This window comes from Corythoichthys intestinalis, chromosome 1 (genome assembly GCF_030265065.1).
Source record: "Corythoichthys intestinalis isolate RoL2023-P3 chromosome 1, ASM3026506v1, whole genome shotgun sequence".
Classification (NCBI taxonomy): Eukaryota; Metazoa; Chordata; class Actinopteri; order Syngnathiformes; family Syngnathidae; genus Corythoichthys; species Corythoichthys intestinalis.
The window spans coordinates 82,807,712-83,075,632 of record NC_080395.1 but is presented as its reverse complement, the minus strand read 5'-3'; the positions used below and the strand labels follow the sequence as shown (position 1 = coordinate 83,075,632).

Here is a 267,921-nt window from a genome sequence, read left to right as displayed (position 1 = left end):
ATTTGTCTATTAAAAGCAATAATGACAACACTTCTTTTTCATGATATTTATCAATGCTAACATATTAATGCAACATACAACAACTTTGTTTTTTCACAAAATATTTCAATTGTAACAAGCAACTCCACATTAAAAACTACCCATTTTTAGACTGTAAACAATATTATATGTCATATTGTATTTGTTAAGGTTTCGGGGTAACAGGGGACCCAAGCGCAGAGACAGAGGCTAACTGGCAGTGGTAACAGTTTTTGGACGATGATAGAAAGCGCTAGATAGTGTCCGAAGAATCCGGAGGGCAGTTTGGTGATAAAACAGGTGAACGGGCAGGCGGGCGTTCTGGCAGGCAAGTAGTACGGAATCTAGGGTAAAAAAAATAAAATAAAATAAAAAACTTTAAAAAATAGCTCAGTATCAGGATTACAGGATTCTTTGTTAGCTGAAAGTCATGTCAGTGAGTTGTTGCTCTGGGAATGATGTGAGGCCAACAACCGGTTTAAGTAATCTGCTGACGATTTTCAGTGGCACCTGTTCCTAGGCTCCCCCACGTGTGCAATCAAGGCAGTGACACAAATACAAAAAAACAAGGAGGAGGGGCTCAGTTTTATGAGGGGCCGTACAAGACATTTTTCATTCTGGCCCTCTCACACACATACATTCTCCTTTCACTTACATATATATTCACTCTCACACACATACATTCTCCTCTCACATGCATACATTCTCCTTTCACATCCATTCATATTTACTTTCAAATTCATACATTTTTACTTTCACATTTATACATTTTCACTCTCACATTCATACATTTTTACTTTCACATTCATACATTTTCACTCTCACATTCATACATTTTTACTTTCACATTCATACATTTTTACTTTCACATTTATACATTTTTACTTTCACATTTTCACTCTCACATTTATACATTTTTACTTTCACATTCATACATTCTTACTTTCACATTTATACATTTTCAATCTCACATTCATACATTTTTACTTTTGACATTTATACATTTTTACTTTCACATTTATACATTTTCGCTCTCACGTTCGTACATTTTCACTCTTATATTCATACATGTTTACTCTCACATTCACACATTTTTAGTCTGTGAAATGTATGTTTGTATAAATAAAATATATGTGTATAAGAGTGAATATATATGTATGTGAGGAAAGTATGTATGAACGTGAGAGGAGAATGTATGTATGCATGATTGAAAGTATAGTGAAAACGGAAGGAGTCTAGTTGAAACGGAAGCCAGCTCTGATTGGCTAGCTCTGACTGGTAAGCTCTGATTGGCTGAGAACCTGACGCGGGTTACTCTTCATAAAATAACAACTAAGGGTTAGCGTGGAAGAGGACGCACAATCACTTCGGCAAGCAGTTGGACTTTTGCAAAACATTTTGTCGACCCCAGAAACTGTAACTTCTTTGGCTTCCTGTCTCGAGCGGCGGCAAAGGACACAATCAACTGCACCCAACAGTGCTAATTATGACGCAGTTGAAAGTGAAATGAGAGACATTTTTAGACCGAGCAACTCTCGAACCTCTTCAACTGTCCAAGCGGGAGCTAATACGACCCGCTCCCAAACTACTGCGGTCAAGCCACCCTCCACTCGTAAAAATGAAGTCAAGCTAGCCGTCCCTCATTTGGATCATTGTTTGCATTGTGTGCATTACGGTAATGCAACGCGCTGGCTTCATAATGGAACGTGGTGGCTTCACAGCGCAAGTCCCCCGGTGGCTTCACAGCGCTAGTCCCTTTATTGAAAAAAATAAATATGAATAAATAAAAAAGGGGAAGCCATCCAAGAACGGGTCCACTTGAGAGAGGCACTCGAGCACCCCGAGACCCAAACTAAAGTATTATGATATAAAAAAATAATTTAGGAATTCCGAGTAATACTACTTAGAAAATTGCTAGTTATTTCTGTCATTTACCCTTATTTCAAATATTAATTAAAAAATATCTGGCTGATATCCCGGGACGGTTCCACTTCTGGGGTATACTGGACGACCCCAAGACTCGAACTAAAGTACTCTGATAAAATTCTGATGTATCATTTCAAAATAAAAGTACTTTGAAAATTGCTGATTTTAGCTGTCATTTCGCCTGATTTCAAAAATTGATTAAAAAAAATCTGGCTGATATCCTGGGACGGTTCCACTTCTGAGGTATACTGGACGACCCCAAGACTCGAACTAAAGTACTCTGATAAAATTCTGATGTATCATTTCAAAATAAAAGTACTTTGAAAATTGCCGATTTTAGCTGTCATTTCGCCTGGTTTCAAAAATTGATTAAAAAAAAAAATCTGACTGATATCCTGGGACGGTTCCACTTCTATACTAGAGATCAATTTTTGAAATCAGGCGAAATGACAGCTAAAGTCGGCAATTTCAAAGTACTTTTATTTTGAAATGATACATCAGAATTTTATAATAGTACTTTAGTTCGAGTCTTGGGGTCGTCTAGTATACCTCAGAAGTGGAACCGTCCCAGTATATCGACCAAATTTTTTTAAATCAATTTTTGAAATCAGGCGAAATGACAGCTAAAATCGGCAATTTTCAAAGTACTTTTATTTTGAAATGATACATCAGAATTTTATCAGAGTACTTTAGTTCGAGTCTTGGGGTCGTCTAGTATAGACCCTACCCACGTGACGTCACAACTCCGCCCTCCTGACTGGTGCCGCCTGAAGGAATTTAGTCCTCCCAGCCCAAACCGCACGGGGAGGCCGGCAAAAGAACGGAAATGTGCTCCAGGCCAGGAGGAAGCTAAACTCCGCGCGTTCCTGTGTTAACCCTTTGCACACTGACTCCATGTTTCAAAAGCTTGAAGAACACTCGCCGAAAACAGGTTGACAATTTATTTGTCGACAATGGTCAAAAACAAGGCAAAAACAGACGACGGAGGGACAATTCTGGATCCAAAACAAGGCTACATGTTTCCGAGCAGAAGAAATCTGTCTTATCTCAGTGTCCAGTCTTTTTGAAGTCTTTGCTGACGCGGGTCTTGTCGAAGGCGTTTCTGGGCGTTGCTTTTGTGCCACCCCCGCTGTGGCCGGTTTTGGGCGGCTTAGGTTCATGCGCGGATTGGGACGCCCGCTATCAACTTTGCTGTCCGGGCTGGTTGTGCTTGTTTTAGGACAAAGCGCTTTGTCCTTGGAGTTTGCTGGGAGAGCAGATTTGCCAGAGTTGGTGCATCACTCCTGTGATAAGACGGCATTGTGTATCTCTTCTATTTCCTCTCATTAAACTATGGTGTTCTATTTATTTTATATTAGTAGCGTAGTCCTACCGTAAATATGAAAATGATACTATTTCCTGATTAATTATATTACGTGTGTTAGAGTAATGCAAACACTTAGACGGTGTCATTTGTATGTGTTAGACTATATATGTGTTAGACTAATGCAGACAATTATATGGTGTGTGCGATGACGATATCGTTTCCCCTTCACGCCCAATTGTCCGTCAACACATCGTGTTTACCTGTTACGGCTACGTACATTCCTCCTATTTACGGCGTGTTTTTCTGCTCGTTAACATTAATAATCAAAATGGTGAAGGCGTGTGTGGCGGTCGGTTGCAATAACAGAGAAGATAGACGGAGAGACTTGAAGTTCTACTGGATTCCGAGAGACCCGGAGAGGAGAGAGCGAGATGGGCTGCTGCAATTCGACGAGAAAACTGGGCTCCAAACGATTACCACAGATTATGTAGTAGTCATTTTATATCTGGTAAGATGCATTTAATATATATTTAGAGGGTTTGGGGCTGACAACCACAATTAAGATCATTGCTAGGCTAATCACCGACAACATACACGTATGTATGTAGTGAGAGTGCTATCGCTAAACCATATAAACATTAAAAGCACTAGCTCCATTGACAAATGACATGAAATACAATAGACTTGACAGTGGATGTTAGCAAGAACAAAAGATTTTGAATTGAAAATTTCGTAACTCACCTTTCCAAGCATAAGATAGATTCCTGCCGAATTTTCGTGGACGAGGACCTGTTTCACCCAACCAGCAACGAAGTATTTATAAGCCACCAAGCTCTTAAAGTTTTTCAAACTTTCGTGAGAATAGGCTGATTTTGTGTGGACAAGATAGTTTTAAATATCAGGGTAGCTAGCAGATGTCTGGCAAATAAGGCGCAGACAGTGGGTCGAAAAACATCGATTTAGGCATCAAATATGGATCTGGCGAATGGATAAACTGAAGCTTTTCCACGTAACGCCTTTTATGCAACGCATCAAGTGAGTTTATGGCATCCGAAAGCACCGGGTCTTCCATGAAATGCATTATAAATTGCTCGATCAATTGAGACCATTGATAATACAGACACAAAATGACGGACAAGGGGGCGGAACAATACAGCGATCACGTGATTTTGTGACATCGGTGGGTAGGGTCTATACCTCAGAAGTGGAACCGTCCCAGGATATCAACCAGATTTTTTTAAATCCATTTTTGAAATCAGGCGAAATGACAGCAAAAATGGACAATTCTCAAGGTACTTTTATTTTGAAATGATACATCAGAATTTTATCAGAGTACTTTAGTTCGAGTCTTGGGGTCATCTAGTATACCTCAGAAGTGGACCCGTCCCGGGATATCAGCCAGATATTTTTAAATTAATATTTGAAATAAGGGTAAATGACAGAAATAACTAGCAATTTTCTAAGTAGTATTACTCGGAATTCCTAAATTATTTTTTATATCATAATACTTTAGTTTGGGTCTCGGGGTGCTCGAGTGCCTCTCTTAAGTGGACCCGTTCTTGGATGGCTTCCCGTTTTTTATTTATTCATATTTATTTTTTTCCAATAAAGGGACTAGCGCTGTGAAGCCACCGGGGGACTTGCGCTGTGAAGCCACCGCGTTCCATTATGAAGCCAGCGCGTTGCATTACCGTAATGCACACAATGCAAACAATGATCCAAATGAGGGACGGCTAGCTTGACTTCGTTTTTACGAGTGGAGGGTGGCTCGACCGCAGTAGTTTGGGAGCGGGTGGTATTAGCTCCCGCTTGGACAGTTGAAGAGGTTCGAGAGTTGCTCGGTCTAAAAATGTCTCTCATTTCACTTTCAACTGCGTCATAATTAGCACTGTTGGGTGCAGTTGATTGTGTCCTTTGCCGCCGCTCGAGACAGGAAGCCAAAGAAGTTACAGTTTCTGGGGTCGACAAAATGTTTTGCAAAAGTCCAACTGCTTGCCGAAGTGATTGTGCGTCCTCTTCCACGCCAACCCTTAGTTGTTATTTTATGAAGAGTAACCCACGTCATGTTCTCAGCCAATCAGAGCTTACCAGTCAGAGCTAGCCAATCAGAGCTGGCTTCCGTTTCAACTAGACTCCTTCCGTTTTCACTATACTTTCACTCATACATACATACATTCTCCTCTCACGTTCATACATACTTTCCTCACATACATATATATTCACTCTTATACACATATATTTTATTTATACAAACATACATTTTATTTATACCAACATACATTTCACAGACTAAAAACGTGGGAATGTGAGAGTAAACATGTATGAATATAAGAGTGAAAATGTATGAACGTGAGAGAAAATGTATAAACGTGAAAGTAAAAATGTATAAATGTGAAAGTAAAAATGTATGAATGTGAGAGTAAAAATGTATGAATGTGAGAGTAAAAATGTATAAATGTGAAAGTAAAAATGTATAAACGTGAAAGTAAAAATGTATGAATATAAGAGCGAAAATGTATGAATGTGACAGAGGAAATGTATGAACGTAAAAGTAAAAATATATAAATGTGAAAGTAAAAATGTATAAATGTGAAAGTAAAAATGTATGAATGTGAAAGTAAAAATATATAAATGTGAGAGTGAAAATGTATAAATGTGAAAGTAAAAATGTATAAATGGGAGAGTGAAAATGTATAAATGTGAAAGTAAAAATGTATGAATGTGAGCGTGAAAATGTATGAATGTGAAAGTAAAAATGTATGAATGTGAGAGTGAAAATGTATAAGTGTGAGAGTGAAAATGTATGAATGTGAAAGTAAAAATGTATGAATGTGAAAGTAAAAATGTATGAATGTGAGCGTGAAAATGTAAGAATGTGAAAGTAAAAATGTATGAATGTGAGAGTGAAAATGTATAAGTGTGAGAGTGAAAGTGTATGAATGTGAAAGTAAAAATGTATGAATGTGAAAGTAAAAATGTGTGAATGTGAAAGTAAATATGTATGGATGTGAAAGGAGAATGTATGCATGTGAGAGGAGAATGTATGTGTGTGAGAGTGAATATATATGTTTGTGAAAGGAGAATGTATGTGTGTGAGAGGGCCAGAATGAAAAATGTCTTGTACGGCCCCTCATACAGTTTCAATAATCGTAATCAAACATTGAAACATTTACAGCAACACAGAGTAAATGCTTTCTCCCTCCATTTGTTGTAATGCAACAAATTTCAAATTACTTGCAGACATGGCAGATCACTTGAAAACACCGGCCATTTTATTAGCAGTCAAGAAGTGACTTCAAAATCTATTTATGACTTTGAATAAAGCACTTACCATAAAAATTTCCATACACCGAGAACACGTGTCCTGAATCCTGCATGTTCTTCTGTTTAGTGTCACAGTGGGTGCCCGCCTTCAGTGTGCACGCTGCTGTTACGTTACACTTCGGCTGTTAAATTTGAGATTTTTAGCACGTCCGGTCTGCATGGTCTGCCCCGGACCAGTGCGTAACCTATTAATAGAACGGTCAGATTGATAATCCGGGCCGCATGTGGCTCACTGACGTTCAGCGGGCGTGATTGCTATGTGAATCTAGCGAGCTGAGGCTGGACGGAGACACCTGCAATTGGGGGTATTTACAACTGCAGCTAATCAATATTGAATAACAATTGTTGTTAATACAATTGTTGAAGGTAGGTGACGCAGAAGATGTTTACAAATGTTTGAAAATGACGGTGTTGTTGTGCTGAACCGCAAACAACGTTCTGAGTGGACCATCACAGTCTTTTGACTTTCATGTCACGACGCGTTAATGTGATGCGTAGTAAGGATTTTTAGGAGCCGCACGTCAGGCTACGGCGTCGGGTCATTAATTGGGTCTGCGTTAACGGCGTAGATCCGCCGTCACCGCGACGTAGAAACATAAATAGGCTGTATGTCTTTGCATATGAAGTAAGCAGTGGCCTTAGTTATAGCCATTGTGCAGTCACATTTTGCTGTGAGAGGACCCCCCAAAAAAAGAAGCGACAATATTCTGATCCTGACGCGATTTGTTTTTTTTCCCCCAGTGTCCGACGAAGAACTAGATGGGGAGGCGATAGACTTGTCGGTGATTTGGTGTACTCTGTTTGAGTTAACGCAGCATTCTTTGCAAATGACAAAGGTTTTGTCAAGCTTTGCCAATCCGTAGTGTTTCCAAACATATGATTTAAACATTACAGGTGCATTAAATAAGGAAGCTTCCTTGCTGCTGTACCACAGAGCTACCGTCCGTACTCAATACAAAGCGGGAAATAATGATAGTACATGTATTGTGCATGGAGAACAGCAGATGGGTGTTCCCATGAACAAAACGGCGATTGAATCAGATTTTACCGATACCCACCAATGCGTCGAGATGAATATAGATTTGACCACTTAATTGCATCATACTCATTAAATGAGCCCATGCACTTGCAATGTGCATCAATTATTTTCCACATCCTTAGCGTGCATGTGAAAGTGGAAAGTCAGGGCAGACTGTCAGATGGTGGTTTGTTTGGTCACTCTGACCTCTGAAAATACTACTTTCTACTTAAATTTTCTTTTGTAAAATCTAACCGAACAATGGTAATGCTATACGTGCCTGTTGGAGAGCATGCATTCTCCCTGCGCAGTGACCTGCAGAAACTATTTACACATCTACTGCGAGACCATGACCAAAGAACCTTTACAGGTTGTCGACAACGAGGAGACTAGCGGACAATGCATTTGCCATTCGTGTCAACAGGCTCCGGGTCTTCAGAACAAAAATTTTTGTCAATGTTGTCAAAATTACACTCGCATCATGTGTGATACACAATTTCTTGAAGAAACACAGATCAGAACCCTATGTGCCACCCACACTGATAGACCGAGAGACTGATGATCACCAATTCATCCCTGAAAACAATAAGGCCTGGGGGCGTTCCCTGATGTGGCAAGCAATAGAGCACGCAAGCCAACACAAAGGAATAAACAGAGAGACATGATGAAAGAGGACTTTAAGTCACCAACAGGCCAAATATCATAGCAAAAAAAACACATGTAGTTTGTACTGCAATTGGTGGTGTGACTGTGACACCTCTGGCTCTATCAATGACCGCAGTGACACGACAGTAAAAGTATATTTGTTACACTGTTCTCAATACATGACACAGTCCCAATTAGTTGTGTTCAAGTCTTCAGTGCACTTTTATTTTTTGTAATGGAGGAAAAAAACAATGATGTGCCTTTCATGTAAAAGAAAATGCTATGCAAGGCTTTTTTTCTAATAAAGTTTGCATCACAAAATTAATATTTAGAATAAACAGGTATACAAACTATACTTATGTTGTATACTAGCTTCCAAATGACCTAATGAAAGAAACATTTACAGAAACATCTCATTTTCACAAATTAAAAAGTACAGAGTTATCAGAAAATAAATTGCTGCTCTTTCAGTCCAAAGAAAAAATTGTTATCATGAATGTAACATTGTTTCCACATCTTTGTCTGCTTGATGACCTGAATATTGACTCCCAATTGACTCTGGAGTTTTTGGAGTTTTTCCTTGCCGGCATGGAGGGTCTTAAGGATAGGGGATACCCAGGACTTGAACTGTATCTATAGACCCTACTCACGTGACGTCACAACTCCGCTCTCCTGACTGGTGCCGCCCAATTGTCCGTCAAAACATAGTGTTAACCTGTTACGGCTACGTACATTCCTCCTATTTACGGCGTGTTTTTCTGCTCCTTAACATTAATAATCAAAATGGTGAAGGCGTGTGTGGCTGTTGGTTGCACTAACAGAGAAGATGGAAGGAGAGACTTGAAGTTTTACCGTATTCCGAGGGATCCAAAGAGGAGAGCAAAATGGACGGCTGCAATTCGACGTGAAAACTGGGCACCAAAAAATCACCACAGACTATGTAGTAGTCATTTTATTCCGGTAAGATGCATTTAAGATATACTTAGAGGGTTTTGGGCTGACAAATAACCACAATTAAGATCATTGCTAGGCTAATCGCCGACAACATACACGTATGTATGTAGTGAGAGTGCTATCGCTAAACCATATAAACATTAAAAGCCTTAACTCCATTGACAAGCGACATGAAATACATTAGACTTGACAGTGGATGTTAGCAATAACAAAAGATTTTGAATTGAACATTTCGTAACTCACCTTTTCAAGCACAGGATAGATTCCTGCCGAATTTTCGTGGACGAGGACCTGTTTCACCCAACCAGCAACGAAGTATTTATAAGCCTCCAAGCTCTTTAAGTTTTTCAAATTTTCGTGAGAATAGGCTGATTTTGTGTGGACAAGATAATTGTAAATATCAGCGTAGCAGATGTCGGGCAGACAGGGCGAAGACAGTGGGTCGAAAAACATCGATTTGGGCATCAAATATGGATCTGGCGACTGTATAAAACGAAGCTTTTCCACATAACGCCTTTTATGCAACACATCCAGTGAGTTTACGGCATCAGAAAGCACCGGGTCTTCCATGAAATGCATTTTAAATTCCTCGATCAATTGAAACCAATGCTAATACAGAGACAAAATGACGGACAAGTGGGCGGAACCATACAGCGAGCACGTGGTTTTGTGACGTCGGTGGGTAGGGTCTATTCATCTTTGTTGCTTCATTTCTAATTGTGTATCATATTGCCTCTGCAAAGCCCTTTGAGACATCTGTTGTGATTTAGGGCTATACAAATAAAATTGAATTGAATTGAATACAGTGTATATCCACTACTGGCAAGCGTAACGATATTAAAAATATATATATATTGTTAAATTGGAAAAACAAACAGAACTTAACACAGGCCAATGGCTAAGTGTAATCATTGAACATATAACATAGAAAATATCTGCAAAACAGACAAATAAATTGGACAGCTATGAACAACAATGGGAAACAGTCGCTAGAATAATGAACATAGAATAAGGATTCTCTCTTGCTTTTGAAGGAATGCCATAACAGCAACAAAAAATGTATACATACATTGATATGAACCATGATGAACCAGATTAATAACAGAATTATGTTTAAATAATACCCTTCACTAGTCCTCGGCACACTTCTATGGGTCACCATTATTTTGTTTATTTTTAAACCTGTCCTGTTCAGCTGCTTGACTGGGGCGGAAAATCTGAGTATCCAGTTTGTCTGAACAGTTTTAATGTATCACCTGGGAGTATGACAGACTCACATTGTGATCATTCAACATGCCTCATTTATTAGTAGGAAAGTAGCAAATTGGAAGGAGTTATGGGGTGACAGAGGAAAAGAAGGCAAGAGAGACAGAAGTATAAACAACAACGAGAAATATATTGAACCTACACTAACTGTGAATACAGTGGGGCAAATAAGTATTTAGTCAACCACTAATTGTGCAAGTTCTCCCAATTGAAAATATTAGAGAGGCCTGTAATTGTCAACATGGGTAAATCTCAACTATGAGAGACAGAATGTGGGGAAAAAACAGAAAATCACATTGTTTGATTTTTAAAGAATTTATCTGCAAATCATGGTGAAAAATAAGTATTTGGTCAATACCAAAAGTTCATCTCAATACTTTGTTATGTACCTTTTGTTGGCAATAACGGAGGCCAAACGTTTTCTGTAACTCTTCACAAGCTTTTCACAAACTGTTGCTGGTATTTTGGCCCTTTCCTCCATGCAGATCTCCTCAAGAGCAGTGATGTTTTGGGGCTGTTGTCGGGCAACACGGACTTTCAACTCCCTCACAGATTTTCTATGGTATATTTTCTAAATATGGCAAATGGTGTTATACTTGTATAGCGCTTTTCCAGCTTTCAAGGCGCTCAAAGTGCTTTACACTACATCGCCATCCACTTACCTACCTAACCCTATCCCCTGGAAAGGTGTTCCGGGCATGTGCCACTGGCGGGAGGCCCTGGGGAAAACCCAGGACACGTCTCTCAGCTGGCCTGGGCCTTTGCCTTGGGATCCCGCAGGAGGAGCTGGTTGAAGTGGCTGGGGAGAGGGAAGTCTGGGCTTCCCAGCTAAATCTGCTGCCCCCGCGATCCGACCCCGGATTAAGCGGCAGATGATGGATGGATGGATGGATGGATGGATGGATGGATGGATGGACGGACGGACGGACGGACGGACGTACGGACGGACGGACGGACGGACGGATGTACGGACGGACGGACGGCTGGGTGGGTGGATGGATGGATGGATGGATGCATGCATGGATGCTATATACCTTTCTGACTTTGGTTGAATTATTCTTATGTATTGAAAAACAAATATCTGAAAAGGGTATTTTGTGATTCATGTCAGTTCATGTCCTGTTTTATTTTGGTGGGTTCCCTTTTGTTGCTCAGTGTTACCTTTGTCACTCTTGTCTTGCCTTCCCCTTAATCACCTGAGTGCCCACACCTGTGTATCATTAGTCCTAGGCCTTAAATTCCCCTCTTTTGCCTTGTCTTGTGCCAGTGCGTTTTTCTAGTGAGAGAAGCTGTAAGAAGCTAAGACGCCATCTTCAGTAAGTCTTGTTCTTGCCATGTTTTGTTCCAAGTCTACATTGCCGAAGATTTTATGTTGTTTCTTTGATTTCTTTTGGACTTTGAAGCTGGCCTGTTAAATGACAGTAAAATAAAACAGACATTGAGAACAGCATTTTTTTCGTCGTCTCTTGCATTTGAGTCCAGCCGTGTGTGACATCCCCCCGTGACATTTTGCCTTCATAATGTCAATAATACAAAATCAAATATTTATTTTCAACATCTTCATATGCTATTGTTTAGCTACAATGGATTCATAGCCTCATTGCTAATCATCCTTCACACGGCCACTGAAAACAGAAATGTTTTCTCAAATTCAATAAATGACTCCCTGACACAGTCCTTTTTATATATGGCATATATGAGAGGTATCCCGGCTTGAAAACGACTGCAATGCAATATTACCCATTAGGCCTGGCGCCCCTTAGTTGGAACAGGAAAGGCCCTTTTTATGAGACAGGCTTCTCCTCCAAGGGAAAAAAAAATCAATTGACCTCAAATCTGCATCAGGGGAGCCTTAAGACATGTGTTCAGGTGCCTAATGAAAAATATTGAGGTTTCGTTGAAGTGGAGGGGTCCAAACAGTAAAGTGAAAAGAATTTCGCCATTTTGTCTCAACACAAATTTTGAACAGTCATAACTTGGCAGATATACAACATATGTGATTGATTCAGCTCAAGCTGTGTGCAGACGCACCCTTCCAAGCTCCCACGAGCAACTTATCTCAGTCATGTCATCAATATTTGCTGGAAGTGGTGGAACATACACTTAGTGTATAACATACGTTATGTGCCATGAAGATGGATAATGAACTTTGTCTTTAACATACCAACACGTCCAGCAAGTACTGATGATGTGAAATATCGAACAACAGTTGCAATCAAGACAATGACTGCGACATGCACACGTTTGAGAGGAATTCTCATCGTGGCTTGATTTTGTCCGTGCTGCTGGGTGTGCTCATTTGAGCACTTGTGAAACATGAAATAAAACTTGGAAGTTATCTTCAACACATGTGTCCATCACTTCTTTTATGATGTCTTTCATTTTTTAAATATCACCTGATGATTTTGGCACATTATTTTTTGATCACCCTGTAATTTTTTGTCTTATTCCATTTTTGCCATGATTCAGATTTAGGAGGGTGTGGTAGCAATTCGGTTGATTTTCAGCCATTTATGATCATGGTGTGCATTTTTTATTTTATATATTTCATTGCATAGTAGGTTGTGATATTTTTAATATATGACAGATAAACCTTTAGCTTGATTCAATATATATTTCATTGTGCTGGGTGCAAATAATTAATGTTGAAGTTTTTCCTTCAAGAAATTAGCTACATTTCTCCTTCTGAATTCACCTATGTGTATACTAAGGCACCAATACTTGTTTCAAATGTTTGGTAGATGTGTTTATGACATTTGACAAAGATTTCGTGTTGCCAGAAGTAATATAACACTTAAAACAAGCAAAAACAGCAACACTAGATCTGTATTTTTGTGTATTCACATCAAGATACATTTCTGGCTGGTGACTGAGTTAGGAGGGTATTGGCTTTGAAAAAATGCATTGAACATATAGATCCAGCGTAGTGGAATGAAATCCATTTTCTAAGCACTTTTTCCATGGTCCCAATAAAGCCATATTTCCACAGGCTTGTCCATTCGCAGCACTTCCTGGTCAACTCTAATCTTTTAATGGACGACGGTCTCACAGAAGAAGTTGTAGCTGTCAGTGAAGGGTGTTTCAGTTCTGAAAAACACGCACACACACACATGTGAGAACTGTTTCATCCATATCATATTTACATAATATTCCAATCCAAATTATCTAGGCTTATCTATTCTGCCATTTTTTCCTGAATAAAATTATCAAATAGGTTTTTGGAACTACAGTAAAACAAACTAAATACTATGTTGTTTGTCAATCTAAACCTTTTGCTCAAATTTAACAATCTAACATCATAATAATGACCGCTACAGCCCAGAATTCATATTGCAAGTCTTAACTTCATATGTGATCTAACCAGAAGCCCCCCAACTCCCGTAGTTATTCACAACAAAAGGCGTGTGTGTGGCTTACCTGTTGTCAATGTCGTTAAAAATCCATGTCGACGCAATGTTAACATTATCAGCAAGATCCTTCGACGGAGCCTGGAGAGAAAGCCATTGCCTGACGTAGCCACGAAGGCTTAGCAAGTTGCCCACCGTTTCGGCCAAATTCCTGCCCTTTTTCGCCCTTGGACAGATGAGATGCATATAGCATCGTTTCGATGCCTTTTGACTAAATTTCGAATGCGGTTTTCTTATCTTTTGTACATCTTCGCTCGTGTCGTAGCTTGACACGGTCGCCGCCATGTTGTTTGTTTTCGAAACCGATAGCAACAATCCTCGTCTCCTATTGGTGCACGTGACCTAAAATGGCTTCAGACACTGACAATACGACTCCGCCGTATCAATATCACTGCGCTACGAGGGAAAAAAAGACCGACACGAGAACGCTAATTACTAAAAAAGTGACTGGAAACCGTGAGTAGAACTTTTTTTTTTGGTACTAATTAGCAACGTATGTATATTATAAAGCAGAGGTCATGTAGATCCACTTCAGTGGAACGAAATCCATTTTCTAAGCACTTTTCCATAGTGCCAATATAGCCTAATTGCCCTTTTTTGTCGCATCAATTCAACCTTTTTTTTTGTTGCTCCAGAAAACATGCACATTTGAATCAATCAGAGCTAAATATCTCTGCTGATCACATGTCAGTATGACAGCCAATTGAACGGATAAATGAGTCCAGGCGTTTGCCTTACTGCGTGTATTAGCACATTGACATGACTCATCATCGTCAGACTCAGAAAACTGCAGCAACTGGGGAGATCTCCATGCCATTCGTGGAATAAAATGAATAATAAATATTGGTGGAAATGGATTACGCAACACAAGCACTTTATTGTGCTTGTTGTTAACACTTGTGTATATAAATCTGATGTTGGTAGAATGTTTTCTTCTTGGAGATGAAATGTAAGTGTGGCAGCTTAGCATCTAAAAAAAAAATTTTTTTACATAGCGTTTTGACACTTGCCGTCATATTTTCAGAATCAAAGCATCGTGTACCAGAACAGCATTCTGGCCCTGAATCTTATACCGGAATTACGTTCTGGCCTTTCACTCCTGCCCATAACCCATATCTTCAATAAATCTTTCGAGACAGGAGTCTTCCCTGATGAAATGAAAATTGTGAAAGTTGTCCCAATTTTCAAAGGAGGAAACTCACATGAGTTCAATAACTATAGACCCATTTCAATCCGACCTCAATTATCCAAAATCCTCGAAAAACTATTCAACAACAGACGGGACAAATTCATAACAAAGCATCATTTACTACATGATAGCCAATACGAGTTTAGGAAAAACCACTCCACTGCGCAGGCACTTGCAGAGTCAGCAGAAATTATCACGGATGCTATTGACCAAAAATAATACTCCGTGGGAATTTTCCTGGACCTGAAAAAAGCCTTTGACACAGTTAACCACAATATCCTACTCGACAAACTAGAGAGATTTGGAATTCGAGGCGTTGTACTAAATTGTGTACGTAGCTACCTGCATAACCGATCGCAACATGTAACATTCGATGGGTGTAAATCAACTACACGTCAAATCACATGTGGCGTGCCCTAAGGCTCCGTCCTGGGACCGAAACTGTTCATCATATACATAAATGACGTATACAAAGCATCTGAACTACTAAAAATGGTGCTTTTTGCGGACGACGCCAATATCTTTTGTTCGGGGAAGGATCTGACAGGTCTCACTAAGCAAATAAATGCTGAACTAGCAAAAGTGCAGCAATGGTTCGACGCTAATAAATTATCTCTAAATCTTGAAAAAAGTAAATACATGCTATTTGGCAGAAAAGGTCTCAAGAAGCACTTAAACTTACAAATAAACAATGTGATGATACAAAGAGTAAGGCAGCACAAAGTCTTAGGTGTAGTACTAGATGATTTACTAACATGGAAGGCCCATGTGGACCAGCTGCGCAATATGCTTGCCAGAAGCATTTCTATTCTCTTTGGAGCCCAAAATATGCTAGATGAGAAGGCTCTCCAAACTCTCTGCAGTGCACTTATCTTGCCACATCTTAGTTACTGTTCGGAAATTTGGGGGCATACACATAAGGTTCATCTCTATCCTCTTTTGATCTTGCAAAAGAAAGCGATTCGGATCATTCACAACGCACCGTTAAGAGCACACACAAATGAGCTCTACATCAAATCCTAACTATTAAAACTTTATCACCTGATAAACTTCAAAACTGTTCAAATGATGTACAAAGCCCACTCAAACTGTCTCCCGCCTAACCTACAAGTTCGCTTCCAACTGAGGGAATCCAATTACGACCTGAGAGGAACCAGGTTGTTCTCTTATCGGAAAGTCAGAACAACCTTAAAATCATTTTCGGTTACAAACATTGGCGCTCACCTATGGAATACCAGTGACCCAGCACTTACGAGTATAAAATCATTTGGTTACTTCAAAGAGACTTATAAGAAAAGCATTTTGAGTCGCTACTTGCACACCAGCTGTGATAACACAAAACACTTTTGCCACACACACAGCCACAACAAAATGTTCACTCAACAAATAGATGCTGGAATGTCAGGGACAATGACAAAGCCATAACTTTGTACGCCCTGAAACTCAGACCACTAATCTGCTTGTGCACGAGATTGCTGTGTGATCTCAACAACCGCACAATGGAGATGCTTAATTGGACGCTGAGTTCACTGGACATAATTTTCTCAACAATGCGGCATACTCCTAACCAACAGCCATGTCCAGCCAACGCCTTCACATCTGGTTCCGTGGAGGATGCCTGGGGAAAATGGAGGCCCATATGCTTGACGGCTCTCCAGATTGAGGATGTGGACCTCTTTATCTTCGGCTCACTGCTGGCGCTCTCCCTCCTGCTGCTTATTGGTGCCCTCTGGATACACCGATTCTCGGTGAGAGTGATGCGGCAACACAAAGAGGCAATGGTCGCTGTCAACAAGGCCTGTGATGAATTATCCCAGGTGAGGAAGGAACAAGCAGCGTTTAGTGGTGCCGCCGCTCAAATGGAGACGAAAATCATTAAAGAGATCCGGGATCAAGAAAGGCTTGCTCGCGGGAACCGGGCCAGGGCAGATGACGATTAACCCACCTGAGCTGATTGCAGAGGGTGTGGGCCTCTATGACACCCTCGGCTATCCCTCCCTACACAAACTTGACAATCACCCTAATCAAGGAAATCACACTAATTGACAACATTGCTTAAGTGTCATGCAATTAATAACTTTTGGGAAGATAATTCATGTGAAAAAGGAAAAGCTCATATAATGTGACGTATGCAACTCTACCATGCTTGATTGTGCGTCTTTAGCTGTATGGGGGACGGGAAAAGGATAATCATTTGCTTCTCCCGTCTGCCCTTGTCTTTCTTCGGTTCTTTCTTCCTTCAGGCAAATCATATCACATTTTGTAATTGTCAATAATACCGATGATGATGACAATAAATATTTCATTCATTCATGTGTGCCAAACTTCCTGTACTTGTTGAGCGTCATTCCCTGAAGGGTTCTTTAGGGGTCATTTGCATCAACCTTACAGCGCCAACTAGCGGCGACAGAAAGGATTTTTCAAAAAGGCATCTTCTATAACGTTTTTTCAACGTCGAGCAATGACATTTCGGGAGTCGATACATTGCATAAAACTGCTCCAAAAAGTCTCTTACGTCTAGTCCAAATCCAAGAGGAAATCGGGTATTTTGGATCGAATGTGAATTTTTTATCGATTCACAGGGTGCACATTTAAGACCTTAGCGCCTCGGGAGTTACTTGGATCCTCCTCAACATTGTTGAGACTGTTCATGAGACCTATGAGATCTCAAGTAATAAAATGGTGAGATTTCATTCACGGGCCTGACACACCAAATTCAGTAAATGACTAATTACTCCCTGATACAGGGTTGAATCTTTTTCATACCTGGCATGTATGTGAGGTATCTCCTTTGATTAAAATATTACCCATTAGGCCCAGCACCCCCTGCTGGGAACAGGAAACATCCTTTTTACTAGACAGGCTCCTCCTTGAAGGGAAAAAAATCAGTTGACCTGAAACTTGCATTAGGGGAGCCTTAAAGTGCATGTGACACAAAAAAGCATGTTTATTTCATAATACACACGGTATTTTATGCTCCTAAATGATATAAACCGCTTGGATTTGGGTGGAAGCGATCGCTATATTTATTTAGTTTTTTAATCCCGCGCCATGAAAATGAGTGACTTCCGGCAACAGTCTCGGGTTGAGAAAGAGAGTGGTGTGACGTGTACGGTAGAAGGAGTCCTCTTCACTATACAGCCGTACTGTTGTATGACTCAGTGGATTTTGCAGATTAATATGTTTATTTTTCACATCACGCCAGCCAAACGGCTGCAGAATAATCTTGCTGTATGACTGAGAGGCGTGTGCGCCTTTTTGGAGTTTCAAATATATATATTGTTTTGGCCAATATCACCGTGGATATTGGCCAAAACAAGCCCTATTACTGGGGGACCATGGGACTTACAAGGAAGTGAGTAAACATCTTGTTTTGTATTATGTCAAATACTGGGATCATTTTAATACGGAGGTGGCTTGCATTTTTTGGCTGACATGCTCCTTGTCGAACATACCCCCGCCGGGCGAGCACTGTACTGAGCTTTTGCACTCTTGGTGTGCTCGATGTTCTGTCAGATTTTCCACCGATCAGAAATTGTAACTTTGTGTTAAAAATAGCCGCGAATACAGCAATTACAAAGTAAAGACTACAAACTTTCTTTAAATAAAGGACTACTTACGTTTGATCATTGATAGGCATGTAAAAAGCTCTCCGCATGCACATTAGTTGCACGTTAGCTGCACAAAAACTGCAGCCGCCCTCCTCCGGGGAACGAGCTGTAAATTGCTTTCCGCCGTGCGTTTTGCCCATCAGCCAAGACAATCGACAACTCAGTTGTCATGTCAAATAATCCGGGCTAGTTATATGTGATTTTCCGCTTCGAAGACTTTGAAACATCACTCGGTTCCGGTTAGCATGTTGGCTAGCTGTCACGCCTCTTGGTTTGTTTACATTCTCCGAAGCCGGGGAAGGGAAATGACCGATTTAGGTGTCATAAAATATCGTTCAGGGGGTGCGACAGTAAAGGTCTAGTCGACAGTTTTACCATTATGGAGTAATTTTGCATTTTTATTATTTCATATTCCATTTAGCACAAGACTGTTATTTGTCATGACCATGCCATTTATTAAGCAATTGGGGAAAATTACTTGGATAAAAATAATATCCTGTAAAAATATTGAAGTAGAGAGACAGAAACAATGACATTTTGCGGCTCTCTTTGTCGCGTTTTCCTCGTTCTGAATAATTCCCCCTCAATGGGCTGAATAGTAAAACCGATGAGCCCAGTCTCCCGCTGACGTCATCCACCTGTTGGGGACGCTAGAGCCCTATAATGGTAGGCGTGGCTAACCGGCAGATTAAAAGACTAATTTCTCATCATCTGCGCTTTGCTACATTGTTGTATATAGTCGAATCGTCTCAAAATATGATTATAATTCACATAATAATGCTAGTTAAGACTTTTTTTCTCATGTTGTATGCTCTTTAAGACGTGTTCAGGTTTCATTCAAGCAGAGGAGTCCAAACAGGAAAGTTTCGCCACAAATTTTGAACAGTCATAACTTGGCAGGTATATAACATATCTGCGCCAAACTTCCCGTGCTTGGTAAAAGTTGTAACCTGAGCGGTCCAGTAGGAGTCATTTGCATCAACTCTGCAGCGCCAACTAGAGGCACCAAAAAGTCACCAATTTTATTCATGCATGTCCAGTTGTTTTCAGGTTGGTCATTGTAGTTACCATACCTTTTGTAATACTGCATTTTATGGCCCATGTCCAAATGTCTGTGTCTGTTGACATGAAGAGCCTTTGTTCTCCTTTAAAAGGAAGTAGATTTTTTTCATGGAGCTACGGAATTTGGCACACTTGGTCGAATTGGCCCAATTAGAAGATTTGTTTTGGTTTTTAAAGAGGGCGTGGCTGAACAGCTCTGTAGCGCCTCCTTTTTGTAGAACACTCTTCAATCGGGTTTTTTTTCCTCCCAGATGTGTATGTCCAATCATAAAAAAAGAGGTGAGTTTGGAGCAAGTTAGGTTCTCATGAGATGATGAGAGGGGGACGATCTGCCACCACCCTTACCTGCATGCTATCAGACTTCAGTGACATCCGAGTTGTGCCAAACTGCGAGGGCTCGTTCAGTCTTGCTTGTTATGATTTGCAGTATGTGTTTCTAGCAAGTTGGAATCTTTGTTAAACTTTGGGAAAATCTGTGGTAAATTATGCAAAAAAGCCTGCAAACAGTTTGCTGAAGACATGTCAACACTGCACATGGATTACTGGAACCATGTCCTATGGTCTGATGGGACGGGCGAGCTTTCTTGTGTACCGTCTTCAGAAGAAGACCCTCCTGGGGTGACAGCCATGCACACCAATTTGACGTGGAGTGCGGCGTATGGTCTGAGCACTAACAGGCTGACCCCCCACCTCTTCAATCTCTGCAGCAATGCTGTCAGCACTCCTGTAACGAGTCACATAACATTTTGGAGGGAAAATGACGAGCAGTACTCAATTTGGACATTTGGGATGTACGTAGTTTCTAAGGGGTGTACTCAATTTTGTTGCGAAGGGTTTCGATATTAATGCCTATATTTTGAGTTATTTTGAGGGGAAAATAAAATAACTTCATTGTATAAGCTGCACACAGACTAATTTTCATTGTGTCAAAGTGTCATTTAGTCAGTGTTGTCCCATGAAACGATATACTTAAATATGTGCAGAAATGCGAGGGATGTACTCACTTTTGTGATACACTGTGGAAATACTGTGGAAACTTTTGCTTGTAGCACCTCACAAGGGAGATGAAGTAGCAAACACCAGCCATGATGAGCCTATCACAGGTGCAGAACAGAATGGTAGGATTGCAATGTTCAGTGAGTAAATATTAGAATTAATATAATCAATTACGTGACGTCTTTAAAGTGCCATAAAATTGACTTGAGCAGAACGCTTTGAAAAAAAAAAAAAAAAAAAGAAAAAGAAAAAAGGTGGGGGTTCTGTTGCATTTCTGCCTTGAACACTACAGGTATATGTATGTAAGTATTTTACATCTATCCGTGTGTTTAAGGGGAAAAGCTATATGAACGCAATTTGTTGATAAATCCTGCTGTGTGGAAGCTCACCTATACTTATAGCTTGTAGCTCAACTGAAGTGTGGCGTCTACATGGTATTTGTATACCAGCGTGGATTGTGCAGTTGTGTTGAATGCATGCGTGTTTCTTGGTTACAGTTTCACAAACTTAAGCGAATTACTTCATATAATAACAAGAAAAGGCCAAGACTTGTGTTTTATTGTATGACATTCAATGTTAGCTAGCTGTCGGGCAGTTCACAAGAAAACGCACTGTTTTGGGCAGTACACTTATATATTTTTGTATTTTTTTAAGAGCTAAAAAGGGGGAAAAAATCCAGAAATACAATGGCATTTTCAAAAGAAAAAAAAACATGTTTTATTCTCTGCAAAACTCCTAGAAAAGTGGTAAAAGAAATACAGTACTGTAACATGTTTGAAACTTTTGTTAATAAATAAAATAATAATAATAATAATTTGGTCTCAGATTGGGACGCTTTATCGGCAGATTATCAAAATCAGGAGACTCTGACGCGGGTGTAAAAATTTGCGATGTGGACATCTCTATTTTAATTGATATAAAGTGGGCCGGTCTGAGGCATGAAATTCCCGGGCTGAAAATGAGTCCCACTCCAGCCCTGGTTATTAGCATGAAAACAAAAATTCAACGGAGCATGAGGTAAATATGATGTGTTGGTCGCTTCTAGCATGAGGTAAATATGATATGTTGGTCGCTCCTGGTGCTGCGTCACCAGTAGGTGGATGGCGATGTAGTGTAAAGCGCTTTGAGCGCCTTAAAAGGTAGAAAAGCGCTATACAAGTATAACACCATTTGCCATATTTAGAAAATATACCATAGAAAATCTGTGGAGGAAGTTGAAAGTCCGTGTTTCCCGACGACAGCCCCAAAACATCACTGCTCTAGAGGAGATCTGCATGGAGGAATGGGCCAAAATACCAGCAACAGTGTGTGAAAAGCTTGTGAAGAAGTACAGAAAACGTTTGGCCTCCGTATTGCCAACAAAGGGTACATAACAAAGTATTGAGATGTACTTTTGGTATTGACCAAATACTTATTCTCCACCATGATTTGCAAATAAATTCTTTAAAAATCAAACAGTGATTTTCTGTTTTTTTTCTGCATTCTGTCTCTCATGGTTGAGGTTTACCCATATTGACAATTACAGGCCTCCCTAATATTTTCAAGTGGGAGAACTTGCACAATTAGTGGTTGACTAAATACAGTATGTGATCAAGATCATGCTAGAGAAAGTCCATGCATCCCAAAAAACCGAAAATGTTTAAATGTTTAAATGTCCGGACCCCAGAAACTAACAAATAACTGACAAACTGCACTGGATTTGTTGAAATGAACTCCACCGACTAATTAACCCCCCGCTAACTCGAAAATTAAGTCTGATGTAAAAATTCCGAACTTTCCCTTTAAAAAAAAGACCTAGTCGTTAAAATGTTGTTTGTAGAAGTAAAGCAGTAAAACAAACAACAGAACTGAATGAAATAAACACAAGTCAAACAACGTATTTCACAATGGGTCCAAATTATTTTTCCAACAGATCATGTGACTAGCACTTTAAAGTCTGTTCTTTGCTTTGCTTAGCTAAAACTACAATGGGGTTTCTACTGTGGTTGCAAAACTACTTCCTTGATTTAGCATGCGACAATATTCATCCTTTCTCCCTTCTCTCACTTTAGTTGTCTTTGGAGTGGATGAATGTCTAATCAGACCCACTGCTGGCTGCAAAAAAACTCACAAAAATGAAGACATCTCATGGTATCATTTCATCAAACTCAAGCCATGTTTAAATTTAAAATCCTGGGTCCGCTGTCTCAGTTGCTGTTTTTAGTTCCTTTTATTGGTTTGTCGTCAATGTAGGGTGAGAGAGTCAGGAAATCATGTTGGTATTTAACAAGGCTTGGGCAAATTTATTGTGGCAGATCCTGCCAGTAAACAGCAGGTGGAAAGCTCCCTTCTCTTAGCCCAGCAGAGCGCCTGCAATGATGTGGATAATGGAATTATCTCTAATCTGATGATTTAGACAGGAAGACACTTGGAATTCAATAAAAGCAATATAAAACATGTTCTCAAATTTCAGACCATGCAGTCTATTAGTTTAAAATAAAAAGTCACAGCAATTATTGTGAAATAAAAATCCAACAAAAGAGTATAATTTTAAAAATAGAAGGATTAATAATAACTAGGCCTGCAAGCAGGACTGAACTGACCCTCGCACTTTGGCGCAACTCGGACGTCACGCAAACTCGGACGGCACGCAGGTCGGGGTGGTGGCAGACAGCCCCCCTCTAATCATGTAATGAGAACCTAACATGCTTTAAACTCGCCTCTTTTGTGGGGATGAGAATTTGTTTTGAGTTTTGGAGCATGTAAAGACCCCAAATTCTGCTGCCACATGTTGGCGCTAAAGAGTTGATGCAAATGACCATTACTGGACTCTTCAGGGTAAGACTCTCACCAAGCACGGGAAGTTTGGAGTAGATATCTTGTATATCTGCCAAGTTATGACTGTTCAAAATGTGTGAAGAGACAAAATGGTGACGGTCATTATCACTTTCCTGTTGGACCCTTCTGCTTCAACCACACCTTAATAATTTTCATCAAGCATCTGAACAGATGTCTTAAGGCTCCCCTTATGCAGGTTTGAGGTCGATTAATTTTTTTCCCCTAAAAGGAGGAGTGTGTCCCGTAAAAAAGGGCATTTCCTGTTCCCACTCGGAGGCGCCAGGCACAATTGGTAATATTTCAATTCTTTCAAACACAGATAATCATAGCTCGGTGAAAGGTAATATTATTATATACTGTTTTATTTTTTTTTTATTTCTCCTATTATACCAAAAAATACAAAATTCTTATGGTTTCTTGTCATAGACAAGTATCTCTTAAGTGAAATTTGAGAAAGTAAGATTTTGAAGATTTGACCTGTACTGTTTAGGTTCAAAATGAAATTCTGCCAAATGATTTGGAGTGTGCAATCAGCTGCTATGACTCATAGCTATACCAACTTGAGGGTCTTCCACTCACTGTCAGCATGAACAACAGAGATCTTTTTGTGACAAACGCCATTCTTTACCATACTGTTCTGCAACGGCAGAGCTGTCTTGACCAGCTCATTGATGGCTTGCACCACTATGGCGTAAGATTTACTTTACAATTGTATCATTTCGGGGATACGCTGTTAAAATATATTTTTTAAAAGAGTCATATTTAATCATAACTTTTTTTAAACTTCCTGTACCTGCAGGTTTTATCACTACTGACAGAGACCCCCAGCTTGCGTGTGCTTTTTGACAGACCTAAAGAGGGCAAAGTTCTAGCAGCTGATTCAGTCGCTGAAACCAAGCTACTCTGTCCTTGGAAGCAACAAAAGATCTTTAGAGGAGATGACTGTCATAAAATTTCGGGAGTTTCTCCTTTGTGTTCAAAGTAAGTATAATCCAGAAAAAAATGGACTCATTTTATTTTTCAAACACAACCACTGTAATTCTAATTTGTTGAAAGTGGAAAAGTATTTTTCAACAAATTACCTACACAATAATCCATGACTACCTCAGTTCAGTCTTTTTTAAACTTTAGCACAGTATTCAATTTGTCCAAATAAACAATGGCTTCCCTTTGCTGTTAGATGGACAGCTGAAAGAGGCATTTGGAGAGAGGATTTTAACGAAGGATGAGGAGGCATTCCTGAAGACCTCGAGTCCTGCTCACATCCTGGCATTTGCAACGGGAAGCAGCAGAGTCCCAGCAACTGGTTTTCATCCAACACCTAAATTAGTATTTGTTCATGATGAAAACATCTTCCGATTGCACACACGTCTGCAAATGAGCTCCAACTTTTTGTGAACTCAAAAACAACAACTGATGATGATGAATTCGACTACTATTTTCTAGTAGCACTAATTAATGGATCTGTTTTTAGCACAATTTAAACAAATTTCAGGTCTTCTTTTGTTTTCTGACCATAGCAACGAGGGACACGCCGTCCTGCCGACCGCTACCTCATGACGTAACTTCCAGGAAGCCTCGCCACCACTCTGAGCATGGAAATATAGTACCACGCTATCCTCGCCATGTATTGCAAACATTTTCTGGGTTTTACTCGCGGGATTCGTTATGCCATCTCGATGTGTAGCGATGAATTGCTCACAGGAAGACTTGAGACTCTAGGAGTGGTCCAAAAAAACTTCTCCTGCAAAGGTTTGGACTGTTTTTGTGAGCATGCATACAGGTCCCCAACCGGCTCATTGTTTTCATCATTTCATCCACAACAGCTTTGAAAACCTACAACAATGCAACCTTGGTTTTACAAATACGTCAGTAGACCCTTACCTTTCTGATTCTAAAATTTGATGCACTTCTGTTGGTAAACGAGGGGGACTCCTACTGCCTGTTTGTTGAAGCGCGACATTTTTGTTGTTGTTGCTGTTGCCCTGTCATAAGTAGATAGGTTTGCTGACAGGTCTACTCATGGGATTTTATGACTACATCAATAGGTATTATGTAAATTCAAATATTCCCAGCACCAAATAGGTCCTTGGCTCGTTGTTTTTTGGCCTGTCACAGGGTAAATATAAAGCCTATATATTAACCAATCCTCTGCCAGGCCCTAATGTATCAAATACATCTCAATAAAACATTATTATATACTTCAACATCAAGGTCTTCCTATTTGAAGAGGGAACAATAGCATCAAATAGATGCTGATTTGACTGGGGCATTATTACTTGATCACCAAGAAATTAATATTAAATTAAAATTAGGATTTATTTTAATTTATTTTAATATTTTCATGCTGCTGTGATTTTTTTTTTCTCCAGGAAGCCAGACATAAAAAATTAAGCGGCGGAAACCCTCAACACGATGAAAAAAGTGTTGCAAGTCAGTCGCCACCCAGTTTCCCAAAATCAGGAGAGAGTGGGTCGAGTCATATGATGACGGAAGTGATGCGGTGTCCAGCGATGACGACTGAGGCCTATGAGGCCTGCCAGATGCTGAATTTCTTCCGTTTGCGACATCAGATGATGATGACTTAGGAGAAATAAATGTAGCAAATTTTGATGACATTAAATCATAAACTAGTCATATATACAGTACACATTTTTAAAAAGAAAAATCTACCTTCACATTTTAATGATAATGCATTATCTTTGTATAGAGAACACTTAATGCTACAGAAAAGAGTAAATACATATTTCCAACTGCCATTTGTAATTTTTCAATGTTGCGCTAGTCCGTTGCTATCCTAACTTTGTGTTGCTTACTAAATTTATGTTCTATGATGTGTGCCATTGTGTGCTTGGTATAACTTAGCTTATATGTTGTGTCACAATCTGACAGCGAAAGCTGATGCTGATTCAACATAAATCTGGTATCATTTATTATTGTGGCCTATTGAATTTTTTTCAGAATGTAATATAATTACAATATATTATATACCAATAGAATACATTAAACAATCAACAAAATGTGACAATGTTGTTTACAATTTATGGTTTTATTTTTTTAATGTAATTCATGCCCCCTGTCAGCGCTTCAGCCTCCTCAAGTTTGGCTCTCACGTCTGGGATCTCCTGACGACACAGGCATACTCTTGGAAGGGTAATTACTTGACGGTTTACAGCAACACCTGGAAAATAAAATTGTTTTGTCATTTATTTTGGAAAAATCAATAACATATCATTCATTTAGCCACATTTGGGCTAGCTTTACCATATTTAGATCAGTAGGAGCTCTCCCATTACCTAATATCCAGTTTTAGCTATGTGGAAAGCGTGGAAAAATATACAACCATGTAATCACATTCTCTCTAATAAAAAAATCACGATGCTGGATTTAGGCTTACCACTCACTCTCCCGTTCGTGAAGTGTCGAGCTGTCAATTGACGTCATGACGCCATCTGCTGTGTCAACTAAATCGCCCTCATCTGACGCCTCAGGTTAAAACATATAGGGATTAATTGTAGTTCATCTTTCCTGGGAGCCTTTGCCATCAGTAGCGTCACAAAAGAGCGATCCTGAATGGTTACCTTTGGTGGAAATATCACTGACATCGTTGTTGCTGCTATGCTAGCTGTGGGTAGTCTTCTGTTGCCAACGTCACACTTCCGGGTTTGCGAAGGGACCATTAACGGTGCGCAAAAAATTTTTACAAAAAGACGCAAATTATCCTTGCAATTACTGTACGTGTTGATAATGTTATGGTTGTTTTGAGGAACTCGTCCAAAGTTTATATTCGTAAAATTACACCAAAATCCGGAAAGGTCTTCAGTTGCCCTTTAAGGTCTTCACTAAAATAATCACAAAGATAAAAACTTTTTTTTTCTTTTCAAAAAAAGAGCAATGTTTTCACAGATACATGATTAATGATAATATGACGTATGTTTGAAATGTTCAGAAAGAATACTGGCAGAACTTCACAGACTACTTTATTTATTTATTTACCTGGTTCCATGTTAAGATCACACATTGACAAGTTTGTTGAAAACGAACTTTTGTGTTCTCTGAAACAGTGTTATGCCATTGTTGTTGTCATCTTGAAGAGGATGAATGGCATCGTTCAGCTCATTAAAATCTCTGGCATTCAATGGAGAGAATCCTGTTTGAGAGTTTGGTGCAGAGCTAAACAGTTCTGCTATTTGAAGATGAGGCAAATCACTGTCCAGAACAAAAAGCTGAAGTGGTGTTCTTTTTTTTTTTCAATTGAGATTGAGTGACTGTTTTATCCAGATTTGAATTCTTCCTAGGTGCGGTTGATTCTGGGTATAAAGACATGATGGAGACAAAATATGTCTGTTTCATTGTCTACATTTAGGATACCCAGGGATTCCATTTCATAAAAAAATGGGTGCATAAATGTGGCTACAGTTTTTATTCAAGTCTCGGTTAAAACGCTCGATCCTTTGATTGTGTACAGAACTTCCTGTAAAAACATAGCCTTCACCCCTGCTTGCATGCATGTCTGCCCAGATTTGAGCATTCTCCCCTCTGTGATCAGTTCTAATATGTAGTGGTCTGCCAAACTGTTCAACAGCTGTTTTAAAGAGATTTCTCACAGTTTCAGCACGATTATTGTTGGAACAGTGAAGAAAAAGCAACATCCTACTGTAGCCATCTGTTGCACCATGAATGACCAATTTCCACCATATAAAATTTGGATGTGGGACAGACCTATTCGGACTATTGCTGTTCTTCTCCTGCTTAGGACGTAAATTGGGTCAATCCTTCGCAGAGAATCTCTTACACGTTTTCTCTGAACCACAATGTTTTTGGAGCGGAGATGTCCCGTAAGCCTCACTTCTCCAACATTTGGGTGTTGAGTTTTTATTTGGGGCACTTCACGATCCAAGTGTTCATCACTGATGCTTTTAAATGTGGACGGTGTGATATTGAAGTCTTGTAGTAACTTATAGAAAGTTGGCCTTGAGATGGAAAGAATAGATGCTGCTTCTGTGAAGGTGGTTTTCAGTGAAAGAACATGTTCAAGCTCCTCCTTCCTTCATTCTAGAACACAGCAAAGAATATGACATTCAGCATGTTTTTATAACAAAAAAAGGATTAAATGCTTGCCCGATATAGCAAGCATTCATCCATCTTCTGAACCGCTCTCATGAGGGTTGCGGAGGTGCTGGAGTCTATCCTAGCTAAATTCGGGAAGGAAGTGGTGTACACCCTGAACTGGTTGTCAGCCAATCGCAGGGAATATATCGACAAACATCCATTCACACACACTCTCACCTATGGACAATTCAGAGTTATCAATCAGTCTACTTTGCAGTTGGTCAATCGAGTATTTTGTCTCGTCTTGTCCTCGAGATCTTTCCACCCTGATATGTAAACTAGGGAGCAAAAACAAACAAGTGGTCTTAACTGGGCAGCAAAAAAATTATTCACGTAAACAAGGGAGGTTTCTACCACCCCTGTCTTTCTTCAGTTGTAATGTGGAATATTTTACCCTAGGCTTTTTGCCCATCCAAATAAACCTTGATATCAATTTATCCCATTCCAAAAATTGTTTATGTGGTATTAAGAATGGTAGACATTGAAATAAATACAGCAATTGAGAGAGGACATTCATTCTTATTGATTCAATTCTGGAATTGAGATCAAGAAATGGCACCGCATTCCATTTTAGGAGATCTGCTTTTAATTTGGCATTTAGAGATCCATAATTAAACTCATACAACTGTGAGAAATCTCTATGTAATATAATGCCTAAATATTTGACCATTTCTGCATCCCAATTCCACTTATATTCCTCCTAATATGTTGCGGTGGATTGTAGTTCAGAGTTGATATCTGTGTTTTATTTACATTAATTTTATAACCAGAGAAGGTTCCGTATTCTTCTAGTGCTCTAATCGTTATCCGTTTCATCCTGAACTCCAGAAAGCAAAGTACCACCGATCTCTTGTTGGCCTCCTGCGGTGGTTTTGGGCCAAGCGAACGGTGGCATCGCTGTAGCCCCAACGGCATGTCCAGGAGATCAAGTTCAGTCTTAATGAAACGCTCGATGAATTCCATGATGTCATCTCCTTCCGAACCCTCCATCATGCCGTGGATACGGATATTATTTCTCCTCAAACGTGTCTCCAAGTCGTTGACTCGGTCCTGCAAACGTTCTTGTAGCTCCAGGTTGTGCGTGAGTGCTTCTCTCAACTCCAAGCCGAAGTCTTCCATTTCCGTAACTCTCCACTCGGCGTCCTCAACCCTGTGACTCACGTCTTTCAGGTCGGTGTTAAGAGCGAAGAGTTTCTTGTTGATCTCTTCTCTGAAGTCAAAAAGATCTTTCGGAATTTGTCCGGTGGCTTCATTGATCTCCTCTTTAATTTCGGGGATTTTGCTAATCTTCATAGCCTCCATGCTCGCCGATTGAGTTAGCTCAGTAGCATTTGCGGCATGGTCATCGCCCTCACATGAGGATAAAACATCCTCCTCAGTGTTCGCATTAGTCTCCCTCTTCGCTTCTTCATTATTCACCCCCTTAGAGCTGTTTTTAAAACTCTTAAATCAACCTTGGCGGTGTTTCTTTTTAAGAGGTGATTAAACCCCCTGGGAGCTGCTGTTAATAAATATGAACATGAATATTAATTAGCACTTACCATCTGAGCAATGTCTGCTGCTGGTAAAGGTATGGTATTAATGGAGCTGGAACTCTGTTTTTTTTTTTTTTTTTTTTTTAATGAAAACAAACTACCAAATATGTTATCTCTTCATGAAGCAAGCAAGCAAAAACCTGGCACCATGATCAGAATTTATGTGTAAAATACACAAAAAAAGAACATAAACTTTTACCGAATGGTATGTCCCAGTGGAGGTGGTGAGGGGTGCTGGCGTTGTTGCAGCTAGTGGGAGCCCACAATATCAAATGACAATATATATAAACTATCAAGACGGAACCATCCAAACATGAAATATGTCATAATCTCGGAGCGTCTACATCTAAACGGCCCCATAGTTTGACTGCTTATATTATAGTGGGAAATGATCTACTTTGATTGCATTGACTCTTATAACAAGTCAATCCTGGCGCATGTTAGCTAGTTCTGGTAAATTAGCATAGCTGAGAATCTAACACTAATAAAAGTGATTTAGAGAACAGTCACAATACACTTAACTTACCCAAGTGGATCGTGAAGTGGAAGCCGCTGTCGCCGACGCTGTAGCTGTGGGAAAATTTTGTATTGCTGTGAGAACGGCTCTGCCGATAGTCTCTGATAAATTTGACTCGCCCGACATATTTTCTTTCAGCCCACCTTCGCCGACTGTGAGAAACGTGGGATTTTTGCAGTTGAAGTGAGAAACCTTGCTCTACAGTCCAGTCCAACAGAGACCCCTCGTGGCTATTTTTAGTTACTTTACTGGGCTCATGTACGTAAAAGTGACACGAAAAACACAAAATACTCTTTAAATAGTTTCTCCTAAATGTGTATTTAACCTAGATATTGTTATTAGCACAATGACTCATGTCCAAGAATTCAAGAGTCCACCGTTAAGTAGGTTTTATTCATTTTCAAGCAACGTGAACAAACAGTCTAAGCTGGTACAAGCTTTTATTTCGTCACTTCCGGTCTTGGACTTTGCATATTAAGCTAAATATTTAGTTTCAAGCTTTTCCAGATTTACATTTAGGATATAATTTAAGAATTATATATAAAATATAAATTTAACATTCAGATTTAAAATATAAATTCAACATTTCGATTTAACATATAAATTTACCATTTCGATTTAACATATAAATTTAGTATATAACTTTAATAGATATATTTAGGATATAAATTTAATATATATTTTTAGAATATAAATTTTATATTTACATATTTAATATTTACATTTAAATAAATATTTAGTTCTGGATTAAACATTCAAGTACAGTACTTATTATTTGAAAATAAATATTTAAGTGGCTATACAATGTTGCAAAAAAAAAAAAAAAAGGGACTAATAGTTACACACCACATTTTAAACACTGTGTGGCTCTAAATATGAGAAAATGTCATAATTTTCAGCATGTGCTGCTTTACAAACGGCGCCCATAGACGCGTCGGATGGTTTTGCATGGACTTTATTAACAAAAACAAAAACACCGGGCAACACAGCCACTTTACATCGTGCTCCCGCGCATTGCACACAACTCTCTCTCAACACCTGCCTCTCTTTCTCGCTCGTCCACTATTTTGTCTACGCTAAATTAGCAATGCCGGTCATATTGAAAAGTACAGCGGCCCCTTGGGGATGCCGATAACAATGTCAAGCAAGCCCGCCGGCACTCATCAAAACAACCAGATATGGCTCGCGAGACATAGGCTCCCGACCTCTGCTTTCAGATAGCTGAACAAGGAAGGGGACCTTTTCAGCCAGTTTATTGACCATGTTCCGATTAATGATGGAAAGGCTAATACTATTGTGCTAATGATAAAAGAGGTGCTGTACAAAAAAGGGATCCCTACTGAACGACTGTATGGGTTGGGGACAGATGGAGCGGCTGTGATGACTGGTATGTGAGAACTGATGCAAGAAGCTGACCTAAACATGAAATATTTCATCTAAATATTTGGCTTTTTTTTTTATCATTATTGTTTTGTTTTGTATTGTTTTTTTAACAGGGAGGACAAATGGTGTGGCAAAGCAGCCGCAGGATGACTTCCCCTGGCTGCTGCAAGTACCATGTGCAGCAAATCACCTGGGCCCGGCATGTAGGGATGCTTCATCTCATGTTGCCTACATGTCCACCTTCAGAGACCACGTGCAGCAGCTACATGTGTATTTTTTAGAACAGTGCCAATAGAACAGCTGTCTTAAAAAGTGCAGCACTGACCCTTGGATTGGATACCTTTAAAAGTAACGGTGAGATTGACAAAAATGAATATTTAGAGATATAAAATATTGCAGTCGTATAGAAGCACAGTGAATTTTATCTCATGTAAAAAGGAGGTAAAAGACACCTCCTGGCTCTCTCAACATTTGGCAATCGCCACACTGCAGAGAAAGTTACCTGCAGTTTTGGCTGCTTTGGCTGAAGAGACTGAGGTCAACGATTGTCTTTGGCCAATGGCCTTCTTGGTTTTTGCTGCACATAGAGATTGTTTTAAGCAATCTACATGCAAGCTGATGTGTTGCCACATCTGGTTCGCCTCTCAAAGATTTTTCAAAGGGAGAATGTAAACTTTTTAGCCATCAAATATCAGGTAGGTACTAGTCAAGACACTTTTAATAGTTTTTATGTATTCTTAAAATAAAAAAGAATACATAATACTTCATTAGTTTCCAGTGACAAAGGAATGCCTTAGTTTAATTAAAGATGCTGCAGATAACAAGCCACTAGGCCCTTTTCTTGCTCGGCTACATGAGGACTGGAAGCACCTGCTGCCCTGGGTGCAGGGGCGCTGCCAGGTAAGATATCACTTTGGGCCCCACCACCAGGGCTGGGACACACACACACATTTAGTGTATCAACTACGTAATTTCCTGCATTCTGGTGAATCATTACACACTAATTTGTGCATTTTCTGCATTAATTTAAGATGAAAATATATTTATGTAAACATAGAGCGTATAGAGCAATAATGAATAGACTGATATCATCTATAAGAAATATACTGACGGCCATCTTTTACAATCTAAATATATTTTTACTAGAAATATTCTCAAAGCAAATACCATAACGAATGACTTGGAATAAATGTTTTGTCTGAACTTAACTATACTACAGTCAAGGGCATAGGTTTGCATAGGGACGGATGGGGCAAAACACTACCAACTTTTCAGGATGCTTAAATTGTCCCCACCAACTTTTAAGCAACCTTATAAGCGTTATCCCTTCCCATGGGCTTACCACCTGTGGGAGGGGCCAAAGGGGTCGGGTGCACAGAGAGTTGGGCAGCAGCCAAAGGCGGGGGCCTTGGCGGTCCAACCCCCAGCTGCAGAAGCTAACTATTGGGACATGGAATGTCACTTCTCTGGCAGGGAAGGAGCCTGAGCTGGTGTGTGAGGCAGAGAAGTTCCGACTAGATATAGTCGGACTCTCCTCCACACACAGCTTGGGTTCTGGTACCAATCCTCTCGAGAGGGGTTGGACTCTCTTCCACTCTGGAGTTGCCCACGGTGAGAGACGCCGAGCAGGTGTGGGCATACTTATTGCCCCCCGGCTTGGTGCCTGTACGTTGGGGTTTACCCTGGTGGACGAGAGGGTAGCCTCCCTCCGCCTTCGGGTGGGGGGACGGGTTCTGACTGTTGTTTGCGCTTATGCACCAAACAGCAGGTCAGAATACCCACCCTTTTTGGAGTCCTTGGAGGGTGTGCTGGAAAGCGCCCCCTCTGGGGACTCCCTCGTTCTACTGGGGGACTTCAACGCTCACGTGGGTAATGACAGTGAGACCTGGAGGGGCGTGATTGGGAGGAACGGCCCCCAGACTTCTGTGCTCGTCACGGTTTGTCCATAACGAACACCATGTTCAAACATAGGGATGTCCTTATGTGCACTTGGCACCAGGACACCCTAGGCCGCAGTTCAATGATCGACTTTGTAATCGTGTCATCGGACTTGCGGCCACATGTTTTGGACACTCAGGTGAAGAGAGGGGCGGAGCTGTCAACTGATCACCACCTGGTGGTGTGTTGGCTCCGATGGCGGGGGAAGTTGCTGGCCAGACCTGGCAGGCCCAAACGTATTGTGAGGGTCTGCTGGGAACGTCTGGCAGAATCCCCTGTCAGAAAGAGTTTCAACACCCACCTCCGGCAGAACTTCTGCCTTGTCCCGAGGGAGGTGGGGGACATTGAGTCCGAGTGGGCCATGTTCCGCACCTCCATTGTTGAGGCGGCCGATCGGAGATGTGGCCGTAAGGTGGTTGGTGCCTGTCATGGCGGCAATCCCCGAACCCGCTGGTGGACACCAGCGGTAAGGGATGCCGTCAAGCTGAAGAAGGAGGCCTATTGGGCCTTTTTGGCCTGTGGGACTCCGGAGGCAGCTGACAGGTACCGGCTGGCCAAGCGGACTGCGGCTTCGGCGGTCGCCGAGGCAAAAACTCGGACATGGGAGGAGTTCGGTGAGGCCATGGAAAACGACTTCCGGACGGCTTCGAGGAAATTCTGGTCCACCATCCGGCGCCTGAGGAGAGGAAAGCAGTGCACTATTAACACTGTGTATAGTGAAGATGGTGTACTGCTGACCTCGACTCGGGACGTCGTGAGTCGGTGGAGAGAATACTTCGAAGCCCTCCTCAATTCCACCGACACGCCTTCCTTTGAGGAAGCAGAGTCTGGGGACTCTGAGGTGGGCTCTTCGATCTCTGGGGTTGAAGTCACTGAGGCGGTTGGTAAGCTCCTCGTGGCAAGGCCCCGGGGGTGGATGAGATCCGCCCAGAGTTCCTAAAGGCTCTGGATGTTGTAGGGCTGTCATGGCTGACACGCCTCTACAACATCGCGTGGACATCGGGGACAGTGCCTCTGGATTGGCAGACCGGGGTGGTGGTCCCCCTTTTTAAAAAGGGGAACTGGAGGGTGTGTTCTAATTATAGAGGAATCACACTCCTCAGCCTCCCCGGTAAAGTCTATTCAGGGGTGCTGGAGAGGATGGTCCGTCGGGAAGTTGAATCTCGGATTCAGGAGGAGCAGTGTGGTTTTCGTCCCGGCCGTGGAACAGTGGACCAGCTCTACACCCTCAGCAGGGTCCTCGAGGGTGCATGGGAGTTCGCCCAACCAGTCTACATGTGTTTTGTGGATTTGGAGAAGGCGTTCGACCGTGTGCCTAGGGGAATCCTGTGGAGGGTGCTCCGGGAGTACGGGGTACCGAGCCCCTTGGTAAGGGATGTTCGGTCCCTGTACGACCGGTGTCAGAGTCTGGTCCGCATTGCCGGCAGTAAGTCGAATTCGTTCCCAGTGAGGATTGGACTCCGCCAATGCTGCCCTTTGTCACCGATTCTGTTCATAATTTTTATGGACAGAATTTCTAGGTGCAGCTGAAGCGTTGAGGGTTTCCGGTTTGGTGACCTCAGCATTGCATCTCTGCTTTTTGCAGATGATGTGGTGCTGTTGGCTTCATCAAGCCATGACCTCCAACTCTCACTGGGAAGGTTCGCAGCCGAGTGTGAAGCGGTTGGGATGAAGATCAGCACCTCCAAATCTGAGACCATGGTCCTCAGCCGGAAAAGGGTGGCATGCCCTCTCCGGGTCGGGGATGAGATCCTGCCCCAAGTGGAGGAGTTCAAGTATCTTGTGGTCTTGTTCACGAGTGAGGGTGGGAGGGAGTGGGAGATTGACAGGCGGATCGGTGCAGCGTCTGCAGTGATGCGGACTCTGCACCGGTCCGTTGTGGTGAAGAAGGAGCTGAGCCAAAAGGCGAAGCTCTCGATTTACCAGTCGATCTACGTTCCTACCCTCACCTATGGTCACGAGCTGTGGGTCGTGACCGAAAGAACAAGATCCTGGATACAAGCGGCCAAAATGAGTTTCCTCCGCAGGGTGTCCGGGCTCTCCCTTAGAGATAGGGTGAGAAGCTCGGTCATCCGGGAGGGGCTTGGTGTCGAGCCGCTACTCCTCCGCGTTGAGAGGAGCCAGTTGAGGTGGCTCGGGCATCTGGTTCGGATGCCTCCTGGACGCCTCCCTGGAGAGGTGTTCCGGGCATGTCCCACCGGCAGGAGGCCCCGGGGTCGACCCAGGACACGCTGGAGACACTATGTCACTCGGCTGGCCTGGGAACGCCTTGGAATGCCGCCGGAGGAGCTGGCTGAAGTGGCTGGGGAGAGGGAAGTCTGGGCTTCCCTGCTAAAGCTGCTGCCCCCGCGACCCGACCCCGGACTAAGCGGAAGATAATGGATGGATATAAGCGTTATGTAATGACTTCAGTTATATAGGTTATTTATATTGTCTTCCCATATGTTTTAATTGTTGTAATTGACCCCACCATTATTAAGTGAATTATTTTTTATTATTGTTAGATTTACATGTACATCTTTTCACTTGCTGAATGTGCCGGTCCATTTTTTCCTCCTAAACGCACATTTGATTGGCTGATGATTTAACCCTCACACACACCCACATTAGATATTAGAGATATGAGAAGGTTTTTTTTTCAGCCAGCATTAGCCACTGTTAGAGATGTAAAAAGACATCATTGTTTTGGAAGTGGGGAACACACCATTAATTTAGCTACTGTAGGTCCAACCTGCATCAGTGTTAGCATAACATTAAACTGTGTGAACTTGCTAACCTGCAAAACTCAAGTAGGAAGCTGCTTCGGGAGAAGTGTCCTCCTCTTTGTGTTTTCTACTGTTAACATTAAATAAACTGTGAGAAATGTAGTAACCTCTGCTGGCAACTATGGGACTAGAAAAACGTTGGCAAGAAGCTGCTTAGAGAGAGGGGGGGGGTGCTGCATAACCTCGTACGTAGCTCACACAACACAACATCCACACAACAATCATAATTATGTACATTAAAATATATATATATATTTTTGGGGGGGTGCCCGGAGCTACCCACACTAGCTTTGTGATGAGTACCCCTGATTTAGTATATCAGTTAATTAGGTTCATATTCGTGAGAAATGTAGCCCTTACCCCCGTTTACCCAATCTGTTTGTTGTTATTAGTGTCCCATCCTGAGGAAAAAGTGTACATGCAGGTTATGCTGCAATATCATCCCTACCATCGTTGAGACCAAACCTACGCCCTTGACTATAGTATACATTACAGTATACAACTGTTTTAGTATGAATAGATTGCTCTGGATTTGCCTGCTGTACTGATTGAATGTAGGCTAAAAGTGGAGCAAACACTAGCTAGCAAACAATTACAGTATTTCATTATTGAGAAGTCTTAGCCTTATCTGGAAGCGAGGTCCCTTGTTAACAAACTAAATTCAATTGATGACAAACTGGATTCAAGCCAATTTTAAAAAAGAAAATTTCCACACCAATTTTCAACATCTGTAGGATACCAAAAAAAAATGCCGTCATTATTTGGAATTCATGTTTTTGAATAGGTGCATGTCGCTTATTGAGGCCGGGAAAATCCCATATTTCTTACGGAGTGAGCTGGGACCTCACTTCGGAGCTAAGATAACAGGTTAATTTTTAAGCACTGCACTGACACAAGACACCAACCTTCTTTTGTGAAGTACTTTGTCACATCCTGTTGGCCTTTTCTACCCATCTCCTGTTTTGCTTTCTTTTCTTTCCTTTTTTGAAAACCCGAATTTTGTTTTGAAAACATTTCTGCACTACCATGCTCTGCGCGCTTTGAGTCATTGACTGGTGTCAGTGCGGACCGCTGCTCGCGTTCTGATCGAAGGAAGGGCGGACCAAACCATTTAATGAAAATACAGGGGGTTGGGGTGGGGGGTGACTGGCAATACATATGCTCTCTGGGTATTTACTTTTTGCCAAAAACAAAACAAGAAAACGAAACCCTTAGTTTTAGTTCTATTAAAATTATAATGATAAATATTTAAATTTGCAAACGATTAATGTTCTAATTTTCTTTGAGGGCCCCCATCAGGGCATGGGCCCTTAGAATCAGTCTCACTTTTCACCCCTATACGGCGCCCCTGCCTAGGTGCATTTCAGAACACATGATGAGGAGAGGCACAAGAGATGCAGAGGCCAAGAAGAGGAGCAGACAAGGTATGGGTATTGGTTTCACCTTAAGACTCAGGTACATTTTGGATGGGTGTGAAAATTGATATTACAAATTGGGAATCAAACCAAAATCAAAGCATTTTGTCAATCAAAAAAGGTAATTGTTTAAAAATGTTTTTATAATCTGTCAAAATATTTAGGTGATGGAGCACTATCTGGATGGCCTGGTGTAAAATATCAATAGACGTTTTCAACCCCTGTATGTGATTGGAGTGTTTCAGGTTCTGGGACCCCAGGCAGCCAAAGAAGATGATTCTGTAAATACACAATGTCAACGCCAACCGCTGATCGCCGGCCACAAAATGCAAGCCACTACCTATTTAAAACGTGTGCCATGATGATGATGCCATATTTGGCATAATACAAACCTTACTCACTTAGTCATACATCTAATGGTCCCACAGGTGTCAGAATTGTGTACGCCAATCTCAGGGTACGGGAACTTTTTGAAACCAAAAAAGGCTCATACGCCTCTTCCTGGTGCAGCAAAATTTTTCCCCAGCACATTTGACTGGCGTGATGTGAAAACTAAACATATTAATCCGCAAAATCAAATGAATCCGCAGTCCTTCTGCGTACTGTAGTATTGGAAGTATACTGAAGATGACTATCCCACTGACGTCACATTCGGAATCCTCGTCAATCCAGGAAGTCGTTCCTTTTCATAGCGCTGGATTCAAAAAACGGAATAAATATATGGATCACTTCTACACACATTCAAGCGGTCCATTTCATTCAGGAGTATATAATACCGCATAAAATATTAAATAAACATGCTTTTGCTGTCATACGCACTTTAAAGCTCGCTACCACATTGCTGTACGTGTGACTAAATCAACAAAGTCCCCACTGTGGCAGAGCAATGATGCCATTTAACTTTTCAATACGTTTTGGGTTGGCAGATGCCAAGGAGTTCCCCATGCTTGCCAACAAAGCTTTTTTACATTACAACATATCTGTGCGAGGCGACCTTTTCAAGACTGACTGCTGTAAAAACTCAAAACAGAGAAAGACTGAGAGCTGTGGAGGAGGGGCTTCGTGTGTGTCTTTCATCGATTCCTGCCAGGGTATCAGCTCTGTGATTATCCAAACAGGCCCAGGTTATAGGCTGAGTGAATAAATATGAAACAATTGTCTTTTTTCATTTTATTCCTATCTAAGATGTTAAAACATCATTCCTAAGTTTTAAAAAAAAATGCTTTATTATTTTTTTTATATAAACAATATAACATTTAAATTGTTAATATAAGCATTTCTTTCACATTTTCAGCTGGTGGTGTGTCACAGGATTTTTTTTCAACGAAATAAAGATTGAAAAATACTGGCTTAGCCTGATTTGGAATTCCCCTCAAGAATGATGGGAAATAGAAAAAATGGTCATGTTCAACTTATTGTTATAAATATTCTTGTAAGTTAATTTTATTGCTGACACTGTGTTTTGGGGTCATCAAAATGTTGTGCCCCCCCGGCCCCATAAGTCAAACTCCGCCTATGGTTGTAGGGGAATTGGGATGTCAGCTAGCGTACCCCGTTTCTTGTATGTAGGTCTTGTTGGAGGAACCTGCTTGTTATTTCCTACGACAAAATTGCTGTAGGCAACAGCGAGCTGGCATCTCATCGTCCTCGGCTATGTCACCTGGCTCTTCCCTGGGGATCAATGGTGTGGAGGTGATGATCACACCAGGCATCGAACCTGGTCCTAACAATATAGTGCAAGCACAGTGTCTGCCCTGTGAGAGGTATGTGAATAGGGTGCATAGTGAAATCTCTCGTCAATTTTTCTTTTCCGTCCGCATCTAGGGAGGTTAGCCACAGTGCCATGGGCTTTACACTTATTGATGACACTGCGCACGGTAGACACAGGAACATTTAGCTCTTTGGAGATGGACTTCAGATTGCCCAAGCTTCCTCACAATTTTGCTTCTCAAGTCCTCAGACAGTTCTTTGGTCTTCTTTCTTTTCTCCATGCTCAATGTGGTACACACAAGGACACAGGACAGAGGTTGAGTCAAATTTAATCCATTTTAACTGGCTGCAAGTGTCATTTAGTTGTTGCCACCACCTGTTATGTGCCACAGGTAAGTAGCAGGTGCTGTTAATTACATATTTTCTGGGAGAAATTGAGCATTATCTGACAGAATTGCAGGAGTGCCAATACTTTTGGCCAGCACAGTATGTATTGTGGTTCTTTTGTTTTATTGGCTTGTATATTTTTTTTAAGACTGCTATAGTCAAATTATTTTAACATTTGTTTCTTGACGCCCTTTTGGACACTGTGATGCCGCTAGCATTTGCCTACCTTGCCCTATGGACCGCATGTTTCATTGAAATCTTTTATAAAGCTTTAATAAAATAGTGATGATATAATGATATAATATCTAGCACTAGACACACGTTTTCTGGTGAAACACATCACCTTTTAATTAAAATGGCAGTAATTAACTTATTGTGAATATTTGTTTTGGAGATATTCACATACCCTCTCAACAACTGGGACCCATAAATATGATAATGACATGGGTTGTGTTCTGAGAAAGCTGCTGCTCATTGCTGATTAAGGCTTTTATTTCTGAAAAAAAAAATGTGGGTTAGGTTAATTTGCTATTTTTGAACTATGAATGTGCGGCAGTAAATGGTAATGAATTTTATCACGGTGACAGTATCCCGTTACTTTTCATTCATTCATTCATTTTCCATGCAGCTTTTCCTCACGAGGGTCGCGGAGGTGCTGGAGCCTATCCCAGCCAACTACGGGCAGTAGGCAGGGGACACCCTAAAGTGGTTGCCAGCTAATCGCAGGGCACAAGGAGACATACAACCATTCACGCACACACTCATACCTACGGACAATTTAGAGTGTTCAATCAGCCTACCATGCACAGGAAGGCCGAAGCCCGGGATTGAACCCTTGATCTCAGAACTGTGCTAACCACTAAGCCACCGTGCCGCCCCGTTACTTTTGCCTTGATAAAAATCCATTAATTTTGATGAGTCCCAAGGCTGCTCTATAATCCTTTTGAAATCTCTTACCCTAGTAAGCGTATTCAAGTAGCCTGAGGCCATGGCCCTCTGAGATCACAATATTATAATGCAAACATGTCAAACAGCATGTTGAAATTCAAATCAGAGGTACCAATATGTCAAAGCGCTAAAATGCACTGCTAAAAAAGACAAAAAACTATATAAGAGGACTATTTAAAAAATTACACATCCAAGATAGAAATCACACAGAAATTAAGGAAATCAAATTTATTAACCCATGGAGGTTTGGATTTGGAGTCAAAATGCATTGTGGAAAATTAGGCGATTGGGGCCTGCCTTAAAAAGAATGGGACATCACCGATAGTCTTAAAGAAAAAGACAACAGTAACTATCTATGAGCTTTATGTGGAAGACAGTTGCTTAAAATATTTTAGTATCCAAATTGAGACATTGTTATTAATGGAGAAAATAATGTTAAACACACAAAAAATGACACAAGTGCATCCATATCATATTCTCAGTTACTTATACATACGCAAAAATAGACTCGAACACAGGTGCATGTATTAATAGGTATTAATGATGCCACAAGGAATGTCGAGCTATCAAGAATATTCACATTTGATTGGTTAAAGCAGTATTCAAGGTTAGCCCCATAGCGCACAACCACCACGCCCCCGAGAAACAGCATGCAAAACACAAACACCACATTAGAACCCGATTCGATACATTATTATTATGATTTGTATTTATAATTTATTTTATTTGTATATATATATATATATATATATATATATATATATATATATATATATATATATATATATATATATATATATATTTGTATTGTAGTTATGATTTATTTGTTTTGTTATGTGTAATTCCTGTTTTGTAATTGTACATGCAGTATTTATTAAGGATTTGGCATAGGTTTCTGGGCTGTGGAACGAATTAATGGAATTATAATGTATTCTTATGGGAAAATCCCGCTCGACGTATACGACCATTTCGACTTAAATTCCAGGTCCTGGAAAGAATTAAATTCATATGTACAGGTACCACTGTATACGGTTTGTCCAAATCTTTCCAGTCCTTCAAGTATCAGTCTTTAGGTTTTGTTTTGTTTTGTTTTGTTTTTTTCAGCTCAATAAGTGATGCTCATAATCTCAATACTAGATATGCAAATCAGATCAAGATTTCACATTGAGCTTTTTCAATTCTCCGTAGGGCCAAGAGTTATGGAATAAATACACTCAAAATGTCTGCATCTTTAAAAAAAAAAAAATATATATATATATATATATATATACACAGTGGGGAGAACAAGTATTTGATACACTGCCGATTTTGCTGGTTTTCCCACTTGCAAGCCATGTAGAGGTCTATGATTTGTATCATAAGTTCTCTTCAACTGTGAAGGACGGAATACAAAAATCCAGAAAAACACATTGTATAATTTTTAAATGATAAATTTGTATTTAACCGCATGAAATAAGTTTTTGATACATTACCAACTAGTATATATTTTGGCTCTTAGTTCTTTTTTAAGAACCCCTCCTGTTCTCCACTCATTACCGGAAGTAACTGCACCTGTTTGAACTTGTTACCTGTATAAAAGACACCTGTTCACATGCTCAAACAAACAAACTTCAACCTCTCCACAATGGCCAAGACCAAAGAGCTGTGCAAGGACATCAGGGATAAAATAATAGACCTGCACAAGGCTGGGATGGGCTACAGGAAAATAAGCAAGCAGCTTGGTGAGAAAGTAACAACTGTTGGAGCGATTATTAGAAAATGGAAGAAGTTCAAGTTGACGGTCAATCTGCCTCGTTCTGGGGCTCCATGCAAGATCTCACCTTGTGGGGCATCACTGATCATGAGGAAGGTGAGGGATCAGCCCAGAACTACACGGCAGGACCTGGTCAATGACCTGAAGAGAGCTGGAACCACAGTCTTGAAGAAAACCATCGGAAACACATTACGCCGTCATGGATTAAAATCCTACAGCGCACCCAAGGTCCCGCTGCTGAAGCCAGTGCATGTCCAGACACGTCTGAAGTTTGCTACTGACCATGTGGATGATCCAGAGGGGCAATGGAAGAAGGTCATGTGGTCAGATGAGTCCAAAATTGAACTTTTTGGTCTAAACTCGGCTCGTCGTGTTTGGAGGAAAAAGAAGGATGAGTAGACCCCCAACACCATCCCAACCGTGAAACATGGAGGAGGAAACATCATTTTTTGGGGCTGCTTCTCTGCCAAGGGTACAGGACGACTGCACCGTAGTGAGGGGAGGATGGATAGGGCTATGTATCGCCACATCTTGGCTGACAACCTCCTTCCTTCAGAGAGAGCCCTGAAGATAGGTCGTGGCTGGGTCTTCCAGCATGACAACGACCCAAAGCACACAGCCAAGGCAACTAAACAGTAGCTCCGTAAGAAGTATCTTAAGGTCCTGGAGTGGCCTAGCCAGTCACCAGATCTGAACCCGATAGAAAATCTATGGAGGGAGCTGAAAGTCTGTGTTGCCCGGCAGCAGCCCCGAAACCTAAAGGCTCTGGAGAAGATCTGCATGGAGGAGTGGGCCAAAATCCCTGCTGTAGTGTGTGAAAACCTTGTCAAGGACTACAGGAAACGTTTGGTATCTGTAATAGCAAACAAAGGTTTCTGTACCAAATATTAAGTTCGATTTTTGTGATGTATCAAATACTTATTTCATGCAATTAAATGCAAATATATTATTTAAACATCATAGAACGTGATTTTCTGTTTTTTTGTATTAGATTCTGTCCCTCACAGTTGAAGAGAACTTATGATACAAATTACAGACCTCTACATGCTTTGCAAGTGGGAAAACCAGCAAAATTGGCAGTGTATCAAATACTTGTTCTCCCCATTATATATACAGTGGGGAGAACAAGTATTTGATACACTGCCAATGGGTTTTCTCATTGACTGTGTATCAAATACTTGTTCTCCCCACTGTATATATATAAACTGTCTTGAATGCACACTCCTACCCAAGGTGATTTGTCTGTATTATACAATGGGGAGAACAAGTATTTGATACACTGTCAATGGTTTTCCCATTGGCAGTGTATCAAATACTTGTTCTCCCCATTATATATACAGTGGGGAGAACAAGTATTTGATACACTGCCAATGAGTTTTCTCATTGACTGTGTATCAAATACTTGTTCTCCCCACTGTATATATATATATAAACTGTCTTGAATGCACACTCCTACCCAAGGTGATTTGTCTGTATTATACAGTGGGGAGAACAAGTATTTGATACACTGTCAATGGTTTTCCCATTGGCAGTGTATCAAATACTTGTCAATGGTTTTCCCATTGGCAGTGTATCAAATACATGTTCTCCCCACTGTATATAGATATATGTATTTACATGGCCAACCAGCCTGACATCGTAGTGGTGGATAAACATCAGAAGACGGCAGTAGTGATAGATGTAACAATCCCGAGCGATAGCAACATCAGGAAAAAAGAACACGAAAAGCTGGAGAAATATCAAGGGTTGAAGGAAGAGTTGGAGAAAATGTGGGGAGTGAAGGCAATATTGGTGCCAGTAGGGATCAGGACTAGGGGCAGTAACCCCCAAGCTGGGTGCATGGCTCCAACAGATACCAGGAACAACGTCCGAAATCTCTGTTCAGAAGAGCGCAATCCTAGGGACAGCTAAGATCCTGCGCAGAACCCTCAAGCTCCCAGGTCTCTGGTAGAGGACCCGAGCTTGAGAGGAGAGACCATACCACCCGGGTGGGCGAGACAATGATTTTTATATTTTTTTTATATGTATGAGACAACGATTTTTATATTTTATATATATATACATATATATATATATACATATATATATATATATATATATATATATATACATATATATATATATATATATATATATATATATATATATATATATATATATATATATATATATATACAGTGGTACCTCTACATACGAATTTAATTCGTTCCAGGACCTTGTTTGTAAATCGAAATGGTCGTATGTCGAGCAGGATTTTCCCATAGGAATACATTATAATTCCATTAATTCGTTCCAAAGCCTAAAAACATACACTAAATTCTTAATAAATACTGCTGGCACTGTTACAAATGGCAATTAAACATAGAAAAACAAATAAGTTATAAATAAATAATTCAGAATAATATAATAATAATAAGAAGAATTAATAATTATTCCTGAAAATAATGTAACGAATCGGATTCTAATATGGCGGACACTTTTTACTGTCCCTGAACGCACCGCGAAGGTGACGTCTCCAGTGAGATAGGTCGGTGCGATAGAGATAATACTTTCGTTTTCCTGAGAGCAGTCAACTGCTTAAGACAATGAGCGTTTTGTGTTGGATAAGTTCTTAAATAAATGATAAAAACGTGACAAAGCTGGCGATTTCCTTGGCAATGTTACCACAATAATAATTGTCACCTTAACTTATAAATAGTGGCGAACGGTGGTCATAAGAGGATCATGGAGCTGTATTGTTGAGCCAGTTCAGGGACGCGCACCCCAAGCTCATATTTTTCTATAACTTGCATCTTCATTTCAAAGGTAAGCATCACTTTTTTCCTTGTTTCTCCAACTGTATCAACTTTTTTTGAAAACTGTGTTGATTTCTCACATAAGAAAATCCACCGTGGGTTCGTTTGCAGTGCTCTCATGTCGTCGTATTTCGAGCAACTCGTCGGATGTAGAAACAAATGGCGGCTCAAATTTTACGTCGGATGTCGAAAAGATCGTGTGTCGAAGTGATCGTATGTAGAGGTACCACTGTATATATATATATATATATATACATACATATATATATATACAGTGGGGAGAACAAGTATTTGATACACTGCCAGTGAGCTGTCAAATTTATCACGTTAACGGGTGGTAATTATTTTTTAAAAATTAATCACGTTAAAATTTTTTACGCAATTAACGCATCCGCGGCACGACCAACCCACACATTGCCGCAAACAGCCAACAATGGCGCCGTTTTACTTATATACAGAGCTAAGAGGCAGGAAATGAATGTAGTAGATGCAAGGATTCATTGGAGCCGTGCTTTTAAAGGGTATGTAGCGGCAAAGGGGGTGTGAGACATCAATAGAGCCGTTATGTGCCAAGATCACAAATATTGATAAAGTTAACAAAAAAATCAATCACATTAATGAGCAATTATCGAAAATAGATCGAAAATGACGAACATTTCCAAAAGTGTTCCGGAAACAGCCGAATGGGGCAGGGACGTCACGACAAGTGAATGAAAGTCGAGGGGGAGCCAGGTGCCATTGTTTTTTATCGACGAGAAAGTAGCGTTCGGGTTTGTTTGACCAAAACATCACTAGAATGGTTCAAAACTGCTGTGCTATTTGGTGTACAAATAGCTATTTATCGGATTATAGTGTCCATGAGTTCCTGAACGCGAAAAAAAAGCTGGACTACACAGACAATGGGTAAAGTTCGTCCGTGCAAAGAGGGCTAATTTTCTAGACACAGCCTCCGGCACGGTTTTCTATTGTGCGCATTTTCCACCTGAAAGCTTCTCGAACTATGGACAAGTGAAATCGGGTTTTGGTAAAAGATTGCTGCTCAAAGGAGATGCGGTGCCGACCATACACGCGCAGCCACCTACATGTCCCGAGATATCAAGAAAGAGGACGATGAGTGGCAAAGGAGGCTAAGGCTAAGCAAAGGAGGGGAGCAGCCAAGCTCGAAATGGCCAGAGTGAGTACTCTTTTATAATAAAAAAATGTCACGCATTGGATACAGGACTGGACACATGTATAAATTATCGTTCGTAAAATATATAGAGCAAATCCTCTGATCCCATTCATATTTGTGTCTGTTGGCAGAGCGAAAAGCTATGATAGCGCAATAAATGATAATTATTCTATGCATTCCTTTACTTTGCAGTCACGGTGTATCAGCTTCACAAAAAGAAATGCAAAACAAATCATTGGTGTTTCCCACACGATCTGCTGCCGATGTTTCATCAGTGTCATTGCCAGTGTTGTTAATCTTACTGAAAAAAAGTAATTAATTATAGTTACAAATTACTTCTCCCAAAAAGTAATTGCGTTAGTAACTCAATTACCTGAATGTAAGAGTAATTAGTTACTTGGCAAAGTAATTGGTGATAATTTTTTTTTTTTTTTTCCTCAAAAAAAAAAAAAAAAACATTGGCCACACTATGTGAAGTTTTTTGTGAAGGTTTTTGGTACAATTGGCCCGAGCCCAATTCTTTACCCTAATTTACCCTTTACCCTGAATCAACTGTTAAAAGTTGTTAAAATTGCTCCCATGATTGCATTAGTTCCCTTCTCTCTACTTTCGACATATGAAAGTTTTAAAACTGTTTCATTATTTAAAGATAGATTCAAGTCAAGATTTTGCCGATCTAGAAGTATTTTAGATAAAAAGTTACTTAGGTTCGCTAGGAAGGTTCTCTACAACAGAGCCGTCCTAAAAAGTCTACTGCTTTAAGATGGCGGCTGTCTACTAACTCATTTAGTGCCATGTCTGTCATTTTGCATCTAGTTATATCTATGTACAGTACATGTGATATCTACCATGTCTACCATATCTACCATAACATGCGGGCGTAGTTTGTAGGCTATCGGCTACAACATGTATTATTGGAGCTACCTAGCATCGCGTTTGCTCGGCGTCACAACTTTCTTGCCTCCTCCCTACTCCTGCTCTGCTCTGTCGTCTCGGTGAGTCCGTCTCCCTCAGACTTTTCGACCAACTTAGTAACGCATAGTAACGCATGCCTTTCCGTTCTCAGTAACGGTAACGGCGTTGCCAAGATGAGAAAAGTAATTAATTAGATTACCCACTACTGAAAAAAATAACGCCGTTAGTAACGCCGTTATATTGTAACGCCGTTATTAACAGCACTGGTCATTGCTCCCCTCAATGACCGTTTCATTAGGCTGCATTGGCGTTGGTTTGGGCTCAAATTGGTAACCTAAAACACCGATTAAAGCTTCGTAACTCTCCTCGTCACCATTAGATGAACATTCGTTACGTCCTTCTACGTCGGATTCGTCGCTGAAACTAGAAACGAAATTGTCTGCAATCATCGCCGCCATTCAGTATTAAAGCCTTGAGCCTTTTTCTTGTTGAAGAAACACCCCTCACTGTCAATTCTGAATTCTCTTTTATTGACAACGAGGGGTGTTTCTTCATGAGGGAACCTGGAATATGTGCAGGACGAACACAATGCATCAGCATAAACAGCTCAAAACACCCCTAATTCTCCCCTCACTAGAAGGAATTATATTGATGCAGACAGGCGCTGCCCCCCTAGTGGCCGGTGGCACTCTCTTCACTTGTCGTGACGTTACGCACACAATCTGCCAGATCTCGGGCGCCGGTCGTTTTAGCTTGACAATCGAGCCAAATTTCTCTCATTTTCTTGTGTGTAATTACACGAAGTGGCATGATATGAATACAAAAGGCATGCGTTTATGGATAAATGATGGAATATTAACATTTTCCCAGGGCATGACATACCCTTTAATTGGCAAAAGCATAACATCTCTTCCACAATAACTATATCCAGGGGTGCACATAAGTGGTCCGCATGCGCGCATGCGTACCAGACGTAGACAAACGCGCTGGCCCTCAACGACTTCCATACGCTTTTGCGTACCGATGGCTGACCACCGTATTTGCGGCGGACACGAGAAAATAACTTCTCAAAATGTCAAAGAGGCAGGCCACACTGAGTAATTACTTCTGTGTTCTCCCACCCCCGTCAAAAGACAGACAGACAACAGAGACGTCACCGGAGCTACCGAAAAAAAGGACTTTTGCTGAAAAGTAGGAGGTACCATGGCTAGAAGCAAATGATGCTCGCACGGAAATGCGGTACAAAATGTACTGTGAGAATCCCAATGTCGCCGATAAGAGCAGCGCATTTTATGTAGGGTCAAAGAATTTCAGCCATCCAAACTTTGAAAAGCACGAAAAAAACAGAGAGCATGTGGCAATTAAGCAAACTATCGATGTCAAACAGGACCCCGCTCGCCCTATGGACAAGTGGCGGAATAAAGGTAATGAACAGCGACATGCACTGACAAACGTGTTTTTGCTCGCATTTTACAAAGCTAAACATGCACGTTCAATAAGGTCTTATGAGGAGGACATCCCACTTTTAAAAAGGCTTGGAGTTAATGTGGGAGCCGCATAATGCCCTTTATTTTGAATTGGTGCTTTTTATTTCTTTACATTTCAAAGTAATGGCAATTTTGTTGTGCCAGTTGATGTTAATCAAGCATTAATTGTTAATATAATTAATTAAAGTTAATTGGCTCTAAGTAAAGCTTGTCATAAATTTATCGCATCAGGCGGGTCGGCTCTCAAGCTCAATGAGGACCAAGTCACATCTCCAGGTCTTCCTCTGAGAACCTGGGCAAAAAAATTATGTGCACCCCTGACTATATCTATTGTGGACAGCGACGTAGGGAAGAATGGCAGGAGTTTGTTGTGATGCTTGGTTTGAATAAAGAAGCCGTGTGAACAGTTCGAATACTTTTTTTAATGAACTCGTTGCCGTCAGAACATGCAGACATTGCATTCTTAGCAAGGCTAACCTCTTCTTCTCCGAATTCTACGTTCACTCTCCCACAGCGCCACTTGGCACTTAGTGGCGTCATTGGTACTACATGTGTCTGTAAACACAACATCTCCCCTGTTACTCAGAAAGAATACTTCTCTGTCTGAACAATCTTCAACCGTATTCAATGCAAACAAATAAACTAGTTTTTTGTTTTTTTTTTCACAGTCTTACTGTATGTCAGGTATTCACAAATTCAAATCAAATACTATAACCATATGTATTACTTCTCATCCTGAAATAAGGTCTGACTCATACAGTTTGTATAACAACATAAATTATTCAGGCATTTCCAATTAACCTTATGCGCCTACTAGAATAAATGAAAATGTGACATTTAAACTCAAAATGTAGTAACTGAAATTACTGTCACTCAACTTAGTTGTACTGTATGCTTGGAGCTACTCCATTACAAAATCTTTTGTCCAAGCTGGTTTCTGTCTGTCTCTATGAGTTGTTTGTCTTTTCATAGTCTTAGCAGGACTACTGGTACCCGCTCTCGGTGCTTCCTCTGTGCCTTCCAGGCAGAGAGAAAGACGTGCTGAAATCCACTTTTTCCCGTCACTCAGGACTAGGGATGGGAATCGAAATCCGATTCCAATTCAGAACCGGTTCCGAGTGTTTGGAGGCCTCGACATCACAATGAAAAAGCCTTAACGATCCCTTCAACGATCCCTAAAGACGCATATTGCGTCGTGACGTGTCTTGTTGTCCAGACGCATCAAACCAGCATGGCGCCAAGAACCACTCGCTCCAAAGTTTGGCTACACTTCACCAGGAAAAAGGGTGAAAATGAAAGGTTACGATAGTTTAGCATGAGCGTTCGAACGCTCGAAAGTGTGTCTTCACTTCACGAGGAAAAATTACAACAAAGCGACTTGCAGTCATTGCGAGATGGAAATAACTGCATCGGGAGGGAATAGACTGCACTGTCCTCACCGAGACGCTAAGGCTCAGTCCTGGCTATACAGCTAGCTAAACTCCCAAATGACGATTCAGAAGACGTTGGTATAATTTGCTGACTTTATTCAACCATCACTTGAAACTAAAAATAGAAATGAAACAAATCAATTTCGTCCCCAATAACAAACAGGTTCGCATCAACGTAAATCAGCGATGATTAGCTGCTAATACAGTCATAACAAACAGTTAGCATGCGTTCGCTAGCATTAGCACATCGTTTAAACCACTACACAACTGGATTTAAGTGTCCGATCGCGAGTGGAAACACACAACAACAACACAGAAGATGATACATACAGGCGTTGGCTCTGTGGATATTTTACAAACATTAACAAAGAACGTAGACTCATGGCAGTGTTTCCCTTTCTCACTGACTTGCTCACTGGCTTGGATGCGGCATTTCTTCTTCGCGCTCTTCTTCGCGTGAGGAAGCGCAAGGGCGCCACCACTTGAGCGTGAAAGCGCCATAAAAACTAAAAGGCATGCATTTCAAAATACTGGTAAATAAAAACAGGGGTCCCCAAACTACGGCCCGCGGCTCCATATTTGGTCCGGCCCCCTGAACAATTCCAGAGAGCATTTTGAATTTTTTTTGTTTTTTTCTCCCTCAGTAGTGTTATTTATTTCCTGGCCTTTTTCAGTGAATAACTCAGAGAGGGTTATTTGGTTATTATCTGTTTAATTAATAGTGCTATTATTATTTATTATTATTATGTTATATTATTATTTTTATTTTATTTACTTTTGTTCCGTGAAGAATCCACAAGGGTTATTTGATTGTGGCTTTCTGAAAAACAATAATTTTTTTACATTTCGCACTCCTGCAATCGTCACACTTTTTCTGTTACAAACTGACCCCGGCCTCTCATCAGAGAAGGGAAAAGTTATTTGGCCCTCACAGGAAAAAGTTTGGGGACATTGCCAAAGGCAGAACAACGACCTATATGCCAAAATATACCAATATTTTTTATTTCTATTAGAAAAATGTTTCAGTAAAATGTTACACATTCTTGTGCATTTGCCACTTATTGCCACAGTTATCATTGAGGCTTTGGGCCTCTTTTGACCTCGTTGTGAGTTTGTAAGGTTGTGACTTCTGATTAAACAAACTTGATGCCAATCAAAATGTTTGTTCTTCTTTTTCCCGAAATTAGAATCGATGAGAGAATAGATAAAGAATCGAATCGTTAAGCAATATCGATAATGAAATCGGAATCGTAAAAATTGTATCAATTCGCATCCCTACTCAGGACGATGGTGCTCAGTCCTGTCTGTTGCTCCACAGACATCGAGTCAGTATGCAGTCTCTCTCCTTTTCCCACATGAAAAGGCTTGCGCACACGGACCTTGGCACCGACTTTGATCTTGGGAAGCCGTGCACCTCGTCTCTTGTCTGTGTAGCATTTGCTCTTTTCTTGTTGTTTGGCAACTCCAGTCGCCACGCGAGCATATGTCCCACCGTCAGTTGAAGGGGGAAGAACATTCAACTTCGTCCACATCAGACGTCCTCTCAGAAGCTGGAACGGAGATTCACCTGTTGTTGCATGACGATTTGCTCTGTAGCACTGCAGCATTTCAGTGACTGCTGGTTTCCATGGGCGTTGAGCTACATGAGCTGCTTGAACCCAGTCTTTAAGCACTCTGTTAAAGCGTTCCACACATCCGTTTGCTTGAGGATGGTAAACACTCGTTTTGATGTGCTTAATGCCCCTTTCTTTCAGAAATCCGGCGAAGGCTGAGGACGTGAATTGTGGGCCATTATCAGTTGTAATGGCACAGGGATTACCTTCACGTGCAAAGATGGAAGACAGGAACATTATGACCGTGTCTGTAGTTGCAGATGAAGTGAAGGCAACTTCTGGCCATTTACTGAAATAGCCAACTAGAGTGATAGCAAATCTACAGTCATAGGTCCCCAGTTCAAAAGGACCGACAATATCCACAGCCACATGTCGGAAAGGGCCCCCTGGAAATTCCACCGGTTGCATTGGGGCCGCTGGCGTTTTGGCTGTTTTGTCGCAAGATTGGCAGGCAGACAAAACTGTGTGAACCACCTTATCCATGTGTGGCCACCAGTACAGTTCTCTCAGGCGTTGTTTAGTGCGAACCAAACCCTGGTGCCCTTCGTGTGCCAGTTGAACAATCCTCTGTTGTAGAGCCTTAGGAACCACGAGGCGAGCTTTGCGGAAGATCAGCGGCGCCTCAACAGCAAGTTCATGGCGCACCAGGAAGTATGCCTGCACATCACCTGGAAGGGCTTTTTTAGATTTTGGCCATCCAGACTGAATGACTTGTCGCAGCTTTGTAAGACCAGGACAGTCCTCACATTCAGCCTTAAAATCCGCAAGTGTCAGAGCCATTAGGAGAGGAGAAATTTCAGCTATCTCCGTGAATAATTATTGCTCAGCTTCTGCAACTTCTGCTCAGCTTCCGTCCCAACATGGCGGCGCGTCAGGACGCAGCGGCTTACAGCTCTCCCTCGAAGTGCGCGTTTTTGTATTTTATGTGTGTTTTAACTGTTAGTTTCGCGTCATCTACGAACTTGCACTTAAGTTACACTCGCACTGAGCTGATAGACATCGGTAATCAGCAAAAATTGACTACTTCCAGCGAATTCCACCGCACATTTAACATTCTGGAGGAGCTAGCGAGAACACCGGGGTCTACGTGGATTGTTATTGGGTCTGGCAGGCGCAAAAGGCAGAGACGCGAGAGGAAGCAAAAGCGGGGCTGCAGAGTGGGCCTGCTAGCCAAGCTCAGGAAGCGGCCACTGAAGCCGCCGTTACCAAGCCAGATCCCTTGTACATAAAACGGACAACTTGAAATTACAGCTGGCTGGTAACCACTACATCCGTGAATGCTGCGCACTCATCATTACAGAGACATGGCTACAACCGCAAATCCCCGACGCTTCGGTTCAGCTAGCAGGACGCACGCTACACAGATGGGACAGAAATAGCGACTCCGGAAAAAAACGAGGGGTGGGGGCTCTGCATTTACGTGAATGAAGGTTGGTGCAAAAACAATACTGTCCTAGACAAACATTGTTCTCCTGACCTAGAGTTCATGTCAGTAAGATGCAGACCCTTCTTTCTGCCGAGAGAGCTAGCTGCTGTTATCATCACTGCTGTGTATATACCACCGGACTCTAGTGTTAAAACTGCCCTCTCTCTGCTTGCGAACGTCATAAATAACCACCAGCGTGTCTATCCAAATGGTGCACACATCATAGCTGGAGACTTTAATAAGGCAAACCTCAAAACTGTGTTGCCCAAATTTTACCAACATGTGAAGTGTGCAACAATGGGTAAGAACACTCTAGACCATGTTAATTCAAACCTAAAACATGCCTACAGAGCAATCCCCCTCCCACACGTTGGACAGTCTGACCATTTTTCCCTGTTCCTAACCCCCGCATACACCCCACTCAGCTGGCAATCAAAGCCAGAAAGACAGTCAATCACCACCTGGCCTGACGATGCCCTCCCCCGACTACAGGATTGCTTTGAGCAAACACAATGGGACATTTTCCACTATGAGGACCTGGCCACATTCACGGATACAGTGCTGTCCTACATCAAGCACTGCATTGACACAGTCATTGGGGTAAAAAACGTTTGTGTGTTCCCGAATGAAAAACCTTGGATGACTGGCCAGGTCTTCACAGACATTTTCAACATGTCACTGGAACAAGCCATCATCCCGACCTGTTTGAAATCTGCCACCATCATCCCTGTGTCCAAGAAGTCACCTACAACCTGCCTCAACGACTTCCGTCCCGTAGCATTCACCCCAGTCATAACCAAATGCTTTGTGAAACTGGTTCTTCGTCACATCAAAACTTGTCTCCCCCCCACCCTGGACCCACACCAGTTTGCATACAGGCCTAACAGATCGACAGAGGATGCAATAGCCACAGCTCTCCACTCTGCACTAAGCCATCTGGAGAGACGAGGGAGCTATGTCAGAATGCTCTTCATCGACTACAGTTCAGCTTTCAACACCATCATACCGGACATCCTGATCCCCAAGCTGTTCAGCCTGGGGCTCCCATCATCTACCTGCTCCTGGATCAAAGACTTTTTAATCAACCGGCCCCAACAGATCAAACTGGGCCGCCACCTCTCATCTGTCCGCACCCTCAGCACCGGCTCACCGCAAGGCTGTGTGCTGAGCCCACTCTTGTACTCGCTCTACACATACGACTGCAGCCCCTCCCACCCGGAGAACATCATTGTCAAATTCGCTGACGACACAACGGTGGTGGGGATGATAACAGGGGGGAATGAGGAGGCTTCCAGGAATGGGGTCCTGAACCTGTTGAGGTGATGTGAAACCAACAATCTGGCACTAAACATCTCCAAGACAAAGGAACTCATCCTGGACTTCCGGAGGAACAGCGCTACCCCTGCCCACCTCTACATCAACGGCGAATCTGTGGAGCGAGTGCAATCATTCAAATTCCTAGGAGTCCATATCTCAGCGGACCTATCTTGGTCAGCCAACATGTCTGCCTTGGTCAAGAAGGCCCAGCAGCGACTACATTTTCTCAGAGTGCTCAAAAAGGAAAAACTGAGCACAAGCCTGCTGGTGACATTCTACCGCTCCACCATAGAGAGCCTGGTGACCTACGCTGTGTCAGTGTGGCACTCAAGCTGCACAGTGGCAGACAGGAAGAGGCTGCAGAGCGTGACCAACACTGCACAAAAGATCATCGGCAACCCCCTGCCTTCGTTGACTGACATTTACAACTCCAGATGCCTGAACAGAGCAAAAAGCATCATTAAGGACAGTACAAACCCCAGCTTCCACCTATTCAACCTGCTACCCTCTGCCAGGCGATACAGGTCCATATCAGCGAGAACAAACAGACTCAGAGACAGCTTCTTTCCTAAAGCTGTCACGATACTCAACTCTAGTTTGCACTGAAAAACTGATATATTTGCACTGGGGGTCACCAGAACCTCTTGACATAGGACACTTTAACTCAGACAGAAAACTGCAAACTGCCATTTGCACAATAACTGTAATAAACTGTATTCCGCACTCCTAACAACCAATATCAGTACTGAATGCTAGCACATGTCACTTTACTTATATCACTGTGGCAGTCTTCAAATGGACGCATACTGCTAACGAGAACAGTTTTACTTTTTTTGCACTGTTAACAACCAATACTTATTACTGACTTTTTGCACTGTTAATAACCAATACTCATTACTGACTGCTGCTATCACCTTACCTATACTACAAGAGGACCACTGTTACAAGTCTTTTTATGGTATTTTTTATTGTGTACATACGTTTTAATCCATTTTATTTGTGTGTGTGTGCACTCTATGGGGCAGCTTTGAATCTCATGACACCTTGTGTAATGACAATAAAGGTGTTCTATTCTATTCTATTCTGTTCAACAGTGTTGGAGGTAGCGACAGGAACATGTGAAAGACAGTCTGCCATTACATTCTATGTACCTGGGCGCTACTGCACGTCATATTGAAAACACATCAGTCTAGCAGACCACCTGGCAATTCTCATACCAGCTCTGTTCATGCCTTTGGTGTTGAGAAGGGTGGTGAGAGCTTGATGGTCGGTTCTGAGTGTGAATCTGTGTCCCCACACATAAGTACGCCATCGTTCTACAGCCCAAACACAGGCTAGAGCTTCTTTCTCAGTCGTAGAATATTTCCGCTTAGCAGCTGGCAGTGTACGAGAAGCGAAAGCAACGATGTATTCATTGTTGTCTGAATGTAGCTGCTTCAGGACGGCTCCTAACCTATAGTCTGAGGCATCTGTTGTGATGAAGGTAGAAGTTTTGGGTTATAGATGGAAAGTGCAGGACTCTCAAGAAGCATAGTTTTCAGTCTGACAAAACTATTTTCTGATGCTGCATCCCATTGTAATTCAGCCTAGGAGTTTGCTCTGAGTAGTTGTCGTAGTGGCTCGACTAGTGTTGCATAGTTGGGAAGAAACTTGCTGAACCATGAAGTTAAGCCCAGGAATGAGCGCAGTGCTGCCATGTCTTTTGGCGCAGGAGCCTCAGCGATGGCAGTCAGGTGATCTGGGCTTGGGCGTAGACCTTCCTTAGAAACAACATGTCCGAGGAAAGGAATGCTGGTCCGACCAAATTAGCTTTTGTTAAAGTTTATCTGAAGTCCGCCATTTGTCAGCCTCTGCAAAACTGCTTGTAGTTGTCGATCGTGCATTTCTTTTGACTCACCATAGATTATGATGTTATGCAAGTAGTTTTGAACTCCTGGCAAGTCCTTCAAGATTGTTTGCATCATTTTCTGGAAAGCAGATGGTCTTGATGCCAGGCCAAAGGGTACATGTGTATATCTGAAGACACCATCATGTGTTATGAGGGCAGTGAGATTCTGGCTGTCAGGGTGTAAAGGCAGTTGGTGGTAAGCAGAACTTAGGTCAATTTGACTGTAATGTGTAGCACCAGCCAACTCAGCAAAAATGTCCTCCATGTGAGAGAGTGGATAACAATCCATGATCACACTTTTATTGGGCTCACGCAAATCCACGCACAGCAGTGGTCTTCCGTCACGTTTCCGTGCCACCACCAGGGGACTCACCCATTCAGACGCGTCCACACGTTCTATGATGCCAGCTTGAAGTAGGCGATTGAGCTCTGCTGACACCTCCTTACGTATGCTCAGTAGAAGGCGTCTCAACTTTTGACGTACTGGCTGCACGGTGTTGTTTACTTGTACTTTGTGGTTGAACCCTTTTACACATCCAAGCTGCTGCGCTGGAGCTAAATCAACCATTTGTAATGCTGTGTTTTGACTGGCATCTGTATTTGAATCAGTCTTAGCACTGTGTTTCACTTTGCCTCCAATAATGCTGACATTTAATGATTTAATCAAGTCCAGGCCCAGCAGAGGTGATCCAGCTTTAACAATATGGAAGGAGGCTGGAACCCTGCAGTCTTGCCCTGCTATGGCTGCTGTTGCTAGTAGACAACCAATAACAGGCACTTCACGTTTAGCATACGTGACCAATTTGACTTGAGGTTCTGTCAGTGAGCAGTCTGCAAAATACTGTCTGTACATTGTCTCTGGCAGGATAGATACAGACGCCCCAGTATTAATAATTAACTCTAGGACATGAAAGTTTTCTTTAGGAGCTTCAGTATTGACATTACAGGTAATTTTGTCATAATTTGCTACTGAAGATTTCACATCATTCACTTGCAGAACAGTTAATTCTGGAACAACCACCGCTTATTTCACTAGCAGAAGAGTTACAAACTTTGGCAAAATGTCCCTTTTTACCACATTTATTACAGTTCACTGAAGCAGCTGGACATTTTGTATCATTAGCCAAGTGCTTATTTGGAGCCACATCTGAAGCGTTTACATTTTTGCTGGTTCCCATTTTTCTTTTTATCCCTCTCAGGAGTTGGTGCTGCAGCAGCACGATCTCCTCTTTGTCTTTGGAAACGCCCACATGACGCGCCGACAGCTTGCACCGGCACAGTCGGGACCGTCTTGGCTGACGAAAGCAGTGTAGCATTTTTAACCGCTGCTTCCATCTGGCAGGCGTTTGCAAGCGCTCTCTCCAGCAGCAACATTTCTCTCACAGCCATGAGATAAGCATTAGAAATTAATTGATCCCGAATCATTTCCTGCTCCATCAGTCCAAAATCACACGGGGAAGCTAACGCTCTCAAAGCCGCCACATACTGCGACACAGTTTCATCCGCTCATTGAGTGCGTTGTCTGAATGTGTGTCTGCAGGCTACGACGTTTACTTTTGGAACGAAGTGCGTAACGAGGGCAGCCATAGCCTCATCATACGTCGTACCTTGTGCTGGCAAAGTGTAGAAAAGCCTTTGTCCTTCCGGACCCAAGCAATGAAGAAGTGCAGCCCGTCGTCGTGCATCTGGCCAGGCGTCCTCTCTGGCATTAATGACGAGCATATAGTTGTCGAATATTTTCCACCATGTTTCAAAGGGAATTTGTGGCTCGCCCGCATGTGGAAGGAACGGCGGTGGGCTCGGTACAGAAGATCCCATCCTCATCGCCAATTTGTTGTGATGCTTGATTTGAATGAAGAAGCCGTGTGAACAGTTCGAATACTTTTTTTAATGAACTCGTTGCCGTCAGCACATGCAGACATAAACAAGCATTCTTAGCAAGGCTAACCTCTTCTTCTCCGAATTCTACGTTCACTCTCCCACAGCGCCACTCGGCACTTAGTGGCATAATTGGTACTACATGTGTCTGTAAACACAACAGAGTTGATCTTTTTCTTAACACCCTGTAATAATTACGCCCAACGCAGAGAAGATATAACATTTGCAACCACCGCACACAGTCATGGTTGCACCACTTCCCATCATGCATTTGGGCAGAACAGTTAAGTCGCTACAGTATCATTTACTGAAAGCTCAACAAATACACTAGATGGCAATATTCAGTCACAATATACAAACTCACATTTATCCTTTAAGAAGTGTTTCAGTCCGTGGATCCCTTTCACAGAAACAATGTTGATAATGTTAATGCCATCTTGTGGATTTATTGTTATAATAAACAAATACAATACTTATGTATAGTATGTTGAATGTATATATCCGTCTTGTCTTATCTTTCCATTCCAACAATAATTTACAGAAAAATATGGCATATATTAGAGATGGTTTGAATTGCGATTAATTACAATTAATTAATTTTTAAGCTGTGATTAACTCGATTAAAAATTTTAATCATTTGACAGCCCTAATATATATATATATATGTATATATATATATATATATATATATATATATATATATATATATATATATATATATATATATATATATATATATATATAACATGAGGAATTCATCATACCCTATATTCATCTAGTGCTCACTTACACTTTCTTTTCCGATATAATATGTACATTATATTTTTATTTCATTCTTGTAGCCTTAATGATCAGGTTTATACAGTATATAAACTTGAGACAAAGCTTATGTTTGGGTTTTATACTTTACTAATGTCTGACTAGGTGGGAGTGATTTTGTAACCCCTTTGAGTTTCTAGTCACACCAAATTTGCCACATAAATTGTGGACACGGGGGTCAGAAGGAAGACAGGCACGATGAGGTTAAGAAAAGGCTGAGCGTTTGTGGCGCATTTTTATTCAATAAAAAAAAAGAATGGACCAAAAAGCAAAACAAAACTTTGGGGATCACAGCCACTCCTTCAGGGGTTATGTCTCACAACTTCCTTGGTTGTGGTTTTCTTTCCCCTTTTATATGTTGGGGAGAGCCCCTTGATTGGTGATGAGTGACCATGGGTTGTCAATTGGCTGCAGTTGTGGTGGTCACCTCTCTGGAGTGTTGCTTCCCATGGTGCTGATGATTCCTGTACATTTCGTGGTGAGGTCGCTGTTCATGGTGCTGAAACCCTGTGGGGAGCCTCGTGGGACCGGTCACTGGGGTGCGGCAAAATATAACTTTAAATATAATTTTAAACCCACACCAGACAAGCGAAAGGACCAATGCCATGTGGCTTTATGTGATGGAATCCAATTTTCGCGTGGAAGAAGAACCAAACCCGGTGGGTATGTTTTCCAAACAACACTGAATCAAACCAGAAAGAATGAACTAAAGAAAGATGAATAACACATTTATCAGATTTTCAGCATGAATTACATCCATCCATCCATCCATCCATCCATCCATCCATCCATTATCTACCGCTTAAACCGGGGTCGGGTCGTGGGGGCAGCAGCTTTAGCAGGGACGCCCAGACTTCCCTCTCCCCAGCCACTTCAACAAGCTCCTCCGGCGGGATCCCAAGGCGTTCCCAGGCCAGCCGAGAGACATGTCTCTCCAGCGTGTCCTGGCTCGTCCCCGGGGCCTCCCACCCCAAATTACATTCAAGATGTATATTCACAGTCACTTTCCCCTCACCTTACAGCAGTACGGTCAAGAAGAACCTGTCTCTTACTCGCTGACACGACTGAAGCATTTCAAAGAGGTTTTCTTTGATGCTTACCATCAATAGGCATTTCGTAGCACACCAGTTCTCTTGTCTCCTCCCAGCAGTAACTGCTTTCAGACTCAATTAGCGCACCCCCCCCCCTTTTTTTTTTATTTATTTTGCCGAAGTGCCACTAATAAAAACCCAACTCTTGTTATCAGAGGTGTCCTGAGGTTCAAATATATTAACACAGTGCCTCGTATTCTTTTATTAGAGCTTATTTTGTACGAATAATACTTTAATATTAGAAGATGAAATAGAATAAATGATCTCCAGAGCTATCTTTAAACGTACTTTTTATAGAGCATTAGTGGACAACTTTGTGTAGCGCAAAGGGCATAATGCAAAAACGTAAACGGTGTAGTATGTTTAGTTAATTTGTGGGACTGGTTATGGCTTACTAACACAGCAAAGGCAATTACACTGCTGCTCCAGCCGGATGCAGGGGATGTTTTACTCCAAGACAGATCAAAGCTGGCATCAAAAACACTATTGCACAGCTTTGGTCACATCTGAGTTGTTTACATGAATGCCAAAGGCATTTATATCAAATATTACAAACTTTGCAATATACGTCTTGAATAAAGTATTTTAATGTCACTTTCGAAGTGTGACGGTGCATTTAAGGATAGCTCAATTTCACAACAATTTCAAAAGCCCTCACCATGATGCTGTTATCAACAGCGCTGCCCCCCTGTAGGTAAACGGCTTAACTGTGTTCATAGCAGTATGCAGTACACTTAACTAAACAGGATCAAAGGGGTTCCATTATTCATTTTAAGATGGGGAAAATATTGAAATATGAGTCAAAATGTTGACATCCAACATCTCCGTTTCAGGCTGTTGTTTATCTTGACTGCAGATATTCCCCTCCTCTGTAATTTTCCCTGTGCCGAAAGGCCATAAGGAGAAGGACGCCAAGATGAGGGGATTCAACGACCTGTAAACTGGCTTGCTGTAAGGCTTGAGGCTAGGCACCCATCTGGCTACTGACTCTACTTTTCCCTCTAACTAGATTATGGACCCTGCTAATCTATCTCTCAAACACACACTTAAAGCCAAAATGTTTTCTAATTTATGATTATCACCTTTTTCTCTGTCTCAGCAAGTTGCTGGCCCCTAGCAGAGTGGTCTATGTTAAAGAAACGCATGTCAAGATTGAAGAGAAATTTATGTTTTATTGATACGGGAAGATCAGTGGAATCTTGCTCCTTATATACCAATTACAATATTTACAGACACGCAAACACAATAATGCATTTTAACCCTAACACCTGCCCCTTTGTATGACGCACGTTATGCCCCTAAAGAATAGAACCAAGCAAGTTCTCCAAATTTGTGGATTTTAATTCTAAAAGGCTGAACATGTGTGGGAAAAGATGAGGCACTTGCCGCATTAAAAACAAAAGTTGCTGTTGTTTTCAAAAAGAGACTGCTAAATATTTTTGTGCTATATTTGTGTTGTGTGTTTTTCACATTATATCCACTGAGAGAAATAGGGAAACAGACGTAAAAAATCTGATATTAAGCAGGATTGCAATGAGTGAAGCACACTATAGCGGGGAATATTACCCATAAAATCCAAGCAGGAGGCCACAGTTAGATTCACCGTGCAGCTCAGCGCTTCAAGGTCCTCAGCTGTCTGATTGACAGTTTGTTCTCAGAGGATTGAGAGGTCTGAGCATTACAAGTGTAAAACAGAACAACTCTGGCTAGTTTCATATGTCATAAAGAGGAGGTAGCAATGATCAAACAGCCTCAACAGATGTGCTACGACACTTCCTGGCCCTGGAGCATAAGCACCAATACAAGTGGTTGTTCAGAGAACTGGAAGAAGTGACAAAACGCATCAAGGTAATGCTATATTTCTGGATGATTTCCAACCTTTCCTGGCACAGTTGTAAGATTCTTACACATATTTACAACAGTCAGGTTCACTGAAAGTGACAGGACTCTTTCTAAAGTAGGGCAAGTTGTGCTACATATATGATTAGGTGTTAATTTATACAGAAGATCCAACTCGTAATTATCAAACTGAGAAACCTTTAAAGGTCATTAGAGCAATTGGTATTTATGTGCAATTGACATGTCTTGGAAAAGCAAAGCATAATTAAGTGTGTCTGTGTTATAATCCACAGCATTTTCTTGTCAACTTGTACAATGTGTTTGTGTTTGTTCATGTGTGCAAGGCTTTTGACTTCTCCCTGCTCGTCAGTAGAGAAACATTGATTAAATGCAAAAATACTTTTAAGGCGGAAACACACTAGAGTAGTTTTGATTAAGTGACTTTCTGGAGTCCCACATAGACACGCTGCGGCGAGTCCGCGCTCCATACGCCTTCATTGCCCAGCCAAGATAAGATGTTTCCTCTAAAAAGTCAATAACATATATATGTGTCTCAGAGTGGAGAATATACCAATGTGCAGATGAAAACGGAGACAGTTTTTTTTGGGTAAATTTAACTTGTCAAATCAAATGGATGTGATTATCAGCAGACACAAAAACAACACTGATATTTTGTTAGCTTCTGTGCCATTACAAAAGGAAACTTAAACATGGTTGTGTTGTAAATTGCAATAATGAACGGCACTGCAAAGAATTGCGCACCCTATATGATCTCATCATGAAATGTCTTTATGTTGAGTTTAGGGTTAGGTTAATCATCGGCATTTGCAGTAAGACAAAATGCTAAGATTAAAGGGATCCGCTCGCAAATATCAGAACATAAAATTATACACAGACGATATATCTAGAAAAACAAGAGAGGTTTTTGAACTCATTAAGAAATTTTCACAAATATTAGACGATGCTATTAATTGGTCAAAATCAACTAAGTGCCCTTAATGACAACCTCATAGAATCCTGTAGATCAAAATCGTTAAATTACAATATTCCAATAGGGTATATAACGTATCTTGGCAATTATGGCCTTAAGAACAAATAGCAATATTTACCTAAAGTAATTGGAATAATCTGACACTATATCTATATATTAACTATCTTATACACTGAAAACAAGAAAATTGACTAGATTTAAGAAAAAATATCTGATTAAGACAATATAAATTTGCAGTGCATGAAACAGTGGAGGAAACTGATTTTGATAGATGCTTTAACAATCCATAGCACACCCAATTGCTTTCGCAAGAATATTGATTTAACAGCTTCATATAACTTTATACAAAATCTTTAAAAAATTGGGAATGTAACATTACACAAAAATTCAGAAGATCCACATTTAGATTCCCAATAATGATGAAAAATATGCTGGGGGGGGCAAACTGCCCTCACCCACCATCAGTCAAAGAATTCAAGATCCTCCAATAAATAATGCATACATCTTTTCTGTAATGCAAAAAACAGGCTTTCTGCAGTGTTAGAAGGACAGTAATGCCACCTGACAATCATTCCCTGCAGCCTTCCCTGTGGCTTGCAGGAAGCGTCATTAATTCTTGTGATTGACAAGGACAAAACGGGACGCATTCCCACTTCTGTTTATAATTGTCAACTGCCGTCTTGGGATTTAACTATGAAGATGAAAGAGTGACTTTGACAATAAAAAGTAAAGGACTTTGGCATGACAAGTGTGATTACAATTTCTCGGACAGTCCTTGAGGGCGAATAGGTAAGAGACCTTCTCAACAAGAACTTTAATTTTTTCGAACAGTCTGCAGTCGTTCCAGGAAATACAAAACGTACAGTGAGAAAGATGCACTAATGACTCAAATGCGCGACAGTTCAGTCCAAACAAAAGTGTTTATTTTTCAGTTCTTCAGGATCAAAAACTGCGGGCTGGACATTAATAAAACCAGATTGTGTGACTGGCAGTCAGGGCTTCATTTCTCATGAATATGAACCTAAACAATTGATAGGCTAAATGATCAATGCAAAAATAAATCTGTTTTGACTTATTCTTTCTACTTTCATGTATATTGGTTCAGTTGATACACCGTTCAATTCAACCCTTTGTTTTTAAAAACTACTACAGAAACCCTTTTTGAAAACTTCCAGAAGAAATATCTGGATTTTTTTATTTTTTTTTCAAATTGAAATTGCAATATTTATATAAGTTATATTAACCTACACAATAAAAGCAAAACATGGTTAATAATCTCTTCACTATCCAGGAATGCAAAACATAAACATTTGTCTTAAATTATAAGGAAATAAAAAAGTAGCCTAATATAAATGAACAAACATAAGTCCAAAGTGCATGGAAGATATTCTGAGCTTTCCCATCAGAGCAAATAAAATAAAACAATTGCCCCTTTTTATCGCATTAATTCAACAAGCTATTCTTCTTTTGCTGTTCCAGAAAACGTGCATTTGAACCAATCAGAGATAACGATCTATGCTGATCACAGGTCAGATTGTCAGCCAATTGAACTTGCAGCTGAGTCCAGCTGCGCGTATGCTCACATCGACGCGACTCGTCAAATACAGCTGGGGGGAGCTCGGTGCCATCCGTGGAATGAATAAATAATAAATGTCGGTGGAAAGGGCTGACGCCACACTTTTATTATGCTTGTTGTTAATACTTGTGTGTAGTACTAGTATGTAAATCTGACGTTGGTAGATTGGTTGGTGATAGGTTGGTTTTCTCCTTGGAGATGAGATGCATGAGCGGCAGCCTTGCAGGTTTTTTTTTTAACATGGGGATTTGACAGTTTTCGTCATAATTTCGGGATCAAAGCACCATTCCGCCCCGTTCTGGCCCCGAATCCTCGACCAGAATGGTATTCCGGCCGGTTCCGGCTCACTTTCACCCCTGTTTATGCATGAATCCACTGGTGTGCAGTGGTGGTTCCTGACACGGGCGGGTTGCGCAGGCCAGAAATTTGTTACGGGCGGAGCTCGGGGGCAGGCGAGTGATTGTCTACGAGCACCCAACCCCACCATCCACGCTTGACCGATCGTTTTGAGGGGGGTGTGAGTGATTCTCCGCTAGCAGACCCCCATCCCCTAGGCTCAAGGGGCACGCAAGTGAGCTCACCCTAGTCTTGTCAAAGGGCACGCCCACTAACTAAAGCCGCTGTTCGCCCACGGCACCATTTAGGCTAGCACCGCCACCGCTGGTGTGTACAACCATGGACAGTGGCAAAATGTAAAGCGCACCGAATAACAGTCATTTGAAAATGTTGTGTAATTGCTCTAAAACTATCACTGGCTTAGTAACCTATTTTATCAAATTAGCACCTCTCGTACGCCAACTGAAGTGTTAAGTACACTAATTGCGGAGGTGACAGGGATCAGAGCTCTGGGTTTCGGTCTCATGTCAGGCCCTGACATATGATACGGAGTGAACGCCTCACACCACCCTACATCTTTGAGCTCATGCCCCAGTACTTGCTGAAGGGCAGAATGGCAACTAATATTTACTGGATGTTTGCCTCATTTCCTCATATTCATTCTGGCTGGCCATCACAAGACCACAGGCATGGCAGGGTATTAAAAAGCACAACCTCACCCCCCTTTCAATGCTCAGGGGCAGCTGTGACATAATAATGTCTGACAAGCATTTAAATCATATATACAGTTCCACCGCAAACCAAATTGCCTTCATTTATATGCCGGGGTTCGCGCTACATATTTCGCTTAAGGTTGAGAATAAACAACTTTCAGAAGGTGCATTAGGATTGGTGTCGGAGGGGCTGTTTTCATTTGAACAGTAATGCCATTTGAAGGTTTTGTAGAGAGAAGTGTGAAAGGGCATAGTGTCTGATGGCGGGCTGGGAAGTGCTGGTTTTTAGGCTATTTTGTGCCTGCTACTATTTAAGATCATATGAGTTGGCTGGCAGTGGCCAGTGGCAGTCATTATTCTGTTTTGTATGTGTGTCCGGGTTGTCCACTTGTTTGGAGTGAGAGTGCATGTGTGCGTATCTGCAAATGAACCAGTCAACGTCCCGGTCATCCTTGGTACGCTATACCAGATTATTCCAAAGTGCCAAAGTTTACATGTCTAATAACTCACCCTTGCGCAAACAACAAGGCACAAGTATAGTCATATAGTAGAGCATTTACAGTCAATAATTGTATGGAATATACTTCTAGGCCGAAAATAGAAAATAATAAAGTTAAAAGCTATGGTTAAAAGAATAATAAGGAAAAAAGAACATTTGCTGATCTTTACTGTTTGGTTTGCAAATTACCAGTGGAGTCGAGCACTACTATGCAAACAGCTATCATTTGTCAAAAGAACGTATCACATAGTTGGGATATACAGTAATACATACAGTACCTGTCAAGTTGTACGGTTTCAGCGTAATTTGTACAAGTGAGCACAGATTTTTAAATATGTACGCCCAGAGGCGTCGCAACCCATTAGGCATACGCAGGCAATTGCCTAGGGCCCCCAACCAGCAGGGGCCCCCAGAGGGCCAACAGATTTGGCACACAAAGATTTAGCACACTCACCTTCACCGCACTGTCGTAGCGACAAGTATTGGGAGTGATTCAACACCACTGAATCATTTGGCAGATTAACTGTCAATTCTGTTATCGGTCCTAATTATCATGTGTTTTTATGCAAGTCCAATCAGTTTTAACACTGTATGTATGTAAATGGTGTTTTAGAATGCTTTTCTACTTTTCAAGGTATTCAAAGTGCTTATCACTTATTGCCATATACCTACTGGTAACACAGTACCAGGAGCAAGGCAGGGTCAATTAACTTGCTCAAGGATATTTAGAAGAGTTCATCAGGGTGGAGAATCGAACTTACATTCTATAGGATCGGGTAGAACCGCTCCATCACTGAGCAATACTATCCTAAGGTCAAGAGCCAGAAACGATTTACCAAGAACTTTGTGAAAAGTCCTTGCTGCAATATTTTACGTAGGTTTTCACAGGCCATCTCATTATTCATGTGACTACTTAAAGAAGCGGTGATTTTTCCAAGAAAGTCTATTAATGGGTCTATCGTAATCCTCGTTGAATACTCTATAAGAAAAATATAACATATATGCATCTAAAATAATCCTAAACGATTTTATTAGCAATTTTAATACTCCTTTTAGCAAGGTTCCTTGGGTATGCGGTATGCTGCTGCATACGTTCCCATAGCAACCAGTCCAGCAGAGGACGGCCACCCCACCCGAGGATTAATCTGTGGGTCCATGAACTAATGTAAGTATTTCCTCTTCATGCCATAAAGTTCTTATGATAAGTTAGAGCCGTTATCAGTGCGACCGTTTCGTGTTTTTCATGTTACGTCGGCTGGTTTACCCCACTCGTTCCCGCTGCGTCGAGGAGAGCGTTCTTCACATTATATTCGCATTGCACATTTGCTTTAAGAGGGAAGTTGTTAGTTTAGTATCTTAAAATGATGTTGTACATCCATGAGTGTAAAGTGCTTAGTTTTTGCCACTTTTATGGCCAAGATGACCGCACGCAGCGCGCACTCGAACGGGGCCCACCACCCACCTTCGTGTTCATTTTACTGCGCAAATATGTATGTGTGTCACGTGACTCAGATAGAGAGCTTAGTTATCCGTCTGGAAATGAAATAAGAAAGAAAAAAAAGCAGAAGACGAGAAAATGAAGCAAGACAGCGGTGAGTGTACTATGTTACTGTAGTTTTATGTCCTAATGTAGTAGGACCCGGCCACTCTGAGTGTCCTAAAAAGCACTCTATGAGACTGAGGCGTTATTATACTTTTATTAAATATGCTATTGCTCCAACTGTCCCCCTTACTTGCACACGCTCAAAGGGCCCCATGTTGCTTGTTGCCTGGGGCCCCCTGGGACCCTTGCTACGCCTCTGTGTACGCCGTACGTTCATGATCTGTATGTTTTTCGTGCATTACGTTCTTTTTTTCTCCGTTCGGATTTTGTCACCGTTTCGGCAACGAGACAATGTGCGTTACTACGTTGGTTGAATGACGCGAGAAAAGTCAGAGACACGGCGAGAGAAGAACGGGAGTGGGAAGGAAGGAAGAGTGTTGTGACGCTGTTGCAAACGCAATGCTAGACTAGGTGGCTCCAATATTTCCTGACTGGAACCGACAGCCTACAATTTACGCCCACTTGATCCTACACTAGATATCACATGCATTTTGAACTAGATGCGAAATGACAAACTCGGCAGTGTTAGTAAACAGCCGCCATCTTAAAGCAGTAGACTTCTCAGAAGGGGTCTGTTGTAGTGAACCTTCCTAGCGAACCTAAGTAACTTTTTATCTAAAATACTCCTAAATCAGCAAAATCTTGGCAAGCAAGGAGACAGAAGGGAACTGATAAAATAATACACAATTTTAACAGCTTTTAACGGTTGATTCACAACATTAAATGACTTCCAAACATAGCAAAGGTTACTGTTTTTTTTTAATGAGAAAAAAAAAAAAAAAAAACATGAAAGGTAACACCAGTTACTTTGCCAAGTAACTAACTACTGTTACATTCAGGTAACTGAGTAAGTCAGTTACTTTTTTGGGAGAAGTAATTTGTAACTGTAATTAATTACTTTTTTAAAGTAAGATTAACAACACTGGTCATAAAGATGCAGTCTACAGAATGAAAAGTGACGAAAGCAGAGATTTTATTTTGCCAATTTGCTGCTGAACACAATTTGCCTATTGCTGATCACTTCTCAGAATTAGCAAAAGAAATGTTCCCTGACTCAAAGATTGCATCGGTAAGTATCAATTGACCTTTTTAATTTATAATTGGACACACTAACAAACTACCTTCAAGCCAAACTGAATTGCGAGCTGAAGTGCAGCCATCAAAAGACATGATAGAAATTGCCAAAAGTGCTACATACAATTATAACAAAAGTCACTGTTAAATTTTAGTAATCATGGTGTAGCTGAAGATATTGATTGTTCTTTGATTGCACCAGATTATGTGGGACAATATTACCAATTAATTCATATTATTTTAAACATTCAGTTTTGTTTCATATTAAACGCTATACACAACGTTGTAAGATTAGTCACCAATTTGTAAGGGCATAAGTCACTATTCGTAAGATTGCCAGCAGCCTTGGGTTGACAGGTATGTATAACACATAACTACAAGTAAAATTAAAAACATGCCTTTTGTGTCGATGTGAACTAGTACCTACAGTTTACTGTCCAATGTTACAAATGTATAAACATTATACTCTATGTATTACCAAATTTTTTAACTAACTGTAAATCACAGCAGCATCAGCTGAATCCGACCCGTTCTGCCCCCGAATTTCATACTGCGTATCGGACATTTCCGGCCGACTTTTTGGCTGTGCGCGTGTTCGTGTGTGTGTTTCATCCAATAACATGTCTAGCTCTGGGCAGCTGGAGCAATGGCACGTGTCAATAATTAAAAATATCCAGCTCCTTAAATCAGCCGGTGCTCTGACACATCGCCGGATTATCTCTTGCAGCTTGCCGTTAGTCACTACTCGCATTCTCCTTTTGTCTATTGTGTTGCCTGCTCGATCATGACCCTTTGTTTTCGTCCTTTTGCCCGACTCCACGCTTCTACCTCTGGCACCATATTTATTCTACAGTCTCTGACCCATTACGCCGGTCTGATTTGCCTACTTACATCACGCAACGTCTTTTAAGATTCCACGGCCTCAGACCCCCCATGCCTGCATGGTTTAATCTTGTACCTCTCCTTGTGAACCAAGGGCGTCATTAGGTACCGAGGACATGGGAGACAGCCCCCTGAGGGAGCAAAGGATGGTAATGGCATTAAGCAATGCAAATAAAGCATTAAAACTCTCAAATAACTAAGAAGATTTGGGAAATAACTTCTGCAGAAATTTAGTAGAGCTTGGATCACGCCAAGTTGCCTGGAGGGTTCTCGCTCGTGTCGCTGCCTCAACGTGTGCCATTTTGGTCATTAAAAACCAGTATTTAGTCTTAAAACCAGTATTTCATTCTGGCTCTCTGCTGGCCACGAGAGCATCTGCATGGTCAAGTCCAAACTACGGGGGGGTGGGGGGGGCAGCCATAATTAATCGGGCGTTCAAAGGAGGGTTGCGTTAACCTACAGCATTACCTTAAAAAAAATGAAAAAAAAAAAAAATCTATATTCGGGACTGTTATTCAGTAACTTTTATTTCAGTGATACAGCTAATCGAACAAAATTGTTGGCAAGTGAGACACCCATCCCTGGTTCTTGCCGTTGGCTCCTTCTGGGTCATTTGATGTATTCCCTTGTTGGCAGAAAGTTATATATGCACAGAGGCCTCATTGGTAGAAGCTGGATGGATTTAATATGGGCACTATCAGTCATTGGCTCTGTGATTGGATTTGTAAACAATTATAATTAAAAAGCGGCACAGTGGAAGAGTGGTTCGCATATCCGCCTCCCAGTTCTGAGCTCAAGGGTTCAATCACAGGCTGCGGCCTTGTAGTGTGGCGTTTGTATTTTTTCCCGTGTCTGAGGAATTTCTCAGGCTTCCTCCCAAAGACTAAGCGATAGGTTGATTGAACACTGTCTGTACAGCGTGTGTGTCCTGCAATTGGCTGGCAACCAGTTTGTGTTGTACCCCACCTCCTGCCCATACTGTATATATGTGGGATAGGCTCCAGCACCCTCGTGAGATAAGTGGTAAAGAGAATGAATGAACAATTATAAAAATAAAAAACTTTATTCTTCAAAATAGCACAGGAGCATCCCTTGAGGGAAAACATGCAAAGTTCAGGAATGAATTTAAGTTCATAAGATCATTAGGACTACATTTGAAATAAAGAAATAGTATTTGCTAACGGGCAATTTGTTCATTTATCATTAATGTAAGGTATGAAAATCAATTTCATTACAGAAAACATTTACACTTACAGATAGCAATGACATTAGTGGTAAAATACCCACTATTTTTTAATGATCAATGAGACCTGAATGCATATGCACTTCATGAAAAAGTGTGAAAATACCATTACCTCTGAAAATACTGTATCTATAGTAGAAAACAGAGCACAAACCCCAAACTTTAAAACTACTGTACTGCAAACATGGACAACAAAGGTTTAGAGAAGAATCATACATTCAAATGATTATTCTTAAACTACCATACAAATAAGATATTGGCTAATTGTTCATTCATGTAGAAAACTAGAGACGTAAGTGTATAAGTAATTTTAAAAAAAACGGGCAGATGCGAGCACCACAGCGGTCCAGGCTTAGTCCAGATTCTGCGGTCTAGCTTGACGATGCTGAAGCAGTGGTGTTTTCAAAGGCCATTACGGACTCCATCTCATGTAGTGTCGGAGTTTTGCGGATTCCCTTTGTCTCATCCTCTCCTACGTCTTCCTCACTTCCCAACTGTGGAGGAGGCTCATCACTATGCTCCTGCATGAGGCTCAGCTGGTTGTTGAGGTCATTCCTCTCCTTCTGTAGAGCTCTGCAGAGTCTCTCCAAAAGCTCCAACTTACCCTGCAAAGCCTTGAAATGGCCATCGCGTAGAGTTTTCTAGAAAAGAAAGAAGTTTCATCATGAATTCAGTAAAGGAAAAGGGAAAACAACTAGATGTGCGAGGACCCTTACAGGGAGCGCTTCATACAGCTCGTGCATGTTTTGGAACCCAAGTATGAAACACCAGACAGTTCTGTCTTCAATGACAAACATATTCCTGATTTGTACAACAAAGTGAGATTGTTGTGTCGCCCAAATGACACTAATGGGTTCATTTGTGTACTCAGAATGATCAGATGATGATGGTCTTTGAAATGGAAAAGTTGAGCCCTTTTCACACACATAACCCGGGAAATTACTGTGTAAGGTGAGCCGGGATTTACTCGCGTCATTGCTTTCACGCATGTAGAGATGTCCCGAGAATAACGCGTGTTTGACACTTTCACACACTTATACCGTGTTGCCCACTGGCGCTCTCTGTATGGGGAGGGCTGCTGGCCAGATTTTATAACCTGGACATTTCGTTATTTTTGGTCGGCATCGGCTGTCACAATGTTGGTCAAATCGTGTTTTGTTCCAGAGGAAGCGTTTCCGACGTCGTAACTGCAGCCAATTCAAGCTCATCAAGACTATTTAAGTCCAGGTTATCCAAGAGAAGGGTGCCGAGATATTAACTTGCTGGGCGCCATTCGACACCTCTGCCGCCCTCGTTTTGAAATCCCCTACGTAGTAGTGCTGGTATTTGAGTGTATTTGTTTTGTTATTTTATCGGCAATCGTCAGTATTCTTGATCCCCGTCGACCTACTGTCACGAACCCATCGTGTTATTCCCCCTTTTCGGCAATCCCATGTATTTTTGTTTTTATTTAATAAACCCTTGAACGAATCTTCCATTGTTTTCTGCTTTGAGGTACAACCATGTTTCCGCAGTTTCGATCGGCAACAAAATAAACCACAAAGACGGACGATACTCTCTTCCTTGACTTTACGATCCAGTAGCAATTTAATTTCGTTATGTTTTCAGTTTAATTTAGCTATTTCCAGCTTGCTATGTTGATAATTGCGATGTTTGTTTACCACTTTTTGTCTTACTGCGAAGAAAGCGGAAGTGACGATCGGCATACCATGATATTTACATCATCAGCCATCGTGCCGCGACACGGAAATTTAACACTTGCTTTCACATAAGCCTTGTCCCGGGACTTTCACGGGAATTATACTAAAACGCGACCAGTGAAATGTCCGCATAATCTCCATGTCAGTTGACCCGGGAAATTGCGTTCACTTACAAGGGCTGTCTGTTTAAATCCCTCGATTTTCACAGTATTTCGGCGTGTGTGAAAGGGGCTTTAGAGAACCACTGCTATTCTAATTGCATAGTCTAAGTAAAGGTGTGAGGAAAGTTTGCTTTTAAAAAGTTGTTGCTGCTTTAAAATGTCAAAAAGAGTTTGCATGAATTGGTGCATAGTAAAAAAAGCACTTGAATTTGCTGCCAAGTGCCTCTAAGGAATAAAGCCAAATCCTTTTGTGGTTAAGCACTCCCAAAGCCCATTACAAACCTCCACGAAAATGGAGCAATATCTTCGTCAAACACCTCTAAGACATCTGGGGGATATTCAACAATACTTTTCGCCTTTTTTACCCTCTTCGACAGCACTAAAAGTCACCTAGAAAACTTCCAACATATCTGGGTGAATTTAAACTTATTTATTACCTGCAACTTAAGCAACATATTCCTGTCTACACGCTTGCTTCGGTTGAGAGTTGACCTCCGCCACATCCAGGTGTGCCAAATCCCCCCCAAACATCACTTAGGCTGCAACACCTAATCGATTAAATTGATAAAAATGGATTAATAAATTTGTTGTCAAATGATTGTTAATTTTTGCCGGCAGCTATGAGCAGTCCTTGTTTGTGTGTCATGGTACGCTGGGCGTACCAGGGATTAGAGCGAGTTCACTGCTCCACTCAGGCTGGGTTGCTGAATCAATAAAATTATGAAGCGTCAGAGGTGAGTAAATGAAGCTAATTGTATTGTTTGTATTTTTGGTTGATGAAACGTTACTACTTAGGGTATTTTGCAATTATGCTAATCAGTGTGTTTTTCAGACGCATATTAGCACTTGAGTCCCCATTAACTGCGAAAAATGAGGGATTACTGTTCATATCGATTTAATAAATAAATGCTTTAACATGACAATTGTCATATTCTTATTGGAACTCTTAAAAGTATGAACAATTAGCAATGATACCTCCTCTGCCATCTGGAGCAAAGTCTGGTTGTTGCTCTCCCATTTTGTCCTCCACTGTGTTGTTTCTTTCTCCAGCTTCTTAATCTTTTTGGTCATCTGAAAAGAAAAAAAAAGTTAGGCCCACCCACCATAACTGTGGAACATGGCCGAACCTGACAAACTAGTTCTACTAACACAATCTGACCTAGCATAGAGTTTGGGAATGTATTGTACAGTATGTGCAATCTACTGCTTATTGTAGCAAGCTAGAGAGCACCTGGCAGTTGGCCGGGGCTCAACCAGTATGTTGTCGTCGTTGTTGCGTGTTTTTAGTGCCGCAACGATTATTGGTCAAATAGAGTCATTTGATGAGAAAAAAGCTTTGAATTAAATTTTGCTGCTTCAATTAATCATTTAATTCGAGTGGCGTGTAAAGGTTTGTTTTCAAAGTGGTGTATTTAGTCTTATTGATTTGGGAGGGTGTACTGCCCCCTTGGAGGCAACGTTAAATACTACATTGCTTGTCTAACATGGCTGAATCCAGATGCTCCCTGTTAAGGCAACATAAGGCTGTAATTTTTTTTTTTTTTTTAGCTAATATGTTTGTTTTTTTGCATTCATAATTTACTTTAGAAGTATATTTAGCAGTATTTGTCAATGTTTATTCAGAAATGTTGAAAACCTTTTATTTACTTATTTATTCATGAACTAAAACTTTTTAAGTTTATAGACAAAATCATTTTGAGTAACTGTCGACTAAAACTAGATGAAATTTGTCTGAGTTTTCATTGATTAAAACTAGACGAAGACCAACACATTTTGAAATGACTAAAATATGTCCAAGACTAATAAATATTTTGGTCCAAAAGACTAAGACGAAAATTAAAAGGGCAGCCAAAAACAAAACTGGTATCAATGTATATAATTTTGCATATAGTTGTACAAGTGTTTGTGTTACAGCTTTACAAAAAATCAAATAACGGAGACTCACAAATTGTCTTGTTTGGCGTCTGTCTAACGGAATAACATCACATTTAGTGAGGACAGAACTAGTGCATTAGGATGACTTGTGTAGTTTGTGTAGGGGGGTGTGGGGGGTGTGCATGAATGTGTAAAAAACATCAGACATAAAAAAAAACCAAATCGATAAATGGTTGTTCTTTGATACATTGCCATAGCTTTCAGAAAATATTTTGTTGTACTTAGATCCTCATTTTATTATTACTGTTTCACCATTGATGCACAGGTAATTTGTTTTAAATGCATTTATTGCTCTTGTGAAATGAAAGTACAATTCTTTAGGGTTGGAAGAAACACTCATGTATTTTATTTAGTAATTGCCTTTTTTTGCTGTGTTAAAAACGCAATCTGGCGCCAGTGGATTTGTAGGTCAAAATCAATGTTATTGTAAGCATGGACATGTGTTTGTTTTTTTATACCTCCTAAAATTATCTTTCAGTGCATTAAATGTTTGTTCTCTGATGACTGAATTAACTAAAATAAACGATAGATTAATCGATAACTGCGGCCCTCGTGTTGTTGCATGTACAGTATTGCCATTGAAATTCAGATGCAATTCAAGAGTACTGCTATGGATAAGTCTGACCAATATATTCTATGTAATTTTTGACATCGCTCTTGCCAAACATTCAGAAGCCGAAGCTCTCAGGGAACCTAAGGGTAGGTTCATACTACAGGTCTAAATGCACTAATCTGATTTTTTCGCGTTTTTCCGACTCGAGCCAGGCATTAACTTGACGGTCTGAACGTGACAAGTCGCACAGAAGACGACCATTTCAAATCCGATCTGGGCCACATTTTTTCAGAACGTGACTGGCTGTCTGAACTGTCAAGACTCTCGAATCGGAATTCATGCAGCAATTACGGCATCAAATAGCGAGAGAGACGCTACGGTAGCGGTGCAGCTGTGCGTTATTAGCGGCTAGCTTGCAGTGAACACGGCTTTTGGGGAAGGGCTTGACAACAGTCATAAAAAAATAAAAATGGGTTGAGGATAAGCCTGAGAATGATCGGTTTTCTCTCTGCTCTATGTGAGCAATATTTCAACATTGCCTACACGACTGAGCATCGGGGCAAACTTTCCGCATGTGTTTGTGACATGCACAGACAGTGCGTGCATGCTATCAAACCATATAAACTTTGAATATAAGCCTAAACGGGGATTATTTATGTCTGTTATTTGTGTCCTCTTTTTGGAAAGGAAAATATGATATCCTTGGAATGACGGATGACAGCCAGTATGTGCGGCCATTTGTTTTGATGCATCTGCGCATGCGGGTCTTCTTGCTCAGCGCGAATTAAGAAGGCATGCATAATTTTGAATGGTCTCAATGGACAGAGGCAGTCTGAACGGGCACGCCAAAAAAACGGATATGACAAAAAATCAGATTTGTGCATTAAGACCTGTAGTATGAACCTAGCCTAAGTGTCAAACGTCACAGTGTGCAAGTGTTCAGTCGAGTTCCACCAGATTCATTAGTGTGCAGTAAATAGAAAGGAGAAAATAAAAAGAGTTCACGTTTGAGATTCGTGATAATTACCTTTTCCATCTCTTGCCTGAAAGTGGCGAAGACCTCGTTGCTTTTAGCCAGAGTGCTCTGAAACTCTTCAAACTTATCCATGTACATGGAAAGCTAAGACACATAAGATGAGTTTTGGAGTTAGTTAAGTCAATATTTTTGGACTTCAAGGAAAATCATATTTTTGCCATTAAACACTACCACTAAATATTTGAAACGAAACCATCAGATTGCAATTGAACTGACTTCTCAATGAACCCTTCCCTCCAAAAAAACTGAAAAGACCATAAAATAAAGGGAGACGACTACGACACTGAGGTAGAGACTTTCAATGGGGCCATAGGAACTCGATTACGTAGCTGTTTGGTGATTCACTATCAGCAGCTATGCCCATTCCATACTTGCTTGTCTCGGGGAGCCGCCATATTAGAAAGAAAAAAAAAAATACCCAGTGGTAATTAAGAAGACACCCAAAAATTGGAGCCAGCACATTCTCCGTGGAGCAACCAGGAAGTAAAAGTCCTCCTTGCTATTTCTTCAACTGAGAATGCCCAGAGAGGACTTGCGGTCATTGATACAGAGCGAAAGCAATCCACACTCCGAGCTACTTGAAGGTTGGTATGGAATTAGATGTAATGCATCAGTGCAACAGTTCGGTTTTGCATGTTCGGTTGAGTTCACTTGTGTACAGTTTCAGTGGCAGTTCAATGTTAATTCGCTGCCATCCCTCCCACTTTAAACGGTTTGAACGTCTATGGCTGTCAATGGCAGCCAATGCCAGGCAATGAGGTAATTTTGGGCAATTTAAGGTAATTTACCTGTTGATTTTCAGTTGCTTCCTGTTAATTTAAGGGTATTTTATGGGTCATTTCCTCTTTATTTTGAGTTACAGAACAGCAAGTGACCTGGGAATCACCCAAAGGAATAGGCAGTGACTCACACTCAACAGGAAATGACCAGTAAATGCCCTGAAATGAACAGCAAGTGACCTGTAAATGCCCTAAAAATCACAGAATTACTGTGAATGCTCTGGTTTCGAATGAACGAACGTTCCTAGTCTAAATGGATTGGGCATCAAGCACCATCAATGCAGCCTTAGTGTTAATTGAGACACTATTATGGTGGAAGATTTTGGTAGCAACTTGTTTGTTCCTTTTTATTATTTTTTTTAGATATTGACACCTTTTTAAAACGAAATCTCAATTCTTGGCAGGAGCATATCGATAACCTTTTGGGATACAAAGTATCACGATATATCACCATTTCGATATTTTGTCACACCCCTAATTGGCATGTTAAGATTGGAGTGGCTAAGCTCAATGGTCCTGAGTCCTGAAAACCAACAAATAACTGACAAACAGAATTTGTTGAAATCAAGTCCATCGACGAATTAAACCCCCAGCTAACTTGAAGATTAAGCCTAATGTCACAAATCCAGGCATGACAAATCTTGTTAAACTTACTAATGGACGAAGGCAAGTGGATGGATCCATAGTTATGTCGACATTGCTGTACGGATATGTTAACCCACTTAAGATGGCAAAATCAGTTTTTGAGGTGGTTGCAGCTCAACGTTGCATTCGTAGGAAGAATTGACGGAGAATAAGTTGTCTTTTAGCCAAAACTTGGCGTGTTTAATTTCCACTGACATGTATCCGCATGTCAATGGAAATTAAATACGCCGAGTTTTGGCTCCGTCAATTACTCCTACGAATGCAACGTTATGCTGCAACCACCTCAATATAAAGTCTCAGCAGATTTGGGACCTCTCTGCCAGTGAGTTATGTCCTATTCATTAGGATACAAAAGACAATGCAGCTAAATGAAAGTGAGTTGCACTCATGCTACCAGAGGAAAGGATTGTGAAGAGCCCTGGGAAGGGACAGGAATGGGCTGAGTTCAGCTCTACAAGGAAAAAGGAAATTTTAGTGAGATGGCAAATTTGGATGTCAAATATGTTACACAAGACATTGACAATTGGATAGAATAATGGCAGAGGAGAGGGAAATTTGTGCTTTTAAATTGTACCGCTTGCCAAAGAGAAGAAATGGGTTTAACATACAGTGATGTGAAAAAAATTAGAACACTCCATTGAATATTGTTCTTTATTAAGAAATGTTTACATATCAATGCCTGATCTTGTTTTTCTTTATCTCTGGAAGAGAAAGTGATTTAATAGCAGGTAAACAACAAAATTTAACATTGTTATACTCATTAAACCAAATTTATCAACAAAACTGAGGAAAAAGTTGGGACACCTTACCACCTAATAGCTCGTGTTACCCCCTTTGGCTGAAATAACCTCAGTGAGATGCTTTTTGCAGCCATCTATCAGTCTTTGACATCGGTCTGAAGAAAGTTTGCCCCACTCCTCAACGCAGAATACTTTCAGCTGTGAGATATTTGAGGGGTTTCTTGCATGTACAGCCCGTTTCAAGTCACCCCACAGCATCTCAATGGGATTAAGTTTTAGCTTTGTAGTAAGCTTTGACTCGGCCATTCGAGGACTCATTTCCTCCTTTTCAGCCAGTCCTTGGTGGATTAACTGGTATGTTTTGGGTCATTGTCATGTTGCAAGGTCCAGTTTCGCTTCAGCTTTAATTTTTTCTCGGATGATCTCACATGTTCTTCAAAAACCCGTTGATACACGTTAGAATTCATGGTGGAATCTATGATGGAGAGCTGGCCAGGTCCTGCCGAAGCAAAGCATCCCTAAACCATGACACTTCACAGTTGGTATGAGACTCTTTTCCTGGAAAGTTGTATTGGGTTTACGCCAAACATGTCCTGTTCTGGTGTCCAAAAAATTCAATTTTACATTCATCTGTCTAAACAACATTATTTCAGAAGTCATGGTCTTTGTCTACATTCACTCTGGCAAACTTCAGTCTGGCCATCATATTCTTTTGAAGAGCAAAGGTTTCCTCCTTGCACACCTCCCATAAAGGTTAATGGGGGAGTTAAGAATTTTTGACATCAGGCTTAATCTTCGAGTTAGGGGGGGTTAATTTGTCAGTGGAGTTGATTTCAAAATATTCCGTATCGTTTGTTAGTCTTCTATTATTTTTCAGGGCTCTGGAGTGCCTATGCTAATGCAAGTCAATATGGCCAATTAGCATACTAATAAAAAAAAAAATGTATGCATGCAGGAGAATCAAAGATGACACATGCAATTGAAGGGAAAAGGTACCGTTCTCGCACACACCATATAATTGTTTGCATTAGTCTCACACATTCATGTAACTATAGTTTAGGCAGACTTCACTCAGTGGCCTTGAACACAGTAAAGTGAATCACCTTATCGGCGCTCATGAGAGGGAAAAGGAAAAATGGTACAGTTTCTCGTAGGCACCGTCTAACTGTTTGCATTACTCGAACTCACGTAATATGATCAATCAGGGAATAGTATCATTTCTCATATTCACTGTAGGACTGCATTACTCTAACACACCTAAAGTAAAATAAATAGCACACCATAGTTTAAAGAAACAGAATAGATACACAACGCCATCTTATCACAGAAGCCCAACGTGTGCGCCACGCACCAACTCTGGCAATCAGTTCTCCCGACAAACAAACAATGACAAAGACCAGCGCGCTTTGTCCTGAAACAAGTAGAGCCAGCCCGGATAACAAAGTTGATAGCGGGCGCCTGGGACATTAAGACCAACGTCGGTCGCTGTGGCAACCACGTCCTATCGACACACAAACCTAACCGCCTAAAACCGGCTAAAGAGGGATGGTCCCAAAGCAACACCTTCAGCCCGGCCCACTCCACTACGGACTTCAAAAAGACTGGACACTGAGATAACAAACGTGATTCGCTGCTCGGAAACTTTTCTATGTAGCCTTGTTTTGGATCCAGAATGGTCCCTCCGTCGTCTGTTTTTGCCTTGTTTTTTGACCATTGTCGACGGATAAATTGTCAACCTGGTTTCAGTGAGTCTTCTTCAAACTTTTGGAACATGGAGTCAGTACGAAGGGTTAACATCAGAGATGAACGCGCGGAGTTCCGCCTTCCCGGTTGGCGCGCGCGGGGGCAGCATCGGCAGAGCGGCACTTTGTTCGGGTGTCGCTGTTTCCGTGCGCCTTGGCCAGGAGGGGTTAAATTCCAACAGTTGGCGACCCCGACGCGATAAGCCCAGACGACGGAGGTGATGGACGAGCGGCTGCGGAAGCATCAACTGAAGCCCTTTGGGTGCACCTCCAAAAGGTAAAAAGACGTCTGGTCATAATGTAAGGCGGGCAACGGTTGACTCTGAGCGACCCTCGACCATTTTTGTGTTTTGTCTAACCGTGATTGTTGCTTTCTTTTGAAGGGATACAGAGAAATAGTTTGGTAACATTAGTCTTACAATAATTTGGTAGTATTAGATTTGTGCATGAAGTACAACATCCATCTTTGTAGTTTAGGCTCGGCGAATAAAAAGAAAAAAAAAAAAAACGATAAAAGGACAAGTTTAGATTAGGAAGCGGGTGTCCCCGGAAACCAATTAAATTGCGAGAGGCTAACAATTGCCAGAAATTGTGAGATGCTGCCTAAAGGAGCCTGCACTCGGGAGCTTCTTTTTCCTCCCTCCCACTCGCGCCTTTTTTCTCCTTCATTCCTGTCGTTTTTCCTGTTATGCACCTATTTTCAAAATTAGTGGGTTCATCCCAAAATAAGTGCCCGTGACACGAAAAATTAAAAAACCCCGATTTCACCAGTGTAGCTGGGGAGGCTCGAAACAACTGAGTAAAGGATGTTTTCGTCCCAAAATAAGTGCTCATGACACGAAAAATTAAAAATTCCCGATTTGTCCGGTTTAGCTTGCGGAGACTTGAAACAACTGAGTAAAGGACGTTTTCGCCCCAAAATAAGTGCCCGTGACACGAAAAATTAAAAACCCCGATTTTTCTGGTTTAGCTTGCGGAGACTTGAAACAACTGAGTAAAGGGCGACAGTCCCTCTTTTAGGACGTAGTACTCCATTTATGGATTGATATCATGCGCTTGTGTGCGCTCGGGCTTCTTCATCTCTTTACCCGCGTACCCGTGCTTGGGGGCGCACGCGCTCACATTCAAGTACATTTTACTATTGGTGATATCAAATTGACAGTCTAATGAAAAAAAAACTGAATATTAAAATAGAACTCGAGATGAAAAGTTAATAAAGTGAAAAAGAGGCGGCATTAGAGAAAAATAAACCCGTGAGCTTGATTGGAAATGATAGAATGCTTTAAAATTACAAAAGCCGCTCATATTGCTTAAAAACAATGGAATTGGTTTTATTCGGCGGGGCTGGCGTGTCGGTGTCGGCTTGATCACACGGTAACAACAATTCCAGCTCCGGCCAGAAACCCAGAACCAAAAAGAATACCCGTAGTTTCATAAGTCTTGACTAAAGATTGAAATAGGTTTGTGAAGAAATATAACATAAATGATAGTTTGATAAACTTTATGAGGATGTTGAAAAACTGATACTTCTTTTAAATGCAGGTTAAGAAACAGAGAAGGCTGAAGTTCCTGGATGTTTGGTAAAGTCCTAGATTAGATAAGCTTTCTCGAGCCAATGTTTTGACTCACAAAACAATGTGGAGAGTCTCCTAAAGCGAGCAGAAAAAGCAAAGAAAACCTTAAAGTTAATAACGGGGAATTGGCATCATGGCTCCCTCTTAGTATAACGAATAGTTTGAAATTGAATTGAATTTTTAAGGGATTTGAGCATGATGAATAGGGGGAAGGTGTCACTTTTGGATCACATGTTGATAGAATTAGCTGTCGTGAATTCAGCTGTGATCCAAAGAACAACAGTATATCCTAATTGATTTTAGTTCTGACATCAGAAGACAATTATAATTGACCTAATTTTTGCTGTCATGAAATTATAATAGGAAATAAATACCCAACTTTGTCTAGACAGGCCATAATACTTAATACGATTCCAAATTTACATCGGAGAGAACGTTCCCAGAATGAGATAAATTTTAAGTCTTATTTTTATTTTTAATGTGGATATTTGCTTTTCATTGTTGACCTTTTGAAGAAAATAGTTTCATTTAATATATATTTTCTTTTTCTTTTGCACTTTTGTAAAACTGATTTTTATTTATTTTGTAGTTCCGTTTAATTTGGAGTTTATAGAAGCTAATTTTGGTTTGAGATAACTTGCCTAACGGGTTAAAGTTTAGGAAAGAGCAAAGTTTTAAAGTGGGCCATCTCAAGCTCAAGTCTCTGGTTGTTTTGGGAAAACAATAGATAAGATAGTCCTTCCCTAGCCACTACTGACTCCCTAAAGAATGCGAAGGGAGAATCTCTTTCATGGGGTATTTTTAAAATACTGGACAATGTAAAAGTTGATTTAGGTTTTTAAAGGACTTGAAAATGCTAAATTTCACTAAAATATAATCTTTTGGATCAACTGCGGATGGAATTGGGCAATCCTTGCGACCCCCTCCTCCCAAAAAAAAAAAAAAAAAGGGGGGGGGGGGGACATTTTTACCAATTTCATGATCTGGGATGAAAAGACAAGTACAATGTATTTGCTGCTTTGAAATTATTGGGGAAATTAGCAGCCATTTTTTTAAGAGAAAGACCACAGTAGAAATCTAACTAATAAATTACATAAGAGGGGAGTAACAAAATTTGAGAACCTAAACAGACACTGGCATTGTGCCGAATGCAATTTATTATGCCGGGGAAATTGCTTATACTAAATGTTTAATATAATTTTCGGAGACTGTAAACTATAATTAGATAGAATCTAGATAGGAGTTACTTTAATTTCAGAATACTTATTATTTCCAAATCTACTGCCTATAAATACAATTTCCCCAGTATAAGACAATTTTTATGGTTTCATTTTTGAATTTTTGATTTTTGATATTTTGATGAATTACCCTCATTTAATATTTTTCCATTTCTTTTGACACCTTTATAGAATATATAAACATTTTTGAATTTTTAAGGACGTGAATAATATAGTGAATATTTGTATACTCTAAGCTTAGTTCTACTTCAGGAAAGAAGCGATATCATCTCAACAGTAATGCATTGTGAGCGTAACAGCATGTCAATATAAAAAGCAGTAGCAGTATGGCAATTATTTTCAAGAATGTGCCTAAATCATCACACAATATGTCAATAATGGAAAAACATTATAAAACTCTGACATAGGCAAATGTGTTGAACATGACTTCAAGTATCATTTCATGTATTTCAAGTGCCGGTGATGGTCACCTTAGAGCACTTGATTTAAAAACGAAGTTACGTAATTTGCGGACTATAAGCCGCTACTTTTTCCCCCTCATTTTGAATCCTGCTGCTTATAGTCAAGTGCTGCTTATTTGTTGGGAATACTGAACATGTGTCCAAACTAGAGATTTGTAACCTTTTTAAATCATATACTTTTGATCAATCACATGATGATTTTGGCACTTTCTTTTTTAATAAGCCTGTATTATGGTTTTCTTGTTTTAGGGAACTCCAATTGGTGACGTATAGGGTTGTTCTTGAGTTGGCGTTGAAAGGCAAACATCTGGGAAGAGGCCAGCGACGTGTTCTTCATCGTGTGTCGTCTCCTTCATCCGTGACAAGTACACTTCTGTCAGTGGGAACTACAATGGTTTTGGGGAAGCTGAAAATGCTCTGCAATTGTTCTAAGTACAACTCCTACATACCCAGAAACTTTTAATCTTTTCAACCTTCACATTTCACAAATAAGACAATATGTTGTTTTTTTTTAATTGTAGTACATTCAAAAATATCCATTATAAAAAAAATTTAAAAAGGAAAATGTCAGCCTACTCATTTTTTAAATCTACTGACATGTTGTAAAATGACTTTTTCTTTATCATGCCTTTCGATGCCTGCAATGTTTTGGGGAATGTACTGTAATTGCAGGCTTGAAATAAAAGTCTGGATCATCAAACTTTACTGATGAATCCTGTCGTTCGAGGACATGCGCCAACAAATTCTGTCAGAATGTCTGCGTTGTTGGCTCGTAACTCCTCCGGGCAACCCATCTTTTTGTTTGCTTTGGAAACTCGAAGTTGTATCTCGAAGTCCCTAATAGAGTAAATTTGACTGAGATATGTACACATAAGAAAGGTACAGTGCAATTGTTAATGGGACAAATGTTGATTGAGCCTACCATCAGCATTCCTTGCTTGCTGACGCCCTTGCCTTCATGGAGTTGAAAACAAAGTGCAGCCTCTTCTGGGTGTACTTTCAGCATCTCCAGGTCACCTAGAGATCACAGTAAAAAGTAGCTTGTTAGATGTGTCATGATAATATGCCTGTGTTGTAGACACAACCGCACCACGGAATAAGGTGAACCCTAATTTCTAAAAAAACATCCAGGATTGTCATGTTCAGCAAAAAAGTTTTAGAATTATTTTTTAAATCGTATTTAGGAGCGCTGTTCAATGCTTTCCCAAAGACCAACTCGGAGATTACTTCTTGGTTTATTCCTTTATTTATTACAAGCTAGGTAGGTGTCCCTTATCTAAGGACATAGAAAACTAAATTATCACTCAGTGTACGCTCAAAAGGTTTCTTTTCAATTTTTCATAAAAGTGATAAATTATTCCAATATCACCCAGATCTCTCACAATCCTTATTATAAATAACACTTCAATAACTGATTGCGTGAGGTGTCTGGGGCGAATAGTAAAGGATAAAAAAATATTGTATGATTGACACATTGCCTATTTACATACTACCGACTACTAGTCAGAGTCAGAGTTTGACTGTGTGTGGGGGTGTGCAAAAAACGGCGGTTGCTAACGCACATAACCTATGAACCATTCATAAACCAAATCCCAACCCGAAGTGGAAGGATTTACTGCAGGGGTCTCCAAACCGGTCCTCGAGGGCCGCTGTGGGTCCTGGTTTTTGTTTATACCGATCAAGCACAGACCTTTTAACCAATGTGGTTTCTATTAAAACAAGCAGCACCTGACTGCAATCAACTGATTATACTTATAAAACACCGGATTGGTGAAAAGGTGTGGTCTTGTTTTGTTACAGTGAAATCCTGCATGCACTGCAGCCCTGTGTGGAATAGTTTGGCGACCACTGATTTTCTGCATTCGGGATGGTGATCCGGAAGTTGACTGTACTGTTCACCTTGTGTGTGTGTGTGTGTGTGTGTGTGTGTGTGTGTGTGTGTGTGTGTGTGTGTGTGTGTGTGTGTGTGCGTGCGTGTGTGACTGAACACAAGTGTACAGTCAGCCAAACTCCATTCAAAATGAATACGGGAGTCGGGAGGTAGCGTCCGAGCTCCAGGTGCTTTATTGTGCTGCACTGTCGCATCCAAAAATGAATCGGAATGAAAGACGATGCCTTCGAAGGTGCAAACAACACAACCAGCTCTCACCAAACGACGGACTGACGAAAATACTACAAAAATGGCCGCCGCAGTACTTCCTTCCTGTCAAACGGCTGTTAAAATAATAACATGAAGGAAAAATGCACTTCGTGAGATATTGGACAGAACATTGACCATTGTCTCCAATTTAAAAATGCGAACCATAAATATGCATGGCGTTTGTTACAAGCCTCACTAACGCGAGCTGCGATATCAAGGTGTGCATGCACATGTATGCGATATATTTTCATATATGAATTTTTTTTTTACCTGTTTATCAGAAGCTTTTGAAGACGTTTGGACAGTCGAAGGCACAGCATTTGGTTTCAGGAGAGGATACCGATGAAAATGCGCGCTGCAAATACTCCAAAGCAGTACTTTTTCCACCGGTGTGTGTATGTCATATCCAGCAGAGTAACCACATTTTATATCGTTCCTTGTTCTTCACAGGCAGGCGGTGGAAACTTTCCTTTGTCCATTTCTTCTGTATGTTTCAACAACTTCTAAAAGCACATTTCACCATTTTGACGTCCTTCCACACTCCGCATAGCAGACCAAGGTGAATACGAGTGGCCATAGCACTCCCCTCTATTGTGGTGCCATTACGCATATAAAAAAGTCCCGCAGAATTAAATGAACTATGGCAGTTTGGTGAAACATTGTTTTGGCTGCAGGAGGTTTGGGAACATTGGGCTGCATTTGGAATTTATTTGACTATGTTCGATCTGTGAATATCGGTTTTTATTAGCATGCCAATTGGCCATATTGACATGCATTAGCATAATCACTGTGGAGCCCTGAAAATAATAAAAGACTAACAAACGATACAGAATTTTTTTCAATCTACTCCACTGACGAATCAACCCCCCCCCCCCCCCCCATCTCGAAGATTAAGCCTGATGTCAAAAATTCTGAACTCACGCTTTAAACTTGTAAAGTCTCTTTCTGATTGTAGAGGCATGCACTTTCACATCAACAGTAGCAACAGCCTGCAGTAGGTTCCGTGCTGACATTTTAGGGTTTTTGGAGACTTCCTTTTAGCATCTTGCGGTCTGCTCGAGGGGTGAACTTGCTTATACGGCCAAACCTTGGCATATTGGCAGTTGTTTTGAATGTGCTCCACTTGTAGACTATTTTCCAGACAGTGGAATGGCTGATTTGAGATCTTTTGAAATCCCTTATCAGACTCAAAAACGTCTACAATTTCATTCTGAAGGCCTCAGACAGCTCCTTTGATCTCAACATGGTGTTTTCACTCCAACAGTCAGTCACTGTTGAAAGTATTCTGCGTTGAGGAGTGGGGCAAACTTTCTTTAGACCGATGTCAAAGACTGGTAGATGGCTACAAAAAGTGTCTCACTGAAGTTAATGGGGTGTGCAAATTTTTTCACATGACTGTAGATGCATTTTTGAAGTTTGGCACTTCTTGGCTAAAGGCAGTCATTTGTCATTTAAGCCATTATCTCCTGCAGACAGACACCAAGTGCTAATGTTGTAATTGTGGATTTGGGTCCACTTTTTCATATACCTGAGGGGCAGTTTACATGTCGACTCTGCGACACCAAGACGCAATGACTGTGTTGCGGAATGGCCTTGCCTTCATATGGTGTCTGTGAAAACGCAAACCATTAAACCCAGGCTCCAAAGTGGAAACATTTGATTGCAGGGGCTAGGGAGGGCTTGCTCCACATCCATATGAATGGAAAGCTCCCGCACAGATAACGTCAGCACTCGCACATGTCACATTAGGCGTGTGCAGCGGTGCTACTAAACATTAAAAACAGCAAATATGGCAGATCATTGCCTTTAATTCACTGTTTTTGTACTATTTTTAATTTGAATATGTTGAATCTTTCCATTTTTGTGCCTTTTGGAGCAAAAGAAAAATGCTGTTGCTTGAAGTGGGCAGGTATGTTGTCTTCCGGGCGGAGGAGGTTGTTGGGGTCAATGTGCATCATTGGGTGTCACATTGTAAATATGCACTGCCCCCTAGGGCTTGGCATGAATACTACATCGTTTTAATGCTGGATTGCAATATTGTTCGAATGGAAACGGAACCATATTAATGCAAATTTGAAATTTTCCGTATTCTCAGAGAGTCACCATGTAAACGGCCCCTGAGTATCCATAGCCTAAAAGTGGAATTACAAGTTGCAGTTTTTGGGCAAATCACCACTCTGTTGGTGGAAAGCAGAGGCAAAGGATGCTTAATGTCAAAATGAAAGAGCCCTTAGCCCTTTTACCCCAGTGGAGCTCTCAACTATAATCACTTGGCCACTAATTTGCTCCCATTCCTCAGCTCTTGTTGTATGTATGGAAAAATTTAAGTGACACCATACAACATACTGTAGCCTAGAAAGCCTATGCTGTTTCACGCATGTGCATAATCATTGTTTGGGTGGGAGTTGCCAACGTCATTTTTATTTTCTCTCAATGCTCCACTCAAAGTCTGGTTTAACATAGCGGACAGTATGCCTAATTCACTGATGACATCATTAGTGGTAGGGGAGTAAACTTAGAAAACCTGTCTTCCACTGACCCATAATCCAATGAGGATGCAGAGAAAGGGCTGTCCTTCCTATCTTTTGGGGTTCAGCTCACCAATTTGGATGAAAGGTGAATTAGATGAACCCATAGTTACTGATGTCTAGATGTTTTGAGACTGGCTGACATGTCTATGTTACATGGCATAATATGGACACTGTACGGGGCTCTGCTCTTTTAATGGGGGAGCTTGACAATACAGTATGTTCCAACTACAAAGTGGTATTATTACACTTCTCGGCCACCCAGGAAAGGTCTATGCTAAGGCTCTCGAGAAGAGGGTCCAAGTTGTGGAACAACTTAATTTACCCATACATTAACACTGAATACTATTAATCCATTCCAATACGCCAAAATTTTTTTAGCTAGCACATCTTAAATCATTTCACTCATTTGCTGCCCTTGCCGGCGATAAACACCCAATCCATTTTGACTGCGATTGCTGGTTGCAAATGATCACTGCCAATCCTTGTAGTTGAAATGGATTGGATGTTTATCACCGTCAATGGCAGCTAATATTGAAAGTATATTTAAAAAAAAAAAAAAAAAAAAAAAAAAAAAAAAAAAGCCCACTTATAAATAAAAGGCTGGATTTTTTTAGCCTCGTAGCACTGGATGAGTCAATAAAGCACTCTAATAATAATAACAACGTATAATAGTGACAAGCAAGTAGCCAAAAAGAGGCCTAGATAATGAGATGCCCTGCATGGCAGTAGAACAAACAAACTGGGTATAATTTTCTTTGTTAGGGTGTCAACTTAATGGAAAAGTTGTACTCATGAAATGTACTTTTTACAGAGTGGTATTACTACACTTCTCGGCCACCCAGGAAAGGTCTATGCTCTCGCGAAGAGGGTCCGAGTTGTGGAACAACTTAATTTACCCATACATTAACACTGAATACTATTAATCCATTCCAATACGCCAAAATATTTTTTAGCTAGCACATTTTAAATCATTTCACTCATTTGCTGCCCTTGCCGGCGATAAACTTCCAATCCATTTTGACTGGGATTGCTGGTTGCGAATGATCACTGCCAATCCTCGTACAGTGGGGCAAAAAGTATTTAGCCAGCCACCAATTGTGCCAGTTCTCCCACTTATAAAGATGACAGAGGCCTGTAATTTTCTTCATACGTGTACCTCAACGATGAGAGACAGAATGAGAAAAAAAAATCCAGAAAATCACTTTGTCTGATTTTTAAAGAATTTATTTGCAAATTATGATGGAAAATAAGTATTTGGTCAAGAACCAAAGTTCATCTCAATACTTTGTTTGTATTCCCTTGACTGATAATGACAGAGGTCAAAACGTTTTCTGTAGGTCTTCAAAGGTTTTCACACACTGTTGCAGCTATTTTGGCCCATTCCTCCATGCAGTTTTCCTCGAGAGCAGTGATGTTTTGGGGCTGTCGTTGGGAAACATGGACTTTCAACTCCCCCCAAGGATTTCATATATGGTTGAGCTCTGGAGACCCGCTAGGCTACTCCAGGACCTTGAAATGCTCCTTACGAAGCCACTCTTTGTTTCCTGGGCAATATGTTTGGGATCATTGTCATGCTCAAAGACTCAGCCACGTTTCATCTTCAATGCCCTTGCTGATGGAAGGAGGTTTTCACTCAAAATCTCACAATACATGGCCCCATTTATCCTTTCCTTTACACGAATCAGGTGTCCTGGTCCCTTTGCAGAAAAAAAGAGGTAAAGCATGATGTTTCCACCCCAATGCTTCACAGTAGGTATGGATACAATTCAGCATTCTTTTACCTTCAAACACGAGAAGTTGTGTTTCTACCAAAAAGTTCATTTTTTGTTTCATCTGACTATATTACATTCTCCCAGTCCTCTTCTGGATCATCCAAATGCTCTCTAGCAATCTTCAGATGGGCCTGGACGTGTACTGGCTTAAGCACGGGGTCACATCTGGCACTGCAGGATTTGAGTTCTTGGTGGCGGAGTGTGGTATTGGTAGTAGTCTTTATTACTTTGGTCCCAGCTCTCCCCAGGTCATTTACGCGCTCCCCCTGTGTGATTCTGTGATTTTTTTTTCTCACTGTTCTTGGGGTCATTTTGACCCCAAAGGGTGACATCTTGTAGGGAGCGTCAGATCAAGGCAGATGATCAGTGGTCTTGCATGTTTTCCATTTTCTAATAATTGCTCCCACAGTTGATTTCTTCACACCAAATTGCTTACCTATTGCAGATGAAGTCTTTCCAGCAAGATTCAGGTCTAGAATTTTGTTTCTCGTACGTCCTTTGACAGCTCTTTAATCTTGGCCATAGTGGAGTTTGGAGTGTGACTGTTTGAGGTTGTGGACAGTTGTCTTTTGTACTGAGAATGAGTTCAAACACGTGCCATTAATAGAGGTAACGAGTGAAGGACAGAGGAGCCTCTAAAAGAAGTTACAGCTCTGTAAGAGCCAGAAATCTTGCTTGTTTGTAAGTGACCAAATACTTCTTTTCCACCATAATTTGCAAATAAATTATTTAAAAATCAGACAAAGTGATTTTCTGGATTTTTTTTTTCTCATTCTGTCTCTCATCGTTGAGGTACCCCTATGAAGAAAATTACAGGCCTCTGTCATCTTTTTAAGTGGGAGAACTGGCAAAACTGGTGGCTGACTAAATACTTTTTGCCCAACTGTATTTGAAATGGATTGGACGTTTATCACCGTCAGTGGCAGCTAATATTGAAGGTATATTTAAAAAAAAAAAAAAAAGCCCACTTATAAATGAAAGGCTGGATTTTTTTTGCCTCGTGGCACTGGACGATAGTGACGGGAAAAGTCGTTCACCTGAGGAAACGAATCAATTCCGGTTCGTTCAGTAAAAAGATTCGTTCAAACAAATCGTTCAACGAATCGTTCAACGAATCGTTCGCCCTCCTCATCCCCACCACCCACAACCGCCCAAATGAATCGTTCGGTCAGTGAACGGGAAGTGACGTTGCCAAACGAATCACCAAAAGACCGCTTAGCATATATAACTGAACAGGAAGGCTTGGTCCCTCCCCCTCTTGCACAGTACACAGGCTTTTCATTGGCCGCTCTCTTCGTAGATTCAGAAGTGAGTGACAGACTGTGTTTTTCTGTTTTTTTTTTTTCACTGCCTCGTCTTTGCCGGCGCCCGGGTCTCCCCAGCCGCTGCAGCAATGAGAATTTCCGCGTCTATCATATTTCTATGGGATCAAAGCCATGGCTTGTGCTTGCTTCACTTTGATATAGGAAACGGTTAAACATTTCCCTTTTTTTTTAAGCACAAACTTTTTCAATCACGCTAAATTGCGTGTACGCTCCCTTCCGGATTCGTAGCTTAAACGCGTGTTTACGTGAGCTGGCTGCTCGTGAAAGCCACTTGATATACCACCAAGTCATTTTGGCTGAAGAACAAATAAATGTGGAATTTAAATAAACTGTCTTCGGCTATTTTTTTCGGTTGAGTGAGATTTATTGCACACAAATAAGAAAATATAAAAAATATTAATAAATAATCAATTTATAATGTATATTAATAATATATTAAATCAGCGTTATAAATAAAATTTATTATTATTATTATTATTTGGCTTCTCTGACACGAAAATAAATAAATAAAACAACACTCGAAAAAATATTACCTAAAAATCGTGTTGAAATGTCATTTTTGCACTGGTATTAATATATAAATAATCCCATCAACTCCACGCAGTCATCCCCTCCCGATCTCATATCGCCAAATGCTGACGAAAAAAGAATTGTTTGCTCTTTACAATGTAACCATTCCACTCTCATTGGTATGTTAAGAAAATGGAGACATACATGTATATATACACATCCTAAGTCCCCGCGTTTAATTTTTGGACGCTTTAGTCGCACAGGATGGACTGATGGACTCAACGTTAATTAATTTGCGCCCCAACCCGACAAGCTGTGACACGGGGAAAAAAAAAAAAAATTCTCGGAAAAATATGTCATGAAACTACCGTTTCATAGCAAATCAGTATTATGGTGATCATACTAAATAGTTATTTTCTATGGGCACAGATTAGATAAATTTCGCTGCCATGAAGTCCAGCTAGTCTCTTGACAGCTTTCTCGCCCGCCCCTGCGACGTCTCCATAGCTCAGCCTTATCGCCTTGTAGCTACTGGCGAAAGTTTTAACGTACTGTAAAGTGGATACAATGTCGTCATATGTAGTCTCGAGTCTGTTGATAAAAGCACAGTAAACTTTGCTCACTGTGTTTATGTGGTGATTTTTGTGCATTTGAGGTGCATATGATAGGCTCAACATGAAAGAATATGTGATAAAGCCCTTTCCTTTCAGTCCTTAGCTCGTTCACTGCCGCAGCGCTGCTGCGTGACTGCCGGTGTAGGCGCACTATAAATTAGCGTAGCCGTCTAGCAGAACGAATCATCTAAGCATTCTCGGTAGGACAGAGAGTCAGTGAACGGGAAGTGACATAACTCAGTCTTGCCCCCTTCCTGCACGCTGGCTGTGTGTGACAGTGAGTGAGTGACAGACGCCCTGATTCTGTTTCCGCTCCCTCCCCTGCCCGCGATGAGGCTGGCGTCTGATTGGTCGTGTGCTATGTCAGTATGCTCAACACCCTCCCACGCAGATAACAAGGCAAGCCCCAACTTCATAGAACGAATCAGTGCAGAAGGTGATTAGTTCGGTCTCGTTCACCCAAACAATTCGTTCAAAAAGAACGAATCGTTCACGACCGATACAACACTACTGGACGACTCAATAAATCACTCTAATAATAATAACAACGTATAATAGTGACAAGCAAGTAGCCAAAAAGAGGCCTAGATAATGAGATGCCCTGCATGGCAGTAGAACAAACAAACTGGGTATAATTTTCTTTGATAGGGTGTCAACTTAATGGAAAAGTTGTACTCATGAAATTACTTTTAAATGAGCGTGTTAAGATTTCAAATTTAAATACAGCCTTGTAGCGACATTTTACAGCTGTGTCTTTACAATCAGTGATATACCCTAAAAGGAATTTCGGACCCAAAGTATAATAATTATAGTAATATTGTAGTTAAGTTTAAAACATGATTCCTTGTTCATCAGGCCCCCCACATGGTGTCAACTGGTAATACAACTGGCTAACGATAGCACCAACATAGTCATTGTTAGTGTAGGCCTTCAATCTACTTCATGATGTTGTTTGTACTTATTCTGTCTCTCTCTCCTTCTTTTCTTCTGTCCCCTCACTACTCCTTCCTGTTCGCTGCTTTCTACTAATAAACGAGGCATGTTGAATGATCACAATGGGAGTATGTCATATTCCCATGTGATACATAAAAAGTGTTCAGACCAATCGGACACTCAGATTACCATTCTCAGTGTCAAGCAGCTGAACAAGACAGGTTTAAAAATAAATAAATAAAAAATAAAATATCTTGGATGCCAAAAATTGAAAGAACAGCTTTTACAGTAAACAATTTGTGTCGATTTCGCACACCTTGAAATGAGGCTTACTACAATGTTTTGCAACCATATCCATAGAAATCCCATGCAAAATAAACATTCAGCATATATTAAGGTATGTGGTGATGGACCTGATGCTTGAGCTGAACCTCTTGTTCCTTCATCATCTCACACTTGCGTCTCGATTCTGTGGCATCCTTCAGCAACTGAAATCATAAAAGTTCATATATACAATTAAAATCCATTTACAGTAATGTCTCCATTGATTGAAAGGGAACCAATTGTGAAACTTGAGACAAAATACAGTGCCTTGCAAAAGTATTCGGCCCCCTTGAACCTTGCAACCTTTCGCCACATTTCAGGCTTCAAACATAAAGATATAAAATTTTAATTTTTTTGTCAAGAATCAACAACAAGTGGGACACAATCGTGAAGTGGAACAAAATTTATTGGATAATTTAAACTTTTTTAACAAATAAAAAACTGAAAAGTGGAGCGTGCAATATTATTCGGCCCCCTTGCGTTAATACTTTGTAGCGCCACCTTTTGCTCCAATTACAGCTGCAAGTCGCTTGGGGTATGTTTCTATTAGTTTTGCACATCGAGAGACTGACATTCTTGCCCATTCTTCCTTGCAAAACAGCTCGAGCTCAGTGAGGTTGGATGGAGAGTGTTTGTGAACAGCAGTCTTCAGCTCTTTCCATAGATTCTCGATTGGATTCAGGTCTGGACTTTGACTTGGCCATTCTAACAACTGGATACGTTTATTTTTGAACCATTCCATTGTAGATTAGGCTTTATGTTTTGGATCATTGTCCTGTTGAAAGATAAATCTCCGTCCCAGTCTCAGGTCTTGAGCAAATACCAACAGGTTTTCTCCCAGAATGACTGTATTTGGCTGCATCCATCTTCCCGTCAATTTTAACCATCTTCCCTGTCCCTGCTGAAGAAAAGCAGGCCCAAACCATGATGCTGCCACCACCATGTTTGACAGTGGGGATGGTGTGTTCAGGGTGATGAGCTGTGTTGCTTTTACGTCAAACATATGGTTTTGCATTGTGGCCAAAAAGTTCAATTTTGGTTTAATCTGACCAGAGCACCTTCTTCCACATGTTTGGTGTGTCTCCCAAGTGGCTTGTGGCAAACTTTAAACGAGACTTTTTATGGATATCTTTGAGAAATGGCTTTCTTCTTGCCACTCTTCCATAAAGGCCAGATTTGTGCAGTGTACGACTGATTGTTGTCCTATGGACAGACTCTCCCACCTCAGCTGTAGATCTCTGCAGTTCATCCAGAGTGATAATGGGCCTCTTGGCTGCATCTCTGATCAGTTTTCTCCTTGTTTGAGAAGAAAGTTTGGAAGGACGGCTGGGTCTTGGTAGATTTGCAGTGGTCTGATGCTCCTTCCATTTCAATATGATGGCTTGCACAGTGCTCCTTGAGATGTTTAAAGCTTGGGAAATCTTTTTGTATCTAAATCCGGCTTTAAACTTCTCCACAACAGTATCTCGGACCTGCCTGGTGTGTTCCTTGGTTTTCATAATGCTCTCTGCACTTTAAACAGAACCCTGAGACTATCACAGAGCAGGTGCATTTATACGGAGACTTGATTACACACAGGTGGATTCTATTTATCATCATCGGTCATTTAGGACAACATTGGATCATTCAGAGATCCCCACTGAACTTCTGGAGTGAGTTTGCTGCACTGAAAGCAAAGGGGCCGAATACTATTACACGCCCCACTTTTCAGTTTTTTATTTGTTAAAAAAGTTTAAATTATCCAATAAATGTTGTTCCACTTCACGATTGTGTCCCACTTGTTGTTGATTCTTGACAAAAAAATTAAATTTCATATCTTTATGTTTGAAGCCTGAAATGTGGCGAAAGGTTGCAAGATTCAAGGGGGCCGAATACTTTTGCAAGGCACTGTATTTTGTCACCACGGAGAACATGACATGCTCTAGGACTCTACTATACACTTCAGAACACGGTGTGCCAAAATAAGTGCATGACATGTCACCTCAAATCAATAGTGACTGTGGAAATTTAACTGGACTTCAAGAAAAGTGGATTCAGTGCATCTCCAGAGACTTGGACCTTAACTTGAGCAAGTGTCCTTGGGTGACTGTCTTGACCTTCAGTTGTTTATGTGGTCGACGATAGAGCCTGAGCAATAGCGTGTATTTGGCGAGCCTCCTTTTAGGGTTTGAAAAAGGCACACACAAAAAACCCTCCCCCAAACATTCAGGGTACTTGGTGTCAGAATTACAGGTACCCCATGCACAGCATTAAACCATCAGGATTTTGCCATTTTAAAGTTAGAAAAAATACGTTTTAAGTCAAAACCACACAGTATTCCAATGCAACTCTATAGCTAGGTGTCTGAACTCTGTGATTTGGGGGCGTGATTTTGCGAAACGTCAATTGCAGGATTGGACAGATGGATGAGCCTGGCACAAGGTGCAGGTGATCATCGTTATCAGCTTACTTAAACCAGTCCTTGGCCTCACATCATCGCCAGCTCAACAACTCTACTCCACAAGTTTGTGACTCTAGCTTTCACTTTGATCCAGATTCATTTGTGTATTGAACTGAGGTGTACATCATGATGTTTCTATTTAGGATCAGAATCCCCAATGCACTAAAAATGGCACAAAATTTACTCACAGAGTTTCTTTCTCGCTGCTGTTTCTCTTCCACTTCTGTCATCATGTTAGTGATTCTCTGTAATTTGGCGTCCATCAGTTGTTGCTGTAGCTCTTTGTGCTTGAACACTTTATCTATATGCTGTGAGAGGAACATATACATGTGCTGGTCAAATAATTAGAATATAATGAAAAAGCTGATTTCAGAAATTCTATTCAAACTGTCAAGGCACCCGTTTTGCCCGGGAAACTACTGGCTTTTACCCCTCTTTCCCGCCATCCTCCTGTATTGCTATTTTCCTATAATTTTCCCATATATAAAAAAAATCCTATAATTCTCCCATATTAAAAAAAATCCTCTGCTCCTAACTGAACACTGTGTTACCGCAATAACCAAGGGCCACTATTCTTTTTTAGTCGGACCGGAGTAACAGGATGAATGACAGTAGAAGAAGGGAGAGCAAGAAAAGAGACGAGGCAAGTTGTGGGCAGTTCAGAAAAAGGTGATCGTTGCATCCACCAGTGTTTAGCAGCTTCAAATAAATTGTCCAAGGAATAAGCAATCTGGCGAGTCTGTGTGTCTGTCTGTCTGACTTTGCCATTGAATTGAGGCGAGAACTGGACCACCTAGCCAATCATCATTGCGTTTGCAATGATTAGTCGAACCTGTGTCAACCCAGTCAGAGTTACTGCACGTTCACATAAAAGGGAGCGAAGACCAGAGTCAAACACTACTTGTGACGATGGCACGGGCACCTTACTTCACGGAAGAGGAATGCGCGATAATCATGCGGAGTTATGAGGAATTAAAATCCACCTCACCGGGAAATCCAACACCACTTCGGCGAATAGAGCGCAACAGGTCTGTTGGCAGCGAATTTACAGATCGTGTGATTTGTGAATGCGTCAATATGCCAGTTTACTTATGTCCATAAAAAGAAATAAAGCCTGCTGTCAGGACAATAAAATAAGATTTGGTACGTTAACTGTAAGAAACTGTAAGAACTTGATTTGCTAGCCAGAGCCCAAGCATCATCGATGGAATGCATATACTGTCCCTGGCGAAAGAGCACACGGACAGGCAAACAATCTGCGCGGTTGTGAGGGCCTGACTTCGGCGGGTTACATTAGTGACGTCCGCCTCGATCAGCTGGCACAGGTAACGAATTCCCTCAGCTGAAAATCTATATCTTTCATGGAGAACATCTTCCGGGTACGCTAGCGGATTCTGGCGGTCTCCAAAAAACCCGTGCCCAATCCGCACACCAATGTCGTATGGGTCGTCCAAGTACGCTCTCATTGTCAGGAGGACACGTCTGCGGAGGAGTGCTGTTTAAATAGAGCATGGTTAATTGGAATCCTGGGGTTAAGCAAGATCTAACTCTGAGACGACCAGGTTTGGCGTGTGGCGTGTGTTTCCATGGCAACACTTCTCGGTTCCAACATATCCACCTTTCGTAGTCTCGCTTAGCTGCGAACTTAGGTCGCATGTGATGAAGTTACTCTCGAAGTTACCCTGCTATGCCAGAAAACCGGCTTCGTAGTATAGGCCACAGGTTTCTCTGCATTGTTGGGTCTGATAACTCACATTTTCGTCTTCACAATTCCCCATAGATTTTCAATTGGGTTACGGTCAGGCAACTTTACTGACCAATCATGAACAAAAATTAAAATGGCTGCCAAAAACAACACTGCCTGGCTGCAATCAACTGATTACACTTGTAAGACACCAGATTGGTGAAAGGTGTCGTTTGTTTTGTTGGAATGAAATTCTGCACCCACTGCATGTGGAATACTTTGGAGACCCCTGGTGTAAAGCCTCTTGTTTCATACAAAAATTGTAAATTGCTAGTATTTTAATTTACTTTTTTTACTGCTATGTACTGCTTTTTCCTGTCTATCTGTCAGCATCAGTGAAAGTGTGACTTATCAATTTTACATTTCTATCCATACATAAGGTGCATATTGTGAGTGGTGCAGACTTCCGAGCAGTGTTGTTTTCGTCAACAATGACGATAACGGAAATATTTCGTCAATGAACAATTTTTTACATGACAATGACGAGACGAGCTAAAAACGTGTCTTGGGAGGCTAAAACATAACGAGATGGATGCCAGTTGTCGTCTGAGTAGAAGAGAACATGATCAAAATTCGCCATAGTTTCCGTCCTAAGTTCACAATGTGTGATATTTTCTTACAGTATGTGTAGTTAGCACGCATCTTAGCAGTGTTGGTCGTGTCACTCATGTGCCGTGCTTCACCTCCCACACGCGCTTACTCACCGGCCATTGAGTAAGCTTTTGCTCACTCCAGGCTCCTTTTGTGAAACATGTTTCAGCTGCTGCTTGGTAAGTTTTGTTTTCTTATCTTGGCTAGATATGTCATGTTTCTTTAGCCTCTAAAGGTCTGTGCTGGGTGATCATCACATACTTCGTAACTTGTAGCATTAGCATAGTGTTCGCGTTAATATTAACATTTATTTTGGTGAGTGTCGTCTTAAAGTTTTGGAAAACTTGTTACCTACAGTTTGTGGGGTCCAGGTGAGTTTAATTAATTGAAAATAATGTGCTGTTTTCCTACTGAGTGTGTATTATCATCATGATGATGGTGATGTCCTTGTAGACTCTAGAACTGTGTGCTCGTTAGTCCATGTTCATTTGAAATAGTTGGGAGACCTTATATTTATTTACTGACTAAAACTTTTGAAGTTTAAAGATGAAAACATTTTGAGAAATTGTAACACATTTTGAAAGGACTAAAATATGACTAATAAGACTAATAAGTACTTTTGTCCAAACGACCGAGACGAAAATTAAAAGGGCTGCCAAAAACAACATTGCTCCTGAGTTGCAACCGTGACTTGATATTAGTGATGCACGATAATACATTTTTCAACAGATACCGATAACCGATAATTTCCTCCTCATTCCTACCGATAACCGATAATGTCAAGCCGATAATTCTATTAAAAGATTTATGTAAAATTTTAAACAAAAGAAAATATTACTGTGCAAAAATATAATTTATTGCTTTTTTTTTTTTCCAACATAAAATATGAACAAGTCCTCAATTCCAACATCTAAATAATGACATTGTCTGACATTGTGTAATGGTAAACTTTTGGCAACAATTACTTACAGAGTAAATACCTAAGTTGCACAAAAATGCCTTTAAAAGTAAGCCATTCCTAACATAACATTAATACACTGCAAAACACACTTCCTCAAAACTAGTCAGTTTTAAGTGTAAATCTATTGGAAATAAGTGAAATTATCTGCCAGCACTTCATGTGTATTTCTCTCAGATTTCTTGGAAGAAAAATAGCTAGCTGAAAATAATCTTAACAGCCTTATTTTAAGCAATACATTATTATACTTAATCCTAAAAAAAACTTGGAAGAAGAAAAGATTTTGAATATTTGTGGCTACAGAATATTATTGTTATTTCATTACAACAGGAATGTGCATATTTAAATTAATACGTGTTAACAAGTGCCAATAAGTTTAGATTATCTACCGTGACTGTAATTGAGCAGACAAATAAGTTAAATTAATTTGAAAAGTGATTGCTAATGTTATATGCTTTGTTGCACACTGTGAAAATGATTAACTCAAAAGAGCGAGATGTCATGTACCCATTCTGCAGCGCTTTGTTTACATTTGCGGCACTCACGAGTCGCGACATTCGCTTTACAGCAGCTAAACTGATAAACGGCAGTACTATTTGGATGCAGTTGGAGCTCGCATCTCCGTGCGTGTTGTTTTGTGCCTGAGTTTTGTTAAGCCGAAAATAAAGGCGGCATTACAAAGTCATCTGACCGCTCGTCATTTTACATACTGAATGTATTATTGACGGGCTGACTTCGTTTTCTCCATGTTTAAATTATCATCTAAACACTGTGCCGTCATGATAAGCTTGCTTACTGGACATCACTTTTCCAAATGTAGTGGTGAAAATGTGATTGGCATGTTTTTCATGAAGAATGGTGGTCATATAAACTGCATTATTTTTTATCCAGGGCTTTGGCTCTCGGGTCATTTCGGTAAAAAAAAAAAAAAATCGTGTCTCGTCTCGGCGGCGGCTACGTTCGTACCGGATAATCCGCCCGCACCGGCCGGTTTGCCGCGGCGTATTCGGGGCCTGGCTCTGCTCACACGCCGTGAGGGAACGCTCGAGAAACCAGGGTGTTCGCCGGAGGTCCTGAAGCCGGGGAACCGGGCTCTGCCTGCCCCGCCGATGGCGAGGCGGCGGCGGCCTGCCGGACCGGCCAGAGCGGCGGGCTCCGTCGGAAGACGGCTACTTGCCGACTATCGGTCTCCAGTCGTGCCGGTGTTTAGCCTTAGATGCGAGTTTACCACCCGCCTTGGGCTGCTTTCCCAAACAACCCGACTCTGAATCGTCACAAGCCCCTAGTTTAACTTAGTGTTTACAATAGCTTTAGCATTCTTTTGGCCTCTTGGAACTTCTGCGGTACATGTTTCGCAAATGGCGAGAGCGTCGTTTCTTTAGTAACAGCCGCCATAATATTCAACTATTTCTTGTCGTGTAACTCCGCCTCCTCAACCCCTCCTCCCTCAGGGCGGCGTGCTGAATTCTTCGGTTGTGCACATTTGGAGGCTAAATCAAGTATATAATTATCGGATTACATTATCGGTTGAATTTTTTATTATTTGGATTATCTGTGTGACGTCATAATTGCCATTATCGGCCGATAATTATCGGCCACCGATATTATCGTGTATCTTTACTTGATATAGTTGGTGATTTCATAACCTGCGCGAGTGTTCTCTTCACAATCATACCAAACAGAGAGCTTGTTATGATCTACCTACTAAAGGAAAGCCAAACCTCTTAAAATCTCGCAAGCGCCAGAATGAATTTTAATCAAATATTAATTTACTATAACCCGCTCCAGAGCCGCGGGTCGCCAACCCATTCATCTGTACAATATTTGAATATCATATTACCTGTATCATTATTGAAGCTGTGTATCAGTACAATCCTCCAAAATGCAACTTTTTGTTAGAGTAATGTGGCACAGGCGATCTCCCACCTCTTCTCTGAGCTCATACTGCTCAATGAGCTTTTTCAGCTTCTCAGCAAGCTCCACATTCTCCTGTCTCAGCTTAGTGTTGCGAGACGTGTGTTGTTCCATCTGGACTTCAATATCACTTAAAGTCATCTGGAAGTGAAGCATAGCTTCCTTGCGTTGTTCCTCATACTCCCTGGATCTCTGGGAATTTTCCTCCTAGTGAAAGGGATTGAGGCCTGGGATTAATTTGAGGTGAAAATGTCATTTGAGTACTTTGAAGGTTGAACAAGGGTAAGCTCATTTACCATTTAACTGATTGTGTTAAATGTCTCTGGCAAGACACTCAGATGGCTCAAAGTTCCATTCTGAGACCCCCCAGTTCGACCCAATATCAAAATTGTCAAACATGCATGTGTGATACAAAGCTTATAGTAAATATACTTGATAGTAAAGCTAAAAATCGCTATTTTGGGAGAAAAAAATGTGCAGGAGGGCATTTCTTGAAACCTTTTTAAAAGTCGGTCAAAATATGTGAGCTTCACATTTTTGATACTCTTGAAACTTTCTCATTTTAAAACAAGTTTTGGACACTCATACTGGTACAGAATAATAATAAAAAAAAACTAACATTTTGCAACAGAATATTTTATTTGGATCAACAAAGGGAGATCATTGGGAAATATCAAAGTTTAAAGTTGTCCTGCCTGTAATGTCTAAACTACCGTATTTTCCGCACTATGAGGCGTAGTATAAGCGCACCTTCAATGAATGACCTATTTAAAAACTTTTCATATATAGGGCATACCACATAATAAGGTGCAGTAGTAGTAGTAGTTGGGGTTGCAGTATACATCTACTAGGTAGTGCTGCACAAAAGGGAATGTCATGCCATGATTAACCAATATTGATCCATATATAAGGCGCATCGAATTATAAGACGCACTGTGTGGTTTAGAGAAAATTGAAGGCTTTTAGGTGCGCCCTATAGTGTGGAAAATACGGTACTTACTTACCTTGTTTGTATTTCATTCTAAACCCTGGGTGTCTGACCGTAATGACTAATATTTCGCTGTCACTGCTTTGGCAAGCATGATTTTTGCTACAGCAGCTAAGAGACACTAACAATGCACTGTTTACTATTGCTGGGCGGCTATGTTAACTTACTTAAAACAGGACAACAAACAATGAATGTCAAATCTAAATGTAAGAAAATGAACTTCTAGAGAAATGTGTTCATCTCTCTAGCAAAAAACCTTAAACTTGGGTCATAAAATTTGTCATGTTCAGGTTGTTGCTGCTCAGGATTCAAAGCTTGCTTGTTTATTCGTGATTTTAAGAGTTTATAGTTGTTACAATTGTTTATGCTTTAATTTTATACTTCAAAGACAGAACCGAACCGAAATTACATTTTAGTGTACCGTTACAGCCCTAGTATCCACAGATACTTTTTTTCACATGAATAAATAAATCACACTTTTATGAAGGACAATTTGTGTCCCAACTTTTTTTTAAATTTACTTTTAACTTTTTAATCTGAGTGTCCTAGAGTTGTCCGATATTATCGGGTAGCCAACAAAAGCATTTTAGAATGACATCGGATACTTTCAACATCGGTTTTTCATTATCAGTTTTGTGCCAATATGCAATATGTCCCCATATTGCCTGCCTGTGTTTCTGGTATTTTGTCGCCCCCTGCTGGCAATTAGGTGTAATTAGTTTTGATGAGTTCCAGTACTTTCTGCTGACCTAATCATATGTCGATGCGAGCTCACTGCGAATATACCTAAATAAACAAGTTAACACCTGCAGCCAGCGTACCATAGCAATTGTTGCCATCTCACCATATTGTTTGTGCCTTGTACAAGCATCAATTGTAAGTTATAATTTTTCATTGTTTTATATCCGTGAGCGTTGTGCAGTAAATAGAAGTGTGTGTATATTTCATTTTGTTTGCAAATGTGGTAAAATGTGGTTCCAATATTTCATTGCTTGCAAGCTGTACTACCAGTTGCTATATAAATTGACACGTGGTGTATAGGCTACTTTGCTTTATTTTGTGACTTTCACACCATTGATGCAATGTTTTGTTGTTTAAAGGTTTACTAAAAAAGTATCAGTGTTCTTGTCAAGAGAAAGATGACAATGGTAACTTTACTCCAGCATCTGACTACTCCTTAGTCTTGTGCGTTTGCTATTGTAACGCAGGTTAACATAGTCTCACAAAATTAAGATTTCATTCATAAAGACAACCATTAAAAGAATAAATTGTTTAACATAAAAATGAAAAATGTTTTCAAAAATCCATGTTTAAAAAAAGATTCAAAACCTGATTTAATCAGTATACTAACAACTATTTAATTGAAAAGAAAAAGTTAGAATTTTCCGCTAGTTTTTTATTTTGAAAATCTCATTTGGCGAAATACACTGACATGGAAACTCGTAAAATGTGCACAACTTCACCGCTGTTGCTGATACCTGACTAAGGAAGGAAAGCGGTGAGTCCACTTAGAGTTACTGATGAAAAGATTAAAATGATTAAAACAATGACACTAAAACGTTTCTTTTAACTGTGAAAGGTGTATTTTTCACAAGCTTTCTTGGTGACAAAACCGCTTTGCTGAAAGGGAGTTCAAAATTATACTTAATTATATTTGTTGAATATTTTAATTCATATTGTATTGGTCAATGTATGTTAAAAGTGTTTAATTTGTGATATTTATGTCACACGATTGTTGTACACCGATAATTGGTGTTTAAGTGAACGTGCAACATTGCAAAATGTCTCCTTTTTTCCTAGCCACCTGCTCTGTTGGTTTTTAATGTGTGTCATTGCAATATTGTTGACTTCACTCGACAATAACTTTATTTTTAAATTGTATTTACACCGTTTTAGTGTGCGAAATAGTTTGTGTTTCTGTTAATTCTATAGGCTATTAAAGCTCGATTCAGAAACGACTGAACTATTGTTGGGGAGAACACTGCCCAATTGACAGACAAGATGGCGAGCTATCCACACTGTGCCTCACGCAGGAGCGAGACGAACGCGTGACTTCGGTTTGACATCCTTCAACCTGGTAGGATCCACAACATTTTTATTACCCAGCGGAGGATTTTTTCCCTTTGGATCACCAGAAAACTGCCAGAAAGAATGTAAAAAAGACATTGATACTGCGACCAAGCAGACTCCTTTGTATTGGAGCCGTTCAGCCTTTTTTTGAATTTGTTTTGAGTTTACTCTTCTTGTCACTTCTATTTTTTATGCATCTGTTTTTAATACTTTAAGTGTTATTAACTTAAGAATTTTGTTGATCAACAAAAGAAACATTTTATGGGGAAAATTGAAGATTGAAACTCAAAATAGAAATCAAGCATCTATAAAATTAAAAAAAAAAGTTGAAGAAAACAATTGATTAAAAAAAAAATAATCTGAAAAACAAACAAAAACAACCCGGGTTGATAAATACATCCTACAAATAGTAAAAAATAACATTAAAAGGGATGAAAAAAATCTAATAGAAATTTAAACATTACCAATAAAAAAACAAACAAAAATCCTATTTTGAATTTGTATTTCTCAATTTTTTATGTGAACTGTATGTCTCTTCTGTGTTTTGTTCGTATACAAAAAACAGGCCGGCAGTTCAAACTCATTACGGTACTTGGTCTGTGTCATTAATTTGGTTTATGCAAATTACTGCTTCAGTAGACGAATCTAGCACTATACTATATACTATACTAGGTGTTGCACTATCTGTAGGTTTGTGTACACCCCCCCCCCCCCACACACACACACACACACACTGAGGACAGCAAGTGCTTTATTGGCACTTTGCACCAAAAAAACTGAGGTCTGCACTATTTTTATTTCAACAATAAATATAGACAGGGGTGCACATAAGTGGTCCGCATGCACGCATGCATACTGGACGTAGACAAACGCACTGGCCCTCAACGGCTTAGATACGCTTTTGCGTACCGATGGCTGACCACTGTATTTGCGGTGGACACGAGAAAATAACTTCTCAAAATGTCGAAGATGCAGGCCACACTGAGTAATTACTTCCGTGTCCCCCCACCCCCGTCAAAAGACAGACAGACGACAGAGACATCACCGGAGCTACTGAAAAAAAGGACTTTTGCTGAAAAGTGGCTACAGGAGGTACCATGGCTAGAAGCAAATTATGCTCGCACGGAAATGCGGTACAAAATGTGCCGTGAGAATCCCAATGTCGCCGATAAGAGCAGCGCATTTTATGTAGGGTCAAAGAATTTCAGCCATCCAAACTTTGAAAAGCACGAAAAAAACAGAGCGCATGTGGCAATTACGCAAACTATCGATGTCAAACAGGACCCCACTCGCCCTATGGACAAGTGGCGGAATAAAGGTAATGAACAGCGACATGCACTGACGTGCATGTCGCTGTTCATTCGCTTTGTTTTTGCTCGCATTTTACAAAGCTAAACATGCATGTTCAATGAGGTCTTATGAGGAGGACATCCCACTTTTAAAAAGGCTTGGAGTTAATGTGGGAGCCGCATAATGCCCTTTATTTTGAATTGGTGCTTTTTATTTCTTTACATTTCACTTCAAAGTAATGGCAATTTTGTTGTGCCAGTTGATGTTAATCAAGCATTAATTGTTAATATAATTAAAGTTAATTGGCTCTAAGTAAAGCTTGTCATAAATTTATCGCATCAGGCGGGACGGCTCTTAAGCTCAATGAGGACCAGGTCACATCTCCAGGTCCTCCTCTGAGAACCTGGGCAAAAAAATTATGTGCACCCCTGAATATAGAGCTGCAATATATGCACCTTTTCCAGAACTTTAGTTGAAGTTGTTCTCTATTTTTCACAGAATGCTTATTTTTGGGCGGCACGGTGGCTGAGTGGTTAGCACAGCCGCCTCACAGTTCTGAGATCAAGGGTTCAATCACGGGCTTTGGCCGTCCTGTGTTTCCTCCGGGAACTCCGGTTTCCTCCCAAAAACATGCATGGTAGGCTGATTGAACACTCTAAATTGTCCGTAGGTATGAGTGTGTGCGTGAATGGTTGTATGTCTCCTTGTGCCCTGCTATTGGCTGGCAACCAGTTCAGGGTGTCCCCTGCCTAGTGCCTGTAGTTAGCTGGGATAGGCTCCAGCACCTCCGCAACCCTCGTGTGGAAAATGAATGAATGCCTATTTTTGTAAAACCTTGAAGCATAGACATCATAATTTACTTGACAGGTCAGATGAGGTATTCTCCGCACACCGCCAGCCCGTAGGGGGCTATGTGAGTCAGCTTCATTTATTAGAAGTCAATGGGAATGACTCTCACATGCTTTTTAACACACAGGTGAAACTACCTTCAAAAAGTACGAAATCTGGACCGCAAACTAATAACAAGGATTGTCTCAGGAGTGATTTGTTCGAGGATTCAATGTAATTACAGTGCCCTCCATAATTATTGGATTTATAATGTGTTTTTTAGCTTCAAATATATATATTTTTTCTAAATATTGGACCTTAATGGAAAAAAAGAGAAAAATCCAACCTTTTATACAAGTGCATTTATTCAGTGGGGAAAAAATCCCACATAAAGAAATAATAACTTGACATCAAATAATGTGTGTCACAATTATTAGCACCCCTGGTGTTAATACTTTGTACAACCCCCTTTTGCCAACAACTTCTCCTATAATGTTTCACAAGATGGGAAAAGACAAAACGGGATCTTCAGCCATTCCTCTTTGCAGAATCTCTCTAAATCATCCAGAGACCTGGGTCGTCTCCTTTGTACTCTCCTCTTCAGCTCACCCCACAGGTTTTCAATGGGGTTGAGGTCAGGGAACTGAGATGGCCATGGGAGGAGCTTGATTTTGTGTCTGGTGAACCATTTCTGTGTAGATTTGGCCATATGTTTAGGGTCATTGTCTTGCTGAAAGATCCAGTGACGACCCATCTTCAGCTTTCGGGAAGAGGGCAACAGATTTTGATTTAAAATGTCCTGGTATTTCAAAGCATTCATGATGCCATGCACCCTAGCAAGGTTCCCAGGGCAGTTAGAAGCGAACCAGCCCCACAGCATCACTGACCCATCCTCATACTTCACAGTGGGTATTCCTCGGCTTCTCCTTTCTGCAGCCGTCACGTGAACACGAACAACACTCCCACCCGCTGATCCACCGGCCACTCGCGTCCCGAACCGTGGCGAGTGATCCGATCCATTCACGGAAAATCTGTTTTGTGACACCTCTATTGTTCATTATGTTATATTTATTTGGAGAAAGTAGCAAACAGGAAGGGGTTACGAAGGGACAGAAAGGAAGGAAGCAGAGAGAAGAGAAAAAGAACAACAACGAGAAATACATTACTACACACCTATGCTTCCTATAGTGGTGTTATCGTTAGCCAATTATAAATACCCGTGGACACAACTTTTAACAATCAGTGGCATAAATTGGTATTAAATCAATCAAAGGCTCTTGGAGCAGATCAAATCTAATCATGACGTTTTTTTTTTTTTTTTTTTTTTTTACTGACTATTTAGATTTTTTTTCTATTCATGATTGGAGTCAGATGTGCACCTTCAAAGTCTTGTTGTGTCTTTGGAGCTCCCTGCAGATGCTCTCCAACTTGCTGCGGGCCAGTATAGCTTTGCTGTGCTCCCCCTGCAGGTGGATCTTTTCCTTCACAATTTGAGACTGCTTCTTCTGCAGCGTTTTCAGACGCTTCTGCATGCAACGGCTCTCCTCCAACTGAATCCAAAATACAAGTAACATCCCATTATGATGCTAGTTACGGCAACAATCCCTTTTGCTACATCAACAAGTTACTTTACATCCGCACACAGCATTGGGGATGGGAGCTAAAAATCGCTGTCCAATGGCTAATCCCTCTACAAGTTCAGTGATATTTACAGTAGTATGTGATTCAGTATGTCTTTTGTAGGCTGGGATAAAATATGCATAGGTGCAAGGGTCGTCCACCTTTTACATGTCCAAAATCAAGCACTTTTTAAAGACTTTCAAGACCAATTTTTCAGTTCTTCCAGTCACTTTTTTTAAACATCATCCCATGGATTATGACCATATAGTGTAGCAAGCTGTTCATGACATGATTAACAGTCACAAGTTGCCTTTCAGGCAGCATTTACTGAAAAGTGTGTGCCTAAACTATATGCCAAGTTCAAGAACGAGGTTAAACAAGAACTCACCCTAGCAGAGAGCATTGCAATTACCACCGATGCATGTGCGTTGAGTTCAATCAACCACTTCATTTAGTATGTAACGATTATATTACAACCCCTAGCAAAAAGTATGGAATTACCAGTCTCGGACAAGCGCTCCCTCAGACATTTTATCATGTAGAACAAACTGATAAAAAGCTTGAAAAACTGATTAGTTAAAAAGTGAAGCTCTTTAGTCTTCAGAAACACAATAAGAAATGAATAAAAAACATTGTGGTGGTCAGTAAATGTTACTTTTATTGAGCAAGTGCACGGAAATATATATGGAATGACTCCATTCTGAGGGAGAAAATATGGAATCATGAGAAACAAAGAAATAACAATGCAAACACATCTCTAGTATTTAGTAGCACCACCTCTGGCTTTTCTGACAGCTTGCCGTCTCTGAGGCATGGAGATGATGAGCATTTTTCATCGATTTGGTGCCAAGTCTCTTTGATTGCAGTTGCCAGATCATCCTTGCAGGTCAGAGCCTTTTTTTTTTTTTCAATTTTCACCACAGGTTTTCAATAGGGTTGAAATCTGGGCCATTTGCAGGCCATGACATTGACTGGAGGAGTCTTTCTCCAAGGAATGCTTTAACAGTTTTACCTCTGTGGCATGATGCATTATCTTGGAAAATGACATATTTTCAACTGAAGGGGTCAAGAGTTAAGAATCTGCATTGGACAAGGTGATGATGCTGGAACTTTGGTTTGGTGCTGTTCCAGTGAGATTTACAAAGATGACTGCCTGAAGAAAACATAAAAATTCCCTCAGTCCTTCATGATATGGGGCTGCATGTCAGGCAAATGCACTGGGGAGATGGATGTGGTTAAATCTTCAATAAATGCACAAGTTTACATTGAAATTTTACACAGCTTTCTTATTTCTTCAATTGAAAATATGTTTGTCATTTTCCAAGATGACAGTGCAATTCTTGGAGAAAAGACTCAAGACTGCAAATAGCCCAGATCGCAACCCTATTGAAAACCTGTGGTGGAAATTGAAAAAAAAAAAAAGGTCCAGAGCAAGGCTCCAACCTGCAAGGATGATCTGGCAACTGCAATCAAAGAGACTTGGCATCAAATTGATGAAGAATACTCATCAAGTCCATGCCTCAGAGACTGCAAGCTGTCATAAAAGCCAGAGGTGGTGCTACTAAATACTAGAGATGTGTTGTGATAGTTATTTCTTTGCTTGTTTCTCATGATTCCATTTTTTCCTTCTGAATGGCGTGGTTCCATATATTTCCCTGCACTTGCTCTATAAAAGTAACATTTACTGACCACCACAATGTTTTTATTCATTTATTTTTAGAGGTGTGCATCGGCACTGCCCTCACGATTCGATTCGATTACAATTCGGAGGGCCACGATTCGATTCGATTCGATTCAGAGGGTCACGATTCGGTTCGATTCGGCAATGCATCGCAATGCATTAAAGCCTGGGATGCATTATCATTCTAAAGCAAAGCATATTTTGCGTGAATCATGAGGCAACACAAGCGGTCAGACATCAAAACAACTTTTTATTGGCTCTTGTGTTACTCCTGGTTGAAGTCAAATGAAAATACTTTCATATATATATTAAGGCTGTCAAAATTATCGCGTTAATGGGCGTTAATTATTTTTTTTTTATTAATCATGTTAAAATATTTGACACAATTAACCCATGCACTGAATGAGCCGCTCTCGCATTGCCTCAGATTTCAATGACACCTTTTATGGACATTAAGAGTGAAGAGAATGCCACCGGCCGCTTGGGGGCAGCACAGCGCCGTTCCATACTAATGTTATTCCTTCTAATAGTGGGAGAATTAGTAGTTGTGAGACGTTTATGCTGTTGCTTTGTGCTCCACACATATTTCGGTAAGTTTGCTTTCTTTTAGTGGCAATTATGTGTCTCGTTGTATTTTGGGTAAGATATACACAGAGATATACAGTGCTGCTCAAAAGTTTGTGAACCCCCTCAACATTTTGGAATTTTCTATTATTTCAACCTGATTTCCTAATCAATCAATTCAGTAGTTTTTTTTTTTGTTTTTTTAACAGTTGTGTTGTCGAGACTAAATTAAAAAGAGTTTTCATCAACTGATGTAGGTGCAAAATTGAACTGTTTGGTCACAACCAAAACCGCCATGTCTGGCGAAAAGTCAACACTGCATACCACCAAAAGAACCTTCTCCCAACAGTGAAGCATGGAGGTGGGAATGTCAAGATCTGGGCTTGCTTTTCATCCTCAGGACCTGGACAACTCCACATAGTCCAGGGAATCATGAATTCTGAGGAATATTGTCAAATCCTAGAACATAACCTGACGCCATCTGTTTTGAAGTTAAAGCTTGGCAGAAGGTGGATCATGCAACATGATAATGATCCAAAGCATTCCAGCAATACAACCAAGGAATGGCTGAAAAAGAAGAAGATTCGTGTTCTGGACTGGCCCAGTCAAAGTCCTGACCTAAATCCCATTGAAATGCTGTGGCGGGACCTGAAGCGAGCAGTTCATGCCAGACGCCCATCAAACCTCTCTCAACTGACTGCGTTCTGCAAGGAAGAATGGGCAAAAATCCCCCAAAGTAGATGTGAGAGGCTGATTAGTCACTACAGAAACCGTTTGGTTGAGGTAATCTCTGCAAAAGGAGGCGCAATATCCTATTAACTGAAGGGGTTCACATACTTTTGCACACATGATATCTGAGTTTTTCTTAAATCAACCACTTTTGTTAAATAAAGAATGACAATATAACTATTTCTTTTGTTTCAGTCCATTATTTGGAATGTCAGTATTGTGGATTTGGGTATAACTTAACATTTAATAAGGTTATTTTAGTTTTTTTTACAAAAAATCTGACCATCGCTGTGGGGTTCACAAACTTTCGAGCAGCACTGTATCTGTTATAAAGGCGAGTGGACACAGGCGTTCTTTGGGCTGCGCCGTTTATTGGCATAAGCTTCTGCAACTCCTTCACAACAAACAAGTATCATTTAGTGAAAGCACAACAAAAATAATAAATAATATTGCTATCTCTTAAAAAAATAATATTCACAAAAAGAAAAGCACTTCAGTCTGTAGTAATGACGCCCTATTCTCACACAGCTAAACAACAATGCAAAGTGAACTGGCATTACTCAGAGTTTGGTCACTCTATTGTTATTATTGTTATTTTTATTCTTTTTATTATTATATTAACTCTACTTTTGATTGAAAATTGTACACATTTTATTAACACGAAAATATGAAGAGAGGTTTTAATATAAAACTACTATAACTTGTAACTATAACATTTATCTTTTATGAACTACAAGTCTTACTATTTGTGGATCACTTAAACAGAAAGAATGTTAATAATGCCATTTGTGGATTGTTATAATAAACAAATACAGCACTTAAGTACAGTATGTTGTATGTATATATCAGTCTTGTGTCTTATCTTTCCATTCCAACAATAATTTACAGAAAAATATGGCATACTTTAGAGATGGTTTGAATTGCGATTAATTACGATTATTTAATTTTTAAGCTGTGATAAACTCGATTAAAAATTTTAATCGTTTGACAGCCCTAATATATATGTATTTAAAAAAATAATAAAAAACATCACAGCATTTAATTAGTGCTTTGAATGAGACCAGGGCTTTTTTTTTTTTTTTTTTTTTTTTTTTACACACAGTAGCAGCCTTTCACACAGTGCAAAATCAGTTATAACAGTCACTGTATTTTAGTCACAACGACCCATTAATAAAAATATTCAAGTAAATATTAAAGAAAACGACAAAGAAAATATTGTATTGCAGCAGCATCTTTATCGTAATATCAATCCAGGGATCAGTTCAGTTGCAAACAAAACATCAACTAAATAGCAATGTAGAACAAAAGTAAAATGTAGGCTTAGCCCACTATATATGTGCAAACAACTTAGAAATGCAATCAGTAAATACCACATAACAATAAAAAATAATGAATTAAAATGAAGTGCAGCAGCATTTTAGCAGCCATAACAATCTGTTTCAACATGAGGAAATATCATTTTTTTTGCAATCGAGAGAGCAGAGAGATAGTAGAGGTTAGATCGGGCCTAAAAAATCCAGCCCGATCCGACACGGCCCGCTGGTATTGAAGCCCGACCCGGCCTGAGCCCGATCAATTAACTAGATTTGCAGGCCCAGCCTGAAAAACCTGAATTTTTTGTTGTTGTTGTTGGAGTGACGTGGAAAAAAAAAACAAAACGCAGGAGCAGCAATTTATTTTCATTTCTTCGAGTTGGCAGAAAAAACGCAAGTTTTCTTAATATTTAAATAGTCAACATATTTTTATGATCATTATAAAAGCATTTACACAACGAAATAACGCTGGAAAAGTTTAATATAAAAAGAAACATGCGGTTTTGCAGACATACAGAGAAGATTCAAAAGGATCACATTTGTGTTGCCTTTGTGCGCATAAATAAAAGTGTCTTTTGTAACAAATCGCAAGCGCCACAGGGGGAGGAGAAGAAGAAAAAGCGGCGGCGCCACTGCGTTCATGTGCGTGCACAAGCAAATGCACAATACAGAGCGCCTGCCAGGGGCGGACTGGTAATCTGTGGGTTCTGGAGGATCACAGAACGGCCGGTGCCCCGGACGGCCGGCGGCCGCCATCCATTATACATCACTGTTTTTATCCCACCTATCCTCTGATTATCTACAGTTCGCATCCAATCCGACAGGTGGCAGCAATGCGCCTGGCTGTTCACCGCCAATCTAAGAACGAAGAAAGCACAGAGTAGCCTTCATTGGTTCCTTGTGGAAGCAAAATAGCGACGAGCGTCAATATGGATGGTGGTGGCAAAAAAAGAAAAGAGAAGGCGCGGAGAAGGTTAGGGAGAAAAAAATTAAAGAAACTGGAGAGCAAAGCATTAAAATGTCATAAGTTGACAAATATTTTCGCAAGCAGCAGTCTGGCTGCAACGGCCACGTCGGATAACAAGTTAACAGCCCAGCCCCCAGCGATGGTGAGTGTGGGAGCGGCAGCCGCTCTGACGTGCAGCCGGTGCAGGGAGAGAGAAAAGAAGAGGGAGGGGGGTAATGATATGGAAGTTCCCCAGACAAGCGCTGGGAAAGTAAGTAGGGATGAAGTGGGTTACTTCCTCGGTATACTGGCAATTGTTATCCATCAGGTAGCTACATTTTAAATGAAATAAATGACAATTAAAGGGTTAGTGCCAGTGAGTCCATGTACCCGTTTGCAATCGTGTCAAGTTACAGTATGCGAGTACTACTATCACTCTCCTAAGAAAAATATTTTAGCTGTAAAACAACGTACGCACACGCAGCAGCAATATTAATTCAGAAGAAATGTAACAAAATATTAATAAAATGAATGATTTTACTTTAAAGTTTAGGTAGTTAAATTGATGGGATATACAGTATATTATTAATCATTTATATATCGTTTTGTTTTCTAGTTAATACTTTCCAATGAAGGTTATGTATACAGGATTTGTCTTGAAATGTTTATCGTATTTTCATTGAAATTTATTATTTGTATGGCAAGATTAATTATGGCAGGGGTCTCCAAACCGGTCCTCAAGGGCCGCTGTGGGGCTTGGTTTTTGTTTCAACCGATCGAGTACCGACAGTTTAACTAATGAAGTTTCTGCTAAAACAAGCAGCACCTGACTTCAATCAAAAGATTACACTTGTAAAACACCAGATTGGTGGACAGATGTTGTCTTGTTTTGTTAGATTGAAATCCTTCGCCCGCTGCGGCCCTATGTGGAATAGTTTGGAGACCCCTGAATTATGGCATAAACAATGAAGTCATTTTATAGACAGAGATATATAGAGATATATTATAATCAATTGGATACATAAAACTTGCTTCGAAAAAAATTCTTTCATTTGTTTATTCAGGTTGATCATAGAGCTAGTACAGAAAATGAATCCAACTCCAGTTCAGCCTTGCAGTACTTTGAGCGCCCCAAGTCAGACAGTCACAGTCTAAACACATTTTCTCTCATAGTGCACGAAATTGATGCATTTTACAATAAAATGTAAAAAAAAAAAATTCTCCACGGGGGGGCATGCCCCCGGACCCCCCTAGGGGGTCTGTGTTTCTCTTCGTATAGCGATTCTTGTGGGCTGGGCTGAGTCAAAGTCCAGGGCTGCTTTTTAGTCCCAGTCCGCCCCTGGCGCCTGCTCTCGGTTTTATCCCATTTTTTTTTTTTTTTTATAATTTATTAGTCCAGCGCGGCGGCCCAACCTGACCCGAACATGAATGCTTAACATTTTGGGCCCGACCCGACCCGTTCGGGTTCGGGCACAATATCTAACCTCAAAGAGATAGGACATAACATAGCAATGGCTTAAGCGAACAAAGATGGAGTGAGAAAGATTATTGATGCACCTAAGACATTGAAAGCAGACATCTGCAGACATTTTGGCTTCTACGAGGTTGGTGGGAAACTTGACCAGAGTTATGCAGTGTGTAAAAAAATGAAACATTAGAATAATACAAATGGGGAGACCAAATCCGTTGCATCACCGGAATTGCGCAGGGAAGATTTTTTAACGTACTTATACGTATATTTTAAAATGCGCTGAATCGATTCGGCTTGTTGCCCGCATCGAATCGAATCGTCCATGCCCCGCATTGGGATGCATCACCGCATCGATTATTGTTGACACCACTATTTCTTTTAGTGTTCTCGAATGCTAAAGAGTTGCACTTTTGAACTAATTCATTATTTTTTCAAGCTTTTTATCAGAGTTTGTTCTACATGATAAAATGTCTGCGTGAGTGCTTGTCCGAGACTGGTGATTCCATACTTTGTGCTAGGGGTTGTAAATATGGGAGATGTCTTTCGGCGCACAGCAGGCGCAAATAAGGCATAAAGTTTGCAGCTCTGTGCTTGGTAAAGTCAGCAACGTTCTTGTGTGCTTCAAAGGTTAATTGTTTTATAACAGCTGCTACTTATTTTTTTTGTAACTGTTGTCTGAAAGTGCGTATGTAGGCTATAAGGCTCGAACAGTATTTTCTTGGACACCAAATAACAATGTTACTATTTTGAAATGATTTTCCCCCTCCTTTTCCATTTTTTTTCTCTCACGCACATTAAGTATTTGGCGTTAAAATTCTCACCTTGTATTGAATAGAATCGGTTCGAATTGGTTAAAATTGGTTACTACTTTTTATGTCTCTTCCTTGAATTGACTGTGAATAAAGATATGATTGTTTTTTTGCGTGAAAGAGTTTCAGCCCTAATCCATACGTACATACAGTTAGGAGCAGAAGTATTTGCACCCTTTGTGATGTTGCAAGTTCACCCATTAAGAAAAAGGTAGAGGTCTGAAATGTCAATCATAGATGCATTTCATCTCATAGAGACGGGCTTAAAAATAATCCAGAAACCACATTGTATTTTTTTTAAAGTAACTTATTTGTAATTTAATGGAGTTCATAAGTATTTGTACCCCTGAGAATCAGCAATTATTAGCAATAATTACAGTTGTCAGTCTACCTTACAAAAAAAGTTCACGTTTATTTATTTATTTATTTGATGACTGAGTGGATGAGACTCTTGGCCAATTATGGTGTTCATCTTTAACAAAGGGAGCACTGAAACTAATATCTGTGGCCACTTGATGGCAGCAATCGCAAGCAGAAGACGTGAAGGCAAGTGGCCATGGAAGAGAAAATGCTATTTGGCCATCAAACACATTCAGGTCATTTTTAAGGGTTTGTAAATGGCAAGGACTAGATTAAGAGTTGTCAAAAAAGCAAAAAATGTTAGTGTCAATGTCACTGTACTGCACAAAATATAATCACTATAGGCTCATTTCCTCCATATTTTGGTCCGAGATCACTTGAATCACTTATTTTCATACGCCAATAACTGACTACAGAACAAGTTAAAACATTACTTTTTGGGGGTGAGGAATGGAGAGCAGAATCCGATCTTATATTCCTTCCTTTAAACAAATGTTTCAGAGCACACAAAAAAAATCCTAAACCAGAGCCGTCATTGCCAAGAATGAATGAATAACACCAACAGCAGCAGCACACCTTCTTCTTGTGTGTGTGTGTTATACTTAAAGAACAATTACGCTCTTTCATCTATTCATTTATCGCATATTTATTATCCATTGGTCGTTACAGTTTTTGTTTGCACTTTCCATGAGTGCTACTTTCTATTCAGTTATGCCCCTTGACTAATAACAATGAAATAATTCTCAGGGTTTCCCCTAGATATTAAATATTATGGCGCACCGCCACACCAAATTAAAAGCCATGCAAAAGTACGGAAGCCTATTGCATTCACATGAAAAATTTAAAAAATGGCGGGCTATTTTTTGAATTAATTTTTTTTCAACTCTGTTTTTCTGACCAATTTAATTTTTTTTTTTTTTTTTTTTTTTTTTTTTTTTCAACCCTCCATTTTTCTGAGTAATTTATTTTTGGGTTTGTTTTTTGAATTAATTTTTTTTTCCAACTTTGTTTTTCAAAATAAGTTATTTTCAGGTTTTTTGAATTTTTTTTTTTTTTTCCTGAGCTTGGCTCCCGAGGAAAAAATATTTATTCAAAATTCAAGCACTTAGAAGTCTCGCGCGAACTCTATCCTGCAAGTTCAATACTTGAAGACACCTCTCGCGAGACCTTCAAACGGTCGTTTTTCAAATAAATATTTTTTCCTGAGCTTGGCTAATGGTAATGGCTACCAAGAAAAAAAATAGTTCAACATTCAAGCACTCGTGAGTTATCAAAGTACTTGGACGTCTCACGCGAACTGCGTCCTGCAAGACTTGCAAGTTCAAGAATGGAGTGGAGGACACCTCTCGCGTACACCTTCAAACGGTCTTCTATTTTCGCTCAATTAAGGTAAGTCATCAATATCAGTAATGCTAAAACTGTCCTTCTGTGTAAAGCCTTTATATTATAATGCAGCATTAGCAGGTAAATTAAAGAGTTACGGGCTAAGATATGCGATTGGCTGGAAACTGCTCGAAATGCCTCCGTTTTTTAGGCTACCAGTCGGTCAGAGTAACATACCCGAAGGCGTACATATTACAGCGCCTTTCCACAAATAAAATTGTATGATTTTATAATTCTCATAATGCTGTACTTTAATTGTGTAAAATAGATATTATCCACGCCATGTGGACTACGTGTGTCGTCCATTGCACTGGTCGCCGTCTTTACAATGAAAATACGATTGCACAAGTATGAGGTTTCTCCGACGACGAGTATGTTGATGTGTCTGAACTCGAGATTGGGATAAGTAAATTATGTAAAGAAAGAATGGATGGATTTGCGTTATTTATTTGAGCGACTTCACTGTGTTGGCTTGCTAGACATGAATTTTCTTGGCACAGAAAGAACAAAGCCCAAAACGTCTTTTACGGTGTTGGCGTTGGCGCTTGACCTTGTACCTTCAACACCGCGCATTATTTTTCTGTTCTGGAGGCTTTAATAAAAACGGAATCTACACACAAATACTGACAGTCTCAGGGTGTGGTCAAACAACAAACACATGTTTTAATGAATGAGGCACACAAAGATTCTGATCGATGTTTGAGAGCAATCCATTGTACGTTGGTGGGCAGGCAGGGATCATTCTCTGCTTTATTGCCCGGCAAAAGACATTGCATAAACATTTGTTTTGCAGTTGAGAATGTAGTGAATAAATACTTTGGTGTATTTCACTGTTCTTCCTTTCCTTTCGGCTTTTCCCTTCAGGGGTGGCCACAGCAAATCAGTTGTCTTCATCTGACCCTGTCCTCTTATAAATTTTAGCATTTGAAGTTCTACCTCATGTGAAATTAATACCAAAAGTGTTTGTGAATGTTTTTCTTTCAAAAGGTACAACAGATTTTCCTCTTGATGGTTATGAGCCACATTTTCTAAACAGAACAAATAAAAAAGGAGGAGGTGTTGCATTGTACATAGATAAACATCTTAAATATAAGATACGAGAAGATATGACACTAACTATTTCTGATGTTATGGAATGTTTGACTGTGGATTTGTATTTAGAAAAACAGAAAAATGTGATTATAAACTGTGTGTACCGTGCGCCTAATTCAAATATGGACATTTTCAGGAACAGTTTAGAGAATTTGTTTTCTACAACAAGCAAGGTCATGTTTGTGTGTGGTGACTTCAATGCTGACTTGTCCAAAGAAGGAAAAGATAAAACAACTGACGAATTTATAGAGACCATTTCTAGTATGGGGTTATATCCACTGATAATCAAGCCTACCAGAATAACTGCTCATAGTGCGACAATGATTGACAACATCTTCACTAACCACATGGGAAGCAGTCTTAACTGTGGATTACTGATCAATGATATTTCAGATCACTTGCCGATCTTCGTTATATATGACTGTGCTGTACTAAAACAAAAAGAAAAACAAACAATTAAATATTCAAGGTGTAGAACAGGAGAGACAATAAATTCTCTCAAAAATGAGATGCAAGAGTTTAACTGGGAATTTTTATATGGCAAGAAAAATGTTGATGATGCTTACGAATACTTTTTACAGGTATTTATATCTTTATACAACAAAAACTGTCCAATAAGAAGTTTAATTTGAAAAATGATGATAAACCATGGATCACAAAGGGTCTAAAAAATGCTTGTAAGAAAAAGAATTTGCTACATAAACAATTTATAAAACAACAAACAAAAGAGTCAGAGCTCAAATATAAAAAATATAAAAATAAATTAAATAGTATATTGCAATTATTTTAAAAAGACTATTATACTAAAGAGTTAGAAAAACAAAAAGATAACAAAGGGTATGTGGAAATTAATTAATAATTTAATCAGGAACACCACAACTAATCAAGACTATCCAAACATTTTCCTTAGGGAGGACGAACATATTAGCAAGACGAAAGACATAGTTGAGGGATTCAATGACTATTTCGTAAGGGTTGGGGAGAAGCTGGCTGCGAATATTGGGGGAAATCAGATCATTGATCCAACTGTTTTTAAAAATATCTCAAGAAATCCAAATTTAGGATTTCTAAGCAAGGTGGAAAACAAGGAGGTTATTGATACAGTAAAAACATTCAAAAACAAGACTTCAACTGATTGCAATGGGATTGACATGATGATTGTAAAAACTGTAATACATGGTATAGTAAATCCACTAACCTACATCTGCAACCTCTCTTTTAGTGCTGGAGTTTTTCCAAAGAAAATGAAAACGGCCAAAGTCATTCCACTTTATAAATCAGGTGACAGCAAATTATATTCCAATTATCGCCCGGTGTCTTTATTGTGCCAGTTCTCAAAAATACTGGAGAAACTATTCGAAAAGAGACTTAAAATTTTCTTGGAAAAATTCAGCATTTTGTCGGAAAGCCAGTATGGGTTCAGAGAACAAAGATCAACTGCACTTGCATTGCTTGACCTTACTGAAGAAATATCTAGTTGTATTGACAAAAGTAATCACGTAGCTGGTGTTTTTGTGGATTTAAAAAAGGCATTCGATAAAATAAACCATGATATATTACTTGGGAAAATGGAAAGATACGGGTTTAGAGGCATTGTTCTGGAGTGGTTAAAAAGTTACATGGGAAATCGCAAACAGTACGTACAGATTGGTGATTACAGATCATCATTATCGGACATTACAGTTGGAGTACCACAGGGCTCTGTATTGGGTCCAAAACTCTTTACACTATTTATCAATGACCTATGTATGACATCTAAAAAATTAAAATTTCTACTCTTTGCAGATGACACCAGCATCCTATGCTCAGGAAAATTCTTAAAGATGCATGAGGTAATGACTGAATTAACATATCTGAATCACTGGTTCACGCTAAACAAATCATCAATAAATATGGAAAAAACTAAATATATTTTGTTTGGAAATAAAAAGACAGAAACTGAAGAAAAGATCATTATAGACAATAGCGAAATTGAGCGAGTAACAGACTAAATTTTTAGGTGTAATACTGGATGAACAGTTGAATTGGAAGTCACAAATAAAGCACATAAAAACAAAACTGGCAAAAAGTGTTGGACTACTGAACAAAACGAAACCTTTTTTAAATTATAAAGCACGCCATATGAATACAGTGAATATCTCTATCCATCAAACCCGTCCACTACTAGCAAGTCTAACGATAGCCAAAAAAACAATATTGTTGAATTGGAAAAACAAACAAAACATTAGCATTAACCAATGGCTAAATCTAATCATTGAATATATAACATTAGAGAAAATATCTGCCAAACAGACAAATAAAATGGACAAATACGAACAACAGTGGGAAACGGTCGCAAGAATGATGAACATAGACTAAGGATTCTCTCTCACCTGCGAAGGAATGCCACAAAAATAATAAAATTGTATACATAAATGGATGTATGCGGGGTGTCCAGGGAAGTTGTATGCATCCTTCTGCAGCTGGAAACTGGACATGTTTAAATCCGAATTGTTTTATACACTCCCAACAGCATGTAATAAATAATTTTTCTTCCTTCACAGTTTAGTCGGTCAATGGGCTTATTTTACAAGGATACTCATGGACAATTTGGTTTCCAGCTGCTGGGGATCATATGCAACTTTTTTTGGAACACCCTATATATTACTTATCAGACTTGGAACAATTAAGGAACTATGCGTAAATAATACACTTCACTGGTCCTTGGCATACATCTAATGGTGTTTGATAAACCTCTTCTTCTATCAGCTTTACAGGTGGAGTTTGTTGGCGTCCTGCCCTGGGCCGTCCCGCCGCGGGTCTTGGCCCCCGGGATTTTCGGCCGGGGCTTGTCCGGTTGCGTCTGGCTGTGCGGGGGGTCCCGTCGGGCGTGCGCTGGTGTCGTGGGCGGGTGGGGGGGCCGTGCGGGTGCCGGTCCGGGGCCGCGGCCCTTCCCCGGCCGGCCGGGGTGGGGTTGGGGTGGGGGCCGGGGGGTGTATGCGGCAGCCATGGTTCCCTCCCAGGTCCGCCCGGCCGGAGCCGCGTCTCCCTGTACCGGGTGCCGGGGAGGTGCCCTCTGGTGCCATACCGCGCGCCCCTCTTGGCCCGGGGGTGGGTTGTGGGGGGTGCGCTTCTCTCCCCTTGGTCTGTTTCCGGCCCTGTCTGCCTCCCTGGGCCGCGGCGGCCGCGGCTGCCCCCCGGCCGGCGGGGTCGTTAGCGGGGCCCGCGGGGCCTAGGGTGAGGCTTGTTGTCCCTTGCCGGTGGGGTGGACGCCCCCTGGTCGCCGGCGCTTGGTGTGGCGCCTGCTCGGGGTGCGGGGTGGGTGGGAGGGGGGTGGGCGGTCGCGGAGGCGCCGTGGGTGTTCTGGGGCGGGGATTGATCGGGGCCCTGACGCTTCTTCCGCCCTGGGGCCGGTGGTTCTGGTGGACGGGGCCACGCCCGCGGGAGCCTGCCTCTTAACTCACGCACTTCTCACTTCGGCACTGTAAATATTTTTCACCCTGGCACTTACATGCTCATACATTTCTCCGGGGAGAGTTGGGACGGGGCTTTACAGTCCCAGCCCGACTCCCCCCTGTTTTTAATGCACCACACACCAAGGTTGTGGGATGGTTGGGACCTGCTGGGGGGGGGGGGGGGGGCCTCACGGCTGCCTCCTCACCACAGGCCCCGCCATCCCTGCACCTTTTTTAAATGCACCACACACATCATACTCCACAGGAGGGCTCTGGCAAAGGGCGGTGGGACGGGCGGCTGGACAGAAACTCCATGCTGCGGTCCCACTGCCCCAAGCCAAGCTCTCCTATTTTAATGCATACATTGCACTACCCTCCCCTCACACCCCCATCACGGTGCTGGGTGATGGCTGCCAGTCGGGAACCTGGCAGCCACAGTAATAGGGTGGTAGGTGGGTCCCACACTTTTTCTATATGGCGTGGCTCCCGGGGTGTGGCCTCCCCTCTGCCTCGGCTGCCGGCCGCGGGAGTGGGTTGGGGGGTCGGGTCTCCGATCTTGCGTCGCCCCATGGCAGTCCCTGGGCGTTCTCCTGCCTCCGCCTTCCCCTCTCTTCTCTGGCTGGGCGTCCGCCCTGCGCTCCGTCGCGGGTCGCTGGCTGGGCGCCGGTGTATCAGCGGGGTGTCGCCTGCACCGGCGGGGGACCCTGCCTTGCCTGGGGCTTGGTGGGCCGCTGGGGGTCCCGTGGCGTGCCGTGCCGGTTGGGGGGCTGTGGCTCGTGGTCCGGGTGGGCGGGCGGGGGTGGGTGTAGGCGTGGGGTTGGTGATGCGTCCCCTCCTGCCATCCCTGAAGGCCGGTTGATGGGCGCGCGGGTGGCCCGGGGGACCACCCTGGGTCCCGGGGGGGGGTGACGGTGGCTCCTTTGCTGGGCGGTTGGAGGAGGGGTGGGCTGCGCATGGATCCCCCCGCCCGCCCTCCCTCCCCGGGCTGGCTGGGTGTGGGCCGTGGCCCTGGGTTGGTGCCCGCGCGGTCTCTCCGCCCGTCTGTGTGGCTGTCGCGTGCCCGGTGGGGCTTGCGTGCTGCTGGATGTGGTAGGGCATGCTCGGGTTGGGGGTTCCGGTGCCGGGATTGGCGATGCGGCGGCGTAGGGTTGGTCGCCAACGGGCTTTCACTCATAAGAGATTCACACGATTACTGGGTTCTAGATCACAGAACTGATTTGTGTACACTCTACCCCTTTCAATCACTTAGTTTATAGTCTTATAGACACCCCCACCCCCATTCTCCTCTTTCACTGGCCAATAGGCCCCCACATGGTGTAAACCGGAAATACATCTCGCTGACGATAGCACCAGCATATTAGTAACTAGTTTAGATGTTCAATGTATTTCTTGTTGTTGTTTGTGTATGTGTTTCTTTTCTTTCTTCTCTTGTATTTCTTTTCTTCTGTCCCCCCATAATCCCTTCCTGTTCGCTGCTTTGTCATAATAAAAAGGTATTTTGAATGATCACAATGGGAGTATGTCAGACTCTCAATGTGAAACATTAAAACTGTTCAGAATCCGGGCACTTAGACTTCCATTCTCTGTGTCAAACAGCTGAACAGGACAGGTTTAAAAAAAAAAAAAAAAAAAAAAAAAAAAAAAAAGGAAAGCCAGTATGGGTTCAGAGAACAAAGATCAACTGCACTTGCATTGCTTGACCTTACTGAAGAAATATCTAGTTGTATTGACAAAAGTAATCACGTAGCTGGTGTTTTTGTGGATTTAAAAAAGGCATTCGATAAAATAAACCATGATATATTACTTGGGAAAATGGAAAGATACGGGTTTAGAGGCATTGTTCTGGAGTGGTTAAAAAGTTACATGGGAAATCGCAAACAGTACGTACAGATTGGTGATTACAGATCATCATTATCGGACATTACAGTTGGAGTACCACAGGGCTCTGTATTGGGTCCAAAACTCTTTACACTATTTATCAATGACCTATGTATGACATCTAAAAAATTAAAATTTCTACTCTTTGCAGATGACACCAGCATCCTATGCTCAGGAAAATTCTTAAAGATGCATGAGGTAATGACTGAATTAACATATCTGAATCACTGGTTCACGCTAAACAAATCATCAATAAATATGGAAAAAACTAAATATATTTTGTTTGGAAATAAAAAGACAGAAACTGAAGAAAAGATCATTATAGACAATAGCGAAATTGAGCGAGTAACAGACTAAATTTTTAGGTGTAATACTGGATGAACAGTTGAATTGGAAGTCACAAATAAAGCACATAAAAACAAAACTGGCAAAAAGTGTTGGACTACTGAACAAAACGAAACCTTTTTTAAATTATAAAGCACGCCATATCTTGTTCTCTTCAATAGTAATGCCATACCTCAGCTACTGTGTGGAGGTTTGGGGCAATACATATCCCAGCAATTTACAGTCACTTGTGGTACTTCAAAAAAAAGGCAATAAGAATAGTGCACAAGGCTAAATACCTCGAACATACAAATAGACTGTTCTTGGAATCCAAGCAGTTAAAATTCCCGAGTTTTGGATTCGAAGGTGACTTCGACTGCCTCACGTGGATGGTGGTTGGCGATTCCTGTGCCTCTGAGGATCGGAGTTTTCCCGACCGCGGCTGCGACATTAACGTGAGAAGGATCAGTCTATTTCTTGGATGTGATGGTCCGACCGCTGTTTCAACATTGGTTTGGAATCCGTCTATTTCCTGGATCGTCAAGACGATACGACCTCAGGCCCAGACGTTGCCCTAGGATGGCGTCTGGTTGGACCAATGGACCAATGCCTTTCACACTGACAGACTTGACCTGGAGTGAGCCGTTTCTGGTTGTTGGCCATGTTTTGTGCTGCTCTTTTTTGTTTGTCATGTGTTGATTTGGTTACCATATTTGCCCATGTTTGTTGTTGAAATTGAGGTTCATGTTTTTCAAAGCTTTTGAAGTTCAAAGAGTAAAACCCACTGTGCATTTGTTTTTGTTATTTTTCATATAGTCTTTGCCCTATGTGCCTTTCAGCCTTTACAGTCGTCTATGTATAGCATGCTGTTTAGCTGTTTTATGGTTCATCTTCAGCTGTGTACGGCTGTGGACAGCCTTTTTCTCATCAGGGGGGACTATGTAACGGTCACTTCTGTGATCCTCTTTGTTCCTTAGGACATCCACCACACGGTGGCGCCTCTTTATGTTGTATGTTCACTTTCTTTTTCAGTTGCTACCTACTTTTTGGGGAGTCAAGTGTGATCATGTGTGCATGGTCCGTTGCACTCCCAAGTGACGAGTGGTTGAGCTGGATTTATTTATTTTTGTCTATTAAAAGTGCATAAGTGGACGTCTACTCCCTTTTTTACCTTTTATGCACTCATCCTGCCCTGCCACGCGTTACAAATCGCTTGTGCTTTAGTGCTTACACAATGAAAAAAGTCATAATGTTTCTGTTTTCAGTAGACGTCACCATAATATTTCTGTTTTCAGTAGACGTCACCATAATGTTTCATTCTGGTTTCTGTTCTCAATAAAAGACGCGGTCCCCAAGTTGGAGGCAGAGAAGCTTGTTGGGAGCCACTCGCTCCGCATCAACCGTCCTCCTGACGGCCGTCAGCGTAAAAACGTATCTCCGTCTACTGTCTGATCCTTGTCTTCGTGCTCCTCTAGGTCTTTATTATTTTGCTAGATACAAGTAAGTTTAGACCTAACACCACCGTACAACAAAAAAAAGAGTTTTTGTCCTTCAATTTTAGGTGTGGACTTGTGGAACAAACTTACTGAGGACCAAAAGAAAAGCGCTAATTTGAGCGTGTTTAAGAGAAAATACAAAGATCTTGTTTTCTGTAATTATAGAAATGAATTATAGTATTTATGTTGAGAAAATGTTGAGTGATGCCAACAATTGTTCTTTAGGCATTATTGAACTGCTGTGAATTGTATTTGTTTTGTCTGATTCATGCTGATGAGTATGTAGCGGACAAAGGGGTAGGATTCATATAAGTTTTTACTTCTTCCTACTCCTTTTCGAATCTTATGTTTTGTTTGTATTCTTGTATATCCATAATGTGATGCATGTTTTCGAAATAAATTCAATCAATCAATCAATCAATCAATTTTTGCCAACTGATCGTGTCTTTACTGCTGAGTCAGGTAGTTCAGTACTGCTCTGCGAGACGCATTACTGTTTCTGGATGTTTCCTAAGATGTACTGCCTGTCGCTGTCAGTTCAGCCAATGAGGCAAACTTACAGATATTTCTGCCAGTGCTTGCATGTTATCAGTCCACAATGTGCGAAATAATGAAAAGTTTCACAGTATTTATTTACCATTTGCTATTAAATTTAAAAATACAGTTCAGATATGTATTTCAATACAATGTGTATTATATAGATTAATTTGTTTTTAATTGAGAGACTGCTTGATAAAGTATTAGTATTCAAAGAATATCGTTACTATTAATTGTTTGCCTGCAATTTAAAGAAAACGAGTTGACAGTAAATGTTTCAACATACGATTATGGACATTACTGCAATTCTTATAATAATCAGCTTTTCCCCATAGTTACTGCACTGTCAGCACACTTTGATATACATTAGGACAACTGATAGCTTGTGCAGTTTATAACACTTATCAGAGATAGTATGTAAGAATGTAAAAACATAGGTCAATGGCTTCCTCTGGAAAAGTGAGAGGATGAAGACCATTTTCTGTCATGGCAAGGCAACAAATCTACAAAAAAATATATACAGTATATATGTCAACACAGTCCTCTCTGCAGACACACAGGGATAGGGTCCTCTGCAGACAATCTTCTCTGTAGGTTATCTTTATTTGAGATACCTCTTTAAGGTACTCTTGGCGCCAAAAAAAATGGGGTAGGGTTGGTACTAGACCCCCAGCTGTAGGTACAGCATTCCTGCTTGGTCAAATTCTGATCCAGCGGTGAAGAACTTCCTGCTGTTCTCTGAAAAAATGGGCACAACACGTGAGAAAAGTTCATAAATTCGAGCCATCTGTGGAAAAATATTTTGATATATTTAAGTACAACAGTGTAACTTTGCTCGTAACTTGTAAATCTGCAATAGAAGGCGTATCTGCTGCTAAATTTAAAATTTGTATTTGACAAGACGTGTTGGCATTTGTGTGTGTAAATAAATTTTTTTTAGAGTTATATAAGGCTAATCAATGCCGTTTGCTGGCGCCTGAATGTCGTATTTCTTGTAGGTTTGCATTAAGCTAGCGGGACACCTCAACATATCCATTGGAGGAGGAGATACCTCATGTTTGTGCAAAAGCATTTTCTTCGCAAAAAGAATGCAGCCACTGCAATTGACTACACAAATGGATAACACATATTATACACGATTATTATGAGAATTGTATAGCAATTTGGACGCCCATTTTACGTGTGAAAAACCGCTGCTGTAAGCATTCGGTTATGTTACTCGGGCAGAAGAAAATGTTCTAAAAAACGGAGACGCTTCGAGCAGTTTACATCCAATTGCATCTCTTAGCTGGTTACGTTATAACTAGAACATAATAAGCATGACTCATATTGATACTTTACCTTAATTGAGCCAGTCATGCGACCGTCATAAGCAGTTTGAAGGTGTACGCGAGAGGTGTCCTCCACTCCATTCTTGAACTTGCAGGACGCAGTTCGCGCGAGACGTCCAAGTACCTCGATAACTCACGAGTGCTTGAATTTTGAATAATTTTTTTTTTCTTGGTAGCCATTAGCATTAGCCAAGCTCAGAAGAAAATATTCATTTGAAAAACAACCGTTTGAAGGTCTCGCGAGAGGTGTCTTCCAGTATTGAACATGTAGGATAGAGTTCGCGCGAGACTTCCAAGTGCTTGAATTTTGGATAAATATTTTTTCCTTGGGAGCCAAGCTCAGGAAAAAAAAAATTCAAAACACAAACCCAAAAATAAATTATTTTGAAAAACAAAGTTGGAAAAAAAATTATTAAAAAAACAAACACAAAAATAAATTATTTTGAAAAACAAAGTTGGAAAAAAATTATTTCAAAAAACGAACCCGAAAATAAATTGTTTTGAAAAACAAGGTTGGAAAAAAGCAATTTAAAAAACAACCCTCAAAATAAATTATTTTCGAAAAACAAAAGTTGGAAAAAAATTCATTCAAAAAACAAACCCAAAAATAAATTACTCAGAAAAACGAAGTTGGGGAAAAAAAATTAATTCAAAAAATGAACTCAAAAATAAATTACTAAGAAAAACGGAGGGTTGAAAAAAAAATTAATTCAAAAAACAGCCCCCCCCCAAAAAACATTAGAAAAACGGAGAGTTGAAAAAAATTAATTAAAAAAACAGCCCCCCATTTTTTAAATTTTTCATGTGAATGCAATACGCTTTTGTACAAAAGAAATGTTTTATTTTGTTATTTTATTTATTTTTTAAGGCCGTTTCAAACTATTGGCAGCCTAGTGTGAAGGGTTGAGCAGCAACCTATTCATTGTGTATTGTCATGTCCGTAACTATACGAGGCCCCCTTAAGAGACGATCGGACGGGGAGCTGTGATGTAGAAGGAAGCAAGAAGGAGATAGCGGTCGCATGTCGCGGAAGCCCGCAGTTATTTTGTTCTTGTTTTTCTTTAGAAGGGCAGGACTGTTACAGCGGACGGATATACGCAATCATGGCTGACGAAATCTTGATAAATGCGCTTTTTTCCCCCCCAAGTTTTTTTTTTTTTTTTAAGCTCTGGGACACTCGAAAAATGTCCCTCATACCTCTCCTTGCTAAGCTGAATGGTACCTCGATGTGCGTTTGTGTGGAAATGTAGTTCATGAACAACAACAAAAAAACTATTCACCTTCTCACCGAAACTAGTAAAACTCTTTACATGGCAATTAGAATTTCCCCCTACACCTTGAAATGGGTCCATTACAAGGGCGTAGGTTTGCTCTCAATATTGGTGGGGACGATATAACAGCATAACCTGCATGTACACTTTTTGCTGGGGACAGGACATTAAAAAAACCCAAACTGATTAGGTGAAAGGGGGTCAGGGCTACATTTCTCACCAATATGAACCTAATTATTTGATAGGCTAAATGATCAATGCACAAATAAATCTGTATTGACTTGTACCAACTTTCACACCGCAAATTTTTAACGTTTTAATCTGATGATTTTACTTAAATCTATTCAAATAATTTTTTCCATCTTGTTTTGAGTGTTAAAGACTAACAGATTAATGGGTCAGATTATTCAATTTACTTTAGGTAGATATTACCATTTGTTGTAATTAGAGCCCATACATCTAAAGGTTGGTCATTTTTCACCAAAATTAAGGGGGAAAAGGATTTCAAATAATGTTTTGAACAATATCACTTCTTGAAATAAGATCATTTCTGACGAAAAAAAAAAAAGTATTTTTTTAAAGATTAAATATACTCACATTTTGCTTAAAAAACGAGTGTTAAGATTAATTTCAGATAGCCATTTTTCTTATTTCAAGAAATCCGAGTAAAATTTACTTGAAGCACTTGCAGATAATTTCACCTATTTCTATTAGGAATACACTGAAAACAAGAGAATTTAACCAGTCATCCGCCAATCAAACGTGTGTTTGAGAGGAAAAAAAGGTGTCATTGTGTAAGTCTGAACATAATGAAAATAATTCACTTAATAATCATAGGGTCAATTCTATCCTTACAAAATATGTAAAGACAATCTAAATGACCTCTATAACTGACCTCATTATATAAAGCAAATAAGTTTGCCTAAAAGTTGGTGGGGACTATTTGAGCATCCTGAAAAGTTCCTAGTGTTATGGCTCCAACATCCCTATGCAAACCAAATGCCATTGGTCTATTAACAGAAGGACTAGCATTGTTGTGTTAATGTAGTACATACAGTATTAGGGCCAAATAAAAGGAAAAAGAAGGACTACGAGATGTAAGTAGTACTAATGCTACAAGAAAAAAAAAGTCGTATTATTACGTAGTGTAATGTAGCTGTAATCAGCCACGCATTTTACATACATGTACCGTAGCTGAGAGCTATGACATTAGCCTGGCTAATGAAATATTTCAAATAGATCTTTGTTATAGTTCTTCTTGGGAAACAAAATGTGGAAAAAAAATTAATTTGTCATGATATGATGCAATTTTGCCGTGGCACGACATGGTGAGGCGGTCTGACTTCGATGCAGCCCACCACCGCAGCTTCAAAAAATCCTCGGGGAAACCTTGAATTCTCAGTCTGATGTGTGCTACAGTGGGTTTAAGTCATATATTTTGTTCCCAGCTTCTAAGTGGTATTTCCTAGTTTGTTTGGTCGCATTGACATATAAAAACACTTTTGTTTCCCAAAAAGTTTGGGTTTGTGGTCACAACTTTGAAATTCTATTTTCCACTTTTCTTTACTGTTGTGCTTTCAAATGCTTTTTATATGTAGATTTCCTCCTTATTTCACGGACTTAGTTTGACCTGAAATGCAAAGAAATGACATTTAACAAATATTTGCATAACTACGACGTAAACTCTGAAATTCAGAATATAGCCTCTAATATGAGCAAAACCAAACTTTTACCCTTTCAGTGCCGCTTTTTCAGTTATTTGGACCCAACTAACACAAATAAAATGATTACAAGCCAGTAACAATTGGTGTTATTGGCAGTTCAAATAACTTGCTCCATCTGTTCTCATCAATATCTATCCCAAATACATACAAACACACGCACACACAAGGTTACTTTTTCCATTTATTACAATATTGGTGCTGTGGATACCAGTGTCCTTGTGCATGTTTGCTCCACTATTTCTCAAAATAATCGCCAAATTTCTTAAAATGTATTTTTATTTTTAATAAATTTTTCACGAAACAAAAAAAAAAAATTGCTATTTGATGATATTTTGATATATGGCGGGAAACAGACAAGACCGAAAAAGCAGTTTCTGCTCTTGCACTACTCTTTAAAATAAACTGCTTTATTTTAAGCCAAAACAACTGTTGTGTTTGATAGAACAATATCTATAAACTAACATAGCAGATTCATGCTATGCAGATTCATTAAAAACAAGTTTGGACGCATTAAGCCCCAAAACTGTTTTTAATTTGTCCGTTTTACCCTGGAAACCCCCGTTTTCAGACGTTGCGCAACCGCTTTCGTTTTAACCCAGCCATGAAACTAAATTAATTATATTTAATTTTCAAAGTGTCATTTTTAGCTTAGAGTCGGTAATTGGTTTCTAATATATCATGTAAAAAAAAAAACACTTTAAAAAAATTATTCACTTGCATATTTTAAACTTTTAAACAATTTATGTCACAATGACAAAATTGGCGTCTGTAAAAAAAAGTCACGGATATCTATCACGGATATCTACCACATAACTAACGCTTAATTGTATTTTTTTTTTGTTTTGTTTCGTTACTGTCGTATTTTCTCCGATATGTTAGATTAGAAAGAATTGATCCAAACAAAGAAAAACTGGAAAAAAAAAAAAAAAAAAAGGGGTTAAAAGGGTAAATATATGAAAAAGAAAATCGACCAGTCCTTGATGTCTGTGATTTCTGCATCGCGACCCTTGTTATATTACAATGTTTCACCCATAAAATCCCCCAAAAATCCGGCTGTGGCCATTCACATCTGTGTCTTGACACATATAAATATAATAAATGCTACATGGAGTTTTTGGATTGAAACAATGTAAGTATATGATAATATCTTGCTAAATCATGGCGCCTTCTATTCTGCTCTCTCATGCTCTCACCTCCAGTTAGGGTTTCGCTGTTTAATTTTTATTTTATTTTATTTATTAATGCATTCCTGATTAAAAATGTTCTTCCCACAGGAAAATTGAGATTTTAAGCTTTCCAATGATGTATCACATGTGCATATCGAACAACTTTGAAATTTGGCCAAATTGGGGGTCTTAGAGCGGAACTTCATGTCACCAGAGTGTTTTCCGCCAGTTAGTTACAGTGCCTTGCAAAAGTATTCGGGCCCCCTTGAATCTTGCAACCTTTCGCCACATTTCAGGCTTCAAACATAAAGATATGAAATTTAATTTTTTTGTCAAGAATCAACAACAAGTGGGACACAATCGTGAAGTGGAACAACATTTATTGGATAATTTAAACTTTTTTAACAAATAAAAAACTGAAAAGCGGGGCGTGCAATATTATTCGGCCCCTTTACTTTCAGTGCAGCAAACTCACTCCAGAAGTTCAGTGAGGATCTCTGAATGATCCAATGTTGTCCTAAATGACCGATGATGATAAATAGAATCCACCTGTGTGTAATCAAGTCTCCGTATAAATGCACCTGCTCTGTGATAGTCTCAGGATTCCGTTTAAAGTGCAGAGAGCATTATGAAAACCAAGGAACACACCAGGCAGGTCCGAGATACTGTTGTGGAGAAGTTTAAAGCCGGATTTGGATACAAAAAGATTTCCCAAGCTTTAAACATCTCAAGGAGCACTGTGCAAGCCATCATATTGAAATGGAAGGAGCATCAGACCACTGCAAATCTACCAAGACCCGGCAGTCCTTCCAAACTTTCTTCTCAAACAAGGAGAAAACTGATCAGAGATGCAGCCATGAGGCCCATGATCACTCTGGATGAACTGCAGAGATCTACAGCTGAGGTGGGAGAGTCTGTCCATAGGACAACAATCAGTCGTACACTGCACAAATCTGGCCTTTATGGAAGAGTGGCAAGAAGAAAGCCATTTCTCAAAGATATCCATAAAAAGTCTCGTTTAAAGTTTGCCACAAGCCTCCTGGGAGACACACCAAACATGTGGAAGAAGGTGCTCTGGTCAGATGAAACCAAAATTGAACTTTTTGGCCACAATGCAAAACGATATGTTTGGCGTAAAAGCAACACAGCTCATCACCCTGAACATACCATCCCCACTGTCAAACATGGTGGTGGCAGCATCATGGTTTGGGCCTGCTTTTCTTCAGCAGGGACAGGGAAGATGGTTGAAATTGACGGGAAGATGGATGCAGCCAAATACAGGAACATTCTGGAAGAAAACCTGTTGGTATCTGCACAAGACCTGAGACTGGGACGGAGATTTATCTTCCAACAGGACAATGATCCAAAACATAAAGCCAAATCTACAATGGAATGGTTAAAAAATAAACGTATCCAGGTGTTAGAATGGCCAAGTCAAAGTCCAGACCTGAATCCAATTGAGAATCTGTGGAAAGAGCTGAAGACTGCTGTTCACAAACACTCTCCATCCAACCTCACTGAGCTCGAGCTGTTTTGCAAGGAAGAATGGGCAAGAATGTCAGTCTCTCGATGTGCAAAACTGATAGAAACATACCCCAAGCGACTTGCAGCTGTAATTGGAGCAAAAGGTGGCGCTACAAAGTATTAACGCAAGGGGGCCGAATAATATTGCACGCCCCACTTTTCAGTTTTTTATTTGTTAAAAAAGTTTAAATTATCCAATAAATTTTGTTCCACTTCACGATTGTGTCCCACTTATTGTTGATTCTTGACAAAAAATTAAAATTTTATATCTTTATGTTTGAAGCCTGAAATGTGGCGAAAGGCTGCAAGGTTCAAGGGGGCCGAATACTTTTGCAAGGCACTGTAAGTTTTAAGGCACTCTAAACAGTAAGTCCTAATAGGATTTTGAGTTTTTGCAATGTTCAAAATAAATGTATGATACCTGCTGTATAGTAGCAGTGCAGTTCAAAGCCGAACCATACGGTTCGCCCTGTACGGTTCAAAACGCCTTTATGAACCGCGCCTTTTCGGTTTCGCAATCAATTTCTTCCGAACGCTTGTGGAATAAATTGGTTGAGCTCTGTGTGCCTGTGTGTGACTGTGACGTGAAGCACAGCTGTGGAGAAATTCCCGCTCCGCAAGTAAATTTCCAATCGCTGTCAAATACCTGCGTAATAGGAGCCGAGTAATGCCCTCTCTCGCTTACAAGCGATGTGAAAGTGAAACAAGAAAGAAAACAGAAAAAGCTATGGCGAGCGGAGGAGTGGCGAGACCGAATTTTGAGGAAGCACCGGCTTCTTTCAAATCTGCGGTGTGGCAACATTCCGGTTTCCCAGTGGACTACAATGCGGAGGGAGAGAAAACAAGAAAATAACCCGTGCAGTGGGGATGTGCATACCAAAAGACATGCAGCCATATTCCGGGGTTGAAGATGCAGGCTTCGTTCATTTAATTGCAATGCTTGACCCGCGTTACATTGTTCCCTCGCGGACATATTTCTCCAACAACGTAATCCCTGACATTTGTGAAATGGCACGCAAAGCCATTGAAGATGATTTCGCTAAAGCACATAGTTTCAACCTGACCACTGATAGTTGGACGTCCCGTGTTGGGACATGAAAAGTGCAGTCCTGCAAACTCCTATCTATGAAAGCCATACCAGCGCCAAATTAGTTTAGGAATTGTGCACCGCAGTGGATAAGTGGAAGTTGAAGCGGCCTAATATATATACCAGTCTCCACAGATAACGCATCCAACATTGTCAACGCAGTGAACGAAACTGAGGGACTAGGGCCACAGATTGGCTGCTTTGCCCACACTGTTAATCCGGTAGCCAAAAGAGCACTGTCAAACAACCCTGCTGTGTCCCGCCTCCTGGGGAAAGTGAGGAGAGTGCCATTGGCAGCCATCCCAAAATGTTTCATTCAATCAACTCATGCATTTTATTTAAAATTACGGATATACCGTATTTTCCGCACTATAAGGCGCATCGGAGAACAAGGCGCAACTTCAATGAATGGCCTAGTTTAAAACTGTTTTCATATATAGGACACACCCCCATTATAAGACGCAGTAGTAGTAGTTTTTGGGGCTGCATTATGCATCCACTAGTTGAAGCTGCGTTAAAGGGAATAAAAATATTGATCCATATACAGTGGGGCAAATACGTATTTAGTCAACCACTAATTGTGCCAGTTCTCCCACTCGAAAATATTAGAGAGGCCTGTAATTGTCAACATGGATAAACCTCAACCATGAGAGACACAATGTGGAAAAAAAACAGAAAATCACATTGTTTGATTTTTAAAGAATTTATTTGCAAATCGTGGTGGAAAATAAGTATTTGGTCAATACCAAATGTTCATCTCAATACTTCGTGATGTACCCTTTGTTGGTAATAAGGGAGGCCAAACGTTTTCTGTAACTCTTCACAAGCTTTTCACACACTGTTGCTGGTATTTTGGCCCATTCCTCCATGCAGATTTCCTCTAGAGCAGTGATGTTTTGGGGCTGTCGTTGGTCAACGCGGACTTTCAACTCCCGCCACAGATTTTTTATGGGGTTGAGATCTGGAGACTGGCTAGGCCACTTCAGGACCTTGAAATGCTTCTTACGAAGCCACTTCTTTGTTGCCGTGGCTGTGTGTTTGGGATCTTTGTCATGCTGAAAGACCCAGCCACTTCTCATCTTCAGTGCCCCTGCTGATGGAAGGAGATTTTCACTCAAAATCTCTCGATACATGGCCCCATTCATTCTTTCCTTTACAGAGGTCAGTTGTCCTGGTCCCTTTGCAGAAAAACAGCCCCAAAGCATGATCTTTCCACCTCCATGCTTCACAGTGGGTATGGTGCAATTCAGTATTCTTTTTCCTCCCTTTTTGGTAGAAACACGAGAACCTGTGTTTCTACCAAAAAGTTCTATTTTGGTTTCATCTGACCATAACACATTCTCCCAGTCCTCTACTGGATCATTCAAATGCTCTCTAGCGAACCGCAGATGGGCCTGGACATGTACTTTCTTCAGCAGGTGGACACGTCTGGCAGTGCAGGATTTGAGTCCCTGGTGGCGCATTGTGTTACTGATAGTAGCCTTTCTTACTGTGGTCCCAGCTCTCTGTAAGTCATTCACTCGGTCCCCCCGTGTGGTTCTGGGATTTTTGCTCATCGTTCTTGTTATCATTTTGACGCCACGGGGTGAGGAGGGAGTTGAAAGTCCATGTTGCCCAACGACAGCGCCAGAACATCACTGCTCTAGAGGAGATCTGCATGGAGGAATGGGCCAAAATACCAGCAACAGTGTGTGAAAAGCTTGTGAAGGGTTACAGAAAACGTTTGGCCTCCGTTATTGCCAACAAACGGTACATAACAAAGTATTGAGATGAACTTTTGGTATTGACCAAATACTTATTTTCCACCATGATTTGCAAATAAATTCTTTAAAATCAAACAATGTGGTTTTCTGTTTTTTTTTTTTTCCACATTCTGTCTCTTGTGGTTGAGGTTTACCCATGTTGACAATTACAGGCCTCTCTAATATTTTCAAGTGGGAGAACTTGCACTATTAGTGGTTGACTAAATACTTATTTGCCCCACTGTATAAGGCACATTGGATTATAAGGGGCACTATCGGCTTTTGAGAAAATTGAAGACTTTTTGGTGCGCCTTACAGTGCGGAAAATACGGTACTTTTATTTTTTTTGCCCACAGCAAAATATGTGTGGGCATCACCAATACAACATTTGGAGGTCAAATTGGGCTGCAATTGGTCCCTGGGCCGCAAATGTTGAGTCCCCTGTCCTATATGAATGAAATAAAATCTTAAAAAAAAAAAAAAAACACGCTTTTACTACTGTGTGTGTATTTCAATAGTCAGTCACTACACTAGCCAGAGAGCTAAAAAGCATTTTAACAGTTGTAAATGCTTACATTTGAAGTGTTTCATTTTCTAAAAAGCAAAATAAAGGCAGTGTTTTGGAAAGTCGGACTTGGTTTTTGTTTTTTTGTTTTTTTATATGCAAAACACAAATCGAAACCGAACCGAAACTGTGATCCCAAAACAGAGGTTCAAACCGAACCGTTGCACCCCTACTGTATAGGTGCACATTAGGGACCAGTGCTACTTGGCGTTTTATCCAGCAATGACTACTGAGCTAAAATTGACAGTTATCATTATTAAGTTTTTATTTTACACCCTAGTCACTCTACAGCGCTATGTTTTCACAAATTAAATAAAGACACGTTAGTCACGCATCAACAGTGGTCATAATTAATAGAAACCTAGCACTCTGCAGGGCTAATATCACGTGAGCGAGTGACAGTAACTTTAATCTTATTTATTAGCACTGAGAAGTCTACTGCTTTAAGATGGCGGCTGTTTACTAACGCCGCCGAGTCAGTCATTTCACATCTAGTTCTACAACATGTGATATCTATGAGACGCATCAGATGGTACCTGCTACCACTGAAGCATCATGCGGACATAGTCTGTCGCGGCTGTCGGCTGTAGTAAGGTTTTTTTTTTTTTTTTTTTTAAATTGCTTCTTCGTCTATGCACGTGACATCAGTGCGTTGTCCCGCATTAAAAGTAGTCCGGGCAAAACGTGATGCTTAAAGTAGGGGTGGGCCATCTTAGGCACCCCGCGATTCGATTTGATTACGATTCAGTGTGCTACGATCCGATTATTAAACGATGAGCGCCGTATTGACGGTGATCGCGGTTATCGCGATTATCGATGCATCGCACATTACTACTTAATACAGTAGCCAAAAAAAAATTATGTCCATTATTTATTTAAAATATCTTAATAATTCAACAGGAACAATGAAAACATGCCCATACAACAAAAGCTGCCCTTAAGCTGCTTTTTTATTTTATTTTATTTTTTACAAGAAAGTGCAAAAACATTAACCATTTTAAAGGGAGTACTTATTTCACTCAACAATACAATAAAATTTACACAGGTACAGTACAAGAGGGTTCGTGTACTCACCTCTTTTAGATGCACACAGTCTCAGGACATTTTTCAATTGAGATACCTTAAAACTACTGCTGGACATCTAAATGACAAGGAGCAACTCTCTCTCTCTCTTCCCCTCTTGCTCAAAAAAAAAAAACTTGTGCACAAAAGCACCGACCACCGATTCGCGTTTCTGTTCCTGCCTGTCTAGTACACAAATTTATTTTCAAGTCTTTTCAAAAGGAGTAAATCTCTCTCTCAGTAACCAGCAGCATCCATCATAACGTGCGCGCACCCGTTAACGGTGCCCGGCGGCAGACGTGTCTTGAATTTTGTTCTGCTATGAGCGGCTGTCATAAAGTTATGAGGGAAAAACATCGTAATCGAATCGTCACGTGTCGAATCGATATGCATGTAATAATCGATTTTTTGGAACTCCTCTAGCTTAGAGCTGGCAAAATTAAACGATTCCTCGAGGTGTATAAAATTACTCGGATCAGTTTTTAAACTCGAGTTACTCGAGTTGCTCGAGTATTTGTTTCAGCTATAATGGTTAATATGTGTTGTGTAGGGAACTGCTCAGTATGTAGGAAATTGCTGAACTTCTGTGGTAAAATCTCCCCAAAATCATGTTCTTCAGGACTTACTTCCTCCTCCTACCCACTTTCAATTTCGCATTGCGAACCGTTGCACAATAAAGTCAACGAGTCTTGACTGCTATTTTATATTGAGTCCTACAGCATCTGCCGGAACCCTTGCCTTGGACTACGTTATCGGTTTCAGTGATAAGGAGACAAACAGTTACAAAAATTATTTTGCACAAGTTCAATAGTTATGGATCTATGAGAGTCTTGACAATTGTTTTGAAACCGTGATAGGCACACTTTAAATCAAAGTAACACTACTGTGGTTTTTGTGTTTTAATACTTTTCTCTACTACTGTACTAAAACACCAACTCATATTTTATAGCAATGCTTTCAGATTAGTAATCAAGACTATTTTAGTGTTCCCTGAGCACGAATGCATTAGCAAGCAGGAACCAAGGATGTGCTCCTTTTAAGTCTTCTTGTACATTTAATGTCATCCCACCATTCCTTTGAAATTTAAGTCAATATTTGGACTTGGAGTTCAGACACACAATTATTAAATTTAAAACTTCAAAAGTTCTATTTATGCTACAAAATGTGAATCCTGAATAGAAATCTTACCAGGTCGGCATATGTTTTGCACAAAGCAGCCAATTTTTCTTCAGGTGTGGCTAAGGAATTCAACGCCTGCATAAGAAGGACAACCTCCTTCCCTGAAAAACAAAATCAAAACAAAGCGCGTTAGTATTTCACAAAAACAGGTAATTATACAAGTTATTCAGCAACTGTTGTGTAATATCTTATACAAGCCAATACAAGAACAACTGAACTTGGATATAACACACTACTCACTAGCCAGTGTCCAGATTGGAAAGTAGCATGATATAAAGGATGCAAGGCAACAGCGAGCAAAGTCAGCATGTGTTATTATATTTTATCTTCCACTCTTAAAGCAGACATCCATTTGCTTCACCAAGTACCTATGTCTCTGTGACATGATCAAATCAACCACTCATGATAAATTACATCAATTAATTTCTTTCTGAAATAACGCAGTTTTGAAGGGGACGTAGTGTATTTAAGAAACATTTACTTCTGCTAGGTCAGTTAGGTAGCAGAGGGGGTTGTTAATCAGTCAATCAATAGCTGTTTTTTTGTTAATGAAATTACCAACAGGAGCATCAGAAAGGCAACGAGGTTGAGGCCGCCGATACTTTTTTCCCCTCTTCATCTCTTTTGGCTGATTTTTTTTATTGACCGACTTTCTACTGCTGTAGTTTTTCATTGCAAGTGCAAGGAACAGGATGAGCACAGCCAGAGCTCTACAAAATGACCTCCATCAGGAAACTGGTGGGAATGTTTCTGACCAAACAATCAGAAACAAACAGATTCCATGAGGATGGCCTGAGGAACCGACGTCCTGTCGTGGGCTCTGTGTTCACTGGCCAGCACAGCAGAGTTTGATGGTTATTTGTCACTGGCGCCCTGTGCTCTTCATTGATGAGAGCAGGTTCAATCTGAGCACATGCAATAGACGTGAAAAGGTCTAGAGATGCCATGGAGAACATTATGCTGTCTGCATCATCATTAAGCATGACCGGTTTGGTGGTGGGTCAGTGATGGTATGTTGAAGCATATCCCAAGAAGAACACACAGACTGCTACAGGTTAGGTCATGGAAGCTTGACTGCTATCAGGTATCGGAATGAAACCCTTGGACCCATGGTCAGAACCTACGCTGGTGCAGCAGGACCTGGGTTCCTTCTGGTCCACGGGAATGCCAGATGGATGCAAGTGGGTAGAGTATGCTGGCAGTTCCTGGAGGTTGAAGGAATTGATACAATTGATTAGCCCCCACCTTCACCTGACCTAAACCCAATAGAAAACTTCTGGGACATTCTGTTAAGGTCAATCCGGCGCCGCCAGTTTGCATCCTCGCACAGGAGCTCAGTGATACCCTGTTCAGATCTGGGAGGAGATCCACCAGCAAACCATCAGTCATCTTATTAGGAGCATGCACCAACATTGCACACAAACTACTGAGAATCATTTTTGAGGTACTACAATGACATTTTGGCAAAATGGACCGGTCTACTGCATCATTTTTTCCACTGTTCCCACCCAGTTTCCCCAACCTGTTGAGCTTGTTGCCCAATGATTGCTGAAAAAATACTGTAAGTAAAGCTAAAGTAAAAGCTGGACTAAAGACCACTCACACAATTGGACATTTCAAACTCAACCCATCTGGGTCAGCCCCTTCTTTACCATGATGGACCAATAGAGTCTGCATCACTGCAGACGCCGCACTGACCTGCCTGTCGATCTCCAGCTCCATTCTTCCCTCACTTGTGAACAAAACCCCGAGATACTTAAACTCCTCCACTTGGGGAAGTACCTAATCCCTGACACGGAGAGGGCATTGTACCCTTTTCTGACTATGAACCAAGGTCTCAGATTTGCAGGAGCTGATTCTTACCAGCTGCCAACCACATCTGTCTGAGCACAACAGTGTGGTATGGGAGTCAAAGTCCACACCCTGACTCTGTGTATGACAGCCGGGTCCAGATGAGGGCCAGTCGAATCGGAACAGACCCCACCCAACCCAGGCATAAATTTTTGGTGCCTCTTTGCTCTGGCAAGAGATATAGCAGCATCAAAGCTTGCTCCAACAGCAAAACACAGCTTCTTCCCCAGCGCTGCCAACCAATCACACCCCACCTCTCACAGATATTACCCCACCCCTGTTATAATGGAGTTGAATCCCTGCACTGCAATTTAAATTGTATCTCATTCATACAGTGGTAGATATGTGCAATATGCTGTGCAGTATGTCCATTAACTATAAATTTGTGCAATCGCATGATGGCCTTCCATTTCAATCTTTTGTGATGTCTCCTTGTGTGGTCCAAGAGCTGTAACGGAGTTGTGTTGTGTACCGCATAATGACAAAAAAAGATTCTTTAAAATTCAGTTTCAGTAAGAGTTCAAGATTGCAGCTTGACGAAGCCAACAGAACTGCATCAACTGCAAAAAGCAGAGATGGAATACTGAGGCCGCCAAACCAGACTCAGCATATTCTGTTCATGTAATGTTATGCGATGTCAACATGTCCAGGTCTAACCCTTTTGAACAGAATGGGTGACAAACAGCAGTTCAACCCTCACTGGAAATGAAAACGACTTACGACTGACAATGAAGAAAAACTACAAAGACTTAAGAATTAGAAAAGACCTCTCACCTGTCTGCAAATGTCTTTCTGCCAGAGATATTGTTCATTGTTATTTTTTTCTGTGAAAAACTAGCTTGGCGGGTCGCTAGGACTGACCTTATTGGTATTAAAAAGTATTGTTCAGGAACAGGTGTTTTAGTGAAGCTAGCAGAATCGAAATCGGTATCAGTTTTTAAATATTTGCAGACAAATGTTTTGCGACACGCTTGTGAAATGCTTTGCGATGTCAATTGTCGTCTCCGTTAGGTGGAGTCGTCGAGGAAGTATTGTCTCATTTCTCCAAAGAAATGAAGCTCCTCCTGCGTAGCTCTTCTGTCAATATCCACTGTAATCCACGTCTCCTTGATGAAATTTCTGGTGGGAGTTGCTAGCGTGTAAACAGAGTAGCTAGAACCTAGAAGATTGCAATTAGACGTGCAAGATGAACCCAAAGTCTCCATCTTTGAGGTACTGTATGAGGGCAGTTTCTCTACCAGTGGTCGAAGCTGAGGCCCAACATAATTGGGCAATGCTTCTGTGAAAGGGCTGCTCTTAGAGAGGGACACAAATATTTTTGTGACATTTTGGAAAACCAGAAATCACTGGCTTCATTGTAAAATCAGTAAGCAGGTATCTGTACTTAAATTCACTAATATGACTAAAAGCCTTAGCCCAGGAGTCCACAAAGTATTCCACATCGGGCCACGGTGGGACGACACATTTGCACTAATTCGGTGACTTACAAGTGTAATCAGTTGATTGTAATCAGGTGCTGCTTGTTTTCGCAGAAACCTCATTGGTTAAACGGTCTGTGGTCAGTCATTAGGAACAAAAACCAGGACCACCTTTGAGGACCTGTTTGGGCACCCCTGCCTTAGTCTGTGAATCAAACAGTCAATTTCTATTTGGAAGGACTGGGTTGGATCACATGGCATTTTTTTTTGTAAAATATAACGTCAGATTCTAGTTTTATTATTGATATATAGTTGATCCATGAAAATGTATAGTGTCAACGTCAATCCAATGTCCCTCATTTGTCAGACTTGTTTTGCCCGTTATTGGCTGTGAACAGGATGTTTTGGAAACCCAAAAAGGTTCACTCTCCCGGGTGTAAAAACAAAAGCCTGCTGAATATCGGATGGCATGACACCAAAAAATGAAGGGTAAATGCAAAATATACAAAACTTGTGAAGCATTCATGTTGAATAAACATATCGATTTCGGCTGCACACAACGAAGCGGTCCATTTCATTCAGAATCAGGAGCTTAAAATAATTCATGTAGAATGAAATGAACATGCTTTTTCACGTCATATACACTTTAAGGCACTGTGGCAGGCCCCTGCCAACAGTTGTTCTCCCACGCTCTTTACATCGCTGTATAACTGGTGATTTTTTTTCCTCACCATACTAGATGTCAAAGATAACTTGGACGCCTCATCCGACGCTATCTAAAAGGCCTCATTCAGCACCTCGCCTGCAATGATTAAAATTGACCTGCAATCACCAGTGACTAGTAGTTCGTTATTGGTGTTGACGTCGCAGGGCGGGGACGTCACAGGGCCATGCTGCTGTATTTCACAGTCTAACTATGTAAGGTAGTGATTAAATACACCAGAAGGTGTCAATGGCGTGTTAGACATTATTAAGACATCAAACCAATGAGTGTGTTTTCTCCCTCGACTGACGCCGTGGCTCCCTGTGTTTTTTTTCTAGACTGGGTCTATTGTGATTCACGTTCATTTGAGTGTTGTCTTCACAAGACTCCTGAAAATGGCTCCCAGCATCATAGTTTGTGTATGACTAAATATTGCCATCCAGTGTTTGAGCTAAAGGAGTAGCTAAAATGTTTATATATAGGTTGACCAAAGTCTGAGTAACTTTTATGTGTATTTTGCGCATCTTATTTTTCAGACTATAAGTTGCAGTTTTTTCGACTTATACTCATGAGCGACTTATGTGTGAAATTATTAACACATTATGATATCATTTCACATGCTGTTTTGGTGTTTTGGAGTGACACTGATGGTTTGGTAAACTTGTTAGCATGTTCTTTATGTTATAGTTATCTGAATAAATCTTAATAGCTATGGCCACGTTCGCGTTCTGCCTTTGGCAACGTGTGTTCAATTGTATTATTGACTTTTTTATATTGAAATGCATTCTTTTAGTTTGTGGCGCTTTCACGCCCACGTAGGGGTGCATTCGCACTTGTTTACGTGAAGAAGAGCACTCACACACCAGAAGAAGAAAGACAGCTACGCAGCGTCTCTGAGAGCGAGTGGGCAAGAGAGAGGGAGAGAGAGAAAGACATGGCTGCGAACCTAGGTTCATTGTTAATGCTTGTAAAATCTCTCTACAGAGGCAACGCCTGTATGTATCATCTTTTCTGTTGTTGTTGTGTTTTCTCCACCCACGATTGGACACTTAGAGCCAGTTATGTGGTTGTTTGAACGATGTGCTAATGCTAGCGAACGCATGCTAAACGTTTGTGTCATTGCTGTAATAGCACCTAATTATCATTTATTTACGTTGATGCGAACCTGTTTGGTATCGAGGACGAAATCCAGCATCGTAACTTGGGAGTTTAGCTCGTTGTATAGCAAGGACCGAGCCGTAGCGTCCTGGTGAGGACAGTATATTCACATTTCGTTGTTCATGCACAATACACTCAACACTTACTCAGCATGTTGTTCTCTATTGTATTTTTATATTAAATTGTCTTTTAAGATGACATATCTGTTCTATGTGTTGGATTTCATCAAGTAAATTTCCCCCAAAAATGCGACTCATACTTCGGTGCGATTTATATATGTTTTTTTTCCTCTTCTTTGGCCATTTTATGGCTGGTGCGACTTATACTCATGTGCGACATGTAGTCCGAAAAATACGGTATTTTGATTGTGACTACCAGTTTTCTTTGCATTGTTGAGTTAACGGTGTGAGAATAGGACCTCAGTAATACAGATTGAAGCACTTTTCTTCTTGGTGACATTTTTTTGAGAGATATGAGTATTAGTTCTGTAGTATTTTCACCATATGATACTTATATGTGTTGTGAAAGAGTTGCCGAAGCTTATGCCAATAAACGGCGCAGTCCAAGCTACGAATCTGAATGCCTAGGTCCACTCTGCTTTCTCTCTCCCACTGTGGATTAAAGAAACTAGTCAGTCAAGGGAAAAAAAACACACTCATTGGCTTGATCCCTAATTAAGGTCAAACTCGCCATTGACACCTTGTGGCGTATTTAAATCACTACCTTACATAATTAAAGAGTGAGGTTTTTTTTGTTGGTTTTTTTTGTTTTTTTAAACAGTATTAAAACACCTGGGGAAATGCTAACATTCCATCATTTATCAATACACGCATGCCTTCTGGATTCATATCATGCCACTTCGTGTAATTACACACATCGCAACACCCAAAAAAATTATAGGAATTTGGATCGATTGTCAAGCTAAAACGACCGGCGCCCGAGATCCCCGTAATCTAGCATATTGTGTGCGTGACGTCACAACTAGGAAACACCGGCTCAGTGCTTGGGTCCTGACAAAGTACTGAATGGCGGCAATAATGGCGGACAATTTTGTTTCTAGTTGCAGCGACGAATCCGACGTAACAAACGTTCTTCTAATGGTGACGAGGAGAGTTGTGAACCTTTCTTTGGTGTTTTGGGTTATCAATTTGAGCCCAAACGAAAGCCAATGCAGTCTACTGAAACGATCATTGAGGGGAGCAATCACACTGATGAAACACCGACAACAGATCGTGTGGGAAACACCGAATGGTTTGTTTTGCATTTCTTTTTGTGAAGCGGATACACCGTGACCGCAAAATAAAGTAATATTTAGAATAATTATCATTTATTGTGCTATCATAGGTTTTCACTCTGCCAACAGACACAAATATGAATGGGATTAAAGGATTTGTTCTGTATATTTTACGAGCGATAATTTATACATGTGTCCAGTCCTATATCCAATGCGTGATATGTTTTTTATTATAAAAGAGTACTCACTCCGGCCATTTCGAGCTTTGCTGCTCCCCTCCTTTGCTTTGCCTGGGGTGGTGGAGTGGTCTCATCAGTGCCAGTCATCGTCCTATTTCTTGATATCTCGGGACATTTAGGTGGCTGCGCGTGTAGGTGGGCACCACATCTGCTTTAAGCAGCAATTTCTTAGCAAAACCTGATTTCATTTGTCCTTAGTTCGAATAGCTTTCAGGTGTAAAATGCGCACCACAAAAATCCGTGCCGGAGACTGGGTCTGCAAAATTAGCCATCTTTGCACGGACAAACTTTACCCATTGTCTGCGTAGTCCAGCTCTTCTTCTCACGTTCAGGAACTCATGGGTACTATATTGCGACAAATGGCTATTTGTACACCACTTAGCACGACAAGTTTGAACCATTTTAGCGATTTTTTGATAAAACATGAACGCAGCTCTCTCGTCGATAAACAATGATGGCACCTGCCTCGACCTTTTGCTTCCTGGTTGTGACATCACAGCCCCATTCGGCTGTTTCCGGGCTACATTTGGAAATGTTCGTAATTTTCGATCTATTTTCGATAATTGGTCATGAATGTGATTTATTTTTTTGTTAACTTTATTAATATTTGTTACCATGCCACATAACGGTTCTATTGATATCTCACAGCCCCTTAGTATTATAATTCTCTTTTAAGAGTGAAAGGTGAATTCTGGCAGCTTGGCCCTGTGACGTCACCACCCTTCGACGTCAACAACAACGTTGACTTATTAGTTCAAATAATTTTACAAATTGTATACAAACGAAAACATCAAGAGGGGTTTCAATATCAATTTATAATAACTTGTACTAACATTTATCTTTTAAGAACTACAAGTCTTTCTATCCGTGGATCCCTTTAAGGTCACTGAGAAAGGTCAACAAGTCAGAGGATCTGCTGTTTTCCTTCAATAGATGCTCTGTAGAGAGCATCCTGACCCACAACACCTTAGTGTGGTTTAGGAGCAACTCTAAGAATGACAAGAAGGCTCTGGAAAGAGTCAGGAAATCAGAACAGAGCATCATTGGAGTGCAGCTGTCCTCTTTGTCAGACACCTATATCATCAGGTATCCACGTAGGGCCAAAAGCATGGCCTGTGACAGTTCACACCACGGGTACAGCCAGTTCTCCCTGTTGCCCTCAGAGAAGAGGTACAGATGCATCAAAGCTCTGATTTCAAGATTTATGAACACTTTCCTTCCCAGTGCAATTAGGGTAATGAACACGCAGTAATTGTTTGCACGGCGTTATGTTCAGTGACTGCTTACTGTGCAATGTATTTATTTAATTTATTCTACTCTATTGTTGCTCTGCTGCCCTCTCTACTGCAGATGCATAACGGCATCCCTCATGATTTACGTTGCCTGATCTTCACACTTGTTTTTACTTTTTTTTTTTTTTTTTTTTTTTTTACTTTTGCACCACCGGAGTAGTTTTCAAATCTCATTGAGCATTTTCTATAATGACAATAACTACATTTAATACAATTCATTCAATAAAGTGACAGCCCTCCATTATAGAGTTCCCACCAAAGGCATCGTGTTCAGCAGATTTAGGTTCACCTCCAGGCTCAAGCTCCGTCTCCTTCAAGTCACTTGGGCTGCCTTCTCTGCCAGGAGTCTCTCCTCTTTCTTCCTCAGCACAACATATTTCTAAGCCAAACTGTGCAACTTCCTGAGAAGAGACAAAGAGAAAATGTACAGTGAAAATCAAACGTCTTGAATGAAACCACCGGCCAATTGCCCAGGGCAAGTAAAAAAACATTCCTTCGCAAAGGGGACGAAACATAGAACATGCCCGACTAAGCAAGCAAATAAAAAAAAAATATACCTTTGGAGCTATGCACAAATTGAGGTGATTAGATGTGTCATTTGAGTGGGAGTGGAGAAGCAACCAACGGATTCAAAATGTGACTATTGTTGTGTCTATTTGAGCAAGTATTCCACCCTACAGTGAATATACTTTGCTTGACGACGGCAAATAAAAGGTCCTACTAAAAAAGATAAAAAATGTAAAAACACCGGCATTTTCTATGCTGCTATGAATATGATGACACCAGCAAATGAGCATAAGGCGGAAAAAACAGACAAGACTGAAAAAGCCGTTTCTGCTCTTGCACTCATCTTTAAAAGAAACTGCTGTATTTTCAGCCAAAACAACTGTTGTGTTTGATAGAACAATATGTCTATATCAGGGGTGGGCAAACCGGTCCTCGAGGGCCGCAGTGGGTCCTGGTCTTTGTTCCAACTGATTCAGCACACACAGTATAACCAATGAGGTTTCAGTGGAAACAAGGAGCACCTGACTGCAATCAACTGATTGCACTTGTAAGAAACCAGATTGGTGAAAGGCTGTCCTCATGATGGGTATGAACAAAAACCCGCACCCACTGCGGCCCTTTGTGGAATAGTTTGCCCACCCCTGGTGTATATGCTGCCCTAGCAGATTCATGGGCCATTAAGCCCCCGAACTATTTTTAATTTGTCCATTTTACCCTGGAAACCCCCGTTTACAGACGTCGCGCAACTGCTTTTGTTTCAACCCAGCCATAAAACGAAAGTAATTAATTATATTATTCAAAATGTCTGTAATTTTTAGCTAAGAATCATTAACTGATGTCTAATATTTTGTTTAAAAAATAATAATAATAATCGACTTGAAAAAATTATTCACTCGCATATTTTAAACTTTTAAACAAATTACGTCACAATGACAAAAATGGTGTCTGTAAAAAAAGTCACCGATATCTCACGGATATCTACCTCATAACTATCACTTAATTGTATTTTTTTTTTTTTGTTACTGTTGCATGTCTCCGATGTTAGATTATAAAGAATTGATCCTATCAAAGAAAAATTGGAGAAAAAAAAAACGTTAAAAGGGTAAATATATGAAAAAGAAAATCTCGATAACTCCTTGATGTCTGCGATTTCTGCATCGCGACCAGGGGTGAAAGTAGGCCGGAACGGTCAGGAACGCAGTTCCGGTATAACATTCAGGGCCGGAACGCAGTTCCGGTATAAGATTTAGGGCCAGAACGCTGTTCCTGTATACGGTGCTTTGATTCCGAAAATATGACGGCAACTGTCAAAACGCTATGTAAAAAAAAATAAAAAATACAAAGCTGTCACACGTGCATTTCATCTCCAAGAAGAAAACAATCTACAAACATCAGATTTACATACACACGTGTTAACAACAAGCATAATAAAGTGCTTGTGTAGCGTAATCCGTTTCCACCGATATTTATTATTTATTTTATTCCACGAACGGCATGGAGGTTTCCCCAGCTGCTGCAGTTATCAGAGTCTGACGATGACGAGTCACGCCAACGTGCGAATGCACGGAGCAAAGCAAAACGCCTGGACTCAATTATCCATTCAATTGGCTGACATACTGACATGTGATCACCAGACATAGTTAGCTCTGATTGGTTCAAATGTGCATGTTTTCTGAAACAGCAAAAAAAAAAAAAAAAGGGGCAATGCAACAGAAAATGGATCAAATCTTTAAGAGCAAGGAAAGAGTTGAGAAGGCGTATTTATCATATTTAGTTTTATTTGCGCTGATGGGGAGGTTCAGAACATCTTAGCTGTCAATGTGCACTTTGGACTTATATTTGTTCATTTATGTTAGGCTTTTTATTCATTTCCTTATGATTTAAAAAAGTCAATGTTTGCGCGATCTTCAAAATATATTCCAATTCACTCCGCATAATATAAGTCATTTGTACTTATTTTTCTTAAAGCAGATTACTTATATCCTGATTATTAAAAAACAAAAAGTAAATGTTCACATTATCTTCAATTTTAATATACATCCTGTGTTGTTAAGTAGTTAAAATTGAGATTTGTCATTTAGTATGTGAGTAAATGAGGGAAAATCATTGAAAAAATACAATTTTGAATGAAAATCAGTTTTGGTATGTGTTATAGAAATAACTGACCAAAACAATTGCATTTCAGTAGTTTCGACACTCCCCCCCCAGAAAATATATAAATAAAATTTCTTGCTCCGTGGCGACCTTCACGTCGGGGAGTTCCGGCAAGAAATTCTAACCACTTTCACCCCTGATCGCGACCCTTGTTATATTACCAAGTTTCACCCATAAAATCCCCCAAAAATCCGGCTGTGGCCTTTCACCTCTGTGTCTTGACACTCGGTAATACATGCTACATGGAGTTTTTGGATTGAAACAATGTAAGTACGTCATAGTATCTCGTAAAGTCATGGCGTCTTTAATTCTGCTCTTTCATGCTCTCACCTCCTGATAGGGTTTTGCTGTTTATTTTTTTTTAAATGCTCTCCTGTTCCAAAACTTTCTTCCCACAGAAAATTGAGATTTTAAGCTTTCCAATTATGTATTACACATGCATATCAGACAATTTTGAAAGTTGGCCAAACTTGGGAACGGAACTTCAAGTCACCAGAGTGTTTTCCGTCGTAAATTTACTGTTATATAGTCAGTCAAAAAATACCTTTTCAACAGTGTCAACGCTTGTTTGTCAGCTGTAAAGTCAAACTAGGAAAGAAAAAGACCAATAAAAAGGAATTAACTGACAGGTAAAAGACTGAAAACTCGTCCGCATGCACCCATAAAAACGACGCACTATAGGAAGGAACTGAACAATCAAAAATGTGCAACTCGAACCAACAAAAGGAAGGAAGGAAGGCGAAGGGGGCATTGAAAAACCACTAACACCGACAACACACTAACACCAACAACACAAGTGGCGGCCCGCTCATATCTATTTTTTGTTGAAATCAAAATAGTGGATCAAGTGCAAGTGCAAAATGCCAATAAGGGACTGCCATACTACATATGGCATTGAAAAACCACTAAGACCAACAACACAAGTGGCGGCCCGCTCATATCTATTTTTTGTTGAAATCAAAATAGTGGATCAAGTGCAAGTGCAAAATGCCAATAAGGGACTGCCATACCACATATGGCTCACACAGTGCTTCTGGCTCAAAATAACAACAAAGGCACACAGTTTCAGTACAGTGAATGAGGTATGTAATGAGTCTACTGTATAATTATCTTTCAATCATTTATTGTTAATTTAATTTTTGCACCATGAATGCAAATGGTATGCTCACAACAAATCTTAGTTTAGAGACATCTAATGGTAATAAGCATAACTGTTGTACTAGGCTGTAACCAGCCCTTGAACAAAGGCAGAAAGAAGGCTTCACTTTGATCATGGAAAAACTCACTCTGCCATTTCAACAGCGTGACTAAACATCATTTGTTAGAAGCTGTTACGTCACGCGCGGGAGTGTGGGTTTATGCAGCAGAACATACAATCACCGCAGACAGCAACTTGTCGGACAACTCGTTTTTCTTCAGCAATTCAGACATTGAATTAAAAAAATGTTTTCGTTTACCAGGGTTTCGAGGACGATTAATGTGCTGACAGCAGTGGAATTCTTCCCAATAACCACAAATTTGAAATCTTAATTACACTATACATAAAATCCATCATCTGTTTGATTGGTGGCAACTCTTTATTACTAGTATAGTGCTTGAGGTGATCTAGTAATATTGAAAAATTGTTACATTGGAAATGCAAGAAAGTTACTCTTTCCCACGTGTAATTATTATTATCTATATTGATTTTTGATAACTGATTCCTAATAAAACTGATTTATGGACAAAATGCTAGTCCTACTTGAAAATATGTGCAAAAACTCCATCAAACCCAGTCCCGCCGATGTTATTTGTCCATACACTGGCTTTTTTTTTTTTTTTTTTTTTTTTTTAAGTTTTTTTCTGTGTTTCGTCAAACAAAAAGCATTGGAAAAGTTACACTAGGGAACATATTTCCCCGGGATAGTAAAAACATGTAAAGATCAAAATGGCACCATGCTGCAATTTCTAACTTATTGCAAACAGGTTGGGGAGATTCGCACTAAATTCTTGTAATTATGCAATGTTATGGCTCATTGACTCCCATTATAAATCAGAATTTTTGATATGCTGTAAACCTGATGTTTTATAATGCATTTTCCGTGATTACTGATGCAATCGCTTCTTTGGCGAGTCAAAAACATGGAAATAGAGGAATTTGTGTGTTGAGAGTCTTAACACCCAAAAGTCACTAGGGGGCGCCATTGGCCAATACATGAATTTGCTTGCAAATAAATTCTGTTGTTAAGACTTGTGGACTTATTTGGGCCTCTAACTATGTCATATGAAATATTCAAATTAGACTTTTATTTTACATATATATATATGGTGGAAAACACAAAACTGAAAAAGCAGTTTCTGCTCTTGCACTCCTTTTTAAAATAAACTGCTGTATTTTAAGCCAAAACAACTGTTGTGTTTGATAGAACAATATGTCTATATGCTGCCATAGCAGATTCATGGCGCATTAAGCCCCGGAACTATTTTTAATTTGTCCGTTTTACCCTTGAAACCCCTGTTTACAGACGTCGCGCAACCGCTTTTGTTTCAACCTAGCCATGAAAAGATGGTAAGTAATCGTATTTATTATTTGAAATGTCTGTCATTTTTAGCTTAAAATAATTGATTAATGTCTAATATTTAGTTTTAAAAAAACAAAAAACGACTTTAAAAAAATTATTCACTCGCGTATTTTAAACTTTTAAACAAATTACGTCACAATGAAAAAATTGGCGTCTAAAAAAAGTCACGGATATCTACCTCATAACTATCGCTTAATTGTATTTTTTTCGTTACTGGTTGCATTTTCCCCAATATTTTAGATGATAAATATTTGATCCAAACAGACAAAAATTGAAAAATAAAGTTTGAAAGGGTAAATATATTAAAAAGTACATCTCGACCACTCCTTGTTGTCTGCGATTTCTGCATCGCGACCCTTGTTATATCACCATGTTTCACCCATAAAATCCACAAAAAAATCCAGCTTTGGCCATTCACAGCTGTGTCTTGACACTTGGTGATACATGCTACATGGAGTTTTTGGATCAAAACAAGGTAAAGGGGACATGAAGAAAAAACAATAATAATAATAAAAGCTATATATGTGTAGATAGGTCTGATGTCAATGAACATTTTTGAGTGGTTGAAAGTGAAAAAATATTCATCAATGACTTAGTTATCACATTTCAAAAGGAAAAACCATACTTTGGACAAAATCACAAGAATTTAGTCAAAATAAAATAACGCCCACTGGTTAAAAAAACATAAGTCTTTTCTTTCCCCCAGACATTTTCATTTTACGGACTAGGGAAACTTTAGCAAGAATGTGAATGAGAAAATGATTTGGAATTCTACATAGTTGGAGAAAACTTTTCATTTTCCTAAAGCAACTAAAAAGCCATTTTGCAAACTGTTCGACGGTAACGGGAAAAAATTTTATGTTTTCTGTTCACACAGCCCCTTAAAGGTCAATACTGTGACCCCAAGTACGTTTTTCTCTTTATTGTAATGTCCTGTCCGTAAATATTCAAATACAGTGACTTAGGAATGTGCCGGTATGAGATTTTGACTGTATGAAAACCTTAAGCAAAAATACTTATTCACTTATTGACGTTATCCCGGTATTGCAATTATAGCTGTGAAATGTGTTATTTTGTAATGTATGCGGGTTAAAAAAAAAAAAAAACTTTTTTCCACTGAACAGGATTTTTTTTTTTTTTCACAACATACTTTGAACATCAACTTGAATATAATGTTTAAAAGAACTAAAACAAAAAATAATTTACAAATATTTTAAATAAAATTGAAATAAATATAACTTATAGACAAAACCCATAGCCACAGCCCAACATAAGATCAAGTTGCTCAACATTAGAACAAGAACGCTTGGTAATATAGAACTGGACTTAAAATCAATTTGATCATATATTGTTTATGTAAAACACATACCACTACTACTATTAGTATTAATTAGCTGAATAATAATCGAGAGCTAGGGTGAGAAAAAGCATGCTTGTGTATGACTCATATCATTATTTACACATTATATACCATCACACACACACTCTCTTGACACAAAAAGTTGCCAGAGAGAAAAAACACCAAAGGCTGTATTATGAAAATGCTATTTTGAACAGATGTTTACAATGGCGAAAGACTTTACAAAAGTAGGCTAATGGTAGAGAGGAAACTAGTGAGCCGTCTTTGCATCCTAACTATCAATGTTATCTGCCTCGTTAACAAGCTTACGTTATAGTACAGTGGTACCTCTACATACGAAGTTAATTCGTTCCAGGACCTTGTTTGTAAGTCGAAATGGTTGTATGTCGAGCAGGATTTTCCCATTAGAATACATTATAATTCCATTAATTTGTTTAACAGCCCAAAAAGGTACACTAAATCCTTAATAAATACTGCTGTTACTATTGCAAATAGCAATTACAAAGATCAAAACAAACAAATTATGAATAAAAATCATAATAATAATGATATAATAATAGTAATAGTAATAATACCTGTTATAATGTAACGAATCGGGTTCTAATGTGGTGGACTTTTTTGCTGTACCTGAACGCGAGGCTGACGTGACAGTGAGCAACAGAGCGCGGCTCTATTTTTATTAGAAACCTGACACAGCTGGCGATTTCTTTGGGGATGTTACCACAATAAGAATTATAAAGACTGGCAAACGAAGGACGACAACCGGAAAGACTGGCAAACGAAGGAGGACAACCGGCCGAGATCGACATTCTACGGCCCTACTGTCAACCCAGTTCAATGACGCACACACCATGCTTATATTTTGCTATCATTTACATCTTAATTTCAATGGTAAGTGTCACCTTTTCTTTTTTTTTTCCTCCACCTGCACTAACCTTTTTGGATCCAGTGTTGATTTCTCTCACAAGAAAATCAGCCGTGGGTCAGTCTTCCGGCAAAACAAAAAAACTGCGGCACTGTCAAAAATCGTCGTATTTCGAGCATGTCGTCGGATGTAGAAACACATGGCCAGTCAAATTTTACGTCGGATGTCGAAAAGATCGTGCGTCGAAGCGATCGGATGTCGAGGTACCACTGTATTTGTTTTACCATCGCTAGACACACTAAACACGCTGGAGTCGATTCTCGTACCTGATGGGAAATGTTCATGACAGCATTAGCTTACATTAAATTTTGTGTAAAGTGACGAATCATGGACACGTAAATGTGAAATCATGTTGGAGGTCCTTCTGTCCTTCCTCCTCAAAGCCGCGGCCGTCTGTTTCTTTTCGGTAGACGTAGTACTCCCATACTAGCGACTATTTTTTGGGACGGGGGGGGGGGGGGGGGCAGACACAGGACAGAGCAACAACGGTAAGGGAAGGGGTGAGCGCTGCCCCTTCAAGCCACGGATTTGTCGCTGCATTTTGGGACATAAAAAAAGTAGCTCATACCGTGCTTCACTTTTGTGGTTTTGAAACCATGACGTTTTCATACCACGGTAAACCTTGAAACCGGTAACCGGCACATGCCTAAGTGACTTGCCCCAATTTAGAAACTGTTGGAGTGGCCCTTGACAAATAATCAAGTTTTTCAAATGGTCCTTTTGAAAATGACTTCCCATCCCTGAAAAAGGCGTTTACCTCAACACAGCCGTCTTCTTCTGTTGGTGAATCAATTTCCCCCAAAATTCTTCTGGTCTCCACATCAATCCCACAAAGTTCTTCTGTGTCCATTAGGTCACGCTAGATAGTCAAAGGGAACAAGGCTTATAAGAGCTTGGTGATCACAAAAAAAATACAGGATATAAAATGAAAATTGTCCATTCTCCATTTTAACATTACAAGACATAAAAACCATTGAGTAATAAGGGGGACAATAAATGGTAATTCATGTTTTTTCAATTTTGGTCCAGCCAATGTGTTTTCTAATCAGTTAAAGGACTTTACCATCAGTTGACGGGAAATGGGGCAAGTAGCCGCTCCGTAGTGGGCCTATTTTCGAAAATGTTATACAGTGGGGAGAACAAGTATTTGTTCTCCCCACTGTGTGTATATATAAATATATATATCTATATATAGAGATATATATATATATATATATACATATAGGCATATATGAGTCTTCATCAGCAGCGGCATAAAAAAAAAAAAAAAATCAAATTTGTTCCCTAATAAAAGCACGGTTATTTTTTATATAAGTATAACAAACTTAAAAAGGCTATAAAATTCTCAAATTTTACGCTTGATGAACCAAAAATCATCAAATGCAGAAATAACCACCGCAACTGACCTTTTTGTCAGAGATGCCAACAGTAGCTCTACCAGTTTCACCAGTAGCTCTACCAGTTTCACCAATGAGCTGTCGCAACAATAATCATGACTCCATTATACCAATCAGACTCAAGCTTGCCTTTCTTGTATCACACCAGCCTGTTCAATCACGTCTTTGAAGCACCGTAAAAAGTTAGGTATGTACTGTATGTACTTAGAAAAAAATACCATATTTAAAAGATAATTCTAAGAATAAAAACCTAACATTGTAAACAGTTACTCACAATATTACTCATTACTTGAGTATTCTTTTCACCAATTTTTTACTTGTACTTGTGTACATATTTTTGGATGATGACTACTTTTACTTGAATAATATTATTTTGAAGTAGCGCTACTCTTACTTGAGTACAAGTTTTGGCTACTCTATCCAACTCTGATCAAAAGGATCCAGGAGGCCACGTCTCTGCACACTTGCTGCCTTTATGAATAAAAAAAAATAAAAAAAGTTGCATGTCCTGCGATAGGACTATTGCCTATGCGCACATTGCGATGCTGATGTTCAAACAATATATTGTGCAGCCCTAATGTACAGTACAATTATTTTATTTTTACAATTATTTATTTTGTAATTTTTTTTAGCTATTATTTTATTTACATGTTTCAAACTATTCTTTAAATGTTCCAACGACAACATTCATTTATATAGTTTATAAATATATATAGCTTATAAATAAATAAATAAATATATATATATATATATATACTTATTAATATTATATGTAGTACACCATAAAAAATGTATTTTAAAAATGTGGGGGGTGAAACAACTTGCCAGTTTTTCACTTTACGCGTTCGGTTCTTGTCCCAATTAAGAGTGATAATTGAAAAATGACTGTATTCCTCCTCATTCTCGAGCATTGTAACGTCCTCTCTGTGTGTATAAATAGTAATATAAAACTATACGTATTTTAATTACAATTATGTTTCAATCAACTAACTATTAATATGTTGCAAAAATACCTAAAATTGTAAAATGGATCCCTTTTAAATCTATACTGGGAAAGAGCTCTTGAGGCTCTACTATTTTATATCCACCGTGTGTATCTTTCTAGTATTGTTTTGCAAATTCTGCAAGCTTTTGGTGATCTCGCGTTGATGGCATAAGAACGTTCCATCGCCAAAACGGCAACCCGAAGAAGGCCTTCATCTACAAGTAATTCGGTAGAAAACATTGTAAGGCTTTGTATTTGGCATTGAAAGGCTGAGGATCCATATACTTTTAGTTCCTATTCTATGGTGCGCTCTCACGGTGAATCAACAACAACTTATATTTTTAGTTACTTCATTCAAAGAATAATTTCAAATGAAAACCATGAGCAATTTATACTCATTGTGTGTAACACGTAGATGGTCGTTTCATAATAGTGGTCTGTTTAGCTAATCGAATACAAAGTAATCCGATAATGTATTGCTCTGAACAAAATTATCCGTTCGCACACTTGTGTGACACTGAAATTTTAAGTACATTACTCTAAATGTTGAATGACACCAATATTAAAATGGAGCTCAATGTTATCTGACAGCGGCTAGCTGTTGATAGCGTGGCCAACACTATGCCATCAGCTAACACCTGAGATGATTACAGAGAATATCAACAAGTTCAATGAATGCTGACTCCAAGCGGCCGATGCATAACTGTGTTAGCTGTAAAATATTTCAAAGGATAAACTGTTATCAAATATCTAAGACACTTGCCTTTTTAATGTGGTGCCGGTGTAGACATAGAGTTCAAATACATATGGATAGATTTCTTAAGGCGAAGTCGGCGACATAAGGAACGTACGGCCATCTTGCGTCGGGGGACTCCTCTGGGCGGGCTCTGGGTTCTTTGCAATATTGGCAAACAGTTTATTGGTGCTTTACCGCCACCAATCGAGTGGAGTGTGCGTTCTGCTCTGTGGCTGGCCTCTACCACAGACAGAACAGAATAGAATACAATCAAGGGCGTAGGTTTGGTCTCAACATAGGCAGGGACGATATAAGAGCATAACCTGCATGTAAACGTTTTGCTGGGGACGGGACATTAATAAAACCAAACAGATTATTGAACTGGGGTCAGGGCTACATTTGTCACAAATATGAAACTAATAACTGATTTGCCAAATGATCTATGAAAAAAAAAACATCTGTATTTATTCATACTAACTTTCACGTGTGTCCCATCTGGTGACCCTCCGTTCGATTCAAACCTTTGTTTTTAAACAATTCTAAAGAAACATTTTGAAAACTTCCAGATTAAATGACTGGATTTTATTAGCAAATTTAAATTGCAATATAATAGGTGGGCGGGCGGGGGTGGGTGTAGGCGTGGGGTTGGTGATGCGTCCCCTCCTGCCATCCCTGAAGGCCGGTTGATGGGTGCGCGGGTGGCCCGGGGGACCACCCTGGGTCCCGGGGGGGAGACGATGGCTCCTTTGCTGGGCTGCGGGAGGAGGGATGGGCTGCGCATGGCCCCCCGCCCCCGCGCCCGCCCTCCCTCCCTCCCCGGGCTGGCTGGGTGGGGGCTGTGGCCCTGGGTTGGCGCCCGCGCGGCTTCTCCGCCCGTCTGCGTGGCTGTCGCGCGCCCGGTGGGGCCTGCGTGCTGCTGGATGTGGTAGGGCATTCTCGGGTCGGGGGTCCCGGTGCCGGGATTGGCCATGCGGCGGCGTAGGGTTGGTCGCCAACGGGCTTACTCATAAGAGATTCACACGATTACTGGGTTCTAGATCACAGAACTGATTTGTGTACACTCTACCCCTTTCAATCACTTAGCTTATAGGCTTATAGACACCCCCACCCCCATTCTCCTCTTTCACTGGCCAATAGGCCCCCACATGGTGTAAACCGGAAATACATCTCGCTGACGATAGCACCAGCATATTAGTAACTAGTTTAGATGTTCAATGTATTTCTAGTTGTTGTTTGTGTATGTGTTTCTTTTCCTTCTTCTCTTGTACCGGTATTTCTTTTCTTCTGTCCCCCCATAATCCCTTCCTGTTCGCTGCTTTGTCATAATAAAAAGGTATTTTGAATGATCACAATGGGAGTATGTCAGACTCTCAATGTGAAACATTAAAACTGTTCAGAATCTGGGCACTTAGACTTCCATTCTCTGTCAAACAGCTGAACAGGACAGGTTTAAAAAAATAATAATAATAAATAAATAAATAAATAAATAAATAAATAAATAAATAAATTGCAATATCCATCCATCCATCCATTATCTTCCGCTTGTTCCGGGGTCGGGTCGCGGGGGCAGCAGCTTTAACAGGGAAGCCCAGACTTCCCTCTCCCCAGCCACTTCAACCAGCTCCTCCGGCGGGATCCCAAGGCGTTCCCAGGCCAGCCGAGAGACATAGTCTCTCCAGCGTGTCCTGGGTCGTCCCCGGGGCCTCCCGCCGGTGGGACATGCCCGGAACACCTCTCCAGGGAGGCGTCCGGGAGGCATCCGAACCAGATGCCCGAGCCACCTCAGCTGGCTCCTCTCTACGCGGAGGAGTAGCGGCTCGACGCCGAGTCCCTCCCGGATGACCGAGCTTCTCACCCTATCTCTAAGGGAGAGCCCGGACACCCTGCGGAGGAAACTCATTTCGGCCGCTTGTATCCGGGATCTTGTTCTTTCGGTCACGACCCAAAGCTCGTGACCATAGGTGAGGGTAGGAACGTAGATCGACTGGTAAATCGAGAGCTTTGCCTTTCGGCTCAGCTCCTTCTTCACCACTACGGACCGGTGCAGAGTCCGCATTACTGCAGACGCCGCACCGATTCGCCTGTCGATCTCCCGCTCCCTCCTACCGTCACTCGTGAACAAGACCCCAAGATACTTGAACTCCTCCACTTGGGGCAGGATCTCATCCCCGACCCGGAGAGGGCACTCCACCCTTTTCCGACTGAGGACCATGGTCTCGGATTTGGAGGTGCTGATCTTCATCCCAACCGCTTCACACTCAGCTGCGGACCGCTCCAGTGAGAGTTGGAGGTCACGGCTTGATGAAGCCAACAGCACTAAATCATCTGCAAAAAGCAGAGATTCAATGCTGAGGTCACCAAACCGGACCCCCTCAACGCTTTGGCTGCGCCTAGAAATTCTGTCCATAAAAATTATGAACAAAATCGGTGACAAAGGGCAGCCTTGGCGGAGTCCAACCCTCACTGGGAACAAATTCGACTTACTGCCGGCAATGCGGACCAGACCGGTCGTACAGGGACCGAACAGCCCTTACCAAGGGGCTCGGTACCCCGTACTCCCGGAGCACCCTCCACAGGATTCCCCTAGGCACACGGTCGAACACCTTCTCCAAATCCACAAAACACATGTAGACTGGTTGGGCGAACTCCCATGCACCCTCGAGGACCCTGCTGAGGGTGTAGAGCCGGTCCACTGTTCCACGGCTGGGACGAAAACCACACTGCTCCTCCTGAATCCGAGATTCGACTTCCCGACGGACCCTCCTCTCCAGTACCCCTGAATAGACTTTACCGGGGAGGCTGAGGAGTGTGATTCCTCTATAATTGGAACACACCCTCCGGACCCCCTTTTTAAAAAGGGGGACCACCACCCCGGTCTGCCAATCCAGAGGCACTGTCCCCGATGTCCACGCGATGTTGTAGAGGCGTGTCAGCCATGACAGCCCTACAACATCCAGAGCCTTTAGGAACTCCGGGCGGATCTCATCCACCCCCGGGGCCTTGCCACCGAGGAGCTTACCAACCGCCTCAGTGACTTCAACCCCAGAGATCGAAGAGCCCACCTCAGAGTCCCCAGACTCTGCTTCCTCAAAGGAAGGCGTGTCGGTGGAATTGAGGAGGGCTTCGAAGTATTCTCTCCACCGACTCACGACGTCTCGAGTCGAGGTCAGCAGTACACCATCTTCACTATACACAGTGTTAATAGTGCACTGCTTTCCTCTCCTCAGACGCCGGATGGTGGACCAGAATTTCCTCGAAGCCGTCCGGAAGTCGTTTTCCATGGCCTCACCGAACTCCTCCCATGTCCGAGTTTTTGCCTCGGCGACTGCCGAGGCCGCAGTCCGCTTGGCCAGCCGGTACCTGTCAGCTGCCTCCGGAGTACCACAGGCCAAAAAGGCCCGATAGGCCTCCTTCTTCAGCTTGACGGCATCCCTTACCGCTGGTGTCCACCAGCGGGTTCGGGGATTGCCGCCACGACAGGCACCAACCACATTACGGCCACAGCTCTGATCGGCCGCCTCAACAATGGAGGTGCGGAACATGGCCCACTCGGACTCAATGTCCCCCACCTCCCCCGGGACAAGGGAGAAGTTCTGCCGGAGGTGGGTGTTGAAACTCTTTCTGACAGGGGATTCTGCCAGACGTTCCCAGCAGACCCTCACAATACATTTGGGCCTGCCAGGTCTGGCCAGCATCTTCCCCCGCCATCGGAGCCAACACACCACCAGGTGGTGATCGGTTGACAGCTCCGCCCCTCTCTTCACCCGAGTGTCCAAAACATGCGGCCGCAAGTCCGATGACACGATTACGAAGTCGATCATCGAACTGCGGCCTAGGGTGTCCTGGTGCCAGGTGCACATATGGACACCCTTATGTTTGAACATGGTGTTCGTTATAGACAAACCGTGACGAGCACAGAAGTCCAATAACAGAACACCACTCGGGTTCTGATCGGGGGGGCCGTTCCTCCCAATCACGCCCCTCCAGGTCTCACTGTCATTGCCCACGTGAGCGTTGAAGTCCCCCAGTCGAACGAGGGAGTCCCCAGAGGGGGCGCTCTCTAGCACACCCTCCAAGGACTCCAAAAAGGGTGGGTATTCTGAACTGCTGTTCGGTGCATAAGCGCAAACAACAGTTAGAACCCGTCCCCCCACCCGAAGGCGGAGGGAGGCTACCCTCTCGTCTACCGGGGTAAACCCCAACGTACAGGCGCCAAGCCGGGGGGCAATAAGTATGCCCACACCTGCCCGGCGCCTCTCACCATGGGCAACTCCAGAGTGGAAGAGAGTCCAACCCCTCTCGAGAGGATTGGTACCAGAACCCAAGCTGTGTGTGGAGGAGAGTCCGACTATATCTAGTCGGAACTTCTCTGCCTCACACACCAGCTCAGGCTCCTTCCCTGCCAGAGAGGTGACATTCCATGTCCCAAGAGTTAGCTTCAGCAGCTGGGGGTCGGACCGCCAAGGCCCCGCCTTTGGCTGCCGCCCAACTCCCTACGCACCCGACCCCTTTGGCCCCTCCCACAGGTGGTGAGCCCATGGGAAGGGGAACCCACGTTGCCTTTTCGGGCTGAGCCCGGCCGGGCCCCATGGGGACAGGCCCGGCCACCAGACGCTTGCCTTCGAGCCCCACCTCCAGGCCTGGCTCCAGAGGGGGGCACCGGTAACCCGCGTCCGGGCAAGGGAAACTGGGGTTCATTAATGTTGCTCATCATAAGGGGTCTTTTTGAGCCATACTTTGTCTGGCCTCTCACCTAGGACCTGTTTGCCATGGGTGACCCTACCAGGGGCTTTCAAGCCCCAGACAACATAGCTCCTAGGATCATTGAGACACGCAAACCCCTCCACCACGATAAGGTGATGACTCATGGGGGGTAAATTGCAATATTTGAATATAAATTATATCAACATGCACAATAAATACAAACTATCCAGGAATGCAAAATATAAACATTTGTCTTAATGCAGCTTAACTGTAGAAAGAAATTAAATATAACTGAAAAAACGTATTAGTCAGGGAATAAAAAAAGTAAATAAAAATGGAGCCTTCTTTCAGGTAAAACGCTACTGCTTTTGTCCACAAGCACACCCAAAATCAATAAATATGATAGCTTTTTTTTTTTTTACCTTGATAATGATTAATGTATGATTATCTGTCAAAAATATCTGCGTAGGCATATATAAATATAAATATAAATATTGTAACAAAATAAATAAATACATTTTAAATAAATCCAAGTCATCAGCCAATCAAACGTATGTTTGGGGGGGCTAATGGACCGGTACATTCAGCAAGTGAAAAGGGGTAAATGTAAGTCCGAACATAATAAAAATACGTCACTTTAATAATGGTAGGGTCAATTATATCCTTACAACATGTAGGAAGACAATCTAAATTACCTATAGGGTAATTCAATATGAATGTGCCAAAATCATAACAAAACATGTCAAAAATGAAAAAAACATTACAAAACTCTTGCTTGGACACATGTGTTGAACATCATTTCAAGTTTTATAAGTGCTCAAACGACTACTTACAAGTACTCAGTGTGGCCATGTACATAAACATGAATGTATGCCATGACATGTGTTTGCCACAGGATGGCAGTAAATACACATTTTTGAGAAAGCCATCGAGCCAAAATAGTTTGTAAAACTTGAAATGATGTTCAACACACGTGTCCAAGCTAGAGTTTTGAAATGTTTTTCATTTTTGACATGTGTTATGATTTTGGCACATTCGTTTTGAATCACCCTATAGTGCAAATAAGGATGCTTAAAAGTTGGTGGGGGCAATTTGAGCATCCTGGAAAGTTGGTAGTGTTATCTCCCTACCGTCCCTATCCAAACCTACGCCCTTGAATAGAATAGAATAGAATAGAATAGAATAGAATAGAATAGAATAGAATAGAATAGAATAGAATAGAATAGAATAGAATTATTGCTTCATGTTGTTGTTGTTTTTTGCATCCAAGCATGTCGCTTTTCTTCATTCATTCATTCATTCATTCATTCATTCATTCATTTTTTGAACCGCTTACCTCACAAGGATCGCGTGGGTGCTGGAGCCTATCCCAGTTAACGATGGGCATTAGGCGCTGTATACAATGAATCGGTTGCCAGCCAGTTGTAGGACCTAAGGAGATGAACAACCGTTCACCTACACACTCATACCTAGGGGCAATTTAGAGCAGGGGTCGGAAACCTAGGCTGGCTGGATTTTTGGGGGGATTTTATGGGTGAAACATGTTAATATAACAAAGGTCGCGATGCAGAAATTGCAGACATCGAGGAGTGGTCGAGATTTTCTTTTTCATACATTTACCCTTTTAAACGTTTTCAATTTTTCTTTGTTTCGATCGATTATTTATCATCTAACATATCGGAGAAAATGTGACAGTAACAAAAATAAATACAATTAAGCAATAGTTATGAGGTAGATATCTGTGACTTTTTTACAGACACCATTTATTTAAATGTGACATAATTTGTTTAAAAGTTAAGAATATGCGAGTGTATAACTTTTTAAAGTCGTTTTCCTTTTAAAAACCAAATATTAGACATTGTTTAATGATTCAAAGCCAATAATGACAGGCATTTCCAACAATAGATATAATTACTTACCTTCTTGTTATGGCTGGCTTGAAACAAAAGCGGTCGCGCGACATCTGTAAACGGGGGTTTCCAGGGTACAACAGACAAATACTGTACCAATACCAATACTGTATTGTTTCATCAAACACAACAGTTCTTTTGTCTGAAAATACAGATGTTTATTTTAAAGCGGGGTGCAAGAGCAGCAACTGCTTTTTCAGACTTGTATGTGTTTTCCACCATGTATTTATATTAGGGCTGTCAAACGATTAAAATTTTTAATCGAGGTAATTACAGCTTAAAAATTAATTAATCGTAATTAATCGCAATTCAAACCATCTATAGAATATGCCATATTTTTCTGTAAATTATATATATATTAGGGCTGTCAAACGACTAAAATTTTTAATCGAGTTAATTACAGTTTAAAAATTAATTAATCGTAATTAATCGCAATTAATCGCAATTCAAACCATCTATAAAATATCCCATATTTTTCTGTAAATTATTGTTGGAACGGAAAGATAAGACACAAGACGGATATATACATTCAACATACAGTACATAAGGACTGTATTTGTTTATTATAACAATAAATCAACAAGATAGCATTAACATTATTAACATTCTGTTAAAGCGATCCATGGATAGAGGGACTTGTAGTTCTTAAAAGAAAAATGTTAGTACAAGTTATAGAAATTTTATATTGAAACCCCTCTTAATGTTTTCGTTTTAATAAAACTTGTACAATTTTCAATCAAAAAATAAACTAGTAACCCGCCATTGTTGATGTCAATAATGTGAACGCGATAATTTTGACAGCCCTAATATATATATATATATATATATATATATATATATATATATATATATATATATATATATATATATATATATATATATATATATATATATATACAGTGCTGCTCGAAAGTTTGTTAACCCCACAGCGATGGTCAGATTTTTTGTAAAAAAAAACTAAAATAACCTTATTAAATGTTAAGTTATACCCAAATCCACAATACTGACATTCCAAATAATGGACTGAAACAAAAGAAATAGTTATATTGTCATTCTTTATTTAACAAAAGTGGTTGATTTAAGAAAAACTCAGATATCATGTGTGCAAAAGTATGTGAACCCCTTCAGTTAATAGGATATTGCGCCTCCTTTTGCAGAGATTACCTCAACCAAACGGTTTCTGTAGTGACTAATCAGCCTCTCACATCTACTTTGGGGGATTTTTGCCCATTCTTCCTTGCAGAACGCAGTCAGTTGAGAGAGGTTTGATGGGCGTCTGGCATGAACTGCTCGCTTCAGGTCCCGCCACAGCATTTCAATGGGATTTAGGTCAGGACTTTGACTGGGCCAGTCCAGAACACGAATCTTCTTCTTTTTCAGCCATTCCTTGGTTGTATTGCTGGAATGCTTTGGATCATTATCATGTTGCATGATCCACCTTCTGCCAAGCTTTAACTTCAAAACAGATGGCGTCAGGTTATGTTCTAGGATTTGACAATATTCCTCAGAATTCATGATTCCCTGGACTATGTGGAGTTGTCCAGGTCCTGAGGATGAAAAGCAAGCCCAGATCTTGACATTCCCACCTCCATGCTTCACTGTTGGGAGAAGGTTCTTTTGGTGGTATGCAGTGTTGACTTTTCGCCAGACATGGCGGTTTTGGTTGTGACCAAACAGTTCAATTTTGCACCTACATCAGTTGATGAAAACTCTTTTTAATTTAGTCTCGACAACACAACTGTTAAAAAAACAAAAAAAAAACTACTGAATTGATTGATTAGGAAATCAGGTTGAAATAATAGAAAATTCCAAAATGTTGAGGGGGTTCACAAACTTTTGAGCAGCACTGTATATATGTATATATATGTATATATATTGAAGTCAGTATACATCTCGCCTAACGCAATCTTCTGATATGCTTGCAAGCATGATAGATAGTTTTGCCTCAGATAATCATGGACTTTAACTGCCAACAATAATCATGGACTTTTAACTGCCAACCAGCAGGGCTCACGACCTATTTTGCATGATCAATTAATCACCAAACAGACACACCTCCTTTTAAGCAACGCTGAGCTCTCTGTTCGGCGTGCATTTTCTCTATACACAGCTTTGCTCTATCATTGAATGCACCCAGAAATTTCTGAAATTAAAACTGCGCAGTAATGATCTCTTGCCTCCAGTCCACGGTTCGGTTCATTTTCGGTACAGTAAGAAAACAAAATGCAAAATATAAAAGTGCTAGTTGTTTATTACACACCTTTGTGCATTCAACAATAGGATTATTAGCCTATAGAAAGCTAGAATTCTGCTCAAAAAGTAGCAGCTATTTAAAGATAATAATCCAACAACAATTTGCCTTTCAGACCCCGCGTATTGGTCAGCTTGCTTTCTGAAAGAAATAAGAAAAAAGAAGTCCTGTGCTAAAGAGAAAAGCAATCCCAATGACAAAGATTTTAACATGTATTTTACAAATTAAATGCCTCAATGAATCATTTTTTCCCCTTATGAACGGTTTTCAAAAGCTTTATTGGTGGATTTTCTCAAGTTAAAGCGCCACACAGAAATTAAAGGGCAACTGAAGACCTTTCCGGATTTTGGTGTAATTTTACGAATATAAACTTTGGACGAGTTCGTCAAAAACACCATGACACTATCAACACGTAATTGCAAGGACAATTCGCGTTTTTTTTTTTGTTTTTTTGCACTCCGTTAATGTTCCCTTCGCAAACCCGGAAGTGTGACGTAGATTCCCCGATGCAACAGAGAAGACTATCCACAGCTATCATAGCAGCAACAACAATGTCCGTGATATTTCCACCAAAGGTAACCATTCAGGATCGCTCTTTCGTGACGCTACCGATGGCAAAGGTTCCCAGGAAAGATTAACTACAATTAATCCCTACATGTTTGAACCTGAGGTGTCAGATGACGACGATTTCCTTGACACAGCAGATGTCGTCATGATGCCAATTGACAGCTCGACACTTCACGAACGGGAGAGTGAGTGGTAAGCCTAAGTCCAGCATTGTGATTTTTTTATTTGAGAGAATGCGATGACATGGTTGTATATTTTTCTATGCTCTCCACATAGCTAAAACTGGATATTAGGTAATGGGACAGCTCCTACCGATCTAAATATGGTAAAACTAGCCCAAATGTGGCTAAATGAATGATATGTTATTGATTTTTCAAAATAAATGACAAAACGATTTTATTTTCCAGGTGTTGCTGTAAACCGTCAAGTAATTACCCTTCCAAAAGTATGCCTGTGTTGTCAGGAGAACCCAGACATGAGAGCCAAACTTGAGGAGGCTGAAGCACTGACAGGGGCATGAATTACATTAAAAAAACAAAACCATAAATTGTAAACACCATTGACATATTTTGTTGACTGTTTAATGTATTCTATTGGTATATAATATATTGTAATTATATTACATTCTGAAACACATTCAATAGGCCACAATAATAAATGATACCAGATTTATGTTGAATCAGCATCAGCTTTCGCTGTCAGATTGTAACACAACATCGAAAGCTAAGTTATACCTAGCACACAATGGCACACATCAAAAAACATACATTTAGTAAGCAACACAAAGTTAGGATAGCAACGGACTAGCGCAACATTGAAAAATGATAATGACAGTGGGAAATATGTATTTACTCTTTTCTGTAGCATTAAGTGTTCTCTATACAAAGATAAATCATTATTAAAATATGAAGGTAACTAGATTTTTCTTTTAAAAATGTGTACAGTATATACTGTATAAATAGTTTATGATTTCATGTCATCAAAATTTGCTACATTTATTTCTCCTAAGTCATCATCATCTGGTGTCGCAGACGGAAGAAATTCAGCATCTGGCAGGCCTCATAGGATCTCTTCAGTCGTCATCGCTGGACACCGCATCACTTGGGTCATCATATGACTCGACCCACTCTCTGTTGGTTTTGGGAAACTGGGTGGCGACTGACTTGCAACGCTTTTTTCATCGTGTTGAGGGTTTCCGCCGCTTAATTTTTTATGTTTGGCAAATCACAGCAGCATGAAAATATTGGATGGATCCTAATTTTAATTTATTAATTTTTAATAATAATTTCTTGGTGAGCAAATAATAATGCCCCAGTCAAATCAGCATCTATTTGATGCTATTGTTCCTTCTTCTTCAAAAAAAAAAAAAGTCGCGCTTCAACAAACAGGCAGTAGGAGTCCCCCTCGTTTATCAACAGAAGTGCATCAAATTTTAGAATCATAAAAGCCAGTAAAGGTCTCTTCTAACGTTTTTGTAAAACCAATGTTGCATTGTTGTAGGTTTTCAAAGCTGTCGTCGCTGAAATGATAAAAACAATGAGCCGATTGGGAACCTGTATGCATGCTCACAAAAACGGTCCAAACCTTTGCAGGAGAAGTTTTATGGGACCACTCATAAAGTCTCGAGTCTTCCTGTGAGCAATTCATCGCTACACATCGCGATGGCATGACGAATCTCGCGAGTAAAACCCAGAAAATGTATGCAATATATGGCAAGGATAGCGTGGTGCTATATTTCCGTGTTCAGAGTGGTGGCGAAGCTTCCTGGAAGTTACGTCATCAGGTAGCGGTCGGCAGGGCGGCGCGTCCCCCGTTGCTATGGTGTTGCTATGGCCATAACTCGAAAACTAAGCAGTCAATTATTATTATTATTATTATTTATGTGACTTTTTGAGACAGCGAATAATGCATTTAATACAATTCAACTGAGTAAAACACTCAAAAGCGAAATCCGAAAAGCTCTTCAGTTGCCCTTTAATAAATTTAATTTTGTAAGCAGGATCTGTATTATTATTATTTAATTACAGGTGTTTCAGCTCATTTCGATTTATTTTATTTAAATGGGCTATTATTTATTTTATTATGCGTTTGTATTTTACAAATGTGATTTAGTATTCATTTATATTGTATGTTTTATGTTGAATAACTTTAGTTCCTATGTGAATATTAGTTCCTACTTGGTTTGTTGTGGTAGGAGGTTTTGTATTGAACACAGGGCCGTGTTGGTTATTATTTTAGCACAGAAGACAACTGTAAATGAACAAAGACAAGTCAACTGTGCCCCGATCTACCACTCAAGAGATCTGATGGACTCAAAAAGTGGGTTACGATGGCATTTTAGTTTGAAAATCGACCGGTGTTCGGCCATTCCTTACTATGCGGCGAAACGTCCTACACAATGCTCAGCGCGCTTGCGCAAGCATCCGCACGCATGCGCACATCGGTTAGAAGTGGCGAGTACTCACTATTTTTGTTTTTATTTAGTTTTTTAGAACCTTTTTACTGCCTCAAAGATACTTTTTGCATGTATTACCCTCTAATACTTTTCACCATTGTGTTTTTTTTTTGTGTTAGCTTTGAAGCAGTTGACCACATTAGTCACGTAGCGAATTTAAACCATCCTTATTTGATATAACTACATTTAAGTATTTTCTTCAGGCATTTTTTTTGTATGTTATGCCTGTATGCATCTAAACAAAACAAGTTTAGAGCGCACGGTAGTAGGCCTGTCGCGATAACAAATTTTAGTGGGCGATAAATTATCTCATAAATTATTGTGATATGCGATATTATTGCGGTACCCCCCCCCAAAAAATATTTTTTTTGCGTTTATTTATTTATTGTCATCATCATCGGTATCATTGACAGTTGCAAGATGTGATATGAGTAACCCGATAAAACCGAAGAAAAGACAAGGGCTGACGAGAGAAGCATATGCTTATCAAGTCCCGTCCCCTTTTAACTGATTTACAATAACAATATAGAATACAGGGAATACAGTATATATTGATAGATCAATTACACCCAATTAAATAAATAATAAATGTTTACTTTTAAATTAAAAAATACCTTTTAAGAAATCACAACTAAAAACAATAGACCATGCCTCTTTCAAGTAAAAGACAACAATATTAATACCGCACAGAAACACATAATGAATAAAATGTCTTTTTTCAAGAAAAGATAAAATTGCACTTAATAACAAGCATTTAGGCACATAGGTATAAAGTTGCAGTCACTGTAATTGCACTTCAACAACAACAGAGAAAAATAGACTAAGTAGCAACAACCAAAAATTTGTCTCCCAAAGGTATCAAATATCATTAAACAGAGGTAAAACGGTCTCACTTCTTCAACAATGAAGCTGACTTCACTTTCCGTGAGGGAACGCTATTTTGCGCGGTGTCGTCTGTATTTCTCACATTAAGCGAATACCTCTAATTGTCAATTAAAGCAAGGAGGAGGCTCTGCTTGTTACGATGCAGTTTTCAAACTAAGCAGTGAAAACTGGAGAGGATGATAGTGTTTCAAATGATCATGTAGATTTATTCTGTTGGCCATCTTTGTTGAAACAACCTCCAGAAACATTTTGCAGACTGGTTCGTCCTCTTCCTCATTCCGCTCGCTCATTGCTGTGCGCCGACAGTGCACTCGGCCCAGCCTCCATCCATTAAATGACGGTCACTCAAACTCAAATGTATAAAACGAACATACCCAGAAGTTAATAAAACAGAGTGGCACAAGGAAGCTGAACTTTAAACAGCGCTGTCAAGCACGTCTGCCACACATCAGCGGCAACCGCGTGCTTCACGTGCGCACACGCGCGCACGTGCACGCGAGGCGATAAATCGCAGCAGGAAAATTACCGTCATCATTTTTATATACCGCGCGATTACTGGAATTATTGCATATAGCGACAGGTTTACGCGGTAGTACTTTGGGTGTCAAATTCGACTAAAGTAGGACGTTTCGCCGATGTAGAAGATTTTGGCAGAACACCAGATCCACCGTATTTTTACACGAGTGACTTCCGGTCTGTCCGGTCTGCTAGCTAGTATTATTGACGCAGGAGGGCCGCGTCTCGCGTCTGCCATTCTTTTCGCGTGCATGAGCCGCTTCTGGGACGCGTCTAACGGCCGCACTGCGACTGGTGTGCATTGGCTGATTGACTTTAACGGCCGCGTTTCACTGGGTTCCCGCAGCGGCCACGTTGTCGCGCCGTTGACATTTCTTAATGTCCTACCGTGTTGGTCCTCATTATAGTAGACAAGACGGAGTAAATATAATCTACACAAAGAAACTGTAACCTGATCGACTCACAGCCTCGAAAAGTAAGGGTTACATTACATCAGAAACTCGTTGGGTCCGTTCCGAACTGAGCACCAAGTACCGAAACGGTTCAATACAAATACATGTACCAATACACCCTTTATATATATATATATATATATATATATATATATATATATATATATATATATATATATATATATATATATATAAACGCATGGACTTTTGTATTTTTACGTGAGTACGTTTTTCATCAGATACTTATACTAGGGTGACCATATTTTGATTTCCAAAAAAGAGGAAACTCAGCCTGGCCTCAAGATACTTGAATTTTACGCGAAGTTCACACAAAGATGTCTATATCACTTTAAAATATTTAAAGTGTGCCCCCGCACTTCTCGAAGTTCACACAAAGATGTCTATATCACTTTAAAATATTTAAAGTGTGCCCCCGCACTCTGGATGGAAAAATGCAGTTTTAAAAAAAATAATAATAATAATGACTAAAATATACTTTATATATTATATATAATGCAGACCATGAAAATGTAGTCCAGTCAATACACATACACACAGTAGGCTATGTGCCAACTAAACATTTTTATAAATTACTATCACGACAATTGTCCTTGACAAACTGTTATTTCCATTCAATTGATATTCTCATTCAATGTTCTAGATTGCACACAAACAATAACCAAAGTAAACTGACAAACTATTCAACCAGCATGTTTCCAAACTTAGCAGTTCAAAACTACATTTCCCATAATGCCTAGCGTGTTTTAGCTTACTGATAGCTAGCTGAGGCAAAAATCAAACTTTGCTATAAAAGTTTACAATCATCGGCAGTGCAACGATTTGACACCAAACAGGATTTTACAGTCAAAGCTCCGACAGAAGTCAACAGTTGCCATTATATACGTATTTATCATTAAAAACTTAACAACTGGGCAGGCGTTGTGGCCAAATCGTCAACCCAGTAGATGGCGGTAATGCCTCAAAAACAAGAAGAACTACTCCTTCCCTCCCTTCTAGTAGGAGCCATGTCAACTGCTGCCACCCAGCGGCCGGAGAAATTCTCTTCAAATTGGTCCCGTGAAAAATCATAAAAGCCGGACATTTTTATGAATTTATAAAACCCGCCCGGACGACGAGGATACTCCGTGAAAGTAGGACTTGTCCGGGCAAAAGAGGACGTTTGGTCATCCTACTTATACTTTTACTTATACTTTTACTTAAGTTAAAAAAAGGAAGTACTTCATCCACCACTGTCCTTAATTGATTACATTTTTCGCTACTCTACCAACCTCTGGTGAGGTCTAGGTTATGTGCTTAAAGCATGAGGTCAGCTGACTACATGATAAAAATATAATGAATAACAGGGTTATTCCATCAACGATTTTTTCCCCCATGGTGGCACGTATCATACCCCTTTTACTGACCGTTCTGCAAGGAAAAGGGCTCGCGCAAGTGACAATGTGTTTTGTCCCACTGAGTTTGCTGTCGTTTGCAATCCAAGATGGTCGACCCGTAGCGCAAGCGCAGATCAATTTACCACCGAAATTAAACAGTGGAAGGAAAACGAACATCGGACCAAGATTTCAACAACTTTTTGGAGGAAATATGAACTATTTCGACGGAATCAAATCTGCACTTCTAGAGAAAGACCGGTACGTTGATCAATGTGATGTTTTTATTATTGTTCACAGTTTGCACATAACTATTCCTTTGGTGTCAAAGGGGGAAATGTATAAACATATACCCCGTTTGTGTCGTTGCACACTTTCCCTATAGTTGTGGCGAAAAGAAAAGGTCGAGCATTTTGGTTTATCGAGCCACTGAAAGGTCTCTTTTTATGTTCAGAATTTGTGTTTTCGGCTTGTACTTGAGCAATTGTGATTATTTTGTAACGGTGCATACAATTTTCAAGCATGTGGATGAGAGTGAAATGTTAAATTGACAGTGGTCTCCACCTCGAAAATATATATTTAAATGTTATTTAAAAAAAAAAAAAAAAAAAAGTTTTATTCGTGGGATGTTGAATGACTGGATGGATGACTGGTGAGGGCTTGGAAAGCAAACTACAGTGACACCAAGGTTTTGAAAATCTGTTGAAAAACCATAATGTAATGTTTTTTTCTGTCGATATTTAAATGAATTACCAGACCATTGAGTTGGTGTCAAGTGAAAGCTGGCCTCACCCGTGCACTTGCAAAATAACGGCTAAAAATATTACCTGTCTTTTTTTTTTTTTTTTTTCCCGCGATTTTCGCAAACACTTTGCTGCATTGTTAGCTGTCTGACAACGTTTATGGTCTTAAAATGTCCAAAATTATCCTAAAATTTCATAAAAGGTATTAAATACGACCGTGAAAGGTCTTAAAAATCTATTGACTTTACTTTCATTCAGAACACGCATAAACTCCTGTCTCGATTTTAAATGTTTTGATTTTTGGGGACACTGTAGCGTAACTACAGAGGAACAACTTCCTGTGCTGCCCTGTCAGAATTAATCGAACAGCACCAGTTATTGCTTCACTGCAGAAACACGGTTAAATCCCCTTGTTTTCAGTGTAAATCTACCCAATTTCTGGAAATAAGCTTGAGACTTTCTTAATGTGCGTACAACCAGATAAAAAAAAGTCTTAGATAGCATTATTATGTGATATAGAACCATATTTTGAGACGATTCAGCTATATACAACAATTTGGCAAAGAGCAGATGACGAGCAATTAGTCTTTTAATCCGCTGTTTAGTCACGCCTACCATTATAGCGCTCTAGCGTCACCAACAGGAGGATGACGATGGCAGGGTCATGGTTTCATCTGACTTAGAATTCAGCCCATTGAGGGGGATTTATTCAGAACGAGGAAAATGCGACAAAAAGCCGCAGAAATGTCATTGTTTTAGTCGCTCTACTCCAATATTTTTACAGGATATTCTTTTTATCAAAGTATTTTCCCCAATAGCTAAATAAATGGTATGATCATGACAAATAACATTCTTGTGCTAAATGGAAAATGAAATAATAAACATGCATTTATTCAGTACAACGTGGCAAAAATTACTCCATAATGGTCAAAACTGTCGACTTCACCTCCCGAACGATATTTCATGCCACTGTAGTTAGCCAGGCTTTTTTCATTTCCCTGCCCCGGCTTCGGAGAATGTAAACAAACCAAGAGACGTGACAGCTAGCCGACATGCTAACCCGAACCGAGTGATGTTTCAAAGTCTTCGAAGCGAAAAATCACACAAAACTAGCCCGGAACATTTCACATGGTGGCGGGGTTGTTGATTGTCTTCGCCGATCAGCAACCCGCCCGGCGGCGAGCGAGTTAGAGCTCATCGTTTCCCTGCTGCGGGCAGAGGGCTCGTTTGCGGGGAAGCAGCTGGACAATGACCGCCCGGCTGTGAAACAGCGGACTAGCTCTACACCCTCGGCAGGGTCCTCGAGGGTGCATGGGAGTTCGCCCAACCAGTCTACATGTGTTTTGTGGATTTGGAGAAGGCGTTCAACCGTGTGCCTCGGGGTATCCTGTGGGGGGTGCTCCGGGAGTATGGGGTACCGAGCCCCTTGGTAAGGGCTGTTCGGTCTCTGTACGACCGGTGTCAGAGTTTGGTCCGCATCGCCGGCAGTAAGTCAAATTCGTTCCCAGTGAGAGTTGTACTCCGCCAAGGCTGCCCTTTGTCACCGATTCTGTTCATCATTTTTATGGACAGAATTTCTAGGCGCAGCCTAAGCGTTGAGGGGTCCGGTTTGGTGACCTCAGCATTTAATCTCTGCTTTTTGCAGATGATGTAGTGCTGTTGGCATCATCAAGCCGTGACCTCCAACTCTCACTAGAGTGGTTCGCAGCTGAGTGTGAAGCGGTTGGGATGAAGATCAGTACCTCCAAATCCGATCCATGGTCCTCAGTCGGAAAAGGGTGGAATGCCCTCTCCGGGTCGGGGCCAAGTGGAGGAGTTTAAGTATCTTGGGGTCTTGTTCATGAGTGACGGTAGGAGGGAGCAGGAGATCAACAGGCGGATGGGTGCAGCGTTTGCAGTAATGCAGACTCTGCACCGGTCCGTAGTGGTGAAGAAGGAGCTGAGCCGAAAGGCAAAGCTCTCGATTTACCAGTCGATCTACGTTCCTACCCTCGCCGCCATCTTAAAGCAGTACATTTCTCAGCGCTAATAAGATTAACGTTTCTGTGACTCGCTCACGTACATAATGTTAGCCCTGCGGAGGCTAGGTTTCTATTAAGACCACTGTCGATGCATGGCTAACATGTCTTACATACAGGCTTTATTTAATCTGTGAAATATAGCGCTGTAGAGTGATGAGGGGGTAAAATAAAAATATGATAAAGCTAACTGTCAATTTTAGCTCAGTAGTCATTGCTGGATAAAACACCAAGTAGCACTGGCCCCTAATGTGCTCCAATACAGCAGGTATCATACTGTAACGTCGACAAAGAGTCACCCGCTTCGTTAGGTTGCAATTATTTCTTTTTTGGGAACTTGTGGAACGACAACAACAACCGGAAGGCACGTCTCTCGCTCTGCCGCACCTCCCTCCCTTCCTTCAGGAACACATGCATATATTCCCGCCATATTATAACCTGATATGTTACAATACATTTATTTTGAACACTGCAAAAACTCAAAATCCTATCAGTGGCCTATACTACGAACCGAGTTCAACCTCCCCAGAAGTAATCCAGTTTACCATCGGGTAACCGGAGTTGACAAAACCTGGTTGTCTAGTTTGTGGTCAATCGGTACTACGACGCTGATTATGAGGTTGATTAGTCGAACCTGTGTCAACCCAGTCAGAGTTACTGCGCGTTCACATAAAAGGGCGCGGTGACCAGAGTCAAACACTACTTGTGACGATGGCACGGGCACCTTACTTCACGGAGGAGGAATGCGCGATGATCATGCGGAATTATGAGGAATTAAAATCAACCCTCACCGCGAAATCCAACACCGCTTCGGCGAGTAGAGCGCAACGGGTCTGTTGACAGCGAATTTACAGATCGTGTGATTTGTGAATGCGTCAATATGCCAGTTTACTTATGTCCATGAAAAGAAATAAAGCCTGCTGTCAGGACAATAAAATAAGATTTGGTACATTAACAGTAAGAAATAATTGTCACGCATCACCACACGAAACAGGATGATTGTATGTTTAGTCCCCTTGACTGTACGAATACGTATGTTTTTTTTTTTTTTAGTTTGGGCCTAAAAAATCCAGCCCGACTCGACCCGAGTCCGATCAATAAACTTGATTTGCAGGCCCGAGCCCGACAAAAAAAAATTATGTTATATTTGTGAGGACTCAGGAGAAGAAGGAAATGCGGGGATGCCATGCGTTGTTGCGTAAATAAAAGCCCGTCTTTTGTAACGATTTTTCACAGTTAAACAAGACTGTAAGATGCATATTCAATAAACATGTATATCTTTTATATTTGTGCGTCTGTCCTATCAGTGGATTTGACATTTAATTTAATCTCCTCGAGTTGGCAGAAAAAAAACGCAAGTTTTCTCAATGTTTAAATAGTCTACATATTTCTATGATTATTATAAATGCATCAATTTGAAGCGTTTCCATACCCCACTCCGAATCGCACGGCATACAGTGTTCTTACGCAGATATTCAGCATCACCGATGGAATACATATATTGTCCCCTGGCGAAAGAGCGCACGGACAGGCACACACAATCTGCGCGGTTGTGAGGGCCTGACTCGGCGGGTTACATTAGTGACGTCTGCCTAGATCAGTTGGCACAGGTAAAGAATTCCCTCAGCTGAAAATCTATATCTTTCATGGAGAACATCTTCCGGGTACGCCAGCGGATTCTGGAGGTCCCGAAATACCCGTGCCCTCCGGAGAGAGCCCCTCACAATCCGCGCGCCAATGTCGTATGGGTCGTCCAAGTACTCTGTCATTGTCAGGAAGACACGTCCGCGGAGGAGTGCTGTTTAAATAGAGCGTGGTTAATTGGAATCCTGATGTTAAGCAAGATCTAACTCTGACACGACCAGGTTTGGCGTGTGGCATGTGTTGCCATGGCAACACTTCTCGGTTCCAACATATCCACCTTTCGTAGTCTCGCATAGCCGCGAACTTACGTCGCACGTGATAAAGTTACTCTCGAAGTTACCCTGCTCAGCCAGAAAACCGGCTTCGTAGTATAGGCCACAGGACTTACAGTTTAGACTAACTTAAAACTTAACTAGAAATTAAAAATGGCTTGACACAAATGGAAATTCAATTGAAACATGTGGGAAAAACACCTAACTTTTAAGTGATGTGTGTTATCAAGCGTAATGGCATTTTTAGGTAAGAAATGTATCTATTTTTTAAAAGATCCAAAAGTTTTTGGAGTGAAAGCAGTGAATTGGCCTTTTTTTTTCTAGTCACATCTGAGAGGCAATTGTTGGCTGTTTTCAACAATGTACATCGAAAATAAAGACATTGATTGACTGAAAATGGTTCAGTATTAAATGAAATGTCGTTTTCTAATGTATAGACCCCATTCACATTTTTCTCATATTTATAATTGCTCTTTACCTAAAAAATATTTTATCCGATTACTCGATTAATCGATAGGATTTTCAGTCGATTACTCGATTACTAAAATATTCGATAGCTGCAGCCCTAATTTGGTCAATACCAAAAGTTCATCTCAATACTTTGTTATGTACCCTTTGTTGGCAATAACGGAGGCCAAACGTTTTCTGTAACTATTCACAAACTTTTCACACACTATTGCTGGTATTTTGGCCCATTCCTCCATGCATCTCCTGTAGAGCAGTGATGTTTTGGGGCTGTCGTTGGGCAACACAGACTTTCAACTCCCTCCACAGATTTTCTATGGGGTTGAGATCTGGAAACTTGCTAGGCCACTCCAGGACCTTGAAATGCTTCTTACGAAGCCACTCCTTTTTTGCCCTGGCTGTGTGTTTGGGATCATTGTCATGCTGAAAGACCCAGCCACGTCTCATCTTCAATGCCCTTGGTGATGGAAGGAGATTTTCACTCAAAATCTCCCGATACATGGCTGCATTCATTATTTCCTTAACACAGATCAGTCGTCCTGGTCCATTTGCAGAAAAACAGCCCCAAAGCATGATGTTTCCACCCCCATGCTTCACAGTGGGTATGGTGTTCTTCGAATGCAATTCAGTATTCTTTCTCCTCCAAACACGAGAACCTGTGTTTCTACCAAAAAGTTCTATTTTGGTTTCATCTGACCATAACACATTCTCCCAGTCCTCTTCTGGAATAATCCAAATGCTCTCTAGCGAACCGCAGACGGGCCTGGACGTGTACTTTCTTCAGCAGGGGGATATGTCTGGCAGTGCAGGATTTGAGTCCCCGGTGGCGCATTGTGTTACTGATAGTAGCCTTTTTTTACTGTGGTCCCAGCTCTCTGTAGGTCATTCACTAGGTCCCCCCGTGTGGTTCTGGGATATTTGCTCACCGTTCTTGTTATCATTTTGACGCCACAGGGTGAGATCTTGCATGGAGCCCCAGATAGAGGGAGATTATCAGTGGTCTTGTACTGTATGTCTTCCATTTTCTAATAATTGCTCCAACAGTTGATATCTTTACACCAGGCTTTTTACCTATTGCAGATTCAGTCTTCCAAGCCTGATGCAGGTCTAAAATTTTGTCTTTGGTGTACTTCGACAGCTCTTTGGTCTTGGCCATAGTGGACTTTGGAGTGTGACTGACTGAGGTTGTGGACAGGTGTCTTTTATACCGATAATGAGTTAAAACAGGTGCCATTGATACAGGTAAGGATACAGGAGTCTCGTTAGAAGAAGTTAGACCTCTTTGACAGCCAGAAATCTTGCTTGTTTGTAGATAACCAAATACTTATTTTCCACTCTAATTTGGAAAGAAATTCTTTAAAAATCAAACAATGTGATTTTCTGTTTTTTTTTTTTCACATTCTGTCTCTCATGGTTGAGGTTTACCCATGTTGACAATTACAGGCCTCTCTAATCCTTTCAAGTAGGAGAACTTGCATAATTGGAGGTTGACTAAATACTTATTTGCGCCACTGTATGTGGGCTTCATAAGAGCAAATTGTAATATTTTTGCTTCAAGTAAGTGGAAGAATCTGACACATTCATCTGGAAACTAGTCTTTAACACTCAAAACAAAATGGAGAAAATTATTTGACTAGATTCATGAAAAATAATTGATCAAGACGTTACAAATTTGCAGTGTGCGCACGAGCAGTTGTGTATTGACAGCTTAGTTAGTATAGCAGTGGGAAAAAATTTAAACAGAACCGAATTACAGTACTTTTATCCATGGGTAAGTGGCCAACGGCCATCGGCTGCAGAGTTTACAAGTCTTGATTCACAACAGAGTAATAAAGAGAAATAAATTCATATACTTTGCAAGTAAGTCTTTTGTACTTTTTTTATGTGAGCTGGGTCTTAAACTGAATTCATTATGTCTTAAAAATCTTAAATTTGGCTTGTGGAAACTTGCAGAGACCCTGTGTTATATTAGTTTCATTTTGTTCACCACCAACCACCATCATTTTTGTCTCTAATGCACTTGGGGGCAGGAAAAAACAGTTGATATCATGCACCACTGCACTGAAAACTTACCTTCGCAAAAGCCACCCTCCATAGTTGTGTGTTGACAACGGAGCGTGTCAGTGATAGGGTTGCCAACCGTCCCGTGAAAAACTGAATCGTCCCGTATTCAGAAACAAAAATACACTTTGTCAAACCTACAAGGGACGCACTTTGTTCTGCATTTTCAATGAAACTGGAAAATAATGTCTGATTTGTAGAACAAACACATACTGGTAGGGTGCTTTTCAAGAATCTGCATGCAGGCGTATTCCCCTGCCTTTCTTGCTTTGTGACCTTTGAGCATACAACCCGATTTAAGTGGCACTACCGTGAAGTTGGCCCACCCATTAGAGGCAAATTTAAAGAAAATTTTGGGAAAAAAAATGTTTGTGCCGCTATCATAATTGAGATTAACAATTCTTTCTCAAAAATAGCGCAAACGCAGCACAAACAAATGGCACCCCTTCAGATTGAGATAAAAATTCGAGTGATGATGTGACTCGCAGCCCCCTGCTCCCTCTGTAACAAAACAAGATTTGACCAACAGAATGTGACAGCCGATGCTGACCAAAAGTGACGGGTTATAAAATAACGCCAGCAGGCCTCCCCGCACAGAGTGCACCAGTGGGCAACATTGGAGTAGTCTGTGAAATTGTCCAACCCGCGTCATTCCCTGGATATCTACATGCGTGAAAGGAATGATGCAGGTCAATCCCTCATCACCTTACACGGGAATTTAGCGGCATATGTTTGTGAAAGGGGCTTCAGAGTTATTTGGAATCTTTTTGGGACTTTTGAGACTGATCTCCTGTGTCCCCGATATAAGTTGAGTTCTCGGGAGAGGCAACTGAACATTGCAAAGCAGAAGGTTTTTGTGCATCTTATATTTTGTTCCTCATAAGCTACTGTCTTTGTGTTTAGGTTCACGAGTGACCGAAGTGGATGATGATCTCGTCACAATCAAATTCTACCCCATCATACACCTTCGTGTCCGATTAACCGCCGATTATGAACCACTCTCCGCAATTATCTGAGGAAAGCAAGTCCACAGGAGGTGAAGTACTGTGCAGGCTTGGTATGGAGTCGGATAGGAGGATTTGTTCCACAGAGAGTGTCGGGCTAGCCCCGAGCCCGAATAGAGAAACTTCCAGTTCCAGCCCTCCGCTTCTGCTTTCGCCGGGGCTTGGAGGCCTGGGAGCCTTGGGCATCATGGGCGAGGCCGCCGGGGCCGATTGGGAGAGCAGAGAAGAGCTGCGACTGCGAGAGCTGGAGGAAGCCCGGGCCAGAGCGGCTCAGATGGAGAAAACCATGCGCTGGTGGTCAGATTGCACTGCAAATTGGAGAGAGAAATGGAGCAAGGTACATCGTTGACAACCATATTATTAAGAAGTAGTACACTCAGTAGACTTGATGACTAATCTTTATCAAAATCTCCAAATGAAAAGAATATTATCTTGGCGTCTGAAACTTAAATAGGACTATTTTTACTTTAAAGTATTTGGGGGGGTAATGACTTGGGGGGGACTGACATTCTGGAATTTGGATTTTTCAGAAAATATCCCCAAATAGTACCATACGTGCAAAGATAGAATTCATTGTGAAGGGGTCGGATAGTCAAAGTTCTTATCGGTTCAAAATATTGATGTAGGTGACTATCGGTTGGGTGAAAAGCTCATTTAAAGATGCATTATTGCGTATGGCTTGAGCCGTGTCACATTTCCTGACCTTAACCTAAACATGTTGCGTGTTTCTGCAGCCTAAGTTCTCGCTTCGTTTCGACTGAGGACAAACTGTACTTGGTGGCTTTTGTTTTATTAATTTTATGGGGGGGCCAAGGGCGTAGGTTTGCATAGACACGGTAGGGACAAAACACTACCAACTTTTCAGGATGGTCAAATTGTCCCCACCAACTTTTAAGCAACCTTATTTGCATTGTGTTCAGTTATCTAGGTCATTTAGATATTCTGTAACGATAGAATTGACCCTACCATTATTAAGTGAATTATTTTCATTATTTTCAGATTAACCCCTTTTTCATTTACTGAATGTGCCAGTCCATGTTTTTTCCTCAAACGCACGTTTGATTGGCTGATGACTTGAGTTTGGCTGCTCTTGTGGACAAAGGCAGTAGTGATTTTCCTGAAGGAAGGCTCCATTTTTATTTTTTTATTTTTTTATTCCCTGATTAAGAAGTTTTTTTGTTGTATTACTTTAGACCAGGGGTGGGCAAACCGGTCCTCGAAGGCCGCAGTGGGTCCTGGTCTTTGTTCCAACTGACCCAGCACAGATAGTATAACCAGTGAGTTTTCAGCAGAAATGAGAAGCACCTGACTGCAATCAACTGATTGCACTTCTAAAACAGCAGATTGGTGAAAATGTGTCGTCTTAATGGGTTGCTACAAAAACCCGCACCCACTGCGGCCCTTTGTGGAATAGTTTGCCCACCCCTGCTTTAGACAGACAATTTTGAGTGGTATTAAGACAAATATTTTTATTTTTTTTTGCATTCCTGGATTCTGAAGAGATGATTAACTCATTCACTCCCAGCCATTTTCACCGGAGCAAGGCCCTTCGCTCCCGGCCATTTTACTGGATTTTGCCTGATTTTGCACGGCCCACAAAAAATTCTGTTCTATTGCTATATAAACATGGAACCCACCAAAAGAAAGATTAGACTCTCTTCTTTCAGCAGAAAAAAAAAGTAAGTTCATACGTTATTTCATTCTTTAGAAATCAGCATTAGAAAATAGCTTAGTTTGAGCATTTTTCCAATTTCTGATGAAAAAACGGAGAAAATGAGCTTTTTGTAAACGCAAAAATTTCAAACATAATTTTGACTTTAACACGGCTATTTTTTGCTTCAGTGTCATCCCAAACATCTGAATAATGTTTTCCTTTTACAAAATAACATGAACAACCAGCCAAATAGAGCTTTTCATAGCAAAGTAACAATTTATTCACACTTACCTAACTGAGAGATGACGTTTGGTGGCTGCGACAGCGGTTAAACTTTTCCCTCATTGCCGACTGTCTCGTAAAGATGGATTTTTTTAAAGTCTTTTTTTGTGGTGACCACTGTCTCGTTCACCAGGGGAACTTATGTTCCTGGGGGGGAACTGGTTTGGCCGTGCGCGTTTCCGTGCAGGACCCTCGAGCGTGCGGTGGACATGAGCAACAAGCTGCGGAGGGGCTCTGCTAGCTTCCCTAATAAAGTTGTACTGTTTGAATTGAGTTGTGGGCTCTTAACAAATGCACTACTGCCCTCCAGTGGCCAGTTTTACTGCTTTAAAATGCGTTTTGAGGCTTGTTTTTTGTTTTGGCGATAGATCGAAAGCTCTAGATGCTTCTTGTACAAAAAAACGCAAAAGACGTATAAATACGTAATCGGGACACTGAAGCATTTGGAAATAGAACGTATTTATACGGTTCTGGGAGCAAATGAGTTAACAAGTTTGTATTTCTTGTAGAGCTAAAACGAATACTCGAGCAACTCGAGTTTAAAAACTTATCCGAGTAATTTTATTCACCTCGAGTAATCGTTTCATTTTGACAGCTCTAAGCATCACGTTTTGCCCGGACTACTTTTAATGCGGGACAACGCGCTGATGTCACGTGAGTAGAAGAAGAAACAATTAAAAAAAAAAAAAAACTTAACGCAGCCAACAGCCGCTACAAACGATGCCGACGTTGCTAAAAACTAGCCCGCATGATGCTACGGTGGTACCAGGTAGCGTCTGATGCGTCTCAGAGATCACATGTATGTTGAACTAGATGCGAAATGACAGAGTCAGCAGCGTTTGTAAACAGCTGCCATCTTAAAGCAGTAGACTTCTAAGCGCTAATAGATAAGAATAACATTACTGTCACTCGCTCACGTAACGTTAGCCCTGCGGAGGGCTAGGTCTCTATTAATTATGACCACTGTTGATGTGTGGCTAACGTGTCTTACATACAGGCTTTATTTGATCTGTGAAAACATAGCGCTGTAGAGTGATGAGGGTGTAAAATAAAAACTTAATAATGCTAACTGTCAATTTTAGCTCAGTAGTCATTGCTGGATAAAACACCAAGTAGCACTTGTCCCTAATGTGCTCCAATACAGCAGGTATCATACATTAATTTTGAACACTGCAAAAACTCAAAATCCTGTCAGGACTTACAGTTTAGACTAATTTCAAACTTAACTAGAACTTAAAAATAGCTTGACACAAATGGAAAATCAATTGAAACACGTGGGAAAAACAACTTTTAAGTGATGTGTGTTATCAAGCGAAATGGCATTTTTAGGTAGGAAATATATATATTAGGGCTGTCAAACGATTAATTTTTTTTTTTTTTTAAACCTGTCCTGTTCAGCTGTTTGACACAGAGAATGGAAGTCTAAGTGCCTGGATTCTGAACAGTTTTAATGTTTCACATTGAGAGTCTGACATACTCCCATTTTGATCATTCAAAATACCTTTTTATTATGACAAAGCAGCGAACAGGAAGGGATTATGGGGGGACAGAAGAAAAGAAATACAAGAGAAGAAAGAAAAGAAACACATACACAAACAACAACAGGAAATACATTGAACATCTAAACTAGTTACTAATATGCTGGTGCTATCGTCAGCGAGATGTATTTCCGGTTTACACCATGTGGGGGCCTATTGGCCAGTGAAAGAGGAGAATGGGGGTGGGGGTGTCTATAAGACTATAAGCTAAGTGATTGAAAGGGGTAGAGTGTACACAAATCAGTTCTGTGATCTAGAACCCAGTAATCGGGTGAATCTCTTATGAGTAAGCCCGTTGGCGACCAACCCTACGCCGCCACATCGCCAATCCCGGCACCGGAACCCCCAACCCGAGCATGCCCTAACACATCCAGCAGCACGCAAGCCCCACCGGGCACGCGACAGCCACGCAGACGGGCGGAGAAACCGCGCGGGCGCCAACCCAGGGCCACGGCCCCCACCCAGCCAGCCCGGGGAGGGAGGGCGGGCGGGGGGATGGGGGGGCCATGCGCAGCCAGCCCATCCCTCCTCCCGCCGCCCAGCAAAGGAGCCACCGTCCCCCCCCCCGGGACCCAGGGTGGTCCCCTGGGCCACCCGCGCGCCCATCAACCGGCCTTCAGGGATGGCAGGAGGGGACGCATCACCAACCCCACGCCTACACCCACCCCCGCCCGCCCACCCGGGCCACGAGCCACAGCCACAGCCCCCCAACCGGGACGGCACGCTACGGGACCCCCAGCGGCCCACCCAGCCCCAGGCAAGGCAGGGTCCCCCGCCGGTGCAGGCGACACCCCGCTGAAAATTTTTAATCGAGTAAATTACAGCTTAAAAATTAATTAATCGTAATTAATCGCAATTAATCGCAATTCAAACCATCAATAAAATATGCCATATTTTTCTGTAAATTATATATAAATTCTGTAAAATAAATTGTTGGAATGGAAAGATAAGACACAAGATGGATATATACATTCAACATACGGTACATAAGGACTGTAGTGGGCATTTCACTCTACTGTCATTTAAATCTGTCTATGCTGTCCTCACTCCAAAGCGTCTACTTTTTCCAAAGCTAGACAGCTAGTGAACGACGCCTTAATAATTAGACTTCTTCCTTTTTCATCTGATTTATTAATAAAATGGCCTCAAACCATTGTCCTCTTTAGACCGTCGTAAAACTACAAAATAAAAGTACACAAGCATTGCAATAGCAACAATGTTAGCTTAGCACGCTATACATGTTCACTAAACATAAACAAAAACGTCTCATACAAAAAATATAACATTTCGCTTACTAACATAATATGTACATTCTTTACAACAACCATACTTACGGACAAATCTTGTCCAAGGATCACATAAGCACAACATTATCAGCCCGAGACGTCGTGCAGCCATAATGAACTGGCAAGAAAACAATAAACCATGTCGCAAAGCGACCACAAGAGTTCGCTGTTGGACAGGACAAAAAGCCTTGCTGTAAAACTTCTCAAAAGGCAGAATACTTTCTGAGCGGGACATGTGCGTTAATTGCGTCAAATATTTTAACGTGATTAATTTAAAAAATTAATTACCGTGCGTTAACACGATAATTTTGACAGCCCTAATATATATGTATTTTTTTTTCTATAAGATCTAAGTTTTTTGAGTGAAAGCAGTGAATTAGTCTTTTGTTTTATTCTAGTTACATCTGAGATGCAATTGTTGGCTGTTTTCAACAATGTACATCGAAAATAAAGACATTGATTGACTGAAAATGGTTCAATATGAGATGAAATGTCTTGTTTTCTCATGTATAGACCCCATTCACGTGACGTCACAACTCCGCCCCCCTGACTGGTGCCGCCATATTGTCCGTCAGCTCGTCGTGTTTACATATTACCGCTACGTACATTCCTCCTATTACTGCGTGTTTTTCTGCTTGTCTAAGGAATCACCACCTAGCAAACGAACCCCAAAACCTTCCTGACAATCGTTAACATTGATTAATCAAAATGGTAAAGGCATGTGTGGCGGTTGGTTGCAGTAACAGAGAAGATAAACGGTCATTTGTGTGCCCATTGTTAAAAGGGCAAATCTCTAAAGCAGCACGGTTTGTTTTAGGGATGTCCCGATCCAGGTTTTTGCACTTCCGATACAGATGTTGTTTTGCACTTCTGATCCGATACCGATACTGGCCGATACCGATACCGGCCTATCTGAGCATGTATTAAAGTTTAAAGTTATTTAGCCTCCTTACTTAGTTGTCAGACTCATGTTGAAAAGGGTTTTAGTACTCTTGATAACAACTAGCCAGCTCAATTAGGTGAGTTTGAATAACACACAATGGTTGGTAACAAGAAACTGACCTGTTTATTCAGTGACAAACACAAAACATTCTAAATAACAAACAGAAATGGCATAGTCAGTCAGTAAAACGTGCAAATAATATTGTAAACTGTCAGTGGAAAATCCCACAAACTTCCCAAGCTATTAGATGCTTTTAATGTTTCGTGCATTAGTTACAAAAATTGTATAACAAGCCTCTCAGGTTTAAATAAACGACTATTTAAGTATCAAGTTAACATTTTAAAACAGTAAATAAAATACTCAAGTCCCCATTCTGTATCAGCAGCTTTAAACTACATTCAATTCATTTAATTTTGCGAATCAACTGTTAAAGTTGTTAAAATTGCTCCCGTTATTCCATAATTTCCCTTCTGTCTATTTTTGACATGAGAAAGTTTTAAAATGGTTTTGAAGATAGATTCAAGTCAAGATTTTGTCGATTTAGGAGTATTTTAGATAAAAAGTTAATTAGGTTCGCTTGGAAGGTTCAATACAACAGCCTACAAGGGAAGTCTCCTGCTTTAAGATGGCGGCTGTTTACTAACGCACGTAGTTTTCAGTGTTGCCAACGGCGTCGAGTCTGTCATTTTGCATCTAGTTCTATATACATATGATATCTATTAGACAAGCATGACGTTTATGCTGCATTCCAGAGAAGTGAATTCGAATGAAGTCGAATTTATCCCACTCGGATGGTACCAGTTCCGACCTCAAAGCGTTCCAAGCAAATGTAAACAACAATGATGGCTGATCGCGACGAGGTGTTTTTTTTTATTTTGGCCATCCAAAGACATTTTGACCTCCAGCAAACCTGCCTTCCTTTATAAGCGATCAAATAGTAGAGGAAAAACAACAGCTGTGTTATAGCCCACACTGTAAACTGCCTTTTTTTAGTTACACCCTTTGCTGATTGTCAATATAAAATCATAGCACAACAAAGATGATGTCGGACTTTTCCGGCCTCCGACTAGGAAAATATCATTGGAACGCCACTCGAACTGGGAGGTCCAAGTCGCGAAGTCGGAGAAAAAATAACTACCCCGACTTCCAAGTTGTTTCAATCTGACGTCAATGAACAAAATGGTGTTCAAGAAAACGTATTGAATGATAACACAATAATGAAGTAAATCAAGTTTATTTGAGACGCCATGTATTTTTTTCTCATACAGTGAATTATCTTTGTTGTGCTATGTTTTTATATTGACGATCAGCAAAGGATGTATCAAAAAAAAAAAAGGCAGTTTACAGTGTGGGCAATAACGCAGCCGTCGTTTTTCCTCTACTATTTAATCGCTTATAGGAAGGCAGGTTCGGTGGAGGTCAAAATGTCTTTGGATGGCCAAAATAAAAAACACCTCGTCGCGATCATTCATCTTTGTTGTTTACATTTGCTTGGAACGCTTTGAGGTCGGAACTGGTATCCGACCTCCGAGTGGGATAAATCCGACTTCCCACTTCTCTGGAATGCAGCATAAAAGTGTTGGATGGTGCGTCTTTTACTCACGAGAGATAATGGCTCGTCATCCAGAATGAATTCTTCGGCAATGACTCTTGTTATTCCCGGGGCTTTGGGACTGTCGAGTCCCAGTTTGTCATGCATAGCAAAAGTTTCTGCCAGTGTTAGTTGCGTAGGACCTTTCTTTTTGTCTTGGGTTTTCTTAACATACTCCTCATATTGTTTGTGGTGGTATTTCGCTAAATGCTTGATTAGGTTGGTTGTATTAAAACTTCTTACAGCTTTACCACCATGCTTGACTTCATTGTGGCATATGTTGCACTCTGCCTCTTCGTCTTTGTTGTCCTTTAAGGTGAAATGATCCCACACAGCTGACATTTTTACCGATAAAGTCTCTCGGTAAATTGGGAGACGGTAATGTAAATGTAGTCTGTTGAAGGTGTGCCGTAAAATGCGGACCGGATTTTAGGGAAACCGAAGCAAAAACTGTAATGGCTTATGTATATCGGTGCGCTGGAAAACCCGGACCGGATTTGAAAAAAAAAAATTGGATCGGAAGTCTGGATCGAAATGTTTCCGTGTCGGCCGATCCGATACTGATGCGCATTTTTTTGCCCATATCGACATCTCCAGTTTGTTTATCTCGGTCTCCGTCAGACAGTGGCGAAAACATCAATAGTCGTGAGACCAACACGATCGCAGACATAATCAGACGGAGACTACGAAACTCGTTGCCACGGTCGCGCAGCAAGAAGGTGAATGCAACAACAGGTGTTGTGCCGAAAAATAGCCACCCGCGTGAAATGTCCCCCCTGACGGGAACGCCCACACGGAAACGACTTTCTTGTACCGTGAATATATATTATTTTACTCTGCTTGAACTAATAAATCATGTACTGTGAATATGTATTATTTTACTCTGCTTGAACTAATAAATGTCATACCTGTGTGATTGTCATTGGGATATGGTCGTGAAAACCTGTAGACTGATACATTTCTGTTCAAAGATGGTGATGTGGCCCAGTCCACGATTTGTTACTAAAATACAGTACTAATATTTTGTGTAATTTAATTATTTATTTAAAACTGATTTTACAGTCGTAAATTCATTACTGTAATTAAAGATACACGATAATATCGGTCACCGATAATTATCGGCCGATAATGGCAATTATGACGTCACACAGATAATCCAGATAATAAAAAAATTAAACCGATAATGCAATCCGATAATTATATACTTGATTTTGCCTCCAAATGTGCGCAACCAAAGAATTCAGCACACCGCCTCCTCAACCCCTCCCCTCTCTGAAGCCCCTGAGGGAGGAGCGGTTGAGGAGGCGGAGTTACAAGACAAGAAGTAGTTGAATATTATGGCGGCTGTTACTAAAAAAACGACGCTCTCGCCATCTGTGAAACATGTACCGTATAAGTTCCACGAGGCAGAAAGAACGCGTCCTCATTCAAAACCACTAACCCAGCAGCCATTTAAAAATGCATCATAAAGAATTTTGGAACAAATACGAGGCTGCTGCTAGCAGGAATGCTAAAGCTATTGTAAACACTAAGTTAAACTACAGGGCTTGTGACGATACAGAGTCGGGCTGTTTGGAAATGCAGCCCAAGGCGGGTGGTAAATTCGCATGTAAGGCTAACACCGGCACTACTGGAGACCGATAGTCGGCAAGTAGCCGTCTTCCGACGGAGCCCGCCGCTCTGGCCAGTCCGGCAGGCCGCCGCCGCCTCGCCATAGGCGGGGCGGGCCAAGCCCGGTTCCCCGGCCTCTGGACCTCCGGCGAACACCCCGGTTTCTCGAGCGTTCCCCCACGGCGTGCGAGCAGAGCCAGGACCCGAATACGCCGCGGCGAACCGGCCAGGGCGGGCGGATTATCCGGTACGAATGTAGCTGCCGCCGCCGCCGAGACAAGACACGTGTTTTTTTTGTTTTTTTTCACCTTAATGACCCGAGAACCAAAGCCCTGGATAAAAGAAATAATGCAGTTTATACGACCACCATTCTTCATGAAAAAGTGATGTCCGATAAGCAAGCTTATCATGACGGCACAGTGGTTATAAGATCATTTAAACATGGAGAAAACGAAGTCAGCCAGTCAATAATGCATTCAGAATGTGAAATGACGAGCGGTCAGATGACTTTGTAACGCTGCCTTTATTTTCAGTTTAATAAAACTCCGGCACAAAACAACACGCACGCGGATGCGAGCTCCAACTCCGTCCAAATAGTACTGCCGTGTAGCAGTTTAGCTGCTGTAACGCAAATGTCGTGAAAGCCGCAAATGTAAACAAAGCGCTGCAGAATGGGTACATGACATCTCGCTCTTTTGAGGTAATCATTTTCACAGTGTGCAACAAAGCATATAACATTAGCAATCACTTTTCAAATTATTTAACTTATTTGTCTGCTCAATTACAGTCACAGTAGATAATCAAATTCTTAAATCAATATTCTGTAGCCACAAATATTATTCAAAATCTTTCCTTCTTGAAGCTTTTTTTTTTTTTTTTTTTAGGATTAAGTATAATAATGTATTGCTTAAAACAAGGCTCTTAAGATTATTTTCAGCTAGCTATTTTTCTTCCAAGAAATCTGAGAGAAATACACTTGAAGCGATCGCAGATAATTTGACTTATTGCCAATAGATTTACACTTAAAACTGACTAGTTTTAAGGAGGTGTGTTTTGCAGCGGATTAATGTTATATATGTTAGGAATGGCTTACTTTTAAACGCATTTTTGTGTAACTTAGGTATTTACTCTGTAATTGTTGCCAAAGGTTTACCATTACACAATGTCAGACAATCTGTCATTATTTAGATGTTTGAATTGACGACTTGTTCATACTTTATGTTGAAAAAAAGAGCAATAAATTATATTTTTGCACAGTAATATTTTCTTTTGTGTATACTTTAAAATTTTACATAAATCTTTTAATAGAATTATCGGCTTGACATTATCGGTTATCGGTTGGAATGAGGAGGAAATTATCGGTTATCGGTATCGGTTGAAAAATGCATTATCGTGCATCACTAACTGTAATGCGTCAATAAAAACATTTGATGTTTTCACTTCAATAAAGCGTTATAAATAAGCGCTCCCGTCATGGGGAACAATTCACGCGGGGCGGCTATTTTTCGGCACACAGCGGCCCGTTGTCGAACCGCGGATCAAGTTTCATTTTGCAATCATGACAATGGTGACGCTCAGCTGCCCAAATGTCGGTTTATATTCGGGCCGGTGCCGATTTGGGTACCCGACGCCTCATTGTAACATCAACTGGAGTATGACTGGAGGTTTTTGCACGGGACGGGACCGGACGGGAGGAAACATCGATTTGGGTATCAAATATGGATCTGGTGACTGGATTGACCAAAGCTTTTCCAAATAACGGCTTTTATGCAACTCATCCAATGAGTTTACAGCGTCTGAAAGCACCGGGGCTTCCATAATTTGCAAGTGAATCCAACTTTAGAAACTACGATCATTGACAATACGGACACACAATGATGGACAATATGGCAGCACAATACAGCGATCACGTGATTGTGTGACGTTGGTGATTGGGGTCCATATTTCTAATTGCTCTTCACCTAAAAATATACGTTTTATCTGATTACTCGATTAATTGATAGAATTTTCAGTCGATTACTCGATTACTAAAATATTCTATAGCTGCAGCCCTAATTTCTTGTGTATCTTAATACAATTTGTGTTCAAATAATACAATTTAAATTTGCTAATAAATTCCAGACATTTATCCTGGAAGTTTTCAAAATGTTTCTTTAGTAGTTTTATAAAACAAAGGCTCCTTAAAACTGACAAAAAACAACAACCTTAAATTCCCTTATTTTCAGTGTAAATCTACTAGAAATACCGGTAGGTGAAATTATCTGCTATTGCTTCAAGTAAATTTGACAGATTTCTTGAAATAAGAAAAATAGCTGGATGAAAATAAGCTGAACAGACTTATTTTAAGCAACATGTTTCTCCATTTAATCTTATAAAAACTTGTTTGTCAGAAATGTTCTTAATTCAAGAATATATATTGTTCGAAACATTATTTGAAAACATTTTATCTTGATTTATTGGCTATATTTTGAGTTACTTTGAGGGGAAAATAGATTAGTCTGTGTGCAGCTTATATAATAGTTACTTTTCATTGTGTCAGTGTCATTTTGTCAGTGTTGTCCCGTGAAAAGATGTACTTAAATATCTGCGGAAATGCGAGGGGTGTACTCACTGTTGTGATACACTATATGTGTAATATTTCTAATACAGTATGTGTGAACATGTGCAAATGAGCTTTTTAGTTGATGAGAGAACTTTTTCCCAGGTTCGTGCAGAGCGTAACCGTGCACGTGATGATGTCCGCCAATTAAGGCAGAGGCTTGACGCCTTGACCAAGGAGCTGACTAACGTTCGTCGGGAACGTCAAGAACTTGCATCGGAGAATGAAATGCTACGAAATGATGGGATGCATCTTCACGATGAATCAACAGCTCTTCCAGCCAGAGGTTCTACGTCTTCCCCTCCACACCACATATGTGCTTTTTCTGCCTCTTCTAGTCCATCTGTTTCACCTTCTGCTTTTACCTACTCACCCTCCACTATGCAAGTCAACACTGATTGCCACCATGACAAGTTAGGTGAAGGGGTAACTCCATCACCAGAGCCAGAACCAGTGAAGGACATGGATACGAGCGCACGAAAAAAAGTTCAACAAAAGGTGAAGTTGTGTTGTGGAATTATTTTGTTTAAAACTGTAAACCCCCTTTGTAGTTCTAATATTCACTCTTATTTTTTATCAGTAAGACTTGACATTTTTTTCCTTCAAATTTCACAACGAGATGGTGGTGCGTGATTGAGTGGTTGGTTAGAAATCTCTTGAGTTCAAAGGTTCAATTCCGGGTTCTACTGTGCCTGTGTAAGTATTCTGGTAATCCAGTTTCCTCCTCCAAAAACATAAATGATTGGCTGATTGGACATTCCAAAATTGTCCCAAGCTTCGAGTGCGAACGCAAAAGGTTGTTTGTCGCGACCAGTTCAGGTTGTACTTTGCCGCCTGCCCGCAGTTAGCATACTCGTGACACTCATGAGGATAAGCGAGCCTGAAGATGACTATTACAACTAGTGAAAGTTAAGTTCCGCTCTAAAACCCCCAATTTGGCCAACTTTCAAAATTGTCCGATATGCATGTGTGATACTGTACATCTTTGGTAAGCCTAAAATCTCAATTTTCTGGGGGACAAAAAATTTTGAACAGGGGGGCATTTAAAAATTGTTTTTTTTTTTTTAAACAGCAATTCCCCATCTGGAGGTGAGAGCACTCGAGAGCAGAATTAAAGACAGCATGACTTTAACGAGGTATTATCGCGTACTTACCTTGTTTTGATCCAAAAACTCCATGTAGCATGTATCACCGAGTGTCAAGATACAGCTGTGAATGGCCACAGCTGGGTTTTTGGGGGATTTTATGGGTGAAACATGGTACTATAACAAGGGTCGCGATGCAAAAATCGCAGACATCAAGGAGTCGTCGAGATTTTCTTTTTCATATATTTACCCCTTTTTAAACTTTTTTTCCCCCCTTTGGATCGATTATCATCTAAAATATTGGGGAAAATGCGACACTAACGAAAAAATCAATTAAGCAATAGTTATGAGGTAGAGATCCGTGACTTTTTTACAGACGCCATTTTTTTCATCGTGAAGTAATTTGTTTAAATGTATAAAAGTGCGCGAGTGAATAATTTTTTTTTAACAAAACATTAGACATCAATTAATGATTCTAACCTAAAAATGACAAACATTTTGAATAATAAATGTAATTAAATACCTTCGTTTTATGGCTGGGTTGAAACAAAAGTGGTTGCACGACTTCTGTAAAAAAGGGGGTTTCCAGGGTAAAACGGACCAATTAAAAATGTGCTTAATGTGCCATGAATCTGCTATGGCAGCATATACACGTATTGTTCTATCAAACAGAACTGTTCTTCTGGCTTAAAATACAGTAGTCTCTTTAAAAGAGGAGTGCAAGAGGAGAAACTGCTTTTTCAGTCTTGTCTGTGTTTTCCGCCATTTGGAATCTGGTGAAAAGGGTCAGGTTTTACATTTTTCTGCTTCATGCTCACACAGCCTCTCACCCTCCCTCCTGCTATGCAATGTGACCAGTTTCTTGGTCATGAGTGCAGCCGGCGTTTGGTACTTGACAGATTTGTAGCTTTGATCTGGCCAGAGGCACCTCGGTAGCACTGCGATCAAAGGAACAAACGTGTTAATCATCGTTCAGCTTAGTACACAGCCTAAAGTGTTTTCGGTAACGTGAGTATCGAGGTGTGGCGTGGCTCATGGGTAGTGTCGTTGTTCCCCAACCGAGAGGTTGTGGGTTCGATTCTCCCCCCCGATGAACTCGTCCAAGTATCCTTGAGCAAGATTCTGAACCCCACGTTACTCCTGGTGCTGCGTCACCAGTAGGTAGATGAGGAGACAGTGTAAAGCGCTTTGATGGCCTTAAAGGTGGAAAGGCGCTATTCAAGTGTAACACCATTTACCAAAAAAAACGAACTTTTTTTCGGTATTGGATCGGGACTAATCTCACGATATATTGTGCAGGCCTACTATAAACTGTTTGCATCCATATTTGCCTGTAGATTAGATGGTGTCTTGCCTTATCCTTTTGGAGCAGACCGGCTTCATTCACCATAGACTGACATCCAATAACATTGGTTATACTTTGTATATTATAAACTAGGCCTGAACGATATTGGAAAAAACTATTGTTGCGATTTTTTTTAGGTTTGCAATATATTGCGATATTATATTGCGATATTAAAAAAAAAAGATCTATCTTTTTTAAAGAAATTTTCACTAAATGACTTGAATAGTTGTTTGGAAATACTTTACATAACACACCGTGACCACAGTGTATTCATATAATACCGTTTAATTTGTTAATGATGAAGATTTCTGTATGAAGGTATCCAGAAGTCATGTCTGCACAAAATAGATCATTTATTGAATACAATATTTTACACTTCAACAGCAGCAAATACATTAAATGATAAATAAAAGAGCAGGTGCATTAGTCCCCTTAGTTTTTGACAAAATATAACAAATAAAAACTTCTGTAAAATAACAACAAAGTTGTCAACATATTTGAACAAAAATATTAAATATGACAAATAAAAGAGTTGTTCACAAACTATAACAATAAATAAAAACCTCAGTAAAACAACAAAGTTGTCAACATATTTGAACAAAAATATTAAATATGACAAAAGAGTTCACAAACTATAACAATACATAAAAACCTCAGTTAAACAACAAAGTTGTCAACATATTTGAACTTAAATATTAAATCTGACTAATAAAAGTGCAAGTGCATTAGTCCCCTGAGTTGTTTACACAAAATATAACAATATAAAACTGCAAAACGGCAACAAAGTTGTAAAAATATTTCAACAAAAATATTAAGTATCAAAACTTTATGTGCAGCTGTACTATATATAGTTATTTGAAAAATACGGTTTACAATAAATTTAAATATAAAAGAAACAAACTCAATTGAACTTGTAAATAATTGAACTGAATAACTGCAAATAACTGTGATGAATAACAGAACCATTTTAACTCCCAAATTTCCTGCCTTCCTGATAGCTGTCACATTAAAAGAAGAAAAGACATTCCTTCAGCTGTGTTATGTATTTGTCTGCATATCGTCCACCTTCCTTGCTCAGCAATTCTCAACTGGGTCTCATAGGTTTTTGGCCAAGACTATTAGTTTATCCACTATAGCAGGCTTGAGACAATAACGTTGGCACGTAACAATGTTCCCACCTGTGCTAAAAAGCCTCTGATGGGGAGCTCGTAGCAGGAATGCATAGATACCTGCGTTTTAAATGGTCCCACATGTTTGACAGATTACTTCTTGTTGAGGCAACCATGGCGAGGCACTGTCGACAGGGCTGTTTTTTGTCCCTTATAGTCTTGTTCTTGCCAAAATACTTCCAAAACTCCTTTTGGATACAGTCTTCCTTGCTCCTCCAACGTGTTGATTGCTTGCTTTCACTTTGAGAACGAGCCCTCCTCCCTCCGCTCTGCTGTTCGGCCCCTCCTCCCTCCACTCCGCTGTTGCAGGGGGAGGGGGAGGAGCCGATGACTTGCTGGAGAGAAAGAGAAGCTGTGCGCTTTTTTTTCCCTCTCCTTCCTCAAAACAAACGTTTGTGGATTAAAAAAAATGAAATTAAAAAACTATCGCACGTCCTTGCGATGGGACTATTGCACATGCGCACATCGCGATGGCGATGTTTAAACGATATATCGTTCAGGCCTATTATAAACCAAATCCAAATGGCGAAAATACAGTCCTTTATTTTGAGTCCGAACACTGAGAAAGGATTTCACTCTGTTAGATGGGTCTTTCTCGCCAAGTCTGGCTTTCAGGATAAGTTTATAGGGGTCATCCAGGCACTCTATGACAATCCAATCGCACCGATCAAGGTCAATGGAGAGCTAACAAAAATGTTTCTCCAACGAGAGTGCAGGCAAGGCTGCTCAGTCTCGCTTTACCTTTTTGACTTGTTGACAATTAATAAGACTGCACAGTAGCTGAGTGGTTAGCACATCCACCTCATAGGTCAAGGGTTCAATCCCGGGCAAAGGCCTTCCTGTGTGGAGTTTACATGTTCTACCCGTGCCTGTGTGGGTTTTCTTCGGGGACTCTGGTTTCCTCCCACATCCCAAAATCATGCAGATCAGAACAGGCTGATTGAACACTCTAAAATTGCATGAGTAAGAAAATTGATTAAAAACTGAGAAAAAAGGTTTGGCCTTTTAATTCTGAGACTCTGTAGGCGTGTCCGATGACTTTGCTGAAACCACACTCCTCCACTATGCCGACTGTCAATCAAACTACTGGTGTAAGGTACCGATTGTTCCTATAACTGAGGGGTTTGTTACGTAAGCCTGTCGTGATATGTAATAAGTCAATTAATCGCACGGTTAATAAAAATGAAGGCTGCAATTTTACCGGCTGCGATTTATCACCGTGTGTGTGCGTGCGTGCATTTATTTGTGCGTGCGTGTGTATGCGTGTGCTGCATGCACTCGGCAAACGTGCGTGTTGACTGCATATAAGACTCCGGTTCCTTTAGCAGATGTTTATTGGTCATCAACACACTGTAGAATTACAGTTCACACATACAAAATAAGGAAACACATCTGTATTAAACATTGTAAAATGTTAGATTTGCTACATTGTGGCTAATTGAAAAAAGACAATGTACTAACCAGTTTAGCCTGATATAAAACATTGGTACTCTTCTCCTAAATGCAAACTCACGGTTAAAAGGCGACACTTAAAACATGAAACTACATGCATAACGAAAATAGAATTGCACTTTTTTTCCCCCACTGAGTGTAAAGCTTATGGTTAGCGGGTTTGCAAATGTACTTCCGGTGAACATTTTAAAATAAAAGCACATCATGTTCAGCATGTAAATAAAGATTTTCTGGAGTGGATTTGACATACTTCAGATTTTACCCGAAGAATAGCTTTAAAATGACACCCATTATGAAAAATCTGTTCGGCAATGAATAATTTTGATTTATAAAAAGTATTATATCTAATATATTGTGATTAAGAATAAAAATTTATTGCATTTGAATGGGTGATTTATTACGATGTATTGTCACTACATTAGTGGTTGAATTGGTTGAAACAAATGGCCAATAATATTGCACATCGGCACTAATTTATGAGACAGTTTAGCGCCTACTAAAATTTGTTATCGCGACAGGCCCAACCTTATTATTCGCCATACATATTGGCCGAGGAGTTTAAATGCTCTCCTAAGAAATGCCTGTTTAATAGTGTGCCAGTTGTTCTTGAGAGTGTTTAAAAATGCATATGTAATAGCTACTGATGATTAGGGATGGGAATCGAAATCCGATTCCAATTCGGAACCGGTTCCGAGTGTTTCGAGGCCTCGACATCACAATGAAAAAGCCTTAACGATCCCTTTAACGATTCCTAAAGACGCATATTGCGTCGTGACGTGTCTTGTTGTCCAGACGCATCAAACTAGCATGGCGCCAAGAACCACTCGCTCCAAAGTTGGACTACACTTCACCAGGAAAGAGTGTGAAAATGAAAGGTTACGACGGGTAAGCACGAGCATTGCAGCCATAAACATAACAATGACAGCACGTAGTTTCAAACGCTCGAAAGTGTGTCTTCACTTCACGAGGAAAAATTACAACAAAGCGACTTGCAGTCATTGCAAGGTGGAGATAACTGCATCGGGAGGGAATAGACTGCACTGTCCTCACTGAGACAGCTATACAGCTAGCTAAACTCCGAAATGACGATACAGAAGACGTTGGTATGATTTGCTGACTTTATTCAACCATCACTTGAAGAGTGAAACTAAAAATAGAAATGAAACAAATCAATTTCGTCCCCAATAACAAACAGGTTTGCATCAACGTAAATCAGCGATGATTAGCTGCTAATAACAGTATGGTTAGCATTCGTTCGCTAGCATTAGCACATCGTTCAAACCACTACACAACTGGATTTAAGTGTCCGATCGCGAGTGGAAACACAACAACAACAGCACAAAAGATTATACATACAGGCGTTGCCTCTGTGGATATTAACATTAACAAAGAACGTAGGCTTGTAGAAGTGTTTCCCTCTCTCACTTCGCACGCTCACTCGCTTGGATGCGGCATTTCTTCGGGTGCCCAAACTGCGGCCCGCGGCCCAAATACGGCCCGCCTCCACATTTGGTCCGGCCATTTTGAATTTTTTTTTTCCTCAATCGTGTTATTTATTTCCTGGCCTTTTTCCTTGAAGAATTCAGAGCGGGTTATTTGGTTATTATCTATTTAATTAATAGTGTTTTTATTATTAATTATTATATTATTATTTTTATTTTATTTACTTTCATCCAGAAAGGGTTATTTGATTGCGGCTTTCTGAAAAACAATAATTTTTTACATTTATGCACTTCTGCAATCGTCACACTTTTTTTGTTACAAACTGACCCCGGCCCCTCATCAGAGAAGGGAAAAGTTATGTGGCCCTCACAGGAAAAAGTTTGGGGACCTCTGCTTTAACACATATTGCCAAACGCAGAACAACAACCTATCTCCCAATATATACCAATATTTTTTATTTCTATTAGGTAAATGTTTCAGTAAAATGTTACACATTCTTGTGTATTTGCCACTTATTGCCACAGTTAACACTGAGGCTTTGGGCCTCTTTTGATCTCGTTGTGAGTTTGTAAGGTTGTGAGTTCTGATTAAACAAACTCAATGCCAATCAAAACGTTTGTTGTTCTTTTTCCCCAAATTAGAATCGATAAGAGAATCGATAAAGAATCGAATCGTTAAGCGATATCGATAATGGAATCGGGATCGTAAAAATCCTATCAATTCCCATCCCTACTGATGATGTCACGAACAAAAGTTATTATTAACAATAAAGTTAATAATAATAATAAAGCTATATTTAAAAAAACAACAAATGTGTGTGCACGCGTCGGTTTCTCATGTTGGAGGACTTTAAATATCAGGGCCCATCACTGTCCATTTCTAAAACTTTCAGCAGGCACAGGGCCCCGAACAGTTTGTGTAACCTGAGCTACAACAGTAGCGAATCTGGTGTCAATTTACCATAAGAAAACATGTATGTAAACCAACTAACTAACTTACTTACTTACTTACTTACTTACTTACTTCCATCCATCCATCCATCCATCCATCCATCCATCCATCCATCCATCCATCCATCCATCCATCCATCCTCTTCCGCTTGTTCTGGGGTCAGGTCTTCCGTTGTTCGGGGGTCAGGTCGCGGGGGCAGCAGCTTTAACAGGGAAGCCCAGAACCCCAGCCACTTCAACCAGCTCCTCTGGCGGGATTCGGAGGTGTTCCCTGGCCAGCCGAGAGACATAGTCTCTCCAGCGTGTCCTGGGTCGTCCCTGGGGCCTCCCACCGGTGGGACTTGCCCGGAACACCTCTCCAGGGAGGCGTCCAGGAGGCATCCGAACCAGATGCCTGAGCCACCTCAGCTGGCTCCTCTCTACGCGGAGGAGTAGCGGTTTGATCCTGAGTCCCTCCCGAATGACTGAGCTTCTCACCGTATCTCTAAGGGAGAGTCCGGACGCCCTGCGGAGGAAACTCATTTCGGTCGCTTGTATCCGGGATCTTGTTCTTTCGGTCACGACCCACAGATATGTGAGGGTAGGAACGTAGATCGACTGGTAAATTGAGAGCTTTGCCTTTCGGCTGAACTCCTTCTTCACCACTACGGACCGGTGCAGCGTCCGCAGTAATGTGGACGCTGCACCGATCCGCCTGTCGATCTCCCGCTCCCTTCTACCGTCACTCGTGAACAAGACCCCAAGCTACTTGAACTCCTCCACTTGGGGCAGGATCTCATCTCCGACCCGGAGAGGGCACTCCACCCTTTTCCGACTGAGGACCATGGTCTCTGATTTGGAGGTGCTGATCTTCATCCCAACCGCTTCACACTCAACTGTGAACCGCTCCAGTGAGAGTTGGAGGGCACGGCTTGATGAAGCCAACAGCACTACATCATCTGCAAAAAGCAGAGATTAAATGCTGAGGTCACCAAACCGGACCATCTCAACGCTTCGGCTGCACCTAGAAATTCTGTCCATAAAAGTTACGAACAGAATCTGTGACAAAGGGCAGCCTTGGCGGAGTCCAACCCTCACTGGGAACGAATTCGACTTACTGCCGGCAATGCGGACCAAACTCTGACATCGGTCGTACAGGGATCGAACAGCCCTTACGCAAGGGCTCGGTACCCCGTACTCCTGGAGCACCGCCACAGGACTCCCCGAGGCAGACGGTTGAACGCCTTCTCCAGATCCACAAAACCCATGGAGACTGGTTGGGCGAACTCCCATGCACCCCCGAGGACCCTGCCGAGGGTGTAGCGCTGGTCCACTGTTCCACGGCCGGGACGAAAACCACACTGCTCCTTCTAAATCCAAGATTCGACTTCTCGATGGACCCTCCTCTCTAGCACCCCTGAATAGACTTTACCAGGAAGGCTGAGGAGTGTGATCCCTCTATAATTGGAACACACCCTCCGGTCCCCCTTCTCGAAAAGGGGGACCACCACCCCGGTCTGCCAATCCAGAGGCACTGTCCCCGATGTCCACGCGATGTTGTAGAGACGTGTAAGCCATGACAGCCCTACAACATCCAGAGCCTTTAGGAACTCCGGGTGGATCTCATCTACCCCCGGGGCCTTGCCACCGAGGAGCTTTCCAACCACCTCAGTGAATTCAGCCCCAGAGATCGAAGAGCACACCTCGGAGTCCCCAGACTCTGCTTCCTCAAAGGAAGGCGTGCCGGTGGAATTGAGCATGGCTTCAAAGTATTCTCCCCACCTACTCACGATGTCCCGATACGAGGTCAGCAGTACACCATCTTCACTATACACAGTGTTGATGGTGCACTGCTTTCCTTTCCTCAGACGCCGGATGGTGGACCAGAATTTCCTCGAAGCCGTCCGAAAGTCGTTTTCCATGGCCTTGCCGAACTCCTCCCATGTCCGAGTTTTTGCCTCGGTGACCGCCGAAGCCGCAGTCCGCTTGGCCAGCCGGTACCCGTCAGCTGCCTCCGAAGTCCCACAGGCCAAAAAGGCCTGATAGGCCTCCTTCTTTATCTTGACGGCATCCCTCACCGCTGGTGTCCACCAGCGGGTTTGGGGATTGCCGCCACGACAGGCACCAACCACCTTACGGACACAGCTCCGATTGGCCGCCTCAACAATGGAGGTGCGAAACATGGCCCACTCTGACTCAATGTCCCCCACCTCCCCTGGGACAAGGGAGAAGTTCTGCCGGAGGTGGGTGTTGAAACTTTTTGTGACAGGGGATTCTGCCAGACATTTCCAGCAGAACCTCACAATACGTTTGGGCTTGCCAGGTCTGGCCAGCATCTTCCCCCGCCATCGGAGCCAACACACTACCAGGTGGTGATCAGTTGACAGCTCCGCCCCTCTCTTTACCCGAGTGTCCAAAACATGCGGCCGCAAGTCCGATGACACGATTACAAAGTCAATCATCGATTGCGGCCTACAGTGTCCTGGTGCCAGGTGCACATTTGGCACCCCTATGTTTGAACATAGTGTTCGTTATGAACAAACCGTGACGAGCACAGAAGTCCAATAACAGAACACCACTCTGGTTCTTTTCTTTTTAAAACCTGTCCTGTTCAGCTGTTTGACACAGAGAATGGAAGTCTAAGTGCCCGGGTTGTCTTAACAGTTTTAATGTTTCACATTGAGAATCTGATATACTCCCATTGTGATCATTCAAAATACCTTTTTATTATGACAAAGCAGCGAACAGGAAGGGATTATGGGGGGACAGAAGAAAAGCAACACAAGAGAAGAAAGAAAAGAAACATACACAAACAACAACAAGAAATACATAGAACATCTAGACTAATTATTAATATGCTGGTGCCATCGTCAGCGAGATGTATTTCCGGTTTACACCATGTGGGGGCCTATTGGCCAGTGAAAGAGGGGGACAGGGGTGTCTATAAGCTAAGTGATTGAAAGAGGTAGAGTGTACACAAATTAGTTCTGTGATCTAGAACCCAGTAATCATGTGAATCTCTTATGAATGTAAGCCCGTTGGCGACCAACCCTACGCCGCCCCATCGCCAATCCCGGCACCAAGACCCCCAACCCGAGCATGCACTACCGCGGCACGCGAGCCCCACCGGACGCGCGACAGCCACGCAGACGGGCGGAGAAGCCGCGCGGGAGCCAAACCAGGGCAACGGCCCCCACCCAGCCAGCCCGGGGAGGGAGGGCCTGCAGGGGGTCGGGGGGTCCAGCGCAGCCCATACATCCTCCCGCAGCCCAGCAAGGGAGCCATCGCCCCCCCCCCCCCCCTCCAGGATCCAGGGTGGTCCCCCGGGCCACCCGCGCACCCATCAACCGGCCTTCAGGGATGGCAGGAGGGGACGCACCACCAACCCCACATCCATCCCCACCCCCGCCCGCCCACCCGGGCCACGAGCCACAGCCGCAGCCCCCCAACCGGCACGGCACGCCACGGGAACCCCAGCAGCCCACTTAGCCCAAGGCAGGGCAGGGCCCCCCGCCGGTGCAGGCAACACCCTGCTGATACACCGGCGCCCAGCCAGCGACCCGCGACAGAGCGCAGGGCGGATGCCCAGCCAGAGAAGAGGGGAAGGCGGAGGCAGGAGAACGCCGAGGAACTGCCACGGGGCGATGCAAGATCGGAGCCCCGACCCCCCCACCCCACTCCCGCGGCTGACAGCTCAGGCAGAGGGGAGGCCACACCCCAGGAGCCACGCCATGAGGAAAAAGTGTGGGACCCACCTACCACCCTATTACTGTGGCTGCCAGGTTCCCGGCTGGCAGCCATCACCCAGCACCGTGTTGGGATTGTGAGGGGAGGGTAGTGCAATGTATGCATTAAAATAGGAGAGCTTGGCTTGGGGCAGTGGGACCGCAGCATGGATTTCTGCCCAGCCGCCCGTCCCACTGCCCTTTGCCGGAGCTCTCCTGTGGAGTATGATGTGTGTGGTGCATTTAAAAAAGGTGCAGGGATGGCGGGGCCTGTCGTGAGGGGGCAACCGTGAGGTACCCCCCCCCAACAGGTCCCAACCATCCCACAACCTTGGTGTGTGGTGCATTAAAAACAGGGGGGAGCCGGGCCGGGACTGTAAAGCCCCGTCCCAACTCTCCCCGGAGAAATGTATGAGCATGTAAGTGCCAGAGTGAAAGATATTTACAGTGCCGGAGTGAAAAGCGCGTGAGTTAAGAGGCAGGCTCCCGCGGGCGTGGCCCCACCCACCAGAACCACCGGCCGCAGGGCGGGAGAAGTGTCAGGGCCCCGATCAATCCCCGCCCCAGACCACCCACGGCGCCTCCGTTCGGATTTAAACATATCCAGTTTCCAGCTGCAAAAGGATGCATACAACTTCCCTGGACACCCCGCATACATCAATTTATGTATACATTCTATTATTTTTGTGACATTCCTTCGCAGGCGAGAGAGAATCCTTATTCTATGTTCATCATTCTTGCGACCGTTCCCCACTGTTGTTCGGATTTGTCCATTTTATTTGTCTGTTTGGCAGATATTTTCTCTAATGTTATATATTCAATGATTAGATTTAGCCATTGGTTAATGCTAATGTTTTGTTTGTTTTTCCAATTCAACAATATGGTTTTTTTGGCTATCGTTAAACTTGCTAGTAGTGGACGGGTTTGATGGTTAGAGATATTCACTGTATTCAGATCGCCAAGCAGACAAAGAGTTGGAGACAGTGGAATCCTGCAGTTCAATAGGAAAGAGAGTTTCTTCGTTACCTGTGACCAAAACTCTCGCACTGATTTACATTGCCAAAGAGCATGAAAGTATGTATCTGAAGAATCTTCGTTGCAGCTTGTGCATTTATCTGATTGGGAGCACCCCATTTTGTACATTTTAGATTGAGTAATATGCCATCTGTGCAGTATTTTGAATTGTATAAGCTGAAGGTTCTTATTCTTTGTCATTATAAATGTATTTTTACAGATGTTGGACCAATAGTTATTATCTAATGTTACCGAAAGTTCGTTATTCCATTTTTCGATTGGTAGGCAAGTTCAGTTGTTACATGAGAGGGCTTTATAGACTTTTGAAAGTATTTTTTTTTTGTTCAGGGTGGATATTTATTATTTTATTTACGAAAGGTGGTGGGTCTAACGTACCCGTTAGTGATGGGAATTTGCTTCTGATGGCTGCCCTGATTTTATTGTATTGAAGGAAATTGACCCCTTTGATCTGGAAATTTTGTAGTATTTTTTTCATATGACATGAATGTATTATCTTTAAACAAGTGCTGTAACTGGTTTATTCCCATATCATCCCATGTGCTGAAATAAATAGGAATTTTATTAACTCCAAAGTCTGGGTTGTGCCAGATTGGTGAAAATTTACACGGGGCTTGTTGTGATTGCGTAATTTCCATACCTCTCCACCAGGCTTTCAAGGTACATGCTATCATTGGGTTTTTGAAGCAGCTATGGTGCTTAATACTAGAACTAATAAAGGGCAGGTTTGCCAATTGTATTTGGTTGCAGTCTATTTGCTCTAATTCTAGCCATGACTGTTGTTCAGTGTTAAGATATAACCACCGAATAAGATATTGTATTTGATTTGCTATATAATAGTGTTGGAAATTAGGGGCCTCTAGACCCCCCTCCGGTTTATTTCTTTGCAATTTAGCAAGGCTAATTCTGTTTTTGTTGTTCTTAAAGTAGAATTTTGTGACGGCTGAGTCTAGGTCTTGAAACCATTTTTGAGTGGGTTTAAAGGGGATCATTGAGAACAAATAGTTTATTTGTGGTAATACTTTCATTTTGACTGTTGCTATCCGGCCCAAAAGTGAGATGGGTAGATTATTCCAGTGTGTCAAATCTTCACATATTTTTGCTAAGAGGGGTGTATGATTTAGTTTAGTTAATTCTGTAAGTTTTGGTGAAATGTTGATTCCAAGATACTTTATATTCCCTATTGGAATATTGTGATTTAGATTTTGATCTGCAGGATTGCATGAGTTTGTTGATAAGGGCATTATAATTGATTTTGACCAATTTATAGCATAATCTGATATTTGCGAAAATGTTTTTATTAGTTCAAAAGTCTCATTTAGGGAGGATTCTGTTTTTTCTAGATATAATAGTATATCGTCTGCGCATAAGTTATTGTTGTGTTCTGATGTTTGCGAGCAGATCCCTTTGATATTAGCATTTTGTCGTATTGCAATTGCTAATGGTTCGATAAATAGAGCGAATAATAGGGGTGAGAGTGGACAGCCTTGTCGAGTTCCCCTTTGAAGACAGAAACTTTGTGAAATGACCCCGTTTGTGTTGACAGTGGCTTTTGGGGCGTTGTAGAATATTTTTATCCAACACCACTCGGGTTCTGATCGGAGTAGCCGTTCCTCCCAATCACGCCCCTCCAGGTCTCACTGTCATTGCCCACGTGAGCGCTGAAGTCCCTCAGGAGAACGAGGGAGTCCCCAGAGGGGGCGCTCTCCAGCACACCCTCCAAGGACTACAAAAAGGGTGGGTACTCTGAGCTGCTGTTCGGTGCATAAGCGCAAACAACAGTCAGAACCCGTCCCCCCACCCGAAGGCGGAGTGAGGCTACCCTCTCGTCTACCGGGGTAAACCCCGACGTACAGGCGCCAAGCCGGGGGACAATAAGTATGCCCACACCTGCTCGGCGTCTCTCACCGTGGGCAACTCCAGATTGGAAGCGAGTCCAACCCCTGTCGAGAGGATTGGTACCAGAACCCAAGCTGTGTGTGGGGGAGAGTCCAACTATATCTAGTCGGAACTTCTCTGCCTCACACACCAAATCAGGCTCCTTCCCTGCCAGAGAGGTGACATTCCATGTCCCAAGAGTTAGCTTCTGCAGGTGGGGGTCGGACCGCTAAGGCCCCCCCCCGCCTTTGGCTGCCAGCCAACTCCCTACGCACCCGACCCATATATAAACTTGTTAATTAGATTGTTCAATCCATTGAAATCCAGATTTTTTTTTTCTCAGTTTTGCGATGGGAAAGAACCACTTTTATACTGATATACTCCATAGGCGCATCGCTTCACCATTTAGCAAGTCCGCAGCTTGTTGAACCATTTCGTCTTCTTCCTTACAGTTTTATAGCAGTTGGCGATCTCCAAACCACCAAATTAGTCAATTAGGCAATGAGGCATCCAGGAGTTTTGTTGGAGCTTGCTCCCTTTACAGCGGTTTCAAGGATGTACAGTACGATTGCGTTTCTGGCAGTTTAATCCACAGTTGAAATTGTCTGTGAACTCCATCGGGAATCACTGAAATTGGCGGGCATTTGGTTTTTCACGTAGTGTGTTTTCATGACGTTGTTTACCACTGTTACTTTTCCCAACAGCAGATGGTGCTTCTTCAGTCAGTGCTCCATTTACAAACTCCAGTGGACAACGATCAAGGGGCCTGGGATAACCAGAGAGGAAATAGTGACATTATTCCATCAAGCACCTTCGTGAGCCGACAAGAACGCAAAAGGCAGCTGTGGGGAATCAACAGCACCACAGAGGATGACCTAAGCAAACTCCATGTGTTACAGCTTCGTCTGGACGAGTCCCAAAAAGTCCTGCTGAAGGAGAGAGAGTATGTCACAGTATCACAACCAATCGACACCACTTGAACCTTGGTTTACATGAAGTAAAAAGAAAATTTGTAGTCAGGTGTGAGTTGTGTATACTTTTTATTTGCTGGTGGATTTGAATTGTTTAGCAAAATCCACTGGAGGTTTAAAACCCCAGCTGTTGTGTTGACCCCCCCACCCCCTATGCATTCTTATAGTTAACAATCTAAAGATTCTGGTGACGTGAACTGGGCTTTTGTGAAATCTGATTTTTTGGTTTTTCTTTTATTCACAGGGACAAGCGTTCATTGATTAAGAACATTGAGAAATTGGAGACAGATCTCAACCAGTGGAAACTAAAATATGAGGATCTTAACAAAAGCAAACAGGAAGCCCTTAAACAGGTAAGATACAAATGGTTTCATTATTATACCACTTTGCATTGCTCCTGATCCAATCTAGTTTTTACTTGATGTTCCACTTGATGTTCCAACACCTACAAGAGGAAAAACCCAAACTCACTAGTTAACACAAACCAAGCTAGTTAACACAAAACTGAATAACTTATTTTCTATTATTAAGTTAGCAGGTCAGCAGCAACCCACACTCTAGTATGCTTGTCACTTGTCCAGTCAAGTCCATGACAATGGGGATGTTGATTTTTTTTTTTTTTTTTACTCTAAACGCCACTCAAATCGATTAGAAATTAAACGAACAAGATGTTCTATTTCTGCAGACTTTCAGCTTTATTTTAGAGTATTTCCAGTATTTGCCTTCTAATTTTTTTTTTTTGCATATTTATTTTATACAAAGGAAAATCAAACAAATATTAATGTCACCCAGAGACGACCAAAGGAAAAACAAAATGCATTTTCTAAATGGAGATATCATTGATCAAGTTAGAAAATTCCAAACCTGTCTGGCCCTGTTTGAAAAAGTAATTGTCTCCTTTAAACTAGCTGTACCGCCCTCGGCAGCAATAACTGAAATCAAGTGTTTGCAATAATTGATGATGAGTCTTTCGTATTGTTGTGGAACAATTTTGCCTACCATGCTTTGAAGAATTGTTTTAAGTTTGCCATATTGTAGGATTTTCTAGCATGAAATGCCTTGTTCAGGTCACTCGACATCATCTTAATTGGTTTTTAAACCCATGCTTTGACCTGGACATTCCAAAACATTCATTTTGTTTTTTTGAGCCATTCAGAGGTGGCTGATGTGTTTCAAATCGATGTCCTACTAAATGATCCAAGAGCACACAAACTGATGGCTGAAAGTTTTTTAACTTCAAATTCATTATTCCATCAATCACAGCAAGTTTTTCTGGTAAGGTTCTGACCATCATACTGCCATTAAGCCTGTCGCGATATGCAATAATTCCATTTATCGCACGGTAAATGAAAATGAAGGCGGTAATTTTCCTGCTGCGATTTATCGCCTAACGTGCGTGCGTGCGCGCACGCATGGCAGATGTGCGGCAGTTGTGCTGTTAAACGTTCGGCTTCCTTGTTACCAACAGCGCAATATGTTGTGACGAGGATTTACTCTGTTTATTGACTTCTTTCTGGGTATGTTCGTTTTTACACATTTGAGTTTGCGTGACCATCATTCAATGGGGAGAGGTGGGGCCGAGTGCACTGTCGGCGTACAGCATTGAGCGAGCAGCAAAATGGACAGAAAATGCTGATTTCCAAGCCAAACACCACAGCCTCGGTGTCGGAATATTTTGATTTTAAACCAAATGAAAATGGCGAGACAACTAAAAAGGATGAACAAGTCTGCTAAATGTGTTTAGAGGTTGTTTCAACAAAGAGGGCCAACACAACAAATCTACATCCCCATTTGAAACACTATCACCCTGTTTAGTTTTCAATGCTTGGTAAGAAAACTGCATCGCAACAAGCGGAGCCTTCCTCATCACGGCAATCGACAATTACAGAAGTAATCGCATGATTTGAGAAATACAAACAAGATGACGCAAAATGGCGTTCCCTCACGGAAAGTGTAGTCCGCTACATTGCTGAAGAAATGAGACAGTTTTACCTCTGTTTAATGTTGTTTGACGCTTAAGGCTAGGTTCATACTGCAGGTCTTAATGCCTGAATCCGATTTTTTCGTGTTTTTCCGACTCAAGTGAAGCATTAACTTGACGGTCTGAACGTAACAAGTCGCACAGAAGTGGACCATTTCAAATCCGATCTGGGCCACATTTTTCCAGAATGTGGCTGGCGGTCTGAACTTTCAAGTGTCCCGAATCGGAATTCATGCAACAATGACGTCAGCAAAGTAAAAGCGGCAAGCAGGACGGGAGTGATGTAGCTGTGCATTAGCTTCTAGCTTGAACTCTGCTTTTATGCAGAAGCGGGCTTGACCACAGTCATATAAAAAATAAATGATGAAAAGGATAAGCCTGACAATTTTCGATTTTCATTCTATGCGCCGAATGAGCAATATTACAGTATCGCTTAAATGGCCCAGACGGGGCAAATTGACACACCCACGTCACGTCACGCACACAAGTCAAGGCTTATGTGCGTGCGTGTATGCGTTCTATCAGTCCATATAAACTTAGAATAAAAGACTAAACGGGCATTATTAATGTCTGTTATTTGTGTCATCTTTCTGGAAATCAAAATATGATCACCCTGGAATGACATACAGCTAGCATGTGTAATTTGTTTTGATGCTTCTGTGCATGCGGGTCACATTGCTGAGTGCATCTCTGACTGCAAATTAGTGCGCATGCGTGATACTTGAACGGGCTGCATGGACAAAGGCAGTCTGCACAGGCACGCCAAAAAAACAGACATGACAAAAAATCAGACTTGTGCATTACAGCCTGCAGAATGAACCTAGCCTTAGTGAAGCCAAATTTTTGTAATTGCTACTTAATGTAGTTTTCTCTTGTTGTTGAAGTGCAATTGTTTGTGTTACTACAACCTCTGTGCCTAAATGCTTAAGTTCTTAAAGTGCAATTTTATTTTTTCTTGAAAAAGACATTATATTTATTCTGTGTTTCTTTGCGGTATTGATATTGAGTAAACGTTTACTGCGTTTAAATGGGTGTACTTAATATTACTTAGTAGGATTAATATATACTGTATTCTTACTGTGTTATTGTAAGTTGGTTAAAAAAATTGGGGGGGGGCAATAATATCGCATATCGCAATTTATGAGAGAATTTATCGGCCACTAAAATTTGTTATCGCGACAGGCCAAACTAACATTATCATGTTTTACTGTTGGTATAACCAGTGTTGTGCATGAACACATTCAATAAACAATCGTTCCTACTTGCTTACTTAGTGGCAAATTCTAGGGAAAACATAAACAACACAGACACTGAATTTCATCCCTCGGCTTCTGCTGCAACGGTATTAAATCCAATCAGTTTTTGGTTGAATGACACGCTAGTACTCCCGGTAACACGTCACTATTCATAATGGTGCTTTTGTCAGAGGTCTAATTACCAATAAATACAAGAATACCAGTTCCATTGGCAGCCCATAAATGCCAACACCATCAAACAGCTGAGCAAGCAATTGTCCCATATTTTTGCCAATGCGGGAGTCATTATCAAAAGGCACTTCATGTTTGAAAGCCCTAGAGCAGAGGTGCCAAACATAAGGCTCACAGGCAGGAAACGACCTGCCTGAAAGGCATGTTTTAGTCCGTCAGTCCATCCATCCAATCAATATCTTTATTTAACAGTAAATCTTTTTTTTTTTCATAATTTGTATTGCCACCAGCTAAATCTGTTGAGGGAAATGCATCAAGATGAACTTGGCCGTATATCTGAAGACCTGGAGGACGAACTGGGAGCCCGTACTAGCATGGACAAGAAACTAGCTGAATTACGAACTGAGGTATCATGTCTTTTTTACATTTTATTAAAAATATATAAATTGCATGAAATTCTCTGTTGAACACTGTGGATTGAACATTATTTGAAGCCAAAGCTGCTTATGGTAATTGTGAGTAGAGAGGGAGTGATCAGGATATTTGATAAGGAGGATCATATAGTACTCTATTTAGTAGAGATCTCCTAATCCGTGGCGATCGCGCCATTTTTCAGAAAATCGGAATCTGTTGAAAAGGATCGGGTTTTTAATTTGAAAATGTATTTCTTTTTCTGCTTCATTAATCATACAGCCTCCCTCCTGTTAGCTAAGCAGTGCGACGAAACTTTTTTTTTTTTCTTCAATTCAATTCAGTAAACTTTATTAATCCCTTGGGAGGGTTCCCTCAGGGAAATTAGTTTTCCAGCGCCCAAAACCCCACAGCATCAAAGATAAAAAGTTTAAAGTGCAAGATAGTAAAAAAAAGTAAAAAGAATTAAAACAATAAAATGGTAATTTAAAAATGGAATGAATACAATTCAATACAATATGCTATCACTAATGAAGTACAATATAAGAAATAATAGAAATAATACACACCAGGCAGACAATGGCAGGAGCAGGAGAACCGAGTTACAAATAGCAGCAGAGGTGCTATACTGCTAATAGTGCATTACTATTTGGGACCGTGTGCTTTGGTCAGATGAGACCTCTCCAAGAGGAGAGTACAGAGGACAGGACCCAGGTCTCTGGGTGATTTAGAGAGAGATTCTGCAAAGAGGAATGGCTGAAGATCCCTCTTTCTGTCTTTTCCCATCTTGTGAAACATTATAGGAGAAGATTAGGTGCTGTTTTGTTGGCAAAAGGGGGTTGTACAAAGTATTACCACCAGGGGTGCTAATAATTGTGACACACATTATTTGATGTCAAATAATTATTTCTTTATGTGGGATTTTTTCCCCACTGAATAAATGCACTTGTATTGAAGGTTGGATTTTTCTCTTTTTTTCCATTATGGTCCCATATTATTTGAATAAAACAAAAAATATTAGAAGCTATAAAACACATCTTAACCAGGGATGCCAATAATTATATATACCTAAAAATGCCATTACGCTTAATAACACACATCACTTAAAAGTTCTGTGTTTTTCCCACGTGTTTCAATTGAATTTCCATTTGTGTCAAGCTATTTTTAAGTTCTACTTAAGTTTTAAGTTAATCTAAACTGTAAGTCCTGATAAGATTTTGAGTTTTTTCAGTGTTTAAAATAAATTTGTTGAAACATATCAGGTTATAATATGGCGGGGATATTTGCATGCGTTCCTGAATGCTCCGCGTGACGTGCGGAGGTGTGGGAGAGTGAGAAACGTGTCTTCCTGTTGTTGTTGTCCTTCTGGCAGGTGCGCATCCGTCAGCTGCGCAGACAGCAGTCGTGTGTTGGTTGTTCCACAAGTTCCCAAAGAATAAATAATTGCAACCTAACGAAGCGGGTGACTCTTTGTCAACGTTACAGTATGATACCTGCTGTATTGGAGCACATTAGGGACCAGTGCTACTTGTTTTATCTAGCAATGACTACAGAGCTAAAATTGACAGCATTAATTAGTTTTTATTTTACACCCTCATCACTCTACAGCGCTATGTTTTCACAGATTAAATAAAGCCTGTATATAAGACACGTTACCCACGCATCGACAGTGGTCAAAATTAAAAGAAACCTAGCCCTCCGCAGGGCTAATGTTACGTGAGCGAGTGACAGTAATGTTAATCATTTTTATCCTCCTCTCTATTAGCGCTGAGAGGTCTACTGCTTTAAGATGGCGGCTGTTTACTAACTCCGCTGACTCCGTCGTTTCCCATCTAGTTCAACATACACGTGATATGTATGAGACGATTCAGACGCTACCTGCTACCACTGTAGTATGCTCTGCGTAGCATCATGCGGGCTAGTTTTTAGCAACGTCGGCGTAGTTTGTAGCAGCTGTCGGCTGCAGTAGGGTATTTTTTTTTATTCCTTCTTCCTCTACACACGTGACATCAGCGCGTTGTCCCACATTAAAAAGTAGCCTGGGCAAAACGTGATGCTAAGAGCAAAATTAAACGATTCTTCGGGGTGAATAAAATTATTCGTATCAGTTTTTAAACTCGAGTTACTCGAGTTGCTCGAGGATTCGTTTCAGCTCTAAAAATAACATTTGTTTCTAGCCCCGTCGTGTTAAGAGCAGGGAAAATATAACTTACCCACTGAATCAGTGAGAGGCCTGAGCTTGTTTCGTTGAGGCGAGATTGTCCCATCTAGGAGTGATGGGAGAGTGAGAGAAGCCCGCTTCACAAAGATACGAATGGAAATTGTAGCGCTGTTTTCAGTGCTCTCGTTGCGATGTCAGGATATTCCGGAATGACTTTAATCCAGAACCTTGGTAGAGTTGTTGTCTCAAATGTGCATTTTAGATCTCCGTCATTTGCGATCTCTACAAGCTGATCCTCCTGTTGCACAGACATGCTCGAATCACTCAGTTTATTCACAAACGGGTCACAAATCCACTCCTTCGCAGTGCGTGGGTCTTTAGTGATTGGGAAGTAGCTAGATTTTTTTTTCTTCGAGGTTGTAGGCTCATCTTCTGCCTCGTCAGGTGGCCTTTTCCCTGTAAAAAATCTGGCCAAAGACGTCTGTTTTTCAGTCATTCTAGTGGGGGGGTAGGGCTTATTATTGTTATGGGAACAAATGTGATGCGCCCGACCTACGTCATATGTTATTATCGAGGACAAGCACACATAGATATACAAAATAAGATGTACTGCTAGCAGTCCAATCAATGGATTTTATATGACGACATTCTATCCTGTAGTATTATATCTAGAGGAGACAATTCAATTTTATTTGTATAGCCCTATATCACAACAAGGTTGTCTCAAAGGGCTTTGCAGAGGCAATATGATACACAGTCAGAAACAGCAGATGAAATAAAAAGATGAAATAAATAAAGGTCAAGTCCTGGGCATCCCCCATCCTTAGACCCTCCATGTCGGCAAGGAAAAACTCCAAAACTCTTTGGGAGAATTGAGAAACCATGGGGAGTACTACAGTCAGAACAGAATAGACAGGACAAATAGACAGGATGCACCAGGACTGCTAATGGGTATTAGCAGACGAAGTTACAGTTTGTAAAGATGCAATAGGGAACAAGAAGATGTCCATCTAGCCAGATGAGACGGGGGGGGGGGGGGGGGGGGGGCAACGAGGACGTCCATCCAGCCAGGGTCCCGATAGTCAGGAGGCTGCAGCTGAAAAATAGGGGAGGGGGGAAAGGGGACTCCGGGTGACTAGTGATGAAGAGACTAGTCAACTAGATATTAAAATTAGAAAATACAAATAAAGTAAGCAAGAGGTAGGTAGAGTAAGAAAAAGGAGATAGGACTCAGTGGCTGTACTTCCCCCAGCATTATAGCTTTTAGTGCAGCTTAGACTGAATTGTTAGTCTAGTCGGATTTCAACTAGCCTGACCATAAGCTTTGTCGAATAGGAACGTTTTTAGTCTAATCTTAAATGTACAGACTGTCTCGGCCTCTAATACTAGCTAAGAGCTGATTCCATAAAACAGGAGCTTGATGGCTAAAGAATCTAGCTCCGACTGTACTTTTAGAAACCCTGGGAACTACCAGTAGACCTGCATTCTGAGAACGGAGTATTCTGTTGGGGCGGTATGGAACCAGAACATCGGTGAGATAAGAAGGCCCCAACCCATTAATGGTCTTAAATGTAAGAAGGAGGATTTTAAATTTAATTCTAAACTCAACTGGAAGCCAGTGAAGGGCCTGGAGCACAGGGGTGATGTGCGCTTTTCTATTAGTTCCTGTTAAAAGTCTTGCTGCTGCGTTCTGGACTAGCTGAAGACCTTTTAGAGAACTTTTAGGACAAGCTGCAAGTAGGGAGTTACAGTAATCCAATCTAGATGTGACGAACGCGTAGATGCATAGATTAAATATTTCTAATTTTGGCTATGTTGCGCAGGTGAAAAAAGGCCGTTCTGCAGGTTTGTTTAATATGAGCTTTAAATGATAAGTCTGGGTCAAATAGAACTCCTAGGTTTTTAACTGTGGTGCTGGAGGCTATACTTGCATTGTCCAGAGTGACTATCTGGGCAGTTAATGAATCTCTTACACTTTTTGGGCCTATTATAAGGACTTCTGTCTTTTCAGGGTTAAGTAGAAGAAAATTAGTGCTTATCCCAGTCAGATATCTCAGACGCAGGTACTTAGTTTATCCACTTGCCTGATCTGCTCAGGTTTAATTGATAAATACAGTCGTGTGTTGTCAGCGTAACAATAAAGGTTAATGCTATGTTTTCTGATGATATTGCCCAAAGAAAGCATATACAGCGTAAACAAGATGGGCCCGAGGACCGACCCTTGTGGCACACCATAACTGACTCTAGAGTACGGTGATAATTGCCGGTTTACATTGACAAACTGGTACCTATTAGATAAATATTATTTAAACCAGCAGAGGGCTGCTCCTCTAATGCCTATGTCACATTCTAGTCTCTACAATAACATATTATGGTCGATTGTGTCAAAGGCTGCACTCAGGTCCAACAGAACTAGGATTGAGAAAAATCCATCATGAGCGGCTAGTAACAAGTCGTTAGTTACTTTGACTAATGCAGTTTCAGTGCTATGATGAGCTCGAAAGCCAGACTGAAAATGTTCAAATAAACTATTGTCCTATAGGTGCTGACAGAGTTAACTACCACTCTTTCAAGGACTTTGGAGAGAAAGGGTAGATTAGAGATGGGTCTATAATTGGCCAAGATGTCAGGATCAAGAGTAGGTTTTTTCAAGAGTGGTTTAATTACTGCATATTTAAAGGACTGAGCCACATTGCCAGTAACTAATGAGGTATTTATTGTATTTAGGATAATATCAATAGTTAGATGCAGGGTCTCTTTAAAAAGTTTGTTTGGGATCGGGTCTAGGAGGCACGTTGATAATTTGGAGGACGTAATGATTGAAGATACATCGATTTGGTCTACAGTGGTGAATTTATTTAATATTATAGAGGGGTTTATAGACCCTACTCACCGACATCACAGAATGACGTGTCGCTGTATCCGGCCGCCATGTTGTCCGTCTCTGTTTAGCCCTATTCTCAATGGTTTCAATTAGTCGTTCAATTTATAGAGCAATTCATGGAAGCGCCAGTGCTTTCAGACTAGAGCTGGGCGGTAAACCGAAAATTTACCGTCACCGAAATTCTTCACGATGACCGACGTAATTTTGACCATGTCGGTAAATTCGGTAAATTAATAAAACAAGAAAATAGTCTTTTCATCCCGCTTTGACTCTGTGTTGTTCGCCTATGTTCATTCCCCTTTAAGAAAGCAGTGAATGCACTTACGTAGGAAGTCACGTGATCATCAGGAAGCCAATCAAACAGAAGCCCGGTAAGCTAACGCTAGCAGCTAATGCTACAAGCAAAACGTGATGGAGTGTGGCTTAAGGGAGGTTCGCCAAACTTTCACCCGACCTTTAATAGACTCTTGGTGACATCCAGACGGGCTTTCACCCGCTGTCCTCCCTTGTTCTCAGGATTTCCAGAGAGGGTGCTTTCAGTGCTTTCTACTGGTAGCCAGGCCACAGGCTAACGCTAGCAGCTAACGCTAGCGGCCGCTAGCAGCTAACGCTACAAATAAACGTGATGGAGTCGGATAGCGGCTCTAACCTTGTCGAAACGGCTGAATTTAATGAGTGGATTGGGCACGGACTGCATCTAGCAATTACTATGTCGCGTTATTTTGTATCTGACTGTGTGATTTCTCTGATAGCTTTTGTGATGGTAAAGCATTCAGCACAAAGCACAATCCAACGGTGAAACTTCTAATATGACCGAGAAATGGCCCCAGCTATTTTTCTGTATGTGCTTAATTCTGTGTCATTATTGCTATCATAAAATCTTAAGTGTTTCATTTGCAGAAGATCAATATAGCTTTAATGTGTGTCTGTCTGTCTGTCTGTTTGGGGGTTCATGTATGCATGTATTTATTAAAAAATGCACTGGGGGAAAAAAAAACCCTGAAACCATAAAGTACACACTTGTATTGAATAATTATGTCACAGCAGCTATTAACAATAAATTGTCTTTTTGAAGTGTACTGTTCAAGCTGCAAGTCATTTGTGTTACAATGACATGTTTGCACAGGCATATTGATTTTGACAATGTACATTGTTCAAGCCATATACGCTGTTATAAATGCTCATACTTGAATTCTTATTGTTTACAATACATTTTTATAAACCTAATGTCTAGACTGCATGTATAATTGTTAAATATATCAAATTGAATGCTGGTAACTAAATCAACAAGAAACTTAATCTGTATTTCATGCATTGATTAAGATTTTCAAATTATATAACAGTCCGCTTGGGCGACTTTATCGTCATTTATCGTTATCGAGGTAAATCTGCTCCATTTATCGTGATACGTGTTTAAGGCCATATCGCCCACCCCTATTTCAGACGCTGTAAACTCATTGGATGCGTTGCATAAAAGGCGTTATGTGGAAAAGCTTCAGTCTATCCATTCGCCAGATCCATATTTGATGCCTAAATCGATATTTTTTGACCCGCTGTGTTCGTCCTCTCTGCCTGACATCTGCTACCCTGATATCTACAACTATCTTTTCCACAGAAACTCAGGCTATTCTCATGAAACTTTGAAAAACATTAAGAGCAGCACTCTAAGCAACATTACCCTGTGTGATTTCTAAAATGGCGACAATCAAAAAAAAAAAAAAAAGTTGACTGTGATGGCCGACGCTTCAAGGATAGGTGGATATTGGACTATTTCTTCAATAAAACACGCAACAACTGTGTCTGCCTCATTTGCAAAGAGACAGTCGCTGTTTTCAAAGAGTTCGATGTGACGCGATAATATTACCGAACAAGACACGCTGACATGTACGACATTGCAGGGAAGATACGCAGCGAGAAATTATAGCAACTAGGAAGCTAGTTTAATTTCACAGCAGCAGTATTTCGCAAGAGTGTCAAAAGAGAACGCCACAAAGACGAGATTGTTAAAATTATGAATTAAAAAATAAATAAATAAAGCAAATGTGACACACAGAAGGGCTTGCTAAAATTTGTTTAATTTATTGTTCTATGTAAAACAGCCAAGGTAGCCCCCCGCATTTTCACCACACCAAATCTGGCCCCCTTTGCAAAAGGTTTGGATACACCTGTTTAACTGATGATCCGTAGACGAGGCCAACTTCTTTCACTTGGTACCATCTAAATATTATTCAAAATGTAATGATGGTGGAAGAAATAAACATCTTGAATTTGAAACTATGTTGTCGGCGATTAGCCTCGCAATGATCTTAATTGCGGTTGTCAGCCCAAAACCATCTAAATATATATTAAATGCATCTTACCAGATATAAAATGACTATTACATAGTCTGTGGTAATCGTTTGGAGCCCAGTTTTCTCGTCGAATTGCAGCAGTCCATCTCGCTCTCCTCTCCGGGTCTCTCGGAATATGGTAGAACTTCAAGTCTCTCCGTCTATCTTCTCTGTTATTGCAACCAACCGCCACACACGGCTTCACCGTTTTGATTATTAATGTTAACGAGCAGAAAAACACGCCATAATAGGAGGAATTTACGTAGGGGTAATGCTAAAATCCGACGAGTAGACGGACAACATGTCACGGAGGCGTGGTTGTGACGTCATGTGAGTAGGGTCTATAGGAGATTCTGAATTTTCAGTCTGCGCTTTATCAGACCTAATAGTTGGAAGTAATTCATTTATTTTATTTCTAATAGTTGAGATTTTATTGTTAAAAATTTTTAGGAAGTCATCACAGCGAAGAGTGGTTGGAATAGAAGGTTCTACTGAGCTGTTACAGGGATGTTGGTGTGTTAATGGGCACAGGCAAACCAATGCAAAAACTACGTGTGGAACCTTGGCAATATACTATATCGCAATGTTAATTTATTTCAATACCGTTCGGGCCTAATTTAGAGTCTATATATATATATATATATATATATATATATATATATATATACCCCAATCACGTGACGTCACAACTCCGCCCCCCTGACTGGTGCCGCCATATTGTCCGTCAGCTCATCGGGTTTACATATTACCGCTACGTGCATTCCTCCTATTACTGCGTGTTTTTCTGCTTGTCTAAGGAATCACCGCCTAGTAAACGAACCCAGAGACCTTCCTGACAATCGTTAACATTGATTAATCAAAATGGTGAAGGGATGTGTGGCGGTTGGTTGCAGTAACAGAGAAGATAAATGGTCATTTTAGTAGCTGCTGTGTGCCCAATGTTAAAAGGGCAAATCTCGAAAGCAGCACGGCTCGTTTATCTCGGTCCATGATGCGTTTGTGTCGACAGCCGTTAGACAGCGGCGAAAACATCAATATGATGCCAACACGATCGCAGACACCATCAGACGGAAACTACGAAGCTCATCGCCATTATCGCGCAGCAAGAAGGTGAGCGCAAAACAGGTGTTGTGCCGAAAAATAGCCGCAATGCATGAAATGTCTCCCCTGACGGGAGCGCCCACACGGAAACGACTTTCTTGTACCGTGAACATGTATTATTTTGCTCTGCTTGAACTAATAAATGTCATACCTCTGTGATTGTCATTGGGATATGGTCGTGAAAACCTGTAGACTAATACATTTCTGTTCAAAGATGGTTATGTGTCCCAGTCCACGATTTGTTACTAAAATACATTACTAATATTTTGTGTAATTTAATTATTTAAAACTGATCTTACAGCCGTAAATCCATTACTATAATGCATCCATGAAAACATTTGATGTTTTCACGTCAATAAAGCGTTATAAATAAGCGCTCCCGCAGGGGGAACATTTCACGCGGGGAAGCTATTTTTCGGCACACACCGGCCCGTTGTCGATCAAATTTCATTTTACAATCGTGACAACGGTGACGCTCAGCTGACCAAATGTCAGTTTATATTCGGGCCGGTGCCGATTTTGGGTACCCGACTCCTCATCGTGACATAAACTGGAGTATGATTGGAAATTTTGTGGTCTCAGGACGAGCTCTGACGCACGGGACGGGACTGGACGGGAAGATGACGGTTTGGGCATCAAATATGGATCTGGCAATTGGCTCGACCGAAGCTTTTCCAAATAATGGCTTTTGTGCAACTCATCCAATGAGTTTACAGCGTCTGAAAGCACCGGGGCTTCCATAATTTGCAAGTGAATCCACCTTTATAAACTACGATCATTGACAGTACGACACACAATGATGGACAATATGGCGGCACAATACAGCGATCACGTGATTGTGTGACGTTGGTGATTGGGGTCTATACAGTATATATAAAGTATATTTACTTTTCAGGCGTTTAAAAGTAACAAAATAATCCAGAAATATAATGGCATTGCCAAAAGATACAAAAATATATACATTTTATACGCCGCAATCCTCCCGGAAACAGCAGAAGAGGAAGTGTAACTAAGCCTGTCGCAATATGCAATAATTCCATTTATCGCACGATAAATAAAAATGAAGGCGGTAATTTTTCCGCTACGATTTATCGCCTCTCGTGCGGCAGACATGCTGTTAAAAGTTCGGATTCCTTGTTACCAACTGCGCAAAATGCATCTTTGTTCCAGGTCCAGCAAAAAATGGCGCCGGAGCCAATCGTTCCCATTATATCCTATTGTTCAACGTATACCGGCCGCGTCAGTGCTCTGGATTGACTGCGGACCATCTCCGGCGTGCCTGTGTTGTTGACGTGAGGGCGCTCCCGTCAGGGGTGACATTTCACGTGGGGCGGCTATTTTTCGAGAGACAGCGAGAACCAAAAGTGGTATTTGCCATGTGGCAAAAATGTTTTGCTATGTGGCTTTTTTTTTTGCCATGTGGCTTTTTTTTTTTGCCATTTGGCAAAATGTTTTTGCCATGTGGCATTTTTTATTTGCTATGTGGCAATTTTTTTTGCCATGTGGCAAAATGGATTTTGCCATGTGGTATTTATTCAGGGTACGTGGCAAAATGCATTTTGATTTGTGGGGGGGTATATGGCATTTTTGGGGCTATATGGCTGTTTTGCAGGCCATACAAATCCATGCCATTGACGGCTATGCACGTCCAAATTGTATTTTCATTTTAAATGGCAGAAAAACATGTGTGGCTGTGTTTTTTGACCATACACTTTACATTAGAGCTTATCGACATTCAAATGGCACCCAAGTGAGGCTCTGCCATTGACGGCTATGCACGTCCAAATTGTATTTTCATTTTAAATGGCAGAAAAACATGTGTGGCTGTGTTTTTTGACCATACACATACACTTTACATTACAGCTTATCAACATTCAACTGTCACCCAAGTAAGGCTCTGCCATTGACGGCTATGTACGTCCAAATTGTATTTTCATTTTAAATGGCAGAAAAACATGTGTGGCTGTGTTTTTTGACCATACACATACACTTTACATTGCACCTTATCGACATTCAACTGTCACACAAGTAAGGCTCTGCCATTGACGGCTATGTACATCCAAATTGTATTTGCATTTTAAATGGCAGAAAAATGTGTGGCTGTGTTTTTTGACAATATACATACACTTTACATTCGAGCTTATCGATATTCAACTGGCACCCAAGTAAGGCTCTGCCATTAACGGCTATGTACCTCTGAATTGTATTTTCATTTTAAATGGCAGAAAAACATGTGTGGCTGTGTTTTTTGACCATACACATACACTTTACATTACAGCTTATCGACATTCAACTGTCACCCAAGTAAGGCTCTGCCATTGACGGCTATGTACGTCCAAATTGTATTTTCATTTTAAATGGCAGAAAAACATGTGTGGCTGTGTTTTTTGACCATACACATACACTTTACATTAGAGCTTATCGACATTCAACTGGCACCCAAGCAAGGCTCTGCCATTGACGGCTATGTACGTCCAAATTGTATTTTCATTTTAAATGGGAGAAAAACGTGTGGCTGTGTTTTTTGACCATACACATACACTTTACATTACAGCTTATCGACATTCAACTGGCACCCAAGTAAGGCTCTGCCATTGGCGGCTATTCACGTCCAAATTTTATTTTCATTTTAAATGGCAGAAAAACATGTGTGGCTATGATTTTTGACCATACACTTGAAATTAGAGTGATTTGACATTCAACTGGGACCCAAATAAGGCTCTGCCATTGACGGCTATGCACGTTCAACTTTCCGGTTCAGCTTTGTTTCTGCACTGATGAATCTTGGGTATCTGGTCACTGCGCTCGCTGTTGGACCATTAGGTTATTTCAGGAGCCTCGCCAACAATGAAAGGAAAGTCTTAATTTAATCGCTGTTTTTGTTTGGTTTTGATTGTGTTGTATGTTGAAAAATTAAAGACGTTGTACATCTCGATTTTCTTTTATTCTCTTTTTACTGTGTGCTGTGTACATACATCTACTGATGCATCTGGACACATCTTCAGTGACCTTCCTGGTCACTTCCTGTTTCAGGTCTGTCATCATCATACACCCTCCTCTAGGTGACCTAGCCAGGCTTGATCAGACCCCAGCTTGTGTCCAGATGACGAGCTACAATGACATCATGGCTCTCCTTTCTTGAGCCACAGCCATCACGAGGCTCTCTCTGCCGTATCGGTCATACTGCAGATGGCTCTCTTCTTCCTCTCTCCCTCAATGCCTAAAATATTGAAGGCCTTGGGTAGTGAACGGACTGCGAAATCCCTACATCCGACTTCAACTGGGAGACACCTTGCTCTCCACCCAGCTTGCTGGCAGTCACTAACAAGTCCCATGTCCTTGGAAAGTTTCCTCTCAAAGGCTCCCTCAAGTCGATCTTCCAATGGGACCGTAGTTCCAGCAACACCACTTGTTTGGTGGACACAGACACGAGGACAATGTCTGGCCCAGGGTGGTGACAGCGATGTGACTGGGGAACTTCATTAGTCGACCGAGGTCCACCAGTAGCTGCCAGTCTCTTGCCGAAGCCAGAATGCCAGCAGATGTTATTCTGGCAGGGGTTGCCTTCTCCCCAGCTTTGACAAAGGTGATGGTTGTCCTTGAGGGTTGGGCCTGCTTTGCCCACACCAATCCAGTGCTGATAGCTTCAGCAATGGCTTTAAGGACTTGGTCGTGCCTCCAATGGTACCTTTCATCTTCAAGCGCCTTGGTATAGCTGCTAATGATATGCTCCAGGCTTCCTCGCTTAAAACACAAGGGGCAAGCTGGTGTTTCGGCTAAGCCCCAAGTGTGCAGATTCGATGGGCTGGGTAGCACATCGTAATCTGCCTGAATGAGGAACCTAATGCGCTGAGGCTCAGCTCTCCATAGCTCTGCCCTTGTCACATTCCTCTCCACTGCATTCTCCCATCTTGTCCAGGCTCTCTGTTGTTTCATTGCCACAGCCAAGCAAGATCTTAACATCTCTTCAACTGCCCTAACCTCCTCCTGAACTAGGCGCTTCCTCTCTTTTCCCTTGATGTTCACTCGGGGAGATGGGAAGGCAGGAGATTCAGAGTCCCTTGTTTTTAGTCCAACAGGACAAAGAACTCCTTTTTATCAAGTGCGATTAGGCTGCTAAATTAGCAATTTCTCGGACCGAGAGGCAAAGCTGTTCATAGCATTTTTTAAAATTGTGGTCCTTGTTATTTTATATGTATGGTTTATCTGTTGTTGTGTATCTGTGTGCTCACCTGCTGTAAGATAAGTTTCCCCTCCTTAGGGGACAATAAACTTGAACTTGTGGCATAGCAGTCAATGGCAGAGCCTTACTTGGGTGCCAGTTGAATGTCTATAAGCTCTAGTGTAAAGTGTATGGTCAAAAAACACAGCCACACATGTTTTTCTGCCATTTAAAATGAAAATACAATTTGGACGTGCATAGCCGTCAATGGCATGGACTTGTATGCCCCGCAAGACAGCCACATACCCCCAAAAATGCCATATACCCCCCCACAAATCAAAATGCATTTTGCCACGTACCCTGAATAAATGTCACATGGCAAAATCCATTTTGCCACATGGCAAAAAAAAATGCCACATGGCAAAAATATTTTGCCACATGCCAAAAAAAAAAATTGCCACAGGGCAAAAACATTTTGCCAAATGGCAAAAACATTTTGCCAGATGGCAAAAAAAATGCCTCATGGCAAAATCCATTTTGCCACATGCCAAAAAAATGCCACATGGCGAAAACATTTTGCCACATGGGAAATTTTTTTTGCCACATGGCAAAAACCATTTTGGGTTTTCGGCCCTGCTGTATTTTTCAGCACAACACCGGATATTTGAGTGGCAAATTAAGTGCACTGTACTTCAAAATCATCACCAAAACAAGCCCTACTACTGTGGGACCATGGGACGTACGAGGAAGTGAGTAAACGTCTTGTTTTTTATTATGTCAAATACTGGCAAATACAGCGATTACAAAGTAAACACTACAGACTTTCTTTAAATAAAGGACTACTTACGTTTGATCATTGATAGGCATGTAAAAAGCTCTCCTCATGCACATTAGCTGCACGTTAGCTGCACAACAATTGCAGCCGCCCTCCTTTGGGGAACGAGCTGTAAATTGCTCTCCGCCGGGCGGTTTGCTGATCAGCGAAGACAATCGACAACCCAGTCGTCATGTCAAATGATCCGGGCTGGTTATGTGTGATTTTCCGCTTCGAAGACTTTGAAACATCACTCGGTTCGGCTTAGCATGTCGGCTAGTTGTCACGCCTCTTGGTTTGTTTACATTCTCCGTAGCCGGGGAAGGGAAATGACATAAGCCCAATTTAGGTGTCATAAAATATCGTTCGGTAGGTGTGACAGTAAAGGTGAAGTCGACAGTTTTGACCATTCTGGAGTAATTTTGCCATGTCGTCCTGAATAGGTGCATTTTTATTATTTCATATTCCATTTAGTACAAGACTGTTATTGGTCATGACCATGCCATTTATTTAGCAATTGGGGAAAAATACTTGGATAAAAAGAATATCCTGTAAAAATATTGAAGTAGAAGACAGAAACAATGACATTTTGCAGCTCTCTTGGTCGTGTTTTCCTCGTTGTGAATAATTCCCCCTCGACGGGCTGACTGGTCCTTCTCAAGCCATTTATTTAGCTATTGGGGAAAAATACTTGGATAAAAAGAATATCCTGTAAAAATATTGGAGTAGAGAGACTGAAACAGTGACATTTTGCGGCTCTCTTCGTCGCGTTTTCCTTGTTCTGAATAATTCCCCCTCAATGGGCTGAATAGTAAAACTGATGAGCGCATTCTCCTGCTGACGTCATCCACCTGTTGGGGACGCTAGAGCCCTATAATGGTAGGCGTGGCTAACCGGCAGATTAATAGAATAATTTGTCGTCTTCTGCGCTTTGCTAAATTGTTGTGTATATAGTCGAATCGTCTCAAAATATGATTCTAATTCACATAATAATGCTATTTAAGACTTTTTTTCTCCTGTCGTATGCTCTTTAACTGTACCGTTGCATTACTATAGAACACCATTGCAGAAGCTATGAGGGGAAAAGTTTTCATTTGCCTAAGTGCTTAAGTTATTAAATGCAATTGTATTTTTTTTCTTGAAAAACACATTTTATGTATTCTTTATTTCTGTGTGGTATTAATATTGATGTCTTTTACTTAAGAAGCATGATCTATTGTTTTTAGTTGTGATTTCTTATCGCGTTTAAATGTGTACTTAATCTATTAATATATACTGTATTCTCACTGTTATTGTAAATTGGTTTAAAAGAAAAATTGGGGGGGGGGGGCGCAATAATATCGCATATCGCAAAAATTTATGAGGTAAATTATCGCACACTAAAATTTGTTCTCGCGATAGGCCTAAGTGTAACATGTTTGGAACTTTTGTTCAAATAAAAACAAAAACTAAATTTCTTTGGGTATCTGATCTGAACTCTGTATCGGCAGATTCTCACATTCAGCCTTTACACAAAGGGTGCTCTGTCCTTAACACCTAAATGCCATGAAATACAAACTGGAAAATACAAACTGGATTTAGAAGTTTGTCTCATATGTTTAATTAGATCTGAAACCTAATTGTCTTAATGGCCAAATGTGAACTAAGGTTGGCCAACCATGTTTTTGAATAATGTCAATGGCTAAACAATTATAAGCATATTTTCATTATTTTTTTAACGCAACCCTTCCAGATTGTTTGTTTAACCCATAGCAACGCCCCTGACAACGAAAATGCTTATCTTCGGAAATCTTCGGAAATTACTTCACACCGGGAAGTGCGAGAAAGTCCGCCATAGAAGAGTATTGTTTGTTGCTTTGCTTCTCGGTAAGATGCCACGGCGGTGTGTGGCGATGTTTTGTTCTCACTCAAACGAAAAGTTGTATGAGTGGCCAAAGGATAGCAGGGCACGTAAATGGACATCTTTCGTTTGCACAAAGCGAATGAATTTCACGCCATCATCGAGTAGTGTTCTCTGCTGAAAACACTTCGAAGATGCCTGCTTCCTTAACCGGTCTGCTTATGATCAAGGATTTGCCAAAAAGTAAGTGTGATTTTTGGATAGATGACTGATGACTTTGTCAAAGCAGAGCTGCCAACTGTTGTGGAATGTACAGTAGAAGCTGGCGACGTTAGCCGCAGTGAATCATGGGAAATGTAGTCTCGGGACAACACTGAAGTGGTGCTTTGTAATCTGTTCGCTTGTGTGAAAAAACTACATTTCCTCACGCCATTAGACGCCACTTCCTGCCGATAGCCCCAGGAAGTAGTAGTAGCGGGAAGTACGAGGCGAGGCGGAGATGAGCAACAAGCAAAACTTCGCGGTCGAATGTGGCGGCAGTCCGGTATTATTTTGTTTTCTTATTGTTGCCACAATAAAGTGGAGAAAGCCATCAACGACTCCCCCCCACCCCCCAACGTTTTTATATTATTATTTTATATGCACGAGCGCTGCCGGATCTGCCAAAATGAACATGCAGTCTGATTATTATTTTTTTTAAACAATGTCATCAGATAGACAAAAACATAAAATTATGTGCAAATGCCTGCATCTTCAAATCATGAAAATAATAACAGCCTATATTTTACCAATCTTGTAATCTCGATGGGTCTTGTCTCCATTCGATGTCAGGTAGTCTGGGCACATTGTTTGCATCCTGATTAGCGTCTGGCTAATACATGTACGATCCAACATAAAATTCCAACCTCCTCCTCCTCTTCCTCCAACTCTTCAAAAACTTGGGTCTCCTCATTTGCGCTTGATCTATCACTTATATCGCTGTTTGAAGCATTGTTTGAAGGGCTTTGTAGGGCGGCCGTATGGAGCGCTCCCATCGCTGTTCTCGGTGTGACGTATCACGGGTTCGTCCCCTTTCAGGCTCGAACTTTGGAAACGCGATTATTTTGTCAAATATACAACATATAAATTATTTTTTCATGCTTTATTTGTTGGACAATGTTTAATTACTTTAATTGTGACCCTATTTGGCATGTTATGAAATTACTTCACAGTACAGCTTGAAATGTAAAACAAAATAATAGACCTTTTCTTTCAAATATTTTAGGAGGAGACGTTGTTTTATTAATGAATGAAATTTGTTCTGCTGTCAGATGGAGAGGTTGCAGGTAGAAAATGCAGCAGAATGGGGTCGCCGAGAGCGTTTGGAGACAGAGAAACTGGCACTGGAGAGGGACAACAAGAAGCTGAAGGCTCAGACTGAAGATCTAGAAGAACAGATTGCAAAGAAATGTCGCCAGGCTGCATCAGCAATCAGCACTGACTTGAAGGCCATCCAGACTGAGTTGTTTGAGAAAAACAAGGTAAAAATCAAGTCCAATTTATTTATAGTCTTAAATCGTCAGGGGAAAAAAGAGCCCAAAGAGCCTTAGAGACAGATAAATATCAGCAAACCGTATACATTAATATATTAAAAGTCCTATGAAATGCTAGAGCAAGTGATTTTAAATACTATACTATACTATTCTTGAGATCTTGAGATCATTGTTGAAAGTGAAAGGAAGCGTTTAATAATGAAATTAGATCCTATTTTGTCCTAACTGTGTGCGAGGCCTATGTGGTTTCTCTGGCTTCCTCTTTTCTTTACCAAGAAGTGATCCAAAAATTACCATTTTTTGTGTTAATAGTACTGGTGCACGATAATTATTTGTCCGATAATTATCAGTCCGATAATAGGAATTATGACGTCATCCCGATAAATCCAATAACATTATTAATAGGATCGATAATATGTACTGTGCTGGCTTTACAGTGTACAGTACACACTAGTATGGGAAATCAGTTGACCATTTGCGGGGCATTGTGCCACCTGCTGGTCAGAATAATTCACTGCATCTATTTTTTGTTACAGTAGTTTTGTTCATTCACTTACACATTGCAGTGTCTAGTAGTAGCACTGACAATCGTGAGTGCTTTCTGTTAGTTTCCGCCTCGGAAATATATGTAAGTGTTTTATGTTTACTATAACATATGGATGTGCAATATATGTTTACTTCTGTGGTGAAGGGTCATATGTACAGAACTTCATAAGTTTTTGTGTTATAGAAGCCAGCCAATACTTTAGTAGCTCAAGCTAGTGTGCTATGCTATACATATAATAGTTGTGTATATAAGTGTATTGTGCAGTTTGTTGTAAATTGAGTATTGAATATGTATTTTTATGTTGTACTATCACAATATTAAGACGAGTGTCTTCCCATAAAAGCAAGAAAAGACCAAGCCTTGTGGTTAATGGAAGCGCATTCATTCTTAGCTGGCTGTCGGGCAGTGCAGAAGTGAAAAGCACTGTTTTGTTCATGTCATGATGAAAAATCTATTCAGATCAAAGGCAATTCTATGTTGAATCCACCAGTTTTTTTTTTTTTTTTTTTTTTAAACCTCTAGGTGTTCAAAAACTCAGGTTATACATTTTTTTAAAAAATATATCGTTATCGGTATCGGCTTTGAGGAACAGGGAGTTAGTGATATCGGTATCGATTTCAAAAAATGGATATCGTGCATCCCTAGTTAATAGATTGTGTATTTGCTCAGAGTGGAGAATATCTGAAAGCCTTTAGTGTTTGCGTTATTTCGTAAGCCATCCATTTTGGTCTGTTTTTAGGAGTTGGCTGACCTTCGCCACATTCATGCTAAGCTGAAGAAGCAGTTCCAGGAGAAGATAGCAGAGCTAACCCATGCGAACCGGAGAGTGGAAAGCCATGAGGCTGAGGTCAAAAAACTGCGACTTCGAGTGGAAGAGCTAAAGAAAGAATTAGGACAGGCTGAAGATGAGGTAAGAACTAAAGATTCATTATTTTTTGTTGGATTATAGATATGCAGAACAGTGACGGTCATAATCGGATGAACTACCTTGCATGACAAATCACGAACTCGTACAGTCAGGAAAATAAGAATTTCAGCATCCTCCGATTTTGCAAGTTTTCCCTCTTAGAAATGATTGGTGGGTTTCAAATTTTCATGGTAGTTGCTTGTCCACTGTGAGAGACAATCTAAAAAAAAATCCAGAAATAACAGTGTATTTTTTTTTTTTTAAACAACTGATTTGTATTATACTGCTGCAAATAAGTATTTGAACACCTGTCTATTAATAGTGCCAAGTGCAAAAGCTAGCTGAGGGCTACGTAGTTGACACGCTGCGCCGTCAGAACCAGGTAAGTAAAACAATGCATTACGTCTGTCTTCTGCTGTCCCAGCGACCCGATCCCGGATTAAGCAGTAGATGATGGATGGATGGAATAGTATGAGAATAAATCGTATTATTACGTCGGGCTAAGGTCGATATCGCATGTAAATAGAAGTTGATGCAAAATGACAGACTCGCTGGCGTTAATAAACAGCCGCCATCGTAAAACAGTAGACGCCTCCGTTAAAATCATCAGTATTAAAAGGATTTTTGTTTGGAATCTGTTGTGTTGCTTATTTAAAAAGAAGCAGCCGTATGAAGCATTCGATTACTTTTTCAATGAACTCGTAGCAGTGAAAACATAGCATCATATCACAAAGCATCCTAGCCAGATGCTCTCATCTCTTCTCCTCCGCATTATACGTACACACTACTACAGCGGCACTCACTGGCCTAACTGATATTGTCAAAACATTAACATTGCATGTGTCTGTAAACACAACAGAATCTGTTTTACAAATCAGGAAACCCTATTATTTTGCCTCATCTACATCAAATCATAATCAATAGAAGAATTTGTACTATTGCTTCATTGAAGCTCCCAGCTAAGGTAAAAGAATATAAGTAAATGTTTTCTCCTTTGTGAAAGTGCACTCCTGTGGAAAGAAACCATCACATTTGAGTTCAAAGAAATTTAAGTTAAAAATAACCCTGTGAGAAGTTGATACAATTCATGAATTTCATATTAATTGTATTGATAATAAATAATAATAATAATACATTTTAAATTCATATAATTAAAAAAAAAAAAAATCGAAGACATTAATATAAACCAGGGTTTCCCAAATCTGGACCTCGATGCCATCTATCCTGTCGTGTTTTCCACGTCTCTTTCCCCTAACACACCTGAATCAAACGATTATGTCATCAGCAACCTCTGCAGAAGCCTGATAATGATCCTGATTATTTGATTCAGGTGTGTTGGAAGAGGGAGAAATGGAAAACACGACAGGAAAAGTGGCTCCGAGGTCCGGATTTAGTGAACCCTGATATAAACCAAAAAGAAATTTAAACTATAGATTTTTTTACCCTGCCTTTTATTTATTTATTTTTTACCCTGCCTCTTACAAGATTCAGAATCAAGAATCGTTCGGTACCGGAATCGAAACACGGAACCAGGAAGGAGGACAGCATGCTATGACGTCGTGACCCTCGCGAGCGTCCAGAGATGGTTATTTGGTTATTATCGATTTAATTAATAGTGTTATTGTAGGAAAGCCCCATTGCATGTTTGTGCTTTAATTGTTACTACGCTGGCCCTTTAAGAAAAGCGACGCGCGCACGAGTCACTTTCTCTCCTCCCTTCATTGGCGCGCACGAGTTACTGTCTCTCCTCCCTTCACTGCTGGTGTACACGGGTCACTTTTTCCTCCTTTCACTGCCTGCAGTTCGTTCCTCAAGCTGCCGTCCTGTTTCGTGACAATCCAAGTGTTGTGTGTGAATGAGAGAGCTGGGTATATTGCAGAAGTGTGCCTTGGCAGTGCATAAACAAGTTTGGCAGATGAGTTACCTGCTTAGGGTCCCTTGTATTCGTTAGCCGCCACGAGCTAATGGCTAGCCACCGTGTTCTAACCGTTAGCTGCTAGCGCTAATCGCTAATGCTAATCGTTGGCCGATTTTGCTACATTGTGGAGGCTGAATTTTGTTTGTAGCAAATTCACTTATCTAAATTGTTAGTTATTTTCCTGCTTAATGTGTATGCTCATTATTGTGAATGATTAGCATTGTATGCATTATGTAAGCAGTGTATTACATTTATATTATATTTAATGTTGTTCCTGTTAATTTAGATATGTTTATAATACAGTATATGTTTATAGGTTATATACATATTATATTACCGACATATTATATGGTTAACTTGTATTCACAGAAACCACAATACAACAAAATAAATCTCATACTCCTTTCATCATCATTAAAGGAAACAAATAAATCCTGAACGTCCCCTGTTGATTCTCTGATCGATGTCACAACTCCATAGCGTCGCTGGCTTTATACCACACACCAACAGAGGGATCCCCAGTCAAATTAACCCTCTTTTTCAGCTATTATTATTTGTTATTGTTATTATTATTATTATTATTGTAGTACAGTATAATATATTATTATTTTATTTACTTTTGTTCCGTGAAGAATCCAAAAAAGGTTATTTGATTGTGGCTTTCTGAAAAACAATACATTTTTACATTTAGGCACTCCTGCAATCGTCACACTTTTTCTGTATCAAACTGACCCCGGCCCCTCATCAGAGAAGGGAAAAGTTATGTGGCCCCCACAGGAAAAAGTTTGGGGACCCCTGGCCTAGAGGAAAGGGTCCGCGTCCAATAATCGCCAAGTTCGATCTCTACCAGCAGAAAGTACTGTTGAAACCCAAAGGAAGAGAATTAAAAGGAACAAGATTCGGTATAAATGATAATTTTCCGCCTGAAATCAACAAAAGACTGAAAATCCTCTACCCAATTCTAAAGCGGTCCAGAGCAGATGGCAAACGTACGACAATAACAGTCGACAAGCTCTACATCGACGGTCACCTATATCGAGACCAAGTGTTCACCCCATGGCTATTCTGACCGATAAGTAATCCCTAAATATTTCTAGTACGCAAATAATGCTGAGTGAAGCTGTTCTGATTTAAGTAAGACATTTGTATAGTTTGGGGATGTGTAATACTTCGTTTGCTATTCGTAAACACTTCCAGTGCACATATAATGCTGTATTAAGTTGTTTTGGTTTGAGCAAGGCACATATTTAGATTAGGATTGCATGATAATCACTTTGTCTGTACGTCCTAAACACTTCCAATATGTGCATAATGCCGTATTAAGTCGATCTGATTTAAGCAATGCACACGTACAGATCAGGGTTGCATGATAATCACTCAGTCTATGAGTCACGCATGTCTCACATTACACTTTCCTGTACTGGCGCTCATATCTTTTCTTCTTTTTCTGGGTTATCTTTTTCACCTCCCTTTCCGCACCGCAATTTTCAAATACACACTAAGAACAAACTTTAAAACATTGATGTTCAGTGTTGATGCTACCCATGTATTTAATCCTTCCAACAACGTCTTAATGTCATGTGAATTATACCAAGCAGTTTACAAAAAATTGCATTCAGTTGTATTAAAATTTGATTTGCTTCATACTTGTATGGCTTGTAATGAATGTGAATGGTTGATGACATTCAGGACCGAATACTATAACACACATCTTGAGATCATTACTTTCCTTAAGATACTTATAAATATCCGCATATGACATATATAAATTTTATTTCATTTAATGTGAATGGCTTCCGATCGCAGGCAAAGAGAACTACAATTATGGAATACATTACAAAATTACAGGCAGACCTCTTCTTCATGCAAGAATCACATCTAGCCAAATCCAAAGAGAAATATCTTAGTAACTCAAATTTTAACTTGATCTATTCAGCCAGCTATAACAGTTGACAAAGAGGAGTATCAATACTAATACATGAAAGAATCTCATTCACATTAAATAATGCAATTGCATATCCTGAAGGTATATTCATTATAGTACAAGCTACCATAAGTAATAAATTGTTCACATTAGTGAACATATATGCCCCAAACAACGAGGATACACAGTTCTTCCACAATATCTTTGGTAAATTGAGTGACATGTCAGTGAACTCAACAATTATTATAGGAGGGGACTTTAACACAACACATGATCCAAGTATAGATAGCTCTAATTTGAAACTCAATAAACAGTCACAAACTGCAAGAACTCTTAGGAAATATACGGTCAATTTCGGCTTAAGTGATGTTTGGATAGCAAAGCATTTAACAAAAAGGGAATATACCTTTCAATCCCTAGCCCATGGTTCGTGCTCAAGAATCGATTTTTTTCTAGTGAAAAACTCCGCTGTTAACAATATTTCGCCAAGAATACATCAAATAATCATCAGTGATCATGCACCAATCTCTTTAGCCCTTAAAATTGACTCCCGCACGATACCCCACGCAACCTGGCGCTGTAATGATTCCTTATTAGATGACCCAGCATTTGATACATTCGTTAAGAAAGAATGGAAAGACTTTATGGAACTTAATGATTCCCCAAACATTTCACCATCATTGCTTTGGAAAACAGGGAAATGCGTAATTCGAGGCAAGATCATCTCATATTCACCATATTAAAAAAAAAAAAAATCCCACAGACACTACCACAAAAGAACTTTTCAGCGCCAAAGAACGGCTCAATAGCACTGTGTCTAAAAAAACTCAGTTTCTGTTACAACAACTATGATATACCAACTGTGAGTATAATAACAAATCCTGGAAATATTTAGAAACCCAACTTGAACGTAACAAGGAAAAAACATTAATTACAACAATACAAGATTCAGCCGGCATAATAACAAAATCACCAGAAAAAATTAACGAAACTTTCTATAGCTACTACAAAAACTTGTACTCGGTGACAAATAATCATAACGAGAAGATATTGACTTATTTGTTAGTAATCTTGACATCCCCCAAATAACTTGAGAAAGCCAACAATTGGTAGATACCCCTAACCCTAACCCTACCCTCACTGAATTATGGAATGCCGTAAAGGACATGCCAACAGGTCGCACACCGGGGCCTGACGGGTTCTCGTCATCATATCTTAAACACTTTTGGAATATGCTGGCACCACTTTTCTATAGAATGGTTCAAGAAATCAGTGCCAAGGGTCAAATTAGAGACAATATGAACACTGCAGTAATCAAACTACTGCCAAAAGCGGGGAAAAACCTAACCCAACCAGCAAACTATAGACCAATATCCTTAATTAATACAGATATTAAAATTCTTGCAAATGTTTTAGCTACTAGATTAGAACAAACTCTTCCCACTATAATTCATAATGACCAAACCGGCTTTAATAAAGGACGTAACTCTACAAACAATATAAGACGGCTGTTAAATCTCATTAATAGAGTACAGAATTATTAAGAGAAAGCAATTATCCTCTCTTTGGATGCAGAAAAAGCATTTGACGTAGTCAATTGGATTTTTCTCTTCAAAATTCTGAAAAAATTTGACCTTGGTGAGCCATTTATCCGTTGGATAAAAACATTCTACAACGCCCCAAAAGCCACTGTCAACACAAACGGGGTCATTTCACAAAGTTTCTGTCTTCAAAGGGGAACTCGACAAGGCTGTCCACTCTCACCCCTATTATTCGCTCTATTTATTGAACCATTAGCAATTGCAATAAGACAAAATTCTGATATCAAAGGGATCCACTCGCAAACATCAGAACACAAAATTAACTTATACGCAGACGATATACTATAATATCTAGAAAAACCAGAATCCTCCCTTCATGAGATTTTTTAACTTAAAAATGTTCACAAATATCAGATTATGCTATAAATTGGTCAAAATCAATTATAATGCCCTTATCAACAAACTCATGGAATCCTGCAGATCAAAATCTAAATTCTAATATTCCAATAGAGAATATAAAGTATCTTGGAATCAACATTTCACCATAACTTACAGAATTACCTTGGCTAAATCATACACCTCTCTTAGCAAAAATATTTGAAGATTTGACACACTGGAATAATCTACCTATCTCACTTTTGGGCCGGATAGCGAGAGTCAAAATGAAAATATTACCACAAAAAAATTATTTGTTCTCAATGATCCCCTTTAAACCCACTCAAAAATGGTTTCAAGACCTAGACTCAGCCGTCACAAAATTCTATTTTAAAAACAAGAAAAACAGAATTAGCCTTGCCAAATTTCAAAGAAATAAACCAGAGAGGCGTTTAGAGGCTCCCAATTTCCAACACTATTATATAGCAAATCAAATACAATATCTTATTAGGTGGTTACATCTTAACACTGATCAACAATCATGGCTAGAATTAGAGCAAACAGACTGCAACTGAATACAATTGGCAAACCTCCCCTTTATTAGTTCTCATATTAAGCACCATAGCTGCTTCGAAAACCCCATGATAGCATGTACCTTGAAAGCCTGGTGGAGAGGTATGGAAATTTTGCAATCACAACTAGCCCCGTGTAAATTTTTACAAATCTGGCACAAGTCAGACTTTGGAGTTAATAAATTTCCTATTTATTTCAGCACATGGGATGATACAGGAATAAACCAGTTACAGCATTTGTTTAAAGATAATACAGTGCCTTGCAAAAGTATTCGGCCCCCTTGAACCTTGCGACCTTTCGCCACATTTCAGGCTTCAAACATAAAGATATAAAATTTTAATTTTTTGTCAAGAATCAACAACAAGTGGGACACAATCGTGAAGTGGAACAAAATTTATTGGATAATTTAAACTTTTTTAACAAATAAAAAACTGAAAAGTGGGGCGTGCAATATTATTCGGCCCCCTTGCGTTAATACTTTGTAGCGCCACCTTTTGCTCCAATTACAGCTGCAAGTCGCTAGGGGTATGTTTCTATCAGTTTTGCACATCGAGAGACTGACATTCGTGCCCATTCTTCCTTGCAAAACAGCTCGAGCTCAGTGAGGTTGGATGGAGAGTGTTTGTGAACAGCAGTCTTCAGCTCTTTCCACAGATTCTCGATTGGATTCAGGTCTGGACTTTGACTTGGCCATTCTAACACCTGGATACGTTTATTTTTGAACCATTCCATTGTAGATTTGGCTTTATGTTTTGGATCATTGTCCTGTTTGAAGATAAATCTCCGTCCCAGTCTCAGGTCTTGCGCAGATACCAACAGGTTTTCTTCCAGAATGTTCCTGTATTTGGCTGTATCCATCTTCCCGTCAATTTTAACCATCTACCCTGTCCCTGCTGAAGAAAAGCAGGCCCAAACCATGATGCTGCCACCACCATGTTTGACAGTGGAGATGGTGTGTTAAGGGTGATGAGCTGTGTTGCTTTTACGCCAAACATATCGTTTTGCATTGTGGCCAAAAAGTTCAATTTTGGTTTCATCTGACCAGAGCACCTTCTTCCACATGTTTGGTGTGTCTCCCAGGTGGCTTGTGGCAAACTTTAAACGAGACTTTTTATGGATATCTCTGAGAAATGGCTTTCTTCTTGCCACTCTTCCATAAAGGCCAGATTTGTGCAGTGTACGACTGATTGTTGTCTTATGGACAGACTCTCCCACCTCAGCTGTAGATGTCTGCAGTTCATCCAGAGTGATCATGGGCCTCTTGGCTGCATCTCTGATCAGTTTTCTCCTTGTTTGAGAAGAAAGTTTGGAAGGACGACCGGGTCTTGGAAGATTTGCAGTGGTCTGATGCTCCTTCCATTTCAATATGATGGCTTGCACAGTGCTCCTAGAGATGTTTAAAGCTTGGGAAATCTTTTTGTATCCAAATCCGGCTTTAAACTTCTCCACAACAGTATCTCGGACCTGCCTGGTGTGTTCCTTGGTTTTCGTAATGCTCTCTGCACTTTAAACAGAACCCTGAGACTATCACAGAGCAGGTGCATTTATACGGAGACTTGATTACACACAGGTGGATTCTATTTATCATCATCGGTCATTTAGGACACTGTACATTCATATCATATGAAAAAATACTACAAGATTTCCAGATCAAAGCGGTGGTGGTGCGTCCCCTCTTGCCATCCCTAAAGGCCGGTTGAAGGGTGCGCGGGTGGCCACCCTGGATCCCGGGGGAGCGATGGCTCCTTTGCTGGGCTGCAGGAGGAGGAATGGGCTGCGTGGAGCTGGTCAATGACCTGAAAGGTTTCCAAGGTTACTGTTGGTAATACACTAAGATGTCATGGTTTAAAATCATGCATGTTCCCCTGCTTAAACCAGCTCATGTCCTGGCTTGTTTTAAGTTTGCCAATGACCATTTGGATAATCTACAAGAGTCATGGGAGAAAGTCATGTGGTCATATGAGATCAAAATGGAACTTTTTTTGGTCTTAATTCCACTCATAGTATTTAGAGGAAGAAGAATGATGAGTACCATCCCAAAAACACCAACCCTTCTGTGAAGCATGGGAGTGGCAGCATCATGGTTTGGGGGTGTTTTTTGCACATAGGACTAGACGAGTGTATTGTATTAAGGAGAGGATGTCCAGGGCCATGTATTGTGAGATTTTGGGGAATAACCTCCTTCCCTCAGATAGAGCATTGAAAATGGGTTGTGTCTTCCAACATGACAATGGCCTGAAGCAGACAGTAAAAATTACCAAGAAGTGGCTTCGTAAAAAGCACATCATGGTTCTAGAGGGGCCTAGCCAGTCTCCAGACTAAAAGCCAATAGAAAATCTTTGGAGGAAGCTCAAACTCTGTGTTTCTTGATCTGGAGAAGATCTGTGTGGAGCAGTGGTGCAAAATCCTTGCTGCAGTCTGTGCAAACCTGTTGACCTTTGACCTCTGTAATTGTAATTAAAGGCTACTGTACCAATTATTAACATTTTTTTCCCCAGGTGTTAAAATACTTATTTGCAGTAGTATAATACAAATAAATTGTTAAAAAATCCTAAACTATGATTTCTGGATATTTTTTAATAGATTTTCTCTCACAGTGGACAAGCACCTACCATGAAAATTTCAAACCTGCCCATCAATTCTAAGTGGGAGAACTTGCAAAATCGCAGGGTGTTCAAATACTTTTTTTTCCTCACTGTAATACCTTTGGTCTTGATATTATGTTCATTTGTTTGCTCATTTTCAATTTGCTGGTATTTCCATCTTAATGTAAATGGCCTCTCATTTCTCCTTTTAACATATTTAGAATATGCACATTTTGTTCCCAAAAGTGCTAATTCTCTTGGATGTGCAGATAAACAGCTGAGTATTGAATTGTGTAGTTAGTCTATTTATTAAGCCCATTTGTCTAAATGTCAAATTAATCATCCGATCATGTAAATAATGGTTAGTTTTTTCAGCCCTAGTGGATACATAGATGGACAGAATACGTTTGATTATTTCAAGGGATGTACCTGCCTTGACATTGGATGACATTAGAAAGGACACGATGGACACAGTGGAGTAAGGGACATTGCAAAAACTGGTGGCAATAATTAAAAAAGGAAGCAACCACAAAAAAGATATTTAGATGAGTTATCACGTTATGAGAGCACACAGGATTTTGTTGCTCAAAGGATAACTAAAACAAGCAATGGATTTTGCACACGTGACACATCAAGGAATTGTAAGAACCAATCAATGGCGTACCGCACGCATGCTATTTTTAGACCGTGACGTCGCATCGTAAGGCGGAAGTAAAGCCGAAGTGGGACATTATAGACCAGCCCTCGCATAGAAACAATGTAATTTGTGCCAATTTTCTCCAGTAATCTTTCAAAAACGAACATGACGATCACGCATTGCTTTTTTGGAACTTGTAGAAACGACTCTAGACATTACGAGACATGAAGGATGTTTTCTTCATACGTTTCCGGAAACCAAAAACTCGGGAGGAAAAAATGTGAAGAGCGAATCAACTTGCGCAGACTTTAACACCAGCTCGGTGAATCCATTCACATTTCTTATGCAGTAAACATTTTGTTGGGTTGTCATGGTCTTTCAGAGGACCAAGAGGTAAGCCATTTTTATATTTTGACTTATTTTTTTAGCGTAACATTGTGCCGTACTGCTTCTGTCTGACAATGAATGACCTGAAAAGAATTACAATGGTATCTGACTGCCACTGTTACCGTTTAGATATATATCTAAATATATGTGTGTGTGTATGTACACATATATATATATATATATATATATATATATATATGTATATATATATATATAAACAAACAACTTTAGTAAGGGAGAAGTGTAAATAAATTATAGAATTAAGATTTTTTATCAATGAAAAAATTAAAAGTGTTCGTTGGCTGTCACTGAGTAGCATTTGCGATCGCTACACAAACCTAACTAAATTACCCCCAAGAACAGTAAGAGACATAGGACAACCAGAGGATATATAAGAAAGACAGGGCTGATGGTAAAGGATAGCTTGTTGAAACAGGAGAATGTCATTGTCAGTCGCGTCGATAAAAAAGCTAAGGCTATGCTTACGTCGGCTCGTTTTTTTCGTCTTTTTCAGCCTTCGACACTCAAGCCGTCTCTTTAACTGAACATTTTTATGTTCTTCCACATCTTTGCCAGTGAATTTGGCACCAGGCACATCATTTTTGGAGAGAATTGGTAGGTTTACCTCTGTAAACATCTCCTTCGTACACGATTTCCATTCATTTCCTATTAGGAACAACCGTTGGTTTGTCCCTACTTAGCAACAGTAGCTAATGTCATGAATATTAATGAACGGAAGTGACGTGTTGCTTGCAGTACGCCATTCCTGAGGAGTACATTTTACTGGCCAAACATGGACATTGGTATTGAAAGGAAAATTAGAAACGGCAATGCCTAGATTCTAAATGACCCACGACATGCATTTTGGTTGCCACCAAGACCATGGATAAAGTCTGTAGTGGACATTATTGGATCAATTGAGAATTAGTACATACAGACTGTTACCGACTACTAGTTTTGTCTTGTATGTCATCTAAAGCTGTTTGAAAGTTTTCTTAAAACAAGTGGAATTAAACACATCAAGGCATCTCCATATTACCGAAAGGGTAACGCCAAAATTGAATGTTATCATCTTTACCGGGAAAAAGACTTTCCGAACTGCCAGATGTGAAGGAAAGAACTAGAAGGACAAATTACCAAAAAATCATGATGGCATATACATAGAAGCATTGAGCATCAGGAGAAACACCTGCTTATCTGATGTTTGGAAAGAACATAAGAACAAAGTTCCGACTCTGGAAAAAGAGGAAAAAGGTATAAGAAAACATCAAGACTACAAACATAGAATCAAAGAAGAAAAAGAATGAGATAAATGAGCAATGCGTCCCCATTTTAGCTTGGCATCAATGAAAAGGACACATTTTAGGTGGTGATACATTGTCTCATAAATTATTGCCTATATACGATATTATTGTCCTTTTTTTTAACTAGTTCATTTTTTAACTAGTTCAGCCTCTAACGTAGTGACAATACATCCAAATAAATCACCCATTCAAATGCCATAAATTGTTATTCCCAAATAAAAGCTGAAAGAAATTGAAAATTATAATGAATATTTAGAATAAAAAAACACACAATGCATAATTTTCCATTTGAAAGCTAGCTAAGTGTTTGTAGAATATGAAATAGGTGTGAAACCCCAGGCCATGTTTGTTTTCTGCCAGATAGAGCCCATCAAAAGTGTTGTTTTGATCCAAACAAACTTTCATCTTGTCCTGCAAAGTGCGCGCGTTAGCAAATTTGAAGTAAAATTATTCATTCTCAATCAGATTTTTCCAAACTGGGTGTCAATTTAAAGATTAGTGTTGAATTGGAAGTATGGTGACAGTAACTCCAGACATCTTTATGGCGTGCTTTTATCTTTGAAATGTTCACTGGAAGTACGTTCTCTAAGCTGCTAACTTTAAAAAAAAAAAAAAAAGTGCACTTACCTTCTATTTTTTCTCATGCATGTGGTGTGAGTTGATTTTTTTTTTTTTTTTTTTTTTTTTTTTTTTTTTTTTGCATCGTTTGTAAATGCTGTAAACCAGCAAGATTTCATGTCGGAAGTGTTACCTTATAACTGCAAGTTTGCGTTTTGGCGAAGAATGCCAATGTTTTATAGCAGGCTGAAGTGGTTAGTAGTACATTGTCTTTTTTCTATTAGCCTCAATATAGCAATGCTAATATTTTACGATGTTTAATATAGGTGTGTTTTCTCATTGTGTATCTCTGAACTTTAGTTCAATGGTGTGTAGAGCTGAAACGAATATTCGAGCAACTCGAGTAACTCGAGTTTAAAAACTGATCAGAGTAATTTTATTTGCCTCGGGGATTCGTTTAATTTTGCCAGCTAAAAGCATCACGTTTTGCCCGGACTACTTTTAATGCGGGACAACGCGCTGACGTCATGTGTGTAGAGGAAGAAGCAATACAGCAGACAGCTGCTGCAAACTATGCCAATGTTGCTAAAAACTATGCCCGCATGATACTACAGTGGTAGCAGGTAGCGTCTGAGGCGTATCATAGATATCACATTTATTTCGAACTAGATGCGAAATGACAGACATGGCGGCGTTAGTAAACAGCCGCCATCTTAAAGCAGTAGACTTCTCAGTGCTAATAAATAGACAAGATTAACATTGCTGTCCCTTGCTCACGTAACGTTAGCCTTGCAGAGGGCTAGTTTTCTATTAATTATAACTACTGTCGATGCGTGGCTAACGTGTCTTACTTATTTAATCTGTGAAAACATAGCGCTGTAGAGTGATGAGGGTGTAAAATAAAAACATGATAAAGCTAACTGTCAATTTTAGCTCAGTAGTCTTTGCTTAATAAAACACCAAGTAGCACTGGTCCCCAATGTGCTCCAATACAGCAGGTATCATACATTTATTTTGAACAATGCAAAAACTCAAAATCCTATCAGGACTTTAGACTAACTTAAAAATAGCTTGACACAAATGGAAATTGAATTGAAACACGTGGGGAAAACACCCAACTTTTAATTTATGTGTGTCATCAAGCGTATTGACATTTTTAGGTAAGAAATAAGATTTTTTTTCTTGTAAAATCGAGAGGTTTTTTGAATAAAAGCAGTGAATTACTTTTTTTTTCTGGTCACATCTGAGATGCAATTGGTGGCTGTTTTCAACAATGTACATCGAAAATAAAGACATTGATTGGCTGAAAATACTTCAATATTTGATGAAATGTCGAGTTTTCTCATGTATATTTATGATTCCGCTTTACCTAAAAAAATGTTTTTTCCGATTAATCGATAGCATGTTCAATTGAATACTCGATTACTAAAATATTCGATAGCTGCAACCCTAGTGTTGATGAGCAATAAACATCTGTTAAAGGAACTGGAGTCTCATATGCAATCAACACACAGGTTTAGTGGGTGCACACAGCACACGCAAATACACACACTCACAAATGTATGCAAGCGCACATGTGGCGATAAATTGCAGACGGGAAAATTACCAACCTCATTTTTATTTACCTTGTGATTAATTAGCTAATTGCATATTACGACAGGCTTACTTTTGGCATTCTGTGATTCACTATAGCACAAGAAAAAGGAAGTCTAGTGAGACTTGGTTTGTAGACGAGAGAAGACAGGACACCTCATACACAGAAAAGCAATCTGGTGTATGTAGTATAGTGCAGTGATATACAGTTTTGGGGAATATACGCGTAAGCAACCACTGACCAGACATGGCACTAGCTGTAAGGGCAGGTTGACATCGTCTCCTCAATGCTCTTTCCCCAGCACTATATCTTAGTCCAAGGCGGTAATGTCAGGTCATGGTCGAGGAGCCGCTGTGTTAACGGCTGGTGCTGAGCTGGTATTAGTTTTGCGTCAACGACCCAGGAAAGGAGACAAAGGAAGAAACTCAAACTCATAGAGCTTTAGACATAGAAATATGGTAAAAAAGAAAAAGAAGAAATATTGTGTGGGTATAAAAACCACTTTTACATGTATTTTTATTAGCTGGACGAGTCCCATAACCAGACAAGGAAACTCCAGAGGTCTTTGGATGAACAGGTTGAGCAGTCCGAGAACCTGCAAGTACAACTGGAACACTTGCAGTCAAGGTAAGAGACACAAATGTGCAGGCACATATACAATGCACTCACATTCATATACTAGTCCTTCTCAAAAAATTAGCATATTGTGATAAAGTTCATTATTTTCTGTAATGAAGTGATAAACATTAGACTTTCATATATTTTAGATTTATTACACACAACTGATGTAGTTCAAGCCTTTTATAGTTTTAATATTGATTATTTTGGCAAAAAAAGTCAAGAAAAACCCAAAATCCCTATCTCAAAAATTAGCATATTTCATCCAACCAAAACAAAAAAGTGTTTTTTTAATACAAAAAAAGTCAACCTTCAATTAATTATATCAGCTATGCACTCCATTCTTGGTCGGGAATCCTTTTGCAGAAATTACTGCTTCAATGCAGCGTGGCATGGAGGCAATCACCTGTGGCACTGCTGAGGTGTTATGGAGCCCCAGCATGCTTCGATAGCGGCCTTAAGCTCATCCAAAGTGTTGGGTCTGGTGTCTCTCAACTTCCTCTTCACAATATCCCGCAGATTCTCTATGAGGTTCAGGTCAGGAGAGTTGGCAGGTCAATTGAGCACAGCAATGCCATGGTCAGTAAACCATTTAGCAGTGGTTTTGGCACTGTGAGCAGGTGCCAGGTCGTGCTGAAAAATGAAATCTTTATCTCCATAAAGCTTTTCAGCAGATGGAAGTATGAAGTGCTCCAAAATCTCCTGATAGCTAGCTACATTGACCCTGCCCTTGATAAAACACAGTAGACGAACACCAGCAGCTGACATGGCACCCTAGACCATCACTGACTGTGGGTACTTGACACTGCACTTCAGGCATTTTGGCATTTCCTTCTCCCCAGTCTTCCTCCAAACTCTGGCCCCTTGATTTCCGAATGACATGCAAAATTTGCTTTCATCTGAAAAACGTATTTTGGACCACTGAGCAACAGGCCAGTGCTGCTTCTCTATAGCCCAGGTCAGGCGCTTCTGCCGCTGTTTCAGGTTCAAAAGTGGCTTGACCTGGGGAATGCGGCACCTGTAGCCCGTTTCCAGGTTTCTGCAGGTCCCCCAAGGTCTGGAATCGGCCCTTCTCCACAATGTTTCTCAGGGTGCGCTCACCTCTTCTGGTTGTGCAGCGTTTCCTGCCACACTTTTTCCTTCCCACAGACTTCCCACTGAGGTGCCTTGATACAGCACTCTGGGAACAGCCTATTCGCTCAGAAATTTCTTTCTTGCCCATGACTGCGGTTTTGAGTAATGAACCAGGCTGGGAGTTTTTAAAATACTCAGGAATCTTTCACAGGGGTTTTAACTAAGGCTGTCAAAATTATCGCGTTAATGGGCGGTAATTATTTTTTTTTAATTAACCACGTTAAAAATATTTGACGCAATTAACGCACATGCCCCGCTCAAACAGATTAAAATGACAGCACAGTGCAATGTCCACTTGTTACTTGTGTTTTTTGGAGTTTTGTCGCTCTCTGCTGGCGCTTCGGTGCGACTGATTTTATGGGCTTCAGCACTCATGAGCATTGTGTAATTATTGACATCAACAATGGCGGGCTACTAGTTTATTTTTTGATTGAAAATTTTACAAATTTTATTAAAACAAAAACATTAAGAGGGGTTTTAATATAAAATTTCAATACCTTATCTTTTAAGAACTACAAGTCTTTCTGTCCATGGATCACTTTGACAGGATGTTAATAAGGTTAATGCCATCTTGTTGATTTATTGTTATAATAAACAAATACAGTACTTATGTACCGTACGTTGAATATATATATCCATCTTGTGTCTTATCTTTCAATTCCAACAATAATTTACAGAAAAATATGGCATATTTTATAGATGGTTTGAATTGCGAGTAATTGCGATTAATTACGATTAATTAATTTTTAAGCTGTAATTAACTCGATTAAAATTTTTAATTGTTTGACAGCCCTGGTTTTAAGTTAATTCGTTGATTCAGATGATTAGGTTAGTAGCTTCTTTAGAGTATCTTTTCATGGTATGCTATTTTTTTGAGATAGGGATTTTTGTTTTTTCTTGACTTTTTTGCCAAAATCATCAATATTAAAACAATAAAAGGCTTGAACTACTTCAGTTGTGTGTAATGAATCTAAAATATATAAAAGTCTAATGTTTATCAGTACATTACAGAAAATAATTAACTTCATCACAACATGCTAATTTTTTTGAGAAGGACCAGTACACACAGGACACCATACTAGGTCTCCAGGAGGTGGAGAGGGGGTCCTAATAGAAACGGAATTGCCTTTGTTATTGCTACAATGAGGGTAGGGTGATAAGTGTCTCAAAACCTTTCACCGTGGGTGCACACAATCACGTTCACATATGGTGACTGGCTGGATTCGACCGATATATTCGTGGATCTCGAAAATACACTTGGATTTATTTCTGGATCTTGAGAAGACTTGCAGGAATGTATTGTATGAATATTCTTGAGGGAAATCTCTCGTCATTTGAGGGCGTGGGGGTCTGAGTTCATAATTTGACTAAGGGTGCCGGCTGTAAAGCAGACTTTTTCTACTACTGGACTACTGCTCTTGTCGACGTCAACTAGTTGACTGCTGCTCGCCCACAGCTCCTCTTTGTCACATTAACCTTGCCACCCGCCTCCTGATGTAGTTGGTCCATTGCTGGCCTTCGTCAGGCCCAGCAACGAGTTGGTGCTTGCTAAGCATCAATTATCAGTCCCTTGGGCCAGTGTTTGTTTATACCAACACGAGCCCAGACCAAGCAAGAACACCAACTCTGTGAAAAGGCGCCACAAAGGTTTATGCTCATCAAACAAATTTTGATGTCACACAGAGACAACCCAAGGAAATAAAAATGCAATTTCTAAATGATGATATTATTTACTAAGGGCCGAAAAATAACAAAACTATAAAGTTGTACTTCTACATACGAAGTTAATTCGTTCCAAGACCTTGTTTGTAAGTCTAAATGGTGGTATGTCGAGCAGGATTTTCCCATAAGAATACATAATAATCTCATTACCGTATTTTTCGGACTACAAGTTGCACCTGAGTATAAGTCGATCCAGCCATAAAATGCCCAACGAAGAGAAAAAAAACGTATACAAGTCGCACCGGAGTATAAGTCGAATTTTTGGGGGAAATTTACTTGATAAAATCCAACACATAGAACGGACATGTCATCTTGAAAGGCAATTTAATATAAAAATACAATAGAGAACAACATGCTAAATAAATGTACAGTGTGCAGTGCATGAACAACGAAATGTGAATATACTGTCCTACGCTACGGCTCGGTCCTGGCTATCCAGCGAACTCCCAAAAGACAATGCTGGACGTCCGTATAATTTGCTGAATCAATTTGGTCCTCGATAGCAATCACGTTCGCATCAACGTAAATAAATGATAATTAGGTACTATTACAGTAATACAGTAATAAGTAACAGGTTAGCATGCGTTCGCTATCATTAGCACATCGTTCAAACAACCACACAACTGGCTCTAAGTGTCCGATCGCGGGTGGAAAACACACAACAACAACAGAAAAGATGATACACGCAGGCGTTGCCTCTGTAGAGATAATTTAAAAGCATAAACAATGAAAGTAGGTTCGCAGCCGTCTTTTCTCTCGCTAGCTCGCCCACTCACTCACTCAGAGCTACGTAGCTGTCTGTCTTCTTCTGGCGTGTGAGCACTCTTCTTCATTTAAACAAGTGCGAGTGCGCCCTCACGTGAGCGTGAAAGCGCCACAAACTAAATGCATCCATTTCAAGATAAAAAAGTCAATAATACAATTGAACATACACTGCCAAAGGCAGAACGCGAACGTGGCCATAGCTATAAAGAGTTATTCAGATAACTATAGCATAAGAACATGCAAACAACTTTACAAAACCATCAGTGTCACTGCAAAACACCAAAATAACATGTGAAATTATATCATAATGTGTTAATAATTCCACACATAAGTCGCTCCTGAGTATAAGTCGCAACCCCAGCCAAAATATGAAAAAAAACTGCGACTTATAGTCCGAAAAATACGGTAATTCGTTCCACAGCCCGAAAACCTACACTAAATTCTCAATAAATATTCATGTTACTATAGCAAATATCAATAACAAAGAGCAAAACAAATAAATAATGAAAAAAAAAAAAAAAGGAATAATAATATAATAACAGCAACTACGCCTGCAAGCAGGACTGAACGGGCCCTCGCACTCTGGCACAACTCAGACAGCACGCAGGTCAGGGTGGTGGCAGATCATCCCCCTCTCATCATCTCCTGGGAACTTAACCTTCTTGGAACTCGCCTTTTTTTTTGGGATTACAAATATATTCACACACCTAGGTGAAAAAGCCCCTATTGAAGACAGTCCTACAAAAAAGGAGGCGCTACAGAGCTGTGCAGCCAAGCCCATTTTCAAACCCAAAATGAATCTTCTAATTGGGCTAATTTGACCAAGTGGGCCAAATTTTGTGGGTCTATAAGCTGCCAAAACCCTGAAAAAATCTTCCTTTTAACGGTGAACAAAATGGGCGTCACGGCAACAGACAGAGACATGTGGACGTGAACCATAAAATGTAGAATTACAAAACGTCTTGAAACCAAAATGACCAACCTGAAAAGAACTGGACATGTATAAGTGAAATGACTTTCTGTTGCCACTAGTTGGCGCTGTACGGTTGATGCAAATGATCCCAACAGAACCATTCAGGGTACGACTCTCACCAAGCACGGGAAGTTTGGCGCAGATGTGTTGTATGTCTGCCTGTTCAAAATTTGTGGCGAGACAAAATCGCGACGGTCATTTTCACGGTCCTGTTTGGACCCCTGTACATTAACGAAACCTCAATATTTTTTATCATGCAGCTGAACGCAAGGCTCCCCTGAAACAGGTTTGAGGTCAATTGACCTCCCGCAAAGGAAAATATCCTTTGCGGGAGGAGCCTTTCTCGTTTAAAAAAAAAAAAAAGGCCGTTTCCTTTTCCCAGCAGTTGTCGCCAGGTCTAATGGGTAATATTTCAATACAGTCGTGTTCAGGGTGTGATACCTCACATACATACCAGATATGAAAAAGATTGAACCTTGTGTCAGGGAGTTAAATGGTGTTATACTTGTATAGCGCTTTTCTTACACTACATCGCCATCTACCTACTGGTGACGTAGCACTAGGAGCAATGTGGGGTTCAGTATCTTGGTCAAGGATACTTAGGCTAGTTAATCAGGGCAGAGAATCGAACCCACAACCTGTAGGTTGGGGGACAACTACTCTCCCACTGAGCCACACAATCTCCCGTTATTTGTCATTTACTGAATTTTGGGTTAGGATTAGGGGGGTTTTGCAAAAAAAAAAAAAAAGGCTGTCTTTGGCACTACGCCCAGGTCAGGCCCGTGAATGAAAACTTACCATTTTGATAGCTTTAGATCTCATATGTCTCATGAAAAGTCTCACCAATATCCGATTTCCTGTTGGGTTTGGAATATGGGTGCGAGAGACTTTTTGAAGCAATTTTGCACAACGTATCAACTCCCCAAATTTCTTTGCTCTATGTTGAAAAAACCCAATAGGAGAGGACTTTTTGAAATATTAAGGGGACGCCACTGACCCATTTTGTTACATTTTTTCGCAACGTTGCAAAATTATCAAAAATTACGCAAAGCTGCATTTATGTGCAAATTTTGGTGAGTTTTCAAACATGTTCAGGCCTCCAAATTGGCCATTTTCATTTGCCATGAAATAGAAAAATTATAATCCTTTGCATTCTAATAGGGCTCTTGCGCCAGTTGGTGCTCGGTCCCTAATAATAGTAAAATAATACCTGTTTAATGTGGCAAATGTGTTTGCGTGGTGTACCTAGACACTAGGCACAAGTTGATGGAATGAATGAGTAGAAACCTGAAGAAGCTGGCGATTTCTTTGGCGATGTTACCACAATAATAATTGCCATCTTAACTTATAAAGACTCGCGAACAGAGGAGGACCGTCATAGACAGTCTACGGCTGTACTGAGCGAGCCATATCAGGATGCGCACCCCACGCTCATATTTTTCTCATCATCATATCATATCTATCTTCATGTTAATGGTAACGGTAAGCATCAACTTTTTTCAACCACCAGCACTAGCATTGTTGGAACCCATTTTGATTTCTCTCACAAGAAAATCTGCCACGCGTCCGTCTTGCGGGAAAACTAAGAAACTGCGGTGCTGTCATAGACCGTCGTATTTAGAGCATGTTGTCGGATGTACAAACAAATTAAGAGCCATATTTTACGTCGGACGTCGAAAAGATAGTGTGTCAAAGCGATCGGATGTCGTGGTACCACTGTACTATTAAAAAAAAAAAAAACACTTAAAAATAGATAATGTCAAGTGACATAGGCTACAGGATCTCAAGGACAAACACATCATGCCAAGATTTTTAAAAAAATGATTGATTGTAATAAATCCATCTGGAAAAGGTTATAAAGCCAAGACTTTGGGACTCCAGAGAACCACGGTCAGAGCTTTTATTCCAAAATGGAGAAAACGCGGAACAGTGGCAAAAGTGGTTGACCAGCTAAAATGACTTCAAGTGTGCGAAGACGACTCATGACAAAATAATCTAGAACAACATCCAAAAAACTGTAGGCCTTGCTGGCTGAGTTGGGATCAGTGTTTATGACTCATCCAGTTATTGCTGGCAAGGGTGGCACAACCTGGGCAATTACTTTTTCACATATGGCCAGATAGTTTGGGATTTTTTTGTGGCATGACAAATTCTTCATTTTAAAATCTGCATTTTGGATCTATTTGGGTTGTCTTTGTGTGATATTAAATGTGGTTTGATTAACTGAAACCTTTGAGTATGATAATATGTAAAATTAGCCACAGTATTTCTAACTGATTACTAACTAATCTAACAACCCTAAACCTTTTCTGGCTCCTCGGCAAAAATTCCGTTTCTCATTAATATGCTGCTGAATAGTGCTCATTAGCGTTCTCTTTGCTCTTTTTGGCTGTCAATGAAGAAGCATTGTCAGTATTTGGCAATTTGCGTGGTGTCTTAGAGATCACGAACACACGGACGACCCTCTTCTGAAAAATGACAAGCTTCGCTAATTCACAATTATACAAAAATAAAACATTCACTCAAATTTACAATCCTGGCTTCAATGGGGTTCTGCGTGCACAGAGAGGTGAATTTCAGTTAGGACGCATGCTTCGTGCTTACAAATTCCTTATTTCTACTTAAATAAAACAATCACTCACTTAATGCCTACATGGTGCAACTTGCAAGTGTCTGAAGACAACACACAGGAGATGACGGTGGGTGTGGTTTTAGTCAATCAGATGAGGACAGCGACTTATGGTGGCGAACAAGCCGCCGGAAGTGCCTTTTGGCTGTCTAGGCTGCAAGAAGTGTTGCGGAGGAAAAACCGTCGAGCGAGAACACTATGAGGAGGCCGACTTTTGGCAGCGAACAAGCCTGCACAGGTGTCTCTGAGCTAGGCATGTGCCGGTATGAGATTTTGACGGTACGATAACCGTGAGCAAAAATACCGCAGTTTTACGGCATCACGGTATTGCAATTATAGCTCCAAAATGTATTTTGAGAGGTATGGGTTAAAAAAAAAAAAAAAAAAGAACTAAATTAATTGCCTTAAAAAAGTAAAAACACTTCTAAATAAAATTATATTGACTGTATTTTTTTTAAATTTATTTATTTATTTATTTTTATTTGAGGGGGCAAAAGCTCAAGTGAAGTTTCCCCATTTTCAGCCACTGTGTCAACTCTAGTCTACATGTCATGCCTTTGTGTTAAAAAGACGCAGAATTCATAAGTTAATAAGTTAAATATGGATAAGTTAGTTAAAATGTGAATGTTGTTGTGTAAAGGTTTAATCTAAAAACACTGGGAGTGAGACGTCTCCTTGTCCAGCGAGCGTACATTTGTGCTTAGGGCAAGATCATCTGTCGCAATTAGCGATCTTTGATGTTATCCCTTTTTCTTCATTCAAGCTTGTTTCTCAGTGGCCGTGAGATTTATAACCTCGACGAAGTTGCTCTCCCAGCTAAGTCTAGGCTAACATTCGTCTTTGTAAGTTTTTAGTTAATTTGTATTTTGAATTTGAAAGGAAAATGTGTGTTTTGTTTTTGGCGAACTTTTTCATTGATGACTTCCTCACATTCTGTTGTGTTTGTGCTAATGAAGCTACTCACACGTGTAAAATACTATTGTACAACGTTTTAAAAGTGTTCATTTTTTATATTTCAGTTACCATGATTTGAGACCTCCATAAATTCAAGAAAAGTACGCCTTTTGTTTGGAGTGTTTCTTTTTTGGTGTTTAGCACATCAACAACCGGAGAGGGAGGATTGAGCGCTACCGCTCCAAGACACTTCTGGCTGCATTTTTGAGACTTGTAAAATAGCGAATACCGTACTACGGTATGACGGAAAATTTTAGTGGTTTTGAAACCATGATGTTTTCATACCATGGTAAACCTTGAAACCGGTAACCGGCACATGCCTACTCTGAGCCGCGTAAACGGCAGAGAGCGTCGAAGGATGGAGGTCGTGGGAGGATAAAGTGACAGAGACATGAACTGGTCGTGCAACAAAAATATCGCACAAAACCTCAGCGATTGCGCATGTCTAGATTTCAACAATGTATTATTTACATAACGTATACAGGAAGAGGCAACCTCCAGATGGCTCAGTGCTCCTAATAGTAGGAGTGAAAGAGGAATGAAGGGGGCAGTACTTGCATCTTTCCATTAATCGATTATAAAAAATAAAAGTTGCAGCCAGAGGCGTCAGTAGGTTTTAAGAACGGGGGGCATAGCCTCCAGGAGTTACATAGGTTGTACCAACTGCTAGCACAGGGGAAATGCGGACTGGATTTTCAGCAATGTGGGCGTTCTCTATATCAACAAGTGGAATGGATAGGCTCTCTAACTTACGCTATGAAGTAAAGAGAAACTGACAGATTTATGACCAACCACCTCCAGATACAAACTAAATTTCAGGCACAGAGACTGCTCACGTTACGCATGATTTCTGAAAGTACTCGTTATTCGGCCTTAAATGATACACACTCACTATTTTATTTGTCTTATGATTTTTGACCCACGATTAGATAATGATGTAAAAAAATTAAAAAAAACTTTTTGGCTAAACACTTTTTCCCGTGGGACTGTTTTCTTTGTCATAGGCTTCGCCGCCAGCAGCTGAGTCCTGGTCTGTTTGGGAAGATGCGATCAGCTCGGTTCAGTCCTGATAACCCAGATGGCTCAACTAGTGACATTGATGAGGAAGAAGAGCAACTGCATCTCCAGATTCATGGATGACACTTATATGTATTGTCAGTGTTTACCCAAATGTGTATCTTCAAAAATGCCAATGAGCTAAATAAGATGATATAGCTATGGACATAAAAAGGGAGGTGCCCATCTACAATGAAAAACTGCATAAGTTGAAAGGGGATCTAGACTAAAACTAAACCAAACAAACCTGTGTGGCTTATCTAGCCACACTGTTTTAGGCAAAACTGCATTTTGTCTCCTTGGTTTCTGGAGCAAGAGTAACATTTATCCTGTATTTTTTGTTATTTCTTCTTGATTTTATCTCTGGACTGCAACAATAAGCCACTCTCAGACACACGCTGAACTGCGGTTAAGTGCTGGGATTTAAACGGGTAGCCCTTATATCTGAAAGCTATTTCCCCGGTCGACTGATATGGAGATGACACGGACATGAGTCGCATCCTAGTATAATGTCTGGGACATTCATGTATGAAAACAGCCGGTTATTTCACGGGTCACGGCGCGAAGGCTGATGACGTATATATCATGGCGGGTTGATCGTCATTTCCTCTTTCTTTGCAGTGAGACAAAAAGAGGTAAACAAAAATCGCAATTATCAACATGGCAAACTGGAAAGATAGCAAATTTAAACTGGAAACATAACAAAAATACATTGCTACTGGATCTTAGAGCCAAGGAAGAGACAGTCCATTCTCCAGCTTTGGAAATGTGTGGTTTATTCTGTTGCCACGCCGACCAAAAATGACATGTCCGGTTATAAAATCCCGTCCCCTGCCCATCCTGCATATGGAGCGCCGAGTCGCCAACAACACGTCGGAAAGTGTCCAACCCGGGTAATTCCCGGTATACCTCCCCACGTCTAAAAGCCATGAAACGGGTAAATCCCACGTCACACATGAATTTAGCGGTATATACTGCAAGTCTGAAAGGGGCCAATCTCATTCAAGATTATCTAACTTGGAATGAGATGGCATTTCTAAGAGCAGTTTTATCTGTCTGAAAAGGACCGTGAAAATCGTACCTCATTGTAAAATTTCATCTATGTCCACTCATTTTTCATGATGGTTAAATTGTCATTTGAAATATTTACAATCTAACATTTCGTTTTTCCTTTCATTGCTCTCAAATTTCGGGAGAAAGTCTGCTACACTGAGGTTGTGCAATTGCTCTCGAGCAAGAAGTGGCACATCGGGATTTTCTCCTAAAAGCAAATCTCGGGGCATTTTTGGCACAGTGACTGTGTCTTTGAGAACACGCCAAGTGTATGTAAAAATTTGGTGGACAAAACATTTTGAACTAGGCCTGAACGATATATCGTTTGAAGATCGTCACCGCGATGTGCAATACTCGCATCGCAAGGATGTGCGATATTTCAAATATAGCGCAAAAACACAAACTCGTTTTTCTGCTTCATGCTCATACGGCGCCACAGATTCACTCACGCTTTGACGCTCACGCTGACGAGAACAGCCTCTCACTTACACAATGGATGAGTTGCCTTTGATCGTAGAGCTACTGAGTGGTCGATGCCCAGATCAAAGCTACAACCCGGTCAATCATTGTTAACTTTAAGTACCAAACGCTAGCTGCACTGGTGACCAAGAAAAGTTTGGTCGCATTGCTTAGTAGGAGGGAGGTGTTTGAGGCTGAGTGGACTCAATGAAGTATTTAAGTAAGAAAATCATTTTTCTAAGTCATTCTTGTTTGAAAATAATTCCCGTTATGAAGGAGGCATGGTGGGACAGTGGTTAGAACGTCCACCTCATAGTTCTGGGATCGTGGGTGGCCTTCCTGTGTGGAGTTTGCATGTTCTTCCCGTGCCTGTGTGGGGTGTTTTTGGGGTTCCTGCTGGTTGAACACTCTAAATTGTCGATAGGTGTGAGTGTGTACGTCAATGGTGGTGTGCCCGGCTGGCAATCAGTTCAGGGTGTATCCCACCTTCTGCCTGGAGTTAGCTGTGATGGACTCCAGCACCCCCCACGACCCAGAAGATGAATGAATTATATGAATGTTCTGGCGAGTGATGAAAAATGTGTGTGCGCGCCTACATTTTGTGCTGGTGCACCTTAAGAAAAAAAGTTGGGCGCACTGGTGCAACCAATGCAAAAAGTAACTGTGGAGTCTTGGCAATATATCGTTCAGGCCTATCCCAAACAGCTATTCAAGTCATTTGGTGAAAATTCTTCTATTTTTAGTATAATATCGTAATATATCGCAACCCCTCACCCCCAAAAAAATCCCAACAATAGTTGTTGTTTTTTTCCTAAATATCGCTAGAGGGGAGAAGTAACGCATTACATATACTCGATTACATTTACTTGAGTAACTTTTTGAGAAAACTTATTTGTGAAGAAAAAACGCTACTCTGCTACTTTGGGCAAGTGTCATTACATTTTTCCTGTTTATTGTACACAAGCTTGCCATACTATGAGCACGTCAATCGCGTGTAGGCTTGCCACCCATCCCTTGAAATACGGAATCGTTCCGTAATTGGGAATTAAAAGTTGCGTTCCATATTGAACCAATACGGAACGCAGTTTATTCCGTATTTCACAATTGTCCCATGGTGCAACCCCGCGCGACCCGCGGCTCCGATGGCACGCCCAGCACATTCACGTCTGTCACACGCAAACACAGACCCGCGCTCTTAAGTGAACAATGAGCCAACAATAATGAACAAAAAGGGCAGGAGAGATTAAAGACAGCAAAATAGTTATCTGCATGCCCGCTGCCGTCTGCCCTGCCCTGCCCTGCCCTGCCCTGCCCTGCCCTGCCCTGCCCTGCCCTGCCCTGCCCTGCGCTGTGCTCCACTTCCGGGTAGGTTGCCTAGTTACGGAAGTTACCTCGCTGGAATGTTGATTTTTTTTTTTTTTTTTTTTTTTATTTCCGAAACATGCATTTATTATCAGTCAATATAGAATGAATTTATGTACCCATAAAGAACATCTTATTTTGTTATGCTAACTAATGCTCCTCATTTGGAATTATTCCTAAGCGATTAACAGCAAATAAACACTGAATTAATAGTCTTAATGTGAATATATACTATCAATTGATTGATTAATAGTGATACCAAAATTAAAGCAATAATTTGACATCATCCCACTCCTACCCTCTAAATTACTGCAGCTGAGGTGACACAGGTATACCACACAGTACAACATGGCCAGAGCCACAACAGTGCTGACGGTGGATACAAGCTCAATCAAAAGATTCTATGTGATTCCAAAATGGTGAAGAAAAGGACTTTGGGGAGAACAAAGCAAGAGGCACTGTTGAAACAAGTCCTGGTTCCGAAGGCAGTGGGTGTTGTGCTCAAGATCTTAACGTCACCCATCCCATTCTCCATATAGACCAATCCCTCGAATAAATTGAGCAGGAAGTCCAGAGTCTAGGCTCACCAACAAAACGCTGGACTTCATAGAGAATGCAGACGAGTCAGCTGCTGGAATTGTAGCTCCCCTGGAACATTCCCTTGAAAAATTTGGCTTGTCAATGGATCACGTGACTGCATTCAGTGCTGACAACATAAATGTTAATTACGGTATTCACAACTGTTTTCACTAAACTGCAGGAAAAAAAAAGAAAAAAAATCTGCTGCAAAAAAACTGCCATGCCCACATAGTGCACAATACAGTTTTCTAAATTTCTATGGATTTTAGGAGTTTTGAGGATGTCCCTTTTTCTTTTGCGCCTGTAAGGCTTCGGGCGCGAGGGGGGGGCGTCCCTTATTTCTATTTCTGAAAGGTGGCAACCCTAATCGCGTGGCGTCTTCAAAGCAACGTAAAAATGAAGTATTTGACATAGAGCGCTAGGGGTATGCCATCTGAGGCACCCCACTATTCGATTCGATTACAATTCGGGGTTCAACGATTCAATCGTTGAACGATGATCACGGTATTGACGATGATCACGATTATTGATGCATCATACATTATTAATTAATAAAGTAGCCAGACAAATTTATGTCAATTATGTATTTAAAATATCCTAATGATTCAACAGGAACGATTGAAACATGCCCATACAACAAAAAGCTGCCCTTAAGCTACTTTTTTTGTTTTTTCTATACACAAGAAAGTGCAGTAACACGAACCATTTCAAAGGCAGTACTTATTTCTCAACATGCCTATACAACACAAAGCTGACCTAAGCGGCTCTTTTTCACAAGAAGGTGCAAAAACATTAGCTGTTTCAAGGGCAGTACTTATTTCTCTCAACAATACAATAACATTTACACTGGTGGAATGAATCTCACAATCGATGTATTGCCACAACTTTGTAGAGTGCTTCCCTCAACATAAATCTCCCAGTTTTTATCTGGAACCGATTGACCACGGAAAACCAGAGATATGATCCTTTTAATTTCATAATAGTCACTATGAAGGAAGTTTTCACGATTCAAACTAGGAACTATTTTCTCCACTAGAGGGCACTAATGCTTTTTGGACGACTAAAGCTTCATTTCTTTTTTTTTTTCTCTCTCTCTCTCACCGAAATTCAATTTATTATTATTATTACTTTTTTATTTTATTTTATTTTATTTTGTATTTTTGTAATGGGTTATTGTACAGTATTATAACAACTGTTCATATGGATAAGTTTGTGCTGAGAGAGAAAAAATACCATTGTTTAAAAAAATAAAGCAGTTACTCACAATGTTAACTCATTGAGTATTCTTTTCACTGGATACTTTTTTACTTGTACTTGAGTACATTTTTTGAATGACTACTTTTACTTTTGTAATATTATTCTGAAGTACTGCTACTCGAGTAAATTTTTTGGCAGCTCTACCCACCTTTGAATATCGTTTAGGCTTATTTTGAACCCTAAGTTTCAGCGTAATGATTTAGATTTAGAACTTCTGCAATTAGTTCGTCATCCAGTTTCAGTTTATTCACACATACAGTAGTATCATGGTGCACACAAGAACATTGTCATATATACAAGCAGTTCATCTGATAAGATGCATGAAAGCGACACTCCAAATAAGCTTTTTTGAAGCTTGTAGTAGGGGCCCAGTCAAACAGCACACACATACACACATACATACAATTAACTAAGGAAAATTTCAACATTCTGATTACATCAGATTTGACATGCAATACCTCAGTAATGTTATTCAAACACTCAACATATTAAGCATACATTGCAAGGAGGTTAGTTTTCATTTTTTTCTCAAAAATGGAGATGGAGTGCGACATTTTAAGTGTTTCGTCCAGTTCATTCCAGATCTGTGGTCCTCTGCTCACAATGCCAAAGCTTGTAGACTTTAGCCTTCTGTTTTTTTCCAGTGATGTGATTTTTTTCTTCGGGTAGTATTTGTGTGCTGAGGAGGACAGATTGGGATGAAATCACTTAATTTATGGTTTAGTTTATGGATGACCTGATACATTATGCAAGTAGATTGAAAGTAGTTGTGTTCTTTTAGCCTCAGAAGGTGGTGGTGGTGGTGGTGGTGGTGAAATATTTACAGTGCCTTGCAAAAGTATTCGGCCCCCTTGAACCTTGCAACCTTTCGCCACATTTCAGGCTTCAAACATAAAGATATAAAATTTTAATTTTTTGTCAAGAATCAACAACAAGTGGGACACAATTGTGAAGCGGAACAACATTTATTAGATAATTTAAACTTTTTTAACAAATAAAAAACTGAAAAGTGGGGCGTGCAATATTATTCGCCCCCCTTGCTTTAATACTTTGTAGTGCCACCTTTTGCTCCAATTACAGCTGCAAGTCGCTTGGGGTATGTTTCTATCGGTTTTGCACATCGAGAGACTGACATTCTTGCCCATTCTTCCTTGCAAAACAGCTCGAGCTCAGTGAGGTTGGATGGAGAGTGTTTGTGAACAGCAGTCTTCAGCTCTTTCCACAGATTCTCGATTGGATTCAGGTCTGGACTTTGACTTGGCCATTCTAACACCTGGATACGTTTATTTTTTAACCATTCCATTGTAGATTTGGCTTTATGTTTTGGATCATTGTCCTGTTGGAAGATAAATCTCCGTCCCAGTCTCAGGTCTTGTGCAGATACCAACAGGTTTTCTTCCAGAATGTTCCTGTATTTGGCTTCATCCATCTTCCCGTCAATTTTAACCATCTTCCCTGTCCCTGCTGAAGAAAAGCAGGCCCAAACCATGATGCTGCCACCACCATGTTTGACAGTGGGGATGGTGTGTTCAGGGTGATGAGCTGTGTTGCTTTTACGCCAAACATATGGTTTTGCATTGTGGCCAAAAAGTTCAATTTTGGTTTCATCTGACCAGAGCACCTTCTTCCACATGTTTGGTGTGTCTCCCAGGTGGCTTGTGGCAAACTTTAAACGAGACTTTTTATGGATATCTTTGAGAAATGGCTTTCTTCTTGCCAATCTTCCATAAAGGCCAGATTTGTGCAGTGTACGACTGATTGTTGTCCTATGGACAGACTCTCCCACCTCAGCTGTAGATCTCTGCAGTTCATCCAGAGTGATCATGGGCCTCTTGGCTGCATCTCTGATCAGTTTTCTCCTTGTTTGAGAAGAAAGTTTGGAAGGACGGCCGGGTCTTGGTAGATTTGCAGTGGTCTGATGCTCCTTCCATTTCAATATGATGGCTTGCACAGTGCTCCTTGAGATGTTTAAAGCTTGGGAAATCTTTTTGTATCCAAATCCGGCTTTAAACTTCTCCACAACAGTATCTCGGACCTGCCTGGTGTGTTCCTTGGTTTTCGTAATGCTCTCTGCACTTTAAACAGAACCCTGAGACTATCACAGAGCAGGTGCATTTATACGGAGACTTGATTACACACAGGTGGATTCTATTTATCATCATCGGTCATTTAGGACAACATTGGATCATTCAGAGATCCTCACTGAACTTTTGGAGTGAGTTTGCTGCACTGAAAGTAAAGGGGCCGAATAATATTGCACGCCCCACTTTTCAGTTTTTTGTTAAAAAAGTTTAAATTATCCAATAAATGTTGTTCCACTTCACGATTGTGTCCCACTTGTTGTTGATTCTTGACAAAAAAATTAAATTTCATATCTTTATGTTTGAAGCCTGAAATGTGGCGAAAGGTTGCAAGATTCAAGGGGGCCGAATACTTTTGCAAGGCACTGTATTTAGTTGGAGCATTGAACCCGGACCATGTTATGGCACGTATAATTTTTTTCTATAGTGTTTCAAGTTTTTTTAGGTAGGTTGGAAATGTGTTGCACCATATGATATTACAATATTGTAAATGTGGTTCAAATAAAGATTTATACAGGATGAGAAGTGCAGATAGTGGGATATAATGTCACTGTTTAAAAAACAGATCAGCATATTTCGACAATTTATTTGTGAGCTCATCAATATGTTTTTTTTTTAAATTGAGGTACTCATCAATATGGACCCCCAGGAATTTTGTAGAGCAGACTCTTTCAATGGTTTCTCCATTTATGTTTAAGCAGATTTGTTGATGGGCTGTTTTTTATCGGAGCGAAACACAATGTAATTTGTTTTATTGATATTTAGAGAGAGTTTACTGCATTTGAACCATGTGTCTAATTTCTTTAGTTCACTATTTATGATTTGCTCAAGTGCAGAGGGATGTTTATGGGAAAAGAATAAATTTGTATCATCATCAAATAGTACTTTATGAAAAACGGATGAGGAATTAAAGTCATTAATGTACAGGATGAAGAGGAGCTGCCCTAAGATGGAGCCCTGGGGGACTCCATGATTGATGAGTTTGCATGATGGATTTGTTTTATGAGGATGAGTTATTAGTGTTGACATACTGATGACTTCCAGACAGATAGCTATGGAACCACTCTAGCACTAGGCCTCTAATCCTATAATGTTGTAGTTTTTTTATTAGTATATCTGTCTTAATGGTGTCAAATACTTTGGATAGGTCCAAAAACATGCTGACTCCGTAGTCACCTTTGTCAGTTGTATCGTGGATTGTGGATTTTTTCCGTTAGGTCAAGTACTGCCATAAATCTGCCATATTTTGCCACAGGAGTTGATGAATCCTCTCCGCTCCGCCTCCTCCAACTCCTACACGCGTGGAAACGTGTTACTGCACCGTGTTGAAACGCGTGGTCACTGATGTGATCTCATTTTCTGGAGTAGGTGCACGATCCGCTCGGGGTCCTGCGTCTGCTGATGACGTCACAGCAACGCTCGTGTAGCATTAGGGGAAAGTGGGAAGTCAGCAAGGGCGTAAGTTTGGTCTCAACATTGATAGGAACAATAGAACAGTATAACCTGCATGTACACATTTTGCTGAGGACAGGACATTAAAGGGCAACTGAAGACCTTTTCGGATTTTGGAGTAATTTCACGAATATAAATTTTGGACGAGTTCGTCAAAACAACCATGACATTATCAACACGTAATTGCAAGGATAATTTGCGTTTTTTTAGTTTTTTTGCACTTCGTTAATGTTCCCTTCGCAAACCCGGAAGTGTGACATAGATTCACCGATGCAACAGAGAAGACTATCCACAGCTAGAATAGCAGCAACAACGATGTCAGTGATATTTCCACCAAAGGTAACCATTCAGGATCACTCTTTCGTGACGCTACCGATGGCAAAGGCTCCCAGGAAAGATGAGCTACAATTAATCCCTACATGTTTGAATTTGAGGCGTCAGATGACGACGATTTGCTTGACACAGCAGATGTCGTCATGACACCAATTGACAACTCGACACTTCCCGAACGGGAGAGTGAGTGGTAAGCCTAAGTCCAGCATCATGATTTTTTTATTTGAGAGAATGCGATTACATGGTTGTATATTTTTCTATGCTCTCCACATAGCTAAAACTGGATAATAGGTAATGGGACAGCTCCAACCGATCTAAATATGGTAAAGCTAGCCCAAATGTGGCTAAATGAATGATATGTTATTGATTTTTCAAAATAAATGACAAAACGATTTTATTTTCCAGGTGTTGCTGCAAACCGTCAAGTAATTACCCTTCCAAGAGTACGCCTGTTTCGTCAGGAGATCCCAGACGTGAGAGCCAAACTTGAGGAGGCTGAAGCACTGACACGGGCATGAATTACTTTAAAAAAATAAAACCATAAATTGTAAACAACATTGACATATTTTGTTGACTGTTTAATGTATTCTATTGGTAGATAATATATTGTAATTATATTACATTCTGAAACACTATTCAATAGGCCACAATAATAAATGATACCAGATTTATGTTGAATCAGCATCAGCTTTCGCTGTCAGATTGTAACACAACATAGAAAGCTAAGTTATACCTAGCACACAATGGCACACATCAAAAAACATAAATTTAGTAAGCAACACAAAGTTAGGATAGCAACGGACTAGCGCAACATTGAAAAATGATAATGGCAGTGGGAAATATGTATTTACTCTTTTCTGTTGCATTGTGTTCTCCATACAAAGATAAATCATTATTAAAATATGAAGGTAACTAGATTTTTCTTTTAAAAATGTGTACAGTATATATGAATAGTTTATGATTTCATGTCATCAAAATTTGCTACATTTATTTCTCCTGAGTCATCGTCATCTGATGTCGCAGACGAAAGAAATTCAGCATCTGGCAGGCCTCATAGGATCTCTTCAGTCATCATCGCTGGACACCGCATCACTTGGGTCATCATATGACTCGACCCACTCTCTGTTGATTTTGGGAAACTGGGTGGCGACTGACTTGCAACGCTTTTTTCATCGTGTTGAGGGTTTCCGCCGCTTAATTTTTTATGTTTGGCTTCCTGGGGAAAGAAAAAATCACAGTAGCATGAAAATATTGGATGAATCCTAATTTTAATTTATTAATTTTTAATAATAATTTCTTGGTGATCAAATAATAATGCCCCAGTCAAATCAGCATCTATTTGATGCTATTGTTCCTTCTTAAAAAAAAAAATGTCGCGCTTCAACAAACAGGCAGTAGGAGTCCCCCTCGTTTATCAACAGAAGTGCATCAAATTTTAGAATCGTAAAAGCCAGTAAAGGTCTCTACTTACGTTTTTGTAAAACCAATGTTGCATTGTTGTAGGTTTTCAAAGCTGTCGTCGCTGAAATGATGAAAACAATGAGCCGATTGGGGACCTGTATGCATGCTCACAAAAACGGTCCAAACCTTTGCAGGAGAGGTTTTTGGGGACCACTCATAGAGTCTTGAGTCTTCCTGTGAGCAATTCATCGCTACACATCGAGATGGCATGACGAATCTCGCGAGTAAAACCCAGAAAATGTATGCAATATATAGCGAAGATAACGTGGTGCTATATTTCCGTGTTCAGAGTGGTGGCGAGGCTTCCTGGAAGTTACGTCATCAGGTAGCGGTTGGCAGGGCGGCGCGTCCCTCGTTGCTGTGGTGTTGCTATGGCCATAACTCAAAAAACTAAGTGGTCAATTTTTTTTTTTTTTTTTTTTTTTTTTTTTTTTTTTTTTTTTTTTTTTTTTTTATGTGACTTTTTGAGACAGCGAATGATGCATTTAATACAATTCAACTGAGTAAAACACTCAAAAGCGAAATCCGAAAAGCTCTTCAGTTGCCCTTTAATAAGACCAAACCGATTGTGTGAACGGGGGTCAGAGCTTCATTTCACACAAATATGAACCTAATTAATTGATAGGCTAAAAAAATATCAATGCAAATTGAAGCTGTAATGAATTATAGGCTACTAACTTTCATGTGTACTGGTTCAGGTAAACCATTCGTTTGCAACCTTTGTTTTCAAAAACTACTAAATAAACATTTTTAAAACTTCCAGACTAAATTTTTTGATTTATTAGCAAATTTAAATTGCAATAATTGATCATCAGTTATCTTAGCATCACTGTCGTCAGTAACGTGTTACTGTAATGTGTTTACTTTCTTTCAGTAACAAGCAATCTAACGTATTCATTTTTCCAAGCCGGTAATCTGATTAAAGTTAGTTTCCTTAGTGCCTGTTCGTTACTCTTTTGTTGATGCCTCATAATGTATATTAGGGTGACCATATTTTGATTTCCAAAAAGAGGACACTCGGCCTGGCCTCGAGATACATGAATTTTACTCGCAGTTCACTCAAAGATGCCTATATCACTTTAATATGTTTAAAGTGTGCCTCCTCATTCTGGACAGAAAAATTCAGTTTTATTTTTTTTTAAAATGCCAGAAATAAGTTTTTTTACTTAACAAGCTTTATTCTTACAACAACAACAACAACAACAAAAAAACGCAAAAAAAAAAAAAATTTAATGACAAAAAAATATATATCATGCAGACCCGTGGAAATATAGTACAGTCAATACAGACACACAGTAGGCTTACTATCACGACAATTGTCGTTGAGAAATTGTTATTCCCACTCAATTTTTATTCTCATTCAATGTTCTAGATTACACGCAAACAATAACCAAAATAAACCGAAAAAACTATTCAACCAGCATGTTTGCAAACGCAGCAGTTCAAAACTACGTTTCCCATAATGCCTAGCGCGGCTTAGCTCACTGATAGCTACCCTATTAGCGAGTACCGGGAGACGAGGCAAAATCAAACTTTGCTATCTAAGTTTACAATCATCGGTAGCACAACGATTTGACATCAAACGGGATTTTACAGATCACACCAGTACAAAGCTCCGACAGAAGTCAACAGTTGCCATTATATACGTATTTATCGTAAAAAAACTCTTAACAACTGGGCAGGCGCTCCTACTTAAAATATACAACTAACATTAAACCAAATACACGAACGCAGAACAGTTATTCCAAGACTAATTCAACATAATACACGTACGCAGAACAATTAATACAAGACTAATTCAACATACTGCATCTCTTTGTACCCATATATTGTATAATATATAACAGAAGACACATGAGCGACATTAACAGAAGATTAACTTACAGAAAGGTGTACGGAGCACTATAAACATCTCTTAAAACTACTCCTTATTGTAGTCTGTAACTGCCTCTTCTCTTGCCAAACCGTCAACCCAGGAGATGGCGGTAATGCCCCATAATACAGGGGGTAAACTGTACTCCTTCTCCCGCCCCTAGTAGTAGGAGCCACGACAACGCAGGCAAGCGCTGCCCCCCCAGCGGCCGGAGATATTCTCTTCAAATAGGTCCCGTGAAAAATCATAAAAACCGGACTTTTTTGTAATGAATTTATAAAACCCGGCCGGATGACGAGGACACAACGTGAAAGGTGGACATGTCCGGGCAAAAGAGGACGTTTGGTCACCCTAATGTATATAGAATGAAGAATACTGTAGTCATGTACGAAGAGCATTTGAATAGAAAATATTGCTCTTGAGTTTGGGAGTGACATCACATGTCACGTTCTCTCATCGGAAAAAACTGCTTATGAGCACTGTCTGCGGCGGCAGCCAACAACATAGCCTGCTATCCTGTCAGAATGCTGAGAGGCAGTAGAAATACTTCACATTTGTGTACAGTAAAGATGACAAAAATATCTCTATGCGTTGCAAACTGCGCTGGCTCAAAAAGACTGTCGACCGCTAATAGTTCGACATCCAATTCAAGGAAGCACAACGCAACAAAACTCAAAACAAAGCCTACAGGTGCCAAGACAGCAGCAGATATAGTTTGTAACCAGCCTTTATGTACATTTTATTGTTACAGTTTGTAACCATAGGCGGAGATGTTACTTTTGTGGGAGGGGGGGCAAAACATTTTGATGACTCCGAAACAAAAGTCAAAAGTTTGGACACACCTTATCTTTTTTTCGTTTCGTATATTTTCACTACTATTGTTAATTCTCACTGAAGACATCAAAACTATGAACGAACATGTGGAATCATATACTTGGGAAAAAAAAGTGAAATAACCGAAAACAGGTTTTATCTCCTACTTTCTTCAAAGTATCCCCCCTTGAGGTGTCTCCAAACTTTAGCCTATATTGTATATATACACTGTATATACTAGTACATCTTGACACTGTTGGTGTTCAATCCTCGGTTCAAGCACAGTTGTTGTTGGTCGTGTATGAAAGCTTAGGTTTAAAGAAATTCTAAATATCCATCTTGCCTCCTCAGGTGTAGTTTTGGCTAAGCAAAGCAAAGGACAGTCTCTAAGGTGCTCGTCACATGATCTGTTTGAAAAATGATTTTGACCCATTATGAAATACTTTGTAGGATTCTTGTTCGTTTCATTCATGTTTGTTGTTTTGTTATATTGCTTTACAACTTTTATAAACAACATTTTAACTGCTAGGTCTTTATTTTAAAGGGGAAGTTCAGAATTTTTGACTTTAGGCTCAATCTTGGAGTTGGCGGGGATTTTATTAGAGCTGTCCCGACTAGTTGACGTTGTCGACGTCATCGATGGCGTAAATGCGTCGACGGGCAAAACATACCGTCGACGGGTATTGACGGGTTAAAAAAAAATTACATGCGGATAAAGTTTAGAATGGCGGGCGCTCGCGATGCAAGCGGTTGTGACGAACATCCCCAAGGGGGCCGCTGTTATTTCAATGTGACCGGAATTGTCAGATTGAGCAAAGAGGAAGAAGGGGAGAGAGGGAGCGAAATAGAGGGAGTGAGATCGGTGAGTTTGGAAAGTGCGCGCTGCGCGGGTAGCGTGGAGTTCAGTGGCTGCAGCCCCTGCGTTTTTGTTTTGGACAATAAAAGTATCGATAAATAGCCATCCGAAGCCTCTCGGTGTTTTTATGAACGCTGCCGCCTTCCTGAGGAGGAGATGGGACAAACCAACGACAACGAGCCAAGTGAATCGCCGGTTCACTCCTCATTATGGCGAGGAGTTGAAAACATCGCCAATTACCAAAAAGGGCAGAATTGGTGACACATGAAAATGGCATAAAGCCAAAAAAGCGGACCAGAATAGCCAGAGCCTGGAATATTTCAAGGAAAATATGGAGGGTGCCACTGTGTGTACTCTTTGCTAAGATAAGCTCGTATACCAACGGTAGCACGTCAGCTATGAACGAACACTTGAAGCGCCGTCACCCAAGTATTGTTTTCCCAAGACAACAAGCAACAACAAGCTAGCAGATTGTAAGTCAGCATTTGGATGCACCCGTCTGTCCAAAAAGGGCTATCATATGTAATGGTTTCCCCAAGGACCAAAGAGCAGCAGAAAAAAATGGATGGCAGTTGTCAGCCATCAAAAATTAAAAGGATTTTTTGTTAGTTATTTGCTGTTTAAAAAGGGGTTCAGTGCCCATAGACAGCAGTCACCATCAACAGGCACCAGCCGCTGTCCCCAGCACAAACAGCACCATTATGATATGAATCATGAAAATGTGACCTTATAAAAAATATATGGCGGAAAACACAAACAAGACTGAAAAAGCAGTTTCTGTTCTTGCACTCCTTTTTAAAAGAAACTGCTGTATTTTAAGCCAAAACAATTGTTGTGTTTGATAGAACAATATGTTTATATGCTGCAATAGCAGATTCATGGTGCATTAAGCCCCCGAACTATTTTTAATTTGTCCGTTTTACCCTGAAAACCCCCGTTTACAGACGTCGCGCAACCGCTTTTGTTTCAACCCAGCCATAAAATTAAATTAATTACTTATATTTATTATTTAAAATGTCTGTCGTTTTTAGTTTAGAATCATTAATTGATGTCTCATATTTCGTTTAAAAAAAAAAAAAAAAAAAGACTTTACTAAATTATTCATTCACATATTTTAAACTTTTAAACAACTGCGATTTCTGCATCGCAGCGCTTGTTATATTACCATGTTTCACCCATAAAATCCGCCAAAAAT

General features: G+C 40.6%; 2 protein-coding genes across 8 annotated transcripts; one reads left to right on the top strand and one right to left on the bottom strand.

Annotated features, from left to right (window-relative positions):
• Nucleotides 1-71,332: 71,332 nt before the first annotated feature.
• LOC130920017 (gamma-taxilin-like) lies at nt 71,333-158,086 on the bottom strand. 2 transcript variants are annotated; one of them, XM_057842770.1, is made up of 11 exons: nt 157,960-158,086; nt 155,572-155,673; nt 147,564-147,708; nt 139,422-139,513; nt 108,504-108,674; nt 101,961-102,155; nt 96,930-97,049; nt 94,391-94,465; nt 76,965-77,057; nt 74,425-74,520; nt 71,333-72,229 (listed from the first exon to the last, which is right to left on the bottom strand). In XM_057842770.1, the coding sequence occupies exons 2-11, from the start codon at nt 155,662-155,664 to the stop codon at nt 71,960-71,962; spliced, it is 1,350 nt and encodes a 449-aa protein (XP_057698753.1). In that variant the 5' UTR covers nt 155,665-155,673; nt 157,960-158,086; the 3' UTR covers nt 71,333-71,959. The 2 variants fall into 2 exon arrangements, with proteins under 2 accessions (XP_057698753.1, XP_057698764.1); XM_057842781.1 differs by having other exon boundaries at nt 71,334-72,229; nt 147,597-147,708.
• Nucleotides 158,087-169,594: 11,508 nt separating this feature from the next.
• LOC130922688 (coiled-coil domain-containing protein 102A-like) lies at nt 169,595-257,823 on the top strand. Of its 6 annotated transcripts, none has more exons than XM_057847603.1 (11): nt 169,595-169,683; nt 173,174-173,324; nt 181,170-181,607; nt 192,880-193,272; nt 207,537-207,775; nt 208,048-208,156; nt 211,502-211,618; nt 228,225-228,434; nt 229,733-229,903; nt 243,820-243,923; nt 253,096-257,823. In XM_057847603.1, the coding sequence occupies exons 3-11, from the start codon at nt 181,257-181,259 to the stop codon at nt 253,229-253,231; spliced, it is 1,830 nt and encodes a 609-aa protein (XP_057703586.1). In that variant the 5' UTR covers nt 169,595-169,683; nt 173,174-173,324; nt 181,170-181,256; the 3' UTR covers nt 253,232-257,823. The 6 variants fall into 6 exon arrangements, 5 of the variants coding, with proteins under 5 accessions (XP_057703586.1, XP_057703623.1, XP_057703605.1 ...); XM_057847622.1 differs by lacking the exon at nt 169,595-169,683 and having other exon boundaries at nt 172,627-173,324; nt 192,880-193,060; nt 193,163-193,272; XM_057847632.1 differs by lacking the exon at nt 169,595-169,683 and having other exon boundaries at nt 172,628-173,324; nt 192,880-193,060; nt 193,163-193,272; nt 207,540-207,775.
• Nucleotides 257,824-267,921: the final 10,098 nt, after the last annotated feature.

Bases quoted from the DNA above. Each gene is read 5' to 3' on its own strand.
- LOC130920017 (XM_057842770.1), bottom strand. From the start codon at position 155,664: ATGGACACAGAAGAACTTTGTGGGATTGATGTGGAGACCAGAAGAATT. The intron at 77,058-94,390 runs GTCCATCACCAC...TATGTGTCTTAG, and splicing joins AGGTTCAGCTCAAGCATCAG to CTTTCCATGTACATGGATAA. The intron at 74,521-76,964 runs GTAATTATCACG...TTTTCTTTTCAG, and splicing joins TCAGGCAAGAGATGGAAAAG to ATGACCAAAAAGATTAAGAA.
- LOC130922688 (XM_057847603.1), top strand. From the start codon at position 181,257: ATGAACCACTCTCCGCAATTATCTGAGGAAAGCAAGTCCACAGGAGGT. The intron at 193,273-207,536 runs GTGAAGTTGTGT...TTTTCCCAACAG, and splicing joins GAAAAAAAGTTCAACAAAAG to CAGATGGTGCTTCTTCAGTC. The intron at 211,619-228,224 runs GTATCATGTCTT...TTCTGCTGTCAG, and splicing joins TAGCTGAATTACGAACTGAG to ATGGAGAGGTTGCAGGTAGA.